Source organism: Sparus aurata, chromosome 2 (genome assembly GCF_900880675.1).
Source record: "Sparus aurata chromosome 2, fSpaAur1.1, whole genome shotgun sequence".
In the NCBI taxonomy this organism is placed as follows: Eukaryota; Metazoa; Chordata; class Actinopteri; order Spariformes; family Sparidae; genus Sparus; species Sparus aurata.
This window is the reverse complement of record NC_044188.1, coordinates 16,065,059-16,268,339: the sequence shown is the minus strand read 5'-3', so window position 1 is coordinate 16,268,339 and position 203,281 is coordinate 16,065,059. Positions and strand designations below refer to the sequence as shown.

The 203,281-nt window shown below is 41.5% G+C and overlaps 6 protein-coding genes and 2 long non-coding RNA genes across 19 annotated transcripts; 3 read left to right on the top strand and 5 right to left on the bottom strand.

The window, feature by feature from the left end:
• Positions 1-17,872: 17,872 nt before the first annotated feature.
• drd2a (dopamine receptor D2a) lies at positions 17,873-65,503 on the top strand. 2 transcript variants are annotated; one of them, XM_030402887.1, is made up of 8 exons: positions 17,875-18,394; positions 42,777-43,087; positions 50,321-50,430; positions 54,455-54,591; positions 58,428-58,636; positions 62,560-62,646; positions 62,961-63,348; positions 64,093-65,503. In XM_030402887.1, the coding sequence occupies exons 2-8, from the start codon at positions 42,809-42,811 to the stop codon at positions 64,287-64,289; spliced, it is 1,407 nt and encodes a 468-aa protein (XP_030258747.1). In that variant the 5' UTR covers positions 17,875-18,394; positions 42,777-42,808; the 3' UTR covers positions 64,290-65,503. The 2 variants fall into 2 exon arrangements, with proteins under 2 accessions (XP_030258757.1, XP_030258747.1); XM_030402897.1 differs by lacking the exon at positions 62,560-62,646 and having other exon boundaries at positions 17,873-18,394.
• A 2,451-nt stretch (positions 65,504-67,954) lies between these two features.
• Positions 67,955-90,716, bottom strand: ankk1 (ankyrin repeat and kinase domain containing 1). Of its 2 annotated transcripts, XM_030402843.1 has the most exons (11): positions 90,250-90,716; positions 89,389-89,671; positions 89,107-89,258; positions 88,696-88,745; positions 88,200-88,355; positions 87,028-87,152; positions 85,700-85,733; positions 85,017-85,257; positions 83,930-84,922; positions 79,017-79,201; positions 67,955-68,328 (listed from the first exon to the last, which is right to left on the bottom strand). In XM_030402843.1, the coding sequence occupies exons 1-10, from the start codon at positions 90,444-90,446 to the stop codon at positions 79,138-79,140; spliced, it is 2,295 nt and encodes a 764-aa protein (XP_030258703.1). In that variant the 5' UTR covers positions 90,447-90,716; the 3' UTR covers positions 67,955-68,328; positions 79,017-79,137. The 2 variants fall into 2 exon arrangements, with proteins under 2 accessions (XP_030258703.1, XP_030258713.1); XM_030402853.1 differs by lacking the exons at positions 67,955-68,328; positions 79,017-79,201 and having other exon boundaries at positions 79,795-84,922; positions 90,250-90,715.
• A 9,214-nt stretch (positions 90,717-99,930) lies between these two features.
• Positions 99,931-109,767, bottom strand: LOC115597237 (uncharacterized). The gene is made up of 5 exons (XM_030442996.1): positions 107,026-109,767; positions 105,674-105,907; positions 103,678-103,834; positions 101,636-101,768; positions 99,931-101,256 (listed from the first exon to the last, which is right to left on the bottom strand). The coding sequence occupies exons 1-5, from the start codon at positions 109,596-109,598 to the stop codon at positions 101,069-101,071; spliced, it is 3,285 nt and encodes a 1,094-aa protein (XP_030298856.1). The 5' UTR covers positions 109,599-109,767; the 3' UTR covers positions 99,931-101,068.
• Positions 109,768-128,059: 18,292 nt separating this feature from the next.
• Positions 128,060-135,252, bottom strand: LOC115566635 (uncharacterized). The gene is made up of 3 exons (XR_003981061.1): positions 135,214-135,252; positions 133,058-133,129; positions 128,060-128,099 (listed from the first exon to the last, which is right to left on the bottom strand). It is a non-coding gene; the product is annotated as an uncharacterized LOC115566635 (long non-coding RNA).
• Positions 135,253-145,731: 10,479 nt separating this feature from the next.
• LOC115595924 (uncharacterized) lies at positions 145,732-146,639 on the top strand. The gene is made up of 2 exons (XR_003986827.1): positions 145,732-145,990; positions 146,202-146,639. It is a non-coding gene; the product is annotated as an uncharacterized LOC115595924 (long non-coding RNA).
• A 104-nt stretch (positions 146,640-146,743) lies between these two features.
• Positions 146,744-188,361, bottom strand: LOC115574093 (uncharacterized). Of its 10 annotated transcripts, none has more exons than XM_030405373.1 (34): positions 187,911-188,361; positions 187,609-187,832; positions 186,411-186,572; positions 185,502-185,681; positions 185,063-185,183; positions 184,894-184,974; positions 184,592-184,793; positions 184,328-184,490; positions 183,633-183,821; positions 181,836-182,010; positions 167,395-167,537; positions 164,935-165,111; positions 164,205-164,335; positions 163,957-164,114; positions 163,501-163,728; positions 163,061-163,399; positions 162,833-162,981; positions 162,442-162,691; positions 161,305-161,475; positions 160,414-160,571; positions 160,112-160,252; positions 159,611-159,752; positions 159,260-159,411; positions 158,921-159,046; positions 158,516-158,705; positions 157,292-157,366; positions 156,764-156,907; positions 154,915-154,974; positions 154,704-154,820; positions 153,023-153,174; positions 152,753-152,839; positions 148,415-148,561; positions 148,112-148,297; positions 146,744-147,748 (listed from the first exon to the last, which is right to left on the bottom strand). In XM_030405373.1, the coding sequence occupies exons 1-34, from the start codon at positions 188,017-188,019 to the stop codon at positions 147,677-147,679; spliced, it is 5,301 nt and encodes a 1,766-aa protein (XP_030261233.1). In that variant the 5' UTR covers positions 188,020-188,361; the 3' UTR covers positions 146,744-147,676. The 10 variants fall into 10 exon arrangements, with proteins under 10 accessions (XP_030261233.1, XP_030261200.1, XP_030261245.1 ...); XM_030405340.1 differs by having other exon boundaries at positions 146,744-147,743; XM_030405385.1 differs by having other exon boundaries at positions 146,744-147,743; positions 148,112-148,207.
• Positions 188,362-191,730: 3,369 nt separating this feature from the next.
• On the top strand, positions 191,731-193,387 carry LOC115595906 (uncharacterized). Its single transcript, XM_030440760.1, has 4 exons — positions 191,731-191,813; positions 191,962-192,020; positions 192,107-192,200; positions 192,310-193,387. The coding sequence occupies exons 2-4, from the start codon at positions 191,966-191,968 to the stop codon at positions 193,160-193,162; spliced, it is 1,002 nt and encodes a 333-aa protein (XP_030296620.1). The 5' UTR covers positions 191,731-191,813; positions 191,962-191,965; the 3' UTR covers positions 193,163-193,387.
• Positions 193,388-193,444: 57 nt separating this feature from the next.
• LOC115595897 (zona pellucida-like domain-containing protein 1) lies at positions 193,445-196,587 on the bottom strand. The gene is made up of 10 exons (XM_030440750.1): positions 196,478-196,587; positions 196,110-196,336; positions 195,822-196,012; positions 195,624-195,696; positions 195,438-195,535; positions 195,220-195,303; positions 194,959-195,130; positions 194,245-194,350; positions 194,125-194,148; positions 193,445-194,019 (listed from the first exon to the last, which is right to left on the bottom strand). Exons 1-10 carry the CDS (start codon positions 196,569-196,571, stop codon positions 193,862-193,864), a joined length of 1,227 nt encoding a protein of 408 aa, XP_030296610.1. The 5' UTR covers positions 196,572-196,587; the 3' UTR covers positions 193,445-193,861.
• Between the last annotated feature and the right edge of the window lie 6,694 nt (positions 196,588-203,281).

Below are 203,281 nucleotides of genomic sequence, written 5' to 3'. Positions count from 1 at the left end.
ATAAAAGGCTGCCTTAATTGAGGGTGATGGGAACACACACGCACACACACACAAGAGTGCACTCGCACTGCGTGACACGTATTTGTCTGGCAGTAAATTAATTTCCTGGGGGGAAAAGAGTTATGTGAGAGCTTTTCTTGTTACAATCTTGTCATAACAGGCAGAGTGAATATATTAAACTCTCCAGTCAGAGAATGTATAGTACAGTGTCCTTTTTTTCTCTCTTATGCGGGAAAGCCGAAGGAAAAACTTAAACATTCAGAGTTGAAATGAAAAAAAATATATATGTGTGTCACTTAGAAAACAAACTCTGTGGCAACAACACCATAGTAACGATTTCCTGCTCATCAGGAGTAACGTGATAGACAGCATCAAGTCACTTCCCCTCCAGTAATGTGTCTGTTAGAGTGTGTCTGTGTGCTCACATATTAGCATCTTTGATTCCGGAGTAAATTACACATTGGTCTCTTGGCATTTTACCCCTCTTTATATTCATACAGTGAAAAACAAACACTCTCGGTGAACTGCTCTTTTAGAATCACATACAAGGCTCTCGCCTCCGCAAAACCGCACGCTGTGTTTCGCTATTTTTCTACGACACGCTTGAAAACTTCTCACTATTGTCGAAAAACAAGGTATGAATATCATCATCAGCATGGAAAACTAGGCGCTTCCAGGAATATTTATCTGCTAATGCCAAGCTGAAAACTGAGATTAACTGCGGAAATTGTGTGAAGCTTTGAAATTAAAAAATGGCCAAAAAAATAAAAAGGGACTATATGAACACAATTTTTGATATGCAAACAGGAAATAAAACAGGTAAACGCTTGGTGAGCAAGCTGATCCACTGTGTTTTTTAATAGACCTGTCTGATTGCTAACAGCTCGGCAGAATCAACAGTGGGGGTTGGTGGAAGACTTAATGCTGGAGAAAAAAGGCCGAGCAGCAGAGTAGATGTGAAGGGGTACGAAATTACTGATGCATGAGAAGAATCAGTGGGGAGGGGCGTAAGGTGATGCTTATCATTCCTCTGTCGCCAAGCAACAAATGTCCATGTGCCCATGAGCAAAGCTTAAGTGGAGCCATTCAACAGCCAGCATCATGCTAACTTGCCCTCCAGTCATTCCATGACGTTCTTCATTTTTGTTCTTAAGATTCTGACACTTTCAAATTTTATACAAAGCGTCTTTCACTGCAGAAGCATTAGATTCATCTCTCAAGACACTGTAAGACCATAATATGCAATGTGAAAGATTTTCCAATGTTTCTTTTAGACTGATGTACCTTCCTCTGAGACAGTCGTTACGGTAATGCATTGAGGAAGACTCTGTTCTCCACTGGTTCACTCTCTTAAAACACATAAAAGAAGCTGTGAAACTACAAAATGGATCTAATAAAATCATTCTAAAATGTTCTGGGTTGGGATCTTTTGAGACATCGAAGTGCTGTGCTGGTTTTCTTCCAATTTGACGAACTACAACTGACAAAATGAGTTATTGATGTGCCCAGTGCTCATTTTTGTTCCTGCTGCTAATGTTCGGCCTCAGCGGTCTTGCTCTCAACACCACTTTTTGAAGGTCTCGATCTCATCTTGGTATCAACCAGATTTTTATTGACCTTGTCTCTGTTCTCAGACAAAGAGGACTCTGGCATGGTCATGTCTCAGTCTTGGTCATGACTCGCCCTTGTCCTGCCTTGGTCTTGACTTGGTCTCAACCCCTCACATTCTTGGTCTTGTCGCAGTCTCGATCCTCTCTGGGCTTTGTTACTACTTGATCTTGGTTAAGGTGGTCTTAACTACAGCACTGCCTGATGCCAATGACTAATATTGCCTAGTCTTATCCCAGGATAATATTGTGCATTTCCAATCCATTCATTTAAAGTTATGACCAAAACTAAACCAAAGTAAATCAATAAAAGTCTTGCTGATGTGGGAGAAAATAGAGCCACTAAGTAACTGACCATTTAAAATGAATTAATTGTTTTCACTTGGCCATTATCTGATTCGTAAGTTCATGTAAAAGTAAACTTTTCAAATAAGCTCATTCAGCACAGCTCTTTACTGAAACTGCCTCAAAGTCCTTTATCATCAGTCCCACACGCTCAGATATTTTTAATATTTTTTCTTCGAGAGAGAAAGAGAGGGAGAGGGATATCACTAACATGAAAACGTTCAGTCTAATTGAATGTGACTCCAAATTTAACCGGCACCTCCACAGAATCTGAACTCATTAGTTGGAGAACTATGCTGTGCAGCATGTTTTAGGAGCACTAATGAACAGTGATTGTGGAAGGTAGATACCTCGAGTGTGTGCGGATGATTTAATGTGCTTCAAAGATCCTAAAGTTTCCGAAAGTGAGATGGATCTTTCATTTCTCTCAGTCTGTCCAATCTGAAACAGGTTTTTCATATAAGCTACTGAAAGGTTTCTTCAGCAGTATTTATTTTTTTCCGCCTGGACGTTCCTTTTATTTCCACGGCGGTCAGTCACCATAGTAGACATTGCGAGTATATTACAGTAGGCTGCCCTTGAAATCAACCCAGGCGGAGACACATTAATTGATTCTGATGGTTGTGAAGGTCCCGCTGAGTGACAGTCAATAACACATTAAGTAGAGAGGACTTCTGTCACCAGTTATTCCAGCAGATGCAGACCAGCGCACACACACATAAAGCATACATACACGCCCTCAGACACACATGCCAATCAAATGGTACTATCACAGAGGCGCAGAGAGAGCAGGCAACGCCACAAACGCTCCGAGTCCTGTGGCGCCCCGCGGACCTGTGAGGGTGCTGTGCTTTGCACCGTACATCTCCCTTTAAAGATTACATCACTAAATATTTCAAAGGCACTGCTCGCCCAGATCCACTCATTAAACCTGCTACAAAAAATACAGAACACAAAAGTTGTTTACACGGATAAGCAATGGTGTTTGGAGCCACAGCGTGTATGGTATGAAACCCCCCTCGGTGGGTCACGGTTTCTTGGTTACAAATGAATAAAAATGCATCTTTAAATACCAAGCAATATCTTCTTTTTTTTTTGAAAGCACTTTCTCCCCGTAGCTCTAAGACAGCAGGGTACTTCAGATCTTTCCTCTATGGTGTCATTTCATATTATTCATGACCTCCCCCCAGCCCCCATATGCATATGTGTGTCTTTTTTCATGCCTCTGTTGGCCCCCTGCCCATCCCATCTTCTTATCTCTTTCTTTTTTCCTCTCCTCCTATCTCTTTGATTCCACTTTTTGAAATCCTTTGCCCACCCTCTGTTGCCTCACAGCACTCTCACGGGCGGCAGCTGAGCTGCGGTTGTGAGCGCTATTATGCTCCAATCAAAAAGGGGCACTAAGGACTCCTTAACACACGAGCTGCAGACACACACACACACACACACACACACACACACACACACACAGGTATATGTTGAAAACTAATTTTCTGACACAAGCAGATGATAAAAAGAACAGCTCTTGATGGACTCCTGCTCTGACCTCTCCCAATTTCGGTGCAACATTAAACTTCTGACAGGAAATGATGATAATACACTCAAATAAAGAGAGAGGGCAAGGCGGTAACCAAAACATTGACTCAGAGATGACTGCAACAGTGTAGGTACCGCATGACGAAAGCGAGATAGGGGAAAGACGGATCAAAAGAAAGAAAAGACAGAGATGAAAAGTGAGAAAGAGAGAGAGAGAGAGAGAGAGAGAGAGAGAGAGAGAGAGAGAGAGAGAGAGAGGCATGACAGTTTTGAAGTTGACAGGCTCCACGGAAGAATACAAGCAGTACATAGGTCGCCTGAGGATGCATGTGGAGAGTCAGAAGAGACAGCGCTCGGGAACACCAACACACCCTGGGCAAGGAGACCTCTTGCCTGGTCCAGACTCCTTATGTAAATACAGATCACAGCTTCTCAGCTGTTCCGGGGATGATGAATAAATCCTAAAAATGCAGATGTGGAGAGGCGGCAGTCAAAAGTCCAGTCCGCAGCCCGCACACGAAGGGAGCGAGGCCTGATAACAGGGCGGCGTTATAATGTAAGCAGGTGAGTCTAACCAGTGTGCGCAGCCATTACACTGTCATGGAAATCAATGCGCGGCCTTTGACTCGACCGCTGCATGCTTCAGTTACACTCCATGCAGCGCTGGTGGAATGTGCTGTGTGAAGTGTCTATGACTGACCATGTTTTTGACACGGTTCATTTCTCCGTCCCTCATGCGTTTGTTGTTTGCTGACACATTTGCAGAGGTCTGCGCTCCGGGGCCTTTCTCCTCATTATTTTCCCATGAGGAACACGAACTGAAGCCTGGTTTGGTCACACCTCCTGACTTTGATAATTGCAGGCATAAATTAAAAATTTTTTTCTCAAATAACAGCCCATACGGAGGTCTGCCGTGACCTTCACTACCAAATAAAATATTTAGCTGAAGTGGTGGATTCACTTTTAACTAATTAGAAAAGGGCACTGCGGTCAGACAGCGAGATCTGACTGTCTGTGGCCCTGCTCAGCTTTAAAGGGCAGAGGACCTTTGTGAGGGAGATAGACAGGCAATGCATTAAGCAAAAGAATTACAAGAACCGGGGTGTTGTGTTGCAGCATCACATCTTTCATGCAGGATGAGTTACTTAACAATCATAATCAGTCGCTAGATACATATTATGCTGCATTCGCACCGCAAACCTCGGTGCTCAATTTGGTTTTTAAATGTGGCCATTATCAGATTTTGGTGTGAGCAGATCACGGTTTGGAACGGACCTACATCCACAGAAGAGAAATAATACTTGTGCAAGTAAACTTGGAGGCCACTGAAGTCAGTGCTTTGGTGAGACGATAACAAGGGTGAGGAGAGAGAGAGAGAGAGACAAATTTTTAATTATGACTTTTCTGTGGAGCAATGGCTGCTGCGTTGTGTGGATGGAGATTCGGAGCCAGGAGTGGTTGGAGTCGTGACTGGCATGGCTTCAGTGAAACAGATTTAATTCAGAATTTTTGCATGTCAGGGGCTTTTTTGATTAAATCTTCTGGCGACTCTCCACAAGATACTTGCGGCGAGATGATTGGGCTGAGCGAGTGAATTCTGATGGTTAATATTGAGCTCCCATTCAAAAAAAATTCTAAATTCAGATTTGCTTATCTGATCTACGACCAAACCCTGTCACCAGGGAAAAAAATGTTGCCGGTTAACTCAGACAAAGAGGACCTCCGGTTTGAGTCACATATGAGCAAAATAAATCAGATTAGGGTCACTTGTGACTGCATCCTGAATGTCAAATTCTGGTTTTCCCTTCTAATATTCAAAGCATGCAGACATCTTTGTACATGTTCATGCATGTGAAAGGATCTCCTCACCTTCAGTCATGTATAATAAGCTCATGTCAAATCATTGAAAAAGTAATGTGATTACTCAGCCTCGCTCTGTCAAGGATGCTTTTAAATGACATTGAAGTGTCCATAACCACACATCACATTTCTATTTTAGACGTGAAGCTACAAGGTTCACACAAACCTCGGACTCCAAGCAAACCAAGGTGATTCCTAACTGGAAGCTTACCAGGAGGTAACGTGAGCAAAGGTTCCACAGCTCAGCATCCGTCTACTCATTGCAGACAAAGTACAAGTGTTACGGGCTTAGTAACTCTAATGTTACACGTCTTTTAACTGAACAAAAATTGCAAAACTGCATGTATCAGGGATTAGAACACGAGAAACTCCCAGCAGATCAGTTATCTGAATGTTTAATATACATTGGCTGGTACAGCACCTTTTTCCGAATCCACTACAAGAACTACCACTTCGCGGTCAGGACCCAAGGCCAACCTGTAATACGCACATTTCCAGCCAGTAATTACTCTGTTTCAGATGTCTGCCTGAGTGTGCCGTGCTGCATGTCGATTTTTCCGAGGAGAAAAAGGCACTTAATGCAATAAGCGGTACTGAGAAATTTAATGTGATTGGCAGCGGTTTCAGTCTTTTGTTGTGGTGTTAAAGCCGGTACTACTCATCCGACAAATGAAGTTGGCGCGCTTAGAAAGCTCGTCTCTTTGATCTGCACTCAGGCATCCATCTCTCACACAGCATCCAGCCTCTGCTCTCACCAAACTGAGGCCAGGTAGCAACAGTGCGCCGATGGCCCCATTTATTTCTCGTGTTGCCACAAAATCCAGCGCAGGCAGCACCAGGTGCTCCCCACAGCTCTTTCTGACAGAGATGAATTGTGGCTCTCTGCCTTTACTCCTCACAGCTCAGTGGACTAAGTGTCAGTGTGTGTCCTGGATGAGATTATTATCGGGTATTTCCCACCTCTGTCAAGTCTGACCGTTACCTTCCTTGCTTCCTTCCCCATGTCTTCATCCAGGCACTTGTGATTTTGCACTTTGGTAAGTAAAAAGAATCTTTCCCTGCGGAGCGCACTCGTCTCGCCATCTCTGCTCTCATCCTTTCTCCTTCTCTCTCATGCAGGAGGAAACCGCTGCACTTCGGCTAATGATCAAATCATGGGCTCACTTCTTGGCACTCACTGACTCCCAATTATAGTCAAGAGTTGGCTTTTTCTTAAATAAAGATCCTTATCCTCCTGCTACTGAGGCCACTTCAACTCCTGCCGCCTTCATTACCCGGGGTTCTCTGTTTGTCTGTCCGTCCGCCAGTCTTTCCACCCCGTCAGTTCCTCATCCAGCCGCCTGTCTCTTCTTTCATGTCCTCCTCCTTCATTACTTTTCTGTTTGTTTGTTTGTTTTCGTCCGTTCTCTAATGGACCAAAGTTTTCCTGAAAACTGGAAAAGTCTGGATCCAAACTTTGCCCACTTCATCAAGCGATGACAAGCACGTACATGAGCTGACTCTCTTAACTTTGTTTTCAAGGAAGTCAGCTACAACAGAAGTAATTCTTCATGCTGAACAGAAGAAATATTGCTTCTTTTGAATTTTGCTGTCTAATTTACCAGCAAGAGTGATGGCTCATCAAAAGAAACAGGATTTACCGATGTGATGTGCTGAAAAATTGTGCGCCCACGCAAGCCAATAAGCAAGGCCACAGCTGGAAGCTGGGAAATTCGGAGGAATTAACAAGCTTTTTAGTTTGAGGCTTTGCAGCTAAATCACTCTTGTCAGGATTGTATGTTGAAGTGCATCAAAGGCTGTTGCAGCATTTTCCCTGAAAAAGAATATGAGGCTTGTTCAGCCAGAGGTTGAAAATAATGAGTCAGTCTGGGTATGGGCATGAAGATAGAGAGAGGTTGCAAGCAGCAAACCACCAGGGTTAAAAAATAAATAAAATAATAAAAAACTAAAGATTAGATATTCAGGAAAACTTCAGGAAAGCATGTGTGCACTCTCCATAAGCGACAGAACCAAAACAGAAAAATGAAGACACACACACAGCTGCAGTCTGGGTGATACCCACGTAAGTCAACCATTTTCCCCCTTGTGCATTATCCTCCAAGAGACCTCAGCGACAGACATTGCACATTTGAGGTTTTTTAAGAGATGCAGCCGTCTTTCCTGAATACTCAACCAGCTTTCACTTGACATTTGTGAAAAAGCAGAAGAAACAGTGATGCAGTGAACCTCAGATAAAAAAGATGTGCAGAATTTCAAAAACATTTACCCATTCTAAACTTTTCCTGCGCCCTCTTGCTTCTCCTGTTTTCTCCTCTGTCCAACACAATCCTCTTTTGGATTGCAGAGTAGGTCAAAGGCGTGAGCGCACGGTTGAAGACAAGTGGACAGACGCTGCAACTTCAGTCGGTTTGTTTTTCTCCCACCAGACGATCTCGGCGGGAAGGTGAGACCACAGGCGCCGTGTGAATGTGGCTCTCCATGTGTGTGGGTAGCGGCAGAAGTGTCAGCAGCCGTAGCTGTAGAACGGAGGATGAAAAGGCGCAAACAGAAGCCTACGCTGACTATTAACAAGGTTAAAATGGTCGAGCTTGTGCCGTGTGTGCATGTAAAAAATGTGTTACTGTACTACTTGTTAAAGTTATAGTTCAATATGCTTGTTCTCCTCATTGCAGAGAGTCAGATGAGAATAATGAGCACTCACACCTGGTATTTTTACATTGAGCTGGATCCAGGAGCTTTTACTTGTCTTAGCGTAGTTTAGCATGGAGACAGGAAACGGCTGGCTGTGATCATAGATAACATAATCTGCCTACCAGCACCTGTAAAGCTGACTTCTTAATACATTATATAATGTTTGTTTTAATGTATGAGAAAGCCTTGTTGGCTTTTCTTGTCACTATGATGTTGGAAGCAGTGCCGTAGTGAAACATTTATCAGCAAGAGGGAACTGGGTTTTCACAGATGGGCAAATGCCCAAAACAAAAGTTTTTTCACTATAACGTTAACTTATTCGAGTTTAGCCAGACCGACAGTGTCCCTTTTCATCTGTGGTGTAGCACTTTCCCTGATAGTAACACGTTAGACCAAATCTACCTTAACAGCTAGTTAGGCAGGCTTCAACCATGGTTGAAGGATTTTAGAGTTCTTGACAGTGTAGAGGTTGGCAACATTCACTCTTGTACGATATTAAATAGACAGCAAGAAGGTTCAAGGTCTTTTATTTAACACAAAGATGGAAACACACAATCTAACTATCATGTACTATTTACAAGGGTGTGTATGTGTGTGTGTGTGTGTGTGTGTGTGTGTGTGTGTGTGCCGGGCAGAACAAAGAAACAATGGCGGTCAATGATATCACATGTGGGTGTGATATGCTCTAGCCTCAAGGAATGTGTGTGTCTGTGACGTGGTGCCAGGTTATAGAAGACGGTTAGTTGCATGCAGAGACTCTGAGTCTGTGTGAGGCATAATTCGACTAATGTCGAATTAGCCATCTAGGACAGCAAACTACCAATAACTTGACTTAAGGTCACGATAACACCAAAACATTGAACAAACACATAAATTGAACACATTACATCAACCTGAGTTTAAAGTCCTGTGCTTAGCCGTGCTATGGTTTGCTATCTAAGCCCAGTTCAACATTACCAGTCTTTGAAGAGAAGGTGCTGGTGGTTGCAGGAGAAAGTTGGGGCTCCAATGTTAAACAAGCTGTTCTTGCTGTGCAAGGTTTGATGAAAAGTCGGCAGAGGAGGAAACTGGTCGCTCCTTTCCTTTGTAAGGATAGCAGCTCGGTGCTAACCTGCTTAGTGTTCCTCAGATCCTCAGATTGGCAGGACCTCGTGTCGCTGCAGTGAGGAGAAGTTCTTTGGGCCTGCTGCCAATACAGCTTGCAGCTCTCCACAGCTTGTTGGGCCCAGAGGAAGGGATCTTGAAGGCAGGCAGCCCCGTGGGGGGAGGTGGAGAGGAGCCCTTTAAGATCCGAAGTTGAAGGAGTTGAGGGAGTTGAGTTAGAGAGGAAGAACAATGTATGCTCTTGGGTTTTGACGACCTGATCAGCGGGGGGTCTGTCACCCTGACCAATAGTAGCTCAAACCTGAATTTTGAATGGGGAATTCTGGGACACTGAGTTCAGTTCAGAGTCCATTTTGAAATCCACAATGAATGACTTCATCTGTGAGTCCCAACAACGTTGACGTTGGAACAGAAGACACAAAGTTACTTAATATCTCCAAGAATCTGCAAGTAAAGGGGCGTACTTTTTTTGCCCAGTACACTGGATGCCTTCTGATTATCTAGTTGTCCGTGTTCAAAAGCTGTTGCTGTTGTGAGCTGTCCACTAACAGACGAAACACTACCAAAATATACATGTCTCATTTCCATATGACACTTGATTATGTGAGATGTCCATGCATTGTCACAGGTGAAATTCTGGTTTTCCCCCTCTAATATCCAAAGCAGGCAAACCTGTCAATATAACGCTTTTGTTTGCATGTAAAGAGATCTCCTCACCTTCAGTCACGTATAATAAGCTCATAATGACACAGCTAAGACAGGGAAGACAAACTGAAAGTCCTTCAATATAATATGGGATGTATACCTCTGTGGTATCGGATTGGGCCCATGCAGAGCTGATTAAACCACAAGTGAAGCCTGTGAAGAAAGGCAACGCTTCAATCTGCAGCGCAATAAAGCCAATAAAGTCAGTCACATGGCACAGCACCACTGCCATTAACAGCAATATGGTGTTCGATGTTGGATTGTTTATGCTCTGCCGTCTTTTAATGGTTGTCTCTTTATATGCTGTTTATCTGCAGAAGAGGCTGCACGCTCTATCTTGGCATTCAGCGATGATTAAATCTGCCCTATCACGAGTCAAGAGGCTGCTATGTTGTTTATTCTTATTATTGGTTCTATTAAGTAAAAATGTAAACTGTAATTTTTACAGTAAATTACTCGCTTATAATTGCAGTAAATTCACAGTATTGTACTGTTGTTATTATACAGCGATGAAGATATGGACCACAGTAATGTTGTGTTCTTACAATAAACCAGTCTTTTTTCTATTAATGTAAATTGACAATACGATACTGTAATAGGCATAGCAGTATTACAGCAATGCAATGTGTTTTATGTTCTCTATGATCTATTTATCTGTCTATCTAGAAACCATCCATGTCCGATCATTTAGAGAAAGAAAGTCACACTTTGGGAAACAAAGAATTACATAGAAATGTGGAGCGCTGCATTTGAGCGAAACCTGAAATTAAAATTCACCACAGGCGAGCGCCAGCAAAGGTAAAAATATGAATTTGCTCTGGATTCAATCAAAATGCAAACAGCTACATTTTTCCGCGTTTCCATTTGGGGTTGTGCGTAATCACTCCAAAGTCACCGAGGGAAAAGGCTCTTCAATTTTTAAATCAGTCTGCAATCAGTTCCGGAAAGAGGCAACAACAGGACACATGAAAGCATCTTAACACAGTCATTGCAGGCAAAAATTCTCTGTACTCAGCCATGGCCTGCTGCAAGGCTAACAGGTTTGTTTTGTGAAAGCAGAGACGGCATGTGGATAGTATGATGGAGCAAGCAGCCCTCATAGTAATGTCCACATGCTGCTCACTTGGCTCCACAAATGAGCGACCTTGAAGCACTCATGCTTTTTCTGCCCTGTGCCACAATTTCCTTGTGTTCCGTACATTGACAAAGATTCACGGCCTTGCCATCAGGAAACGATAGAAGCAGGGTCCAATACCAGTTTTTAAAAACATCAAGCACCAATTATTTATCTTACAGCTCAGTTTGTATTTCATTCAGGGCATCACTTCGTCTCGTTCCTCCTACCTGCCATGCTGTAGCATCCGTAACAATGAAACGAGATGGAAAGTTGCCATGGCCGCTGCAGAGCTCCACTCCTCTGTAATGAGTTCAATCACACGTTGCGCTGGATGGAAACTGTACAATTAAACAGGCTTATGAAATAAACATAAATCACGCCTGCAGAAAGCAGTTTCTTCCCTGCGTTGACGGTGGAAACATCTTTCCTCCATATTGTCCTCTTAAATGCATAATTACTCTGCCTGAGCACAAGCGTTAAATCGGTATCTGTTAAAGGAAGGAAAAAGTCCAGCAGCTCTTCAGGCGGTCCCCCCCGGGAATGCTTCTAATTTCCTTTTAATTAATTTAGATTTTTTTTTTATCGTAATCCACTTTACCATCACCGTTTTACATGTCAATATCATTTTTCTCGTTTAACCTCATCATTCTTCACTTGTTTTTTCTCTCACGCCACACTGGGGTCGAGGCTTAAAGTCCATTAAAGTGATTGTCACCATATTAAAGTTTGCTTTAAATGTATTTTCTCTTTGTAACTCTCTCTTAAAACAGCAGTTTATTTGTGTTTTTCCATGAAAAGCAGCTTCTACTTATGGAGATTGATAAAGGTAGGACAATCAGCACTGTACCAAAAAGATTAAATGTGCAAAGGGAACAGCTAGCTTAGTTTAACCGCCGTTTTAAATCATATTCTTGATACAAGACCAAACCCTGGTATCTGTAAGTCTGCCTCGCAGAAGTTTAAAATGTCCCTGCCCTGTCTGTGGCACTGAAACCAAAGCCCATTAGCTCCCACAGAAGACGTGCTCTTTAAAAATAGAAAACAAATATGTGGTTAAATTTTTAAACAGGACTAAGAATCTACAGCCATGCTGAGGGCGCTGCAAGGTTTTACTTGGGGAGGTGGAGGGTGCACATAACAGCTGCAGTGATGTGTAAAAGACGGAGAGAGAATCATATTTAAGGCGACAGTGGCAATATGACAGGCTAACAATATAGGTGTGATGTTGTCATATGGGATACATGTGAAAACAGCTGACAGACCATATGACACATGGTCTAAAGTCCATGGTGCAAGTGCATTCAAGGCTACCGTTTAACTAGTGTAACTAGCCTTAAGCTAGTTAAACGGTGGATAATCTGGGTGCATGTAAGGCACACGACGCAACGGGGCTGTATATAGACTCTTAATGTGCCTTTTGGGCATAACTTAAATAAATCAATCTGAGTGTCAACCCCCATTCTCTCTAAGGGCCAGGTGCTTTGATCAGTGTTGGTGGGGATGCAGGTGGGGGAAATACGTCCTCAATGAGGAAAATATTAATGACCTGCAGTGAAAAAAAAGATGTGTATCTCTCCATTAACACCATTAACAGATGCGCATGGGGAACAATGGATCTCCTGACCTGCCAACAGGATCAGTTAGTATTTCATGTTAATTAAAGTTAATTCAGAGGATCACACACACACAGTTCAGATTCATTTAGTGAAATAGTTTGCCATGAAGCAGCCGTCAACATGCACAAGAGGAGTGAATGGCTGGATGGATAAATGGACTAATAATGCATAAGAAAAGTCTTCCCAACTAAACTTTCAGCTCAAGCTGCATTGGGATTCATCCTCTCGGGAGCATGAATTGCTCAAACAAATTTCAAAACAATCCAACAAAAAAGCAATATAGTATCCTAGCAAATGTTTTTTGCTGTGCTTCAATTGGGGACCATTATAAGCTGAGTATCAATACAAATTTGGTACACTAGACAAGCTCAAAATAAAGTACAGTGCCCATGTTATGGTAGTGAGGAAATATTTTACCCAGTGCAGCAGAGTGGCTCCCTAATGTGTTTTAGAAAGTTTCTGAGCAATGATCTGGATAGTACAAAGGAAGTAGCTATACTAGCCGACAACTCTTATCTGTGTGATCAACTCATTTTCCGGCTTGGCTTGCTTTTTTCTTTTTCTTTTTTTTTTATGGAGATATACTTAAAGTAAGAAGTATAGAATATTTCCAGCCTCATCCTTCAAATACCCTACTCTCGCTGGAGGGAAGGGAGTTGCTATGTATGAATGTCTCATATTTGGAGACTCTTATCATGTCTTCATCTCTCGCTCCTCCTCATCTCTCCTTAAGTCCTCTCTGTGGTACCTGCTCTCCTTTCACCGTCATCTTCCAAAACTGACAGTCATGCCCAAACTCTCTGCCTCTTTGTCTCGCTGTCTCAATCGACACAGAATGTCAGGTTATAGTGTGAGTGCCAGCGTGAGAATAAGCCTCAGTGTCAAGAACACGATGTCACACATTCACCAATTTAATGCTAACCAGTCGTAATATCATAAATCAATTATAGGATGAGTTCAAAGTAAAAGTGATGACTGCTGATGCATAAGTAAGATTCACTCTCAGGATCTTACTCAATGGCTCAGTACAAGTAACACTGAGTGTACGTCTGCTTGATCCAGATTTGGATCTGCATCAACTGCTTATGCCTGTTTTTGTTTTTTTTGTCAAAATCCGCTCATTATTCCCAGAGAAATCTAGGAAAATTTTGAAAAACTACTAATCTAACAATGTACAACAAAGTGAGAAATTGTTAATGGGGTCTATTCTGGGCCGAGACGCATCCTCTATCCAACTTTTCTGCAGATCTGTTCTGTAGTTTTTGTGGTTTCCAATACAGAAACAAACAGACAAAGGTGAAATAAAATCATCTTGGAAGAGGCAGTTATGTTTTTATTTGCGTATAATCACCTGAAATTATTACTCCTTGTTGAGTTTTTGTAACCTTAAAATGAGCCTTTGAATTTGGGAAAGCCGGTCTTCCTTCACGGAGTCCACCATGTTGCTATTTCTACAGTAGCCCAAAATGGACAAACCCAACACTGGCCTTTAAGAGTACTCTTTCTTTTTGCACAGTTTTAGGGGCCACAGTAGGGAGCAGGAGATGAGGAGTGCTCAGCAGGTTGCAATCTGCAACCTCGCTGCTAGATGTCACAAAATCCTGCATACTGGACCTTTCAGTTAAAATGTAATCAGGAAAATGTGTATAAATTAGATTATATTAATTGTGCATTCATGTAAAAGCCGGATGTTACTGTTGTAACTGCTCAAGCTGGAGCCAAATCTCAGATATTTTGTACAGGACTGTTATTTTCATTACAGATTGATCTGCGGATCTTTTTCTTCTTTAAGTGATAGAGTGGTTTGTGAAAAGACATACCAAAACTCCAAATCATCAGAAATACATTTAAATAATTCAAAGAAAAGTCTGAGAAACTGGACGCACGAAATATGCGGCATCTTTGCCTAAAACACGTGATTTAAACGATTCGCAATTACATTTTCTGTCAATTGGGATGAGTAGTTTCAATTCATAGCAAAGCATCGTGATTGATAAGCTCTTCATATGTTTTTGTATGCAAAAATGTGTACGCTGAGTGAGAGCCTTGTGTGTCACAGTCGCATCCTCCTTGTTGCCAGGTCTGTGCCTTTCCTCTGGCTCACCTCAAGTCAGCATCCGCTCACTGGTCGTGGCTCCGTGCCTTGGCCGGGCTGAGAGAGGATCCTGTGTGGTTGGAATCCGCATAGCTGTCTCTCTGAGTCCTGTTCAATATGAATGCCAATTAGCCCTCTACCCTCTGACATTAAGATTATACGCAACATTGTGGATCTCTCTGGTGACAGAAATCCTCGGAACGCTTCATTAGCATGACACAAGGGTGAAGGCAGTGAGTGGAGTAGCATGAACTGAGCAACGCCTGCTAAGTTGCTGTGATTTATTTAGCATTCTGCCAACATCCACTCATCAACTCAAGTTAATAGAGGCCATATCAGACAGCACCAGGCTGCAATGTTGCCTTATGGCAGTCGGCAGTTAGATGTGTTTGTGCCTCCCACAACAAGCCTGGGGACTGTGTGCATTTGTGTGTGTACTGTATGGGCGTATGCATCTGAGGGCGTGTACGTGTGAACGAGTGAGAAAGTCTAAACTGCGATTTTGGCTCCCTGTTATAAGTACAGATGTACTTATAGCAAGAGCACCAAAGTGGGAGAAGCCATTCCTCTGTGGGCAGAGGAAAATCTCACACTCAGGTTCTACCACTAATCTGTGATATTTCATCCATTGTGGGGATTCGGGGCATTTTTAAGTCTGTTGCTTTATTTTTATGTCCCCTCAGCCTGTGTTGATTATTTTCAATTACTTGTTTCCGAGAATGACTTTTGGCAGTCTGGGGTGGAAACCTCTCCACACTTGTTGCATCCAGCTGGATTTCAATTGGGAGCCAATACAGAAATAACACCAGGTGATATTAAGAGGTTTGAGAGTGTTTGCAGTAGGGCAAAATACACTGTACTCCCTCTAAACTCTACAATAAATCTGGTATAATTAAGATTTTAGGGGGCAGAGATATGTAAGCTGTTCGTCTTCTCCGGTGGCTATACTGCTGAATGATTACAGTGCAGGAATGGCACTTTCAGGACATAAGCAAAGCAAATGAGAAGTAACAGGTTAAATATAACATGTGAATCTAATTGCTGGAGAGCTGCGGTAAACAGAGATGCTTTAAGCTTTGATTTAGATTAGATGAAAGCTTAAGCGGACCTCAGGTATTCAGGAAGCCTGTTCCACAGCTGGGGAGCATAGAAACTAGAAGCCGCCTCACCTTGCTTGCTTTTGATCCTGGGAACACTGAGAAAACCCGTTCCGGATGACCAGAGGGGTCAGGATGCTTCGTAACGTACAAGTACCGCCGTGATGTATTTGGGCTCAGGACCATTTTGTGCTTTTGAAAAATAAACCTTAAAATCTATCCTTTGACACACAGGATGCCAGTTCAGTGATTACAGGAGCGCTGAAACGTGCTCCACTTTCTTGTTACATTACAATAGTGTAGCGTGCTGAAAGTGAATGCCTAAACAAGTTTTCCTGCAGTTTTTTAGATGGAGATCCTGTATGAATAGGATACTTGATTTTTAAAGCTTTTCTTTGAACATTTGTTTGAGATTGATCTTTAAACTTTAATTCTTCGTCCACTAGAAATGTCTATCATCAACAATTGTGCTAACTGCCACCAGGAAAGGCTTAAATGCACAAAAGACTGGACCCGAGTAGGACGTATTTAAATACTTCACTTATATAAAGCAGCAATACTCAATTTCAAGTAGGGGCCCTGCATTCCAAAGGTTTATGTAAAAGCAGAGAGGTAAAAACATTAAAAATCTACTCATGTAAAAGGACTTAATGTGAAATGTTTGTGTGATCACTATTTTAACGCGGTTGGAAACCTAGGAGACACTAATAGAGAGAAAGAATATTAATACAGTATGGGCGTTTCGAAATGAATCACATTTCATTAGATTTTCTCGTGTTAGACATTAACAAAGTCATCTATAACTACAGTCATGCAACTGCTGTACATGCCTTCCCTTTGGCATGCAGTAGAGAAGAAGTAGCAAGTAACTTGGGAAAACCCCAATACAAATAAAGTACCCTCTTAATTGAAGTACTTGAGAATGCACTTACTTTACCAAGTCCTTTTTTTTTTCTTCTTGCGGGTGCCTTTGGCACTGATTCCAGTATTCCCACAGGCGATTATGTTTCCTAATTTGCAGCCTTTGATCACTAATTTTATTCCGAACTCAAATAAAAATGCCCAAGGGAACTGGAATAAATGGTTGTGTACATTTATTAGCCACATTGTGCCAAGTCAGCACAGAAATGCAAAACCAATGGACATCAACAAAAGCTCATCACGCTCATACAAAAGTGTATGGCAGGAAGTGATATCATAAAACCATCTGTGAGGTCCTTAGAATAATTACATAAACTTTATGGGATTAGAGTTCAAACACGTAACTACGGTCACCACTGCTGTCTGCCAGGAGGATGCACACACGTGACAGTCTGTAAATCTGTGCTCCACTTGAGAAAGCTCTTGTGCTTTTTCTGAGATGCTTCATACAGAGAACAATTTCCGTCTGGTAAATACTTAACTCCCTCCATTAACACCTTGGATGTGGGAGTGCAATCACGCATTTACACTCGGACTGCGAGGTCAGAGGTGGGTCCTGATGCATCGCTGTTAAGTCAGTAATCAACCGGCGTCTCTTGGTTTGTATAGGCGGTCTGTTTTGGGTCTACACATAGGAATAAATAACAGTGATGTGATTGGGAAATCACTGTACAATGTGTCTTCATGCTTGTCCTCAGGGCACAAAATACTGTCCCTCCTGGCCAGTTTGCTGCAATCACAAAGCATCCCATGTGTAAACGGATTTCTGATTACATGGCACGGAGGAAAGGCAGCTCAATAATGGCAGGGTTTACTAATGTAGTTACAACTATGATTATGATGATTGCCTTCCTAAGAAAGAGAAAGACATAGAGAGAGAGTGGAAGAGAGAAACTTAGAGAGAGAGGGAGAGAGAGAGAGAGAGAGAGAGAGAGAGAGAGAAAGAGAGTGACAGAGATTTCATAATGTGAGTTCACTACAGTCCACCTGCTTCTTTAATTTCCCACTACATGCACTAAGAGCGTGTTCCCAATCATAACCAAACTGTCACAAAAAACAAAAACCCAACAAATATTCATCCACATTTGTACTTTTCTTTCTTTTTATTCCTCTTCTTTTTTTTCTCTCTTTTTTTTTTTTTTTTTTTTTTTTTTGTACACATGACTTTGTTTTTACCAAAAAGCGCAGCCCGTGGAGCAACATACGTGAGCCAAAAAGGTAAAACGCTCCACCTATGCCGGTGACAGTAAAGGAGACATACGTCCCTGCTGGGATTTAAACAGATGTAACCCCGCCTTGATTTTCCACAGTTCTTTACAGTCGCCTCGTCTCCTGCCTCCGTCAGTAGCGAAGGTAACTCCGTGCGTAAAGCTCCTGGACACCACACGGACGCCGCGCAGTTTCAACCCTCACTTCTCAGAAGAAAACCACTCCTCCTAACAACCGGAGAACACTCACTGACTCAAAGCTGTTTGATTATTTTAATTTTAAGTTTATTTTATTGGCTCTCACCAGTGCGTTTTTCCCCCCCTGTACCGATGCCTCGCACCCGAGCCGCTGCAGCGACTCCTCGGTTAATTTACAGAGTAAACAATGTGCAGCGCAAATGAAGGATATAGTGGGAGCTAACTGTGGACGCTCTTGGATTTAACAGTCGGCGCCTGGAAAAACAAAGATTCACTCAAACTTATGGCGTGAAGGTAAGATTATCCCCCTCCTCCCTATCTCTCTGTGTGATGTGCCAAACTCGCCAAAAACAGCATGATCTGTATCATTAATCTGTCCGCAGCTCGAAATATTTCCCCTGAGTTTTATTGTAAAGTAATCTCTATCCAGCTGGGGTCGGTGGTCCACTCCAGCCTCGCTAATAGGAGATCCGAGCTGATACAACGTGATTTATTGGCTGTGATTCCTCTGATATTAACTTTCAAGGTGAATTTGCTTTGGAGACACTATTTTCCGCTTTCAGCCTAGCGCGCGTTGTTTGGTCCATTTCTAAACAGTCCGTCTGTGGATTAGAGAGTGCACACACACACCTATGCATTACAGGGAAGATGTATTTGTTTAACAGGTCTACTGTTGACAGTATTGATCCGGGGTTGGCATTTGGTGTAAAACAAACTGCGAGCAAACGTTCGCTCTCCTCCGTGAAGCGCTCGAAGTCAGCTGCGGTTGATTCCTGAGCTTTCCGCTAAATTTCAGATCTCCAGTTCGTCATTAGTGCCTGCAGGGCAGGTGGAGGCTGTTCTGCCTGCACATCCCGTCCTACATCCCATCAAGAGCTGTAATAAGTTCACAACAGCGGGCATTACAAATGAGGAGGGGTGAGAGAACACGGGGTGGTTTATCTGCAGCTCTCCCGATAAACCTGTGTGTGTGTGTGTGTGTATCTGTGGTACTTACTGTCACAGATAGTTTATAGTGACCTTGATCTATAGTCTGATGTGGCTGCAATGTTTTATATATAAAGTTTGGCATTTTACAACGTGTCGAGATATCCTGGTGATGTTGTTGATATTGATTTCCAGCTAAAGCCACTTTTTAAAGGGTCAGAAAGACAAAAAAAATATAAAGAGGACAAGGAAAAAAACAAAAGATGTGATAGGCTACTGCAAAAAAAAAAAAAAAAACCCTTCACAATAAAACATCCTGTTGTCCAGAGGTAATACCTTTCTTAACCATGTCATAACACCTGGATGCCAAATTGGTGCAATCAAAAGGACACTGTCAGATTTTGAATAACACGTGTTAAATTAACCATTTGAATTGGAGTAAAATGGACAGCTATTCCCGAGATATTTGCCGGGATGACAGTCTTGTTCATCCATATGGATTATGCACCTTCGTGTTTCGGATCTGTCACATGCTGACATAGAAAAAAACAGCCTCGCTGCCTGATGCAGCGCTCGTCAGGTCCAGCTGTTCGACACAGACAGCTCAGTTAAATCTAATCTATCCAGACACGAGTCCATTTAAAAGCAGATCTTTTTCTCAGCATGAATTTCTTAAGATATCACTGACGAGGACTCGGATTCCAGAGCATGGCACACGTAGAACAGGCTGAGTTATTGGCTTACATGAGGATATGTACATTAAAGCAACATTATGTAGAAATTGTCATTTTCTGAGTGCTGCACTGCTGTCGTTGTAATGTAGGTGCTGACTACCAACTAAACTCATGATGTCATAACAATGTTCTGTGTTGTATGTGGAAGTAATCACGTATGTAACACTGTGATCCTACCTAACAAGTGATGGGGGTGGGCATCAGAATTATTTTGAAGCTGTTATTTTAAATTGGCAATCTTGGAGATTTCTGGAAGCAGCAATTGCAGGTATATTTTTGGAGCTCGCTTCTCAGGGATCCAGTGTCGCCTGTCTGACATCAGCCAGTTGTCAGGACGGCAGCCTTGCCGCGCCTCCATAACAACACCACATGGATGTGAATGATGTCTTCTGAGACAGCGATTATAACACTTACTATTTACTGAATTAAAAAATGGCTGCTATAAAAGTAACATTATGTACATTGGGTGGGCGATGTCAGCTGAATTGGCATGGGACGATGCCTACAGCGACACATTGTGATGGATGGTGACATCGTTGTTTATGAATTTAAGGCAATTACCATCGATATACATCTCTGCACCACATGTCCTCAACTTAGCTTTGTTCAGCCTCATATACTTAAAACAACGTTTGTTGACTAGCCAAGGAAGCTAAGCTAAGAGAACTGTGTATAAAAACGGCATGACTGAGAGAAATAGTGGCCCGCGGGAAAAGAAACACTGCTGCCACCAACTGAAGCGAGTGCCTTGGGTTTGCCTAACCGAGCTGGTTTAATGAGACAATAATAACATGGAGTCGTAATGTTAGTGCACTGAGCACCTAACATTCTTCTTTTCATTTCCTCTCCCCACATAATACAAACAACAACAACTCTCGCCCTGAGACAGTTCTGAGGGGACACGCCTCTTAATTGTGCTCTCTGGTGGGGAGGATTTTAAATCACAATGTTACGATGGTCAGGGACTAGTGGTCCATACTTATTCATCGTAGAACATTAGGCTTACTTATTCCGGTCATTATGATGTGAATCACCTACCCTCTCTGGCTGACCAATGACCGCTGAGTGAAAGCGCCACTAACTGTGCGCCGCTTGTGATATTTTCCAAAAAAGTCGCCATCGACACCCAGTGTACATGTTTGGTGTTGCAACAAATGCAAGGGCTTCATCAGTGGGCCATTGGCTCAGTCATCGTTGTGTTACTGCATTGTGTGATGATAGTGACTTAAAAGAAAATCTGTGAGATTATTATATTAAGGGTAAAAAGTTACAAGATGGGGCACTGTTTAGCTCAGTTGGTAGCGCGGGCGTCCCATGTACAGAGGCTTTGTCCTCGCTGCAGCGGACCTGGGTTCGACTCCTGGCCTGGGGCCCTTTGTTGTGTGTCACTCCCCCTCTCTCTAATCCTGTTTTCTGTTCAAGTCTTCAGCTGTTCTATCAATGAAAAGCTGAAAGGCCAAAGAAATACAAAATAAAAGTTACAGGATGTTGCTTTAAGGTGGTTTTATGTGTATTGCGCTTATTATCAGCTCAGTAATTAAAGGGTTTAAAGCCAAATCACTTCATGTAAGTGGTCAGCAAATGGTGTCGAGGGATGATGACATGGAGTCAACAAAAAACAGCAGCATGTGCTTTGGAAAATCTCACTACAAAACACAAAAATGTACGGTATTCCGGTGCCCAAATTTGATTACTGACACGTCTGAAAAGCTTTTGCATGAGAAATCCCATGTGTGCTGGGCTGGGATGGTGCAAGTTGGCTCAAAACCATCAGAATGAAGAACCACATCCTTTAAATATTGAAGCAAGATGCTACAGAAAAGTACACAATGTACCAAAAGGAAACATGGAAATGTCTCAGTTTCTTCAGCAGCAGGGCTTTACAGAGTTGTAGAAAAAGATAAACTGTCGCCAAGAGTAGAGTAAATATTTAGTTTGATCTTTGATACTTAAAGAGTCATGACCTCAACCAAGTAGGTTATGTTTTCACCCATGTCTGTTGTTTTGTTGGTTTATCAGCAGGATTATGTAAAAGACCACCTCCTTGAAACTTGGTAGGATGATGGGTCTCGACCCACAAAAGCCCCTTTTTTCCTTCTCACTTTCCTAAACATTGAAACAGTGAAAAAAAATCTGGTGCATTTAGGTGAGTGAGTACAGAAGAGAACTTGGTGCCTCGGCAGAAGGGGATGCTTTTCAATGAGTACGCCAGCGGCTCATACAGCAGACCCAGGATACATAACAGTGTGTGTTTCCCATAGTTGTGTTAGTGTTAGCAATGGACAAAAAGCTTAGTTTGAACATTGTTTGGACCAGAATAAACAAAAGAATGGATTAAACATGGGAAGTTCACTGACCCTTGCACCTTGTTCTGTCCGAAACATAAGCAAGCTAAGATGAAATATAAATGATTTACATTCTCAGCAGACATGGAAGGTCAAAATGGCCTCCAGCCAATGTAAACTTAGACCCCTCTAACTAACAGTGAAATGAATGCATATCTCAGTAATATCACATGAAGATGCGATAGCCCACCAGCCCCAAAACACAATTACAGCTCCTCCTGTACGTCTTACACTCGGTCATGTGGCTCAGCATCCCTGTTGTGTTTTGACAAGTAAATCATTTAATTGTATCGGCTCTCTGCGAATGTATTGGACTGGCCTACATTCTCTTTCTCCTGAAACCCATTCCCCAGCATGTCAAATATGTCAACACTCCAGGGACCCGCATCATCACTGAAGGGGTGGAGGAGCCAATTAGGTCCAAAAGCCAATAGGAAATCCATCATGATCTGGTTATGCTCCAGGATACTGCTATATGCTGAGAAAAGTTATGTCAGCTGGTTGGTCTATCTGTGCATTAATGGCGTGCCCATGTTACTTATTGATCCATTACAGTGTGTATGAACAGTATGGTGCATTATGAATGAGCATTACGTGAGTATGTGTGGCAAGTATTCTTTTGCAATGCACCGTCTCGATTTGCTGAATATTCATTTTTAACACTTATTATCACACATTTTAACTTTCCAGATTCTTTGCCTTTACCGTGCAGTTTATAACACCTTAATATCACTAACACCACCACAAATTCATCTTTATATTTAGGATGCACGCATATGCAAACACACAGAGTCGCCAAGTGATTGCCTCGCCGTGAAAAGCAGACCAAAATAATTTCTACATGCCCCGACGCTCTGCTGAGAAAGAAACGCGTCATCACACACTTTTAAATTGCAAAAAACACCCCACTGGTCTTGGTCTTTTGAAGCATGATCAACAGGCATTTAAAAGTCAGCATGCGTAATATGAACAGCGCTCCTTTCCATGACCACCTCGCTGATCAGCCGTGGAGCGACGCACACACATAAACACACACACTCGTGCACGATATCCCCCCGAGAGGTGTGAAAGTGCTTTAGCTACAGTTAGGCTACACTTTCAGAGGATATCAGGTACCTCCTTGCATGCGTGCATGAGTGCACATGTGCACCGCATGCAGACACACGTGACACCCAATGAATGTCATTGGACAGAAAAAAGGTCCATAATTGGCTGTGGATCCTGTAGAACTTGAGAAAAAAATCAGCGGTAAATGGCTTTTAAAACTTCTTCCACGTCCACCAGGGAATTCTTCGAATGTTCCAGCGAACATTCCAGACCAACAGCGTGAAAGACAATGTGTGGCGATTGACAGGGTGACTATTAAGAGAAAAAAAGGGAAGAATAAGGAAAAATAGCAGAAGTAGAACGAAAGGACAGATTCTCCCAGGAGGAATGAGATTTCTTCCCAATTATCCTGCTCTGTTGTGTGTTTGGTCTTAATACCTTGAATCGGGAATGTGTGCTCCATTCAAGACTGTTTCCCTGTAGACTCTAAAATTAGTAGCAGAGATCAGATCATTCAAACACCAGCAGATGGTGCCTGACACACACAGACACTCACACACTTCTTTATTTGCCCTGAATCTCAGTCTCTAAAAGAGCAAAAATTAAAAGGTGAAAGTGAGATGAAGTGGGGGGATGAGTCATACGTCACACTCAACATCTTTTTTTTTCCCAACCTCTCGTGTCAAGTGCCAAATAAAACCCGGGGTCGCACTAAACAGCTTCTCAGCTTCCTTGACATTTTTCCCCAGGAGTCTGGAAGTCTTTTGTTTGGTGAACAAAGCAAGCATAGATCCTGCTGTCTACGTGACCTTTTGGTCTTTGCTTTGATAAATGATGGTCCAATAACATAAAAAAAAGGAAAATCTTATCTCTGAGCATAAACCAAGGTTTTGTAATAATCAGCAGCAGGCCCTTGCGTTGAGGACATAGATTTTCCATGAGGGCTGTTCTTACATTTTGACCCTCTCAAGGTTTTTTGTTTTCCATTTTTTCTATCAGTTGAACTGTAATAACAATATATTGACCTTGAAATGATGTATTACAGTGATAAGAGCTCAAACAGGCTCATGTTTCAAATCAGTCTCAACTAGTATTATGGTATTGAAATCTATTTGATAATGTACAAATTGTAATTTCTCTATATGCTGACCAATATACCAATTAGTGATGTTTTTCATATATTGTATACAATATGAAAACACATATATTATCTAGTAATATGTGCAAAATACACTACACATAATAGATTTTTAAATACATATCACTACATAATACCAATTCTATTGTTCTTCTATTTTCTTAAAGCCAAATGACAATATATTGGCACGTATTGTCAAACTTACTCGGACGCCTTCAGTTTTAAAACTTATTGTTTGTTTGTTACATTTTATTAGTCAGTATATGTAAATATATGCTGTCTTCAAGAGATATGCTACTAAGGGTTTATTTACATTAACATCGACTCAAGTGACTGCTGGTTTAAGTTGTTGCTCACAGTGCAGAACCCACTGAGAATTACAGCTGCTGTAAGCCGTTTCAGCTAACTTCCTGTCTGTTCTGCAGTTAGCGGTCCCCTGCCTCCTCTCTATGTCACCCCACTTGCACGACTTCTTTCTTTTTTCAAGGCAGCTCTCTTCACCTCTTTCTTTCCTTCAATTAGTTGGTTGTATAAGCCTTCACCGGGAGTGCTGTAACTTGCAGCTTTCCGCCATTGCCTGAGTAGGTACCAGAACAGGAGGGTCCCATCCGCTGCTTGTTTCACTAGCAGACAGGACTTCCTCTTTTTGGGAGTTTTCTGTCCTGGTTAGATGAAGGGGGCAGGAATATCAGGGACTTTCTCCTCGCTTTTACTACATGAGCAGAGGGAGGATAGACAGGGGTTACTGACCAAACACTGTTCAAATGTAGACCTATTTAACACTGATTTTAATAAGAAACTAATGCTCACAGCAGCCGCAACCGACCCAGTGATTCCATTATGCTTTTAGCCACTTTTAGTTCATTGTTTTGGTTCTTCATTATAGACTTTGTGTGAGCTCCAAGCCACAAGGAAGATCGCCAGACATTAAAGACAACTTTCTTAGTCACCAAACCATGTAATTACAATGTCACTTGATGCACTGGGCCCCAAAAAGACTATTCATAAGTGTATATTGTGAAATAAGCGGACGAAAAACAGTGTAGAATTTTTTGGAGCATCACAACCCCCACAAAATTAGTCATTTGAAATGTCAGAATTTGAGCCATTCGGTCCAATAAAGTTTGGGAGTGTGGAAGAGCAGTTAAATTATTTTATTTCTATTCAAGCTCACTGGGCAATATATTCTCAAATGCACACGACTCTATGGGCCCCACAATGTGGAAGATCCGGGTATTCAAAATGCCACTAAGTAGCTCTCATTGGAGTGAATGGGGCTCCACCTCCAATGCTGTGTCCAGATTTAATGTAACATCCTTGGTTAGCACCAACATATCACACAAACCCATAGGCAGCCATTTTTCCCAGACAATATTCACTTTAGCTGTGTTTTACAAGAAATTATAAGTCAAAGCAGGGATAAAATAGCTGTGAATACTGGACATGGCTTGGTCAGGTAGCCCAGAAAAAACTCGATATGGCATACTTATGTTGCTCCATGTCTGCAAAAGGAAACTGCTCTCTTACCACATGGGAACTTTAGGTTGTTTTCGTGAAATAGCTCTGTATCAGCATCACATGTGAATATAAATCTAAAACATACACTTTTGACATAAACAACATCTACAACGTTCCTCTTCTTTTTTCTAGATGGAAGTGTAATGGCAGTGCTGGGGACCTTGTGATTAGAGTATTCGCGACCAATCCCGTTCACCAATTGAATGTTATTACAAATGGCAACTCCAATCACTTAAGCCTTTCAGAGAAAGCTCTGACATAATAGGCCCTACAAAACCACCACTTCTGAACAATACACGGTTATTTCAGTGGGAGGAATGATTGATTGGATTTTGTTAAATTTTATCAAGGCCTCAGAAATCAGCAATTTAAAATCTTTTCTGCCTGAGAAAGATGTAGAGAGGTTCTCTCCTCATTCACTGCGCTCCCTGCTCACAGACACATCTCTTTCACATACCTGGTAAAAGTGACAACCATTAGACAAGACTGTGGCCTCTGTTGTCACTACCAATCCATGTGACACATTCTTTGCTCCAACACTTGTTGCACCTCAGGTCCTGCTGTGCTTTGTTGATGGTGTGATGAAAGCTGCTGCTCAAAAATCTGATTTTTCGATGATGGATTAGACTGTGGGCCTGAATTGTCACTGTCCCACATACGGTCATTGTCCTGCAAAATCCCATTTTCACTTTGAAAGGAAATGGCATATTTGACATCGAAGACTTATTAGCGTAGGCCTCTACATTTCGCAACCTAGTGAACCTAGGGCTGGGATGTTTGGTCGTTTGTTGAATATCTTGATTGATGATGATGCTGTGGTGGGGTCACACGTTATGCGATGTTATAGTAATGGATTGTTTATATGTAGCTGATATCGCTGCTAGAAATCTGCTAGTCACGAGTGGAAAGAGTCTGCCTGTTTCCCCTCCATCTCTGGTCAAGTTCGGACATGGATTTAGTTGAGAAAAACACAGTTTTAGTCACCTCGCTTGTTTTGTAAACTACTGCAGTTGCAGACAGGTACAGTGTGGGCTAGCACTTGATTTACCCCGGGCTTAACTTACAAGCTTCTGTTGAGCAGACAAGGTGTGTCAGGAAAAAGCAGGAGCATGGATGCTGTGGGTGGATGCGGATGTGTGTGCGTGCACACCTGCATCCTTTCCTACACGAGTGTCTGTGTGCTTCATGGTCTGCAATGGAAAAGAAGCTGGAGGTGTGTGCGTGTGTGTTCAGTATGCAGCCTCACAAGAGACATGACTAGTTGTTAGGTTGGAGCTTCCCCACGACCTAATGAGGTCGATGGAGGCTTGTTGCCAACCCTCCTCTCTCGTCTCCTTCCACTCAGCTGATGCTGTACCATTTTTACCCATATGGTTTGATGTGAGTAGGTAAAAGTGTAAATTCACTACAACAGTAACCTTTATGTCTGATTGTATCAATAGCTTTGATGCAGTGATGGTAGGGCTTTGCTCCTCGAGGGCTTTTGTCTTTATGTATGATGCCTCACTGCTTTTTTATTGAGCTCTTTACTGCGTGTCCTTCTCTCTCTTTCTCTTAGTGCGACTTGTCTAGAGGCTTTCTGGGTGGTCTTCAATATTTCATTAATTTTCACCTGCTTCTGACAGAATCTCCTCAGCAAAAACTCCCCTGTCGGTGGCTACATTTTGTACCCTGACTGCAATTTCCTCTGATACAGGTTATTGCATGTGTCAATCAAACAGATGACCGAGTGGCCCCCGTTTTCCTTTCTAAAAAGTCAAGTCTGGTAGCGTCCTGAAATAGCAAACTGCTGCGTCCACTTCTTTACCTAAATTTCTTCTCTTTCTGCAAAGTGGTTGAAACGATTTGATCTCATAATCAAAACTGCAACTATTGTAGCCGTTAAATGAATGTACTGCAAAGAGCTCAGCAGATGTGTTTCATATTAAAAGGAAACATTTGCCTACTGCTGTATATTTCTCATCTATCGTTTCGCATGTTTACATTTATGTTAAAAGAGAATTTTATGCTTTTTTTATATATATCATCATGTGCATTTGAAAGGTTGTGAATTTTAAGAAGTCCACACCAACACCTCTCGAAACACCACGTCAGTACTCCCGCCTTTAATTCTGTGACTTTGTGACATCACAAATCATGGAGTCACACGTTCACATAAATCATGCTGTGCAGCTAGTTTGGCACGTAAGAACAGATTTAGCACAGCTGCTCTGTTGTTGTTAGTGGTACTAACTCAGGCATGTGAGAGCTGACCAATCAGAGCAGACCGGGTATTCAGGAAGGGCCTTACAGTGACAGGAGGTAAAACAGAGCGTTTCAGACAGAGGGGGAGTTCAGCGCTGCAGCACTGGACAGTCTGAGAAAACCAACGTGTTTTTTGAGCATCAAATCTTGTAAACCTATTCTAATCGTAACTCGAATAAAATGATGAACCTGAAAAATAGCATAATATGTCCCCTTTAACTATTTATTGCCCTGTCTTTGATAGATGCCAAAGCAAACCAAATACACCTTCACATATGAGAGCTGTGAGTATAAACTATTATGTAATGATGAATGCAAAGAGAAAGAAGACATAATTGCAATGCCAAGATAATGACACAGTAATTGCAACTCTAAACGAGCAGGTTTATTTTCAGCATCGTAGAAGTCATCGCGGCTGCCACCTACACAGCCAGCCTGTACTGTAGGAAGTGGCTACACAACTGTGGTGACTTTTTCCTTCGCTCACGCTGCAACAAAAGAGGAGATATTTTCTGAGACTGGGAAATTTACAAGATGGTCATTGACTTTGCCAGCATCAGTGATTGTGACCTGGCAACTAAGAGGGCTGTGGTGGATAGAAAACTAATTAGGGGGAAGGCTATCGCAGGGTGGAATCGCTTTGACGGTATTGACATGGTGGTATCAGCCTGAAGTTTTGCCTCCCGTTTGCATATGGAGATACTGGGAATTAGGAAAAGATTTAATGTTGCAGGAGCTGTAGAGGCTAATCAAAACCAAATACCCTATTTGTATCATTAGAAATGCAATTTAGAAAAACAATTCTGTTAGATAAAACACGTGTGAATGATAGGCAGGGTCAATCTAGAGACACTTACACTGAAATATCATCCACACAAATTTGATTTAATGTATTATAAGTGGACACTTTCACAGAGAAAGTTTCATGTGTACAGTTTTACACATTTAACAACAGTATTATAGCATTTCAAACAATGCCCAACAACGTAAATGGATCCTGTGGAAAAGAGAGCAAAACAACACTAATGGGATGCATCGTGTATCGTGGGGAGGTAATGAAGGTGTTGTGGTAAATGGTGTGTTTCTGTGTCCGTGCACGAGAAGCGTGTGTGTTGCTTAGTTTGGCAATCAAATTTCAGGACAAACAAATTGTTGATTAAATGGGGCTTATTGTGAGATTAACAGTGCGGTTTATTGCAAGGTTTAACAAACTGATGAGTGCATTGCCGCTGCATGATTTGATGAGATTAGTACTCAACAGCCACGGGAAGAAAAGGCCTGATTATTAGTTTTTCCTCAGCCCGATGCCAGTTCACAGGCCATTTAAAATATTACGGGGGATTTGATGGCAATTACAAATGAAGCAGTCTAAAAGCAGCTAATGTCTCAACACCATTTGTGTAGTGGCAGCGAGATAATGGCTCAACCAATGTTTCTAATTAAAATAATATAATAACACAACTACAATACTGTAGTTACTGGTAAAGAACGGCAAGAGCAACGTGGGCACTTGTGAGGGAATTACAAAATAACGATGGGCAAACAATTTTTAATTAAAATGCTTATAATTACTTAGTGACGTCGTTCCAGTTTTTCTCCTCAGTAGCTAAATTATTGTTCCTCGTAATAATTAAGTCCCCCTTGCCGGCTGTAGCACAAACAATAGCATCTAGTGATCTATAACGAGCTTCTGCACCCGAGTCAGATTATATTAAAGAAAAATCTGCCAACCCCTACATGGAAGACATGCAGTTAATGCATACAAGACAAACACCCCCACTTGCGCTTCTCATCTGTTTTCGTCTGCAGAGAAAAGACTTGTCACTATTGTGGAAATCCAGGATAGCCAGATAATGCCTCCTGCTTTCATAGATCACTGCTGGGGTCAGCAGGGAATAAGAGGATGCGGTCAGATGTAAAACAGGGGGATTGTGGGTAGAGAGTGGGGTCAGGCTATTTAAGGATTATATCCAGGACAGGTCAACTGGTCGCAATTTAGAGGTTGGCTAATTTGGCTGCAACGCCATTCAACATGTTTAATGATGAGAGCTGAATGCACTGCAGTTGTTTGTCTGTGAACCATCTGTTTAAAAACACTAAGCCCTCATATGCGTATGTATGGAGGAAGGAATAACATACTAATTGCATGAACAAATGTAAGTGTGCTTGTGATATCTTACTTCGCCTTTTTTACGCTGGTTTAGTTGTCTTTCAAAACACAAAAAGAATCAAAGAAACCTAAAGCCATAAAAGGTTTACACAGTTTCAAACAACATAAATGAAATTGCTGAAAAGAAAAGCAAAGTTGTAAAAAAGTTATTTAAAAGGTGAGACAGAGTTTTCAGCCGTGAGATCCTCGGGGAGGTCGTTCCAAAGTCTATGAGGCTTGAAGGCTTGATCACCTTTGTTCATCTGGACATAGGGACGTAGGGCAATAAGAGATCTGATAAGTAAGCTGCTGCGAAGCTTCTCAGGGCTTTGTAAGTAATCAATAATATCCTGAAATCAATTCTGACTGCATCAGGTAGCAAGGATCAGTCAAAATCAGTCAAAGCAGAGTTTTGTATGAGCTTGAGGCAGGAGATGGATTCCTAACTGATGCTAGATAGCAAGGAATAACTGCAGTGTGTCTTTAAGATCTTTGGAAGAGGGTATTAGTCTAAATTATGCTAGAGTACTTCTGTTGTTGATTCAACACACAATAAACCTTGAAACAACTGCCGTCTAGCGAGCTAAAACTACCAACTTTGAGATTTAAACTCCATCTCCAGCTTTTTAAAGTTTCCAGTTGGCTGATTTTGAAACAAGAATATAGGGATGTTATAAGACAGGAGACAAACCACTTAAAACATTTTGAGTGGAAGAGCCAGTGATGCGGCTGTTTGACACAAAAAGCCAGTCGCCTGCTTTGTAACTGCCAAAAACGGAAAAACATATCAGACAATCAGGGTTGTGGCACTGACGCTAGTGTCACATAGCCAGGCCTATCTCTTGAGGAAAGATATGGCTGCATCAATTATCATTCTGGAATGGGGCAGATAAAGCACTCTGGCTCATTTTTATATATTTGAACTGATCACAATCATCTTGGGCATGGTTGAACCAAGGCGGCAGCAAAGATGCCCCCCAGAAAATGGTGTTGGGGTGAACTTGTTTTGCATGCAAGAAGACAAGCCCTGCAAAATCCCCCAAAAAAGGTAAGAGCTGTTGGCTTGTTTACATCCATACCATTCGTGACCAGGTTGAGGTGGGGGTAACTTGTCAGGTTGTTGTTGTTTTTGTTTCCTGTAGCACAGTAACACACTGATATTGCAAGGGAGGAGAACACTGCCTGTCATAGATGCCTAGTGGCAGGTTTACACCAACGGTTTAGCATCTGCTGAGTCAGACTGCACAGCTGAGGTTCACTACAGTTTCAACAGATTTTGTGGCAGGAAGGAGTGGCTGAAGGAGCATAATAGAGGAGGATATAACGCTAATGCATGTTAAAAGAAATGTAAAAAAAAGAAATATTAGACTCTAAAAAGGCAGTGCTCTGGTGGGGATGAGCTGACGGCGTCAAGGCCCTCTGGATTAAACTTTCCCTTCGGGCTAAGTCACTTTCATTAAAGCCTTTTCTATCAGATTTAATCGTTGATTATCCACATGCAGTTTTTATGTCCCGGTGACCATTGAAAGTGAAGTTAGAATTGAAATGTTTCACCGTATCCAAAGGAGAGCAGGACAAAGCCAGTTGGGTTTTGCTCTCTTGTCCAAAAAGGGTTTAGTCCCTTAAGACATAACCTTGTTCTCTCTTTAAATCGATATGATATGTGTTGACTTTTACTGTTTACCCCACTTCCAGTATGTGAGCTAAGCCAGGCTGAGCAGGCCTTGGGTTGCCTTGTATCTCTGCACTGGACACACTGTCATAAAAATAATGGATCCTCTCACCCAACATTGAGTAAAGACAGAAAACAAACATATTTCTAAGAAAACATTTAGAACATTTTGTATTTTTATGTTCTGTCTGACAAAGTCATTAGTTTTTATTGTCTGACCACAGGGCACTTTCCAAAAGTACATGCATAACTCATCAGTATTGATCCTTTGACAAATAGTAGAGTAGTAGCTGTTTCCTGAAGCTCTCTCAGATTATCTTCACACCTTTTTATGCTTGTACCCCCGACTGTCTTGCTTTGCACTAATAAAAACATCTGGGCTGTGGTCCTGCTTTTCTCGAGTTAGTGAAGCAACCGTTGCATCAGTCCTTCAGTTAGACTGAGACCAAAAACCAACAAATTGTGGCATTTGAATTTGAGTGACATTTTGTGGAATACTGCCTGTACAGTTACAAATATTAACTGTGCCATATTTAAACAATTCAGTGTATTTGCAGGCACTTCCGGGTTCCCTGGCGTTTGCACATGTCGTTGAAGTCTAAATTAAGCTAAAGTTCATTGGCCGATATGTGTGATTGTGTTTCATATCTGTTTGTGCTTACATTTAAACTCCATGTTTACAGGCAGCACTGATCTCCAACTCACAAACACACAATGCCCCAAATAAGGTCCAATATTTGGAGCCAAAATATTTGAAGCACTCACACTTTAATTACACATCAAATAGCTGATGAAACTGTTGCCACAGTTTTCACATCATCTCAGCTACAGTGGTCCATTTAATACATTTTTAGCATTGCTTTCTCACTTTGTTTAATTTTATGGCTGCCAGGTTTGTTTAATAGGACATGATGAACACACGCTGGGCTATTTCAATTTCTAACCGTTACTGTGAATTGCACTTTAAAGTTAGAGCTCCCGATCCAACCCTTGTCATTTTATGCATAAGTGTGCTTACGTGAAAGTTTTCTGGACCAGCACCTTACGGACTGTGGTCCTTATTTACCCTCCACACCACACACGGCCGCGGCACCTGTCAGCGGTTGCTACGAGTTGTGTCTGGCACCACTTACTGCGGCCCCAAATAGCCACGGCTAAAACAATAGGTGCAATTTTAAGAGTCATTTTCTCAAAAGCACAGAGAATGGTGGATAATTACTGCAGGGCTTCAAAAGATGACACATCACAATGGACTACGAAAAATAACAGGTGCTGCGACACCATTCGCTTGTTTCTAGCCCCGTCTTCTTTGTTGAGGGATCACAAAGTGTTGTGATTGTTTCGAAAACAGAGAGCTCAGGTTGAAAAGTGTGTTTTCAAAGTAGGAAATTGCAGCACTTAGACGGATAATTACAGAGAAACTGGTATTGATCAGCAAACACGGTTAAACCTTTGCAGATATGGAAAGGCCAATTTGAGCTGCAAAGGAGCAAACCTTTTCTTTATTGGACCCCTGACACTGTAATTTCTGTAAACATTCATCATGGCTATTATTTAATTTTCTAATTTATGTTTCATTTAAACCTTTATTGAACAAACAAACAACTGACAGCACCAGACATTTTTATTTTCATGCTGTAATGGTTGTTTAACCCATCAGCAAAAATGAAGACTATTGACTCCAGCGCATTATTCAGAGAACCAATTGTCTTTCCGTTTGTGTACAATAAAATCAATAATGTAAAACATATTATATGTATGATTATGCATTTAAATGTCTAAAAGATAACGAGACCTTTGTAAAATATCTTTTTGAGCTGTGTGCTAACATTATCCCCCAATTCTACCAATGATATTCAAACTCACAGAAAGGTCGCTAATGTGACTGCATGTTGCGTGAATTAAACATTTCTGCCGCAGTCACATCCGATAGATTTTCATTAGCAATGGTGGCCGGTTGTTTAACACTGAAGACAGCAACTCCCATAATCCCAATGCAACTTGGGTTTGTTGGTGTTTGTTTTGTTTAAGAAATTTACATATTGTGCATTTAAATGAAAATTACAAAACATTTAGCTACATTATCAGATATTTTATTTTGAAAAGCTATGGAGCAGCCTCAGTTTGCCTTAAAGAAATGATTTGGTGTCTCTGTAATTACATGAGGCAGTTTGTTGCACTCCATTGTACTGGCACACACAAAGAAAATGACTCATTCTAATGTTGTGTTGGCTTCATTTCACTTCTCTACGTTCTTAAATAATTCGGCAAAGAAGCTTAGGAGTTTTCATATTTGATATTAAGCTGTAGTTCAATCGGTTTGCTTCGTGCTACAGGTTTCCCTCTTTTATCGTTGGTCCGGTGCCATGAACTAATCACAGAGACAAAATGACACCAGTCTGGGCAGAAGGCCAATGACTGAGGCAACCCCAGTCCGAGAGATTTGCTTTCCTGGCCAAATGTCTGTTTCAGGCATTTTCCCTTGCTCAAAAAATCTTTAAAAACTAAGCACAGGGGTGTGCTTGGATTTGAAATGATTTTCAGGGGATATAACTGAGCTCCCTCTAATAATAATGTCCAGACCAAAGTCTTTACTTTGCTCAGTCTTAGCCTGGTCTTTGATCAAGATTGCACTGTCCCATCTAAGTGTGTGTGGGAATCACTGTGACCAGAGACCAAAAATTGGGAGCCCTCGGTCCCAATTTCTGGAAGATTTTGGAGATTTCATCTCAAACCGTGTTACTCGTTCTGATGGAATTTTAATGATTGGTGATTTCAATATTCACAGAAATAGACCTTCGATCCTCATAAGTAAATTCTTTTTTGCACTTCTCTGTACTTTTGGTTTCCCTCGTTTTGTGCATGAACATACCCATTACTTGTCACAGAAGAGTGTATTCAAACATGCTCCGTCCGCTGCAGCAGCTTCCTAGAAATTTCGAGAGATTTCAAAAGCAGCCTTCTGTTAGGGGCTCATGATTTCTTCTGCAGATAATTAGATTAGCTTCAATAAAATGTGAATTAGTTATTTTCCAGCCACTTCCGAGATTCCCAGAGTTTCTGTTCATACAAAGTTTGAGATTATCTCTCTTAAAACATTGTCTATGCTGGTGTTACCGTCTAACTGCCCCCTCAACCCTGCACCAATTAAAGTTTTTAAAGGTCGACTCACTTGATTTGGTAGGATGAGAGTAATAAACATTGTTTATTTATCGCTGTATAATATATCTTAAATTCTGTCTTTTCTGTCCTTGACCGGTGCATAGACCCCCATTTCAGAATGCTGCTGCTGGAAACTTGAAATTTTAACCATATTACACCGATTTTAGCTGCTCTTCATTGACTCTCTATCCATGTCAGATTGGAATTTAAGGGTCTTTCTACTCTTCTTAAATGTATATTCCATCCTGAACTCTCTGCTCTCAGAATGCAGAGATACTGCGGTCTGTCTGCAGAGTTAAAAAGAAGTCAGCAGGCTTCGGGGTCTTTTTCTGTCCTTCTGACTTTCTTCTTCTTCCAAAACAGTCTCACTCTGTTGTGGCCTTAAAATCCCTAAATCCAAACCTAAAACATATTCTTAAATGACTTCAGGCCTCTCTAATCCTCCTTTATTTATTCGTCCTACAGCCACAGATAGGTGTCTTTTTTTTCCTACCCACTCTTCTCTTCTGCCTCTCTCCCTATTTTCCCCTACTTTCGTTACACTCTGGCGTCCTCCGTCCGGGGACCTCTCTCTTTCCCCTGGCTGTCAGCGTCTCATTCCAGATGTTCTGACTCTGGGTGTCTGTCCTCCAAGAGATTCAGCCTCTCCCTTTGTCTCTGTTTCTCTCTCTGTCTCCCCTGTGTGTTGGTTTTCTTTCACCAAGCTGTATGAATGGTGTATTCGAGCTTTCCCTCCTGTGTGTTTTGTGCCTCTCCTGTCCTCTTTCCAGGTTTTCCATAGTGGAGAGGAGGTCGGGGAGGCTTGGTTACTGTTTGTTTGGTGGCAACTGGAAATTGCTGTTGGGATTAGCCGATCACTAAATGTACAATCTACAATACAGCAGTGGTGAATGTCCAAGAACACACAAGATCTATCATTTATCTGTTAACTTGTCTTGAATCATGTCCAAATGAGTTTTACCTAAGCTGTGCAGGCAAGAAGCGGTTAGGCCGGTGTCGCTGAGTGTATTGAGGTATTACCTTGTTTATAATATGTTATCCTTGTGTAATTTCATTCTCACTCTGCACTCCAAGCTGTGTCACTCTTTGCCAAGCCTTACAGATACTTTTCACACATCCTCCGTCATGGTGATCAAGGGAGGAACAACAATACGCACTGAATCTAAATGCTCCATCGTGGCAATCAAAGTGGAAAAAGATGAAAGGACTGAATAGTGACTAAACTATCTTTTCAAGTGCCACAGAGGCCACTTGATATATTAAATTTTTCCACAACCTATTGGGAGAAAGGTGTAAACATCCTTCTTTTTGAGACATGCTTTCAAGTGCACACTTTTTCCATTTCGTTTCAGTATTCTTTCAATTTACAGCCTCCATACGGTGGCTTTGTAGATTGTCACCATGTTTGTATTGATTAAGGCTCTGGGACAGTTTGTTTTGTTCCCTCGGTTGAGGGAGGCATGCTGATTACTTCAGCCATTTCCCCAACCAGGTTAACAGCCAATCATGAGAGCAACATTAGAAATTAAAAATGTAAATGTTAGATGTTGGCAGGTACTTGGAGGTCTTTACCCAGGGACAAAGTCTCAAGGACATTTGTAAGTCTAATAGAACCAAACCACATGTAGGCGAAGAAAAAGAAACAAGGCTTTTTGACAGAAAAAACATAAAGTTTGCACCTTCTCTTGCATCCATTATGGTCATGTTCTTTGTTGGTATTCAGATTGTTTGACGTAGTTTCTGCTCCTCTTCCAAGGTGAGCTGAACACTTCTATAGAATGATTCTGAATACAGTGTTGCCTGGAAAAACTACTCCTCATGAGATGAAAAACAGCGCAAACACTGATTCCTTACTTACTCGATTCACTATGAGATATGTTTGCTTTATAAGTCACAAGAATAAAATCAACACTACTGTGGGGTTTGTCACAAACACACAGAGGTTTGGCAATCAGTTGGGTCGGGCCAAAGGATATATGTAAATTTTCCCTGTAAATAATACAGTGCAGTGCCAAGGGCAGTGGTCAGCTTGCTTCGTGTTCCAAAATATTGAAAGAATACTAATTATTCATGCCCAGGTCACAAGGGAAAAAAACAATTACCCCAAGAGACCTGTATTCAAGCGTTTGGAGCAGAGCATTTGGCCAGGTCAGGCGGCCTCCACTATTACAACTTGCATGGGTAGGAAGCAGGTCAAGGATGGTGGTTGTCTTGGTTGTGATAGTATTAGTTCCTAAACACACTCAAAAAGAATAAAAATGCTTAACGATGTGTTGCCTCAACTTAGAAAAGAAAATACGATCACGTTAAACTGGCCTGTAACACATCATTGTAAGACAACACCATTAAGTAGACAACCTGTATAATGGATGGTACACACACACTGCCAGGACTAGCAGAGCGTTCTCATCCAAGGTCGTCAAATAAAGATGCTTCACTGTCACACTTCTTGCTGCCTCATACAGATGCACAAGGTACTGTTCAGCGTCATTCAAAGCTGTCCTCCCGGAAAGCCTTTCTAACAATGTTAAAATGGTTGGGTTTGCGAAAACATCATTGACGTTTGGATTCACAAACTCCTGAGTGAAGGTCCCTGTGTGTAACCTGCCACTCTATCCTGACCATTGTCTGTTTGGAAACTTTGCCGTGACTATCTCATATTGACGCAGACATGTTTTCATTTAAGTTACTTAAAAGCCTGCTGGAATCCATGCAGACGCTTAAGTGTGTCTGTGAATGTGGTAAGGGCTGTAACAAAACATCAGTATTTGACATCCTGGCAATGAGACAGGGCTGCAAATGTGTATAAAGGGGACACTGATTCATACGTATCCACTCAGTTGAAAATTTCTTAGGCGAGACACTGAACTGTTTTTATTGTCATTGACCTTGACCTCACTGACCTGTGGAGAAACACATGATCATCATTACACTCAGGTTCAGGTCACAGAGGACACCATTTAAAGAATACAAGATAGTGAATGCAGCAATGGAGAGAGGAAGGGTTTGTGTTTTTTGAGCCAGTACCAGCTATCAGGCCAGCAGTGAGAACAGTCTCAAGTACTGTAAGGAAGGAAGTAAAGCGGGCAAATAAATAAGATTAGACAACACAGGGCATCTGCAGGGTGCACACACGGGCTGGTGCCCCAGAGCAATGCTTACACATCCTAACAGGAGCACTCTCCCCTCACCCACTCCTTCACTCCCTCTCTTTCTTCTCTTACACTTTCTCTCTAAATCAGTTTTTTCTCCTTGCACTAAGGCTTCCCTTTGCCCTCCTCTGGTAACTTTACTTATTAATTTAGCTGTCTACTGGGCTCACAAATTCCAGGCGCTTATAGACTTTAGTTCCCTCTGCACAAATCCAAAGCTAAATACATCTTTGTGTACCTGCTTCTTTTCTGCCGCTGCTTTTTGCATTTGTTCAATGCACTGTGATATTACCTGTATTCAGCTTTAGTTGGCCTTAAATTGTGATCTGATCCTGTCTGTAATGGCAATCGGAACAAAAAAAAAAAAAAATGCGTGCAAACAATAATTACCCTTTTCAGGTTTTAACGTTCACAGTCAAGGCTGAGATAAGCATGCAGAACCTTTGTGAAAGTGTCAGGTAATCCAATCAGTGCAGTGACATTCAGATGTACCGCAGGTTAGACGTAGCCGACCCTATTAAAAAATTCACATATAGCCAAGACAGTCTGTCCTTCGCAAAGCGCAACGTGTCTGGAAAATCCTTGAGGTCCTTAAAAATCAACAGAGATAGTCAAGGACTTCTGAAGAAGAACACTTAGTGCGTGTATAAGGCGGGAGAGGACACTATATTATCTCTATAGAATTTTGCTTTCTCAAGTCAACAGTTTTTTTTTGTTTTTTTTTTTCAAATTATTCGATACTTTCTTCAAGAGCTCCATAGACAGCCCAAGAATGTTTAAAAAAAAGGCTGTAGGGCAGAGCATTTTTGGACGATAAAGAAATACCCTGAAACGATATGTTTATTAAAGATACCATGAAGAAAAACCCTGCCTGAAGAACCTCAAACAAAACATGGCTTCACATGTCAGGTTTGCTCAAGATAACCCTAATGTATGTCACATATTGCCCTTTGGTTCTACAATCTGTAGATAGGTAAGACACAATAAGTCATGTTCCAAAGAAAGAAACCGTTGCATAACACCACCAGGACTTCACATGCCCAGTCCCACTAAAGCTAATTTGAGGATTCACTGCTTTCATTTAACTGAATGATACAAAATCCTCTTCGTGTTTTCAGTAATGTTTTCCTGCTGAACTGATAAAAAAAGTTGTGGATTTTTTCTTTAGAGATTATTAGAATAAATAGAAGGACTTGAGAGAAAAAAATGACTTTTAAATGGTGTTAATTTCATGGGTCATAGTATAATAATGTGAAATAAACGTAGAAAATGTGCAAAGAAAAGCGATCAAAAGTCAATTTCTTAAAGTGCAAACACTGAGCAGCCCTCATTGCCAGGTAGACTTTCGAAAAGATGGACAAAGAGGTCAAACCAACAGAAATGAGACAGGAGGCAAATGTCAGTGAAGGGGAAAGCCTCATACCAGATCAAGTGACATTTGGAAGCATATTTCTTCTTCTTGGGACCTGTTTTTTCAGCGGCAAACTGAGTGGAGTAATTGAGCGAGCGCAGGATCGAAAAGGCGTTTGCACAAGGTTGCCTGGCACGACACGTATCCCACACAAAAACTGAGAAACACCCATTTGTTAGGTTTCACTATGAAATGACCATCAGGCGTACGGTTTAAAAATAGGGAGACTCATGTGAAAAGTGTGTTGGCAGTGCTGAACCCCCACATTAGCTTTGGCTGAACTCAGGAATACACAACTACATTTTGTACCGCATCGCTTATATTGGACTGACGCAGTCTCTTCACCGTCCATTTGTTGAAGAGTAGGAATTACAGCAGCCAAAACCGTTCCAGTGTCCAAATGGGCCTGTGAGTGCTGTTTTGAAACAGAGGTGAACTTATCATTTATGCATGAAGTATGATGCAGGGTTTGGGCCTTCCCCTGCAACCACTCAGGGATCAATGAATTCTGAAGTAAAAAGTCTTGAAGTTGGAGCGCCGACTGTAATCCTGTTGACGTTTTTTCAAAAGGGAACCAAATGCAGGGCATACAGAGTTAGGCAGGTTGGGAAAAACAAAGGTAAGCTCTGATAAAATAAAGTTGACATCCACACAAAAAAAAAAAAAAAAAAAAAATATTACAAAAGAGTAATACAAAAGCAGAGGACAAATCAAGAACACAGAGGACACAAGAGACAGGAACGGACACAGGATAGGCAGATGAATCAACATCAAGAGGGCGGAAAAACACAGGCTTATAAATAGGCTGCACAGGAACTAATTAACTAACGATACACAGGTGTACTCTGCCAAAGGGTCAGAAAAAGACAAAGACAGAAAGTGGAAAGAAACACAAGACGCACAAGGATATAATCCACAAAATAAAACAGGCGGTGATCAAACCAAAAATACAAACCATGACGAACCATGACGCTTCCTGATTGCGTAGCATCACCTGCAGGTACTCAAGGGAGAGATACAAAATGTGTCTATGTACTAAAGGTGCTCAAAATCAAAGCAGAACTTTGTCGTCGGACATGTCACATCAAGGTTAGAGACAAAAGCTATCTACAGATTTACAAGGGGAAGGGAAATAACTGTTGGGTTGTGAAAGTGAAATTGGATGCACAGGTAAAACGAGTTGGATGTAAATGGGGATTTGAAGTAGATTCTCGTCAGCGGGAGCGATAGCCTCGGAGACTGCAGAACCAATTATGGTGTGAGTGAACAGGGGAGAGGGATTGAAAATGGAGCCGGTGGAAAGCGGAGAATGACATAGACATTAATCCAGGTATGAGGGAACTGCACGGCTAAGAGTTTTTGTAAAATAAGACGTGTCGGTGTATTTTTTACATTATTCTCGTGCAGCTTCATTAAGTCTGCAGCTGCGGGTTTTCATAACGTAACGATGGCAAATCAGAGCGCGGGATAAAATATAGAGTCAGTCATGACATAGATAAACACTGAGGAGTGGTGAAATGATGCAAAAAAACACAGACATCAAAGTGAGCCGACTTCAAATATTCATAAACCGAGGAACATCCAGGCTGTAATCATATCCCGCACAATATATGCAATGTTTTGTTTGCAGCGCAGCAACTGCGAGGTGTTACACAGTTAGACTGACTGCGAACGAGGTCGTTAAAGGAGTCATTTACAGAGATCATGCATAATGATGCATTGAATTCGAACACATAGACGTCCCATTATTATTTGATGCCGATAATGCAAGTAAGAAAAAAGTCAATGCAAATATAAGTGGCTGTGCTCGTCACTGATTAAACAAAAGACACATTGAGTCTGCTAGGTGTGCTTTTCAGCCACCCTGAACTACGCCGCTTGTCTTCAAAATACCTTGGAGACTTTTAGAACACAAGCAGCACAGCGGAGTAGTGTTTCGATGTCTCCATTTAGTTTGTATCCCAAGCTTTACCAGCACGCACACGAGGACGCATGTGGACACTCACAAGTACATCAGCAACGCAGCTCAAATGTCGGCCAGCTGCTGAAGGCGGCATGCAACCCAATAGCCACGTGTAAGCCAAGTATGTTTCAATTTTGTAGTTTGTTCAGGTTGAATATTCTCTGTCTCTTTCGTCACAATGTTGTGTTTATGCTTTTCTTTTGTATAGGCACAAAAGCAACTTAGGGTGGTTAGGGTTAGGAGAGCATCATGGTGTGGCTAAAAATACCTGTTTTGGTTGCCCCGATCATAGGTGTTTTTGTAACAACAAACACCCCAACAGAGGAGGTTTGATGCCGCAAAAACAGATAGAAATGTGTCCAGGTGTCCTTACAAATATCCTGTGGTGTGACTCTCCCATCTGGCAGCCTTGTTGGCCTGTAATAAGTGTCCCACTGATCATCAGTCGGTGGTGGTTACGTGCCAAGAAATAAAGCAATGCATCTACAAAATGCGAGCAAGGAGAAGATTGCTACGTAATTTAAACCTGGGTGTAGGAATACAGGGTTTCGAAATATTTTGAAATTTGCAAACTGTGATATATAGTATTTAGAATATTTTCTAGGCCGTGTGGATGCATGCAGTGTGCTTTGGTGTGAAAGCAGCCGTACTTGTAGTCTTTCAATGAAAAGTACTTTTTGTTCTCACAGTGAAATTAAATGAAAAAGTTTATTTATCTGAGTGTTTTCTTGTGTTTTGCTTCAGCCTCTTGAATCGCTGTAAACGGAAAAGAAAGTTGCCGCACTGGGGAAAAAGGCTTTGCTTCAGTACATCACAATATGTTGTGGTGAATGTAGACTTTACGGTCATTAGGGGACGCATTTGTATTCCTGCCAGTTTCTTAAATGAACCTCTTAAAGACTTCATCTGAGGTTCATTAAAGATAGCAGGGTTTTTATGGTTATAGTTTGATGAGAGATGTCAGACGGGGATGTGGTGGATGCATTTTACATCATTTTATACACTTTTGGAACCTCCAGTAAAATCTATTATAAAGATGAAGCCATTACTGGGCGCAGTGGGGGAGAGGAGATTAATAGACAAGTTGCGCCTGCGAAGCAGTTTCTGCACGGATACACTTAAAAAACATTACAGCGTTTTTACTTCATAAACTGCCAACATTCACATTAATATAAGTACATTCAAAAACACTGTTTCCCTCTCGTGTTTTTCAGGGCCTGTTCTTGGCCTTCGTCACTCACAGCTAATGGATGTCTTTACCCAGTATGCCTACAATGACAGTTTCTTTGATAATGGAACATGGGGCCTCAACGAAACAGATCAAGAGCACAAGCACCCTTACAACTACTATGCCATGCTGCTCACCCTGCTCATCTTCGTCATCGTCTTCGGCAACGTGCTGGTGTGCATGGCTGTGTCCAGAGAGAAGGCTCTGCAGACCACCACCAACTACCTGATCGTCAGCCTGGCTGTCGCGGACCTCCTGGTGGCCACGCTGGTGATGCCCTGGGTCGTCTACCTAGAGGTAAGATAATGGCGATAGACACACCCACGCACGCGTTGCACACACAGGAAGACGAATAAATAACGTGACATGACATGTTCTCCGTATCTGTGTATGTACAGTTCACCTCCTCTTCTCTGTGCGTTTGTCTTGTGTCATTGGAAAAGCACTAGAAAAACAAAAGGAGGGGGTTTGCAGACTCAAACCAGAGAAAATCAGTTCTTAAGACAGAATTCGGTTCGACATTAAGAGGTCAAAAAATACGAAAGAATATTATGCATAGGACAGGCATTTATCTGGCATCTGGAGCAAGTAAAAACACAGGTGAAAATGGTTTGAGCCAAGCATGCTGCCAGCAGTCATCAGCAGGTCAAGAGGCTCAAGGTGAAACAGGGGTGACGGATAAAATGCTTCACATCGGCATTGCAAATATCAGTCATGCCGTGGTTTAAGGCCTGTAATGTAGCAACACCATGTGACATCATTAAAATGTCAGACCTGTCTAGTCAGTCGCAGGTCAGATGTTTATGAATAATTCCTCCTTATTCTTCGATACATCATTTTAAATTCACTGCTGTGTGGGATAATGCAGACCTGTTTTTTTTTTATCTCAGTTATGACACATCAATGTCCACTAGCCTTAAACAGACCAGAGTCTTAGGGCTGGCATAAAATCACCTCCAATCTGCCAAATCAATAGCAGACAGGATGCAGGCTATCTCTCAGAAAGACTGTTGCTCATTTCTCGTGTCTATCTCCTCGGTCCAGGGGTTATTTTTGACCATCAGGCTTTAGGTCACACTGTTAGATGTAGAGAAAGGCAATCTAATACTACAGGGACTCTAATCCTCCTGTGTCTCTCAGTGAGTCATGATGATTATCACGCCGATCAGATTACAGTATATAAATCCATAGGGTGTTGCCATGCATGTTTGTTTGTACACACAGTGGTGAAAGTGTTATTCTGTAAAAGTAATCTTATTTTTGTTGTTGTTACCAATAAACTAAAAAAAAAAAAAAACCTCTGTGATCATAGAGTGCATCAGGGGTGAAGTAATGTTGGGGGCTAACCTGGAAGATAGCATCGCCCTGGTTTCTTGGACAGTCAGCCAATGGGAATTTTCCATTGGTTTCTGGCTTATTGAGGAAAAATAAGCTCTTTTGAGGCTTAAATGCAATTGCAAGAGGCAAAAAGGTAATGGTTAGCTCTGAGCAAGACTACCCCAAGGTTGCATGGCTTCAGCATCACCACCCCTGCTTCTAACTACACTTCTCCAAAGATCTACAAATTGGAAAGCTTATGTTAGAATAGTTTGCAGGTGAAGTTTAACACACGAGTAGGCAAGTTTCTGCATTGGGAGTGATGATGTGTAACGGACACTAAACTGCCTCTACCTGATCTGAGGAGCACATGCTTAAGAGCTTCCACCATCTAGGGCAGCTAGGTATAGCAACTGCTGTAGTTCTCTGTGTGTTTGTTTTCAAGGGATGTTGCCCTACCTAACTATTCAAGATGGCAGACGCCCTTGTGCATGCACAAGTCAGGTTGCATCCAAAATCACCCACTCATTCGCGGTTCCCTACCTAGGGAGTCCTATATAGAAGACTATATAGTGAGCTCATCAGTCAAAAAAAAGAACTCTTTGAGACACAACAAGGGGAATTACATTTTTCCCTCCAGTGCGATGCATGATGGTGTAAGATGCTTGGTTAGTGACCATCTGTTGTACACTGCTTTTCATGATGCATTGTGGGATACTTTGAGTCAGAGGTATAATAATCTCACTATACATTCAGACGACACTATGAAATGGTATGTGAGTGATTTCGGATACGGCCTGAGATCGAGCAGTGACGGTTCCCAACAACCTCTGTGGTCTCATTTAGCCACTTGTTAGCAACAGCCTTTTTTAAGACTTGTAAAAGCTTTCAAATTCATGATTGGAGTTATTACTGCCCTCATTTATGTCTTAGGACAAAACGTGAAAATCTCTTTAGCTTGAAAACCCACTGACTTTGAGACGAAGGAACCAGAAGTGCAAAAAATGCTGACTTGCCTTCCGGTTTAATGACTCTGCTGCAGTACTGTGCTGGCACTAGATATCAGACAAACCTTTCTCCAGGAAGTATGCAACCTGCACACTGCGTTTGTTTTTTATCAGAATTATTGACTTGCTTTCTCTGTTGATGTGGGCATCTGTGTCCACAGGCAGTGAGCCTACATCAAAGCTTCGGAAAAGCAGGAATTGAATATTAATCGGCCTCCTATCAAAGCTCAAATAGTAGTATCAAACTTTCTCAGTAAAATATTGATTTAGATTTCACGGCAGAACAGTGGGTCTCTGGTGGTTATGATTGTTTTAATTGCACAGGTGTGTGCTTTTTTTTATTTTAGCGCATTAGGAGAGAAATGAGAGGTTGAACCACTCTGAACACTCGCCCACTCTTTATCAAATATAACTGACAGCATATATTTAGATAAAAGTTCGACGGTTGTCTGTCCTGTAAGTTTATCCTGGTGGAGACGTGCAGAACCAGTGTCAGGTTACACGAACACTTAATCAGCAGTCAGCTGCTCTCTTGTTTCTGCTGGAATCCCCAGCTTTTTTTTGTTTATCTTTGGAGAAACCCACTTTTGTCACACAGCCCTCTTTACAAAATGAGGACAGGAGCAAGAGACAGAAATTGTTAAGGGCAGCTTCAGTGTCATGGATTTAAGGAATATTTCAGGCATTCAGGAATGAAATATGATAACCTTTGGGGACTCAAGGATTTTATGAAGAGTAAACAAAATCAGATGCTCAGATATGTTGAGTGTTGTCCTCTGCATGGTTTAAACCTCAGAATCCTACATTTACCATAATGCTAATCAATAACATCATTTCTGAGGCTCATGTCTTTCAAAATCCATGACACCGTTTTGTAACACTGGCTTTCTTTATGATTATACACTCTCTGGTCCTAGCCTCAATCAGCCAGATGAAATCACTATGACATCATCTGGGTTTATTTCTTAGACTTTCGGCCCCGTCCACACATATATAGGTATTTGAGAGCCGAAATGATGGAACCAGATGCAGGGGACTGTAGGCAGATCAGTGGATGAAGTTTCAAGTAAAATACACAGCAGGGACAGACAAAAATAACAGATGACTTGAGAAAAACTAAAGACTGGACTTATATACAAACTAATCTAACGAGGGGATGAGTAAAGGTGGAGAAAGGCAGAAAAACATAGGTGAGGGGAAAGAGAGAAAAGGGTGTGAAAACAGATGCAGAGGAAGTGGCAAGTAATTTAGAACCTACAGAATTCAAAGTATGAACGATTTTTGTGATCCTGACTTAACAGAGGTTAATTCTGTGCTAAATAGCTCCTCTGTGCATAGGTATTTTTTATTTTAAAGTTTCCAAAAATACCTGTATGGAATAGGCCTTAGAGCTCCAATTAGACCCACAGATGACGAGTCAAGTGTCCTTCATGTAAGAAGTGAAGGGCCACAAAAATGTATCATCAGACATAATTCAACTTTGAACAGTCTAGTGTTGGTGAAACTGGGTACTTGTTAGCGGTCATACATTACAGGGCTGCGGCTATTTTTCTTAATTAATTTATTTGACGGGTATATTTAAACACATTGGCATTACAAATTCAGTCGCAAAATGATTTATGTGAGCCCCAGGAATTCAAATCTGGATCAGAAAACCATCATGATTATTATTTCATTTAGGTTAGGAATTGATTACAGTTTCATAATGTTTTCCTGAAAACATCTTTGAGGGGATGGTGACACACACACACACGCACACACACGCACACACACACACACACACACACACACACCAAATGCTTATGGTTTCCTGTCTCAACTGATTTTGTGCCAATAACATGACCCATTTTTGGCTATTTTATCCCTAAAAAAAAGTAGTCCTGCTCCAGTAATATGCTGAGAACTAAGCACGGGGTGCTTGTCAAAGTCAAAATGTATTACCCAGCATGTGTTTTAAATCGTCGCTCATCAGATTTTAGCCTCCTGCTAATGGGAAGTGGGATTAACTGAGACGTCAGCAGTTGGACTGCTGTAATTGCTTGGAAATAAGTTGGTAGAAGTGGGAACCTTAATATTTTTGATGTGTGCAGATGCTGTACAGAGAAGCTAAACATACATTCATATCAGTCTGAGGTAAACATCAGCCAGATTATAATGATTTCTATAGATTTGCATATATATTGTGGAAGTGAAGGTGACCTTACATAGTTAGACAGATTATGTGCTTACAACAGCTTTGGCTTTTAGGTTTCTCATTTGTTTATTCACCTCATGTTCTTCAGAGCATGCTCCTTCCATCACAGACTCAATTATCTTCACATAATGACACAAACACAACATTGTGGGTTTTTTTGTCTGTCTCTTTTTATTAAACATAACAACCTGCGAACCCACTGCACCCACACTCCTCTCCGTCCTTTATCTTAGAAGACTTAATGATTTTCTAATTTCACATCGCAGGCGGCGGCCTGACTGAGTTTTCTTGTGCTGATTATGTATCAGCATGAACTAACAGTGACAGCTTAGTCACAGAGTGTGGGCAGGGCATTCAACTTGCCCTTTATTATTAAATGCTGAATTAGCATTAATTACAACAATTTTCGCTTTCTGCCAAGTGTGACTGATTTAGAGAGCATACTGAGGGAACATTATGTGTGGCTCAAAGTCCAGAGCCTGTTTTTATTCAAGGTGCATAAAATGCCACTGTTTTTCTTTCTGGGGAATTTCATGCCAAACTTGAGTTATTCACCTTTGGCTGGGGCTTCAGTATGGCCAAAAAATGTTGTTCAATGAAAATGAAGAAACGCCATTAATAATTATTGTATTCCACTTATTACAGTGATTACATGCAGTAGTTTTCAGTAATTCATTAGTTAGTCACACAGAGATAATAGAGAGTAAATTCTAATGAGAAGAAACATTTAAGTCATACAAGGAAAACATGTTTAAAGCCAAAGCAAAGGATCGGCTTCAAGAATTATTAATTAAGGATTGTGTTGTTGTGTTTAATCGCCCCAAAATGATCTGTGAGGTAGTCAGAAATGACACACATTAGGGGTGTGTGTGGCTATGTGTTTAAATTAACCACTGAATCACACAAAGTCTCTCGTTCTTGCTCTTCTTTTAACCCCTTCTCCTCATTATGTTCACAAAGTAAGGTATATTTCCCCTTCAGGTTCCAGTCAACAGTCAACATTACACTACATAAACACACACCAGTGGAGGTCACCACCGCTCCCCCTGCTGCCGGTAAACTGCTTGAGATCACAGCAGAGTTTGTTTGTTTGTTTTTTTTATTCATTATCATCATTGATGCCATAAAGACAGTCAGGTTTGAGATGAAAGGCATATATATGTATATTTTGATTTAAAGGCATCTTAATTTGCTCTTTTTGAAAATAAATCATAGAAAAACTTTAATTTATTAGAATTTTGCAGTTTATAAATCAACAGACTCAACATATGAAGTAATTCCTGTATAATCCCATCCTTCCCCTGCTTTACAACTAATCCCCACCCAGTCATCATACCTTTCAAGACAACCAATCTAGTGACATCAGTCAAAAAGAAAATAATAGATATATGACGATAAATACAAATGTAATTATACCTTTAAATTACTGAGAGGTTAAACCCATCTTTTCCTGTATAAAACCAAGACTGGTCATGAACTCACCCACTTTCACAGTTCCCCGGCCCCCATTACTTCAGTTCAACTTAATTTCACGACATTAACTTTGCCTATTAGACCAGAATGGGGATACATTCTAAGTCATGATTGCAGTGCAGATATACACAGAGTGAATAAGTATAAATGGAGTTGGAGAAGTGGTCAGGATGCATGAAATAGGTGAAATAGCAACAACCAAATTGAGAAAATGCATAAATCCCACATTCAGTATGTGTAACAATTATCCTCTTTTAGCACTGTATTTGTATTGATTTCATGCTTTAAACAAGATGCAGCAGTTTAATATTCAGTGAATGTGTTTCCGCCACACTCACATGGATAGACCTGTGCTGCAGCCACAGGAAACCTGTAATGCCCCGCTGCAGCATTAATGAGGATGTAAAAAAGTAAGATTTTTTTGTTTGTGGAGCTGGTGAGAGAAGCAACAGTGTGGGACTGTCATATAAAGAAGGACAAGAAATGGAGTGGTGGTAGCGAAGGAGAGAACAGGAAGGGCGATTGCAGTGGATAGTGTGGAGATGCTGAAAGGGTAGAACAATGCAGCAACAACAACAATAACAAAAAAAAAGAACAGAGAGGTTGCAACAGGGAGAAGGGCAGTCATTATACTGTCAGATCTGTCTGCAGTCACCACTAGTGTTGGAGTCACGGGAGACAACAAAGAACTCTTTAAGCCGGTGCTAAATGTAAGACATCGGCTAGGGACAAAGATTAATCATCCACAGAGAGGTAGGAGTTTCTCCTCTGACACACACACATCTCTCTTACCCTTTACAGAGCCTTGAGAGGGGGCAGGTAGGATGTAGTGTCAGGCGAGGTGGGCGGCTTTGGACCCGTCAGAGCATCACTGATGATGTTTCATCTCTTGGTTTGACCATGTGTGGCACAGAGGATTGAATACAAATGGGTTTCGATCATGTGTTTGATTGAACGCCACCTGGGGCTGCAGACAAGGATGCATGTTTATAAAGGATGATCATCTCGGCCAGGGTGAGGGTGTCAGTAGGTTTGCAATAATCTATCGTGTTTAATTCCTCCCGGTGTCAGAGAAAAGGTGTGAAGAGTCGTGACATCACTGAACAATCCACTCAGCTCGTCCGTCAATTTCCAACAGTCTTTCGATCACATGAATGTAACAGAACATCTGGATGTTGTGTATACTGTGAAATATGTATGACAGCTGTTTTCACCTGTAATTATCTTTATATGATAACAACCCCACGCCTATCCAATCTGTTCTCTATCAGACTTCACTCACGACTCAGAGCACTCTGCTGAACTGTTGAACAGGTGACACTTTCCTTTCTCTGTATTCATATCATCAGTTTCGCTCTTTACTTCCTCTTTCTGTTGCCGGTGTGGAAAATAATGTGGGGGAAAAAAAAAAAATACACAAAGGGAGACTTGACTGTCAGGCTTGCTTTGTGTTGCAGAAGCAAAACACATCATTTGCAGTGACTTTGTTCTGTTGACTGTTCCTGTAAGCTGCCATTTGTTGATGTTTTTCTCTTCTAGGTAGTGGGAGAGTGGCGCTTTAGCAAGATCCACTGTGACATCTTTGTCACTCTCGATGTGATGATGTGTACAGCCAGCATCCTCAATCTCTGTGCCATCAGCATTGATCGGTGAGGTCACCACTGCACAGATTGTTTAATCCTGCCTGTCATGCATACTGAATTGATTTTAGATGGGAATCTTACCCTCTGAATAACAGTGGGGGAACTGCTACTTTCTAATTGCATGCATATGTTTTTTTGTACAAACTAATTGGCCTTTCTAGACACAAATTTCACAACCTTCCAATTTTATTTCACGTATATTCATTTAGGAATAGCCTGTTACCGCTCACCAGATGGTCCAGGGTTATTAATGTGAATTTCTCAATATGCCAATCTGCGGCAATTTCAGGACTTAAGAGTATGTACCATCTATTGAACAGGTGCATGGGAAACATGAAATGCAATGACAATATTGTGTACACTGGCACATTGTCAGCACAAACTTAATGAAAGTCCAAGTTGACCACTGTATAACACAAACAGTAAGTGGAGCAGTATCTTTAGCGACAGACTTCAACAACCAATGTCATGAGTGGGCAAATCACAGGATTAACTCAATGAATATATATTCATTAACTGATCTTAATGCATACATAAATCAAAAATAAATGATTGAAAAGATCAGGTCACACAACCTGTGTGTAAATATGAGCTGAGAGAAAGATAGGTGAAAAGGCATCACAAGAAAAACATCTTTCAACAAAAATTAGAGGAAAGAGGAGAGGAGATGTTTTACAGTAGTACCCAATATATGCAATACAGGCATCAACATGTTAAAGGTCATCCTTAAAGCAACATTATGTAGAAACTGGCATTTTGTGCAATTTGGTGTCCCCCACAAATTCCAGGTCTGTAACAGTTTGTCTGATGTAATGTAGGTGATAACTTCAAACAAAACGTATTACATTTTCACAATATTATTTGTTGAAAACTTGTATGTTGAAGTAAACATATATGTAACGCTGTGATCCTACCCTCTCACAGAAGTTACATAGAGCAGAACGAGTGAGCATGTGATATGTAAATATTGTATTAACGTTCTCATAAGAGTAAATATTTATTAAGGTCATGAATGCTCCATTCACCCCTACTGGAAACAATATTATGTAAACCTACATTTTTTACATAGTTTGACTGACAAATTATCGTCTTTTATGACGATCCGTTGAATGCATTAACAAACATAAGCTTCCCATATTGATACACTGATCAGATCTGGAACTTTGATAGTCCACAATTTAGTCTCCCATCCGTTCTGTTTTGGTCTTTCTCCCAACTCTTGAATAATATATCCAGGTCCTCGGCTGCTAAATGCTCCACTATGTTCACCAGCTGGTTGGAAACATTGTCTGTCCGCCATTTGGTGCTGTGCAGATCTTTAAAGCTTTTCACTCAAAACAGCTGCCTGCTGCTTCTGAAAACAATGCTATAAAAGACAGTGGTGAGAGCAAATCAGACCAGTAATGAAAAACAAACACTGAGCACAGAGCTGATGGGAACGGCAGAGCTAAGTGATCCTTCGCTGTGAGATTGTTAGTACAAGGGACCCCTTGCAGAACCAAACATAATAATTTATTGTTATAGCCTTTATAGCCTACCCAAACAAATAAAGCACTATTTAAAGTGACAGTTCACCGCAGTGCCTGTTTTGTCACAAGAACTTCTGGACTCATTAATGCCGCAGACAAAAATAACTCCCTTATTTAGCCATCACTTGCACGATGACTATGATTAATGGCAACGCCTCTATTACAGTAGATCACAAAGCAAAAGCAGTTCACATGAAGGGCATGTATGCCTGACATTTGATTAAGAACTGTAGGAAATAATCATGTACTGCTAACAATCAGTTGTGAAAGTGTGAGAGCTGGGTTTGATATAAATGAAGAATTCCAAGGACATAACATTTTCCATATTTTCATGTCACAGAAACCTGTCAAGTTTTATTTCATATGATTTTCTGCTCGGCTACATTTTCATCTTAAAAACATATGGAAAATAAATATTCATCGCGTGGTTACATGCGGACACAATTTCAACTCCTATTCAAGTGATGGAATTAGAATGCAAATGTCCATCGTATGTGGAGAAAAAATCTTATTAGTGTGAATAATCCCATGGTGGATGATTGTTTGTGTGTACTTGAAATGAATTGTTTGGAGAGGAGAAGGAGCAAGGACATTAACATTTAGATATTATTCATTTGACTTGTGACCACTTGCTGTGTACTTGTGAATACAAATCATGAAAAGGATGAGTGTGACACAATCACTTTCCTTTTACCCAATATGTTGAGTACATTTCAGTGTCCACAAGTATGACGCTGAGATATTCAAGTTCAGCGAAGAGTCACTGAAAAATTTCTGTTTTTCCTTTTATCAATTCTGCAGCTCCAGGCAGCATCTTAATTTATACATCAAAGGATTGTTTTCTGCCTCTACTAACTTTGTTCTGACTCACAAGTGTCGAGCCAAAAGGAGGGGATCACAATACGCATGAGTCTCGACAGCTTACTTTAGGGGGCGGAAAAGTGAATACTCAGTCAGCCTAATCTCTTGTTAAAAGATGAATGATTTGAAGCTTCCACTAATGGCCAATCAAATCAGCAACATCATCTTTAAAAGCAGAAGACTATTAGGCCTAGGGATTTAAGAAAAGAAAATCCAATTGTGTTGCTGAAAGACAGATTGTTTATAAGTGGAACTACAAGATATCTCCCTATTATGATGCTCTTAGTGAGTCATAATAACGTTCATTATATAGTCTATTGTTGTATAATGACAATTTAATTAATCCTGAATCTTTAATCTTGAATTATGTCCACAAAAATATTTTATAAGACGAGCAGTTAGCCTTGAGCTTTGTGTATTAATGCACTCATAAGTCATATGGTTACATACAATAAAATATGCCAAATACTGTGAGAAAAGTTTTAAGTCTGTTTACACAGCTACATAAATTCAAAGCTCTCCAGGTACGTTGTACGTTCATGATTTGATTTTGGGTCACTACTAGTAACTAACGCATCAGTTTTCTCATACTGTCCAGTGCTGTAGCTCATATTTACACTATTACTACCAATCAGCCATACATTTTATGCAGCACAGATTCTTCCACATTCAAATTAAATTTTGATGCGCCTGAAGAAGTTTCCTATGAAGTTTTCTTTTAAAGGAAATTATGTTTACACTCAATGTTACTCACCAAAACTCATCATTTGCATCCTTGAGGCTGAACAAATGTGCTAAAAGCATTTCCTTCCTCATAAAGCATTCACAAAGCTTACAAGCATTTTCCTTTTTTATATTCTTGTTTATTAGCTCGGAATGCTCTTCTTCACTGCCTTTTCACTGAAAGGCTGCATTTCTTTGTGAGTAACCACCACATTTCAAAATAGATAACAGTAATAGTATTATTTATGTGTTTTTCTGAGCCTCAGATGGTTGTCAGACATGTGCACAAATAATGTACTGTGCTCCCAGGGACACCAGTCATTTTCTGTCATCTGGCCTTGTAAAAGCACTGTGCATTATTACTTGTGGGACAAGAAAACCTCTCCATACCACAGGCTTGTGCATATCTTGGTACAATCCTAACAACACATGATTTAATACAATTACCTTAGATTTATCCTGATTTCCCTCATGTGTTTCCATAAAAAGAAAAAAACAAAAACAAAAACTAATGATAGTCTTGTAAAAGCCTTAACCACTTGGCTTTATGTCTAAAGTCTTTGGGACCAAATTACAAAAAAAATCAATGCATTACACACGGTAGAAAGCTGTGCATTTCCTGGGCGATTACCGCAAACCCACTTATAAGGTCAAACAATGTAGTGAGGTTAAATGATAAGGTCTTCATTGTGAGTCACAGCCTTCTTTACAGTTCCTCCTCTGTATGTCCGCGGCACATAGCTGTTTCCAAAGGGATTTTTATTTTATTTGACCACTTTCTTTGTCCTCCTTTGAGCTAAGATTTCAAGTGATCCCCAACCACACATCTTTGTTAACCTCATCACACCTTCCTTGTTTTGCTAAATGTCATAGATTTAAACTAAAGTGTCTATTTTTTCTTTTTCCCTCCCACACAGTTACACAGCAGTTGCGATGCCAATGCTTTACAATACTCGCTACAGTTCCAGGAGACGGGTCACAGTAATGATTTCTGTGGTGTGGGTACTCTCTTTTGCCATATCATGTCCCCTATTGTTTGGCCTAAACAACACAGGTAAGAAGGAGTATGGTGAAACAAACATGTTTTCCCATGGTTTGTGACTAAATTGGTAGCACTTATTGTGGTGTACTGTATTATTCATGGACACACAGCCACTGCGCAGTACATCATATAATATAATATAAAGAAGAGATACACAGAATGCATTGTGAATAGGTAGCTGATGTATCTTCTCTCCATGCACTAAAGCAGAATGCTTACATCAGTGCCCGTTTATTAGTGTCTTTACAACACGGTATACAAAAATGTGCATAGTTACTAAGGAGCGAGTAAGGAATGAATCAGGAGTGACTTGATAGGTAATGAATCGTTAATGAGTTATTCCTTAATAACTTAATTCAAGGAATAAATAGTAGATAATGATGAGCTACTTGATGCCACACTGGGGAATACTATAGTAATGAACCATTAAGTAATGACTGGTTCATAAACATCCATGATTCGACATATTGACCACTTTCCTCATGAGTAGTTAGGTGATGCTGATCAACTACAACAACCAACTGCTTATTGGCACTAACCAGTAACGACTCATTAATTACTGATTACTTAATCATTAGTTACTCTTTTTGTGTACCTTCACGTAAAGTGAAACATAGTACTTGGGATTTACCAAGTATACTTGATTAAATACTCATTACTTAGTCATACTAATTAATGAATCATTAGTTGCCCAACATCGTTACTCAAGTGTATGTGGTAACTTAACTTGAAAGTAAATATTAACGGTAATTTATTGATTCAGTAATTAGTATTTAATGAGTCCATTGGTTAACTACTCAGTATGGTGTCTCACTTTACTTAAAGGTACACAATAACAATGTACAACTAATGATTTAATAATCGTAATGAATAAGTCATCACTAGTTCGTGCCAAACAGCGGGTGGTTAATAGTAAGTCAGTAGCAACTCATTAAAAAAAAAAATAAGTAAGTTGATTCAGATAGTTATGAGCTAATCATTACTTAATTATTCATTCATGTAGTATGTCAGAGTCTTGTGTTACTGCATTGTCTTTCAAAAGAGAATATAAGATATCGACACATCAGCTCTTGCAAGTAACCTATTCCCTCATACTTAAATGTAACTACTGGTAGTGAGCCTTAGCCCTTTTGGTTGCTTATTTCCCTGAACATGGGCCTGAAGAGAGGATTACTGCTAAGGCCGTAAGCGATTAAGCGATTTTTAGACTTGTTGCTAACCAGCTCCTGTGGCTCACATCCTGTCACTTTGATGCTTCACTCATCCCTTCGACTGCCTTGATGTAACGTCAATTCTCCCAAGACTCAGGCGTTTAGGTTTGTGAGCCCCGGAACACAAGTGAGCTGTGACTGCAGAGCTGGCCAGTGTAAGCTGCAAGGAACATGAAAGCAGATATCACCAGCGCCAGCCATCAAGTTTAGTGTTTAAAGCCATAGCAACTTTCCTTTAAAATGTTCTGGCAATGAATTAAACGTTTCTAAAACTGTGAAGGGACGTCAAGTGTCTGTTGATGACTTCAAACACAGAATATCACAACCTTAGATTTTGACATATTCACCTACAGACACATACTCATGCATACAGTGTACCTTGACATGCTTGTGTGTGTATGTATGTGTATACTTAGAATGTGCAGCTAGTGATGGGTTAAATGCAGAGGACAAATTTCAGGTGTGTTACATGTCTGACAAATAAAGATTCTCTCTCTTATGCTTAAAGACTCTTCAACACGTGGACAGGGGGTTGAGTATAGGGGGTATTACAGCAATTTAATATGTGACTTTCACAAAGTTGGGGCTCGTTAGAAACAATTATTTGAAGTTAACGCAACCAAAGCTGAGCTATCCAGACTTTTATCCCATAATGCAAACCTCTTTCAAAGTCCACACCTCTAGTTTGAAGCTTCTGTTAAAGGTGCACTATGTAACTTTTCAAGTTATAATGGTTACATGCTCATATGAACTATAGGACTTCTTAGCAAGGTGCTGCTTTTGTTCTCACCCAACCATAACTCAAAACACATACAGTATTTACAAATAGAAATGTAAACATAGGGCTTTAAAGGTGCATTATGTAAGAATTGGCCACCTATTGAGTTCATACTCAAAACAAATAGGGGGTAGCATATCACCAATGTAACTGCTAACTGCTGCTAAGTGTAGCTGCTGTTAGCCCAGTTAGCAGTACAGCTAGGTGTTCAGACTGGGAGCTTGGAGCACAAGGTGTGTGAAAGTGTTGCTGTTGCTTACACAACTAGTATAGGAGCTCCACTGGGAGGAGGTTTACATGCCCTGGACAGCTGGAGAGAGCAGGGCATGCTGAGAGGGAGTATAGATATAAAATGATAAAATCAAACCCTTAATTTGCTTGGAAAAGCGCCATATTTTATTTTTCAATTGTTTTAAACTGAAATTCTTACATTGTGTATCTTTAAAGTAAATCTTAAACTCATGCTAGTCAATAAAGTTGCAGAAATAAACCATGTTGTTATGAGTGAAAATGCTCAGTGTACAACACAGCCTTCACCTTGGCACAGAGAGATCATTCAAAAAGTCTCAACATATTGACCGCTGTAGTAAATGTAGAGTTATTAAGTTCTGTGAGCTCGCTGGCCAGATCGGCTGTGAAAGGTTTTGGTGAGTGTCAAATGAGGCAGCGTCAGTTATGTATTTTTGCTGTCTAATACTTAACCAGTTTTATGACAAACTGTGACTTTCTTGTCTCTCCCAGTTAACACTAATACTAATTTTAGAAATAAGGTCCCAGTGCATCCACCAAAAGGGAGGGACTTTGTCGTGTATCAAGAGCTCCGTCTCTCCATTTGTTTACAGGCCTGTTATAAAGTTGCATAGCAACTGGCCTATTATTTATTCAGACTTTTAAAAACTCTTTCCTAAGCTATAGAAGATATTATACTGGTTTAAACTGGTTTTGCAGGCTGAGAAAGGCTCCTTGTGACAAGTAAACCTAATTTCATGTAAAATTGTGTTGCCCTTTTAATGGTCAGCCTTCTCTTCCTCCTGAGGCACCGCCGCCTTGAAGTGTGAAGATAGCAAGTTGTTATCATGAACTACACAATTACTGTGACATCATCGGTTGTTATGCTTGCCTGTGTGGCAACAATTGTTGCCTAATCTGAAGCGCCTGTAGGGTCTGAACTTGGTCCATTTTGAGTCCAGAAGAGACAGGATGGTCACCTCAGTGTGTGTGTGTGTGTGTGTGTGTGTGTGTGTGTGTGTGTGTGTGAGAGTGTGTGTGTGTATGTGTGTGTGTGTAGGTGTGTGTGTGTGTTCGTGTGTGTAGGTGTGTGTGTGGGTGTGTGTGTGTTTGTGTGTGTGTGTGTGTGTGTGTGTGTTTGTGTGAAGGGAGTAAAGAGGAGTTGGCAATGCAGCTCAGAGCGCCAATTTGGCTGGCTTCAAAAGTAAATCAGTGACATCTAAAATTAACAAGCAACCAGTGCAGGGAGTTGAAAATTGGGGTGATATGATCTCTACATTTGGCAGCAGATAGAGGCGCTGTGGCAGCTTCCTGGATAAGCTACACGCGGTTGAAGTGAATGTGAATGGGAGAAAAAAGAAAGTTGTGTGAATGACCTCCAAGAGTGAGGGAAGTGTAGGATTGGTTCCAGTTTTGGATGAAACCTCAAGAGATAGAAATCAAATAGAAGCCCTTCGTTGTTAGCTGCAAGCTCAAACCAAACAAAGTTTCCCATTTTTTATTTTAGAAAGTTTTTCAAGAATCACATTGACAAAAACACAATGCAACCACACTCACATAAAGAAAACTATTTTGGATAGAACATAACACACAGTCTGAAACCTTTCTTCACCCTGTGCTTATCTCCACAGCAACTCGCGATGAGTCTCTCTGTGTGATCGCCAATCCGGCCTTTGTGGTGTACTCTTCCATCGTGTCCTTCTACGTTCCCTTCATCATCACTCTGCTGGTTTATGTGCAAATTTATGTGGTCCTGAGGAAGCGCAGGAAACGTGTAAACACAAAGCCAAAGCAGCGCGTCTGTCAGGCTGCCGACCCTGATGTGGCCACTTCGCTGAAGGTGAGCTGCTGTAGCAATACGGTCGCCGTTTACGATGAAAACTTTTATGGCTCTAATATGAAAGTGAGATTGAGATTTGAGATTTACACCTTTATCATACCAGAGCTCCCTTCTGTCTGCGCCTTTTGAATGTATAAATCAACATTGAGGTCTACAGTATGTGATCGGACTAAAGCCATTGAAGTAACATAGACAGTCTTCGTGTAAAGTGTTGCTCTTTGCAGGCTTTTATCCATTTAAAATGCAAAACATAGTATTAAATGCTTCTTTTTTTTTACAGAATCCCTAAATGGTCACGGGTCAAACATATAATTTCCCATGATAACAAGTAAAATTCTATCAAAATTCTATCCCAAGACAACAAGATATTTCTTCATTAAAAACAACTTTATAAGGTTCACAAGTGTGGACCAACTCATACACACTGCTCTATAAGCGGCTTTTTTGAGTTTCAAAGCAGAATATGAACTTTCTATGAACTTTGTTTTATGATTCGACTATTAATGTGATACTATAAGCGATAGGTGCAACAACAAACTGTCCAGTGGGCTACAACCGCTGATTGGCCTGGGGATAAGAAACTACCCTCATTAATGGGTGTTTGAATGGTACAATAACGTATTTATATAAATTAGTAAATCAGATGCTACTCATGGCTCATTGCTGATGCAATAAACATTAAGCTGTCAGTAATAAAAGGGAATAACCTTTGTTTTCTCTTGATATAAAAGCTTGTTTTCTCGAGATCTCAAGAAAACCAACTCAACATTTGTTATTTCATGATAATTACATAATTAATTTGTGATCTTCAGAAAGCAAAAGAATATATATATACTTATTTGCAGGAAAATGGACTATATCAATCAAAATGCTCTGGTTCATCTGACATCGCTTCACATAATGCAACTGTTCCTGCAGTGATTTGGGACTTATATAGCTACAGCTACTAAATCTCATAATCTGTGGAAAACAACAGTGTTCTCTTTTGATAATGACATAATTAATTTGTGATCCCGGGAACACAAAGTTCGTTATCTGGACATCTCGACAAACTTTTCTCGTTACCTTGGGAAAAACAACTAGTTGTTATCTGGTAATGGTGACATAGATAATTCTTGATCTCAAGAAAACAAAGAGTTTAACTCATTACTGCGGGAAAACAAAGGAAAGAATGTTTGACCAATGGCTGCTTAAGGCTTCCGTACTTTTTGAACATATTTAGAATTATATATTTTTCAACCAGTTTGAAAAGATAACATAAAAAAGTATCTTGCCCTTTGTGTCTTTATAAAACTGCCGTCAAATGTTTTCTCAAAACAATTACGTTCCATGGTTTTTATGGAGGACCAAACCTGACATAAGTATAAATAAATAAATAAATAAATAAATGCATAAATAAATGCTGAAATAAATAAATAAATGTATAAATGCATAAATGCATAAATAAATGAATAAATAAATAAATGCTGAAATAAATGTATAAATAAATAATTAAAAGTATAAATAAAAGAATAAATGCTTTTTATTTATTTATACATTTCTGTTCACCTACATTTATTTATTTCTGTATTTCTGTTCACCTACATTTATTTATTTCTGTATTTCTGTTCACCTACATATATTTATTTCTGTATTTCTGTGTCCATATGTAAATGAGGAGGTAGGAGGTCCTAACCTCAGTCAAGAGCATGATTGGTTACAGGAGTGTGCTCGATGAGGGTCTACTACTTCTGCCTTACTAGCAGCGCTGATTCCTGTACACTGTACAGGAATGTTGCTGGCTACCAGCAAGCCCGCTCAGCTAACTGTTAGCTGCAGTTGTTGACATTTGTTCATGTAGCTATGGTATAGTTATGAATTTGACTGGCGCTCATTTTAACTTGCGAGGGTCCCAGGTGTGCTGGTGGTGTGGTTTGAGAATCCCGTCTGGAGAGAGAGGGATCCTCAGCCATGTCCGCTAACCAGGAAAAACATTCTGCTCATCGCTCCAAGTCATGTATATGTGTATCTAGACGAGCGCTACAGAGCACAAATCGTCCAAAAGTGCATGTTGTCGGTCTCATATCTTTGTCGTGAATGTCTGTACTCTCAAATAACTCATGGGTGGAACAGGCTGAGGCATTTGTTCACGCCGAGCGGCTCGAGAGCGGAGTGGAGACCCCTTTTAGCTCTTATGTTAGCTGTTAGCTGCTCGCTGTAGCGCAGCGTCCAGGCTACCTTGTGACACCGGTTACCATCGGGTATTTTTCATTCCGCACTGTTCAAATGGTCGCTTAAAGCCATCGTTATTAAGCTGAAGCTAAGTCGGTGTGAAAACTGTACACTGTCATACAGCCTGCTGGTCAAACAGTCTGCAGAGTACGTTGACATCCAGCCTGAGCTCAGCGTGAGGTCAATCAGCTGTGGCAAATCGTGAGACGTCCAGATCAACCTGTGATACAAACACCAGTAGCGACAATGGTTCATAGGAAAGCCCAGACATGTATCTCACTCTCGGTGGTAACATGTGTCAACAGTTAACCTGGACGCTACGCTGGATTCTCAAACCACACCACCAGCACATCTGGGACCTTCGCAAGTTAAAATGAACGCCAGTTAACCTGTCACACTGGTCGAGGCCATTAAGCTAACTGGAGCTGTTTTACAACGTTACAGAGAGCGAGGCTTGAGATCAGGAATCGTTTGTTTTTGTCTGGCTCTCCGATTTGACCAATCATGCTCTTGACTGAGGTTAGGACCTCCTACCTCCTCATTTACATATGGACACAGAAATACAGAAATAAATATATGTAGGTGAACAGAAATACAGAAATACAGAAATAAATAAATGTAGGTGAACAGAAATAAATAAATGTAGGTGAACAGAAATGTATAAATAAATAAAAAGCATTTATTTTTTTATTTATACTTGTATTTATTTATTTATACATTTATTTCAGCATTTATTTATTTATTCATTTATTTATGCATTTATTTATTTATACATTTATTTATTTATTTCAGCATTTATTTATGTATTTATTTATTTATGTATTTATTTATTTATGTATTTATTTATGCATTTATTTATTTATTTATTTATACTTATGTCAGGTTTGGTCCTCCATAGGTTTTATGCTCAGGCATTGTATGACATTAGAACATACGGTGAAGGGAAAAGCACAGACAAGAAGAGAATTGATTTTCTTTAAAAAAAAAAAAAAGAACAAGAAACAAACAGTGGATAACACTCAAGGCGATATATTAAAGAGCATGGCTCAGGTACATCTAAAGCATTTCAAATGTTGTTCTTCTCCTCTAGATGGAAATGTGACTGGTTCCATTCAGTTTCATTTCTGCGTTACATTTGCATTTATTTCGGTGTCGAAAACCGTCAAGCAACCATAAATAAGATGGCCCTCACATGACCTTTTGCTTTTCTGGTTATTGATTTTACTGACACACTGAAGCTCGATGGACTCTGCACAGGAAGCCAAAGTAATGCTTTTGATCCAGTGCACTGCATTACTCATGTTCATGCATGGCTCTGTGTGTGTGAGAGTGCGTGAGCGTGTAGACTATACATTACCATATAATTTAATGATCCGTGAAGTCGTTATATGGCAGCATATTGACAGATTGCATATGTGATCTTTATAGAGTAAGAGAACAAAATTTACATAAAGTTCCACTTATGATGTTAATTGCTGGATGAGTTTGGGTCATCTCAGTAAAATAATCTCAGCTGACAGACTCTTACGCCATCTGGTTAATGGACTTGCAGCTGCAGATCGTATTCTTGGTAAACAGCCTTTCTGTGCCAAAGCTCGATGCAGCCTCATTTGACCCGGTAGGCAGTGGGACCTGTGCTTCGACAGCCCTTTTATCAGTTGTGCTTTGACATTGTACCTTCTCCTTTCCTGACACAGCTGTTCTCATTTCAGGATAAGTGCACTCATCCAGAGGATGTGAGGTTGTGCACCATGATTGTTAAGTCTAATGGGAGTTTTCCTGTCAACAAGAAGAAAGTGGTGTGTGCTCTTTATTTTTTTTGTCATGCTTCAAGCTTTTTTTTGTTTCACGAAAAGCGTAATTGTCGGAAACACATTTATTTTGCACATAAAAGATTTAGCAGTTTAGAAATGTCACCTTCCTTCATTTCAAGAAGAGAAAACAGCTTAAAAGGCACCTGTCTTCTTCTGTGAGCAAAGAAAACCTTAATTTAAAACTCAAAGTGGGGTAATTTGTTCTCTTTTTAATTAGTACTATTTTAAATGTCACCCATTGTGCAATTACCTAAAAGACAGAAAAAAAACTGAATCAGTGCTTTTGTGACCTTGCTCAGATATTCATCAAAGATGGAGTCAATGAAGGGGAAGATCTCGAGCTGGATGAGCTGAACAACAGTGGCAGCAGCCAGAAACAGAAGCAGCAGCCGCAGTGTGCTCTCGGAGACACTCCAGCCACCAGCCACCAGCTATTGATGCCCAACAAGGCTAACGCTAGCCCCACCTCCAGTCCTCCCACACCCCCTGAAGAGGGTCAGAAAGCGGAAAAGAACGGAGACCCTGCTAAGGGGGCCCTGGGGGATTCAGCTCCCGTCGTGGCCAAAGCCTTCCAGACGCAGGCCTTACCTAATGGGAAGACTCAGACCTCTGTGAAGACCATGAGCAAGAGGAAGATCTCCCAGCAGAAGGAGAAGAAGGCCACACAGATGTTAGCCATTGTCCTGGGTAAGTTGGTTTACTAGTTACTGAAGTTTTCTATTGAATTTTCTGTTTGGTGTAAATAATTTAGAAATCGATCAATTAAACTTTTCGCAAAGTTCACCCATAAATAAAAACTCATCATTATCAACTCACCCTCAGTTCCAGAGCCCACAAAACATTCCCTGGAGCTTGACAGGAAAAACAGCATTGTGTAAACAACTGAAGCAGATAGCGACTTTTAATATGGAAATAAAAAAAAAAAAAAAACAGAAACAAATAGCTATCCGCAGCTCGTACAGCATAATCCAAGCACTGAGATCCCAAATTGACTTGAAAAGGCGTTCTTTGTACCTTCTTTTAAGCTGAAGTCTTCTATGAAGCTGCTGAGCTAAAAGCATTAGCGCACACCTCTTCTGAAGAGGATGCACGAGACCAGCTGTTTTTTGTTTTGTCATCTTGATATTTGTTTCTGTTCTAATTTACCACAAGCTGATCCTGTAATGTACATTTTAGAAAAACTCCTTTTCTTTTGCTCAAGCTCCCAGCCATCTGCCTGTGAATGCATTGTTATTTCCATCTTAGATATTTTGGTTAGACCTAAAACAGAGCTTGCAAACAAGGCAGGCGGTGATGCAACGGAAGGAAATACCCTTGATGCCTCTGTTAGTCCAACTCCTCCTTACAGTGTTGCCCTTATTTTGGTGTAATAAGTATTTTTCTTCAACTGTCTCTCTCTTACAATTCATTTTTTTTCTCGTACATCCTCAGGTGTCTTCATCATATGCTGGCTGCCATTTTTCATTACGCACATCTTGAACACCCACTGCACAAAATGCAAGGTTCCCGCCGAGATGTATAACGCTTTCACTTGGCTGGGCTACGTGAACAGCGCCGTAAATCCCATCATATACACCACCTTTAATGTCGAGTTCAGAAAGGCATTCATTAAGATCTTGCACTGCTGAACTGCGACATGACTCATCTGATCAGACCGAGGAAGGAACGATGGATGAAAGCATCTCTTCTGGCAAATACCTCATCCTGTTAAGGGAAACGCACCACAGGGGGAATCTGCGATCTGCTTTTTAACGTTACGGAGCGGAGTGACTGATAAACTTGTCTTTTTTGAAAGGCATGTTGGCTCTATATGTGCATTGTTTGTGGAGTCCCTGTTCTCCAAATCATTGAATGTAAAACAAGAAATGTCTGTAACAATGAGCTGTTTCATGGAGAAAAAGAAAAACTGTAACATTGTTCTCTAAAAAAGAAATCATTGTGCTTGTCACGTAAGGAGCCATCTGTGTATACCACACACATACAACTGCTATTTATTGTGTGTGTGCTTTATGTTTTGATAATGGAAATACTCTACAAATCCTATAGATATCGAGTCAGTGTTCATTGCAGTGTTAAAACTGATACGTCAGCTCTTAATCTTAAATCTAATCTCTCTCTCTCTCTCTCTTTCTATCTCTCTCATCTTAAAATTACTGATTGGAATGTGTGTTCAAGATGAGGCGATTTTACTTGCTGTATAATGTGGCTATGCCAATATCCACATATTTGCAATTTTATAAATTGAAAAAAAAAATCATATATTACTGTTAATGTTATTATTAGTTATAATTTGCTGTATATAGTTTTCTTAACACATTAACTGTGATTATATGCCTGCAATGAAAATGTGATGCATGCTACACTGCTCCTCTACTTGACTTCTCATGACGTGTATGTTTAACAAAAAAAATGACAAAAAGACGTCCAATAAATGAAGTTATGAGACACTCTGTAAAGTGCCACATGAATATCAGTTTTCAACCCGTAAATGACTTCATTCAGACGCTTTGACCTTATTCGGCAGCCTCTCTCTTATTCCCACGACTGGTCTGCGGTTTGAGTAATGTTGTTTACTGGGAGTGACTCTGAGCGGTGCTGCGGCGGAGTTGCTCCGCGGCAGACTAATGACCTGTATGTGGACTTTTGCAGCTTCCAGGTATAATCATGCGGATGTGTGCAGCCCCTGGAGCATCCCCCTGGAGGCCTTTCACGGAGTTCGAACGAGGCAAACTTGGCAAACCTGAAATGATAGTTACAGCAATACATCTGTGTGTGTTTTCATTGGGCAACAAATCAACCTGCATTATTTTCAGTTTAACAATAAAGAGATTACAAACAAAAATATGTTAATGTTTGGATGAATTTTAGCCACAGACTACTGCAGCTTAACAACTGTTATAGAGTTTTTGGTCACCCAGAGGAATATTTTACTGCTCAAAGCTTGCTCCTTTATGGCTATGGAGCCGTAAAGGAGCTCAATGAGAGTTCTCATTTCAGTCTTGTTGTAGTCTTTTTTGGTCTCAAACATTTCTCATTTGTTTCTCCTAAAATTCCTTAGGAGCAATAGGTGAGACTTGAGACTTTACCGCTTAAACCTTGCTCCTTTCCAGCACTGAGGAGACATTCTGAAACTTCATTGAGAGCTTGATGAGATCTCCTTTGAAACTTACAGGGAGCCCAAGTTGAGATTTTCTGCACCTGTTTCTCAGGAGAAACAATTGAGAAACAGGAGAAATCAGCCACAGCCTCACTTTGGTCTCACATAGATCTCGTAGTTGTCTAGGAGAAATGAATGAGACACTACTGAGATCTCTTTTCCAATTTTTGTTTCCTCTGGGCAGTAACACGTGTCTCTCCTTACTCACTCCTCACTCGCAGTCAAAGAGAAAAGAAGGTTGTTCCTGTATCCCTGCCCACAGAGAACGCGTAGAGAGCAGGATCCTGTCTGGCGTTTTCCGCTACATGTTCATGTGTTGGCGTAGAGAGGAGGGTGAGGATTGCCAACTGCAAACCGGACAGGAAGTTAGTTAAGACAACGACAGAACTCACAGCGGCTTTTAGTGAAATCGCAAAATCTAAAGTTGTCAGGGCCTTTATTCAGATCTAGACAAATAAATATAATCTGCAAATCAGTAGATTTCTTTTTAAATGGATATTTGTTGGAAACAGTGTGCAAAAAAAGAAGGTGCCAAAAGAACACTTTGGAATGATTCTTTAAAAAAAAAAAAAACATTATCACGTGAAGTGTGGTATTTTGAGCCCAAATTGACTCTTTACTTTTAATTTGTTAACAGTCCATCAGCATTATTTCAGTCCTGACTGTCCATACAGTATTTTTACTATTTTGATCTATTCTATTCAAACGACATCTACTGCACGTTTGTCCTTCCTGGGAGAGAAATCCTTGTCAAGAGATGATGTCTCTCGGGCATGGTGTAATGCTTTTGATGTGGCTTTGGATTGTAGTATTCATTAAGGTCAAGCATAGCATCAGTCTTTTGATGACCAAAGTCAAACCTAAGACTGTCCAGTATTGCATCATTTTCTGGGAAAAACCAATCAGTATCACAACAGGCCAACATGAGAAGCAAGAGGCAGAACACCAACAAAACCAATAACATGATTCCAGCATTCCTGTTCCCCCTATCAGCATTCACTGAGTCCAGCTCCACTGACAAAGGACTCCGGACATGCAGAGTTCACCTGTTTTTATTGTGAGGTTGTGCTCGAACACACAGAAACTACATTGTTTGACAGTGATGAATGGATGTCAGAAGACAATTTCCAGTTTCTCCAAAGTAACAATAGTAACAGTTTCCTGCACAGCTACCCTGAAGCAGTCCTGGCATTACCTGTAAGAACTGGATGTGGCAGTGGGGGGCCATATCTTGTTTGTTCAAGCCATACAGTATCAAAATGAGATAAGTTGTGGTTTTGCAGTGGAATATGTGCAAGGAAGTTCTTAGTCAGGAAATGAGATATAGCATATTCATTACTGAGTTGATTGTGTCACCTTTCGATAGAGTCTGCTGTTTCCCCATTTCCCGTCTTCCGTAGCTAAGATAGCTGTCGCCTGGTGATACCAGTCTTATAGAATGGAGATGTGAGAGTAATATATCTTCATATCTAACTCTTGGTGCGTTTAAAAAAAACACAACTTAAAGGAGAACTTCGGTCGATTTAAACATGCAGCTTCATTGCTCAAGCTACCCTTGACTTGCCAGTACCAAAGACGCGAACACATTTGGTCCAACCATTACAGAGCTAGACCAAACTAGTCAATCCGTCGAGCGTGCACTTACTCCCTCACTGGCGGAGACGGAAACGTAATCCAGCATTTTCATGTTTATGTTCATAATGTACATGTCCATGTTACAGCCTGTCATGAGCCATGAGCCTTACAATAGCCTGTTAAGCCTGTTAAGTGCACACTCGATGGATATGCTAGTTTGGTCTAGCTACCGGAACACACGGATGTCAACAAACAGGTAAGTAGCTCCTTGCACAAACACACTGTTTTAACTACTTTTTTATTCATTTTGAGTCATACACGCTACAGTGCTGTGTGCTAAGGTGTCTGCTGTTGTTGCATAACATTTGGTGTGAGATGTGGAGCATGTTTAGACGCTTAAAACTCAGTGTAAAGTTCTGACCCCATGCTGTTAGCTGTCAATGCTAAGTCTCCGTTCACGGAGCTCTGTAATGGTTGGACCAAATGTGTTCGCGTCTTCGGTACTGGCAAGTCAAGGGTAGCTTGAGCAATGAAGCTGCATGTTTAAATCGACCGAAGTTCTCCTTTAACCCACTGTCTTTTCAGAGTGTAGTTGTGATTATGTATTTATAAACCCAAGAACACAGTTTCAATTCCTCCACTGGTACTCAGCTGTACCAGTCAGTTGAAACACAGCCTACAGGGGATACAAACTGTTGGAAATTCCTGAAGGCCGCTCCAAACTTTCTAATCTCTTTAAATTTCCTCTTGTCCTCTTTCGTCGAGCAACAGCAGTAGAGAGGGTGTCGTCAGTTGCACTGAGTCACTTCAGGCGGTGGCTGACTGATGTGAGGCGCTCGGTGACATAGCTTAATGGACTTCCACCATCTCCGAGGACATTGGGATTCTATTTTCCCCCTAGCAGACACTATCAGAGCCAAGTTGTTACTGAGGAGCTGGGGAAAACAGGGACAGAAAGCAACATTCATTTCAATTCAGACAACCAGTGAAATGACTTGATTTTGTGCCTCAAATTTCACTTTGGGTTGCTCCCACTGGGACACCAGGAGGTATAAAATATGCTTACGTACTGAAATATTTATGCGTGAGGAGGATGTCATAATATTCTATTCAGTCACATGTAATCTTCTTAAACCCTGGCTTATGTGCAGATGCTCATATATAATCAATGTGTATCCTTTCTGCTAAATATGGATCTCTTTTTGTTCCTGTGTGACACATGTACAGTATATGCTTCCATAATAAAATCCCTGGAGGAATTTTTCCGACCCCGAGAAACTGGATGCCTCGTGTTAACGCTCCTTTCTCTGTAATAGCTTGTGAATCATTTTAATTAGCGGTGGTACTGGTAAGCAATTTGTAGCTCCTGTTAACGTCTATATATAAATCAATTCTAGCCCTCAGTGTTTTTTTCTTTTTTTATGTTCTCTAGCTTTTGTGGTGTCTTTTATCCCAATCTAGTGTCAGTAAAAAAAATCACAAGAGATTCAACAGCAGAATCAGAATGTATGAATAATTAATAGCTTGTTAGTGTAAACACAGGGCCACACATACACAAGCGTGTTTAGTGTCTACTCCCCACAATGGTAATGCAATCTTTTTGTACCTTTTTGTTGATCTTTAAACAGCTGTGGTTTTGATCGTTCTTTTTATTGTTGTTGCCGCGGGGCAGCTCGTGTTTCTGATTAAATTTCTGATTACATCAGGGGAAATCTGTGAATGCCGGCCAGCCTGCCCCCAGTGTCACTCCTCCTGGGGTTCCAATTCAAGCGCCACTGATGTACCGAGGATCCGTTCGACTTTGATGTCACCCACAACACATTCACACACACTGTCTAGTAGCCGTCAATCTCTGGCCTTTCTCTCCAACACCGCGTCCGAAAAATGACACACGGCCGAGCAGTTACTCTTCTGTGATTTATAATATTACTCTGCTGTGAGGAAAATCAAAGACACATAAAAAAAAAAAAAAAAAAAAAAAGGTTACCTTGGCAGTTTGTTGCAGACCAGTGTTTGGAATAACGGCGTTACAATAAACGGCGTTACTAACGGCGTTACTTTTTTTCAGTAACGGGTAATCTAACTAATTACTATTTCCACCGTTACAACACCGTTACCGTTACCGACTATTAAATGTGGCGCGTTACAAACTGAAGCTGCTCTTTGAAGCTATTGCCATCCGACTCGGCACTCAGCCACCGGAGCTGCAAAGCTGTTTTATTTTATTATTTTTTTTAGCTTGGCAAGGGAGGAGGGAGGGGCAGGACAACCGCATAATTGATGGTGATTGGCTCTCTAAGGTTGAGTGAGAGTTCGTAAGCCAATCAGAGGCAGTGTTCAGTTTACACACAAACCACACGTACACAGTAGCCTTGCACACACAAACTAGCAGAGGTGAGCTGCAGCAATGGCGAATCCGGAGGGAAAGTTGGCGTTTTCAAAGTGTTAGTACAGACACTACTTTAATCTCTTTTGTCTACGTCCGTTGTAAGCAACTCTTATCAAATGAATCATCTCGCAGCGTCACACACTTCTACAAAACTAGTGGCCAAAAACACTGTTGTTGACACGTTTGATGATGACAGCAGTCCAGGTGTGGCTAACGTGAGCTCCGCTAACAAAGAAGGACACGGAGCTGTCCAAGCATCTACAGCTGGATTTCTCTGCTCCAGCTTCACAAAAACTTGACACAGACTGAACTGAATGCAATGATAGGCAGGTATGTTGTTGAGCACATGCTCCTGTTATCAACAGCTGACTCAGACTCCTTCAGAGCACTCACTGGCAAAAATATCGGGGAGAACAGGAGCCGGTCCGCCATGCAGGAAGACATTTTCTAAATACATGGATGCCAAGTAGCTGAAATGAATGCCAAGCTCAAAAGGGGGAATCATTAAAAGTAACGCAATAGTTACTTTTCCTGGTAACTAGTTACTTTTATAGTGGAGCAATTCCATTACTAACTCAGTTACTTTTTGGAAGAAGTAACTAGTAACTATAACTAATTACTTTTTTAAAGTAACGAGCCCAACACTGGTTGTGCACGACATGAGATGCTTTTTAGCATGAGGTCTCTTAGGAGAGGCTTCCTCATGTCTGTCTTCCCCCTCTCCTCCAGTGGGTGTTTTCCCCTTGTCACCTCAGTGCAGTGCACAGCGATGCAGAGCACAGTGACAGGCATGTCCCAAAAATAGTCCCAGAGGTTGAAGGGGGAGAGTGCAAACAGAGGTGGGGTTGCGTGCACGGCATGTTCAAGCAAGAAGGTGACTCCTAATTAACTGAATGATGATGGCCTTCCCTGAATTATTGAAATCCTCTTATACCAAGGAACCCTTAACAGTGAATACTACTGGACCTTCATACAGCAGCATTTTATTCTCTGCCTGGGGCCCTGGACACACCATGCTTAATGAGACAAAGTGGTACAATATGGTGATGCCGTCTGGAGAAATGAGTAGTTATCCTCCAAAGTCAAAGAGCTGTAACCACCGTTGCTCTGACTGCTTAAGGCGGACAAAAGGTGTGTGATATTGTGTCACCATTTACAAGCATGTTTGCCCACAGTACTTTGATTATTTTCTTTTTCTTTTATTGCATTTTTTTATGTATGGTGTGTAAAAGCATGTCTCATTCTGTGGTACTCTAGTAGCTGTAGCTTGTTTTTGAGGCACTCGCTTTAATTTTTTGCTTCAGTGGTTTTGGTTCCTTTAGATCTGTCAGATTCCTATAGAGTGTGCTTTAGGGACTGAAATGACAAAAATATTTCTGAATATTTCATTTGAACTTCGGTTGGAAGTTGGGCCTCTGATGTTTTTCCGAGCGCAACTTTTCTGTCACGCTGAGATGTTTTTTTGGTCCAACATGTCCTTGGTTATGGTTTCTATGTATGCGCAACTAAAGAAAATGTACAAGTATGTGCACACATGGAGGGCATTTCTGCATTTCTCCCAATGTACTTACACAGGATTAAACATTACAGCTCATATCAAGGACAACAAAACCAATGAAGCTAAAGAATGGACAGGACTACTTGTTTTATTTCTGATTTGTAGATTCATATGTTTCTGCACTGCAGTGTGCAATAAGTCATAAAAGCTGAGGAGGCACAGACCCAATGGGAACGTACTGAGCTATAAGCTCAATGTCAGATTTTACTTAATTTAATCTAACTTTCACTGTTGGGTTTACCTGTGATGACACAAGGCCTGTGGCCTTAAGCAAGCAAGAACTGTGTGCTTTTGCATCCTAATAGCCAGAACAATTGTAAGCTAAGTACAGCTCTGCAAAACCACAGCTGTACACTTCTTTATGTTGCAATTGTATGCGTGTTTAAGGTGAATTTTCTATTTTTCTCTCGTGTTAATGCTCTGGTTAGCTTTAGGCAAAAAACACTCTGTTAGGGTCAGGAAGATATCATGGTTTGGCTTTAAATGCCTCTTTTGGTCAGGACAAACAGGGCGAGAGAACAACGGTTCTCTTTAAAAACACCCACTTCTGTCACCACAAACACGACCGGCGAAGTCCTGACTACCGCTAACACATCTGCTATGTGCACCGCTACAGGAGGTCAGAAGTGATCACATTTGAAGCATCTATTACCTGCAATAAGCTTGATGCTAATTATGTCCATATTAGCATTGTTCACGATGAATAATATAATTGCACTGTCTTGCTATTAGTGAAGCACTCGTGTCCTCTGCCCACACTAATCATCATTATGGAATGTGAAGAAGCACAGCAGCCTCTGCACTCTTATCAGCTCCAATGAGACACTCACACCCCTCTGAACAGCTCATCATGACCTTTTAGATTACGTGTTTGTCTCGGTGGCCGTCCGACAGCTCAAGCACCACTCCAGGATATCAGCAAGTATTAAATGATTGCACTCACTTGGGTTTTGAATGAAATGACTGTTGAAAAGTATGAATACACTCCCCCTTGTCACAGCTCTTGATTATGGCAGTTATTGCTTCAAATGCAGCTTTAACCTGATGGTTCTCGCACGCTGTTCTTTCGCGCCTTCTTGAGTGATAACAGAGTTTATAAGGGATGACAAAGATAAAAACACCTCACAGGCAAAGGGAGCTTGGGACACACTCGTGCACCGTTTTTATGAACACTGTCAGATAATCATGAGTAATAACTTCTACATACCTCAGTGAATGTTTTTCGAGCAACAATGGCAGAGATGAGATATGAATAAGTATGAGAGACGATAAACGGAGAAGAAAAGTCACAATTCAATTTAAATTATCTGTAGCCACACGTGTCACAAAGTTTAAATACTTAATTAAATCTTAATTAAAGACACATTCTTTGCAGATTTATGTCTGATAGATACTTTTAGAATGATTCACATAATGTCGCAGGTCGTAATGATATTATGATTTACCCGTTCATCTGCATTCGCATTACATCACTAAGACAGGTGCTGCAGTGCTAATCATGACGCCATTAGGGGGGAAGCTGCCACACTGGCACCGGCAAATCAATTGCACGGTGGAGCCGAGCTGAAAGCGTCAAATAAGAACACGGCAAAGCTTCTAAATATGAAAGTCTTTTAATCTCAAGGTGCGCCTGAAAGGACGGGGGAGAGTAAAACAAGGGAAATATTGCAATTTGTACGATTGGATCGATTGGATATGCTCCATGTCTTGTTTCCCCTCTGATTCTGCAAACTTGCCTTGATGTGCATGACAGCACGATGTTGAAAGCAAATGAATGAAGTGAAGTTCAGTGAGCAGAGCCTTTTCAACTCCAGTTCCCCCAACCAACTGATTCCACCTGGCTCTCTCCGCTGCTTTATTGGAAATCTGTGAAGATAGGTTGGAGTAATTTCTAATCATCTATCCCCCCCGAGGCAGAGCATCAATCTAAATCTTAGCAGTCTATCAAACAGGAAGCCAGGGGTTTGGTACAGGAGCCGTGGCCTGTGTTGTTAATTGTGCTGGGAGTGAATGTGAGAAATTGGAGTGCTCTCTTGGTGCACAGTCATAATCACAATCTTGGTGAGATGAGTCCTTCCTTCTTTCCCCTCTCTGTCTCCACTTTAGCCCTGTTTCATGTGCTCCACTCGCCGCTTCTGCGCACCGCTCCCCTCAAGTCCTTTCCTCTTTCCCCTCCGCAATCAGACACAGGAGAGGGACTGGAGTGCTGCACTTAACCCACAGAAATAGAATGACGTGGGTTTTTAAAAAAAATTTTTTTTATATTTGTTCTTTTCATCATTTGTAAGTTTATTAATTAGGTTTTTGGTTTCCGAGAAATGTTCCCAGCAGGACTGTGGCTACATCTAAGCACACTGAGAATATGTTTTGTGATTTCTAATGAGGTTTTTTCTGCTCTCTTTTTTTGTTGTTGATTAAAGTGGACAATTCAAATGGCCACTTTGTGAGGAAGTAGGTTTTTGAGTTTCATTCCCAACTCCTCAAATACGGACACTTTGGGATGGTGACCAACTCAATTAAAACACGTGTTTTGAATGAGATTCAAGAAAATCAACTTTCTTACATACATGGAACAAATCATGCATAGTTGGGCAACTTCATCTACCACTAAGATAGCAACTGCATCATTCCCTTGTATTTCATTTCCTTTCCCTGCTGACTCTTCTCCATTCCACTTGAGTGAGAGCCTAACAGAAGTTCACTTATCCTCCTTATCTCGCCAAAAGGTGAATCAAGGTAAAGGCAATTATTCTTTATTGATTCACCGTTCGCAAAGAAGTAGATGAATCAGGCACGGGTGCATCAGAGCCAGATTTTAAAGCTTTGCCACCCTGATTAAGCAGAAAAGTTTGCTGGTATTTCTGTGCAGTCTTCAGAGATTCAATAAAGTGACCATGTTAAGAAAAACTTCTGTCCCCCTAGTCTGTACCAGTGGCATCTGCATTAAATACAGGGATTATAACTTTCAGTATCTGAATGATCCCATGTGAGCCTATTTAGATTATTGTCCTGTACTTTATATTCATACAAAATCATTCTAAATATTAGCGATGAGGGCGCCGTTTAGCTCAGTTGGTAGAGTGCGCGCGTCCCATGTGCCAAGGCTCTGCAGCGGATCTGGATTCGACTCCCAGCCTGAGTCCCTTTGCTACGTGTCACTCCCCCTCTCTGTTTCCTGTCATGTCTTCAGCTGTACTATCAATAAAGCCATAAAAGGCCAAAAAAATACTTCATAGCAGATAACCCACTCTCAATACATCTATATTGCTTCTACCTTGCTGCAAAGAATGCCAAAGGGATTTCAGGAGGGGTTCTGAATGGAGATGTGGCCCGATTATATTGGAACATTTCAAAACCTATACCACATGGCCACACACCCTATTCCTTTGGGATTATAGATTAAGCTAAAACAGTAGGCCACAGTGTTATCAACACAGTAAAAACAAGCCATCATGGGCCGTTACAGGTTTGGTTTTATTAGAAAGTGAAGGTTACCTTCCACCCACGAACAACCAAAACCACAAAGCCATCACGAGAATATAGAGAAACATAAGCTGTAAATCTCAGTTCTTTACCCACAAACAGAAACCGGCTTTTCCTACTTTTTTACAACAATGATGGAGGCACACGTTAGCAAACAGAGAGCAGCGTTGTCCGCGTTTCTCCTGAAGCAATTTAAATGATAGGTAAACACTGATTATATAAATTAAATATAGTCTCTTATGTCTCTTTATGTTTGTGACAGCAATACAAAGACAAACTGCTGCCCGCCGCAAACTCCAAATCCTAATTGACAACAGCACGTGTTGGGACAGCACAATTGTATGTAGCATTAAGCCAAGTAAACAATCAAGACGTTAAATTGGAACTACCAAAAAGACACTTGGATAAAACAGAACAGCGGAACAAAATCCCAGGCTAAGAGGCGTCGAGATCTGCAGTCCTGACTCCGGAAGCCTCTCCTCTCTGATGTTGGCACAGGAGCTTTTAAGCATCTCGCAGGCCAGGTGCAACTCATTAAGCAACCAAGTTGTGGAGCACCTGGGCAGAGCGAACAGGAGCTAAGAGGGGGCAAATAGCACGGAACACATGCAGCATATGAACAAAGTGAACGGTAGAAGAATATTGATTGCTGTCTTTGCATGATTTTTCTGTCAGCATGCGACATCGACCTAAAAGCCAACTAATGCCAACGGTGCGGGTCAAACAGCAAAAAACAGGGCCAAAGACACCAACTGACGGCCCCAAAATGTACAGTATGTGTCAGGGCCCTAACGTCGTATGGGTAACGCTAGGGAACACATATTCACCATTGACAAGTTGCTTATTAGCATGTGTTGTAGCATATTGACTATATATTATATACTATAAAGCACCAATTATTGCCTTCAGGGTCACTCAGAATGTGGTCCTCATTCTTGAGTGTGGTCTTGTTCATAACTGATTCGACAGTAGAACATGTGGGTTCATACGTGTCAATCTTGTAGTGAATAAGTTATGAGCGAGACCTCACTGTAGAATATAGAGCACATTCTGGGTTAGAAACACCCCATTAAGAGCTATTAGGACATGGACGTGTTTTGTTCCTTAAGGACAGACCGTATTAATGAAGTGATTTTCAGGGAGGATTACTATTCTTGTGGTACTCCTACTTTATAAGATTGTACAAGTTTTCACAACACAGACGTTATCAAGGGAAAACTCTAGGTAAGTTAGTAGTTTTAGACTATGGTTATGGAGAGTAAGTACGACGACTTTATAACAACATACAATGCCAAAAAAAAGTGTTGACTGAATAAGAATTTGAATAAGAAATGGATCTGATTTTAGAAGATTGTTGTTCATGAAAGCACACATTTCTCATCAAAATATCAAACTATGCTTCATTGTGCTGCGTTGCCACACATCTTTTAAACGCTGTCCGATCTCACGCAGCGCAGGGAATTAGCGTTTCTGTGTCCGTGCTGTTTGACATTGCTGCCTACCACTCCTGACTAGTACTCAATAATGCATACAGTAAGTGACTGAGGAGCCTGTTAAGCATGACAGGAAGCAAGAAGCATTAACTAAAGGTTCGAGGTGTGCTGTTGAGGAATAAAAGGGAGGCTTGTGATGTTAACGGTTCTCGTTCATCTGCGGAGGTTGGACGTAATCTTTACTGAGGTCTGAAGGACAAGAGGTGAAAGCGGGAGGAAATGAAACAGATACATATCTGAGGGGTGCTTCATTCACTGCCCTCCTGGCAGCAGAAGTGTTTGGAGGTAATGATATTGTGATCTCCAGTGCACTTACTCTGAAGTAGGAGCATCTGTTTGTTATCAATCTGTTTGGTCAATATTGCTGAAATCCCCTTTAGGATTTTTTCTCTTTCTCTTTATACATTCATGGTAAAAAAAAAAAAAAAAAAAAAAAAAAAACGACAGAAACACAACTATATTAATGTTAAGGCCAAGAGCCTCCCTGTCCGACCTCGATCGAATCAAACATTCATTTCTTATATATTTATATTCTTTTTTTTTTATTTTGACAGAAAGTTCTCTTTCTTGAATTGGTCAAATGTTCCTCACTCAAACATGCCACTCTTGAGTCACGAGCAAAGGAAGTGGAATTTGCATAATTAAACAGCTTCATAATTAAATGGCTGCCCCATTACTCCCTTTAATTGTAGGGGAAGAAAACCTTCAAATTACTCTCCAAGGATATTAAAAATCCTGCTTACACATAACATTAATTTCTTTGCAGAACTACCAATCGATGGATCTTTATTTCTGGACATTATCTTTATCGTCTTTATTTAGATGTTCAGCCACTATGATTATGTGAACTGTCATTTTGCAGTCATTAACCCTGAGCACACAATTCCACTGATATAACTCCCTCTTAGAGCACAATACATCAATGTGCAAGAAAGAAGTCTTGCCTTTTCTACAGTAAATTAAGTACATTTTCTTTGGATTTAGCCTCCTGCACAGCTTGAAAATGAAGCCCACAAGCTTAAAACATGCAAGTGCATCGCTGTTGCAGAGACTGTTATTTCAGTTGCTTATGGCAAAAAAAAAAAAAGCTATAGTTGGAATACATGTTTTATGATAAACAGCATCACTCGTTTGAGTAGAGCCTTTGAGACAGAGCACAAGCAACTAAGAAATTACAGTATGTGAAACTGCACAGAGGCAGTGCTGCACATCCATAAACTCTTTTGCTTTGCCTGATTGGTACAAATACACACAATTTTTCACCACAAAACAGCCAATTATTTATTTGTGTGTAACTGATTTAAAAAAAAAAATCTTTTTAGTATGTTTGTGTTGTCTGTTTATGTTTTATGGTATTCTTTTTTTAAATGTAGGCTGGTTTGGATTTAAGTGTATGTATGTATTTGTGCGTATGTGTGAGCATGAATATATGGATGGATGTGTTTATATAGATGTATTGTTTTATATTTTCATGATGTACCGCTGTATTTCTATTTTTAATAAAAGAGACGTGTGCTTTCTCTTTTTTCCTTTCCTTCAGTGTATGATGTCAGTGCCTGTGCATGTAAAAGATCTTGAAGCACCGACAGGAGCTCCTGTCTCCCACAGGAAACACTGCTCCTCAAATGACTCGTCACCGGTCTCACCTTTAATTCTGCATTCAGAGCAGACAGGTGCTTAAACACATCATTTGAGAGTGAGGAAAGTGATGTGTTTTTGAGCATTAAAGCTAGTAAACCTTTTCCAGTAGGAACCCAATATAAATGTAATAACCTAAAAATGAGCAGGATGTGTCTCATTTTATGTAAATTATGCTTAACTTGGTAGCAGCAATCAAAAGGCTGCTGATCATCGTGGATGCAGATGGAGTGCAAGCCCAGCAACATAAATATACAGTAAAGAAGTAGTTGAAAATTGCAATTCCCTTTAATTATTTTCAGGGATTTATTATTCCTTGAGCCACAAATAAAGTTAATGCCTTCACATTCATTAAGGATTACTTTTTTATGAAACATCCAAAAGAGATGATTTCTGGGTGAAAGATAAAATAAAGAGGAGAAAGATGGGCTTGAAATTAAATTGTTTGCCTTACAAGAGTAGAGATCCTTCCAAGTATGCAACACTGCTACTCTGTCATTTGTACAGTGCGTGGTATTCAAACTGTGTAAAGTTACTTTGTCGTGCGCGTGTGTGTGTGTGTGTGTGTGAGTGTGTGTGTGTGTGTGTGTGTGTGTGTGTGTGTGTGTGTGTGTATGTAGGTGTGCTTGCGTGTGTGTGTGTGTGTGTGTGGGTTTGAAGGGGGTGTTTGGGTTTTGTGCTTTGTGCTATGGAGATAGGACTGATATACTCCATTAATCACTTTGCAGGAACATGACAACACCAAGGAGAGTGTGCTGTAGGGATAATAAGAATGCACTGGAGAAAACAAGGCCATGCAATTGGAGGAGTTCAATAGCTTCAAGAAAAAACATTCTGCTGTATAGGAACAGATTATCATTTTTAAAATCCTCCAGGCTAATCTTTATGGAGCCAGCGTGTGCCGTTTCTTTGTGTAGGTTTCCATTGAAAGTGAGGAGAAAGTAATTTACAGGGCATCCCAAGCACTTTCACTCAGTAAATGGAGGTTCGCTGAGGTGAAAATAAGGCAGTCACTTTGCACAACAGCTAGCAACAACCTTTGGGATTTAGAGAGGGACTTACCGGTGGTGTTTTTCCATTCCAAGAGTGAGAGGTCGCTAAGAGATGACAGGGGTGACGAAAAATGTTTTCCATATCATCACTCCGGAAAAAAAACAGCCCTTGGGAGACATCACTCAATCAATTACTGTGGCAAGGACCAGAGATGCCTGCCGAGATGCCTGCCTGGCCCTGCTGAGGAGGCACACCTGGATCAAAAAGACACAGCTGCATCAGTCCGGACTGAAGCTGCTTAACACCGCAGGGGCGCAGCTCAGCGGTGAGTTTAACCCCCCCTGTTAAGAGGGGCTTTTCAGAAAGCATGTAATGGCTCTCCTCTGAGAAGCTAAATATACCGGTAAGTAGCCAGATTACATCCTATCATTAAGATGAGCGTTCGGAATGTCAGGCAGACCTTTTTAACAGTGTCTCACGGGCCTGGGTGCAACTACATAACGTCTTTATGAAACACAACATCTGTGTACAGAGGTCGAACACTGTATATGGGGGATTAGGTAACGTCAGAAAAGGAGATTAAACTGCTCATCCATAGCAGGCCCGTATCCAAACGATCTCATCAAAATTGTTGAGAACTATTATGCATGCAAGTTGCTCCAGATGAGTTTTGTAACAAAGCCTTAAGAGACCTTGAATGCAGCAACCCATTTTATAATTAGTATAAGTAGAAATACACCATGCTGAGCTGTGTTCTTTAATCCTTTGGAGACAGTTAATGTAATTAGTAGGGGAAGTCTTCAAGTTGGTATTATTCCATAGCAGGAAACATAAACAAGAGCACAGGATCAACTAGCATCTTTAATTTGAGAAGTCACAAAAATACTTTTATCACAGTAACATATTTAGTCCAAACCACAGCATTTAATGAGCCTACATCAGTCAATGAGGGATTGTATAGACCAGTGACTCATGCTCTTCTTCCTCCTTAATGTAAGTAGTATAAAGTTTAACAGTTTTTGAAGCCCTAAAGTTGGTTTTATGCCTTTTTGTTCTTTATATAAATACATAAGGAAATAAAGAACTATGATGAGTTTTTGCCCATTTTACTATAAAACAGGGGAGGTCATCAAATGTTTTTTTTTGCCAGGAGTCTGAGTATTTCCTCAGAAAAACAGGTGTTAAATGTTCATTTCTAATTATATTGTTATCTAATTTGAATTTGGACAATGTAAGACTATAGTTAGAGACCCATTGTGTTTTCCAGCTAATAGGGGCAGTAACAGGTCATCTGCAGGCTAATTTTTGCATTTGAAACATTTAAGCAAGAAAAATAAATCAATGTTTTGGTGTGTTCAATGCTAATCTTATATCTGAGCCTGTACCCTGCCTGTACTCCAAATGGTTAAACAAATAGATTCACTATTTTCTATTGGGCTAGGCTGGGATAGGTGTTTTGGATCATTTAACATACATTTCCTGGATGGTAACAGGTTAAAGAACCACAGTGCAGCCCTCTTCTGTCTTTCCTCAGCCCTTGGTGTTTGTGGTGAGGGCAACTTTCATGACATTATCTTCTTCCTGCTTGTCTCCCTGTTAGAAAATGAAATTAGTTTAGGTGCCTGCAAACCTAATTACGGGCTGATAGAAGGTATCCGATGTGTCACCATATGTGTAAAAAGGTTGGGGCAGTGCCATTGATTTAGGCAGGCCTGATTAGATGTTCCAGGGAAAGTGAGTTTAATTTTTCAGGAACGCGCAGAAGAACAACAGTATAGTTAAACACAAAGGTTTAATTTGAATGTTGGAAGGACAAAAACACTGTTCGACGGGTTAGACAATGACACGGCTATGTGGATTCCACAGATGTTTGCCGTTCCCATCTGTTCAACTGTCATCAGACTGTTAGATAACAATCACACGTGTTTTGCTTCCAATTTCTAAAACACAGAAGGCCTCGTAAATTTTCAAATGCGAGTTGCTGCAGTAAAAAGGAGATTTCAAACTATCAATCATCCTACCCAATCTGAAATACACGGTCCTCTCCGGGATCCTCTTTTCATAATGTGATAGATGCATCTCAAACTCTAGAGGATAAATTACACCGCGAGCAGGGTCAGCAGATACTTTCCGTTGTCGGGATCTTGATACAAACCATGTGCTGTTATAAATCACGGTTTTGCATATGGGTTTAGCAAGTGAGTGCAGCTTCCTGATAGCTGTCAAAAAAATAAGTCAAAAAGAAAATTTACTCAAGTATCAGAAAGGGGGAAAGGCAGCCAAAATATGATACTCTAGCAGTATTGTTCTTTAACGCTGCACGGATCTCTGCCCTGCATGTTTTAGGTGTTGCCCTGCCCCAAACACATGATTCAAATGATCCACTCATCATAGAGCTCTGCTGAAGTCTGATAAAGACCCATTCCATTGAATCAGGTGTGTTGGAGCAGTGAAACTTCAGAAGCATACACTTCATGTGGCTACTTTTTTTTTAAGTAAAACCCCAGTACTGTGCAGTTTACAGTGTACAGTAAGGTTTGAGTCCAGGATGGTAAAAATCTGTATTTCTACACTTTTAAAGTCTCCCTGCAGTCAAAAATGTGTTTTTCTTCTATCTCCTGCAATCGAATGCTTCACTCTCTATCATGATTTATCTGCAGAGTTTTGCACTAGAAGGCCGTTTTCACATTCACTGCTGAGGGTGTACATTTTCTCTGAGCTCATTAAAAAACAGGTTTTAGGAGGCAGACCTATGAGTGTGATTTGTGACCACACATTCAGCACACACAAGGTGATGCAGCAACCCAATAGCCAGAGCAAATGTTGGCATATCTGCAAATCAAGGATACGGTGAAAGTGTAAATTTCTTTATCTTGCAACTTTCCGTTTCTTTCGGTTTAATTTGCAGTTTTATGTCGTCACAATGGTCATGGTCTGCTCAGGACATGGTCGGGGTTGGAAAAAGATGTGTTTTGACTGAGTGTTTTCGAATGACACTCGTAAATAAAAGACGCACACGGCCAAACATCTTTGCTTGACTATTCACATAATTTTATGAGGTGTGTATTATTAACACCAAATCAATATTTCACGTTTTAATACTGCAGTTAGGTGAATATCACAATATCAAATTTGAAGCTACAGATAGTTCACAGAAACGTAAAGATTTTAGTGCAGTGACTGGGCTGAATCTAGAAACTTGAATCCTTCTCAACATAAAATGAGAAAAGTAGGAGACATCCGTCCAGCAGTGAAATTTATTAAATAAATATATAAGTACATTTATATATTCTAGAAAATGTTAGTTAAGGAGAAGAAGTAGGAGCCATTTTAAGGATTTTTAATGTGGTAATTCCTCTCTTTGGATCAAAACCCAGATCCGACACGTTAGGGAGAAGATTCATATGCCTTCATTCATGTGTGTAGGGGATCTTTAAGTATTTGTTTGTCGTCAGACTGGTCTAACACAGTCAGGTAAACAGCTACAGGGAAGTGTAATTTCAGTGAACCTTAAACCTCCAACACCAGTATGCCTTTGCTGACACGTCTAATCCCCCCCAGGATTAGAACTGAATGGATGGATGGTTCAGTGTTGACAGACATTCAAAAGCCGAGCTAACAGACATCCCCTAATGTACTCAGGGTCAAACTTTATGAAAAAAAAAAGAAAAACAGAAGAAGAAGAAGTTTTGGAATAAGATTACCATTTAAAAATAACACAGCAGACATTCTTAGTCCAACTCAGCTCTGCTCTGTTCATGTACAGTAATGTGATTCAGCTTAACACAGTCGGTCAGTCTCCTGTGGCTCCTGTGGAAAGCTTGTGAATCCGCAGGTCAATACAGCTCCTGAATCCATGCATTTCATTTAAATATAATAAGGTGTCAGTGTGGTAAATGAGTGTGGCATAGGCTGGGCAGTGCTCCCCTCAGTCTGCAGGGAATGACTGATAATCAGTTACCTCGCCTTGTCATAAAGCACATATGTATTTAGAGCTGGGGGAGCTGAATAGATGCATCTAAATAATGCCAGTGACAGTCACCCACTAGTTTTGTTGTCATCCATATTATTACCACTATTAGACACACAACACCATCATAGAGTCTGACAGGTGTAATCCAATGAATGCCTTCATATGTCATTATAACAGCAGCCCTTTTTATATTTTCATTTCCATCTACATGCGTCAGCAGCATTAGCTCCATTTATGGAGGGAAGCATGCGGGGAAGGGTGATTCAACAGAGGAGAATCAATTCCTTTTTTTGTGCCTGTAAGGCCCTTCACCTGGTCCTCACCTTCACTAAAATGTCCCTGAAAGATACCACAGACTTTTTTGTTCTTCATTTTTTTTAATATAAATTCCTGATTTGTAAGTGGAAAATGGTAATACTTTAAGTGGTCTGTCTGCCGTAGTTTATAGCAAAGTAATACCAGCAGAAGAGTTCATTAGTTGGTGAACCCAAAAGCGGGAAATCATCCAAATTGTGAAATAAAGGTATGAAAACCTAGGCAAAAATAAAATCCACAGTTTTGCTAAGTATTCTTGACGCATACAGGTTGTTGTAGTCCAATTTACTAATCATAATTTAAAGGGGCTCTATGTAACTTTTGTATTGTGCAGAACTGTGGAAAAACTGACCCAAACAAGGCATGTATAGGCGACCAGGAGAGACAGGGAAGGTTGAATTTTTCGTGTCTCCTTACAATGCGCTCAAACATGACCAATAAAAAAGTGATTAATACATGTGAATTGCTTCAAATTGCTACCCAGTGCCCAATCTTTTAGAGAAAGAATATATTCAACTTTTTTCATTGTTTCACAGTCTACAAGTGCTGAGAAAATAAAATGCAGGTTAGTTACTAATAGATAACTAACTAGAGGTACAAAAAGCAGTAAAAATGATTCAAAATAAATGACAAAATCTTCATCCTCTATTGCAACTACTTTTCCAGAAGTTGCACTATTTCTTGTTTTCCCCACCTTTGGGCCACACTCAGAGCTGTGGATCCAGAAGAGTCCAGCAGCGTCCTGTCCGCTCCATTGAGCAGCAGAGCCTTTACAATGGGCAAACAGCCATGCCCGGCAGCCAGGTGTAGAGGTGTCGCATTTCCTGAGTTTACTGCATTCACATCCGCATGATGCGATATTAAGTGGAGGACACTTGGGAAACTGACACTGGTACATGCGACATGTAATGGCGTCCATCCTTCACTGTCTTCTGACACATTGGGGTCGGCCTTGGATGCCAGGAGCTTTGCCACCACTTCCGGCGCACTCTGGTGGCAGGCAAGGTGGAGTGGGGTCCAACCATTCTCTCCTCTGGTGTTCACACAACCGCCCTGACTCTCAAGCTGGACCACCGTGGCTTCGTGTCCCTTTAGGGCAGCCAGGTGCATGGGAGTCCAGCCTTGGAGGGTCTTGGAATCCGGGCTGGCCCCGTTAGACAACAGCTGCCTGCATATGCCTGTGTGACCCTTCAGAGCAGCCAGGTGTAGTGGCGTGTTTCCTCTGCTGTCTGCGGTGTCAGTATTCGCCTCACTCTTCAGCAATTGTCTGACAACTCTGTTATGACCCTCTGCAGCTGATAAGTGAAGAGCAGTGGCGAGGGAGCAGTCTGCAGCATTAGGATCAGCTCCCTGAGAGAGGAGGAGCTTGGCAATGTTCAGATGCCCGTAGGCGGATGCTAGGTGGAGGGGCGTCCTCCCTTGCGCCTCGCGTTCACCGACTGCTTCCTCCGACAGCCGTGAAAGCAGCAGGCGCACCACTGTTTCATGGCCGTTCTGGCAGGCCAGGTGGAGGGGCGTCCAACCGGCTTTTTCCCGGGCATCCGCCTCAGCTCCTTTGTCCAACAGGAGACGGACGGTCCTGTCGTCGCCGTTTTGAACTGCGAAATGGAGCGCTGTCCACTGGTCCTCATCGCCCTGGTTGGTGGCTGCTCCATGTTCCAGTAACAAAGCGATGATGTCGTGAAGCCTGTAGAGAGGAAGCTTCATTCAGTTTTGAATCTTTAGCTCACCTTAGAACTGCAGACATTATCTAAAAAGCAGTTTAGTATTTTTCTACAGACCTGTGCAGAACAGCAATGATAAGAGGAGTGTAACCTCTGGCAGTCGTGCAGTTGACCTCGGCACCCAGATTCAGCACATGCTTGACACTCTCTGTATCCCTGCTAGCCACCGTGAAGTGGAGGAGGCTCTTTTCATCTGGATACTGTGTCTGTATGTGCTCCCTTCTCACAGATTGTCTGAAACTACCAAAGTCCTTTTTCGACAGCAGAGCGAGGACACCGTCATTGTCATATTGGTGACCTGTGAAATGAAAGCAAGGGGTGTTATATGAGAATAAAAGAGCTGCATGAGCGATGATGATAGTGTGTCACAGGAACATTTTAAGACTTTTGTGTACATAAATGCAAAAGGTGCAACTGTTTGGATGCTGCGGAGCTCAGTTAATAATTAAAAATGCTCACCAAGGGCCTTAGCCTTTGAACGAAAGCACCTACAGTATACATTCATATTTTAATGAGGAATGGCATTGAAAGGATCAATAAATATGGTCAATAATCATCTCAACATCTCAGCAATGAAGGATCCAAGAGGCTGCATGAATGTGTCTTTATTCTCCACTTCTGCTATTCAGTACTAAAGGTAATATTAAAAATGTGACAGGACTGTAAATAGCACTTTTTTAAATGTCAGCCCTCCAGGCTTTGTACTGCACTGAGTATGATTTCCCTACCCAAGTGTTTACCTGAGGGAAGGTCAGACATCTCAGGCAAAGCAATCTGAAATGGAAAATATAGAAAGAAAGGGAATACTACAAAAGTCATTAGATGCAACATCAATCATCACAAGTGGTTAATAAGCACATACGTAGGTCACAATGCTGGCATGGTGTTCAAGGGTATGAATGACTTGACACTTAAACAGCTGCAGTGTTATAAGCTAAGTACGTTATATTTAATCTTATCTAATACCTTGTGTACTCTTTTTAAGCCACACTCGCGGCTAGAAATGCCATGACATTTAGGACAGATATCTATGGTGCCATGAGGATTTCCATCGAGCCCGAAACAAGTGACATTCCTATCACCCTCAGTTGTACTTTGTTTATTGCTAATGAGCATTAGCAGGAGCATTACAAACATCATACATGTGAAAAATCTGCATATTTGCATTTCTCAGAGTGAGTTTGTAATCAGAATCAGAATCAGTATTACATTATTGTCCCACAAACAGGGAAATGTGTTTGCCACAGCAGCCAAAGGACAGAATATTAAAAAAAAACATAACAATAGTAAAAAAATAAACTATATAATTAAAAAGGTAAGAAATAGAATAGACTTGTATATACACATAAACATGACATTTTACAAAATTAACATGTAATTAGAAACAGTGTAGCAGTAAACTTTTATTTAAAATTAAAGAAATTATTTTATTGCAAATAAAAGTTTTTTTGTTTTTTTTTAATTAACAATGTATCAAATGGTATTGTCTAAAGATGTTACAAGTAGTGATGAACCTACAGTTATCACCTGAAACTGCAGCACCCCCTCGAACCATTGAAGTGAATTTCATCTCATCGTGTAGCTGTTTGGCCACAAATTTACTGTTCTCGATTGTCTCTCGTTGCTCTCATTGCGCCATTTTTTGCTGCAGCAATTAGTTGTTTTCAGCTAAAATGCCCTAATAAAGACCCTATCTGTTCAGAATCAAACAGCAGACATACAAACTTAGCAAGAACAGAGTGAAGTGTTTTAGCAGCTAAAGAGAAATTCCCCTCAGGAGGTGGTGGAGACCAAAAATGAAGCTTAAACAGAGCAAGAATTGGACTTGCATGCATCAGGTGGCCAGATACAAGACTTCAAATGAATGCTAATGTTGCTCCATAACTGATGAATTTGTGTAAATAGACAGCTATTTGCTAACAAGGCCACCGTATCATATTCCATATTCCACCATATTCCACCATATATATTCCAAGGCAATGATTCTGTGTGTCACTCATGTGAATGTACTTTTTTTTTGGTGTCAGCAGCATAAACTTTCCCACACTCCCACACAAGCAGAACTAACCTTGTTTACCGGGGAAACTAGCCAGGGATATTTTGATGTGTGTTCCTTGTCACCATTTCCGTGACATTTGATTGATCCTGGGATCTTCAGGACTTCACTCAGAGCCTCCGTTTTCCTCACAGTATCTGCAAAGAAAACAGCAGTCAAGCAAAGCACTGCGCTGAATCTGTCTCACCAAATAAAAGTGTTCCTATGGATTCGCAACACAAACAAGTCTAAGTGGGATCGTCTCATAATTGCATCACTCCAGAGAGAGAGTGGTCAGGCATGAATTACAGGTCAATTATTTCACAGTGAGTTTTTCATCACCATAAAAACACACAAACCGGGATCACTGCAGTTGATGAATAAACAAGTAACTCATTTGTATTCATTAACATGACATCTCAAGATGTATAGTAAGTGCTTGTCTAAGCAGGGCTGACCCATTTCCTCTGGTGTAAATGTTTAGCTCAAACACTGCATGCAGTAAAATCCGTTCTCTGTGAGCTCGTTATCTGTTGACTTGATAACGACACACAAGCCTGAAAGGATGACGTGGTTGTTTTGTTTTGTGTTTTTGAAAAACATCTATCTCTCTGAGAATTTTAACTTTTTACGTTTCTTTTTGGTTTTTTTTATGTGATAAAACACCAAAAAACATAAATAAAAAGCCTGACAATTTGTTGGCATTCTCATTAAGGGAAAATCACTTAATATTGGTACTGAATATCTTGGCTTCATTTTGAGCTCAAATATTGCTTTAATTGGACATTAGGATAATGAAAGCAATTAAACACAACATCAGACAATGCAACAAATTGGACAACATCTGTCTGTGGATGAAGCAACGATATTGTGCTCCCTCTGATTATTTCCTAAATGTATTTTTTTAACATCTTCAGGGCAAACCGGTGGCATAATAATTAAACCAGTCTTTGTGCAAACACGCCTTAATGGTTCTGGTATGTCACTACTCCATGATGCTGGAATAAAATGTAATTCTGTGAGTGTAGAGAACAAAACGAGAAATTGTATTTACATGTGTGTCACGTATGAATGTTCGCTCGATTGTGATTTTGCCATTTTTTGATAGGAGCCATGTCTTGTTAAAATCTCATCAACGATAAGAGGCAAAAAGAGCAGGGGTTCACATCCAATCAAAATTAAAAAGTTAACTTAAAACAGTGTACCTGAGAATGGTGGCCTCTTCCTGTGGTCCTGGTCCCAGCACTGCTGCATGATGCTGATCATCTGGTCGCACTCGTGGGGCTTCCGATCAGCTATAATCTGCACACAGGGTCTTTTCCCTTGTGACACCTGTAAGATCACTGTGGTCATGCTGCACCCTGGGACCCCAAATCACATGTCAGATGCATGGTTTCTTTATAGATTACAACATGCTTTACAAATTTGATCTTATTTTGTCTCCTTTTCCTGCTTTTTTCACTCTATTTTATGCTTATTTACAGCACTTACAGCACAGTTAAAGGGTTTTTATCTCATTTGATTTTGTTCAGTGTGCATCAAAAATGTGCAGCAAGAAATTGTTTTCTTCAACTGATAATGAATAGGAGACTGACTTGCATTAAGACAAATGCCTCCAAGTAGCTTGAAAGATGTATCAAAATACATGAAAAGTGTATAAAATGTGAAGATGTAATGCATTTCGAGTGAATGAGGTCCTACCTGCATACGGTTTCTGTTGTGTCAGAATCTCCCAAATCACAATGCCAAAGCTGTGAATGATCAAAGCAGAGAGACACTTCAGTCCTTTTGTTCACTTCCTCATATCATGCAATCAGTGAACTCTGTCCCTCTCCTGTATAAAAGGTACTGAAAAAAAGAAGACGCTTTTTTTTTGTTCTCTGAAGAAACGTAATACCTTTTGATATAAAAGGAAACCAAGGAATATTGAAGGGTAAAGAGAGTGAGTGAGACATGAGAAATATATAAAGAATGTCAGACCCAGTGGCCTGTAAGAGAGTAAAATGTATACAGTGGAGAGCAAGGTTACACTGTGTGAGTTCTGGATTGTGCACCGAGTCAGAAAAAAACAGCAGCAACGTCAATGGTGCAATTTCAAAAATGCCAAGTCACCTGTAAACATCAAAGGGAGTTCCTGGAGGATCGGGGCACTGAGTGAAGGTCTCTGGAGGAATGTAACTTGTGTTCCCTCTTGCTGTCAGATTCTCCATGAACAAATTCTCGCCCATGCCCTCTTCCCAGTGAATTACACCAAAATCTGAAATCTTAGCAGGAAAAACAAGTGTCCCAGAGTGGTGCAGAATTAGCATACGTTGCTCTGTAAACCTCTGAAACATCCAGAGATCGCGGTGAGCATCTGTAAACATATCATTTTTTCCACTGAGTCTCACTGACCTTGACATGGAGATGATCGTCTAGCAGGATGTTGGATGTCTTGAGGTTAAGATGGAGCAGTGGAGGTTTCATGCTGTGGAGGAAATTCATGCCCATGGACGCCTCATGAATCATCTGGAACTTCTTTGGCCACATTAAAGTGTGACTGGCTAGGAGATTGTTCAACGATCCATTACTCATGTACTCCATCACCACGCCAGTTGCTTCACTGCACAATCCGTAGACGGACACGATGTACTTGAAATTCACTTTGGCTATGTCTGACGCCTCGTCCATTACTTTCCTGTGAAAAAATAATGTTCAGTGAATGGGCTCAGGGTTTTAAATAGGTATTTAAAACTCAGCAGGGTCGCCAGAATAAAAAGCTGGCAGTTGTTACACATTCTGATAACATGTATATTATGGAGCTGCATCTAGGTTGCCAAGCCAGTGACCATAGTTCAAGACTGTGTTACAAAATGTGTACATTTGAAACCACTGGATTTCTTTTCTTAGGGGACATAAAAACAATATCCAGCCAGTTTGCGGCGACAGAGAGCAGTTGTTTTCAACTAGCCATAATGACATCTCCAGCCATGTTTGTGGCAACAAAATCAGGTATTTTAAGTCAAAATATAATTTTTCCTAACCCTAACCAAGTGTTTTTCTGCCTACACCTAACCAGACAAGGCCTAAGTTGTCGAAATGGAAAATTCAAGTTTCAACATTACCACATTTATTCTGGTGACCACTGAAAACCACAAGATCCCAATATTAAGTACACAGCTGTGCCAATATACTAACACATTGCAATAAATTCAGACAGTTGCCTGTATCTGACGGCAGGTTTTAATGTGCTAGTTAACATGAGGTAAATCCTACCTGTAAAAGTTTTTTGCACACAAAGTTGTGTTGAAGCTCTTCAGTGCACATTTTTCCCGCCAGACCTTCAGCTTGACCTGGTACACTTGACCAAATCTGCATTCTGCCACCTTAATCCACTCAGCCTCAAAGTCGTCCTTCTTGAAGTTCCTGAACTGCCCAGGGGATCCGTCAAGGCAATCCATGAGTACAGACATCCACACAGAAGCTCGCAGCGCACTCACTGTCTAATCCTACACCAGAGCAGGGGGTTTATTCTCCAGATTTACATGGATCAGCAGCACCACAGGAGCTCATGTCTCAAGCGAGGAAAGAAAAAGTTGTACAGTAGACACACATTCAATTAGTGACAGCTGGAGGTGCGCAAGACAGGTGGAGTCACCAACATACTAGACTACTCTGTCGATCTGTGGGAGGGGCTGAGCTGCAGAACTTGTTTGCACTGCAATGTTGCAAAGCCAGTTTTAGTTTCCAGGACTTGTGACCTAGTTTTCATTCATCCATATTTTACACAATGTACCAAAACAAAACGATTCCTTAGAAATTTGCATTTTGATTCTACAACTAGAGTGTGATATGTTATGACAGCTGATATGATGTATATGCCCATTGTAATTTGGGTCTATTTACACAGTAAATGAACTGCCTAATGATCCATCCACTTCTATCAAACTGCACTTTAACAAGGCACTTAACCCCCCAGCAGCTCCAGGAGAGACAGCTCAGTGGTCGGCAGTTTGGGATTGAGAAGATGGCAATTCTGCACAGCAGCAGGGTCTGGACAGAGATAGTGTGTGTGTGTGTGTGTGTGTGTGTGTGTGTGCGTGCGTGCGTGCGTGCACGTGCATTTGGGTGTGTGTGTTTGTGTTGACGTCCCAGAAAAAAGGTGGAGTAGTCGAGGTTTCTGAAAAACATTGTCTGTGTAATCAAATTTCAGATTCATGGATTAGAGGACAAACACTAGCTGAAAGGTAATATATGAAAAAAAGGCTTGTTTGTGTCCCGCTTACTGTATAAAAACAATCTTCACTTTCAAACTCATTTAAAAGAAATAGGTCTGACATTTTGGGAAAAACGCTTATTAGTGGGCTGTGCTCGCCAGCCCACTATGGACACCTCTATAGCAGAGCTATAGGTGTCCATAGTGGATTGTTATTGCTCGCGCCTCTTCTTATTATTCATCCTCCTTCCGTTTTTGGCACTTTTCACGCCCCGCACCGTTGAGCGAATACAAACAAAAAATACATCAAAACGTGCGGCTCGGGCGGACTCGAACTGCTATTATTTTTCTCAGGGAAATATGAAAAAACTGCGACTAATTTCCCATAAGGAATGAATGGGACGAGGTCAAAAGTCGCAAATCTGCGACATTTTTCAAACATCTCCTGCTCGGGCATACGTTCACGTGGAAACACCATTCCAGCTTTAAAATGTAGGCACAAGTCCTGAGTATTTAAGTTGTATTTGAACTTTTTTCCTATGTTGTGTAGTTTTTGAACTGTGATCCTTGAATGAAGGTGAGTGATTTTGGAAAAATTCAGGGTTTTCAATGATTGTGTATGGCGGAATGTTCGTGCAGCAGAGTGGAGAGGGCCAACTGACAGAGTGAGAGAGACTCAAAAATTTGCTCCGAAATTTTCTCTTTCCGTGACGATCCTGACCACAAATTAGGCTCAAAAACAGTGATATTTTCCAGAGTTGTAGCCACACTTGTCTTCTTTCTCCCAATGTGTCTACTTTATCGGTAGGATTTACGGTTTTTGAATTATCGACCGCTAACCGACAAGAGTAGCTCTGAAATGCTCCATTTACTCCAATGTAAATCGGGAGAAGGATTTCCAAAACTGCACCCTTTTTTAACTTGTTGCCATTTCCACATTTCTGAAGCTAGGACCACAAAACTTAATGAGTGTGTTCTTTAAGGCCTTTCTGGCTCGATCGTGAAAAAAAATTGTCGATATCATGTATGATTTTGACCAAATAGCACTAGTTTGACGTCCTAGATGTGAGGCAGAAATTGCTCTCAAATCAGCTCCCTCACAGTCCGTTGCTACGGCCCTTGCCAACGGTCACCTAGCAACCAAAAACAGCTTGGCCAAGAGAGAGAGTGACAGACAGACACTAGACACACATCAGACAGACAGACACACAGACAGACACACAGACAGACACACAGGAGACACACATCAGACAGACAGACAGACAGGAGACACACATCAGACAGACAGACGGACAGACAGACAGAGCGACATGTAGACACACACACACAGAGCTGCTTAAGCGTGCTCTCACATGCACACAGACGTACACACAGAGTATATTTCCCAGCATTTAAACTACATTAAACGATTATTTTTTCACTCATTCAATGTGCGGCTTGATCGGACTCTGTTTGCTATTATTCAGTTTTCCAGAATATTAATGTTTCACGTTGTAAGACGCAAACAGCTGCGAGACACTTCCCATAAGGAATGAATGGGATGAGGTCAAAAAACTCGCAAATCTGCGATGTTTTTCAAACATCTCCTGCTCTGGCATACATTCAGCTAGAAACACAATTCCAGCTTTAAAATGTAGGCACAGGTCTTGAGTATTTTTGTTGTATTTGAACATTTTTCCTATGATGTATAGTTTTTGAACTGTGATCCTTGAACGATGGTGAGTGATTTTGGAGAAATTCTGGGTTTTCAATGATTGTGTATGGGGGAATGTTCGTGCAGCAGAGTGGAGAGGGCCAACTGACTCCCTCACAGTCCGTTGCTACGGCCCCTGCCAACTGTCACCTAGCAACCGAAATCAGCTGGGCAAAGAGAGAGAGTGACAGACAGACAGACAGGAGACATACATCAGACAGACAGACAGACAGACAGACAGGAGACACACATCGGACAGACAGACAGACAGGAGACACACATTAGACAGACAGACAGACAGAGAGACATGTACACACACACACACACACACACACAGCAATGCTTAAGCGTGCACTCACATGCACACAAACGCACACACACAGTATATTTCCCAACATTTAAACTACATTTAATGATTATTTTTTTCGCTCATTCAATGTGCGGCTCGATCGTACTCGGGTTGCTATTATTCAGCTTTACGAAATATTTATTTTACCCGACGTAAGTCGCGAAAAACTGCGATAAATTTCCCATAAGGAATGAATGGGACGAGGTCAAAAAAGTCGCAAATCTGCGACGTTTTTCAAACATCTCCTGCTCTGGCATACGTTCACGTAGAAACACAATTCCAGTGTAGGCACAAGTCCTGAGTATTTAAGTTGTATTTGAACTTTTTTGCTATGATGTGTAGTTTTTGAACTGTGATCCTTGAATGACGGTGAGTGATTTTGGATTTTGGTTTTCAATGATTGTGTATGGCGGAATGTTCGTGCAGCAGAGTCGAGAGGGCCAACTGACAGAGGGAGAGAGATTCAAAAATTTGCTCAGACATTTTCTCTTTCCGTGATGATCCTGGCCACAAATTAGGCTCAAAAACAGTGATATTTTCCAGAGTTGTAGCCACACTTGTCTTCTTTCTCCCAATGTGTCTACTTTATCGGTAAGATTTATGGTTTTGGATTGATCTGCCTCTAACCGACAAGAGTAGCTCTCAACTGCTCCATTCACTCCAATGTAAATCGGGAAGAGGATTTGCAAAACTGCGGCCTTTTTTAACTCGCTCCTATTACCACATTTCTGAAACTAGGACCACAAAACTTAATGTGTGTGTTCCTTAAGGCCTTTTGCCGCTTGATGGTGAGGAAACTTTGCTGATGCCATGTTTGCTTTTTCGTCATGGGGCAAAGCGCACAGCCCACTCTCGCGATTTCCCGGCGGGGAATTGTCTAGTTCGCTGTTAGTGTCAAGTTCCTAAATGAGAAGACTGAGCCACCAGACTTTAAAATAAGAATGATGAAACCTGGAAACAGCAGGCATGGCTCTGTCCACTAGCACCTATTAAGCTATAAAGAAGTTTTACTGTGGTTGAATGTAGATCTCCCTCCCATATGCAACTCTTTTCAACACATGACCGGTCCTACTCTGCTTCTGATAGTGGCTACTGGCTAGTAAATGATAACTGGTCTTGGCAGCTGTGACTCAGGGGTAGAGCTAGCCTCTTGTTATTAGAAGATTGTTGGTTCAGTTCCCCTGGTCTACATGTGGTACGCTAGTGCAAGTTGCCACCTGCTCATCAGGCATAACAACCTTTCATAGTCACACATGGATAAAAGAGCCACCTGGCATTTTGGGATTCAGTATTTTGCCCAAAGGCACTTTGACATGTAGACTGCAGTTGTTGGGGATCAAACCACCTACCTTCTGAATGTTGGACAACCGCTCTCCCTCTGAGCCACTGTGTTGACATGTCTTTACTGGTGTGTTTGGTTTGGTTTAGGCAGGAAGATTGGTTAGGGTTAGGGTAAGAATATGAGCGTAAACCAACATGCATTTTAACACGTAGGTTTGTTGTATGGATTAAACAAAGGAAATATCACTTGTTAATAAGTGTGTGTGTGTGTGTGTGTGTGTGTGTGTGTGTGTGTGTGCTCTGCTTAATGTATCTGCCAAACTGGGGACGAACTAACAAATTGAACTGATGCTCGGAGGTGTATTTTGTTGTCAAGGCTCACTGTTTAACCCTGTTTCTAGTCTTTCTTGCTAAGCAAACAAACCCCCATCTCTCATATTAAAGTGAAACTCTCGGCAAAAAGCAACCAAGGTTTTATTTGTGATTGAATATGAGTCAAACCTTCGTGGAAACGCATAATTACGAAAGAGGCACTTTTAAGATTTACCGTAGTTTCGTTTTCGGGCAAGCTAATTTTCAATGGAGTGCGAGGGCCCTCTTATGCTAGCATCAAAATCGCTATTTTTAAAACACTAAGAAGACTCGACACTACATGAAACTTTGCTCGAAGTATCACCAGGATCTCTACACATGAACACTAGCATTGAGAACATTGTTTGTGTACACAGAGTTTACTAAAAAGAAGGTTTTTGAACTACTCGCGGTAGGAGCTGGATCTCCGGCGCGTTCCATAATTGCAAACAAAAAGTGCCGATCCCCGAGCGTGACCTAACAGGCAGGCTTGAGGAGCGGGCCACCATTACCCCTCTGCCTGTTAGGTCGCACTCAGGGATCGACACTTTTTGTCTGTCATGACGGCGATGTCCGAAAATGAAACTACGGTCCTCTTTTCGTCATGATTATGCCTTAACACGAAGGTTTGACTCATATTCAATCACAAATAAATCCTCGGTTGCTTTTTGCCGAGAGTTTCACTTTAACTTTGCAGACATGAGTACTCTCTGCAAAGTTTCGGCTCTGATTTGAATGGCAGTTGGTTCTCCCTAATTACAGCTGACGTACAAGTGATTCTAGGGTGAGTTATCTCAATAGAGATTTTCATACCAATTTAAACACATAAGGATTACTTTCTGCAGTTTCCATCAAAGGACACAAAACGTTTTGTAGGCAACAACAACAAAGTTAAATAATAAAGGAAAATTTAAGTTAAGCTTATGTTAACTTGGTTGAATCAAAGTGAAAACTGACTTTATACTTTGTTGGCAAAGCTCAAGAACTCATTATGAAGTAAAATATCTTTTATCTTCTCCCCTTTTTCTCTTATTTTTAATCACATATAGTATGTGTGGCTAGTTTGCTCAAGACTTACAGAGAGAAAAACAGAAGATCAAAAGCTTTTTTCATTGATTTCTGTTGGAGGCTTTCTGCTTTCATCAGACACCAATTCGGAATTATTACATTTGGATTACACCCATTGTCTTTGTGTTTCACGAAGACCATTTTCTGTTAAATCGGATGTGTCACTATCAGCCTCACAATGCAGTCAGCACACTGTGAATTATGCAATAATTACCTAAAATGAACCTCAAATTTAGCATTGCTGCAAACTGTGTCTTTCCTGGGACGTGTGAACTGTTCCCAATGTGTCAAGACATTTTCTGACTTCAGCCTTGATTTCCTGTCAGACCTGAAAATCGAGGATCTCTTTTTTTTCTTTTTTCTGCATCATTAAAGCGGGCTGTTATTTGTGAGAAAAGATTTAAACTGCCTGGCTCATGTGAGAGGATTATGGTATTAGGAAGCTCATTCAAGAAGATGAGGAAACAAAGATGTCTTACCGCCTTCCTTTTTACTCCCACCTGCTGGTCTGTTTTATGGGTCTGTCAGTTATACTCTGCCGCCGCTCCAGCCCCTTTACAGCCAAATTTATCTGGGGATGAGGTGTGTTGTTGATGAACTCATACATTTATAGGCACGGACAAACGTATTTATATAAATTGTTCCTCTGGGCCACCAGTAGGTTTGGCAGTAGTATAAATATTTAGGTCATCTCCCCTTGGGTTTCTATGGCACATTTAGATTCAATATAGCTCCTGCTGAGCATAGTGTAAATCTCCACCATAAACTCACTTCCATTGAGCATGCTTACCTCTCATTGTGTCTGCCTTTTTATAAAATGTAAATGTAAATGTGGTTCATTACGACTTTGGTGATGTGCGTCTCATTGGGGAGCAGCTGCAGGTCGGGATTCCTCGATCTTATCGTCTCTTCTTCTTTGCTCTGGGGTGGCCCTTTGTTCAGGCTTTCATTTTTAAAAGAGATGGTTAGAATTAATAATTCCGCTTCAATAGGATTTTCCCCTCCCTGACGTTTCTCAAACTGCTGCCTCGCCCAGCAGGGCTGCAGGAGGATGCACATCTGTGGGGATAACTTGCATTCAGCGTGGCCTGAAGTATACGTCTGCAGTCATCCTCAATGGAAAATGCTGCTCACTCATCAGGCGGCTTAATATGATTGCAGACTAATTATTTTGACAGAATGCTATTACAGGATCATTTACATTGGCTGACAGAAGTTTTTTGTATATTATATATATATATATGTATAAATATATACATATACATATATACATATTTATATACACACAAACACACATTTATATATATATATATATATATATATATATATATATATATATATATATATATATATATACATATATATATATATACACATATATATATATATATATATATATATATATATATATATATATATATATATATATATACATATTCATCTAGTATATTATTATTTTGATGGCCACATTCTATTATATATTCATCTATTATAAATATATATATATATATATATATGTCTCTATTGCAGAAGTCATTTAAACAAAATTTCCGCCCATGCACCCTAACCCTTCAACTCTTTCTCTCTATATGTATGCAGGACTGCTAATAGATGAATTTAACATTCACTGACAGCCATAGTTTCACGCTTCACTAACTCACACCATTATTTAGGACAGACTCATGGATTGATGTTCCAATGAAAACCCGGCACTCGTGATCAGATTCCTGATAGGCTACCTGAGGGGAGAAGTCTGTCTTCATTGATGGAACTCCCATCTCGCAGCTCAGCCAATCACATTAGCAGGCTCCACCATGCTGGGTGAGCTGACTGACTGGAGCCAAAGGCTTTTCTCTTGCCCCCCCCCCCCTGTCCTCTAATAACTAACAAGCTTAACTCCAGCGTCCATATTCAGTGCGCACAGAAAGCGCTAAGCATAACTAAACAGGATCAAAGAGTGATGAGCTGTGAGGTGAGCTGACAGTTTAAAAAATGCTGGGGTTTGTTAGCTGTGTGTTCCGAACTGGAGCATTAATTGGTTCCTGTGTATCCATCAAGAGCAATGAACATTTTTTTTATGAAATTCTTATCTTAAGCAGATATCTTTGCTACTTGTATTCCAGACGAACTGTTTGCATGCAAGGTATGTGAGCGAAAGCAGAAACGCAGCGGATGTGATCACCAGAGGCACACGATGTCAAGGATTCACTTGTGAGAGTTAGAAAATTGTAATATGGTAATATATTCTTCTTTGAACTCTGTGCATCGTCTACTTTATAAATGTTGGAAATGTAAACCCTGGTTAATATACAGAAGTGTCTGCTTTGATTTCCCCAGATATATATATTTCTTCTGATAAGCTTTCCCTGCTGTGCGGACTCATTTTATATGGTGATGAGGCAAAACATCTCTGAATCATTTTAGTTAGTTTCAGTTCAAAAGTATGTTGCCAGAGGCATCCTCTGCTTGCTGGCACAGGGCTGTAGCAGTGGAGCTCACATTGCAACATCAAGACGCCTTTTGTCAGATCTTTAACAGCAAATAATTAAAAGCATTTCGTACCCGTTAATGCTGGGAGTAACTGTCTCAGAGACAGTTTCACTGAGATGTTTAATGCCTATGTTTTGTCATAAATTCACAATTATTTCCTTCAATAAAGTCATTTAAACATGATTTAAAAAAGGGGTTAAAGAGTTTGATGAGAAAGTGTTTAAACATACTTAAAATGTTTGTTCAAGAATTGTATAACTTCTTCTGTCAAGTCTTCATTTAATGGAATACCACAGCCTAGTTGCGGGGCATTGTGGGAAATGCTGTGTGGTGATGTCATGGACCAGCAGTATCATGGGTCAGACACAACATGGCTGCAGATTAAGAACAAACAGCTTTATGAAATGATGCTATTCTACATTGAGACCAAGAGGTGCACCTGGTAACTGTCTTTAATTCGTTTGAAGTATTTGTAAAATGTTCCATTTGTATTTATTTTTATTCATATTCAGCTGATATCTGTTGTGCTAACAGGTTTTAGGCTGCTTATCAATGGACACTAACAGTGAGTGACAGATGTCTGTTCTGACACTTATAAGTCTTTTATTTTGTTGTAGTTTTCAGGTCGTCAGCTGAAGACACCATGAGGGCATAAAACTCAACTTTAAAAGATATCTTTATGATATGTGACCATTAACACATCTGACTGGTGTGGCTACACTTGGCTTACTGTTGATGTAAAATATGTGACCACTTAGGCCACTCTTGAGATAGATAAAATAAAATAGAAATAAATAACTTTTCAACGTGACCACCTTCTAGTCTTTCCCTGTGTTAGCAACATAGCTACCGCTGACAGCCTGGCTACTGTCCAAAGTAAAAAACACAACCTTACGACTCCCAGTTTGACTTAGAAACCCTAATCTCAGTGCCATGAAAAGGCAGAAGAAAACACTTGAATTTATTAACAAGTTTTTTCCTTGCTGATCAAGGAGAAAGTCCTGCTTGTAAAGGGGAACATATATCAGCGGGGTGCAGACTTCAACATGACACCCATGAAACATCAAGTGAATGCCTGTCCGTTGCTTTGCCTTGGTTTCTACCACTCTCCCTCTTCAGCTCCTTTGCCTCCTCCACCAGCGGGGCTCTTAGTCTTGTGCAGAATTGTGTTTCTACGATTATTCCAGTTCTTCTACATTCACCTGAGGATGGTGGCCAGACTGTTCACAAGGTTTCCCCTGTCAGGCTTTCACAGTGTTGCAGTCAGTTGAAAACACAAATGGTGACAGAAAATAGTTGTGTAACGAATGAGAAAGGAGACAAATTGGGAGACAAATTGGGTGACAAATTGCCAGAAGCACACCCCACCAGTTTTGATGCATACTGGCATCTCCATTCTAATTCTTGTTTATGAAATATAATTATTTTCTTGTTTCATAATGACTTAATTTGTTTTCCAGTACATTTTCTCCTTTTCACAATCGCTGTGAAAACACCACAAACATTTTGCTGCCTTCAACCTTTATTGAAATTGTTTTAGCTCTCTGCAAAGCTGTGCACCTACATACATAGCAAGGGATAAAGAATCAGTGTTGACATTGACAAAAGTGAATAATGTGCTTTACCCTAGGACTTTAACACAGGGGAAGGTACCCTATATGTATGATGTGAGAAACACTCCTATAGGGATTAATATATACTAGTTTATATACATTATTTACTATTTCACTGTAATGATTGAGGGTTCAGGTCAGAGATTCGCAACATGGATTTAAGTCAAAGATCAAGAATTCCTCCTGACAGAGAGATCAAAAGTGGGAGAGTGCACTCAGTGGAGTGCAGCTCTCTGCCAGGCATGTCTGGAGGCATGTGGGTGGGGAACAGGGAGCACAGGGTAGGCTGTGTGGCCATCATGCATGCATGAGAGTACTGGAATAAAGGGGGAGACAATATACAGGTTTTGAAACACCAGTGATGAAAAATGTAATTCTTAAGCCATTTCAGTAGAAATGGCAAAAGATAAAATTCTCTAACGTGACCACCACGTACACCCCCCTCATGTCTGGCGGAGATTACAAGTGAAGACACTTCACGATAAGTCATTTTGATTGGACATTTTAAAGGAAGAAAACCAACATCGCAGAGGGTTCTTTATGTTTTCTTTCACTAATAAATTTGCTTGAATTTCTCTTCACCCAATGAGACACATTGTCTCTAAACCGTCTATCACAGGGGCTCGATACAAATGTCAAGCCATGAATGCATATATTATTCTAAACGAGTATATTAACGAGCTATCAATCCCAAAGAGCGATAGAAAGAGTATTGATTTGTTGCCACTGAGGGAAAATAAAGGGATCAGAGCAGCTTTTTCTATTTAGATATGATGTTTATTTGCAGTGAATGATAATAGACTGCTCATGGCTAAGTGTGAAATTTGCCTGCAACAGCTGTGTCACCTATGAGAGGAGGTGTGAATTGGATTGCGCCTCATCGTCTAGTCTGGCCTATACCGGCTGATATGACCGGCCGCCTCTGCTCTACAGTTAATATGATTGACTGCTCCTCTGTCTGTTGACTAATGTAATTGTCGGCAGCTATTTTGGTGGGGATGCGATCAGTGTAATTGGCGGTGGTTCCTCCGTGGTCACGGTAGGATTAAGTCACCTCCCGCGCGCAGACAGCCACAGCAGGCTCGCGGAGGAGCCGCCGAGTATAGAGGCCAGAATGCCCGGCGACGGTAGGCCAGCCACACCAGCAGCAACATCACTGTGACGAGAGAGGAGCCGACGACCAGGCTTACTATGACCAGCACCAGGTCCAGCTCCGTTGGGTCTGAGAAATTAAGCAAATAATAATCTGACATGAGGCTACAGTCGTGATTTGAGCTTCTTTTCGGTTTCGTTATTGTGTTACATTAAGAAAGAGCACAACGCTTGGAGCTCAAAGGTACACAGCAATCATGATGGAGAGCCAGTCTGGACTCATTGTTTGTGTGTTTTGCACACTGATGAGCTTTCAATGATAAACCCATGGAGACACATATATTTGCACACAGAGAGCCACTTAATTATATGGCTCTTTTCCTCACATGCTATAGATAAATTACATGGTCATCTCTCATTTCCTGTCCTGCAGAAGCATCTCTCACATGCGCTGCATTATCTCAAATTGATTGTTTTTTTTTTTGTTTTAAGACACAGTGAATAATTACCTATCTCCTCCGGGGAGGTAGAATTTTTCACTTCCTCCTTTACCATGGGGCCAAAGGATATGCGATTCCTGAGATTGGTGACAACAGCATCTGGGCCCTCTAAGGCAAATGCACTCCTCTGCTGAAGACACTGCTATAAAAAGACAAGGGGAATTATGTATCATGTGAGTGTGAAAAATATAAGAGAAGACAACAGGTAATTACATTTTTGGAAGAAGGATGGTATTCCTGTTTATCATCAAAACTAGCCAGAACGATGCACAGAGTGAGCAATTGAAACAACGAAAGGTGCATTTCTCTGATAAATATGTCTGAACCATGTTTTCCTTTGTGGTCTTTTTTTTCATTTGGATGAAAAGGCAGGAGGAGAAGCATCTATTTCAAGTAGAGTGTTGGAAATAGATTTTTAGCTTGAAAGCGACTCTCTTTCTTTTAATCTATGCGGCCCCCACTGTGCTGGAGCAGTTCAAACAAGACAGCTGAAATATAATGTATAGCACTCGTGGAAATGTTTCAGGGAAACGTGTAGAGGTGCAAAAAGGGGGAAAATGATTTTAAGAAAACAAGGGGAGAAAAGATCATTAGACACCCAAAGAAAAGTTGTGGATTATGTGGAAAACAGGCAAGTTCACACTCTTCACACATATATCGTGACAGGGCAATGCATTTAAAGCATCAGTAACTCAGTGCAAACAGTTGTAATATTTGAAACTGACCATTATCTGCAGCAAGAAAAAACCTGCTGGTGTAAGAGGCCTTTGCAACACAGGAAGGAGTCCAAAAACCTAGTAATACATCAGCATTTTTGCACATAGTTTTCCCCTGTCTCAAAGTCAGTGGGTTTTTTGCACTAGTTTTTCGTTTGATACCGTGAATCTTGATTTTGGTTAACATAAGTTCAAGAGATTTTCACATCATAAAATACTGCAACACCCCTCGTGTGAATTGTAGAGCGTTTAGGGTGACAAAAAAGATGGTTTTGTTTTTATCCAGTATTCGAACTCCAGTCACCCGTCGGGGAGCCTTGTTGGCTTACAATAACGCCACATCCTTCGCCTCCACACCTGTTGCAACAAGTAATAATATAAGCATTTCATTTGTGAGTGATATGGCACGTTTCGTACAAATGTCAACCTTGGACGTTACTGTGGTTTGCAGGAATGTTAACATTATATCCTGGCAATTGTACTGCATGCAATTGTATAACCTAACTTTAGCCACTTCTACTTCAAAAATCTTAAAAATGATGTTTATCTGTGAAGATTATCTTGCTCCACAGAGGCAATAATCCAAAATCCTATTAAAAAGATCCTGCAGGCTTTTTACAAAGGCAACCAGGGCGATGCTAACTTCCAGGTTAGCTTTCAAAAATACCTCGCCTCTGCAGCACTGTTTACTAGAAAACATGAGGAGATATCACCAAAGAGCTGCAGACGTGCTTTGCAAAGGCAGACATCACAATTAGTCTCCAGAGTTTATCCTCTGTTTCACCTCTGCCCTCCACCGTGTGCTCGTCAGATGATTCGTTTTTTTCCCATTAAATCAAGGGGTCACATTCCCACAGCAGCAGGAGACAGCAGTTGGTATCAGCATCCTTTTGCTGCTCGTGCAAGTGTTATTCTGAAAATTTAGCAAAGACCTTATCCGACCTTCAGCGCACATAATGGCATGACAGATGCTTTAGGCTGCATGTCTTTGGCTGTCGGCCTCAGTCTTAGTCACAACATCTCACTCTCTTCACATTTAGGCATCATACTACACCCACTTTTTTCCACTTTTGACACAGGAAAATAATCTGTCCTCCTAGTTTTCATTTCATATTCAACTATACATTCATTCATCTCCCTTCACCTCTACTGCTCTTTCTCACTCACCTCGGTCTCCCTTCTTGCTCATCTCCCCGGCCCATTTACATCAGGTTGCTCACTCTTCATCTGTCTCCCCTGTTTTCACAGTGTCACACCCCGTGTCACTAAATTTAAATCACTCTCAGCCGCTCATTCTCTCGCATTCATGACACCGTGCACCTGCCGTAGTCTTACCCTTTCACAGTCGGAGCGGTTTCTCAGGCAGACACTGAGATCGCAGTGTAGGTACACTACTGAGTAATTAATCATTTCAAAAAGACTGATGGTGAAGCTGGCACTGGTTGACAGGGCACTGGGCAGCAGCGTGATCCCCGCTGGCTCTGCTGCTAACCTGAGGCAGCAACACAAACACCACAGTATATAACCTTAGCAGAGTCATTTTTACCTTGAAAGAAATAGTCACGTTTCAGAAACAATTTCAAACTGAGAATATCTTGCAGGTAAAGCCTCAATACGGCTGCCAAAAGCCATTAAGGCTGTCTTAATCAATAAACATGAGAACAGAAAAAGCATAGACAAGCAAGCTATCAATAATTTGTATTGAATTGGGTTGAAAGCTTAAGAGAAAAGAAACCTGGTTAGGTAAAGGTCAGCTTTTTCTTATGCTGCTGTCGGATTAGCTTCATTACTCATGGTGCATAATAATAACTTAAAGAGGTCATATTATGCTAAATCAGGTCCATACTTTTATTTGAGGGGCCTAGTAGAATAAGTTTATATACTTAAAATTTCAGAACATACATTAGTTTTCTCATATAGTGCATCGCTGCAGCACCGTTTTCACGCTGTGTCTTGAACACTCTGTTCTGGTCATGCCGACAAAGGTAGTGTGATCTAAAATAACAGTGCTACAGCTGGTAAGCATGACGTCAGTACAACCTGCATGTTCAAGCCCAAATGTGATACCGAAACACAGGCAGAACGAAACCAAACTGCCAATCTTTTATTTCAAATATAATTTTAGTTTTACTATTTGCAGTTTCTCTACATCACAGTATCAACTGTAAGTCTGCTGACTAACTGTAGTGTATATATGTTATAATATATATGTAATTAATTATATATAAAATATAATGTCATATAATGTCTGTTACATAGTGCTTCATAGGGCTTCACTCATAACTGCTTCTAACTGTAACTAGTTAGCTCTGTCAATCATGCAGCTAGTGGTAGTTGAGTCTGCCCAGAATGAGAGCTCAGAGCACCAGAGTAGTGTGTGTGGCTTTTACTACTGGACTATCACCGCCTGAGGTACAATGTGGCTTGGAGTTAATTTTCAACACAAGACATATACATCTTTGACATAAATCGAAAAAGTTATTTCTACACTTTGTGTTGATAATTGTAGTTAATGTTTTAAACTAAAATTCTTACATGTAGCACCTTTAAGGCTGACTTTGAAGGTTTTTCCTATTTTTTCTAAAAAAAAAAAAAGTCGTACATATTAAAAAGATTTGGCCCAGGTGTACACACATTTTACAAGTCAAAGTAAAAGTCAACAACCAGCCTATTCACATTTTCCCATATTTTAGAGGTGGTGCATTTATACTGCTGCCTCTCTAAGACTGCAGCAGTGCACTGAATTTCCATCTCTCTGAGTGATGCTGCCTCACAGAGATAACACCATAAACGTATAGCAGTCCTCTGGTACCGAGCTGAGGAATATTCAGCTCTTAAAAAATTTACCTGCAACTCCCTGGATTGATATGAATTGAAGTTACACTGTTTTTCTAGTAAACACATTTTGTAAGTCTAGCCAGGTTTCTCGTAGCTCTTATAGAGGGTGAAATGTGCATTATCCATGGCCGTATTCCTATAATATGCCCCCAAAAAAACAAACGCCAGGTTTTTATAATTCATTCTGACAACTTCAGTGCAAATTCAACCTTATAAGGTAGCATATGAAATAAGAAAAAGAAATTGAAATGAAAGACTGGCAGCAGATTTATCAGAAAATGTACTGTACATTTCCGACTGCTGCATTTGTTGACTGTTTTATTTCATTTTCGGTTTAACACTGAGGGAAAATAGAATTTTAGAGCTGTGTGTCCTCGTATTCTTGTGCTTAATCAAGAACCTTTACCTTGAAATGAAATCACAGCAAACTCCTTTTAAGGTAACACAAAAAAAATCCTTTCCCAGTCACCTTATTTCAGCCTGTCCTGTGTACCTGGAGAAAAGGCAGCAGGTGGAGTTGTTGAGGTCAGGCTGGATCGTTGGGGACAGGCAACAGGAGGTGACCTCAAGATTTATCCGACTGTTGTTTGTCTTCAGGTTGATAACCACTCTGATGTTCCCAATGGCTGGAACAGCATCACCAGGCTCTACACCTCTCTCCGAGGTCAGACTCATCTCTGCTGTGTAGTTCCCACTGCCACACATGTCATCGGAAACTTCTGTTACACTGGCAAAGGACAGAAAACAATGGTGTATGCAGTTCGTCCATTTAATTAAAGGACTACATCAGTAATTTTGCTCGTTTAAGGCCAAATAGTACATTACAAATAACATATAGTAACCATGGCCAGAAGGAATATGCTCTAGCAGATTGACATGATTGATTTCCCTTCCAGGCAGTAATTTATTTCCATCTATTTTGCTGTATATGAACTCTGGAGAGCTGAAACTTTCTTGAGATGTATAATCCATCACAGTGAAGGATTGTGTCAAACTTGAGCTGGAATTTTATGAAGTCTGGTCCAAAGCACTGTTGGTGCATTTAAGGATTCTCTGACAAATTAGATGAGCTGCCAAACAGCATCCATTTCTATGGAAACAAGACTTAACAGTGTACAGTCGCACCAAGCAGCCCTGTGAGGCAGGACATGCACAAACTGATGCTTTGAGCTAAAGGCTAATGTCATAATGCTCATAGTGACAATGCTAATATGCTGATATTTAGCATGTATGCAATGTTTGCAATCTTCTTTTAGCCTGTATAATGCTAAAATGAGCTAATTTGCAATTTAAACAAAGTCCACCTGAGATCAATAGGAATGTTTTGCAGCTTTTTGGTCAGAAACCAATAGCTAGATAACCATTAAAGTACGAGCATGAAATGTAACATTTTTGTTACATAGCTACTTCAGTAGCTAACTTCACTTCACACAAAAAATGTTGTACATAATTGCATTAATCTTTTTTAATGTATTATACTAAAATGTGTGTGTATACAGACTTTAAGGAATTACAGAGACCACATTCTTGTGAGTATGGTTTGCCCTGTCCAGGTTTGACTCCACCACCACAGCTCATGACTGCAATATTGTTGAGCAGTAGACTCCCAGATATTAGATTTAGGAGAGGCCTGAATGCATCCCACTAGAACTGTTTTCAGAACTGTAACTGCTCATCACTGCATCACATTAACTAAATTAATTTAGGGAAGAAATAAAGCAGTTTGCTGTGATGGGTTATCCACTTAATAGGATAACTTGTGCAAAATCACCAGTATGGTTCTTTAATTTGTTAACGCATGATTAATAGATAATGCCAGAATAATAGGACACATAATATGATTACCCGGAGAGATGAAGAGGTGAGGTCCTTCTCCTGTGTTTCCTCCTCGGCAGCTCTGATTCAGGCTCCGGCAGTAACAGCCTACGCACAGACTCCTGTATTGATGCCCCCTCTTCAGACACAGCCCGTGTTGACCTGGTGGCATTTTGTGCCTCAAATATCTCAGCTTTGGCTCTCTTTAATTGTGTTTTGGTGTTGTTTTCAGCAAGCAGTGTCCGCTCAGCAGACTCAACAGTGGTCTGCGCAGTAGTTGCTTCAGGTTCAGATAATGTGACCCCTGCTGCAATAGCCTCGTGAGCTTTAGAGGACTCTCTGTGAGATTGTTTTTGTGCTGTTTTCTCTGCAAACTGACCCTGCTCAAGTGTCCCACGTCTCTCCAGATGATTAGTTTCAACAAGTGCTCTCAATGTTTTTGTTGAAGTCTCGTAGGTCATACTGTTGGCACTTTTTGTAGCGGTCCCATCAACATTGGCAGGGTCATGATCAGATTTACTGGTGGCTGGTGAAAGCAGTGAATAGGCGAGGTTGGTGGCCTGAGGGCTTGCCTTTCCAGGTCCAGGACAGCCTGTGCTACAGTTGCCATTTTCAGGTTTTGTGTCAGGAGTGTGTGCTGCATTAAAATGATCTTTTGCTGTGTTTTCAGCCTGTGTTTTATCCATTTTCTCTGGAGCGGTATGATCAATCTCACTTGCTCCAATTGTTGTTTCAGTTGTCCCGCCTGACTTAGCACAGCCAATTGTCCTACAGCTGGTTTCATTAATAATCTCTATAGGTGAGATTGCTGTAGGTGGTACAGAATCAGTCACAGCTCCAAGTATCACTTGACTTATTGAGGTCTTTTCAGGTAATGCATGCGTATTATGTTTGTCTGCTCCATCTAGTGTATGTGTATGATTCCTCTCATGTAGAGGATGTTTTGCTTCGAAAGAACTCTTTGTCGAGACAGCTGTTTCAATGACTTTGAATGATGAGTGGTCTGCTACCATGGTAGGTGTAGAGTCATGTGCCTCTCCAGCTCTGTGGGCAGCATTTAACAAACCTGTCTGGATGCCCTGTCCAGGGTCACTGACACGGCGTGTTGGGATCATGCTAGGTAGCTGGTGTTGGCTCTGTTCAATAGCCTGGGCAGAGATTTCATGCTCAGGCTTCTCTAGACTCTGTGTTTCTGTCCTGTTCTTTCTGTTCACAGCAGGGGTGAGTTTGCTAGTGTTCACAGTTGTGAGAGGCTCTCTTCGTGACAAAGACTCAATATGAATACTGGGATGTGCCATACATTCAGCATTTGCAGCTTGAGATGGCTTTTCAATAACAACTTGGACATGCTCAGTCATGGTCAGGGCTGATTCAGGAACTGCCATGGACACAATTAGACCGGTTGGTGGCAGTGACACAAAATCACTAGTTTCAGTCGCTATTATCCGAAAATCGGAGGTAACATTTATTATCCGGTCAGCAGACTGCTGTGAGGATGTATTGGGGAGCTGAAGGTCACTTTTGAAATTAATGTGTGTAACAGGGAGAGTGTTGTCATCCAAAGTGCCTTGTGGTGTGGAGGGAGCTTGCTTTTCAATTGTTTTTGCTGCATGATACTCCATATCAGAAAAGGCATTGTTAAGCGCATCATTAGACTGCATTTGGGGTATTTCCTGCAGATTATCTGATTTAGCAAATGCTGTGGTGCCAGTTGGATCATTTTTGTCAAAATCCTCATTTATTGCCTGCTTAGTGTTGCTGATCTGAATTGCAAACAAGATGGGCTGAGCATTTGTTTCATTTAAACCTTCTAACTGGGCAAGATGATTATTCCCAGGTGTAGCTTTCAATATGTTGTTTGCTTCATCATTGACACCTACATCTTGCAGCTCGTTGTGGCTGTTTTCATCAGTGTTTTTTACTGCTGGTTTCTCAATCTGTGTCACAAACGAAGAGCTGAATTCTTCAGTGTTCCTGACGTGGTTTTTCCTCCTGTCAGTTGTTTGTGTTACGAATGGAGTATCATTCTTTTCCCCTCTTCTTTCTGCCATGTGCTTTGTGACTGCATCTGCCAAGGTCACTTTCTCTTGCAGACCGTCATTCTCCTCAGTTTGATTTGTATCAGCAGCAGTCCCTAACAAGGACTCAGCATGTCCTCTTTCATTATTTACATATTCAGCATTGGAATTTGCCTTCACTATTTCTTTTGCTGATGCTGATCTTGTTAGCTCTGTCAAGCCATAGGTGTCAGGTAAACTGTCACCTCCAAATATCACAAGGTTTAGCTGCGGTGACACGCTGCCAAGAGGAAATTGATCGCTCTTTGCTTTAGGGCTCATTGATGCCATTAGGGTCTGTACAGATCTCTGCTTGTTATCATCAACAGGAGCATGCAAAGCATCTGAATGGGCTGTCTGCTCTGACAGTTTAAATGAGCAGGGCTGGCTTGAAGTCATGTCAAAGGAGGAGGAAGAGGAGGAGGAGGACTGGCTTATCTGAGGGGCTGATTGCAATTGGTGAGGCCGCAACTTGCCAACGGAGATGTGGGCTTCAAATGATAAGGCCCCGGTTGTGGGTGGGGTGGTAAGTGAGTCATTATACATCTGCAGGAGCTGGGCAGGATTCACTGATGTAGATAAATTCACATCTTCAATAATGTTGGAGGTTAAAGGGTCCTTGACACGCGATTCAAATATATGTGCAGGGGTAATGTGTTTTGCTCGCCCGCTCTCATTCGTAGTCTGTGAAAGTGGTTTCTCCTTCGAAACTGAAGCACCAAATTTATACCTGTGATCTGAGGCGCTGTAAATAATTGATGCACTGAGAGTAGAACTGTTTTCTGTAAAGTGGGGCTGAGCTCGCAGGAACCCAGCTGTGGCTGCCAGTGGTGGGGTCTTGAGTGACAACACGCTATCGATACTGTTCAGCTCAGGGTTTGCTGAAACTCGGGGCTTCAATACATCACTAAATCTTGAAATGCCAACTACGAATGTTTGAGAGAGTTTCGGGACCGTTCGTGTTGTGGCAGTCACTGAAAACGTAGTGTCAGCCACTTTAGGAAGTGAAGAAGTATCTCTGTGCCATGGAAGCACACCCCTAGACAGATGAGGTTTAATCTGTGTGTACGGCTCCTTGGGGATAGATGTCACTCTTGATAGTCTTGGGGTCTGAGATCTCACAGCTGAGTGCAGTGGTCTGTGAGTGCTTGTCACTTTGTCAGGAAATGGCTTATTTTTGATTTCCACAATCTGTGCAATATCGTCACCCAGATGAATGCCCCTGTGCGTTGTTGTTCCTAGCTGTTTAATCAAACTGTGGCTGGAAGACAGATTTGCAACAGCAAGCCCTTTGTCTCTGTTAAGCTCTTTAGAATTAGAAGGTGGTCCAGGGGGAACATTTGTCATGGCCTTTCTCCCAATTTCCCTGCTATGTTTAAAGTCTTCCATGCTCGCTGTTCCCTCTCTGCTAGCTAAAGACTCTCTCTGCTTTTCGGCTACACCTTCCTCATCTCTTACTTCCTCTTGTCTTGGTGCATTCTTTTGCCTCAAAGTTACATCCTCCTCTCCATAGTTCCCTTCACCTTCCTCTGTTGTATCTTTTTTCCCACTTTCCATCTTATCTGATCCAAAAAGCTCAGCTCTTTTGTTCCCCAACTCATCTCCCATGCTGTCTTCTTCTTCCTCCAACTTTAGTATCTCTTTTGTCTCTTTAATGTCTTTGCTGTGCTCACCCTCTGTCTTGATAATCTGTTTGTCCTCGTCTTCTGCAACTACAGTCAACACCTGCTTGTTTTTATCTCCCAGCTTCAGATTGTGGACTATTACTGATTCTCTGATTAAATCGGTGTTGTTTTGTACAAAAGACTGCCTTGTTGATGCCACACGGTTATCATTCGTAGCATCAAGACTCCTCTCTGGAGTGATTTTTGATTGACTCCCTAAAAGTTTGCTCATTATCAGTCCCTTTGGAAATGGCTTGCTTGATAGTGTTGTCAGAGTAAATGTGGAGGCGTCATCATCAAAATCCTGTCTCAATTGTGGAAGAGACAACACGAAAGGCACAACAACTTTTCCCGCTGTAACAGTTGGCGTTTGTGGGTCTGTCATAACCGGTTTACTAGCTGGCCCTGAGGCATCAACAAAAGCCTGCTTAACAATGCTCTTTACGGTGTTCAATGTGTGGGAATCTTGCGTATCTGTCAGGTGTCTCTTGGTGGTTACTGATGCAAACTTGATGGCCGTATCCTTTAATAACAAAGTCAATACGGGTTCTTTGGTCTGAGAGTTTGGTTTAGCTGGCGTTTGGCTGCTCAATACAGAGATCAGAGAATCCGCTCTTCCTGTCAGAGAGCGAGACTCAGGGTGTTTGACCGCAGAAGTTGGATGGATTGCAGTGCTGTGATCAATACCTTCTGGAAGAATACTTTCCTGACTGCTGTGAGGTTTTTCAGCCATGACATGAGTTTTGCTTACTGACCCACTGCTGCCATCCAAAGATATGTTTCGGATAAATAAATGATTGGTGTTTGTTGAGAGACTGTGGGAAGCGTTTTCTGTATTCTTACTGATATCTATCAGTTGTGACTGTGGGTCCCCGACGCTCACCTTTATTCCAAACATCTCTTGTTCTCCACTTCTCACTGGTTTCCTCACGGTATAAAGTGGCTTTGAAGAGCGATAAAATGCTGCGCTTGTCGAGATCGGTCTCTCTGTGACAACAGCTCTAGTGGCATACGTGTTCCTTGCAAGTCTGTCAAATGCAACTGTTGCTGTATCGGTAAGAAAGGCTTTAATTTGGGAAGTATTCAAAATGCCTTGACTATGATTCATAGTTTTCTTGTAGGATAAAGAAGCAAATGTCAGATTGTAAACCAGTTCTTCCTTCACCCCGAAACTAGAATGCTTGCTAATGTTTGGGTGACTGATGTCTTTGTTCAGTATTACCTCTTGTTTTCCAATTGGCTGCTGATGTAAACTGGGTAAGGAGGTTTTAAATTGATTGGAATCTAAAGCAAGCCCCTCTATACCAGGAGAGTCTGAAGTGTCCTGAGGTGACGGCGCTGGTAGAGCCACAGATTTCTCAGTGGACCGCAGTCTTCGATCTTTGAGGCAGGTCAAACACAAGTTTGTCACAGTGTTTCCTCTGACCGAATCTTCTCCTGTATCACTTTGGAAGATGGATTGCACTGTACTGAACGGATAATCATTCCTATCCAGGTTTGAAATCCCCTTTTCATCCTTGCCTTGAGATCGTTTTTCATCATTGTCATTACGCAGTGCAGCCAGGTTATCAATTACACGAGGATGAGATGCAGATAGGACTGGAACTCCCGGCCCTCTGTCAGCAGATGTGAGAGTAATAGAGTCAGTGTTTCTCTGATTCCTCTTATCAAGCAGAGTGTTAAGCCAAAGAGGAGCTTTCAGTACATCTGCGGACAAATGGACTTCTGGCTCAGAGCTGCCATTCATCATTGATTCAAATTCAGCATGTGCAGAAGAGAAAACGTTCTCCTCATAATTAGGGATCAATGGGAATTCTGGTTCAGTGTGAATCCTCCCAGCTGATGGATTGTCTGTGGTTGATGTGTGAGAGTTTTGCCCATCTCTGGAAACAAAACGCTCTCTGCTCGGCGGGGCAATCACAGCCGGTGCTTTTGTGGTTTGCGTTGTCTCATCAGGTGCCGCTGGTCTGGTGTCAAACAAGTCCGCCCCTGGAAACTTGGCGTGTCGAAGCATATTCTCTGTAGGTATTGCTGCTGTGCCATGACCAGTTGTGTTTTCCTCTTTCACAAGCAGATCTTTTGTGACAGTTGTGCCTTTTGTTTGTTCTGCGCCGTAACCTTGGGAATCGTCTTTTTCTGCCCTGACTGCACAGAGAAAAACAGAACATGTCACTCAAATTTCTCCCCTGAAAGCTGTCCTTCTTGAAAGTATGTTGAGAATAATGTTAAAAGATATAATTCTAGACATTCCTATTTAATCAATTTACTCTATCTTTTCAAGAACCCACTCAGAATCAACTGGGGTTGCATCATTTCTACATATGATGTTATCATGTAAGGCAGTATTTTCGTTGATCCATGTTATAAGGGGCGATGTGAACATTTGGCCAGATTAACAGTTTATCAGGATATTCAACACAAATGGGAGTCAGGTTCATCCAAAAGCCACAAACTACTTTGGAAGAGACTGGGTTTCTTTCTAACACTGTTTTGATGACTGAAGGGCGCAGGCATACCCCCCACTTAATTTCGGCTCATCTCCCTCAGTGATCATGGACACTTGGAGAGAGTGTTGGGTGATAAATCAGGATGGTTACTAATTAGGCAGTATTTTTAGATGTCTGCTTGAGCATCAGGCCTTACAGCTGCAGTACAGAAAGTGCAGTCCGCTGGTAGAAGGAGAACATAATGAAATATAGTCTAATCAGAACTGCGTCCCCAGAATCAACATGCCAGTCGGCAGGTCTATGCAGCATTTTGTCTGTACTGTTTGAGTCCCTCCAGCTCTGATTTCCACTCAAACTGGCATCCTCCCATTAGCTAACCCAATAGTCTTGTTCTGGTTTTTGACCACTGGAGGGGCTGTAGAGATTTTTTTGAGAGGGTCCACATGTTATTGGTACCACAAGGACACATCAATGAAAACAGCGGTGACATGTGACATATTGCTGCTGTATGCAGAGGGCCATACAGTGGACAACAGGGTATATTTAAGGTGAATTTATGCCTCTCTCTTGATGTATTCTAGGGATCCAATAGTAGCTACCTGCAGCACAGGAATTGATTTATAGTCCGACATAGGAATTTACTAGCTGATTTGGTGTGGGTAGCCAAGGACAACAAATTATGAACCTGTGTAGGACTGGAACCTGAAATAAACAATAAAGCAGGCCAAGCTGATCAATGAAAAACGGCCCTAAATTTCATATGCTGACTGTTCGGGAAGGTTATACACAGTAATTTAATAATTGTTATGGCTATGGCAAATGCAAGACACCGCAGCGGACAAGTTTAAAATAAAAAAAAGCAAGCTTTCTTGACATCAAGCTGAATCCACAAAAAGAACAGTCAGAAAACAAAAGGCTGACAACAAAACAGGAATCCAAGAGAGCAAAAACTGAAACTGAAAAAGAAAAAAAAGACAAATAGAAAACGTGAGGGGAAAACACTGAAAGGTGTAAAACAAAACATGAAACATGAGGATAATACCTTAGAAAATAAAACAGAAAACAACCTAAAATGAACTGACAGTAATAAACAAATGAACAAAGGCGCATTTGCATTACAAAAAGGTTCATGCAGGTTACATCAGCAACATCCCTGCGGAGGATAATGCATTCAACAGTTTGTTGAAGGCAAGCAAAACTACATTAAAAACTCCACAGGGTACCTTCAATAATTTGAACCTTGTTGTGGCAGATACAATGTCAGGACATAAAGTTAATGATGTTGACACCCCCTGTGGTGTGTGACTGATGGATAAGTTATACAATGTTTAGGATATTTTGTTTCGCAGGCAGTTTTCTGAAAACATGGATTTGTTATGATGATGAACTAGGATCTTAATGAAAGCACCCATTGTTTGAATGCTTTGTTAAAGATATAAGATATTATTAAAGAATCTATTTATATTTGTCATTTATATTTGACACTGCTGTATGTGGTGAGAGCTTATTCACAGTATAAGCATATAATTATAGGACACATATGTAAGCCACAGTGGAAAAGAAATCTGCTTATACATGTATGAAATGTAATCAAATGAGATGTCAGTGTGGTTATTGATCTATTTATTATTTTTCTTTTTAACATTCAGCATATATTCAACATTTACTATGTCTATGTAATATTTTTGGTATGTCTTACTTTAAAAGTGAAAATGACGTTTTAAAGCTATTCAGCTGCTTTTTGCTACTTTAAGTTAAATATTCAAAATGTTTTGTCTGTTTTTCTTTGCTAACTTTCATATTTTCTTGTGAATTGAGAAAAAAGAGAATCCAGAAAAATGTGTCACTTTTTGTGGATCAATCTTTCATTATCAGGTCTGCATCCATTTATCCATTCATATCCAATATTTACTAGCAGTGACACTAACACACTGGAACATACTGTAATTGAAGTAAATTCTGCACTGTACCTAAAGCCTTAACAACAAAATAAGTACATACCTGTAAGCAGGAAGAATCCTACTGTGAAACAGTAAAGTCTCCTCATTTCTGCTCAGATCTGTTTACAATTATTCAAGCCCTGGTGAATAAGTGTTCCTATTACTGTGTAGTCCAAGTGAGCAGACGGTATCCGTTGTTTGCAGACAAACACAGATGGTGTCATCCCTTACAGGGAGCCTTTGTCCTCTGCAGTTCATTCATACATGGATTAGATTTCTCAGTTGCTTTTACAGTCACCGCAGGTACTCGTAGCCAACAGATTTTAAGAAAGGGTAGACATAAATAAATAAATCACATCTCAATTTCTTTCATTCTAAATGGCATTTATTCATTTATGAAACAACTTTATGTAACAAACCTCAGATTCATTCAAAGTGAGTTGCTATGAAACAGCAACATATCACATGTATGCTTATATCTATGCAAATGCAAATACTATGTCAATTCTTTGATAGATGGGTGACAATAACAAGAAGTTGCTTAATAAATAAGCACAAAACCTGTCTGCCATCATGCAGAGTCATTATGATTCATCCTCTGTGGACCATGAGTGTCTGTACTATTATTGTGCCAGTTCATCCTGAAGATGCTGACTTGTTTCTCTGGATAAATTAAAAGTTCGACCTGCTTGGAGCGCTATACAGGGGAGTACCAAGGTCATTAGGATTCATCCTCTGGTCACCATGTGCCAAATTTATTGGCAATATTTGCAATATTTGAGGAGATTTTTTTCTCGAAAATGAAGATTTCAACCACATGGTGGCACCAGAGGAAAGCCATGGGATCATCAAGGTCTAGAGCCCGCTTCCTTCTGGGGATCATAAGTGTCTGTACATAATTTAAATGGCAAGTCATCCGATAGATGTCGGGATATTTAAGTCAAGGTGATGACTGACTGACCAACATGGCCATTCCTAAAATCACCTTCTTAAGGTGAAATGATAACGCCATCATTGACAGTATAAGAATTGTCTGAGCCGACAGAGCGCAGGACTACAGTGGGATGACGAGTGGTGTGTTATCGTCAATGCTCGGTGATGGACGGCGTTTCCCAGATGTTGAACTTTTGATATGAAGATGCCGTCCACACAATCATCACATCCTTCTGCTGCATTCACCCTGACGCAGATTCAAAAGATGCATTACGTTGTCATGTGTATTTGTATATAAATTACTGTATGTGTGTTCTGTAATCTCGTTATGCAGCCCAGTGTTGTATAGTGATGAATAAATTACCTTGTATCTTATCATATATCCATATAGTTATTATATTAGACTTGATTACAAAGAGTGTGTGTAACAGTACTTGTCTTATCTCTTCCGGAACATCTTCACAGGCCACCACAGTGGGTGTGCAAACATTATAGCTCTAACCTTCTTACAGCAAAAATAGTCTAGATTATATTCCTGCCCTTTCTGTCAGAATATAGGCAATCCTCAAATATGACATATCCCAAACTTAGTCCAACTGTAAATAGTCCTTAAATTGCTAATTTGTTGGACATGATTTGTCCCTCCAGTAATGTCATCTAAAGAATCCAAAGTCGGATGACAAAGTACATTTTCATAACACAAGACTCAACTTCACTTCTCGGTATAACATGAAAATTAAAAAAAAAAAAAAACAACTTCACATTTAAAGAACCAGTAATAAGACAAATACCAGTGGCTGGAGCCAAGTAGAGCGACTGTATAGGACACACAATGTAATAGAACCTGATGGTAATTAAAAGAAAGCCTTCAAGAAGGATGAGTAGGTGTCAGGTTTATATCTCTTTGAAAAGCCTCATAATCCTCAGGGGTACATCAATCTAATCTGTGTCACTTCAAATACAGTCAGTATGTAGACATGAACTCTTCAAGCTGGATGCATGTTTGTTTAAGCGGTGTACTCTGGCACATTATTCATTCATTTACCTTTAAACAAATCAACTACCTGTTTTACAGTTAGAAAATATGAATCACATTTTAATCTAATAACACTAACAGTGAATCTGCTTGCACCTCTAAGCGCACTTACTAACAGTTGTTAATTAGTAATTTTTTTTTTGATATACTATTATAATCCCAAATTGGGAAATTCCTTTTTCCACTCACATTACACACAGGTGCGCACACACAAACACACACATGCAGTGTAGAGGAGATGAGCGAAGGGGCAGCCACACATGCTACGGCGCCCAATGAGCAGTGTTAGGGGTCGGTGCCTTGCTCAGGGGCACCTCGGCAATGCCCAGGATGTGAACAAGCACTCTCCAACTGCCAGTCCACATCATTCTTTCTTGGTCCGGGTGGGACTTGAACCGGCGACCTTCAAGTCCCCAAGCCAAGTCCCTACGGACTGAGCTATTGCCGCCCCCCTTAGCCACAAAGATGCACATGGGTATGAAAAACAAGGTTAGGCAAGAATGTTGCTAATATCTGTGACCTTGTATATATAAATCAAGCAATTAGGAGCAGAATTTTAATCGAAACATATCAATCAACAATCATTCTCACACTAGCTAAGAATTATTCATATTATTGATGATGATTAAATGAAAGAAGATGTAAAAAATTGCGACCACCAAGGCTGGTTTTTGTGAGAGAGCACAGAGAACACAACAACACTGATAACAATAAGGGATATCAAAATGAAATTATTGAAGATTTTTAATATGTCTGGAATTGCTCAAAAACATGTATTCATAAAGTATACAGTGCATTCAGTGGGTTGGCATTCAATGGAAAGTACACTTTTCAATGAATTTGTGAACTAAAGATTGAGACATCCTCAACAGCGTAGCTCTGTAGCCTACAGGTCTCATCAAAAGGTTCCTGTGAAACAGAAATCTGTCTGTTTCTACCATCCATTATTGACATCATTGTATAACTACGGTCAGGATTTAGAAATGTAGAAATCAGGGCTGGATCACTTACACTTTACTCTGCAATACAAAACTATGGCAGAAAAGGGAAATACTAAACCTAAGGTGAGGCTTGACGCTTGTACTGTTTTGCTGAAGCTGTATATACTAACCCCTGGTGTTTCCAAACAAATATTAACATATCTATTCTCATGAGACTAACTTAAACAATTACTCACTTATCTGATCAGTGGATGGGCTGATTCAAGGAAATAGCTAGCAGCTTAGAGGATGTTAAAGGTCTAAAAATATAAAGTATAATGAACAGGCAGCACAGTTCATGGACTAAATTAAGTCAAATTTTTATTACTAAACAGGAACTCAAAACAGAGACCAATTTCATGAAATGAAAACTGTTTCTCTCTCTCACCCTCTACGTGGACGGTAGGGGACACCATCGACAAATGCATTCAGTCCATTCTGTCATAAATTTTCTCATGTGTGACCAGCTTCTTCAACCAGAGCCGTACCTTCGCATTAGCTCATTATCAGTGTGACATTTCAACTGGCCCACCGATGTTCCTTCAGGCGTGTTCCTAGATGTAATCAACGGCATGTGGTTCGTCGTGTGAGGTGAGAGGATACCTGGGCTCAGGGGGCACAACTTCCCAAGAGCAATCGCTGCATTTCGCTGCACAGCTGTCCTCTTAGCATCCCCTGTGGTGTGTGGCAGTAGCAGCAGCACAATATCAGTGCCCAGCAGGTTGCTGGCAGTTTGCTCTAACTCTAGGCAGTGGGCCAAGCACAGGGCCGCACTTACTGACACCATCTCATCACAGTTGGAACACGGCAAATGACGTAGAAAAGACAGTTCTGTGTGATGGCAAACAGCAATAACACTTTATTAGCACACGATACATGATGTGAAGTTCTACAGATATGCTGCACACTGGTCTCACGCATGTATACACGCACACAGACACATGTTTCATTTGCATATTGGGTCAAACCCTCAAATATTCATATAAAAAGTAATGTGAACATGTCAATCATTTTCCACTTTCATCAGACTTCAGCGGCTCCCTACTCACCAGCTGACTGGCACCAGTGCAGACCGTCAGAGTCTTAATGTCATACTTAGTGGCAGTCTGCCCTGTTCCCTGGGCAGGCAGACACACAAACAACAATGACATTAACCGAGCGAACTGTATCAGCACCTAGAGGTCACACAACATATGTATTTCTTTTCTTCAGATCATGATGATAGTGACTGTTCAAGGGGATAAGTAGTAGGTAGTCTGAAAATGTATCTGAGTATGTGGTTCTGATTTGTTTGCTGTTGCTGTTGATGTTGTGATGTTGATAATGTTATATTGTAGCTTGTTTGTACTGTAGATGAACAGAGACTGACTTGTGGCCCTTTGCTGCGTGTCATCCCATTTTCTGTCATCTCTCTAAGCAGTCGCATCTAATAACGCCATGAAAAGGCCAAAACATGGATCAAATTTCAGCCGTCTGAAGCGTCACACCAGCCGATAAGACTCTTTCCTAGCAGCTCAGTTCGAGTGATACACATTAGAACAGTTAATTTTGCATTTCCATAATAAAACATTGTGGATGGTAGCAAAAGAACCACTCCATGCTGTCCATTTTCTTTCATCACCCCTCTGTTGAGGTCCCTGGCACGGTGATCCGATTCTAAAAAAATGGGGTTAAAAAGCTGAAGACCTCTGATTGGTCAGTCGGAACCACTGGAGTCATCTCATCAATCGCTTTATAAAGAAAGCATTGCAGTACATGCTGCTTAAGTTCTCTGCATGACAAATGGCATGAAAATCATTTCAGTGTCACTATTTTAAGAATAATTAATCTAATTAAATATCATTGGGAAATATAGTTTTTTTTTAAAAAGTGAGATACAAGTATGTCACAGAAACATGGCTGTATGTACAGTTGTGTAGCTTCAGCAGTCAGCGCAGGTCTTGACCACACACAGCATGCTGAATGGCCTCAGAGGAATGAGGGAGGACTTTGCTTAGCACGCCTGCAGCTCTCTTGAGTGACAAAGAAGAATGGACAATGAAGAATTTGGCATCAGAAACAAGGAGATAACAGAAGGTGGAGAAAGAACGATGGGAAAACAGAGCCGAGGAAATGGACGAGATAGCAGATAAAACTGCGACAGCTACTACAACAACAGACAAAATTGAATGTGGGAGTGCGGGTGAAAAAAGGTTGAGAATTGGAGAAGAGAAAGACGTGAAATCAGGAGGTGTTATGGAGTGCTTTTTTTTGCGGCAATAAAGTACAGGAAGTCCATTGTTAAGATGGTGAGAGAGGCGCCTGGAAACATGTTTGAGGGGACATGAAATCGTAGTGACACTTACAAGGACACAATAATAAAAAGAAAAGAAGGAGAAAACAAGGGTGAGAACTGGACGAATGTGAACTTGAAGGTCACACATCATGCGTGCTTTCTTTCTCTTGCAGTGTGGAGTCACACTATTATTCACTAATTTGATACGCAATTACAGTAATTTGAGGGTATGAACTACTCACATTAGTGTGTTCAGTGTACAAATGAGTTATTTGGAATAAATATTTGTCAGTCAAGGGCACAAAGTAGAAATTTGAGTGAATCATTTAAACAATCTCGTCCATTTGATGAGTTTTTGATTAAAGATAAACTTTTACCAATGCAGCTTTCAGTTTGACTTCAATGCTCTCATCACCTGCTTTCATAAGAGCACAGGCAAACAATTTTCACAAAATAGGCTCTTATTGGCCCACAGCACTCTGCCTCCCCAGTACCAAATGGAATAGAGACACAGTTATCCCGAGACCCAGATTTTATACTCAAGAAATCAGAGCTAGGAGGCTGCCAAACACTGGCAAACACTAACACACTTCAAATTAGATAGTAATGTAACTCAAAGTCTGTTATAATCAATAAAAGGAGATTTTTGAGGGCCATAATACTGTATAAAACGTCAGATTGTGTGTCTGTCGGTCTGTTTTGGAGTATATTTGTCCCCAAGTAGTCAGAAATCTTAAAATAATACTTGTGTTTCACAAGTGACATTTTTCTAATGATTAGACAAAAGTGAGCACAATGGAAGTTAATGGCATGGAGATAACTGGGTAGTTTCCAACACTCCTTGGCTCATACATGCATGCTTCCCACGCCAACTCTCAAGAAAGCTTATACCAAATTATGTATGAAATGTTTTGAGTTTTTTTATTTACTGTTCAGAATACAAAAAGAAAAGCGGCAGCAATAATTGGGGTGATCGGGACTCAGATAGAAAAAGTGTTGTGGTGCCATCATTACACACAGTATGTGGGCCAGATGAACGTATCTGGTACAAATGTGCTGTCTGGGATGGACTGAGGCTTTAGGGCTTTTGCGCAATCATCATCATGCATTAAAAAGGAAATAATGTACATGAGGACAAGCCTTGGAAAGAAAAGAGAAAAATATCAGGGAAATCCAAAAAAGTAGTAGTGAAGTGGACGGCAGGTGACGAGGAAGAAAAAGTGCCAGTCAGGCGGTGACTGAGCCTTACAAACAGAATAAAGAGACAGATGGTTGGAAGTGCGGGACTCTAAGGGCGTCGAATAGGCAGTGTGAATCTGCTATAACAGCCATTAGCACAGACAACAGCACCTGGAGCTGGAGTTTTAATCAGCTGTAATGACACATCTACGGGATCCTCTGAACAATGTGGACTGCTGTTACCATCTTTTGGGGCACATTGCCAGTGAGCTCACAGGCCCCAGAAAAGGGCCATTACTCAGGGGAAATGTCTTTTGCTTTCATCTAGCTACCCGAGAGGACGGTTTTATGCTTTATAGGATGTGTGCGCAAGTTTTGGAAAACAAGCAAAAGTTTTCTGCAAGTGTATTCAACAACCGTAAAAAAGATCCCTAAGTACGAATATTTTCAGCCTCCCTGTGTTCAACGCGGTAATAAAGCCAAACATGAAAACCTAATGGGAGTTATGAACAACCACATACTCTACATGATGTACTGGTTTTAGTTTCCTCTGTTCTGTAATATTCCAAACCCCCCTTGAGTACTGTGGTGCAGTGCTAAAGTCAGCCTCATCAGTATCCCTCAGCAGGCCGAGACAGCAGTTACAGAGTGAAACAGCATGCTCCTGCAAAAAGGAGGCGGACAAGTGGCTAAATCAATTTTCACCTACATTTCACCTCTGATTGGGTGACTGATTAGGTCACACATCACAGTTCACACAGATGCTCTCACTGCTTCCGTTGTTTGATCACTTTTAATTTATCAACTACACTTTTTCATGGTGTGGGGTGATTTTTCAGTCAAATACACAATTCTTTCTCAGGTTCGACCTTGACTGACAGTTCAGCTTAATTTCTATGATCTATGATAACATATTTTCGTCAACTAGAACAGTGTGGTGACTGTCAATGGCTACAGATGAGACTGAAGTTTATTGTTGCACTCATAACATCAATAACTGAACGTCCTCACCAGGCAGAGCAAATCTCACTTGTCTGAATGACTGGAGGGGTGATACTTGAAAGGTTGGTGATCAAACCAAGCAGATGGGAAAGGACCTCTTTGTATTCACATGCACTGCACAGCCTCTGCAATGACCGTCAGAACATCCTACACTGAAAGTACACATAAAATGCAAACAGTTGAGTTTAATAGCCAGCTAAGCATTTTCAAAACATCCAAGACAAGCTATGTTTAGAGAGGCGAAGTCTTGCCACTCCCAGTGTGCCTAATGGGACCGTATTTCAGAAAAAATGTGGTCAATGGTGAAAGACAAATACACTTTTGATCCCGTTTGAATTTTGCCATTAATCACACGTATGATGTCGATTCAAAACATTTTTTTTTTTTTTATGTCAAGAAAGTCGCAGCCTAATCGCGCCACCAACCTTAACGGCACAGAAAAAGTAGGTCATAATCAAAACAAGTCTGGCCATATTGACAGCTGCAGTTACACAAAAGCAATGTCAGTCAGTTTTGCAAGCTAGCTAATCTACAGGGCTCTGCGGGGTTTTGGTGATTGGTTTCTGCGAATGTGTTAAATGAGAAAATGTCATTCACGTGTCTGTCGGGGTGTGTAGTCTCTCTAATTACATGTTTTCAGTCTTATACTTGATCAGTTTTATGACAAACTGGGTCTTTCATGAGTTGACAAACGTTGTATGTATAATTCATGGCACAATTCAAACAGGATAAAAAAAATGATTTGCCTCGCTTCAATAATTTTTTTTTTTTCCTGAAATAAGGTCCCGTGGCGGTTCACTGGAAGAGAGACAGATTTGCCTCTCTATAATGTCAAATTGTGTCAAGGTCTGATATTGTTTTATCTGAGGGTTGTGGCATTTTGGCATCGAATTTCAGCTGGATGAACAATTGGTACGCATTTTTCTATGCAGAGACACCAGTTTGATTATGATACTTACAGCGGCGATCAGAAAGGCCTTCCAAAATTTTGCATCACAAGCAAAATTGCAACCGATGACTTAATCCTCAAGGGTCAAAGGAAATTGATCTCCCCATTTCACTGCTTGACACCTCGGCCTACTTCCTGCTGTGTTTCCAGAGCCCGGATTATCCTTTCATGTCTATTTTCATGATGCATCAGAGAGAGAAGCAGGTTGAGAGCAGCCTTTTGCCTTCAAGTGACATTAACACTTGGGTAGCACATGCTGAATTATTAAAGATGCCACACTTTACATTTCTCAGGGGATACCTTCCTGACATGATGTGACACCTGCTTTTAAGACTTTTAATATACGTGGATATGATGTATGGGAGATTAAAAGACTGGCTCTAGAGAGTTTCTGAAAATAGCTATTTCATTGTCTAAAAAAATAAAATAAATGATACATTTCTAGGAATGAGGAGAATAATTCTGGTGTTTGTGTTAGGCTGTGAATCAGTAAAACTTGTTTTCTGCTGCAAAGTTCTCCAGAGTGATGACCGCTGTGTTCTCCTGCTGCTGCTTTGTGATGCACGTCATGAGGTTCCTCACTAACCTTTAGAAAATAGATTGGGGGGGATCTGATGTAAAGAAAGTGAGAGGAAAATAGAAGAAGAAGAAGAAGAAAAAAGAAATACAGAGAAAAAGATAATAAAACATTTTACTAAATGACATATCAGCCATATATCAGTGACTGTTTTGTACCCACATGATGATGGTGTCCACCTGTAGACCAGTAATGAAGTCAAAATGGAGCAACAATATCTCTCTTACTGTGTGATTGTCTGAAAACCCAATCAGCAGCGGCGCAGATATTATCAGACATACAGATAATGAGAAATCACTTGGGAAACTAAATGTCATATCTAAAACTGTGTCCCAAAGCCATGATATACAGCAATTCTTGAAATCTCATTAAACAGCGGCGGCAATTAGACTGACAATCACAAACATATGGCCCAGGGCTGAAGTCCCTCCATTGATTTCATTAAGAGGGACACTGTGAAATGCAGAATCCTTTTTGATCAGGTTGGGAGCGGGTACATGAAAAAGTATCGTAATAATTTGGGTTATTTGTTTATATACTAGTATATATCTCACAAGGTGCATGTGACAACAACAAAAAGAAATGTCTCGCATTTGTACATGTTGCCAACAACCGCTTCTCTGAGTACAAGGCCTTCTTTCTGTACTGCAACATGCTCTGATGCTAGCAAGTCAACAATGGACTGTCTGCTGACTGGGCTCGACATCAACATCTTCAGGTTTTCATCTGAAATCTAAAGAAAAACGGGGTATGTGTAAAGAATGACTTCACAGGAAACAGTACTGTCTTGTGTTCCCAAAGAGAATCAAACCTGTGTGTAAACAGATTAAGTTGCTATACTTGCGTTGATACTGACAATATGCTTTTTTTGCTCACATGGTAAAAACACACACACGTTGTGAATATCCGTGAAAGCAAATGATCACAGTTGAAGTGCTGCAGCCCACATAGATTGTGTGATTCAGAGACAGATAAAGGCTCGACAAAATAGAAGGCTTGTGTATCACATTGAGAAGTTGTGTAGCAACAGCACAGTGCCATAATAGAAAATCGTATTAGTATTTCAATCTTTTATTTTTTTTTTTATTTCCGATTACCTCCACGAGAGCAAATTGCTACCTGGAAAAAGACAGAAAATGAAGTGTAATTCAATTATTTACATATCATTTCCACAACCAATAACCCTCCGTAATCTTAGAACAGACACCCACAGCTCCTGGCTGTCTGCAAGAGGCAAATAAACTTGGTGGCCTCAGCTGCCTTCTCTTCTAATTGACTTGACACTAACAATATTTTTAAAGTATATCCATACAAAATTATCTCCGTACAACAAAGGATGGAAACATAATTGAAACTACAAAAACGGAAAACGAGCAAAAGTGTCCAGAGTTATGGTCAAATGCTGTCAGTAATCTCAGACACAGGTAGCAATTCATCTCCCAAGAGCAAGTGGGCATTTCATTAAATACGGATATTAAGTAAACCAGCTGCAGCAGCAAGGTCTTGCTTTTTAGGGGATCAAAAGCACTCCACTGTCACTGTAGCTGATTAATGAGGAAGTTTATTTTAGTGCAGTTATGTATAGAAAACAAAGCAATGAAGGGGTTAGGGTGTTTTATGAGCCTACATGTAATGGTGCTGATACTTCATCGTAATGCTCTTTGCCCACCGATTTATCTCCATTCGATGTCAGTGCCGTGTGTAACAGAGACACTTGGTCATCAGTCACATGTTACCAGAGAAGTCATCCATTATCCCACAGAGGTTTTTGTAATATACGTATCACTGTCGATTCTGCCCTGAAGATGCTTGTACTTGCTGCTACTTGCTGGAGGTTGTAACCTGGTTTCCAATCCTAATATCTGTTACATGTTCTAAAGAATTTGAAAATCCATTTTTCCACTGCTTTCAATCTAGGGCAGCTGTAGCTCAGGAATTAGAGCGGGTTGTCCGGTAATCGGAAAGTCGCTGGTCCGAATCCCTGGCTCCCCCAGCTGCATTTTGAAGCGTCCCTGAGCAACATACTGAACCCCAAATTGCTTCTGATGGGCAAACTGACACCTTGCATAGCCACCACCACCAGTGTGTGAATGTGAAAAGTGTTGTAAAGTGCAATAGAAGTCCATTTCTTCCAAAAACAAAAGCATTTTTCGCACTTTTGTAGATGTTTATATGTTCAATACCTGAGACCAACTTACATCACTTTGCCAGACTTTTTGCCACTTATGACTCTTAAACTGTTGCCTCAGTTTTTTTTTTCAACCTGAACTCCATTTTTCCATATCTCCATGTCCAGGTGACTAATGGGGACAGCCGTTGTTGAAATTGGTCCAGTATTGAGCAAGAAATATTCTGGCTCAAAACGCAGCTTCCCTCTGCTGCTTCTCTGATGTCTGCCCTCCTTCTCACTCCTCTCCTAATTTTTTCCCATCGAACATAATTAATTTGGACCAAACCAGAGTTGGTGATTGTTGGAAAGTGTTGCAACAAATGAAGAGTTTATTTTTGTTTCTGTTGAGTTTTTAATTAAATGTGTTTCACAGCGACAGAAGTCCTTTTTCTGTAAATGGAGCCAGTGGCTTTGGTGAGAGCAATGGCGACTGACTGTGGTGAAGCAAAGAGCATCTTTAAAGGAGACATATTATGCTCATTTTCAGACTCATAATTTTATTTTGGGTGTCACTAGAATAGGTTTAAATGCTCTAATGTAAAAAAAAAAAACACATCCATTTTCTCATACTGTCCAGTGCTGCAGCACTATATTCCCCCTCTGTCTGAAATGCTCTGTTTTAGCTCCTGTCTCTTTAAGACCTCCCCCTCCTGAATACCCAGCCTGCTCTGATTGGTCAGCTCAAACATGCCTGAGCTTGCACCGCTAACAACAACAGAGCTGCTGTGTGAAACCAATCCTTATGTGTCAAACTAGGTGCTTGGCATAAATTCTGCAAATGTGTGACATGGTGATTTGGTGTGATGTTACATATAACTAAAGGTGGGACTACTGTTGAGGCATTTCAGGAGCAGAGTATTCTGTGGGAGAGAGGAGCTTCTGTTGATGTGGACCTTGACCTTTTTAAAATTCAAGATTTTTAACATGCACAAGAACATAATTAATCACTAAAGAAAGGAAAAAATGAAAAAGCATCATAGGCCCCATTTAAACAAAGAGGTCTATCTTTGAGGGGGTCCTTTACAAAATTTGATCACTTCGTACAACAATCGAAGCTTGTTAGGGGCAAACACTTTGGCCAGAACAACAGTACTTTGGTGGGCATTTGTCCAGAGCGATTACACTACAGCCAGTTTTGAGGCTGTCAGCTGCAGCAGAAAATAGGGTCCAGGATGAAAAATACTGGAGTTAACCTTTGAGAGTTTTAAAGAAAGGTCTGGGAAAAACACCAAGACAAAACAAGTTGCTCCTTGGTATTGAACTTATATTGTCCCCCAAAACTAATAGCACCTTTCTATAGCAGTGCCGTGAACTGAAGAGTACCCCTTCAGGTTTTGATCAGGACATGCAACAATGCACTGCCCTTCTTTGCCACCTGGCTTACCTCTCTATCGGTCACTTTCATCAAGCTTAGACAGCCACTTCATTGCACCTTTCTCTTTCGAGACACTGGGTTTCGAGCTTGAACAATGAGAGTGCTAAGAATCAACAGTGCGGGGAGTGTGTGACAAGTTAATAACGACCTTACTGATCTGACACGTAGGACGCATCATTTGTATCTTGTACCAAACGGCCTATCTTTCTGGGACAAAACACAGAAGCTCTTTTCTCATTTCAACGCTCATCTCAATCTTCAGTGTGATCATCTTTTCCTCTTTGGGCTATCACACAAATAACCAGAGACACAGAGATAGAGAGTGAGAGAGAAGGGGAGAACGATCTCTCTAGTTTAGGACAACATTGTCTCTGTATGCCCCTGTCTCTGGGTCCATCTATCAAAGCTCCACTGAGAGCTGACAGCTGCCTCTCCCCCTGGTCTCCTTACCTCTTCACCATGTCATTGCTGCTGATGATACTAAATCCATTGTTGAGCCTGAAAGGGGTCCGGCCTGTACCTGTTAGAAGAGAGGGCAGATTGTGTAAGAAGAAAGAAAGCTATATATCATCACCGAGTAGCCTCAAGGTTTAAGAGAAACACAACCCATCTCCTCTTCAAGTTCAGCTTGTGTTGCTCACTGGTTTACAGTCAAGGGCACGAGAGGAAAGTATAAAAAAAATATGTTGAGCGAGTAAGGTACGGTGAGGAATGGTCTACTTTCCACAAATAATAAGCCCGGGTATACAGAAAATAGAGCAGAGCAGCGGAGGGGTACGTTCAGGGGGGAAAGCTTGTAATGTCAGCCCTGCTGAGATCCTTTCAGTTGAGAGTTATGTAAGTTTTGCCCTTTTCCATTGAATGGCACTGTGAGACAGGCATTATATCATTTGACAGTACACTTATATTCATCTAAATGAAGAAAAAGGATGTTGGATAAGAAATGTTTGCCATTCTGCAGTGGACAGCCAGTGCAAAAAAATATGGTGTACTGCAGATTATAAAATGTGGATTTTGGTTTACTGAGCCACAAGCTTCAAGCTTCAATCCATCAGCTGCGTCGGCCTTGACTGTACATGAAGCTATACAAGACTTGTATGAGAGCAGCAACGGGATGCAGCATGAACTAGAGCAGCGGTCCTCAATAGGCGGCCCCCGGCCGCATCCGGCCCGCCGGCCTCCTGTTTGTGGCCCCCGAACTGTTATTCCTTCACCATGTGTTTTGGTTGGGTCAGCACGTGTACACCGGGACTCGTCTCCATGCCAACGATACACAGACGGGTGGGTCACTCACTGCTGCGAGAGCAATTTTTAAGTTTCACTTTCGTTTTCGGAACAGTTCGCGCATCAACATTTTGCCGGTGGTAAGAGATTGAATATGGCGTGTTCCAAAGTAAACTGCTACAATAAAGCTGACAGTGAAAATCGGCAACTCAGAGAACATTGAATTTGAAATTCGTGTTCATTCTCCCTCCAACCAGGACAAGGTCCATGGATCTGACAGCGCAGCGCTAGCAAATACTTGCCCTTACAAAACTTAACTTTTAAGCTAGTTTCTTCATGGTAGTACACCCATGATGTCACGGACGGGGAGTTTCACAAACCATAATTACATTAACACCAACAGAATACCCAAGAGTCATTGCGCCACAGTCCACAAGGGGCGTTACAATATGCCAGGAGAAGCTGTGATGAAGATTTCCAATTTGAAACGGCATTATGAGATGAAGCATAGGAACTTTGAAGAGACATTTCCTCAAATTCAGAGATAAGCACAACACAAATAAATGCACTGAAATCGTCATATCAAGCTGCAAGCAGGATTCTTGTCACATCTATGTCACAATGAAATAAAATAATACATGACTGAAGTGATGGACACAATGTTTGAAGGCAAACAAAAAGAGGAAATATTCAACTATGTATTTTAATGTATGTTAAAATGGGAATTACATTTTATTTTAGTTTGTATTTTGTTGTTTAGAATGAAAAGGACATTTTGTTTTGAATATTACAGTATTATTGCATGTGGCCTGACCGACCTCAATACATGGACCTTTGAGTCATTGAAAAAAATCTTTGTGGCCCTTTAAGATTTGTATTTGAGTACCCCTGAACTAGAGGTTCTTCATTAAAGCTTATTCTTTAGCTGATATATAATAGAATAAATACTCCAGAAGAGGGCCATTGACCTTGATGAATCACACTTCTGTTTTACATTAGCTGTAATTTCTGACTTTTGGCAAGAGCTTTAAAACAGTTATGTGAGAGATTTAGAGTTTCAAAGTCATTTCTTGGGTTGAAAACATTTACAAAAATGTCAGCACCTGACAAAGACTGGGTGAACAACCTGTGAAAGTAACTGCTGGCTGTATACAATGCCCCCTTTTTCATACAGTAGAGGACAAATAAACAAATATCAGTTTGTTTTTCAACCTGATAAAATCATTGTCATGGAATGGAACCAAGTTCACAATTCTGCTTTCAGCCCTGAGAAGAAATCGGGGTTGCAAGGACATGTTTCTGCTGAGCATGTTCGGCTCGATGAATCTATAACCCATCTGAAGTAACGAGCGCTGTGCTGGACCTGAGCTAAGGCAATTAGATATGATTTGTCCACTCAAGTTGTTGTCCCCCTCAAGTCTTTTGAGTGGTACCTGTGTGAACCAATGTTCCTTTTCGACTAAGTTTTACGAGACCTTTTTCTTGATCAGAAAACACGGAAATTCTGAGTCCCCTGACAACAGCGCTCCTTTGCCCTGAAATATATATAAGCATGTTCCAGGGCCCCTGTCCATCAAGAGGAGCTCGGGCGAGACCATCATAAATCTACAATGCCAGCAGACAGGTACTACCATTCACTAGCTCTAAATCTGACAGGGCTGATTGCAGGTATACCACTGAGGTTATGGAATAGACACCTGCTATCACAGGTGTTTCATTAAATTGCACCCAAGACAGCTCCAGAAGGCTTAATAGTGTTTATTGTCATTACATAACAACATCCCTCTATATCAGCTTTCAACATCAAATACATCTGCCTTCACAGACCTGTACCGACACATAATTCTATTAGAATATTTTATGAATTAGTCAAGTTTGTTTATAATAACACTTAACTGATGTAATAGCTGACACTGCAGGTTTGGAACAGCCCACTCCGCAGTTCAGCAATCACATTACATCGACATTTGTACACCAAGGAAATGTCTGAGTCTGCTTATTGAGATCAGAAACGGTTCCCAAATCAAATTATACAAGCTGCGGAGGTTTCTCTCATCAACAGGCATTGCAAAAATAGTGTGCGACTTGTGTTATTGATCTGATAATGGGACAAAAATACAAAGAATTGTTCTGTGCAGGATTTTGAATGCAACTGATAAAGTGTCATATTATAGGGTGAGGTAGTGACATGGAGGTTTAACTCTTTCTGGAGATTTGCTCACTGTAACAAGCAGATCAAGTTAAGAGAAATCAGTGTTGGACAGCATTAGGTCTCCCCTGCTTTCCATTGTCACAGAGCAAGAAAAGACACACTTTGTTTTTGTAGCCCTGCATCATCTTATAGCCTAAGATGTACTCTGTGAGCACTTAAGTACTGCATTAACTCTCTTTTTCTCCTTCAGGTCTTCTTAACCATCCTAGCTTGAGGGCCATTTGGCCATAGAGACGGCAAATAGCTGGACCAGTGGAGCAGGTTATTGAGGCAGGAGTGGGCACAAAGACATTGAAGGAGAAAGATAATTGTGCCAAGCATCTCCCGAAAAGAACAATCATCCACAGTCAGTAGCTGCTTATGACAAAATCTCAAATCCCCCGAAGTGGTCAAGGGGCACCTGGCTGGGCCTTGACAGCTTATCCAGCATCACAGGGTGCTGTTCTGGCCGTCCCATTTCGCTTGTCAAACTCCTGCATCTCATTTATTGCTCTCTTTTTCTCTGCTTGCAAATCTACCTGGGTCAAGCACTGAATGCAGAAAAACAAAGGAGCTAAAATAGGTGAGAAGAGGACGCAGGCTGTGACCTGACAGAAATGTAATCCATAGCAGCAACTGTCACAGATATAAGTGAACTGAAAGTCTCCTGTAGTGCAACGGCACTGAGATGCCCATTATGTTTCAGAGCTGAAACAATGAGTCGATTAATCAAGTAGTTGATCAAAAGAAAAATCAATTGACGACTATCTGGATGATACATTAATAGTTTCTGATATTTTTCAAGTGAAAACATCAGACTGGTTGCTGCAATGAATGTATTGTACATTTTAAAAGTTGAATTTACTTTAAAAAAAGGAAAAAAAACAATTACCTCCGACTTACCCAGTAAAGTAGACAGGTAAATCTAAGTTGTCGAGCTTAAAAGTTTGGACAACTGAACATATTTTGTCTACTTTACCCGGTAATTTTGAGGTAATCGATGACCTCAATTTTTTGAAACAAAGTCACTTTGTCAGATTTCACAGTGTCTTCTTTGAAATGTATTATCGAAAATAAATAGTGTTACTGTTAGTTTGATTTTTTATTAAAAATCATTTTTTCCAAATAATCTGCAGATCGATCGAAAAATAATCATTAGTTTTAGCTCTAATATGTTTTTACCTGGATGAATTGTTTTCAAAGTTATTTGTATACAACACCAAAAAAACATACATACTAAACACCATTATACTGGGCATAAAGTTTAAGGTCTTTGGGCCGGCAACAGCAGACTGACATGAAGCTTCACATTAGGTTGTCATGAAAGCCCTGCAATTAAATGCACTGTAGTCAGTGAGCGCTGCATTACTGTCAACCAGCTTAGCCAATGAGAGACCCCTCTACACTTCTGAAGAGCTCCAGTCTAAATCAATTAGGGTTGACTTTTCGCAACAATGATGGTGATACACGAGAGAGGGCAACTGTCACAAATGGACTTGAATACAGAAATGTTTTCGTGACCTAGACTCTCAAATAATGTCACCACCTTTCATCATCTTCTCCCTCGCGGGTTCAATCTTTAATATCTTTTCAAAGCAGTTTCTGGACTGAAGAGAGAAGAATAAGGTTCATCACTGGTTGTATGATGTGCTTCACTGGACTCTTTAAGCCACATGGAAATCAATAAGATTCTGGCCACTCTGACAGTCCAGTATCTCAGTGGCAAACTGTGATGCATCTCGCAATAAATTGACTGAATAAAGGCCTTCGACAGCAATCAGTGGTCTCATATGAACCAATTCTTCGATGAATGGCCCTAAATGCCTATAAAACAAATCTCACAGAAGATTGTTCAGCGACTAGGACTGCTTATATGCAGCGTGCATATACTTACTTCAACATCTTATTAAAATGATTCTCTATTCCAGGCATGCAACCTTCATAATGCAGCCATGTTACTGCTTCAGTTAGATGAAATGCCATGTGTAGCTATCTGTAAACAAGAGCAATGCGGGATAAAAAAACAGGCATGATTAGATGTAATGAGAGGTAATTATACTCACCTCATTATATTTCTTCAACGCCAGATATGCTTTCCCCATGTGTAGGTAAGCCTTTATGCACCGCTCATTACACTGATGGAGAGAAACGAACGATTATGGGAGTGCATAACAAATCTACATAATGGTGATGTAATGCTTTTTGCATTGATAACACAAGCGCAGTGGGAGAGAAATGCTCAATCTGAATTTAAGAGACACACCTTCTCTCCAAAAAAGCTTTGTGTGTGTTACAGTGATATGATCGCAGAGGACCATTTGCTCTACACTGCATATTTCTCCTTCAAAACTAAAAGGTAGCCCTTTTCAATGAGGAGAAACTCAACACTATTCATATTTGTCACAACGTCCTTTGTCACAATGTTCTCCCAGTCACAGTCACTGACGGCCTCCCTCTTCTTTCCTTATCTGAAAAGGAATGTATTGCTTTTAATGACAATGACCTTGCGTGAAACCAAAAGATTCTTCATTCACAGTAATTGGCGCAAGAAAGAAGCTCTGCTTCGATTTCTTCTGAGGAACAAACACATCGTCACCTTTCTCTGAAATCAGGGATCAACTCACTGGATTCAATTCCAAAAGCTGTTCCTACATCACACACAGTGTGAAAAGATTGTAGATATTTGCTTGTGCTCAGTTGGCGTACAAAGGCTGCGTGTACTTTAGTTCAGCCAGGCCGTCGTAATAATACTTCACAGCACTTTCATAGCCTTCTTGAGCTGAACATAAGCTTTATTCCCCTAATCTTTGAGTGCTGCAGTGACACAACACATAAACACAACACACTGTTATCCCTACGGAGCGGCTGTCACAGAGAACCATTCGCTCCCAACAACATCTTTAAGGAACAGAGAATCACACACCGGTTGACTTTATCACTTTTGCAATCCTCTTTACTCTCCTGTCTTCGGCGTCCTCTTCCATCATCTCCATAAATTTATCTGGTCAAAAAAAGAAAACCTTTTGAGCGTGAGTGCTACAACTGAGAGAAGGAGGGAACTGTAAACGTACATGGTGTAAAAATGCCCACTCTAAGGTCTTTCCTTTTCAGAGATTTGTCACGCATTTCAAATGATCAAAATTGACGTCAGAAAAAAAAAAAAAGAGGGTTGTGTGTGTCCTCGAACCCAGCACTGTTTGTGCTGACAAAAACTGTTTTTAAACCAGGCTTTGAAAGGCATCTTTGGTAACTATAAAAATCCCACAGTGGGTGAGAACTCTGTGTAGCTGTCAATACAAAAACGTCTTTGCGATAACATTTTTTGGATTGTTGAAGTCCAACGTAATCTCAAACTTTTCTTGCCGTCTCCTCAGCCTCGAGCACAAAACAACATTTTCATTAACTTCTCATGGAATAATGGACAGATATTGATGAAATCAATCTGGCGTGCTGTGGACAGAGATTCTCCAGGGTCTGGTTGGGAACAGAGATTTCCAAAATCTAGGTCACAGGTCATCAGGAGCTATTAGATGCACCTGTGGTGTTCTCCCTCAGCTGACTGCAATCAGTCAGCGAGGAGGCTACATGTTGGGTATGCAGTTCCTGTGCTCAGATGGTTGAGTGTCTCCAGGGAGTCCACACCATAGTGATCTGAGTTGAGTGCATTTGAAATGTTTCTTTTGGCCGGTTAAACATACATTTTGTTTCCCCCACTTCACCTTTGGTTTTGTGTCCAGTCCTTTTGCTTGTCCAACGTTTTGATAGAATCAGTGGCTGGTTGTGGGAAATTTTATTCCCACAGCAATCAATTTGCATTGACCCTTTCTGTGATTTGCACAGTGTTTTGTTAGTTTTCCCAACTCTGCGTCCCCTGTCCTTCAGGTTTTGCCTCCTGGGGAAATCTAATAAGTGTACTTAGGTGGCTGGTATCCAATTTCATTCAGATCCAAATATAACTCCAAATTTTTTTTATTTCTCGCTTTATAGTCAACATCACATATTATGGTGCTGGGACTAAAATGATGTATATTCATGAGAAAGTAATGCTAGCTGTCAGGGTCACCACAGGGATTTCTTTTTATACAGATGTCCTGCAGAGCTGGCTCCCACTTGTATGGCTTCTCCCACATTGTCCAATGTTTAATTGCACATGTCAACAGTCTAATGCCTTGTTGGTCTAAACCACAAACATGTATACTTAGATGCCGCATTGACTCACTTGGCCGTACGTCAGTATCGCTGCCATATTAGATGTGGCAGGTCTTCCCTGTGAACAAATACAAGCAGACGTGAAAACAGAGGGTTTTCTGAATAAAAAGCATTAATATTTGCCTTTAAATAATTTTGATAAATTGTTATTTATATTCACTGATTTAATATTCATTTAAGTACTAAACACACTAACATACCACCCACTCAGCATTGTAAAAGACCTCTGAACAACCAAAAGCAACATGAACATGTCAATCATGTCCAATCATTAATTTCCTCTAATCCACAGCATTGTCCTCCTCACCATGACACACTGACAGTTTGATAAAGGAGTGAGGAGTTCATTACACACCTTTTGTCAACCTCTGCCAACTGAATATAAAAAAATAACACAAGCATGGGGGTGACTAAACTGGTCTTACTAGCCAGGTGGAAAATATAGTGCAAAATGTGGTCACCCTTGGGAGGAAAACATTTACCCACTACCGCGTGTGGTGAGTCACCAACCTGCCAAACAGGTGCCGTTGATTAAAAAATCTCACTATGCCTCAGGAAAATGTCATGTCTGCATGAAACTTAAATGCAGCCACACAAAGAAACGACCCCAGATGTCACAAGAATGTACTTAAAGTATAATGAAAATCAGAGGAAGCGTAGGTTTGGTATATAAAGAATGAATGAATTGAAAAATTTCTACATCATGTTTAAAAGAAATTAATGAGTCAACCTGAGAATTTGGGTGTGTCATGGTCGAGGATGCAGCTGATACAACGCCAAGTGGAGTGCAACTTTTCTATCTGTGTTTGTTCAGGCATGCTGCTCGCTTTGAAATTACACAGAGCGCTGAAGTAATGTATCATCAGGCAAAACATTTTCACCACGTACAGCTGCATTTGTACATTTTTAGTGATGACATCTTTTAAGTTCTTCAGTGTTATCCTTGAAAAACCGGATGCAAGAGTATGTTTACTGCCGTTTTGTTGGTTTGACTCAGAGAAACTGCTCTTTCACACGGGGACAAAAACAGTAAATCGCTTCAATTCAGTGCAACCCTAACACAAATAACCTCACATGGACCTTTCCTTCTGCAGACTCTGTAAAACGCAAAAAAGAACGATTAAATTAATGTTCCTTCGTAGTCACTACCTACATGTTGATGTAAACCATAGCCCATCTTGAATAACGAGAGGGGCGTCTTAGGAAACGCAACAAGAAAGTCTGTGTTGTGCATATGTGAAAGGTAAATGGACATTAACCGTATATAGCACCTGTCTGGTCTACTGACCGCTCAAAGCGCTTTACAACACTTCCCATATTCACATGCACATTCATACACTTATGGAAAAGGCCGCCATGGTGTCTCGGAGTATGTCCAAGCTCAGCCATTCACAACCACTTTAGAAAAGCCAACGGAAGCAATTTGGAGTGTGTATTGTGTTGGCGCAATGGTCAGACAGATAGACAGGCAAGGATGTGTTCTCCATCTTGGGTGACTTTGTGTGCCTGTCTTTCCCATGGAAGGATGGAGCAGTGGGGGTTTTTTGTGTTGATTTCTGTCGCTCAAGGTTAATTCAAAGCAGAAATGTAGCAATCAGCTTCCTCTATTGCTTTCGAAGATCCTTCACTAGCTCACTGGAAAAGGTTTTATGATATATACTTTACTGTTTACATCATCATCATAGCACTAATAATCGCATATGTTGTTATATACACATTTAAAGCGAAACTCTCGCCAAAAAGCAACCGAGGCTTTATTTGGGATTGAATATGAGTCAAACCTTCGTGTGAAAGCATAATTATGACGAAAGAGGCACTTTTAAGATTTAGCGCAGTTTCGGTTTTGGGCACGTTAATTTTGAATGGGAGTGCATGGAGCAGGATATGCTAACATCAAAATCGCTATTTTTAGAACACTAAGAAGGCTCGACACAACATGAAACTTTGCTCGTAGCATCACTAGGGTCTCTACTCATGAACAAGAGCATTGAGAACATTGTTTGTGTACACAGAGTTTATGAAACGTGCCCAAAACCGAAACTACAGTAAATCTTAAAAGTGCCTCTTTCGTCGTAATTATGCTTTCACACGAAGGTTTGACTCATATTCAATCTCAAATAAAGCCTTGGTTGCTTTTTGGCGAACTTTATATACCTTACTATCATAGAAGTTATCAATAGGAGATCTATTAGACCCAGTTTTAGGTAATAATCGCATATTAGTATGCTAGTTACTTCTAGGTTAGCACATCACCATACTTGATCTGTCTGCTTAGTTAGCCAACTAACGATGTTAGCTAGTTTTGCTTCCCTTTGCACAAAAATAAGTTAGCCATTAGCTAAAGCCTTTATAAGGCTTACGGGCATATTACTCACTTATTTTGTCAACATTCTTCAAAAACTCTCGAAATCTTCAAGTTGGTCCATCATGCCTTTGCCCCTTACAGCCTACATTGGTTATTTAATAAGCAAGGTAGCTCTTTCTTAGCTTTTAGCCATGCTGGCAAAGTTTTTTATCTTCTTGCAAGTTAACGATGTGCCACAGTACAAGTCGTTAAAGGGATATTCCGGTGTAAGTTTAATCCATGGTCTAAATCACCGTGAAACTGTGTTAGACTCCATCTGGAGAGATCAAGTTAGCAGACCACTAATTTACAGAGTTTTATCAACCTCAGAAACGACCGCACGACAACAATACACTGCAGTAAATGGATCCAAATATAAACTGCCACCAAAAAGCCACAAATAATGCTCAGAACAGCACCAAACTTCAGCAACAGTACAAATAGGGTCTCAGCACATAGTCCAGGGCATCTAACCTCCGCTAGCTTAGCTAGATTTCTATTGGGAAGCTAAAAACAGATTTCAACTCTCCTCCATCAGCTTCCGGGTCGGGGAAGTCCTGACGCGACGATTACCAAGTGCAGTTAGAAATGCTCAATTCCGTTCTTTTCCCTGTCTCGATTATAACTGTTACAAACTGGCAGGTAAGACACATATGAACTTTGATTGCTTTTTCCATGGAGTCATAATCATACATTCTCATCCATGAGCCACGGAACTCTACTGCACTCGGTAATCGAGTCGTCGGGACTTCCCGCCAACAGGAAGCTGCTGCAGAAGAGTGGTAAATTTGGTCAGTTTTTCAGTAGAAATCCAGCTAAGCTAGTGGAGTTTATGTGGACTATGTGCTGAGACCCTATTTGTACTGTTGCTGAAGTTTGGTGCTGTTCTGAGCATTATTTGTGGCTTTTTGGTGGCGGTTTATATTTGGATCCATTTACTGCAGTGTACTGTTGTCGTGCGGTCGTTTCTGAGGTTGATAAAACTCCGTAAATTAGCGGTCTGCTAACTTGATCTCTCGAGAGGGAGTCTAATACAGTTTCACGGTGATTTAGACCATGGATTAAACTTACACCGGAATATCCCTTTAATGTAAGAATATTAGGTGTCACTACAAATACCTACTAACAAACAAAACCGTTACTTTGATCAAAAGCTAGTCGTGAGGAATATTATCCAGGCACGTGTCTAGCCATTGGCATATATTCTAACTGTCGACCGCAAGCTGCCTCCTAAATGTCATCCGCTGATTAAAAACAATCACTCCGTCACTTACATGTCACTCAGACATAAGTACACTCTCACAGGAGCAAGTACACATTTGTTGATGTCTCTGCATGATTGTGATATTTCACAAAAGCCCTGAAGGCAGCACTTGTCACTCTGCATTTAAGTGGTCATTCTTTGGCCTCGATCCAAACAACAGAATTGTCAAATGTGTTGTTTTTTGTTTTTTTATTATCTATATAAATCATTTCACGGCTGCCATTACTCTTTGATATTTTCTTTGTTAGACTCAAAGTGCCTCAGGGTCCCATCTATTCCTGCACATATATTCAGTGCATCTGTAGCCGTGTGCTGTGAGTTGAGTACAGAGTGGCCAGAGACACTGTATATCTCCACAACGCTTAAATGTTCCCGCCTCTCTTCTCCACAACAGTAGATCAATACTGCCTCCCTGTGGTTAAAGGCACACAAAGAGACAGCTGTTAAACATGTTTTTCATAATCAGCTGATACTCACTTTATAATAGATAAACATTACTGTTGCCATAACTTAAGGAAGGAGTGAGAGTGGACTTATCTACATAAAGTGGGAAAACAGAGACTCTAGAATAGTCCCAACATGAATAAAGGAAGAACAACCAACCAGCTTTTATACGCCTCACCAGCTGAAGACTACAACACATTCTGATGTCTATATGGATATGTGGCATGCCCGTGCTTCAGAAGCCAAAAAATAAGTTCCCACCCTCAACCCAACAAATTTGATCAATGATTAACAATCGGGGAACTATTTAAAAAGGAGGTAGAATTTCAATTGAGTGATAGTCAGCATGACAGCATCAGCGAATGCTCGATTGTTTGTTTTTTTCCTCTACATAAATGATATTCCCTCAATTTAGTTTCACTAACTCACCCATCCCCCATCAGTCACTTTTAAGCCAACACCACAGTTTGAGATTCACTGTCCTATACTAACCATATTTCACCATTAACAGCAAAACTAATGTACCATTTAAGCAGTAAAGGCGGAGTGAATTCGATGCATGTGACAAATTTTAAAAACAAAAGGAAGAGAAGTGAGGGAGATAAAGCTGCACAATTGAAACAAAGCAAACACATTTGTCAGACAACAGTTGCACAGAGATGAAGGACTAATTATTACAAGTAACATGATCAGACTTGCCATGAAACTTTTGTGCACTGTTGTGAAATGGTATTTGAATTAATAATTAAACTGCCGTCCCCTGCAGTCGCTTTTGAGCCGGCGCCACAGTTTGAGATTCACTGTCCTATACTAACCACTAGTGATGGGAACGATACCGCATATGTCGAGTTCGAGTCAAGACCAAGTCTTTAAAGGGTCAAGACCGAGTCAAGACCGAGACCATAGGTTTTTAAATGCAGCCGAGACCGAGTCAAGACCGAGTCTTTGAGGTGGCAAGACCAAGTCGAGACCGAGTCTTTAAGGAGTCGAGACCGAATCGAGACCGATCAAAGAGAGCAGATTTTCATGATTTACTTACGTTTAACATCACCCAAGTATCATATTCAACCGTTAAATTCACAAATGGTGGGGGATTGTTGGCTATAGGAGCAGTCTAGCACACCCTTGTCTACCAAACTTCTCTGAACAATACTTTAAGACTAGGAGCTCAGCTGGAGTCAAAATTTAGTAGGCCTATGGCATGATGTCAACATTTCATTAAAGTTGAAGGTGTTGGATTTTGACACTAATAACAGCAATATATGTGGATTTCATATTAATGACTATATATATATATCAATAGTTACATCATAACACAATTTACAATGTTCCAAAATCTTACTCATAACATATTGTAACATACATACATAACATACATACAGTTCACTGTTCAACCCACTCCAGAAGAATAACGTTAACTGCTGTGTGCAGTGTGTGCGTGTGTGACGTTTGGGCAAACATTGTATCAATATCTTTCAAAATCGTTGCTGCGCAGCGTAGCACCATGGGATATATTTTCACACCAGCCAATATTATGATTTTTTTTTAAATTAATATTAAAATACAAATATTTGTAATGATTCAAATATTACAATATACCATGAAATATACACATCTAAAAACATGGGGTTAAAGGTCTCGTGGTCTCGGTCTAAAATTATGAGTCCCCCTCCTTCCAATGAAGGACGAAACCGAATATTTTCGCTTTGGAGACCCTGACGAGACCGACTAAGCAAAAAATGGTCTCGAGACCGGTCTCAAGTCCAAGACCGGACTCGAGTACTACAACACTACTAACCACATTTCACCATTAACAACAACATTAACGTACCATTAACGCAGTAGAGGTTGAGTGAATTTGATGCGTGTGACATTGTTTTTATCAACTCCAACTGCTTTAAAGTCAAGCTAGTTAGTTAATTTGTTTCAAGTAACATTATGTAGAAAATTGGCATTTTGTGCGAATCCAACCCAAGTTATAGTGCAGAACAAGTGAAAGGGGGGCGGAGTGGCTGAGACAGAGACACCATCCAACCTATTACAAGACACTGAACCTTCAACATGATTTAGAAACTGTTATTTTAAGGTCACAAAGTTTGGCCTGCACCAGATACATTCAGCTGGCCAATATACTGCTAGAAATAAGGTGTCCGCTGCTGCCAGATCGGTGATGATGACATGGTGAAGATGAAGTCTGGGAGTGGCATTTCAGAGTTTCTTATCCCTTCTGCGTCTCATCTTTCTGGCCTGCATTGTGTAGCGTCCCATCCATCTTTCCCAAAGACACCTATGCAGATTTTTTTACGAGCATGGTCACATTCAACAAACACCACTGACGATGACACACTCCACCAACTTCAGGCCCAATTGCTTGTCTGTCTTTTCAGCTCAAATCTCTTAATCTCCCACAGACAGATTTTTCCGGTACTAGATCTTTCTGACATTACATTGGAGAGCTGACCAATATTTATAATGTGTGTTCTGTAAATAGGTGTGGTAAATTTTCATCAGCCCTTATCAATTTCAGGCTTCCTGACCACAACTTCCTGCCCACTTGTAGTTCATGCACCACCAATTCAGATTAAAGAAACCGTGTACCTGCACATTCCTACTTAAAAGATTAATATTTTGTTTCATCTTTGAATATTCTTGGGTGTTATATACTACAAAATGATTTCTTCTTCTTCTCGCTGTAGTTGTCTGGAATGTAAACCACATTTTTCTGGATTCAGTCATTAAAAGAGTCAGATTATAAATTGTGTTATCGTTGGAGTTTCTAGAGGCAATCTCCTCCAGTAAAGTTGTGTCCAGCAGTCGGATGAGGACAAACATTGTACCGAGATACTTCTAAAGTGAACGATACACGCTTTCACAATCACACATTGTAATTAAGAGTGAGGAACATCACAACTGGATTTCATCAAGTGTCCTAAACAGCAATGGGAGCGTTGACCTCAAACCCTCCAGGGCCAATGTCCTCACGGTTACCAGTCAACAACAACCACAGACAGTGAGGCCCTTTATCTTAATTCGCACAATGTCAGAGAGGGTAAAAAACATTCCAGAGACACAACACTGAGCTCACTCTCTATGCTCCGTTACCAGCCATCAAACTGAATGGGCAGTACCGGATGTCTTGTAAGAACTACTGTGCTTGTGTGTCACACATTCCACAGTGGCAGGCTCTTAAAAATAGCAAGATGCAGACAGCATTTATAAGGTCCTTCAAATGCAGAAACAAAGAAACTTGCATGTGACAAGCTAGCATTCAGTGTATAGCTGCTGTTATGCATTATGTGTGAGAATAATTAGCAGAGCTCTTGCGGTCACGTCAGCTGTTGAGAAATACGAGCTGCTATGGTAGTAGAGTATGCCTGGAATGACAGGGGACAGTGTGTCTGGAGCTGTTGTGGCTCACAGTCCAGACAGAGGCTTTTCCGCCAACTGCTGTTGATGCTTCAGCGCCGTGTCTCAGATATCAACAGATACAGGCAGCACAATGCTGTCACTGATCAAAACAGCCCCTCTCCATTTATCTCCCAGTGCACAGAACATCCGCTCATGGCTCCGGTCTTTCTCTTAATGTTATCTGAAAAAGGATGAACCCCATTCAAAACTGCACTGCATGCTAAGTACACACTGATAATCTAGTTCCCCTTTGCAGGAAATTACTTAAGTTGAATTTTGATTCCAGAATTTTGTCTAAGGGATAAAAATAAAGCACTGCTTTGAAATACATAGAACAAATATTAAAATCTGTTGTAACCTAAATGAAGAGCATCATGGGGCCAAGTTACTATTTCTGGAACTACAGTGGGGGGGGGAATAATCAAAATATTCTTGATTGCTATTGAGAAACGTGTAATCACAAGCTATGAAGATGATTAGTTGATGATGATGAAGATGATGATGAGTAAGATGATGTTTAAAACAAAAGAAAGAGAAGTGAGAAAACACTGAGGCGTGTCAATGTTTTGAATGGACCGGAAGCAAAAGTGAGGTGATAAAGCTGCACAATTGAAACAAAGCAAACACATTTGTCAGACAACAGTTGCACGGGGATGAAGGACTAATTATTAGAAGTAACATTATCAGACTTGCCATGGAACTTTTGTGCACTATTGTGAAATGGTATTCAAATTAATGATTAAACTGATCCCCTCTCCTGATATAGAAAAAAACGCAAAAAGAATTGGCTGTCCTGACCTTCTGATGTACGTGTGGAAACCAATTTCTTATTTATTTTTGTTGCTCAGATCTATGATAAGTTAAGGGTCCACCTATTACTGTTCGTCTCTAAGCATGTAGTGAGTAATAATGCCGGTTGTACGTATTTATTTATGAAGATTTGTATGTCAAATAACAACACCATCAGCCTTATTCATATGTTCCTGTTGGCGTCCTGCGTGGATGGGCCACAGAGGGGGGCCGGAACACACCCATCATTTCTGTTTCCTGCCTGTTGGTGGTTGTGGTTTTGCTGCAGTGGGAGGATAGCTGCAGGTTTCCATTTGTCTATAGAGACATCACATTTAGTTAATTCTTCAATTTGTATTGAATCATGACAAATGTATAAGGAGTTTAATTTTTTTTACGGTGTTTGACATCTAAACAGTTATTACCTCCTTAGAGCTGACGTGTATTTACAAGGAGCAAACCACTGACAACAAACTCAGCAGAATGAAAGTATCAACTTACAGTTGAAACTGTGCTGCCACACTGAATCAGAGTGCATGTCGAGCTGATGATCTCTTTTGTGGAGCGTCAGTCTGCAGAAGACGCGTAATGTTTTGGTTTCATCTTACTGGAAGTGGTGACTATTAGAAAACCTTTTAAGCTGCAATTACACACAAGTCGTCCAGTTACTTTAAATATTTATGATGCTCGCAGTAAATGTCCCTCAGTTGGCACACAGGTAGATCACAAACATACTGTCTGATGAAAAACAGTGTTTCTGATGTACAGCCAAACCAACACTGAAAGACCTACATACATCAGCTTTGCCAGATGTACAATAATTATCGGAATGTGTACAATGTTGTCCTCTACAATATACAGTTCTGTACTACAATTTGACTATTTTGTGACGCTCAAATCAGTAGTTAGTTTATTAGTCGACGCTGTCTCTTTTAAATTCATTCCCTGACATAATCATGACAGTAAAACTGTGGGTCATAGGTCTCACATGACATCTTCTAGGCTATGATGATCTCCTCCACCCCATTTGAGGTGACTTGGAGGAGGAGCTTCAACATTCTCATGCTGTGCTCAATTCAAGTTGTTTTTAATGCACCAGGAAGCCCAAATATCTATTTTTTAATGTGTGCTCTGTAAGATCACACATTCACTCCTGTTGACATATCAACATACAGTATGATAATCTTAAGCCTCTGGTATGATAGTTTAACATTTCCCATCTGGTACCACAGGTGTGCACAGCTACGTTCAGGTATATTGAAATTCAGGTACAGACACAGGCAGGTGTAACAGTTATTCCTGTGAGATTATGTGATTTAAGCCAGGACTGAAGAGCAATTCATACTTTATTGTTCATAAAAGGAACACTATGGCAATATGATGGTAACAATAGAACTCTTCTGGTTAGATGATTGTAATAAAAAAAAAAAAAAGTGTTTGGGAAAGGGAACGTTAATTATAGCTTAATTCTGTTTGTTAAAAACAAATGTTATTTGGCTGAAGTGCAATTTTACATGTCACAAGTTATGCCTTACAGTTAATGATTAATAAGACATTATTTAATGGTTGTGAGAATTTAACTAATTAAAAATTTATCAACCGACAATCAGAGATTGCCCCAAGTATCTTGTTACAAATTGCAAATAGCCTACTTGCTTCTGGAATATATTAAAATAAAATGTTTTGAGAAGATGAGAAGTGTCTTTGTCTTTCATTAATATACAAGTAGTTTGTAATTTAAAGAATACAAAAACACATTCTATACAAACAGATGTTATTACATTTGAGCCATTTAGTAACTTCAGGGTGGGTTGGATTTTGATGTGTCAGCTGCTGAATAGTGATAGACAGGGGCTCTGCAATTGAAATAAAGTCATTAATTTGTGTTATTTAGTTTACCAATGAAGTAACTTGGTGTTTACTTTTGCTGTTCTTTTAACTCCTGTTGGAGCCTACTCTGATTTTGCACTGCACATAGATTGTGTCAGTGGTTACACTGGCAGCGTCTAACATAATTTATTGTTCATTATAAGCCAATAATAAGTTGTTGATGCAGCCAACCACCAATTACAGACATTGTTCAAAATGTGCATTCATTATGGCATCACAGTTATGCAAGCAGAATGTACTTATCTACCATTAACTAAAAAGCCAGCACTTGAGAAAGCAGCTCTTCAACGCAGGTAATGTAGCATTAGAGGTTTCCTCCTCTTTAGTCACTCCAGCCAGTAAAATCTCAAGTTACAACACCCCATTTTGGTTCAAACAAGTTTCCCTTTTCTCTTCGTTGGTATTCTTAAGCAACGCCTTAAACCACACCCATGGAGGATAAAAGGGTGTGGGTCACAGAACCCACCAGCCATTGGATCCAGGCATTGGCCAACAGAGCATAACTCCCATCAAGTTCAAGTGAGACAGAGAACCACTATGGAGGGTCAGAACCGAGCTGTTGCTCCATCCTACCTAGGATGGTCCATCTTTACCACTTTGTGCTGTTGTCTGCCTCTGGGGATTGCTGCTCTCATCTGCTCCTGCAAGGTAGGTCACTCTTCCTAAGCATTACACTTCTTCTTTCAATCTTCATGTACTGCTTTCTACTGCTGTGTTCTCAGAGATGTCCTACAATGATTTTTAAATAAAAATATTATCGTGTTTTTTTTTTGTTTTGTTTTTTGCAACATTGGTCATTTTGTTAATAATTTTTCTAGCAGAAATGCACAAAACTTAAAACACATTTTGATACTCACAGGCACAAAATTCTAATGCTGCTGGAGAATCGGCTCTTGCAGCAGATGCATCAAGGACAGCCAAGATCCTAAATATCGTTGGACTGGTGTGTGGAATCATTTTGATCATCATCGTCATCGCTATCAAAGCCACCGCACAAAAATGAAGGTGCAGGGTTTTTTCAGCAAAGCTTTTGGCTCCAATGGACTTCCCCTCCCCCACACAAAGGACCACTAAATGGAAACAGATGTCTGTATGTGTGCGCAAAAATACGTTGCCTGAATATGTTTTCCTGTGTACCCCTTTTAATCAAGCTCCTGTAAACACACCCATGGCATTATAATGCATTGCTTGTGGTGGTAAAAGAAGGAAACATGTACAATGTGTCTACATGTGTTTTACATTTCCATTCATGTTTTGTGTTTTGTTTAAAAAAAATAAATAAATACTACAAAACGGATTGTTTTTGTGATTGCAATAATTGAAGGGATGTGAGAAATACTGTGACGTTCGTCAGACAGAGCGAGCTTGTTGCTTTTATGTATGGATACACAAACAGGTGAGTTTTATGTTTTATTTTTTATTTTTCTGTTTTAATCGGCGATCAGGTTTACAGAACAAACAAGTGCACACAGAAGAAAAAAACAACAAGCAACAAAAAAAATCAAACATTTATCCAGTTGTGTTTTTTTCTTTCTTGCATAAAGTACGTCATTGGCTAAAATGAGGACTCGAGCGGAAACCTGCTTTTAATTGACACAACGAAAACAAGTCGCAGATTTTCGGGCCAGGATTTCTTTTTTTTCCGCCCCTCGTATCAAAGGCACAACATACTGTACGTAAATGATCTTACATAAGACGGAGACTACAAAGCCTGACAGCCCCGCCTCCTGTCTCAAACTTTGACAAATAAATCATGAAAATTGGTGATATTATCGTATTCTGTTTGACAAAGCAATGCAAATTGAATTAAAGGTAACACTAAACAGTATTATTAAACAGAAAAAAACACTTTCAGGTTGAAAAATGTGTTATGAGGTTTAGGGTTCATTTTTGGTATCAGGTTTAGATTAAAGTCTTGGTTACTCACTCAAAAACAATTATGAATAAAACAATGCGTAGAAATGAAGTATTCCTCACAGTGCACCGTGAAATCATCTACCCTGGAGAGTCCATGATTTTGAGGGGGCAGAGAGCCTTTCTGATATACCCTTTAAACATTTCCTGTCATGACTTGAAGTGGTTAGACCTGTCTCAGCCTGTCAGTGAAACTTTACCGTTTTCATCGCTTCTCATGTTACTGATATAAAACATGTGACTTTGTAAAGACTAGTTTTGGGTGCTTGTTGCCTGAATTCTAAGTTCTTAAATTTGTGTAGACTTTAAAAACTTTATATTTTCAAATTGCACACTGATGTGAGGGTGTAACTGTCTCTACATGTGTTTACCCAACTTTGTTTCCTTTGCCTTACTCTGTGGCCTCAGAGCTCTTCTCTCTCAGAAGTCCTTCGAGCTGATAGAACAGAGACGTCTCTCTGTGCTTCTTCTGAAGTTTCTCAACTTCCTGCTCTCATAATCACAAACAGAAAAAAATAAAGGCAGACCATTTACTCTCCGACTCACGACATGTTCTCCTGCCAAAGGTATTGTGCAATACTAAACAACCATGCTTCTATCAGAAGTTAAAGGGGCACTATGTAGTCTTTGGAAAAAGAATGCTCATATTTATAACATTAATGAGGTGATAATACAATTAATTAATAATACAACTGAAAAATAGGCAGGGTCCACCAACTATAAACAAAGTAAAACAGTATGAAACCTTGTTTGACCGTCAGTCAATGAAGATCTTCCCCAAAACTAAATAATGCACCTTTAAAATGAAGTTGCTTTTGCAAATGATGATAGATAAAGGAAGTGTTCCGTTCTTACATCTTCAGACAGCAATCCTCTGTTTGGTTTGTGAAGCCTGTAAAGCAGGGAGGCAGCATGAGAGTCCGACAGAGTCCCCTTTAAATCACCTTGGTCCTGAAACAATACACACAAATGGGCTTCCTGTCCAGAAGGGGGTCCTCCCAGCCTGGCCTGAAAAAGCTCTCCTAGACATTCCTGCAGTATCTGTGATATATATGTATATAAGAAAAAAAGAAAAAAAAAGAATTTCATACTCGTAAAATACATCCAACCAAAAAGCTAACTGTGTGTTTGATGCACACTTTGAGTGTTCGTCTGTACCTTGAAGAAAAGCCTTTGGAAGGCAGGACTTGAGTCGGAGCTCATGTCTTTAATCTTGACATGGGACAGACAGTGGAGCAGCAGCAGAGAGAAGCCTCCAACTGACTGGAGCCTCTGGCGACGGACAAAGAGGGTCTCCTCTGCCTCCTGTCAACAGAAGCAGCAGAGTCATTGATATGCAACTGAGAGTTATTCCCAGTAATGGTTGACAGCTGCACAAAGGCAGCATGGGTATAATTCCCTGATAAAGGCAGGCATGCTGACACATCGCACCACATGTAAAAGTCCTGACTTGCCCCTTTGACATTAGCGATGCCTCCAAAAGTATGTAAACTACCGGTGGATGCGTTAAGCTGCTGTTGTGGTTTTGTCTGCGCTTGCCTTAATATTCCTGTATGGACAATATTTGGTCGGAGTGCAGATGGAGGTGCCAGTTTGAGACAAAGGCAGCACAGATTCCCTGAAAAGGGCAAGCATGGCACCACATCGCACCACACCTAAAAGTCAATCAGTGCATGTCCGTCCCTTTGAAATGAAATGGAAGGACTCGGTTTACGTTTTACATTTAAGATTTACTGGAATATATTATGAAATACCATAAATGAGAACAAGAGGTCGCTAAGACAGGGAGCCTACTTCTCTAGTACAAACATCTCTAATGTATGCTATAAAGCTTTTTTGCACTTAACGAGGATCGATTGTAATGTCTCCCATTAAGGGCTCGTAATTCTGGATGGCAACTGGGGTTGTATTTGTGCACATTAAATCTCTCTTTGTGCCATACTACACAAGCAGTCAATATGAAATAGGGGCTAAACTTGAAATATTGCGAAATCTCCATTTAAAGCCTGTGTTTGCCAAGTGGGCACAGCCTCCAGATGGTTTTCTCCTTCAGTCAGGAATGCCAGATCTATTCAAACTCCAAAGGAATCCAAAATGTTGAAACCTGAGAACCCAGACACAAACTTTATAACCCTGAGCCCATGAAGGAGGCGTAAAGGTTGTGTAATTTGGGGTATTTACTGGTTGGGGGGGGGTCTTGTAGTCTGACCGCTCTCCCCCGTGAGCAGAGAGGGGTGAAAGTCTTTCGTGTCCATAGATAAGCAGGGCGGAATAGGATGTTCAATAAAGTCTTTTAAACAAAGGTCCTGACTCACCCTTCCAACATTCATGAGATCTCCAAAAACATGTAAACAACCGATGGATACAGCAAGCTGCTGTTGTGGTTTTCGTCTGAGCTGATTTGCTTCAGTTTTACTGTACGGAGAAAGTTGGGTCGGAGTGCAGACAGAGATGCTGGTTTGTTTCACAGCATGTCAGGATGTCAGACCTTGACATGGGACAGACAGTGGAGCAGCAACAGCTGTTCTGGTTTGTTTCATACAACATATCAGAATCACAATCAGCTTCAATTGCTGAGTATGTCTGCACAAACAATATCATCTGACTCCACCTAAGTCCACTCTCAGTGTACAGGGAATAGTTTTAACAGAAAAATTAAGACTAATACAAAAATGCTGAATTCCAGAAGTATTTACTTCTTTAAAAAAAAAAACTGTATGCAGAGTTTTTTTTTAACAGTATTATCATAAGAAAAAATAACAAAGAAGATGTCTTCCCTTATACTGCATATTCTACGCCCTCATTTCTCCTGTAACAACTATCCAAGACGTACTTTTGGTTAAATATTAAATGAATTCATCCTCTCGCATCGCTTTTTATCGTCACAGAAAACCTCAATTACAAATATCATTAAAGTATTCAGTGGTGGAAGAAGTGTTTCTTTTTATTTTCTAAAAATGTCTAGACCTTTGTTATAATTTCTGTTCTGTTATTCTATTCAAGGTAACAGTACATTTCATTTTGTCAACTTTCACTGTAGCTTCCTGGAGACATTTAGAGAAAAGGGAAGGAAGTAAGAAAAATGATTCAATATTGGTCACATAGATAGATAGATCAGCAATCATGGTTGTCTAATAATGAAGAAAGCAGCTCCCATGACCCCACATTTCTTCCTTGTTTTGTTTATATTGAGAGACTCTTACTGGCAGAAATCAGATACTGTGCATTTAAAGGAGCTCGGAGTAAAACGTGATGTATTGCCTATAGAGAGTCAAAGCTCCGCCCCTTCCGTAAGATACATCATGGGACCTTATTTCATAAAAAAAATACAATAACTTTTGCACTGCAATGTTTTTTAATTCAAAAAGCAATCTTTTTCAACTTTTGTCTTTAAATTAATGTTATACTCTGAAAGTAGGTTTTTACAAAGACCCCACACACTCACCAGTCAGGTAAGTGATATTGTCTTGTTTAACAGACACTAAAACCCCACAACCAAAACCTTGTAGAGCCGGAGCTGCATATTTGCTACCTCACATAACTGTAGCTGTCAATGTGGTTCTCTAAGCAATTTTACACAAAAAATAAACGTTCTTTTACTACCCTCACGAAAAGCTGTGACCTTCTTGACTTGCAAAATTATCTTTTTAATTGACAGACATCGTATGTGTGATTCATGGCACCATTCAAACCGCATAAAAAATGTATTTGTGTCTCGCCACTGATTGCTGTCCTAATTGTTCCAAAATTAGGTCCCATGGGACACACCATAAGGAGAGGGTGGACAGTTTCTTTAAGTTGTAAGCTAACAGAGCTCAACAGTAGCTACTGTTAGATTAGAAATCGAGCACGCTAGCAGTATTTCAAATTTGCATCTGGATGAGGTTTAATTTGGAAAGTAACTAGCAACTATTTGATAAATGTAGTTAAGTAAAGTTACATTATGTCCCTCACAAATGTAGTCAAATACAAGATGCTTTTGGTGGCTATATTAGTCTTTATTACCCCCAATAAAGGTGCAATATGTCAAGGGGGGGCAACATTTCACTTGAGCAACTCATAATTGCAGCTAAGTGTAGCTCAGTTAGCCGTGCATGTAGCAGCCTGAATGGCGAGGTCGGACAACAGGGGAATTGCTGGTGTTTAAACTGCTAGCACTGGAGCTTTTGACCACTGGCCAACTTCAGTATATGTCTCTTCAACATAATACATAGTCATCATTATTTCAAAACTGTTAAATCTCCACATGCTGTTGATAATAGTTGATTTTTGTTTGCTTTACATAAAATCTCACATACGTAACCTTTGACCTTTTTCTTATTATAACCACATATGGACGAGTTGAGACTCCAACAACCAGGGTATTGTTCACACAACTGAACACTTTGCGAATAGATTCCCCCCCCCCATCACCTGTGACAAGGGTCGGCTATCCATATGAGTCGAAATATATATATACAGGAAATCACAACAATAATTCAACTATATCTTTCAATATTACAATAAAACTAACTGACTAATAAAACTTAAATGCATGCAAATGGATCCTCCCGGAAGAGCTAGAAGAAGTGTCCGGGGGGAGGGAAGTCTGGGTGTCCCTGCTCAGACAGCTGCCCCCGCGACCAGGCCCGGATAAGCAGAAGAAGATGGATGGATGGATGGATGGATGGAACTTAAATGCACGCGCAGATGTCTCAATCATGCGAACGTTTTACATTAAAAACACTTCACCCTTGGGCTCCAAAGTTTTAATCATGTGAGGCTGATCATTCCTGAGTGTCTGGTTCCATATGTTACATTTTTTCAGTCTTCCCTGAAACCTTTAGCCTAAAAATAGCTTCCAGTGCTCAAACGACACCATTATCACATTTTGGGTTGTAAACTGATGATTTCACAATCAGAACATCACTGAATACAGAGGCAAATAATGACGGAATAATATAAACGCATTCTGGGATTAGAAGTGGTTCCTGTCCCTCTAAGCAGACACGGTACGAGTACGGCCCTTGGGTTTGACTGTTTCAGGTCAGCACGCACTACTTCCCAACTTTCTAGAGAGCTGTTTTAAACTTGGACAGATTCTTTGAGGAGCTGTGTTATCTGCGGAGAGCACGCTCACAGTACAGTTCAAATACTCTTGATGAGTGAGAAACTAATCTTCAGACAAGCTGCAGCTTCAGCATGTGGAATGCTTTGACGCTCGAGCCTCCAGATAGGCAGCTTAAACCTAATCTCTTGGGTTTTAGATCATCTTATCTCCAGACGTCAGTATGATACAGTGAACACAACAGACACTGTTTTCACATTGGAAACATTGGGAGAGCAACATGTCACCTTCAAACACACTGTGATCCAACTCTAAGGTATTTGAGGGGTTTACTTTATATGTATTTTCTATTGTATTGGTCCTGTTTTATGGTATGTGACTTTATTAATCAATGTATTTGTTTTGATAAAGTACAAATATCTATATATCTTGTAGAGTTCAGAACTTACCTGATAAAAGAAGGAATTTCTGAAGGCATTGTTGCAGTAGTTGTTGTTTGGAAGACTAGCTGCTATCTGAAGGGAAATGACGGGGGTCTGTTGGAGAAGAGAAAAACAATCCTACTTATTTTTGTTAAAGCACCACTGGAAAAACGGGTGGAAAAAGGAAGTTGAGGCTAATGTATCCAGGAATCAAAACAATCAAGGTCAGTTTAAAAGCCCCGAAATTACACATAAAAGAGTGAATAAATAAGGATAAGCAACAAGGAAAGTACCAACCAGTTTTAGATGATCTAACGTGTGCATCAGGAATAATCCGTGCTGGTAGACCAGGAACTCTCTGGGGTTAAGGACTGACAGGTCCAAAGGGATCAGCTCTCCCTCACACTCCCACTGGGCATCGAGGACATCCATGAAACTCTTGCCTCTTTCTGGACACAACAAAGAACATGACGGCTGCAAGGATCTACGGGTCATTATTTACTGTCATGGTTGCAAAGTTGCTTTTGGCCTTTGGCAAGTTTTTTTTAATGAAACATGTGTGAATAATAGGGCTGGGTGTCGAACTTTTGATACTTGTGTGGCCTTAATACTTCTGAGTATCATAAAAAGTTTTGCCATTTGATACCGAATTTCAATAACGAAGGAATTATTTTCATCAGTGTGAGCCAATAAGCACCCAGCATGCTTGTTGTGCCAAGAGCCCTTGAGTAGAAAGGGTCAACGGAAAATTCAAAATGCCGTTCTTCACACTTGGGCACAGAGAGACAGACGTATGACGTTTGCCAGTTTGCAGTTAATACATAATTGATTAATTGATTTATTGATTCACAGTACTGACCTGCTAGTATTTGCAGCTAACTTCTGAGAATTATTGAGAGGCTACACGATCCACCATTGGTTTTTTTTTTTAAATTGGCCCACTGGGGTAAACAGAGATGTTGCAACTCTCTCGACTCAAGGGATCAAGATCTAACAGCGCTGTTGATTGGCTCTCTCAAGGCATGCAGGACGAACACTAGGTTACCTCGTGTATGTATTGCAATGTTTTGTTGAATCAGATTTCTTAAAAATTGGTATCAAAAAAAAGATATAGTTCCAGAACCAATATTGATTTTTTTTACAACACCTATCCCTATTCATGTGTAACCACTGGGGCAAATCACAGACGTGCCTGCACTTGATGTAGGACGGTGCCTGACCACGTTTGTGAGTGAGGCATGAATGTTAGTACCAAATTTAAGAAAAAATCATCCAAAAGTTGTGAAAAAATGACACTTAAAACCACTAGTGTCAAACTCATGTTGGAGTAAAAGTCAGAGGATCACCAAAGTCATCCTCTGTGGACAGAAATGATCCACCATTTGATGCTTCAATCTGGACCACAGTAGTGGTGCAACAGGCCGACTTTAACATTCTTAGAGTCACAGCGCTACAGTGGTAAATAAAAAAACTCTTTATTCACAACCGCTACAGCAGAAGCTATTTATTTTACAGTTCCTCGGTAAAGACAGATCCCATGAAAGTCATGCAATCAAGCCTCGCAGTCTCAGCAACCAAACAAAGTAAAATATGCCTAAACACTTGAGGCTCAGTAAATCTCTTCCATCTGGGATTCATCAAGGCTCTGCAGAGCGGGAAAATGGAGACTGAGAAAACCTGCAGCTTGTGCTGAAATCAGGAAATTGCGCCATACTTAAACAAAGCTGTAATCTACCCTTTTCCCAAAAGCGCTCACTCACGTAATGCCAAAGTTATTCAGTATTCAGGTGTGGGGGGAAAAAAAAAAAGAAGAAATCAAGCTTGGATTCATCCTCCGACTAGGTTTGCTCTGATGTGTGTGTGTCATGCTTGATTATGAATACATGAGGATTATGCCGTGTTGTGTGGGTTTGTACATTCCTACGGGCCCATTACTCTGACGAAATAGGAGCGGCAACTCCAACGGTATCCGACCTACCAGTGAGGTCTCCTCTGAGAAGCCCGGCCCCACAGGCCCAGCCCTTCAGCTGCAGCTGCACCCCCTTCAACAGCTGGAACAGAGGAGAGATCTCCAGCAGCTTGTTCCACTCATCTTCTGGAGAACAAAAGCACCAAGGATTGATAAAGCTGATGTGACAGGCCAGATGTCGCATGTCCTGAATATGGTTTATTTTACACCATGATGTTACCTGGAATTGTGGGGACAGAGACATGTGTAGGTTGAGTGGAGTCTTTCCTCAGCTGGCTCTCTGTTGGGATACCAGATTTTGCAATATATGATTTGTTTTCTTGCTCGTAAGAGTTTAATGAGGAAATCACTATCTGTCTGTTCTGTACGAATCAGTGGGACAGTATAATGAGGGAGGAAGTCAGGCTAATGAGGCTCAGGCCCACAGAGTCACTAATTCATGGAGATAATTTCCATGGGAGATAATTAAGATGGACACCAGTAATGGAGGTAATAGGAGGACATTGGGATTGATAACTCAAGGATAATATACTTAGAAAGGAAATGGACTGCAGGTGGTACTGCGAGGCAGTCTAATGTGACCTGTGTAAAGTGGGATAAAACAAACTTGAAATCAAATTTGATCTTTAGCTTTTGTATATTCAGATGAATATGTATGTGAGGGGAGCTCGTACATAATCCATGTTTGTGTTATTTTTGGTTTTGTTATTACTATTATTGACTTTGTTTTGATTCATTCTTATAAATACGTTCATGCTGAATTGTTTGGATGTAAAAGACCTGAGAAATATTGTAAACCCACGTAAACAAAACTATCAACCTGCCAATGTATGTTGGAATTATCATGTTGAAAGGAATGTTGAAATGTTTGTTGTGCAAAAAAGGGGTTTGACAAAGTTTCATGACTAACGATAAGGGAGAAATTGTGGTTTTTGCAACTGTTTCTCAGGCAGCTGCAGTAATTTCCCAGGGTACCCCCTGATTCTGTGTTAACTTCATGGTTACATCGAAACTCAAGAGATGTCACGGCTCCCTGCCACGAAACGCTTGAAAAAACACATTGCAAACTAGATGTGACACATCCTTTAGTGAGCTTCAGTGTATATTAATCTACAGATTTTGTTACTTTGGACAGAGCCAGGCTTGCTTTTTCCAGTCTTTTTTAACTAAGCAATGTTCTGAGATGAGCATCTATCCTCTCATATTCTTCTTCTTCACTTGCTTCCTCCTGTTCTTCAACAAAGCCTCTGTTAAGGGACCCAATTTCTCCCCCTTGGACCGATAAAGTTGTGAAAGGAAAAAGAGATAATTGAACACAGAAATAAAAAAAAACAAATAAATGATCTACAGTAGCTGCATTTGCACAACGCAAGCAATCAATTCAAGGAGTGTTGCATCAATGGAGACTCCCCTTTAAGGCCATGTGGTTTCACATTTAAACAGAGAGAGTGGTTAGGGGAACTTGAGTTGGCACTTCACCACACTTCACCACACTTCACTACACTTCAGCTCAGCCTCTTCCTCCTCCTCCTCCACCTCCTCCACCTCCTCCTCCTAATGCCACCTTCGCCATCCATTTGTTCTTTGTTCTGAAATGGCCCTTACACAAGAAGTTTAGTAATCAAAACGGTATTGTCGGTGCCAATTACCCTTTCGGTGGAGCAATGTCAGTTGCAAGCTTCTGACAGGAAGGAAAAGTTGCCTTTTGCCACTTTAAATAAATGTGCTGTTTGAAACAAACAGACATATACATTACTATATTACACTTTCAGTTATTTGTAATTCTACTCCACTATACTTATTTCTTTAAGGCGACAGGTTTGCATGCCTTTTTTTTTTAATTAAGGTAAACAAATTAGTATTTCGAGTGTGTGTATGTTTGGATGCATGGATGTGTAAATATGTGTGTGTCTCTTTCCAGAGGTCTATGACTGAATCTAGTAGAGAACATCCATAGGGTGCATATGGTATTGCTTGTTTATACACACTGAAGCAGAGCACAGCACAGGATGACACAGGGTGAAAAGGGTCTCACATTCAGTACAGCTACATATTGTGCTTCTTCTCACCCTGGGAGTGAATGCCAGAGGACACCGTGTGTCTTTGGGAGTTGTGTGTAGGCGCTGAGCTGGCCTGCAGACCTGTTTCCTGGGATTGAGCTAAATTGGCAGGCTCCCTCAAAGACTGGGTGGAGATTCCTTTAGAAACACAAACTGTCAGAGACCTTTTAAACACTGCATGCCAGAATTAAAGATAATTCATGTGGAAAAACTTGGCTATGAGCCTACGTTTCTGTAAACTCGGGTCTCTATACACAGCCCAGGATTGGATAGAAAATGAACTATTTGTAAAAGTTTCCATCTCGGCACCTCTATCGTGCACAAGCTATGTCCTAGCGTAAACACCATTTTTTTCACACTTGTCAGAATTACAATAATAACATGATTCTTTACTCTCCGGATACATTAAAGAGACAGAACAACAGCCCCGAGCTATTGACTACTTCCCATTGGAAACATCAATATGGTGATTTTTGACCAGCACACTGGCCGTTTTCCTTCCCACTGCTCTATCTCCTCTCACTATCTTTTGCATACCTTTCACCACAGGCACAGAGCTTGTCCAGACTCTCGAAGCCATCTCCAACCCAGATGCATGCTTGGTTGACAAACCTGAAACAAGTCAATCAAAAAAACTTAAGGATAAGCCTCGACATGTGTTCATTCTGCTTAAAACAAGCTTTTTTACATGAGTAAGATGAGACATCGACAAGCTAAAAGTGGATGATAGATAAAAGCGAGTACAAACGTATGTTGTTGTTTTTTTGTTCAAGAGACGAGATGGGACTAAGATGTTAGCTGTGGCCTTTTAGAAAATCTTAGAACACGTGACATTTACTCATGATTGTGCATCTAGTCTGTAATATAAACAATGTGGCCCTGTTATGGATGCAGATTCCCAGAATCCCACGTGATGCAGCAAGTTAATGACGGCAACATGATGGCTTCTGCGAAAAGGGTTTGGTCAGAAAAAAAGAATAAACGATGGACTCAATTCACACATAGGCAGGAAGGAAAACAAATGCACTGCAGTAAAGGGAGATAAATATCCTGTGACTAAAAATAACATGGGAAGTATGACTGAATTGCTGCTTCACAAGCAGAGGATGTGGGACATATGGATACTTCGAAACCCAACATCTAGACTGACAAAGATACGTCTAGCTCAGTGTTCCAGCATCCGTAATCATAACCTGCTACGTGACTTTGAGACACAAGTTTTCAACACATAACTTTGTTATGACTTCATGAGTTTTGTTTGTAGTCGGCGTCTACATTACGTCTGCCAAATGGCTACAGACCTTTGATTGGTATTTACCACAGTGGTGCTGCACTCAGAAACTGTAGTGGGGGGGCCAAAACCAATACAAATGGCAATTTCAGCATAATGTCGCTTTCAATTAATTAAAATTAAATAACATTTAAAAATAACTCTCAAAAGCACCATATGATCCATTCACGATTGATAAACTATAAACTTTTGATAAATCAGTGAGAAGAAGGCTAAGAAGAAAAATACAGAATAACACGAGAATAACATGTATGGAAAAATGCAGATTGTGGATTCATATCTAGGAACTGTATCAAAACAATTCGAACCCACAGATCCAATAGCACACAGAGAAGCCGAAATTAAGTGTAGCTGCTAAAATATTATATTCTTAAACAAGGACGTGCTTTCTCAATAAGAATATGTACAATATATCTATTTATTTTCCTTCCATCATGTTTTCGTAGCCCTATCTTGTGCTGATTCAGTACCAGAAATGTGCTGATTGCAGGTGTTGGGGGAGAAGCTGGCAGGCTGTTTATCTTCCAGGACCTGGTTCAGTCTCTCCAGCAGAGGCAAAGCAATCTGCTGGAGCAAACCCATGACCTTCACAGTCGGCCTGTGCACGCTGCACTGAATCAGACCATATTCCTTGTACCAAAAGTTCCCACACAGCATGGCCTAGACAAACAAGAGGGGAGAGGAAGATCAAAATAACACCGGCAGGGGCTGAGAGAAACTCCTTGATAGCCCATTAAGCACTGTCTCCACTGATTGTTCAGGTTTAAACAAATGTACAGTTAATGGTGAAATAGACGATCCATTTCCCTGCATCATAAACTTTGGTTTATTTATATTCAGAGTTATTTACGTAGTGTGTCTGCGTGTGTTTTGACCTGAGAGGTATCGGCGCGGAGTTGAGAAAGTTGTCTGACAAAGTGCAGAGCGTTTAGAGCGGCTTCCAACTCCGTCTGTCTGGAACAGCACTGCTCCCACAACTCTCTCTGCCTCAGCTCTACGTCCTGGAGGATGAATAAACACAGGCTAGCGCGAGAAGAAAGTCTTATTTACATTTAGACGACAGTGTCACAATGTGAGTGCATCGCCTACAGCATGCTGAGTCACATGCATTTGGCAGCGGCGGCCTGAGAGGGGAGTGAGCATCTGGCCTCACTGTGTCAGTCACCAATTAAGCTACAGGGACAAACAGCAGGCCACAGTGCCATTATTCTGACCATTGCTTGGAGCGGTGCAGTCCAGTCTCTTCCCTGTGTTGTCCATTTTTCTTGGTCTTGCTGCAGCTGCTCCACACACACGTCAACCTTATCAAGGCCCGACATGAGCTCTGCGTGCCAAACACACTGCTGATCCCACTCCTCTCCGTCACCTAGACGCACAAAGACACGCTGCCAACCCAAATAAAACACTGAACATTGAAATTATGTAAATTGCTCTACAACTGAAGAGTGCGATGCGAGACGCTGGCACGTCTCTCTTTTTGGAAAGCGATGAATATAAACACAGAGCAGGTCATGAGCACAATATCCGCCTTGCTCTTCGCGCTGCCAGCTCGCCCGCCAATTTACCCAGTGTGAGGATGTGCAACACATGTGGAGGCAGGATCAGAGCCAAATGGGAGCGCTGAGCCGCTCTCCGCTGGGCGTCGGCCTGAGCTGCATCCTGCAACTCCATGGCTGCTCCCCTCAGCTGCCTCCCTGACCATTGGACCTGCGGCAGAGTGCACACTTGGAACTTGAAAAGTAAGAGGCACATATTTGCATACTGGCACAAATAAACACACTAAATCTAAGAAACAAAGGCCGTTTGCACAGGGACAAAGTTTGCCCTCACTCTAAGTTGTGCACAGACAAACCTGAGCACCAACTTTCTTACTGGCAGTTCACACCAGGACATGGAAAGCCTCGCTAAAATGAATTTGAAATGCTGTTTGCCCCAGAAGTCCTACCTCCCCTTACTAATTTCTTCAAGATCAAAAGGGCTCCAACTCTTTGAGTTTCTCCTCCTGTACTCTGAGTCCAAGCAGTTTAAGATATTTACAACCAAAACAGCTGACTCCCCCTGCTGACCTGAGAAGAGTTTGCCTCTGTGACTCTGAAGAGGCAGTGGAATAATGCAGAGTCAAGATCAGAGAGAATATCTTCCTCCCGCTGCCTCTGCTGCTGCCAGTGAGTGTTTCGCACGCACACCTCTCTCTGCAGTGCCTCCACCTGGCAGCAACAACAGAAAGTCCATCAGGTTGACTCAGTTCCATCGCACAAAATTCTGTGTTTTGCTCAATTAAAGGTTGGATGGTAAACGTATAAAGATTAGAACCACTTTAAAATTACCTAAAAAGAAAGATCAGTCAATCTTTTAATGACTTTCCTACCTGCACACTATCAGTCTGATCCGCCAATGTTAGCCAGTAGGAAGCTGTGACAGGTACCACGTTGTTTCTGGACACATCCAGCCTGGCTCCGACCACTGCAGCCAACACCCCTGTCACTGGGTCAACAGTCTGAGATCCATAGCGAATGGCCACTAATCCTGTGAAGTAAAACAGCATAAACACAGAAGAGGGCTTGCTTTATTCAGTATTGTTTAACTGCATCTCCGTCAGGTTTGTACTGAACTTGGAAGATCTGCTTTTAGTTTCTCTGCCCCGACTACATTGGATATATGTATCTTAGCTATTTATTTTGTAATCCGTCATTATTTTGTATCTTTATGTCATCTTAAAGTGTTACTTGACATCATTGTAAATAACGGCCAGCCCTCAATGATCTTTGAGTTAAGATATAGATAATAGTTATTTTCTCAGTTTTAGAGTTTACATGATTCAATCCTCAAAAAATGCATACAGTGACTTTTGTCACTTTGTGTGGTGCTGCAGCTCTGTATCCCCCCCATCCAAAAAACTCTTTAGCTCCTGTCTCTTTAAGACCCTCCCCCCTTTTCTAAATACAGTCTGCTCTGATTGGTCAGCTCACACATGCCTGAGCCAGTACCACTAACAATGACAAAGCAGCTGTGCTGAATTAAAATTGTACATCCCAAACTAGGCGCTAGGTATGAATTATGCAAATGTGTGTCCTAGTACGATGTCACAAAGCCATGGAATTAAAGGTGGGACTACTGGCGAGGTGTTTAAAGAGCAGTGTTTTCTGTGGGAGAGAGGAGATTCTGTTGGTGCGGACTTCAACCCTGTTTAAATTTCAAGATCTTTTGCATGTAAGAACATCTAAACACACTGAAGGAAAGGAAAATAAACTAACCGTACCTTTTCCGTCAGGGTCCTCCATGGTCCCTGCCAATGGAATTATAAGCCCAGAGACGAAGTCAGTCTGACACCCCAGCACAGGCACACTAAGACCAGATCCCATAGGGTCGGGGTACTCCATCCCCAGCAGAGCAGGAAGACACATATCTGAACCTGGGAGAGGCATCTCTCCTGGGTTGAATAGAACACGAGGAGTCAGAGGATACTCAAATTTTTACAGTAGTATACCTGCAAGTTTTTGTGTCCGGCACATTTATAGAGAAAGTTAAAAGAGTGCAGAATCAGGTCGACTACTTTTCAGCTAGTCAGTTCTTGCATAAGCTTTGCATGCTTCCTGGTATTGCTTTTGGCAAAGATCAAACAGCCTCTAAAGAAGAGAGAAAAAACAAAAATAACTACAGACAGAGTGAATTACATGAAACGGGACTGTGGCTGCACAGCACATGTGGCAAAGCATATTAAACGCTAAAAGAAGCCAAATTAAGAGACAGATAACATGACTCAAGCAGAGTAGTGATTTAATGTGATAATTGATCAGTCAGGATCTCAGACAGCTAAAAACACAGATATATAACATGAGCCTAGCGTGCAATTACAGATTTCAACGAGGTAAAGCAGATCTCTCAAGCAGCATTGTGGGTAATCTGTTGTCCTGTGCATTATGGCAGTGTGCTGACTCAATCTGTGGCCTACGATAAAGGAGTTAATGTCTTTATCTTTGTGAGCTAATAGCGTCCATGTTGGAAATACAGATTGTATAATAGTCCTGTGTTTCCCGTATCCTCTAATATTGTTATAGGTTGCATATAACTTACTGCACTGCAGTGCATGTGCAGTTATAATCTGGTTATGTGGGATAAGAAGCAGGTCACATGGTTGGTTTCTGTCGAGGGTGGTTGTTTGTGTCAAATAAAGGTCAGGTGGAAAGTCTTTGGGGTAGGAAAAATTCATGAGAGCTTTACAAAACTTACTTTGAATTTCAGAGATTGCATGGGTAATGTCATGCCTTTAAACTCTTCTCAGAGGTTAAAGGTATTTAAGGACATCCAGAAAAAGTTGTGCTCAGAGTGCAGAAGGAGGAGATATGAAATATTGCCCACAAGAGACATATATATCCTCCCACTGGCATTTCCTCACCTAGAGTCCCCCCATCCTGCTGGAGAGCGACGGCCCAGTCCAGAAGGGTCTCCAGCCGGGTCTGCAGCTGCAGCTGGCAGTGCAGGCTCCGTCCCCAGGCCTGCTGGAGCTCCTTGGCTGCAGAGAGGAGATGGTCTTGTCGACCACTCCCTCTCTCGCTGCCCTGGTGATGCTGCAAAGTTTGGTCCAACCCCCACTCCTCAGTCAGTGGCTTCAGGAGCTCCAGTACTCTGAACATCACTGCAAGAACCTAATTGAGAAAAGGTCACATTTTTGGTTATGGAGCTACTAAAACTCTCAATATTTAAAATGTAATTAATGTATTATACCTCCAGAACAGCTCCTAAAAAGACTGACAACATAACATTAGCTTTGGATATTTCTAATGCACCTTGCAGTCTAGGAGAGTCTGGTATCCTCCTGCCTGAGGCAGCAGTTGCCCGGCCCGTATGCTGGCCCCTCCTACTCTCACCATCCGCCCACTCAGAGGCTCAATGATGGACTCAGCCAGCAGAACTCCACCTACTGGCAGCACAGCTCCTGTACAAATATATGATAAGTCACCTCACTGAAGAAACGTTGACACATGTTGTGCCGAGGACTCAACGGCAGCACTGACCTGTCACTGGATCTAGACTGACCCCGACAGTGAGCACAACATTGCCCGTCCTGGAGTCTAGCATTGGATAGCCAATCTGTATGGGCTGTGGCAGGCGTGTGAGGGGACAAACATGCACCCCTCCCAGTGGGTACACTAGTCCAGTTTGAGGGTGGATGGTTACACCCAGGACAGGCACGGGGACCCCTGTGTCTGGGTCCACCATGGGGACACCCAGCTGCAGTCTCTGGCCTGGTTTGAGGCCTCTGAGCCGACTGCTGGGCAGAGGCTGGTCTGAGTGGCGGGACGTTGGGTAAGGAATGAAAGGAAGGAGGGCACTGTCCAACTTCCTGTTGTCTACTGAGAATAAGAACAGCACAAGTTAGACTGTTAAAAACACCGTCAGTAAGTCACAAGTCAACCATCTGTGTGATCTTTAATGCCTGCACTCCTCACATTACCTGTACATGAGTCAGCTGCGATCACTAAAGTAGAGCTCACAGGGTCATAAGCCACGTTGCCAGCTATAGGCAGAACTCTGCCAGTCTGCGGGTGGAGGAAGAAATCTGGTGGCACTGCCATGGTGTGGCTGCTGCCCAGCAGCATATGGCTGTGAGCACACGGTCTTATGAGACCTGTGACTGAATCACAATGAACTGCCTGGCAGACACGCAGGGTTCCATCAGGACCTGGAGGGAGGCAGAAGGAGAACAATCATCAAACTGTGAATGAATGTGATGCTGATCTGTTTTGATTTAGATTACAGTAACACCCTGGGTAGACAGCGTTTTGTGCTAATTTGTCTTCATTTTGTTGCAGTGCACATTTTTAGCAACAGATGGTGTTGTTCCTCTGAGTTTCAAGGACAGAGTTTTCAGCTGTATAAAGGTAATGTAAGTCAGTGGTGTGAGACTCACCAAAGATGTGGTCCTTGGTCAGCACAGTTCCAGTTTCAGGGCAGAGCAGCTTGGCCCCTGTACCCTCCCCCAACAGCCCCCAGGCTCCCTGACGCTGGCATTCTGCTGACACCAGCTCTCCCATCTCATCCACCAGGGATGTCAGCCTCTGGATCAAACTGAAGAGAGGAAACACCATCATGAAGAGGTCAGGGATATTACTACAACTACATGCTTGCTGTTTGTGATAGAATAAATGAGAGGCCTACCTTTGCTGCTGTAGTTCACAGGATGGCTGGTTGTTTTTGTAAACTCTGGACAATAATCTGGTGCACTCTCTGAGCTGAGCTGTGAACACGCTGTGGACCCTCTGCTGGGCTCGCTGCTCTCGCCTCAGAACCTGAAGAAAACAGCAAAACAGTCATACATAATGCAACATATGAAACAGAACGATCTAGACCTGAAACTCTGGGTCTGAGTTGATAAGGATTCTAAGTTAGCATGCTAACAGGCTAGCCATAGACCATAACACCATCATTTATTTGGAGTGCGATTTAAGCAATGTGCCAAATCTAAATTTGTACATATTGCACTTTATGTAAAAGTACAAAGCAACAAAATATACTTCCTAAGTACTCTCCATTCAGAGCAGCCCATTTCAGCATCAGTTATATTATAGTGCTTGATTGTACTTGGTGATGCATTACTGTAATGTGTACAAGTCTACAACGTCTACAACGTTGCAGCTGATCTAATCTGAATTACTGCATAATGCTGCTGGTTAACTTAACATGTAATGATATATGATATATAATAATGGGTTAAGTACAAGAGCCTCAACATTTTACGTACATAGTACTTGAGTGAATGTACTTAGTTACAATCATCCACTGTAACTATATCTTTTCATTCTTTAACCTTTCCCTGTCTTTTAGATTTATTAGATTTAAAGCAAACTGCAAGTAAGGGAAAAAACATAGTTAGGAATTTAATGTCAACCTCCAGCTGACTGTCCAGCAGAGTCCTCAGCTGTGATGCCAAAGTCTTTCGCCGCACCACCTCCCTCTCCACCTCCCTCCTCATCCTCTCATAACTCTCCCCCATCCTCTCCTCAGAGATCAAGCGTGGGTGGAGTAGCTGCAGTTTCCCAAGCACTCCCTGGTACAGCTCCTTCACCTGGATACACACAGACACATACTGTATACCAGGGGTCGGGAACCTATGGCTCGCGAGCCAGATGTGGCTCTTTTGATGGCTGCATCTGGCTCGCAGACAAATCTTTAATAAAAAAAATAATAACGTTAAAAATATAAATATTCTCATGTATTTTAATCCATTCATTTCCTACCGCTCATGTTCATGGTTGCGGGTGGCTGGAGCCAATCACAGCTGTCCTCCGGGACAACACCAAATTTTTATTGGATAATGCGTAACGTACACGGGTCGTTGTGAGGTCAGGAAGTAAACTTCCCTCCTTTTAATCAAGTAGTAAGCTAGCTAATTGCAGAAACCCTTTTATCGAAGAAGATGGCTAAAAGAAAAAAAGATGAGGAGTATCATACTTTTCAGCAGGAATGGACAGAGGAATTCACCTTTGTGGAGAGAGCAGGTTCTGCAGTGTGTCTAATATGCAATGATAAAATTGCATCAATGAAACGGTCAAATATAAAGCGGCACTTCGACACACGCCGTACTACATTTGCATCGAAATATCCTGCGGGGGACAGCAGGAAGAAAGCATGTCAAGAGCTACTGTGCAGAGTGCAAGCTAGTCAGCAGCAACTCCGTGTTTGGACCCAACAAGGTGACTGGAATTCGGCTAGCTTTGCTGGTGCTTCAGCAATTGTGAGAAACGGAAAGCCATTCACAGATGGGGAGTATGCCAAAACATTCATGCTTGATGTTGCCAATGAACTTTTTGACGACTTTTCGGATAAAGACAAGATAATCAAACAAATAAAAGACATGCCTCTGTCGGCAAGAACTGTTCACGATCGTACCATCATGATGGCAAATCAAATTGAGGCAACACAAGTGAAGGACATAAATGCAGCACCATTCTTTTCTCTCGCTTTGGATGAGTCAACACACGTAAGCCATTTATCCCAGTTCAGCGTGATTGCAAGGTATGCTGTCGGTGACACACTACGTGAGGAAAGTCTTGCTGTTTTGCCTATGAAAGGGACAACAAGAGGGGAGGATTTATTCAAGTCTTTCACTGAGCTCTCTAAAGAAAAAAATCTACCGATAGATAAACTTATTTCGGTGTGTACTGATGGTGCTCCGTGCATGGTGGGGAAAAACAGAGAATTCGTAGCACTTCTTCGTGAACATGGAAAGAGACCCATCCTAAGTTTTCACTGCATCCTACATCAGGAGGCACTTTGTGCTTAGATGTGTGGCGAGCAGCTTGGTGAGGTGATGTCGCTGGTCAATCGGGTGGTCAACTTTATTGTTGCCCGAGCTTTAAATGATCGCCAGTTTAAAACACTGCTGGATGAAGTTGGGAATAATTATTCTGCACAGCAATGTGCGTTGGTTGTCAAGAGGGAAGGTGCTCATCCGTTTCGCAGCTTGTCTGAGCGAAATCCAGACTTTTCTTGAAATGAAAAACGTCAGTCCTGAGTTAGCTAACACTGAGTGGCTCCTGAAGTTCTACTATCTCGTGGAAATGACTGAACATCTGAACCAGCTCAATGTGAAAATGCAAGCTAGAACTCTTCATCACCGACATTGAAACAGGTCATTTACTACTTTGCCGTCTCCTCTTACTTCTTTTTCACAGCAGCTGTCCTCGGGGCTGTAACAACAACCTGTGTGTCCTACACCACAGCCAGTCATTTAATGGTACAAACAGGAAACACACAGTAGAGAGAGGTGTGTGACAATCACAGAGGCACTGCAGCAGGCATTTAATGGTACAAACAGGAAACACACAGTAGAGAGAGGTGTGTGACAATCACAGAGGCACTGCAGCACGACACCCAATCTGTCTCAGTAGAGTTGTACAGACTGCATGACTGAAGAAGGGACAGTAGCAGGTGAAAAAGAGAAGGAGGCAAAAGTAAGAAATGACAGATTGGATTGAACCAATGCCTGTGAGAAATGCAGTGTTTTATCTTAGACACAAATTGCTTCTCCCCTCTGTTTGAACAAACTAAAGCGCTGCCACCTGATGAAATACAGTATCTATCTTCAACCAATAACATCCAAGACCTAGTTTGAAACTGAGATGATACAACTAAAATAAAGAGGCACTCTTCTACTTCCTACATGCATTAGAAATAAGTAAACTAATTATGCAACAATATAACAATGATGTGGGCATGCAATACAGGATGCTGATGCATCATTTTGTTTGTCAAACAGTTGAGAGGGCAATACGTGTGTGTGTGTGCGCGTGTGTGATGGTAAAAAAGGAGGTGTACGTCAACCCTTTTACACACTCTTTGTACAGACCTCCGTGGTGAGCTGTCCCAGCCGTGTGGTTACAGACAGACTCTGCTTGAGCAGCAGGCTGTAGAAGGTGTTGCTGCTGAATGCCTCCAGATCCACCTGGTGTTCATAATCCCAGAACTCCTCCAAGGTGTCTGCATAGACTGCTGTCCAGAAACAAGTGAAACACAAAGACAGACAGGGAGAGAGAGACTGCAGAATATTAAAAAAAACACATTAAAAATCTATAACCTGTCTCTCAGAGAGAACTTTTATGAGCGTATAATGTACTGCCTGAGGAAGATCAATGAGACCGAAATGCATCGCCCGCATGTATGTATGTTCTGGTACGTCCACTCTGATGTTTATATGCGGTTTCGTTAATGTATGCAGATTACACACTTTTTAATTTCAGTTTTTTAAGTACAAGTCGGAGCCATTTTGAAAGGCTTTGTCAGGAGGGAGAAAGTTGTAATCCTGTTGAAAAGCTTACTATACAGTAAGTTTTTTCTTTTTTACACTGTTGAACAGTCAAATGATGACAGACGGTAACTCTACAGTATGTAGTGAGGTTAAATAGCTATGTACTGACAATCACAATCATGTAATGCATCAGGATAATGTCATCGGAGGTAATCTCTCAAGTCTGGTGACATTTGGATTGTTGTCATTTTTATGTAAGTCCCTGCACGTGATAGCGGGTGTATGACAAGAACCTTTTCAACAGTAATTGGTTGGGTGGGAGCAACGCCCAGGGGTCACTGATAGTGTTACATAACATGTCACAAGGGTCTTCAAAGACCAACAAAGTGTCTGTGTCTGTGTGTGTGTGTGTGTGTGTTGTTGCCCACTGCAGGTGCATCTGTTGGTGCGTTGTAGATTATGTTCGAATGCTAGTTATGTAACATATTGGTTTCAGGGCCTCAAATGAATGAGCTTAGTAGTCATGTGCATGTGTGTGTGTGCGTGCGCGTGTGTATGTATTTTATTTGTGTGTTAAGAGAGATTTTAAAGTTGTTATGTTTTGACAGACAACACTTAATAGAATAGATATGCATTACAGCCAATGTTGTCTTTTTTGGTAATTTCTCATACACATACTGCATAAAAGAAACTAGTCAAAGAGGGGGGGTGCATTAAAAGATGTTATTTTTTATGATACAGACTCATAACTTGGTGAAGTTCAGGATATGTGCACGTCATTTTCAATATATGAGTGTGTGTCGGTGCACAAGGGCAAAAAAGTTGGTTCTCTGAGTTTCAGGGCCTCTAAACGTTAGCCAGAGAGCTGGAGTTAGCATCAGTTTCCCCCACCTCATTCTCATTAGAGCGTATTGGTAAGGCCATTCAGGTGTTTGGAGAATACCACACAAAATCATTTTGAAAAAATACACTTTTCTTTTTTAAGTGTGATGCACAAACCATCCACTGTCTGCCTCAAGAAACCAGGCAGACATTTCTTTTGACGTCTTTTTTATTTTAGCCATGCTAAGTTAGTCAATTAAAATTCCCTCCGACTCCCATCACGTTTTCTAATGAATAGTTTCAAGCCTTTGTATTTTAATAAGTCAAAGCAAAAAGCAGGCCTCGACTGATACTCTAAACAAAGAGTGAATGAAAACACATCTGTGCATGTGTACCACATCTGTGCAGGATGTTACCATGGACATGCTCACAATGAAAACATGAGGTGCCATCTTGTGGCAGACACAGTGTAATTTTTGTATTTCAGTATCATTACATTGGGTTACTTGCGATAGTGTCAGACAATGAGCTCAAGGCAAGATTCTTGAAGAGAGGTAGAGCTGAGTGTGCCCAACACAACTTTCACATTCAAATCAATGTAACGTGTAAAGCATTAACCAAAAGCACGTGTATGTGTAGTCTGTCTGTAGCAAAGATCAGTTACTGAAAAATGTTCAGTTAACGTTGAATAACTATCTATGGCATTAATAAAGTTTAAAGTGGCATTAGAATTGTTTAATTTTTAATAATATTCAAGGTTTACTTTCCATGGGTACACAACAGCCTGAGGTTTATATAATAACTACTAGTTGAAGCTAATACACTTTTATTTTTCATTCAAATCATGAAAATGTAAAAAGGGGCTGACACGTTTCCATGGTTACTCTTGTAATAACATTTCAGCATTCTAGAACTGGGTTACACCCCGCCTTTCCGAAACCCCGCTGTTCCGAACATAGACTTCAATTCATCGTAATGGCGGGGTTTCCCTTTTTTTCAAAGACCCCGCTATTCCGAAAAGGCTATTGGGGAAACCCCTCCATTCCAAAACCCCCCCACTCCGAACGGACACAATCAGAAAGGAAACGGAGGCTGTGCATTGATCCTTTTTTCCTTTGTGGGTACAAACGGATCATGTGGCTGATTAACCGCAAAACAAGCCTACTTCATATTAATGACATAACGCTCATTATGCTTCAGCTGGACAAATGGCTATGTTGAATTGGAATTACTTTATCCCCGGCAGATCGCACCCATGGGCCACAGTTTATTTCAGAATTGTGCGAGTGCGGCTGGAAGTGGGGATTTCAGCACCACGGATAGCGCGTGTAAAAAGATTAGACAAACATTTAAACGTGTTTGCTGCAAGCGAAAATATACTACATAATAAATGAATATAGTGACATAGGCCTATTAGCAATAAAAAACAATGAGTTGTGTGAGTGCGGCCAGTGAGCGGACGGCAGTGTTTGATGTAGGAAGTAATGTAAACTTGAAAATCAATTTCGGAACAGCTGTGTTTAATTTCGGAACAGCTGTGTTTTGGGGGGATGGTCGGAACAGCTGTGTTTTTCGGAGTGGGGGTGTTTCGGAATGGAGGGGTTTCGCAATGGAGGTGTGTCGGACTGGAAGGCTGACTCCCTAGAACTGGTTACCATGGTTTGCGATGCATTTCCATTAGAGGTGGGAAAAAAATTCGATATTGCAATATATTTTTGTGCTCTCTGTTGCAACAAATAATCGATACACTGACGGCAAATATCGATATTTTATTACAACACACATTATGGATTTACCCCGTTGTCACCGTCAGTACTTAATCTCTCCTGTCCTGTTTGTGGGGGCGCTAATCCCGTAAATGAGGGTAAGGTAGGCGTAAGCAGCGGCCGGTGAAGAAGACGGGTTAACAACAGAAGAAGAACAGATGCAAGAATGGCGGAAAACAACAAAGACCCACCCGCAAGTTTCCACTCTGAAGTGTGGACCCACTTTGGCTTTTATGAGACAGATGACGGGAGAACACTGGATAAAGAATATGCAATATGTAAGAACTGTTTTGCGAAGGTAAGATATATCAGCAACACTACAAATCTGCAAAGCCACCTCGTTCGCTATCACGGTGAACTACTCTCAGGTGATAAAAAAGGCAAACCAAGTCAACCGACAATCACTACTGCTTTTAAATGTGCTCAGGATTTTATTTAATTTTTATTTTCTTATTTTGTTAAGAAATAAGTGAAAAGGGCCCAAGCTTACATAAAAAGTTAACACTCACTGTTCAGAATCAGAAAGCATTGTCCTGATTTACATAAAACATTTTAGTAATGTCAGGCACTTTAATGTGTCCAGCTAATTTTATTTTCTTTCCTATAAATTGAATATACCTTGATGTGTCCAGGTTGACCCAAAGCACTTTAATGTTCCCACTCCCCAGGTACTGGATGGGTGAACATAACTCTGCACATAATTGGTTGCATACTGAAATGTGCCCAATATTTCATTTAATTTTTATGTTATTCTTATCTTGTTTAACTAAAACGGGCCCAAGTTTACATAAAACAAGTTGCTACTGACTTTTCAGTGTCAGAAAGCACTGTCCTGGTTTACATAAGACATGTTATTAATGTTCATGCACTTTAATGTGTCCAACTGTACAGTGTTTAATCATTTGTACATTGTACGAAGTTTTGGAAAAAATGCATAAGACGTTTTCCTTTTTATGGGTATTTTTTCTTTTTCAGTCACATATTGTGATATATCGTTGATGAAATTTCTTGCAATATATCGAATATTGCAGATATCGTGTATCGTGATATCATCATTATCTTGGGCCAAATATCGTCCCAGTATTGAATCGTGAGTTACCCGTATCGTCCCACCCGTAGTTTCTATGGTTACTCTAGGACAAACATTGCAACATACTAGAACTGGTTACCATGGTTAATGATGAGTTTCTATGGTTACTCTAGTTGTAACATTTCAACATTCTAGAAAAGGTTACCATGGTTACCGCTCATGGTCATTCTCCCCTACACAAAAGTTGTTACGAGTATCCTCAAACTTTAATTTAAAATATGACTAAACTGAGGCTTCTGATAATAAATATACTTATTCTACAACACTATAAGGGATATTTCATTACACTTTTAAAAAGTGTATTTTTTTGTAAGTGAATTGTAAATGAGCAAAGAGTCATTTAGTGTGCTTACTTAAAGTCAAAAGTAAAAATAGTGCACTTTAGTGTTCAACAACTTAAGAGCATTATCCACGAGGTGTTTCTGCAGCGCCTCTTTAGCACAGGGTCAGTTTAATGTTTTTGACATTTGACTCCTTTACTAAAGGGTTGGGCACTGTTATCTACAGTGCTACATTGAGGTCACTCAAAAGAATTAGAATGTGACAGAATACTTATTTAACATTTTTTATTTTGAATTTGAATTGGTTGTGGGAACCTGAGCACCAGGGGAAAACCCACGATTTGACTCGAGACATCTGGGTTGTGTCTCAAGTCATTTTTCTTGGGCAAGTCAAGTCAAGTTGAGACAGTTGACAGAAATTCAGCTGTGTTTTTTCCATGAAATATTGATTTCATTAGGAGAAACCTGTGTACCAGGAGAAGACCCTTCTGTTTGAGGCTGATTGTGGAGTCGCTGTCAACTGATCCGAACTGAAATGTTCTCAGTTTTTCCGAGATGGGGTGAGTCAGATGGAGGGGGGTTCAGAGAGAGATGGAGAAAGGTGGGAAGAGAGGTGGTGAGGATGAGGTTCAAGGGGGAGAGTTGAAGGAGGGAGGAAGATGGAGAAGGGGTGCAGAGGTGACGGAGGGGAAGATGGAGCTACTGCTGGCATTCTAGTGAACAACCAGCAGCCCGCTCCACCTTCGCGTCGCTATCACACTTATCTCCACCGTTCTTTCTTTCGCGATGGAGAGGTGAGGGGGGAAGGAAGATGGAAAGGGGGTGGAGAGGTGAAGGAGGGGAAGATGGAGCTACTGTTGGCATTCAATAGAACAACCAGCAGCCCGCTCCACCTTCGCATCACTGTCACACTTATCTCCACCGTTCTTTCTTTCCTTCTCCTTTCTTTTCCTCTCCTTTTTCTTCTCCTTTGCTCTCTTTTGGAGCTCTGCCTTCACCTGTGCTTCTTTCTTGTTCATTTCCTTCTCCTGAAGCTTTTCCAGATTCTGTTTGCCTTTCAGGTCCTTGTGCTCTTCCTGTTGTTTCCTTTTCAGGCCTTCCATTTATTGTTTTTGCTTCAATGCTTTCTTTTCTTTCTTCCTCATCTTCTTATCTGTCCTACTTTCCTTTTTCTCCTCCGTCCTCAAGCAGATGTCCTCTGGTTCTGTCTTCTCCACGTCCACCTGGCTTGCTGTTACCTCCAGGATTTGATGATTCTCTTCCACCTTCTTGGGTGTTTCCTCCACTTCTTGGTTTGTTTCCTCCACTTGTGTTATTTTCTCCTCCCTGCTGTGTTCTTTCTCTAGCTGCTGTCTGAACTTCTCCTCCAAAGCGTCGTATTTTGCCTGCCAGTCCTTTTTGTTTTGCAGCAGACATTCCGCCGTCTCTTTCTCGCTCACCTTCAGTTTCATAGAGAGCTCCTTGAGTTCTTTCTTTTGTTCCTCCACCTGTTCTACACTCGTCTTCCAGCTCTGTTCTTTGACCTCCAGCTCGCTGAACTTCCACTGCAGAGCTTCATATTTTGTCTGCCAAGCCTGGTCGCTCTGGAGAAATTCAGCTTTGTTGTTGTTCAGCTGGTCTGTGGCCTCCATGAGCTTGTTAGAGAGACCCATCTTCTCCTTCCTGAGATGAAGGATTACGTCGTCTTTCTGCTGGAGCTCCTGCTCCAACTCCTCCAACTGCTTCATCTGAAGGTCGATCTGGAGCCGAACCCTCTTCTGTTTGCCGAGGTCTAGCTTAAGCATCTGATTGTTTTGCTCAGACAGCTTTTGTTTTTCTACCTCCAGTCTCGCTGCCATGTTGTCCTTCTCCTGAAGGCTCCAGTACTTGAGGCTCTCTACCTGCACCACCCGGAACTAGAGATCGCTCCTCAGGTTTGAGGATCTCATACTTGTTTTTGTATTCTGCCTTGAACTCTCTCTCCCTGAGATCCATAAGACCTTTAAGTCTTTCAAGCTTATACTTGAGGTTGTGGATGGTGTAGCTCATGGCCATTTTCTCATCCTTCCAGGGTTGACGAGGATGCTCAAAGTCAGAGTTGACCTGAGGGCCCTCGCTCTGGTAAAATACGGGATGGGCTTGTGGAGCAGTGTGAACCACCTGCTCCATCTTTTTTGGGTTGTGTTGGAACAATTATGCTTATATTATCAGTTTCTTGCATTGCATTGATATAACCTGCTTGTCTTCCTTTATATGTTTGTGGAAATGTACCGAGCTCCTGGAAAAGTACTGCGAAGAAACACACTCACCCTCCGGCGGGACCACAAGGCCTCGAATGGCATCTTGTGTGAATAACTGATGGTGGACATCATAAGAATGTTTGTGTGAAGGATAGATGCTGAAGGCCATAGGTCCAAAAGTGTGTACGTGTACTTCTCCATCATGCATAACAACTGTATGACTCATATGTACTGTCAAAGAGCCAATCATATACGTTTACGCCCTGTTGTAGGTGAATAAAAGATGCTTGGGGAGAGCAGCTCATGGGAACTCAGGAGCCCAGACTTTGTGTGCTGACTTCTGCTCTTCCCCTTTGCCTAGAAAGACAATCTCCGTGTCCGTGTCTCATTTCTTAACAGATTTAAACCCAACATTTCTTGGTGCCGTGACCCGGATCCCAATATACCCAGCTCTGCCAGAAGGAGGACGACACACCGAAGCCCGTCGACGGGCAGGACCACAACAGGTGGTCTGAAGGAGACGTCCCCTCCAACTGAACAGGGTTGGATTGACGGGATCCGGACTTTGAAACTAAGGAGACAGGACCGGAGAACTGAGGAAAAATCATATCACCTTTTCTTGTGAGTAAAAACACTCTACGCTTAGTAACAGGATATTGCAAGTTCCTAGGTAAAGTAAAATAGAAACAAAAATTAAAATCAGTTTAAATAGTATTTCTCTTTGAAGCAGCAGCATAGACTGAAACCTTATCGGTGTTAACGAACGTCTATGGCCTGTTGAAGTGAAGAGAACGCATAAAAAACACAACGCAGACCAGGGAAAAGCATTAAAATAACGTTCACTGAAACAAAAATTTGCATACAATAGGTGGGAAGAATTCTCGTGAAACTGTAGAAGAAGGCAGTACAGGTGATAAAAAATATATGAAACAATGGAATCCTCAAAGTGTCAAGTATCTGAAAAAATGGAAAAAGAAGTATGGATTTACGGGCCGCCTAAAAGTAAGAGAAATAGAGGATTTAATATCCCGCTTGGAGACCAGTCTCATCACCAAGCGAGTGTCAGGCTTGGGGGGTTAAAGGGGGGACTATGGAAAAGGGGAAGGTGGACCCAAATGCAGTAACACACGAGAGGCAAGGCGTGGGGAAACAAAAGGCGAGCTTTCGTCTTCGTCGTCCTCGACGAAGACGAAGGCGTTCTGGAGGCCGGCAGCGAAGGCGAAGGCGTGGGCTGGCACCCACTGGAGGCCGGCGGCGAAGGCGAAGGCGTGGGCTGGCACCCACTGGAGGCCGGCGGCGAAGGCGAAGGCGTGGGCTGGCACCCACTGGAGGCCGGCGGCGAAGGCGAAGGCGTGGGCTGGGACCCACTGGAGGCCTCCGGCCGAGGTGCAGGAACGGGCCTCGGCCGGGCCTCCAACCGAGGTGCAGGCTCTGGCCTTGGCATGGGACTCGGCCGGGCCTCTGACCGAGGAGCAGGGACAGGCCTCGGCCAGTCCTCCGACCGAGGTGCAGGAACGGGCCTCGGCCGGGCCTCCGACCGAGGTGCAGGAACGGGCCTCGGCCGGGCCTCCGACCGAGGTGCAGGGTCTGAACTTGGCATGGGCCTCGGCCGGGCCTCCGACCGAGGTGCAGGAACGGGCCTCGGCCGGTCCTCCGACCGAGGTGCTGGGACAGACCTCGGCCGGTCCTCCGACCGAGGCGCTGGGACGGGACTTGGCATGGGCCTCGGCCGGTCCTCCGACCGAGGAGCAGGGACAGGGCTTGGCATGGGCCTCGGCCGGTCCTCCGACCGAGGAGCAGGGACAGGGCTTGGCATGGGCCTCGGCCGGTCCTCCGACCGAGGAGCAGGGACAGGACTTGGCATGGGCCTCGGCCGGTCCTCCGACCGAGGAGCAGGGACAGGACTTGACATGGGCCTCGGCCGGTCCTCCGACCGAGGAGCAGGGACGGGCCTCGGACGGTCCTCCGACAGAGGTGCTGGGACAGGACTTGGCATGGGCCTCGGCCGGTCCTCCGACCGAGGTGCAGGGACGGGCCTCGGCCGGGCCGCCGACCGAGGTGCCAGGACGGGCCTCGGCCGGGCCGCCGACCGAGGTGCCGGGACGGGCCTCGGCCGGGCCTCTGACCGAGGAGCAGGGACAGGCGCCATCAGGTCCGCCGACTGACGGCCACAGGCAGGAACAGGCGCCATCAGGTCCGCCGACTGGAGGCCACAGGCAGGAACAGGCGCCATCAGGTCCGCCGACTGAAGGCCAGCGGCCGGTCCTCCGACAGAGGAGCAGGGACAGGACTTGGCATGGGCCTCGGCCGGTCCTCCGACCGAGGAGCAGGGACAGGACTTGACATGGGCCTCGGCCGGTCCTCCGACCGAGGAGCAGGGACGGGCCTCGGACGGTCCTCCGACAGAGGTGCTGGGACAGGACTTGGCATGGGCCTCGGCCGGTCCTCCGACCGAGGTGCAGGGACGGGCCTCGGCCGGGCCGCCGACCGAGGTGCCAGGACGGGCCTCGGCCGGGCCGCCGACCGAGGTGCCGGGACGGGCCTCGGCCGGGCCTCTGACCGAGGAGCAGGGACAGGCGCCATCAGGTCCGCCGACTGACGGCCACAGGCAGGAACAGGCGCCATCAGGTCCGCCGACTGGAGGCCACAGGCAGGAACAGGCGCCATCAGGTCCGCCGACTGAAGGCCAGAGGCAGGAACAGGCGCCATCAGGTCCGCCGACTGAAGGCCACAGGCAGGAACAGGCGCCATCAGGTCCGCCAACTGAAGGTCACTAGCAGGAACAGGCGCCATCAGGTCCGCCGACTGGAGGCCACAGGCAGGAACAGGCACCATCAGGTCCGCCGACTGAAGGCCACTGGCAGGTGTCGACCGGGCCGCCGACTGAAGGCCACTGGCAGGTGTCGACCGGGCCGCCGACTGAAGGCCACTGGCAGGTGTCGACCGGGCCGCCGACTGAAGGCCACTGGCAGGTGTCGACCGGGCCGCCGACTGAAGGCCACTGGCAGGTGTCGACCGGGCCGCCGACTGAAGGCCACTGGCAGGTGTCGACCGGGCCGCCGACTGAAGGCCACTGGCAGGTGTCCACCGGGCCGCCGACTGAAGGCCACTGGCAGGTGTCGACCGGGCCGACGACTGAAGGCCACTGGCAGGTGTCGACCGGGCCGCCGACTGAGGGCCACTGGCAGGTGTCGACCGGGCCGCCGACTGAGGGCCAGCTGGCATCGGCTGGGCAGCCAACATAGGAGCTGGGAATCGAGCCGGAGCTGAGGCGTGGTCTGTGGCCGGAGCTGAGGCATAAGTTTGGGCTGGAGCCCCAGAGCCTGGCTGCAGGGAGCCAGGGCGTGGACGGGCTCGTCGCTTTTTCGGTGGAGCCTGGTAGGCCAGCTGGGTTCCACAAGAAGGGGGCATTTTAGCTGAGGCATGGGCTGAGGCTGAAGAAACCAAGGCCTTTCTGAGGTTAGCCAGCTGCGCTATGAAAAGTGCGACACATGGGATTTCCTTTAACCAAGGCCTAATAGACAGTTCCTCATTGAAGCTCGCTATGGCTCTTAGCTTCTCCTCTGTGTCAGCCTCGCCACTGACAACCTCCAACAATCTGTCCCCTAGCCTACAAAGCTGTAGGCTGTAGTCTGCTGGGTCCAATTTTGGTCTGGTCATTCTGTCAGGCTTGGGGGGTTAAAGGGGGGACTATGGAAAAGGGGAAGGTGGACCCAAATGCAGTAACACACGAGAGGCAAGGCGTGGGGAAACAAAAGGCGAGCTTTTATTTAACAAAGCTGAATACAAAAACAGGAGCAGACAAAACGGGGCAGGAGGCAAATTATCAACCAAAAACAGCAAGACAAAGTAGCAAAGAAAAAGGCAAAGTTCAAATCAAAGATGCAAAATGCAAAACTCCAAAAACACATACCGTGGGGGAACAAGGAACAGACAGAGGCACAGGAACAGGAACTGGAGCATGGAGCATGGACGGACGCTGACAAGAACAATGACCAGACAGGGAGTGAAGGGAAACACACAGACTAAGTACACAGACACTGATGACAAGACGAGGAACAGGTGAGGTGGACCAACAGGTGAGGTAACGAAGGGGAGGAGCACATGAGAACATGAAGGGACCAGGGCAATGGACAGAGGGAGCCAGAGGGAACATAGGAAAAAACACAGGAGAACTTAAAGGACACATGAGGGCATGGGAAAAACAAGACACAAGACAAGATACATAGACATGGAAATCAAATACAAGAAGCCACAAGGCAAAACCAGACAAGAACACAACAGACAGATTTACAGTCATGACAGCGAGGGAAAAAGCATGAAGAAAGAGCTGACGAGCTCCGCATAGCGCATGGATGGTTAACACAGTCTAAAGCCAGACAGAATAACCTTAAGAAGCAAAAAGAAGTGAAAAAGGAAGCTGAGAAAAACCAAATCCTTTTTATGCGCAAAGAAGACAATGAGACAAACTGCAGGCAAGCGCCTGAACCTTCCCCTCTCCCATACGCGCCATTAGCTAATGCGCCTGTCGAACAAAACATTCCAGAGCCAGTTCCAGAGCCGAAACCGGCACCTGCAGCTAAGCCCTCCCTTTTGTCCAACCGTCCGCCTCTGTACCCAAAGGTTCCATCTCATAAAACTGGAAAAAGTAGCGATAGGAGGGGCCCTAGTCACACTTTGCGACCAACAGACCTCCTCCACTTACCCAACAGATACACCCCCACGAACAGCCCGGGTGGAAGCCCCAGCCTGACTGTCAGAAATCAAAAAAGTAAACCACCAGAGAAAAAAATCTTCAAATATGATAGCTGAAGAAGTGTTTCCCCAGATCCAAGTTGCCAATCCTCAGGCGGGGGGTGAGAGCCAGCCTCCAATCCTGTACGTTTTTCGTCCTTGGACCCTCGCGGAGGCCGCGAATGCTGTAGCCGGCATTCCTCCACCGGAGGATGATCCAGAGGAATGGATAAAATGTATGAGAGAGCTGATGGACTCCTACCGCTTGAATGGACAGGAAGCAGGGGAAGCTATGCAATCATCATTGAAAATTAAATGGGGGAGAGTAAAGGGTAATTACACAGGGAGAAATGGTGTAGGGACAGTGTTTGCATATCCAGCCGATGGACTGCTGGCGGGAGACTATAAAGAGGCTCTCGATGCAATAGCAACTAGAGTGAAGTCTACTTTTGCGCGCACCGTGAATTACTCTCGCATAGCTGCCATAAAACAGAAACCAGACGAGGATCCTGAGGATTTTAGGGCCCGAATGGAACCCGTGTTTCGTGCTAATAGTGGTATAGCAGTTAATGAAAATACAACTGATGCATACCAACAACAACTCAAACATGCTATTATGCATGGTTTACACCCAGATGTTGCAGGCTGGGTCCGCAAACATTTCATTGAATTTGACACCGCGGACGTTCCTACCACTATGCAGTGGGTCCACCATGCAACCAAACACTTACAAATAAATCTAAAAAATCATTGTGCCTACCACCCTCAAAGTGCAGGTCTGGTAGAAAGAACAAATGGGACTGTCAAATCTCGGTTAAAGAAATGCATGGAAGAAACAAAGAGACCATGGCCTGACTGCTTAGATCTAGTGAAATTGTACATGAGAATCACTCCGACCGATAAAGGGTTAACCCCATTTGAGATAGTTCATGGTAGGGCATTTAGACTCCCTGCTTTCTCAAAAGACCTTGAGGTATCTGAAGAAGAGACAACATTGGCAGAGCACATGAGAAAACTGTTGGACCAAAAAGATGTTTCCAAAACAAATTTACTGCCCTCTGATTCTCTTCCCCCTCCACAGGACAGCCAGAAAGTGAGGCCAGGGGACTACATATTCGTCAAAATCATCAAAAGAAAAATGTTGGTCCAGCCCACGGTGGGAGGGTCCGTACCAGGTCCTGCTAACAACACCAACAGCAGTAAAGATTGCAGAAAGGACAACTTGGATCCACCTCAGCCACTGCAAACTGCAGCCTACCTCTGTCTCAACTGGATAGTGGGGAAGTCTGGGCTACAAAGGGGGCTCTGCTATATAGCGGCAGGGCCATCTCAAACCCCAGTGAAGAAAACAACTGATTCCTGTCCTATAAGGGTGACAGAGCAAGGTGATGCAACACTTCAACCAGTGGAGGAAGAAGAGGAGGAAGGAATCCCTCTAGACCAGTGGTTCATCCACACCAATCTGCAACGACGACGACCACCACCGCCGCCCTCTAAATGGAGCTGCCCTCAATGGTGCATAGACCTCTGGGTGTTCCTTGTGGTACTGCAGTTATTGGACAAACCTGCTTTAACTCCATCCCTGACGGCATGACGGACGGAGGAGATATCTACCAAGCTCTGCAAAACCTGACCGATCTCCAAAGCTATGTGCTGGAGCAAACCCCTGGTGCTGACCCACTTCCGGACTGGATGACTGGATTCTTTAACGGCACCTGGTGGCAGGTTCTCCTAAAGGCATTGGTACCCGTGTTCGTAGTCATGCTGTTGTTCCTCTGTTTTATCTCTTGTGTGATACCCTGTATACGATCGATGTTTGAGAAAATGGTTCAACAAAGTTTTGTGCAAATGCAATTATTATCCCAAAGGTATGAGTTTGTTAATCCTCAACCTTATGCTGATTCCCGAGTGTAAAAATGTTTTACGCCTCATCTTTTTCCAATGAAGGTATTATCGAAAATGGCGACAGGAGATAATAACCTGACGAATTAAAACTACGAGCAATAAAACTGATAAACAGGGGGGAAATGTTGGAACAATTATGCTTATATTATCAGTTTCTTGCATTGCATTGATATAACCTGCTTGTCTTCCTTTATATGTTTGTGGAAATGTACCGAGCTCCTGGAAAAGTACTGCGAAGAAACACACTCACCCTCCGGCGGGACCACAAGGCCTCGAATGGCATCTTGTGTGAATAACTGATGGTGGACATCATAAGAATGTTTGTGTGAAGGATAGATGCTGAAGGCCATAGGTCCGAAAGTGTGTACGTGTACTTCTCCATCGTGCATAACAACTGTATGACTCATATGTACTGTCAAAGAGCCAATCATATACGTTTACGCCCTGTTGTAGGTGAATAAAAGATGCTTGGGGAGAGCAGCTCATGGGAACTCAGGAGCCCAGACTTTGTGTGCTGACTTCTGCTCTTCCCCTTTGCCTAGAAAGACAATCTCCGTGTCCGTGTCTCATTTCTTAACAGATTTAAACCCAACAGTTGTTTCTCCTTTTGTTCTGTCGACACATTTTGGTGATCGTGGTAGACTGTAAAAACAAAGGAAGAAGAAATTATCAGGAATTCAGTGGATTAAATAAACAAGTGTTATTCACGGGACGTGTTTTTCTCATCTTCAGTTAGCTTAACAATTTTTTTTATCATGAAAAGACTTAAAACAAGACTTTGACTAATTAATCACGTAAATTCAAATATTTAAAGCTTACTCACACAAAATTGAAATGGCCCTGAAGTCTTCAAAAGTGTGGAGATCTGTCGTAGACTGTTGTCTGGAGAAAATCAGCGGGCTGATCCTCCTCAACTGTGGTCCAAAACATGTGTTTAAGATGTTAATACTGGCTCTGGTCTCTAAAGATTATCTGGATGATGCTCCTTGACTGTGATCCAAGACACGGCTGTGAAGCTGCGGATATTAGATCTGGTCTGTAGAAAATCGGGTGCTTGCTTCTCGACTGAGGTCTAAAACACGTAGGCCTATGTGAAGCTGTGAACTCAGACCTGCCCAAAACTCTCGTGTTCCAACAGCAGAATTCTCGAGGTTTCATTCAAACTGTGTGTGTGTGTGTGTGTGTGTGTGTGTGTGTGGGTGTTTGTGTGTGTGTGTGTGTGCACCTGGTTGAATGGAATCGTGTGTCATTCTAGCTTGTTGGTTTCGGTGAATCCTCCTCAGTGAGATCACCCTTGAACCTTTAGATGAGTAGTCGTCCATGTGGTAGGCAAGCTGCAGCAGACGGTAACGCGCTCTGATTGGTTCCTTCTCAGGCCATCCATATTCACGGAACAGAATCTACACACAGAGGGCAGTTGGTCATTTTTAGATTGATTTTTTTGTCTGATTTTACTTTTTTCTCAGTCGCTTTGGTGCTTTTTTCACATCACTATTAACATTTGCACAGCAGTTAGTGCATTTCTCATAACAATTAGTGCAAACTGCAAAACCTAGTGGATAACCTGCAAAAGCACGTCACCTCACCTCACACGTCAGTATTCATGTCAATGAAACTGCCAGTGTCATCAAAATGAGAAGTCTTGACACCATCGTTTATGAACAAGATAGTCAAATGGCGTTGTCATGGTTTCATTATGACAGTTTATTCTCTCAGTGTTTTCCAATGCAAAGAAAAGGTCAGAACTCGGTGACACTACCTGAAAATGCTCAAGACAGCACTACACACTACTTGTACAGCCATTTGAAAACTACAGTAACGTTACACATTGCTGTAGTTTGGGGAGTAAGTGAGTACAAGACAATGAATACATACGTTTCACATTTTTATTGTATATGCTCTTTGCAATTCTACAGCATTGAGCAAAAGAAAAATACACTACAGTCACTTATTCAGAACAAACATAAGAGACACCCTTTTGGTAGAGCTGTGCACAAATGTGAACAATATAACAATACATATTGTAACTAAATATAGGTAAATCATTCTGGCACATCCAGACAGCCCTCTTCCACCTCTGCGAGGTTGTCTTTCAATCCTATGTGGTGCAGAGTAAAATTACAGAAATGTACAGTAAACATGAGATATTATGAGATGTTGGATTACTGTCCAATACTATACATACCTGTTTCTACGAAATGTTTGAATGATTGAATTCACGGTGGTTCTTCCAACATTTGGTTGCACCCTCCGACCAGCCTCAGCCATTATGAGGCCGTGATTGACAACATGGTCCAGAACTGTATCCCTAATTTCATTAGGAATCTGCCTATGTATTTGGCCTCTTCTCCCTCTTCCCCTGTTTTGTCCCCTTCCCCTTCCCCTTGCTCCCTGCATCCTCACCCCTCTTCCACGATGCTGACCTTCCATTTTTGTGTCACAGAATTGTAGAAATGGTACACACTATGTCCTGTTCGGTTCATATATGCTTGCCAAGTGAGGGTTCATGGGATTCATCCCTGATATGAGTGACTGTGAACAAGTGACTTGTCATTGGTTACAACTAATACTTCACACACCTCCTCATGAGTGAAAGCTGAAGTTCACCTGAGAGCAATTGTTCAATTTAGGAGACATTTCCAGGAAATAATGATAAAGAACGGTATAAAATTTGCTTGACAGAATTTGATAACTAGTTCAACAATTTTGTATGTAATGACTCAAGCAATGAAATTAAGTTTTATTGGGAGCGACTATTCAGCATCTATAAGTATAGTTCATTTTGACTGACATGACATAAGCAAATGATAATGTCATAAAACAGCAGAGAATTGTATGAAAGTAACTGATACATGTCCAAAAGCATTTGCAATTTGTTCAGAGGAAGGAGAAATTGCTACTATGATGTGCACAAATGACTAAATGTTGTGGAGGTTGAACTAATAGTTATGAGAATTTTCATTCTGATCTGAGAAAAGCACCAAAGCGACTGAGAAAAACTGTTACATGTATGTACACTAACCAGCAGTGTGACACATAAGCAGAGGATGACCGCAGCTCCAAACAGCAGTCCCCCGGTCACCAGCCAATCCGGCCTCAGTAACAGGTTGCGTCTCCGACTGATTCCCACCCTGGTCACATGACGAGGGATGGAGGGGTAGAAGGCGGCGGGCTCATAACACTGGCCACCCGCCGGCACGACCCGCACATACTGAGTAAGAACAAAAGGATGGGTCACATCGAGAGATACATTGATGTACCGTATATACATCACAGCAAGTTAGAGGGCAGAAAATCAGAAACATTTGAAGTTATTTAACAGTACAAGTGTTTGGTAGTAACCTCCCTTAGACCTAAATCAAGACATTTGTCAGGTTATGTTTTAAATTTATCATGTCTCATATAGTTTTATCAATCAGTGGACTTCAGTAAAAGTACAAAAAAGCTCATTTCAACGGCATTTTAACGTCTTGCAATCCAAGGGCTGAGAGCAAATCACAATGTGCAAATTCAAAGAGGTCCTGTGAATTGCTTTGACCACTAGCGGTGCTGTCGAGCAATATTTTGATTATTTTGAAAGTCCACCTGTAATCTGCTACAAGTGCTCCACCGGCAAATGCACAACAGCATCCTTGCACGCCATAAATAAATGATATTTGTCTCTAAATACCCTTGATAGGGTATCTTTCATGCTGATATTATTTAAAATGTAGTTACCAAATGTTTGTGCAGATTGCTGCTCAGAGAGAAAACGTACACTCCGGGCTGGCTAAAGACCACCGAAAAGAAGCTGGGAGGAGTCCAAGACAGAGTCAGCTCCTCTTTTAGCTGTCTGAATGCACCCCAGTCAAAGTCACTGTTTGTGTTGTACAAGTTGTCACTAAAAGACACAAAGTGTGGATTAAGGCAAGTGAGAGGCGAGTCAAAACACAGATTCATAGCAGTAAAAATTGATTAAACTTGTACACTTATCTGACTTACAGATCGTACTGAGGATAGTGATGTGTGTCGACAGTGAACAGTATAACTTCACCCAAGTGGAGACACACTGTGGGGTTCACCACTCCAGTTACGCTTGTTATGTCTCCCTTGGTTCCCCTCCTGCTGCTGGAGATCATCTCTCCACTTCCTTGACTCATATTTTCCACTTTGTTGAGCTCCCACAGGAGGTCAGAATCGCTTTCTACGAAAACAACAGCACGGGACCTTTATCACTGTATCATGCTTTGAATAATATTAATGTTTTAATGAAAATCCAAAAACATTGTTTTGTTGTGTCAAACCAGCTGAGCTCTGTGTGGTGACAGGGAACAGTCGCCGGAGCTCCTCTGGGAGTCTGCCGAGGAGGCCGAGGAAGCCTGCCTCTGCGATCAAGACAGGAGAGATGAAGAGGTGAGAGACAAAAAAGGAGGGGAAACACACAGAAAATCACTTAGTGGGTTCTGTCTCCACCTGTTGTCTGAACAATGTAGACAGGATGTGAGGAGTCGAGGTGGTTGTCGCACTGAAGAGTCCCCCGGGAGTCCCACTGTATGAACACCGTCTCCAGCATGCTGCCTGAGATGCCAGACACCTACACAGTGCACACACACACACAAAGACGGTGTTTTGCCTTTTATAGGTCACTGCAACACAAGAGACGTTTGTCATGGGCTTTCAACCGCTGGTGCACTAAAGACGACACTGTGCAGAGGTTTTGTAGGCATTGTCTGCCTCAGACTATGCATTATGTTTGCTCTGAGACAGTTGCAATGGAAGTATTGTGTGTATGGATATAGATATCATAAGGAGGGAGAACACTTCTTATATACAGCGGGTTTTACAATGCCAGAGAGCAAGCTTTCTTTCGGTATGTCTTGCTTTTGTTCACGAAAATCTGCCTTTTGTTCACCTGACTGTCAGAGCTCCACACTAGCTCCATTTCTCCATCCGACTGACACTGGAGCCTCAGCTCAGTAGCCGGCCTTGTTCTGCATAGGCCCCCACACGCAGCTCTTCCAGGAGGCTCTCTGCAAACGCAGAGACCCAGCTCTCCATCATAACCGCGGTAGTCTTCTGCAGATTGACACACCTGCAGGAAAGCAAAGTAAAGCTATGATCATCTCACGTCATCTCTAATCCTTTTTTAAAACCAAGCTAATATTAGTAATTGTTTTCACTGTCAGTGTATATTTTTCTCATTTAGAAATCATGCCGCATTCTCAGCTCGGTTTTGACTGTGTAACTCGGTGAAAGGTCATCTGCACCAAGGACTGCTATAGAAGACAGTGACAAAAATAAACACTGCATGGGGAGGACAGTCAGAGGAAACTGCTCTGTGGTTAAATATTAAATGAGGCTAATACAAGTCTGTACTGGATAAAGTATATTCAGGTTCATGGAGGAAAGGTCAAAGACATCTAGGTTGTACTCATTAGCCCCGTCTGTGATAGTGTAGTAGTAGAGTCTGTTTTTCACTCTGCTCTGTAAACGGATCAAAGTTTGCAACTTATCTTTTGATCAAAAATCAAAATCTCCAGAAGCAAACTCATCCCAACATACACATGCATGTAACAAGAACCTTTTGACATAAGACATGACAGAAAGTTGATTTCATAGCAATAAACGTTATGTCATAGCAATATAAGTATAGCATACGTTTTTAAGCAAATATAATTTGTATGGCAGCGTATTTCTTCCTTGAGTGCCACCCAGACAGACCTTGGAATGAGGTTCCTGTGTTTTGTGAATGACATGCCCCTTACCTTTGCTCTACTTTAGTATGTGCATCTGTTTGTGATATGATTGCATAAGGTCTGACCTGCTGCTGACAGTGAAGTAACCACTGATATCTGTCCAGACAGTCTCCATGCTGTGTACGTGTCTTTCCGTCTCTGCAGACATCGTACAGTTTGTGTTCACACATGTCTCCGTTCTTGGAAGGCTGGTAGCCGATGGTACAGTGGCATCGCCCATCACTGGACTGAGAGAAAAGGCAGCAGGGTTCAAACACTGTGTTGTATAATACATCTATCTATCTATCTATCTATCTATCTGTCTATCTGTCTATCTGTCTATCTATCTATCTATCCCTCCCTCCTCTCTCTTCATCGATTCCTTCACCACTTTCCTACTTCCTTCTTTCATCCTTCCTTCTTTTGTTCATCAGCTCCTACATCTGTTCTCCTTTCCTTTGATACCCTCATGTTTGTCCTTCCTTCCTTCCCTCATTCCTTCGGCCCCTTCCTCCAGACCTTCATTGACACCTTACTCTTAATTCCTTCCTTTCCTTCTTGCATTGTTTTCCTTATGTTTTTCATTCCTTTCTCCCTTGATTGATACCTTCATCTTTTATCCTTTTATTACCTCCTTCATCACATCATGGATTCCTTCATCTGGGTTTTGTTCCTTCCTTCCTTAACTAACTTACTTAACCTTTATCCATTTTTTACCATCTTTTCTTCCTTTTTTCATGGATTCCATCATATATATATCCCTTCTCTCCTTTCATTTTTTTATTCCTGTATTGATTCCAACATATTTTTTCTTATTTGTTTCCTCCACTGATTCCCTCATGTTTGTCCTTCCTTCACCCTTTTCCTTCCTTTCTTCCTATCCTCCCTTTAAGTCATTCATACAAGATGCTACAGTCAAAGAAAAAAATCTCATTCTCCTTCTTATGAGCTGATGAGTGGAGGGCTCAACACCTGTGCAGGCTGCATCAGACTAGGAAACAAGACCCTTCTGCGAGGGAACTTGATCTAGAGCTCTTTCAGCTGGAAGCTACAGATTGTTCCTTCTAAAGTTTCAGAGGGACAGTGAGGAAGCTACTCTCTTATTAGCGTGTGCACTGTACCAGGACACAAGTATAACAGAAAAATAAATCATAGGCTTGATAAATAATGGTCAGTAGGAACAGTAGAACTACACAATCACATAGAGACACCCGAGGAAACACACATGTTGCAGCGATGAATGGGTTGATCCTGCTACTGCATGGTGTGAAAACACAGTGTCACCTGGAAGCTCTGTCCCTCTCCCGGGCAGACGCAGGAGTCCTGGCCAGACAGAGGCTGCTGAGCTGCAGGGCCACAGGGCAGGTAGGCAGGCAGACCTGGTCTGGGACAGTAGTGGTGAGGAGGACACTTCAGACAGCTGTCGATGGACACAGCACCAGCGGTTGGTCCGTATGTTCCCTTTGGACAGGGGACTGGAGTGAAGCTCCCTAAAGGACAGTAGAAACCTATAAGGAAAATAAAATTATGTCAGGAGAGGTCGTTTAACATATGCAGGAACAACTTATACAGTCAGGATAGCCTACCTGGCTGGCAGGGCTTCCTTTCCTGGAACTGTTGGCTGTTACCCTGAACAAGGGTAAGGAGCAAGGCACTCAGACCCCACACACACACTTGAAACTCTTGCATCTGCATATCCTGAGCATGGTTTATATGTCCAGCCGCTAAAGTAAAAGCCCGGTGCAGTAACCCAGCAGATATCCAGTCTCAGGAGGAAAAGTTCTCATCCAGGATCTGTAATTATTCTCTTGGTTTCCTGCCTTGCCTTTCATCACGACCAACAAAGTGAAGATATTCCGTCGCAACATCACTCCCCTGATAAACCTCTCCCGCACACACACATGACCTCATCTGCCTGTTGGTAGACAGAGCTGCGAGCTAAGTAGAGAGCTGGTTAGTCTGCATAACTTTCAATGGCCCGCTGAAAGATTTATGAGGCCCGGGAGGTAAGGTGACAGTGAGAGTGGAGGGTGGTAAGCAGAAGTGAAAACAGAGAGTACAGCTGCATGGCGCTGCCGGATCACATTACTGCATTTGTTCTTCTCAATCCAACCGTGAAACTGATTAATGATTTGGCTCCCAATGTGCATCAACACAGCTTTGCTTTGGAGGAGTCTGCTTAGCACCATGTCTGTCAGAGCAGCTGCTTAGTTCCCATCTCTGCTCAAACATAGCCCCTGGCTTTATGCAAGCTAGCTGCAACTTTGTGAGTATAATTAATGTTGTTTATTTGTGTTTACTTGTTGATATAGGCTTAAAATCTTGTGGCAGGCATAATACGGCTGTGGTCAAGGTCTGTGAGGCCCATACACTAATTGACATAAGTGGTCATTTGAATCAATAAACATTTTAACTGCAAGTTAATGCTGTATAATTATAGTATAGCCAACAAAAATATTTATCTCATGCGTTTATTAATGGATGCAACCTGTATCTGATACAAGCATGTGCTTTATTTGGTTAAAATCAAAGAACTAAATAAATAAATGTTTAGAGAGTAAGAGAGGATTAAAGGTTCCATAGAAACCTTTGACCATTATACAGGCCATCTGAAGATAATCTCTGCACGCCTCCAAGGTAATAACCAAGGTTAGATCGTTGCTCTTTGCTCTATATTGAAATGAACCAGGACACCCAGCCCTTAGCTTAGCTGTCTCGTCATTTCACACAGTCTGACTCTGACATTACACCAGTGACACAAGATCATAGATACAGAAAATGAGTATAATCTGGTACCGCTTCCATGGAATGGAAGCTGACATGGGTATGGCTATGGGTATCTGTAGAAAAATATTTCAAGCTTTCATTGAAAACAAGGGCGAAAGTCCAAATACAAAACCCAAAAGTATTAAACCCAAAAGGCAAGCAACAAAGGCAGGCAGGATCGGGTTGCAAAAAGAAAAATTCTAACAACAAAACAGAAATCAACTAGTGTAAAACTAAAAAAAGCAGATGGAAAACAAGGAACACAGGAGGCAATGCAGGTTAACACGAATAGAGCACGGAACCAGAGGACAGATAAGACAATGAAAATTAAATATATGTATTCATTGATGCTTATATCTCAAGAATAAAAAAGGGCTTATAAGTGAGTTATGCCATGGCAACACATCACTGAATAAGTACACTGCAGGCAATGTGAAACAACAACAAGACAAATGAGCTGTGAATTGAATTAACTGCCTGGAAACACAGTCTACCAACGTCCGGACTTGGAGAGACTTCTGTTGGAAAAACTTGATTAGCCTTTTTTTTGTTGTTTTTTTCCACTCCCAAACAGATGTCTGTACAAATTGGCAGTAAGCAATGTTGCTGGAGGGAATGTGGAGAGATGCTGGTTGAGCTTGCTCATGTTTTCTGGTCTTTTCCCTTTAGACATTCAGACTTTCTCTAGGGCAACTGCAACAGGCAAATCAAAAACTCTGGGTTTTAGGATCAGTAGCCAGGAACAGCCCACAGAAATAGCTGGGCCTCTGAAAAGGTCCATTGAACGGGACAAAATGCTTTATTCCTATCTCTCTGTCTCTCTCTCTCTCTCTCTCTCTCTCTCTCTCTCTCTCTCTCTCTCTCTCTCTCTGTAAGTATCACCATCATCCTTTTTTCTCACAGGTAATAGTGGCACATTCACTGATTCTACCTTATGCCATGGGCTCCCCTCCCCACCCTTAATGTGCGACCCTGTCAGTAGCCTGCCAGATTCACATCGTCTATCTTGGACGTATCCTTGACACGCTCAGTAAAGACCATTGCAAAATAACTGGCTTCTGAAATCTGCTCTACATCTGGCCTCTTTGTCAATACTGTAAAACAGCCACATCTTCTCGAACAGATGACTCGATAAGAATTGGGTGCCAAAACTGTGTGGAAAAGCTGCTTTAATTTAACTAATGAGGCAGAACGCTCATAATTATTGGGTTTACCAGTTAGGTAAATCAGCCTTCATTTACTGTTCACCCCATGATCTTTCCTTTTATTTATGTGTCTTTTTGCAGTAATATGTAAAAATTCATAAATAAAATGTTATGAAATGCCATTTTTTTTCAGTATTCTCACACTAAATTAGTGCCTGCGTGCATGTGCATTCATGCTTACATACAGTATGTGTAGAACTATCCCTTTTGTTAGCACACATGTTAACAGTGCACAATAAAGTGTAGGTGAAGACATTTTAGTCAGAAGAGAAAGATCTTTACTGATTGATAAACAGAATAAAGAACAAGACAGTTTCATACTGTTTTACTTTGTTTATATTTGGTGGACGCTGCCACCTTTCTAGCTTCAAACAGTATTCTAGGGACCTTATATTCCTCTGATAACAGCTTTTTTTATTTAGTTATGGAAAAAAAATACTTTTGAATTCCTATTGTAAGTGAGTTTGGATTTCATCTCAAAACTACATACTGCCCCTTTAATGTTGCTAACTGGCCACAGAAAGCAGTCAACAGTGCTGTTTTTATGTACAGTAGAAAAAGTCTCAATAACTCCACTCTGTTATTGTATTGAAATAAATGTTGGACTTTGGATAATTGGAATAACCTACATATTTCATCATGGTCGCCATGGACTATGATCCTCCAGTGACGCCTCGCTGCTTATCTAACTGAGCAGCAATAAACTTTCACCCACATTTACATGTCACTCGTGAAGAAAATCCTCCACATCACATTCATGAATACACTGCAGGTCAATGAGATCATTGGGAACATGAAGCCATTTAATCAACAATGCAGACAAACACATAACACGCTATGAATGAGCGTAAAGACTCAACAATGCACTTCGCGTTGACTCTCGCACTGACTTTTGTCTTGTTTTTTTTACATAATCAGACGTGTTTACTCTGGCTGTTTTTGTCCTGACTGAAAGCACAAACACTGGTGTTTTTAAACTGATTGTCAAGCATCCAAAACAATCGCTGATAATCAAGGTTCTGTGATCTGCTGACTTTCTAGGTCGCTCTGATAAACTTCAACCATTTTCCTTTTTTTCATTCAGATTAAGAGTCCAAAAGCTTTGCAGAGAATCTTTCTGTATCATTACTTTAACAGCGTTTTTATCTTGTTTCAGTATCTTTATTCTTATTCTCTCAGAGAAACCCGCAATACTTTCCCCCTTTAAGACTCTTTCTGATGGAGGCTTGTGCTCACTTGCATGACATAATTCCCTTAAAGCCGTGCTGCAAGAATGCTGATAAGTTTTATGAAGGTTCACATCTGTTGTATGCGCGCGCGCGCGCGCGTGTGTGTGTGTGTGTGTGTGTGTGTGTGTGCGTAGCTCTGTGTGTGTAAGCATGTTGTGTTCTGTCGTCAGTGTGACCCTCCACGTGTTGACTGTTGACACAGGCAGAGTTTGGGCTGCCGCTCTGATAACAAGGGCCTTTATAAATCAGAGGGGAGGAGAAGTCACTCTGCAGAAACCCTGATCCTCAGGTAAAGACCTGCCACTTCCCACATATTGAGCTTTCTGTCTTTAGAGTGAGAGGGAAATGTATTGATGGAAATGTTCAGTATTTAGTCAGTCATTTGTTCATTCTAATAAGACATTCTCATGTGTTTCCTTGATCTGTTCCTTTCACAGAACAATGAACATGCATCTAAAAGTCGTGATCTTCGTCCTGTCATTCTTGACAACTTCAGGTATACATCACTCCTCATGTGCTGTTTGATACCCTTTTATTTGCTTGCATTTCTCTTTTTAATGTATTCTTTATGTGTCTGTATAGCATTCCCACTCCACCGTAAGAGCAGGGACGCAAACTTGAGTGATTTGAAGGCCAACCAGGCTCATGATAAGACGGACCTCACAAAGGATGTGGAGTAAGTTGGCCTCACCAAGTACTGCTCAAGACAAAGGTTAAGGTCAAGGTGAAATATTTAAAGAGAATATCTAAAAACTTTCTAAATTAGTGTTTTTGTCTTTGCTCAGCAAAATCTACAAGATCCACATAGACAGCAGCAACCTTTACAGCCAAGACGACCGCAGCGGAAACCCTGTGGCAGAAGAGATGCAACGCAAACTCAACATGGAGTCAGAGCGTCTGCGTGTCCGTCTGCGCCAAGAGCTGGCCGAGCTGCAGCAGAGGCTGTCCTTGTCTCCGACCCACCTCAGCTCCACCCTGACCAGCATGAGAGAGCGCCTAGCTCCTCTCACCCAGCAGCTCCAGAGCTCTCTCAGCAGCAGCACCCAAGACCTGTGTGGCCAGCTGAGACTCTATCTGCAGGGCCTTGAGACAGCAGAGGCCCAGACAGAGGCCGGTCCGGCTCTCTACGTGGAAGCCTTCAACTGGATGAGCCAGTCCCTGGAGCACAGCAGCTCCAAGGTGGCCGACGTCTTCAGCGACTTCCATGCAAAAACTGTCGGGGAGATTGAACATCTGAAAGAGATGAGCGCTGGTGAGGAGGACCTCTGGCAGGAAATTAGCTCCAGGCTGGGACAGGAAGTGAGTTCTCTCAGAGTGGAGGCACAGAACAGGGTCGGGGCTCTCAAAGCAGAGCTTGCTGCCCTGCTACAAACTGCACAGCCTCGTCAGGCTGACCTGACAGCCAGTATGGAGCAGTTCTGCCAAAATACAGCTCTGCAGGGCCAAGTGTTTGAGGCCCGGATGGAGAGGCTGTTTCAGGGGCTGGAGGAGGAGCTGGAGGTCAAGAGAGCCTCCAGCCTGTCTCCTTCTTCTTCTTCGTTTTCCTCATCATCTATACAGCCAGGCGACTCTTTGCAGGAGGACTTCTCAGTTAAGCTCTCGGCTCTGATCGAAGACATTCTGCATTCAGTGCAGTGACAGAGACAACTGAACTAAGGTGATTCTTGTCAATGAATTTCGCTTGTTGTTTGAAATTGTCCCAGCAAAGTAAGTAGCGTGTAAATATTTTTGAATGTATGGTTTTGATTGATGTATTTGTTTCATTCTGTGTGTAAATGAATGTATAAATAAATGTCAGTATATATTTACCGTGCCATGTAAAAAGAGGCTGCTTTTGGAAAGTAAAGTTGATACAAATTACCATTTTTTTTTTACGTCTTGTGATTTTTTTAACCATGCGATATAAATATAAAATACAGAGTGCACCAACACCAACGTGATTTCAAACATTTTATTTATAAATCTGTACAAAATATAGAAACAGGTCTGACTTTCAAACTGCAGAGTGTGATGTGCTGGAAAAAAATCTTACTGAATTGAGATTATGTACAAGATACCACAAAAAAATAACCATTACAAATGCATATATAAAATATATTATATAAAATACTGAAAATATACAGTTCTTTAATTGCTTCTATAGTTTATGTTCCTTTTTTACCTTTGTTCCCTCACAATCAATAAATGACTGCTGAATGCAGGAAGTGTAGACAGAAATAGTTACATAAGACACCAGTGTATTTCCTTAGTTTCTAAGGTCACCTAGTAAAGGGCGTTCGATTATCACTGAAAAATCACAACAGGGTCAGATTTGATGTCTGTTTGCCAGTCCACCTGTCAGTCAAAGGCATGAGGTAATCCTCCCACCCAGTAAAACTTCTTCAGGATGAACCAGCCTCCCAGAACAAGCAGGACGGCAGCAGCCGAGCCGAACACCACCCCCACCGCCAGGCCCGTCATGTCCACGCCATCTCCCTCTGATGCCGCGCCGCTACCTGTAGCGCGCGGGGGGGGGGGATTGATGAGAGATCACGTTTTAGGTTGTTGTGAAATCCTCAAACACATCAAGATGCATTTCATGAATAATCAGAAATACTCACTGTAGGCAGCAGAAAATGGCCTGTCTTTATTAGAAGGAGAAAAGAAAGAGAGTGAGTGAAACAGTCAGCTTCTTCATCATGGTTCACTGCAGCAGTGCTGTGGTCTATATTGGGACTTACCTTCATCGGCCACGTAAAGAGGTCCGACAGATACAGTGGCAGAATCGGTGGTTTCCTTTCCGAAAGGAGTCAGAGATCTTCTTCTTCTGTTGTTATTATTACAAGCCTGAAAAACAATCCGGCTGGGTTTAGTTTGATGTTTCATATGATGTAAAACTAGTGCCTATATGATATTCATGTTACAGTGAAGAAATTATAGAGTTTGGGTTAGTTACTGAGGGAAGTAGGAAAAAAAAACATACTGATCAATTTTTTTCTCTCCTGTGCTTATGACCCCAGAAGAGGTGAAAATAAAGATTAGCCAGCATGATTCACCTGTTTTCACAAATGGAAAAAAGTAATATAGAAAAATGATCCTGGCCAAACTTTGTGGGGGGTTTTTTTATATGGAAAAATATTATTCAAGCAAAACCTTTTATGAAACATGTTTCAAATGTTTCAAAAAATCTTTTATGTAATAAACATGGAAGACAAAAAAAAAAATTAGGCGGTTGTTTCCCCTCTCTTTATCTACATTTCCTGTCATCTCCCCACTCTTCTTATAAATGTTCCTCCACACACTTAAGCAATGTTATCAGTAGCAACTGTTCTGTGTTTTGGGTTCATTGAGTCTGGCTCCTAAGATGCTTGACTGTTGAAGTTTTGTACATATATTCAGATCCTTGCCTTTAAAGGTTACTTTACTTTCCCTGATGTCATGTGTACTTGACTTACAGACAGCAGCTCTTGACATTTGGTGGGCTCGCACAGTCTCAGTATGCAGTGCAGATAGATGCTGGACTTCGGCTGGTCACGGTGCTTGACAAAGCGGAACGTCTCGAAGTTAAACCGGGCCACCTTGGAAAGGCCGTTGCTCGTCATAGATGTCTTTTGGTCCACCACACAGCTATATTGGAGAATTAGATATAAGTTTACACTTTCTTTAAAGCCGACTTGGAGATGACTTCAGCCTCATGTGTATGTGTGCTTCCATACCCGATGAAGAAGTCGTGCTGCTGTCTGTTCGACACGTTGTAAGCAGAGGAAGTAGCAAAGCAGCGGTCCAGCAGTACATTGAAACTGAAAACAGGACAGCAGGCCAATGACTTTGCCAAGAAATACACTGTGCTCATTTTTTTTAATCAATATTTGTTTTCAGATAAACCGATTCACTACGAGCACCCACTCGTTCCAAGTGGGCCACGCTTACTTACTTTCCTGTGAGGTTTTCAGCCTTGACCTCCACATAGATCCTGACTCGTAGGTCAAGTCCTGTTGTGGGGACCACTAAGGGGTGGACATAGCTGCTGTCCTGGAGAAACAAGAGGTCATGGTAGAGTAAATCATGAGAGATAGCTCAGTAGTGTGTCCGAGGCAACTCAATCCAACATTGTACTTACATTATAAACACCTATTTTCAGCGTGTCGATGAAGGTTCCGTTATTGTCTTTGGTCGCCACAGAAACAGAGGAGCTAAAAAATAATGGAGAGGACAATCACTTTTTTTCATGTGCTCAGATGTTTACTTAAATTATAATCATCCAAATATCTTTTTTTGCACAATGCATGTTTTTTTAAAAAGATTGCGAGGTACTCACGCCACAATCTGTGTGTTGTTGATTAGGTACTCCAGCGGGTAGCGGCAGGAGAAGTGATAGTAGAGATCTGTGGAGTAGCTGATCAGCCCCTGGTCAGATCTGGGTGTGTCTATGTACCCAGTGATGATAACTGACTGGATACTTGAGAAGCCACTGAAGGGACCCGCTGGATCTGGGGTCTCATCCACAATCTGCACGAGACAACAAAAAACACAGCCGTTGCAATGTCCTCCTCTTCTTGCCACATAACTCTGAATAGAGCGCTTGAATACATAGATACTTTCTGACCTGCAGAGATTGACGACAGGGGTTATCCTGACTGTGGTTAACAGGGAGCTGGTAACGGATGATGGGAGGGTTCACACTGGTGTCGAGAGAGCCCAGGCACTCCGTGGTGTTGTGGTTCCCGTTCAGAGCCAGGTCGGTGGTGTTGAAGCCTGACCACTGGGCCGTGCACAGGTTGATCTCCAGGGTGATCACACTGGTGCCACAGTCGACAGTCAGGTCCGAGTTTTCTATAAAGGTTGAGTGAAACCAGTTATGAGTTATAACATTGCTGGAAACATTTGGGCTAATGTAAGCGCATAACTCAACGACAAAATATACGACAAATGTCCAGTAGTTTTAAAACATTTGAATGCAGAAACGTTTCCTACCTGGCGTCCGCTCATACACAGAGGAGCAGTTGTAGAGACACTGAGCAGGATGCAGCAGCACCACCAGCAGAGGGAGGCAAAGGTAAAGAGTCATGCTGTCTGCAGGAGATAGAGGAATTCTGTATTGAGATGGAGAAAAAAATAACAGTAAGGATAATTGAAAAACAACAACAAGAAAATAGCCCTGGAAAAAGATTTTCAACTTAGTCAAAGCAGATTGTGATTTATGTCACTATAATTTAAGTCTCAGATTCTCCTGAAACCCATTAGATTCCAATGTTTCACTAATTCGCATCCACTGCAATTGAAATAATCTGTGAATTTCCAACAGGGACCTCTGTGACAACCTGAGGAGGGTCTTACCTTAGCTGGTGCCTGAGCAGGTGTCGCAGAGGTGGCCGTGCAGTGTCGCTTTTATAGACTGCGACGGACTCAAGACACCTAAAACCACAGAGGTGTGACTCTCAAGACCCTCCCTTCGACTAATTATAGACCACACACACACAGACATACACACACACACACACACTTTCTCCGTGTTTCTACCGTGACTTCTCGTTTAGACGGCAGCAGCTCCTGGCAGGGTTAACTGTCAGATCTAAACCCGGCAGATTAATGTGTCAGTGGGATTCAACACACATCCCTCAGGTCAACTACAGCTGCAGTTTCGAGTTTCCCTCCATCAGAAGTGATCATTGAGTACTGGAGTGTGCAGGCAAATTAGGTTAAATTTGGATGTTATTTACATATTTACTGATAAGCAAACTTGGCCATAAATGTGTTACATGCATCATATATATTTTTCACAAAATTCAGGGATCTTATGTAAAAACCTGCTGGTTCTTTCCAGTGCTTCTTCCATGATATGCTAATTGTGATTATACTGTGTTGATTTTTCCTTTAATCAATAACTTAGATACTGCACTGCATTACAAATACATGAGAAAACCTCTTAACTCCCAAAAGAAAGGTGAATTTCCCAAGGTATAAAGATCTCTGTGCAGAGGTTCACTGTCTTGACTAAAGGATTCATGTCTTGAGCAAAACACCTTGAATGCTTGAAAGGTGATCACGTTCGCCACAAGCTACGAAGCGCTCAGCCAACCAGGACCCGCCTTTTTTAATTTCCCTTGCATGTCAAACCCTCTCCTCCATTGTCTCCACAGGTAGTCTGTGTACAGTAGCTATAGGCCACAACTGTTACTGCTCAACTGAGAAGCCCTATTGTTCCTCCAAACACAGACAGAAAAAGGAGAATCAGTGTGTTTGCCAAAGTGCCCATGGTGAGAGGAGACATTTGTTACACTATCTATGGATGCGTCACTCTTTGACGATCTCTTCAGTCCTCGCCTGCATGTGAGGGGTTTTACCTCCCAGGACACCTGTTTGGAAACAACTCGTGGGCCATTCTTCTGCGATCTAATCGCACTCTCCTTTCTTATTTAGCTTTTAATCCCTAATGCTGTAGGGTCGAGGATCATGTCTAGAAGATGATGCTCATCTGTCCATAGGTCAATAGTTCAGGACCACAGATAACTTATTATGTAAACTGCTAAGAGCTCGAAGATTACTGCATACAGTCGCTGCTTCTGTCCAGTTTTATGGATTTTGATGGATCAAAAGAAGGATTAAATGTTCCTTAATGAGGTGAGACAAAGCTCCCACTTAGAATAAACTGAACAAATCACTTAAAAACCCAAACATGCATCGACATAAAGCTGAAAACAAGGCTGGTTGTTAGAAGATTGTAACAATAAAGTGAATAACCTTGTAATAGCACAAGATGCCTTCTATCCAATAGAACAGGGTACAAATGTTATCGGGGGGGGGGGGGGGGGGCTAAATTAAGAAATCCACCCTGCCAGGATTATTGTGACAGTGATCTGCCAGAATAACCAGTGAACATTGTTACTGGTTTCTTTCGCCATTAGCGGCAATGGTCTCTGACATACAATCACATTGGGAAAACAATGAAAACAAGTCCCAGGGCAGGAGACGGATTCACTATTAGAAGAAAGAAGATACACTGGGAAGCTTGTGAGGAGATAGCACTGTACTCCGTGGGCATGTACAGTAGAGCAGAGATCATTAGTGGAGCTAATGACCCCCTAGGGTGTGAGTATATCGTATCACTTAGATACAAACTGAGACGTAAAAATGTTTCAAACTAGTTGCAGTGCTCTCGTGTTGCAGAAGAGAGTTCTTCTTGTGTGACTAATAATGTTAATGATGCTCTTCTTAAACTCATATAAATACAGAATCAGTTCATATCATCTTCTGGTGGAAGAAGCATGCAGATCCTTTCATAAACGGCACAGTAATCCATCTTAATCCTGTATCCAAGATTAGCCCTATATCCTTTTCTACATCCAACTAATCTTGGATTCAGTATAAAACCTTGGGCCAAAAATTATTTATCCAAAGGATCCCTCTAAAATTAAACAAAAAAACGACACCATTATTGCAATCACAACCCCTAATCATTGTGCAACACCATCAAAAAATGCAGGAAAATCATTGAGAAAACATTGCTGTTTTATCTGCCTTTCTCTCTTTTAAAGCGTTTGTCGGGTATTATTAATGTTTGTTTATTCATTATTTACCAAACTATAGAACTATGCAAATTAATAGTCCAAAAAGAGTATTAAAAAGAGTAAGTATTATCAGCAACATGCATAAAGTATTAAAAGAAAAAGGAACTGCTATGCAGAACAATATCCCCTGCAACAAATATATCATTACAAAAATAAATTGTTAATATTGATACATGATTGTGTGAGTAGCGTAGCTGTTGCGGATACTTTATATAGAGTTATTATAGAGTTAAAGAGCCACAACATGAATCTGAGAGGTCATGAGATGATTACTGGAAAATGAAAGAAGAGAAAAACAAAGTATTCTAAGGACTTTTCTCTTATCTTGGCTTTATGTGAAACACTGGATCATTTGAAGAGTTTTGTAAATGTAAACCATCTGAGAAGTTGAGAAGAAGTGGAGATGAGAAGAAGTGGAGATGTAGCTGGGCTTGAAACAAGAAACGCAGCCACGACCACACCCTCATTTTCACATGTGTATTTTTTTTAAGTTTACATTAATATTTGAGATATAAAACTTTAAAGAAAATCTCACAGGATAAGGGATACGGTGGTGAAGACCTGAAAGCTGTACCGACAGAGGCTTCACTCTCTGCTGAACAGCCTCGTCCTGCATTAGAAAAGTATGCCGTTAAAACAACCAGAGAGCTAAAGGAACAATGCTGAAATGTAAGGAAGAAAGAGATCGCTATTATTTTGTGTGATTGTTAAACATCATCGAAAGCGATAACACAGACAGAGAATTGTATGAAAAGTTCCTTAACTGGCTGGAAAAAATGTGGTCAAAATTCACCCAGAGTGTTTCTTCAGTTATCTTTACTATTTGCGTTGATTCAGTTCAGTTCAGTTTTAGCAGATGTTCTGTACTGTTATTGTCATTTAGTCAGTGGTTGTCAGTTTACTGAAGGATAGAAAACGGGGTGCCTCAAGGAAAAGGTGCCTCTCAGTAACTGAGAACACAGCTGCTGATGCTGCTGCTGCTGCTGCTGCTGCTCAGCCTCAGCAGTAGTTTGGTGTCATCTGCTGGCCGAAATTAGAAAGACTGGCTGAAAAGCCTTGTTGTTGTCTGCTTCGAATAGACTCGTGATTCACTGTTGCGGAGTTCGTGCCAAGAAACACAACTTCCTCCCCAACGAACCAACAGCACAGTGACAGCCATTGTCCATGTGGTTCTCAGAGGAGCACCGATAAACATCAATTTCAGTAAAGAAAAGTTAAAGTAAAAGTAAAAGTAAAGAAGTATAAAATAATCTGGAATTAACAAATACACAACAATTAAGTTATCTATAAAGGAATCATGTTTTACACTACACAAACAAGAGCAAACCCTCTGGGGAAACTTTTTAAATGATCATTAAAAATGATTGATTGCACTGTGACGCCTGTATATACAGTCCAACATCAAAGCCCTTCTGTGAAATGATCTCTGCTGTTTTCCTGTTTGGCACAAATCATCTGTGAGCCTGCTGTCCAACAATGAACACACTGAGGACGTTATAAAAGCTCAACAGGCGCCATGTTCGTGACACGCGATCGGTCACATCTCCTCATCACATGACAGACATTTGCGTGCACCGGCCAGTGATCAAATTAATGTCGGAGGCCTTGAAAGACCCAAACAAGGAGAAACCACACACACACTCCACACCTTTGTTAGCGGCAGAGTGAGACAGATTGAGAGATGGCCCAGAGCCGGCTGGTCGACAACAGACCTGCACACAGAGAAACAGATTGTGTTTGTCGGTCCTCTCTGTTGATGGATGTTGTTTAAAAAAATCATACAACACAGGAGGAGGATAAACTGCAGGCTGTGGCTGTAGTGGTCTTCTTTTAATGTAGGATTTATCCAGACTCTTACTTCTTACGTTGTGTTGCAGTACTTGAGAGACCAACATGGCACAGCATCATTGTTTATGTCCTCTGTTTTGTCCATGTTCTACTACAGGTGTTCACTACTTGCATGATCTTTTTCTCCATTTTTACCCCATGTGTTTTCAACATCTGTACGTTTCAAATACGTACGTATACAAGTATACAAGTACGTTTTAAATCTTCAATGTTCAGTGGTATTGAGAACACTCACTATGCTTTTGAAATATCTATTTAATTAATTCAATGTTTGATGCCACTGTGAGAGTCCTGGTCAGCTGGCACGTTTGCTCTTAATTTAAAAAGATTTCCTACTTATTTTTTACTTTTTGACTTTGCGGTTACGTAGATGTTGAAACACAAGACATGATGATGCATACTGTTTATTCTGAGTAAGTTAAAGGTGACCAGTAGTTAAACCAGTCTCTAATTGGATGACGGCAGCGCCTCTGTGTATATGAAGGTGTTAAGATGCTGCTTGTATACCTTATACCTCGAACTGCATTATGACTCTGACTCTATAGTCTTGTTTCTTTTAAAGCTTTTCTATTTTAGCCTACTTGTTTTGATGTTTGTTTCTTAATGTTTTTACTGGTCTTAAAATGCTATTTTTAATGTTTTTTTAATGCAATTTTAAATGTCTTTTAAATGACATTTTTATGTCTTTTAATGTAATTTGTATGTGCCTATAAAGCACTTTGAGTTGTAAACTTGCCTTGCCTTGCCTTGCCTTGCCTAGTGTAGGGTTAGTGTTATTTTGGTGAGATAGGTGTGAAATATATCAATGCGGTTGGTAGCTTTGGTTGAAGAAACATGTTTAGGCAGAAGAGAAAAGCTTCAAGCGATCAAATGTTGTCCATAGGTATGACAAAATTATGTAGAATGATATTCGAAGAGAGTTCTCTGATTAGGATAGAAATGTAGCAGGATAAAGTTGATCACTCTGAATACCTCCATGTACAACTAAAATCGACCGTATCTTTAAAAAAAAATCATTTTAACATAGACTGACTCCGTCGGTTATCTGTGGGTTTTGCTCACAGTTCTCATGGCTTTCTTTTGGAGTCTCTTATTTGGCGGTCTGATACGCTTTCACCTTTATCTCAGGACCATGACATACTTTTCCGCAAACACGCCGTAGGTGAAAGTGTTAAGCGTGCCCTCCCTCTGTGTTTTCTCCTCCTCTGTTCTCTTCCCATCTCTCAGGTGCTGCTCAGCAGGGAATTAGCTCTGCTTCAATATTTAACAGAGGCTGGGGGAGTTCTGGAGGAGTTCTCTTTTTCCACAGACCAAGCAGTCCTCAGCTGGTGTTGTGTTTTCTTTTGTGAAGAATGGTGTGGTGGTCCTGTTTACGTGGCTTTGTTAGTTCACTTTACGTAGTTGGTTTTGTTAGTTTGGGGAGGAACGTTCTGTGTCTCATGGCCCACTGTGTGGCTGGCAGAGACTTCCTCTGTCTTTTTGTTCATTTTGGCCAGACCTCCAGACTCCTGTAGTTTGGGGTAATTTGGTAAATTTTTTGTAAATAAACATACACTTGCTTTTGCAAACTTGTTCTCGGGTACAGAGTCCTTTTTAAATATGTAGCTGGTCACAATGTAGAGCCAACTGTTTGTGTTGTTGTGGCGGTAACACCAAGGTTAGAGGTATTTTTATTATCCCCAAGGGACTGTTTTGTTGCACAGCAGCAGCCACATTACAACCAGGCAACAATAACCAAAAAAACACACGAAGAACACGACTATAAATACAAAAATCAGCATATCGAGCCGCTAAAGGGCAGTGACAGCAGGGAAGAATGAGTTTGTAAGTCTATTGGTCCTCCATCTTGGTAAAATGCATCTGCAGTCGGACAGAAGCGACATTAACTCTTCAGAGATGACTGACTGGGCCTTGTTCAAAGTCCTCACCTTTTACCGGGGAATGAGGCCTAACATCTGACACAGCCACTTCATACCAACAGCTGCTACTACTGAGCCATTTAAAGCTATCTGAACGGTACATACTGCTGAAATGAAGTCCAATAAATTGACCACATGAATAAAAAACAAACGTCAACAACGTCATTTAAATTACACAAGTTTTGAAGAAAAAACAGATTTGATCAGAACAGATTTGGCTCTCACAAACTCGATGGCAAACAGTAGGGTAACAGCAACAACAACAACAACAACAGTACTTTTCAACCATAACTGCAGGCGACCGTTCCACTTTTCCAGCTCTTTGACTTTCAGGGGAAAGTGTCAGTCTGGTGATTCTGCTGGAATAAGCAGCGAAAAATGGTTTATTGGCGTTGCGTAACCCACATGACTTTTTCTCCCGACACTTTCACAACCATCCACAT

Excerpts from the sequence above, each read along its gene's own strand:
- LOC115597237 (XM_030442996.1), bottom strand. The coding sequence starts at position 109,598 with ATGTATAATGACTCACTTACCACCCCACCCACAACCGGGGCCTTATCA. Across the intron at positions 105,908-107,025 it reads TCACCTCTTCATCTCTCCGG|TGTAACAGAAGTTTCCGATG; the intron begins GTAATCATATTA and ends GTCCTTTGCCAG. Across the intron at positions 101,257-101,635 it reads TACCTCCCCGGAGGAGATAG|ACCCAACGGAGCTGGACCTG; the intron begins GTAATTATTCAC and ends TTAATTTCTCAG.
- LOC115595906 (XM_030440760.1), top strand. The coding sequence starts at position 191,966 with ATGAACATGCATCTAAAAGTCGTGATCTTCGTCCTGTCATTCTTGACA. Across the intron at positions 192,021-192,106 it reads GTCATTCTTGACAACTTCAG|CATTCCCACTCCACCGTAAG; the intron begins GTATACATCACT and ends GTGTCTGTATAG. Across the intron at positions 192,201-192,309 it reads GACCTCACAAAGGATGTGGA|CAAAATCTACAAGATCCACA; the intron begins GTAAGTTGGCCT and ends GTCTTTGCTCAG.
- drd2a (XM_030402887.1), top strand. The coding sequence starts at position 42,809 with ATGGATGTCTTTACCCAGTATGCCTACAATGACAGTTTCTTTGATAAT. Across the intron at positions 54,592-58,427 it reads GTTTGGCCTAAACAACACAG|CAACTCGCGATGAGTCTCTC; the intron begins GTAAGAAGGAGT and ends TTATCTCCACAG. Across the intron at positions 58,637-62,559 it reads ATGTGGCCACTTCGCTGAAG|GATAAGTGCACTCATCCAGA; the intron begins GTGAGCTGCTGT and ends TTCTCATTTCAG.
- ankk1 (XM_030402843.1), bottom strand. The coding sequence starts at position 90,446 with ATGTCTGTACTCATGGATTGCCTTGACGGATCCCCTGGGCAGTTCAGG. Across the intron at positions 85,734-87,027 it reads TAGTTTCCCCGGTAAACAAG|ATTGCTTTGCCTGAGATGTC; the intron begins GTTAGTTCTGCT and ends TTTCCATTTCAG. Across the intron at positions 85,258-85,699 it reads GATGTCTGACCTTCCCTCAG|GTCACCAATATGACAATGAC; the intron begins GTAAACACTTGG and ends TTCATTTCACAG.
- LOC115574093 (XM_030405340.1), bottom strand. The coding sequence starts at position 188,019 with ATGCAGATGCAAGAGTTTCAAGTGTGTGTGTGGGGTCTGAGTGCCTTG. Across the intron at positions 165,112-167,394 it reads TGGGACAGCTCACCACGGAG|GTGAAGGAGCTGTACCAGGG; the intron begins GTCTGTACAAAG and ends GTGTGTATCCAG. Across the intron at positions 148,298-148,414 it reads TCCAAAGGCTTTTCTTCAAG|ATACTGCAGGAATGTCTAGG; the intron begins GTACAGACGAAC and ends TATATATCACAG.
- LOC115595897 (XM_030440750.1), bottom strand. The coding sequence starts at position 196,571 with ATGACTCTTTACCTTTGCCTCCCTCTGCTGGTGGTGCTGCTGCATCCT. Across the intron at positions 195,536-195,623 it reads TGAAAATAGGTGTTTATAAT|GACAGCAGCTATGTCCACCC; the intron begins GTAAGTACAATG and ends TTGTTTCTCCAG. Across the intron at positions 194,020-194,124 it reads GCCATTTTCTGCTGCCTACA|GTAGCGGCGCGGCATCAGAG; the intron begins GTGAGTATTTCT and ends CGCGCGCTACAG.